This window comes from Microtus pennsylvanicus, chromosome 1, assembly GCF_037038515.1.
Source record: "Microtus pennsylvanicus isolate mMicPen1 chromosome 1, mMicPen1.hap1, whole genome shotgun sequence".
In the NCBI taxonomy this organism is placed as follows: domain Eukaryota; kingdom Metazoa; phylum Chordata; class Mammalia; order Rodentia; family Cricetidae; genus Microtus; species Microtus pennsylvanicus.
Genome location: NC_134579.1, coordinates 5179808 through 5468165, shown reverse-complemented (window position 1 = coordinate 5468165; position 288358 = coordinate 5179808). Strand labels below are relative to the sequence as shown.

The 288358-nt window shown below is 38.2% G+C and overlaps 1 protein-coding gene across 2 annotated transcripts; it reads left to right on the top strand.

Moving 5' to 3' along the window:
- The first annotated feature begins 119744 nt into the window (after positions 1 to 119744).
- Positions 119745 to 239532, top strand: Htr1f (5-hydroxytryptamine receptor 1F). Of its 2 annotated transcripts, XM_075952170.1 has the most exons (4): positions 119828 to 120067; positions 137510 to 137617; positions 208253 to 208361; positions 233569 to 235672. In XM_075952170.1, the coding sequence occupies exon 4, from the start codon at positions 233611 to 233613 to the stop codon at positions 234709 to 234711; it is 1101 nt and encodes a 366-aa protein (XP_075808285.1). In that variant the 5' UTR covers positions 119828 to 120067; positions 137510 to 137617; positions 208253 to 208361; positions 233569 to 233610; the 3' UTR covers positions 234712 to 235672. The 2 variants fall into 2 exon arrangements, with proteins under 2 accessions (XP_075808219.1, XP_075808285.1); XM_075952104.1 differs by lacking the exon at positions 208253 to 208361 and having other exon boundaries at positions 119745 to 120067; positions 233569 to 239532.
- Positions 239533 to 288358: the final 48826 nt, after the last annotated feature.

The following is a 288358-nucleotide window of genomic DNA, read 5'->3' as shown; positions in this document are numbered from 1 at the left end:
TCTTAATATGATTTATGTGGGAGGGCCCACATAGTTCTTGGTGCAATCAGAAAATAGACTGAGCAAACCACGGGAATCAAGTCAGAAAGCAGCATTCCTCCCAGGCTTCCACTTCCATTACTATCTCCAGATTCCTGTCCTGACTTCTCTCGGTGATAGACTGCTACCTAGAAGTGTACGATGAAATCATATTTGTCCTCACCTTGTTATTTTTGGTTATGGTGTTTTATCCCAGCATTATCTAAGACAGGCACAAACTGAAGTGTTCATTTACTCTTTACTGGGCACAAACTTAATCCGAGCTCTCCTCTATTCCAAGAAGGGAGAAGAATGTGCAGTGTTAAGCACTGTGCAGATACTTAAAAAAAAAAAAATATTTCACTGGGGTAAGTTCAGAGACTTGTTACTTACCATGTATTCTTGGGACCAGAAACATGATGACCATGTAGGATCTTGTTAGAAATCAGTTGCTTAACCTACTCACAAAAGAAATACTGAATCAGAATCCACATTTTAACAATTTCCAGGTGACTTCTGAGCATACTAAAGAAATCTTATTCTGAATTTACAGAAAGCTATTACTAGTCATTTATTGTGTGAATCATAGACTTTCTGGAAACTCATTGTCACTGCTAGAAGATAGCTGATAAATTAACTGGTGGATCCCATAAACTGTTTACTTTAATACTGTAAGATGTTAATTTCTATCTTAAAACCATAAATATTACTAGATCAAGATTGATAAAAAAGTCTTTAATACTTAAAATGAATAATGTATTTCCATAGGATGAATAAATAGCGACCATAATAACATATTATAATTTTAAGACTTAGCCAGAGAGGATCTCTGGGAAATGAACACTGCTCTCAAGCTCCCTGGGGAGGGACTTGGACTCAACTGGGAATGGGTGGGGTTTATTGTTGCCATAAAGAGGGGTACCTGGATGTCTACTTCTAGATTTTGCACTGGAAAGAATTCAGAAATCTCCCTGGCTCTCCTGAGTTTTCCTATGCCCCGACACATTGGTCCCTTTATAGGCTCAGGGGTGGATTCTCAGGGGAAAGAGAGCATGTTACTGTTGTGGGGAGCTCAGGCTGTTTACTTAGGGCAGAAGGGGCATGTGCCAGCAAACAATCTCGGTCTTCCACCTTTCCTCACCATATAGTGAGAACCTCAATTAAAATGGCTCCTGAAACATTTTTTTAAAATTTGAGTAGTTTATGGGATGGCCATGAAAACAGTATTTATCCTTAGTGCATGGACTGGCGTTTTAGAACCAGTTCCCTATGGAGAAATACCTTGCACAGCCTAGGTACAGAGAGGAGGGCCTTGGACATGCCTCAAAATGATATGCCAGACTTTGTTGACTTCCCATGGGAGGCCTTACTCTTTCTGCAATTGGACGGGCGGTGGTGTGGGGAGAAGGTGAGGGGATCAGGAGGAGGGAACTGAGATTAGTATGCGAAATAAAAAAGATTGTGTTTTAAAAAAAAATATGGGAAGTAGACAAAATTGCCAGGGAGAAAATTGGGATCTTGGGGGTGGGGTGGGATGGGGGTAAGGGGAGATGGGGAGAGAAAAGGGAGAAGGGGAGGATGGGGGGAACTTGGGGAAAAAGGATGATTGGGATAAAGGAAGGTTGGATAGGGGAGCACGGAAGCACAATTCTTAGTTAAGGGAGCCACCTTAGGGTTGGCAAGAGACTTGAACCTAGAGTGGCTCCGAGGAGCCCAAGGCGATGTCCCCAGTTAGTTCCTGGGGCAGCTGAGGATAGGGAACCTGAAATGATCCTATCCTATAGCCATACTGATAAATATTTTGCATATCACCATAGAACCTTCATCTGGTGATGGATGGAGATAGAGACAGAGACCCACACTGGAGCACTGGACTGAGCTCCCAAGGTCCCAATGAGGAGCAGAAGGAGGGAGAACATGAGCAAGGAAGTCAGGACCACGAGGGGTGCAGCCACCTACTGAGACAGTGGGGCTGATCTATTGGGAGCTCACCAAGGCCAGCTGGACTGTGACTGAAAAAGCATGTGATAAAACCGGACTCTCTGAACATGGCGAACAATGAGGGCTGATGAGAAGCCAAGGACAATGGCACCGGGTTTTGATCCTACTTAATGTGCTGGCTTTGTGGGAGCCTAGCCAGTTTGGATGTTCACCTTCCTAGATATAGACGGAGGGGGGAGGACCTTGGACTTTCCACAGGGCAGGGAACCCTGACTGCTCTTTGGACTGGAGAGAGAGGGGGAGAGGAGTAGGGGGAAGGGAAGAAGGGTGTGAGGAGGGGGAGAAGGGTGGGAGGAGGGGGAAACTTGTTTTTTTTTTTCCTTTTCTCAATAAGAAAAATAAAAAAAAAAATAAAAGTTAAAATTTTTTCAAAAAAATACTGTAAGAAACACATATTCCAATATAATTTTCAGGACTATATCTAATTGTATGATGAAAATGAGCTAGGCTACATACAGGTATTAAAACACAGTGAAGAAGCACAGATGGAGTTCACAAGAAAAGCCACTGACAATCATGTAAACAGAATAGCAACTGGGGAAGTGATGCTGTTCATCATAAATTTAACAGATGCTTTCTAATAGATGGATGAAAAACACAAGATTCAGTGGTTTATTGTAATAATAATAAGTTCTAAGATTACTACAAATTTATATATCTTAAGTGCTCTATAAATGTTTTACTTCTATTGTCCCAATTACCACATAGTTAACATAGAAAAATTATTGACAAGCTCATTTTCAAGACTGAGACAAAGAGTGGGCTACTAATGTTCCTGATGTCACTACAAAGTGAGCAACTTGTCAAATTCTTCTTTGTATTCTGATTCTAGCGCTGCCTGAAATTATTGAATGCTTCAAGATGGAGAGCAGAGGCATTATCCCTACAGGAAAAGGCAAGAGACTGGAAACAGCTGGAGGACAGGATGCAAAATGGCATGAGTAGAGTCAGTGGTTTGACACGTGTGTGATTTTGAAAACGGTGAGTTATAAATCAGAATCCCAAATTGAGCAAATCTGACAAAATCAGATGATAAACCATAAGTGGAGAAGCCAATTCCTGAGCACATTGCCAGAATGACCATTTGTGGGATCTTGAACACTGACTTCTCTGAACCTCTACCCCAACACCCACTGGGTAATAAGTGTTTGGAAGCACTCACTAGCTTAGAGCTATTTCATCAGCATTGTTTTAGTAGGAACCATCACTTAAATAGCAAAATAAAAAAATTATAATAAATTTGTATGAGGTGACAAAGTGACTCCACTTGAAAATCTAAGTTCTAACCAGATCAAATCTGACTATGTCAAAGTCTTAGCTGCTCTGTGCAGAAACCCCCCCCCCCCCAACACTCATCTAAGAGACATTTCAAGTGGGCTTCTGTCTTGTAGATTTCTGAATATTTGAAATAGGTTTGGTGAAAAGGCAATGCTTGTGCAGAAACCCTAATCACACCAAAAGGTTCCTTCTGTTCACGTGGCTCCCTGTGCAGAATTGCATATGTGGAAATACTATTAGCGTGGGATAATTATAAGTCATGCAACTAATGTCAGAAGACTATTATTGTGACATTCTAAAGACAATGTTTTCAAAGCATCTATCAAGTTGATGTAAGTTAAATATAGAACTCTGGCTTGGTTCCACATAAATTATGGAGCTGGTCAGTCATGGAGACAAAATTGCATTTAGAGTTCCCTCTGGCATTATAAGAGGTGAAACTGAAAAGGGCATTCTCACACTGCATAACAGGTGCCCCAGATTCTTAATGTTGTTGTTTTCCAAATTGAATCCGACTCAGGAGTTTCAAAATGAGCCCCCAGAAGCTTGAAAGAATTGAGGCAGTGGACTGATAAGTCTCCTATTTACAGAGCACTGTGGTTTGGCATTCTGGCTAATTAAAGAATGGTTGTATTTGAGATCCAATTTGAGGTCTAAACTTATAGCTGCATTTTGTTTAATATCTTCTTGTCATTCATTTTAGAAAACTTCCGTCCATCCTGGCTGTAAAACTCTCATCATAATTGGCATTTCCTTTCATTTTCTCCTAAGAAACAAGTTAGTCTTCATCAGTAAATCATGCATATACTGGAAATAATATGTATTTTAATGAAAATATTTTAAAACTTACTATATTTAAACTAATATTTCATTCATGATTTATTATTTAGGAAAACTAAAGGTTATTCAAATGTTATTGGAGACATTGATTCAGCCCCTGACTTACAGTGATCAGGTCAGCTTTTCTTGGAACTGAAATGAATTACAGTGCAGCCTTTATCCAAGCATTCTGAAGCCAACAAAGCAATTAGCTTTGGCTAAGGACCTGGATAGAATCACAATGATACAGCTTTCAACCTGTCTTTAAAAAAGAAAGAAAGAAAAGCATAATTTTGTCTCATTTCAGTTCTTGTTTTCTTTATTTGAAGTGTAAGTAAAGAAGACAAAAAAGAATTTAAAATGAATAGCTTACTCAAAAACGAGTTCATGAAACATTTACATTCTTTCTTGTTTTCTCTAGTAGAATGAACAACTAACTCCTCAGAAAATGATTGCTAAGACATAGAGCGAAGAAGGCAGAGTAAAGATGAGAAATGCAAAGCAGCCTATTGACTAACAAAATACATGAGTTACTCTTGTCCAAAAGAAGCACTGGGGATCAGAGTGTTTGCTTTCTGTTTTTAATCAAGTCTTATTGAACAGGTAACAATTAATCTTCTGGCAAAATGAATTTAATGTCATCTAATTTGTTGATTTTATTTACTCATTTCTTAATTTACATGCAGAATAGAAATTATACTTACATTTAAAGTGTTGAGTAATAAATTATCACCTAAAATCAGAGAGAACACCATCCTTCTCACAGAATAAGAACTTTGCCTGCTTGGGGATGGGAACAGAAGCGAAAGCTCAGTTCTCCGGGATCTGATCCTAGGGAAGCAAGTCTGTGAATTTCTTCAGTTTGCTTAAAAGGACAGTCAGTTTCAGGCTTTGTTTTTGTTTTTGTTAAATTAGGGTTGTGCCTTATGATATGCATGTGGTTATTGAAACAAGGTGAGGAATTTGTGGCTATTGACACAAGGTGAGGAATTATCTCAGTGTATTCACAAACCCCTCGAAATTACTGTAATACTGTATTCTTTGATCCTCTCAACTTTGTGTGTAAAACTACTGCAACTGGATAGCTGGAATTTTTACCCACCCTTTCCCTGTTTTGAATACTTTCAACTCATTAGAAATAACAAACAAATTAATAAATTCTATAGATATCTACCTTTCATGGACCAAGGTTTGGAAGGGAACCACGCTGACAAACTTTTTCTGCTTGTTCTGGGCAACATGATAGGAGAACAAATAAGTATGCAGAAGGCACTAACTATGCAATTAGCAGCCGATGCTGATGTATTAAGTGTTCCATGGGAGGTCTGAGTGTCCCACTTCTGTAGCCTGTCTAGAATTATACAAAACATTTCTTATGATACTAGAGATTTCCTATAATAAAGGATGTTACCATGACAGAGCAAGATTGTAAGGTTATATTTTAATCTGAACATATTTATACCATGTCTTGACCACAAATGCACTGATAAACATGTGAATAAAATGTAAGTATAGGATGCTACATCTTTCCCAACAGAAGTTTGAATATAACTCCGTGATATTTCAACTCAGCCTCTTTATCATCTCTGCCTTCTCTATGAGAGAAACTTAACCCAAATAGGGGTTGTTGCTTCAGGTAGGCAGCTGAATAAAAACAGAAGTGGAGCTGACTGCAGTCAACAAGATATAAATAATATGTGAAACAGAAAGAATACGTGTTTGTTCTTGTAAGCCATTGAGCTTTAGAAGTTGGTTTGCCCTCACAGCAAAATGGACAGCAAAAAGTGAAACCTAACACTGGAAATTTGCTGTTCAACAAAATAGTACTGGACCAAGAGCCTGAAAATGTCGATAACCCACACACTATGGAGACCTGGAATACAGAGAATGCATGTCATGAACTTAAGATTTTGAAGCTGAATATTACTGACATGGATTGATTTTTTGTCTTCAATGGATAAACTTAGAATCACTCTATTTGCAAGTAGATATAAAAAATCACAGACACTCTGAGAAGAGAGTAGTTTGAAAATAGAGGTGCCTGTCATCTACCACGAGTAAAAAATATATAAAAAGAGAAATGCCTTGTGCCATTATGGCTGATTGAGTCTTATGACAGATAAGACTAATGTTCAGGAAAATATCTCTTATAAAAGCCTTTGCTTCTTTTAAGATATATTTTCGATACATGTGCATATATTTTTAAGATGGAGATATGAGTATGGTTATAGATTCATGGACGCTGATGAAATCAGAGCATTCTTTTCCATTTTTGTTTTAAAGATTTGCTTTGTCCTCTGAGATCCATGGCTCCCCTAGGTTTCTAATACCAGGTGTGATTTCCCTCTTGTTGAGCAAACCTTAGGTTCAATTAGAGAAATGTTAGTTATCTCTAAGATATGAGCATTACTATTGTGCCCATAAATTCAATCTCATGCTGGTCATCACTGTTTATAACTGGGTAGTTCTCTTGGTGGCTTTCCTAATTTGGAAGCTTGCATAGCATTTTTCTGGCACCATGAAAGCTAGTCTTCAAGGATGAAGGTTACATGTCATATCCAATTTTTGTCCTCCTGGGTCTTGTGTTTGAAGTAAGCACATGGTTTCTTCAGCAATAGGGACTTACCTTCCACCTCCAGGAGATTTTGAAAGTCTACTGCCACTTTCATAGACTAGTATATTACTAACTGTCTTTAATATGTTTATTCTCATAACCATAAATTAGTGTTGCTCTCATTCCTCATCAAAGGAGCTTCTCTTTTCAACAGATGGAAACACTTGTAGAAATCACAACCAATCAAAATGCAGAGGATGAGCGAATGTGAGGTGGTCAGTCCAAGAATATGCCTATAGCTCAATTCCAGCACCTAGGGCTCAGGAAACATTACAGAAGATTTGGCAGGAGACTATAAAAGCCAGAGAACCAGGTAATCCAGTGTGAGATTTTATGCTCTAGATATGACAGGAAAGTTTCAGCCAAGAAATAGTAACAAGCCTTGAAGAAATACAGCATCAAAAGACATGCTAACATGGGCCTGCCAAAGGGTCTCTCCTGTAGACAAAAAGACCACAGGCAACTCAGGAATACTGAGTGCAAGAAATAGTCTTCCCTGGAAATGAGCCCTTAATTGGTTATCCAATATGAAGTAATCAGTCCTGAGGTTATCATAGGTTCAAGAAACAATAGATGAACTGAGCAAGTTGTTTTTATATATTTAGGAGTGCATGTGGGCACACGTATGTGTTTGTGTGTATTGGCGTATGTGTGTGTAAAGACCATAATTTCAAAAAAGAGCAGGGAGTTAGGGGTACATGGAAAGGATTAGAGGAAGGAAAGGATGGAAGTTATATTTTAATTAAAAATAAAATAATTTTTAAGAGATTTGCGTTGTCTAAGGTGCCATCATCCCATGAGTACTTATTGCTAGACTCTGAGATGATCTTTGGGTTCCCAGCTGTCTCAGGCAGAAATTGTGCTGGGAAATTGGATTATTCTTCCAAGAATGTTTTCTTCTCCAAATTTGTATCATCTGGAATCAGGAAAAGAAATACAAGTAATAAATAAATTAATTAATTAATTAATTAATAAAAATAGTCCTTAGAGTAGATCTAAGAGCTGTGGGAAGTAATGGACAGGAGAGTAGTTTTTCTCAGGGAGAAGAATGAGCTAATCAAAGAGGATCTACCACATCAGTTTGTCCTTGCACTATTTTTCCGAGGTGTGTGTGAGAGGAGAGGTGACTGTGTGCATGGTGCATCCACATGCAAAGGCCAGCAGAGGACAACCGGTGTCTTCCTCTATTCCTTGCCACCTCATTGCCTTGAAGCAGGGTTTGTCACAGAATCTGAGCTTTTGGTAGCCACCTATCTTCCTCACTCTCTTACAATGCAAAGGTAACAACAGCAACTGTGCGCAGCTTTTTGTGTGAGTTTTTGAGGGTAGAGTTCAATTTTCATGCATGGATAGACATCGCCCTTACTGACTGAGACACCTATCCATTCTTCCTTACATATCGAATCTGTGGAATTTCCATTTTCCTATTTGAATGGAAATGTTTATTTTGACTGTTTGCCTGATATTGTCATATACAATTATGGCAGTAAATGCTAATTGTGTTTATTGGTATAAACCTGAATTATTTGCTTTCTTCAAAAATTTTGGAAAGCAATTTATAGATCTGATGTAGTCTTCAGAATCTTAGAGTGTCGTATTTCATGTGTGTTTGTGTGTGTGCGTGTGTATGTCATATGAAAATTATTACATCATTTTAGAGCTATTATATTTCTAGTGTTGCTATTTATGTCATAGAATTAGGGAATAAAATAGCACATTAGATTTAAGCTTTTATGTAAGGTTGAAGACACCTCATGGATCACATACAGGTTGATCTTCTGCACTGTCTTCTGTGGTCTTGCGTCATTCCTAGGGATGCCTTTAAGCCCACTCTGTCACACCCAGTGTGTTGTGTGCGTAGAAAAGGAGGGAGATAACACTTGTGGGTTCCAAAGACTTCAATCAATTACTACATAAGTGAGTTGCTCTTCGATCAGGGCTGCAAGACAAGGACTTGGGAGCCTCACTTTTCCTGACAGTTCAGAGAAGGAGCAGAAATGGCGTTTATAAGCACAAAACCCATAAACACACCTGTACCAAATTGTAACATGAGGGCCGGCTTCTTGGGGTTTCTGTCCCGCCTGGTACTCCACAGCCAGCAAGCCCCAAAGAAAATCACACAGACATCTCTATAAGTTATAAAGCTGATTGGCCCATTTGCTCAGGTTTCTTATTAGCTCTTATGACTTATATTAACCCATTATTCTGATCTATTTTAGCCATATGGCTCTGTACCTTTTTCAGCAGGCAGGTAACATCCTGCTTCCTCTGCTTAGGACTGGAGGGAATCAACTTTTTCCTTCCCCAAATTCTCCTGTTCTCATTGCATCATTTCTATTTCTTGTCTGGTTTTCCCACCTACACTTCCTGTCTGGCCAATCAGTGTTTATTTAAAACATGATGACAGACAGAAGACAGACAATTCTCCCGCACCACCAAATTACAGTTACATTTTTCGCTAATCAAGTTTCAGGGATTATGGACTTTCCCTGTGTGTTCCAACATTGTCTACCAATGCAGAATTGTCAACCAATTGGATGCATTTGTTCTTTATTTGCATATAATTCTATCTGGATTGGAGGTCAGAAGAGGCTCTTTACAAAGGAAGTTGAATCAGCCATACTGTTTTAGGAAACTAAGGGGCATAGGAGACTATTTCTATTGTTCAAGAAGGTCAGCTATCAAAATATTTTCATTCTCCTCTTGCAAAGCTGAACTTTGTTTCCCCCTACAGGTAAAGGGAGTCTGAAGTCAAAATAATAGTACATAGGACAAGGTGCTTTTGCCTGCTCCCTTCAACTTCTTTTCCTTTTCTGTGAAAACTTCTTAATTGTAGACTCTTCTTTTTTTCTTGGCATAAATCACCCCATTATTCCCATAGAGTAAGACATTTTATGCCTTCAGTCTCAGAAACTTTCTCAGATGCCCCTTTGCTGGTGAAATGCCTCAAAAACAAGAAAAAACACATTAATACTCTCAAGATAAACATAAATACACATAAATTTTGAGAAGAGGTGGGTATAAAAATAGAATAAAATGCAAGCCTCATGGGAGAAAAAAAAAGCTATGTGCAAATGGGTTGGGGCAGAACTATGACCAAAACCAATTTATTTCAAATCTTTGCTTATTCTGGCCCCATCAATCAGTACTTAATTAGTTTATGTTTCCATATTCCAATCTGTTGGTCATAGTCAGCACATAATTATTTATCAGTATTTGTCGATTGCCTTTGGGTGGGCTACTCAGTCTAGGGGTTGTAACCCACCCTGCAATCAGTTATTCCAGGGTCCCGGAGAGGCACTACCTGGAAGATATGAGCTAGGAGACAGGAATGAGGCTAAGCGGGGTTTCTTGTCAAAGCCTCCGTTTATTAGAGATGGGGGACAACTTATATAGAGTAAAGAGTTGGAGGATGGGCACAGGGGCCTGGGCTCTTGACGCGTGGTTCACGTTGGTCACATGGTCCTCGTTGGTCACGTAAGCAGGAGGTTACCCTCGGTCAGGTCACTGTAGGCCAGGAAATCACGAGTTGACACACCTAGCTCCCTAGATAGTTTGGAATGTGGGGTGGGTTCTGCTAACAGATAGCTCTCATTAACAGCCAATTTGGGTGTGGGGTAGGCTCTGTCAATAGAACCATTCCTAACACAATTGAGGTTGTGGGGTTCTCTGCAGACTCCCCAGGGTGATGGTTCCTGCAATGATTTTAGGAGGAAATTGGCTCCTGACAAGTATTGGAGGGTCAGCAGAGGCTCTTTACAAAGGAAGTTGAAATGAATTCTTTGACCCAGGCTTCAATGCTTAGAAAATTGGGTTTGTTTACTAAGCAAACATTTTTACTTTCACATCTTAGAATATGTAAATAAAACATATTTTATCCTCTTGCTTAATATAAAATTATAGCAGTAATAGAGGCTATTTCTAGATGAAAATATAAATCTTAAAAAAGGAAATAACTACAAATCATACTGATCTTTCTATTTAAAACTAGCAATAAGTACTATAAAACCATTTTTATTTTACTCTGCATTAGTTTTTTATTATAAAGCATAAATTGTTCATTTATGTGTTTAATTTATTTAATAATCCTAATTACTCACTTAAACATTCTTAATATAATAAAGCAGTATATTTAAACTATGTCGTTCAAAGGAACAACTAGTCTAAGTAAGCTTTAACTATCACTAATAGTTTATAAAATATGTATTTGTGGGTAATGGCACACATATTTATATTCTCTGAGAAACACAAGGATAAAATTCTATGTTCATTGTTCAGGACAAAATGAATTGTTCCTAATTTATGAGAGTGAATTTTGACTGGGCTGGTTACCATGAATGGACATAAGTGATTTCTTGAGAGGCATTAGTATTTTAGTTTTTTTTTAGAAAGCTGTAGAAATAAACAATAGGCATGAGCAGTCTGCATGAATAGAATCTTCTATCAAACTCTACAGAACCTCAACTCTGTCCCCTGTGTGGCACAGACCCCTGGAGATTTTAGGTGAGTAAGCAGTGATTCTTACTCACAAGTCTCATAGTCCAATGCAAAAGACAACAATCTCAGTCCAAATTGATGGGTACAATGAATGGAATTCAAGATGCCAGGGCAGTAAGGAAGAAAGCTCTCCAGCCTGTTGCATATCCTCAGATTAGATAGGAATGAAGACAGAACTTACCAGGGTAAAATGCATACATTCCAAACTACAGAACACATGCACTTACATACAAAAAAAATGCTCACTGGTATTACCCTAATTTTTCATTTATGATTTAATTTTTGCCACAAACTTTGCAAATTACAGAATTTATATAGCTTCTCATGTATTGGGAAAATACAAATATTTATAGTAACCTAAGCAACCAATAACTTTGGAAGCATTACTTCACGAAGGACTAAATATTAAACTGTTAATTTCTTTAGTCCCATAAAAGAATGCATTAGTAAATTACAAATCCAGAAACAAGAACAGGTTCACTGGGGGTTTGTGAGTTAGTCAACTAGAATGCGTGGGAACTGTACGTAGAGCTTCCCTTTTGCTAAAAGAACTAGATGGAAGTTAGAAAAGGTTGCAAAAGAAAGAAAAGGTCAAAGACCAGGCTCTCCACTGCCATCCTTTATGTTCCTCAATGGCTGTTCCTGTCTGTTATTAATCTACAGTGAAGAGAGAATGTTGAAAGGAATAGGGTTTTCCCTACTAGATCCCATGAAAAATAATAATTGCCAGACACTGTCAGGAGCCATCTCCCCCTAAAAATCATTACAGGAACCATCACCCTGAGGAGTTTGCAAAGAGCTCCACACCCTAACAATTGTTCTATTGACAGAGCCTACCCCACACCCAATTATCTGTTAATAGAGAGCTATCTGTTAGCTGAACCTGTCCCACATTCCAATCTAGAGAACTAGGTGTGTCAACTCATGACTTCCTGACTGAGGAATCGTGACCTGACTGATCGTAACCTCCTGGCTGAAAACCTCGTGACCGGCTTGGATCATGCTACAAGATCCCTTCCTGCTCTGGTCATGCCCCTGCCCCCCCCCCCAAATTCCTCATCCTATATAAACTGTACCCATGACTCTAATAAACAGAGGCTTCGACAAATCTGCTTGGCCTCCTTCCTTTTTCCCCCGCCCATATCTTCCAGATAGCGCCTCTCCGGGACCCTGGATCAGCCAGGGGGGTTACAATCCCTAGACTCACTGACCCGTCAGGTGGTCTACAAGACACTCTCTTGTTCTCTAGTAAAATGAAGAAATTCCAGAGCCCCAGTGACAGTAACTTAAAGAAATATGAGGAATCATAAAAATCATGAGGAAGTCAAAAAAGACAAGAGGACTCGAAAACCTCATTGCATTTACTTACATGAGAAAATGCATATGTTAGGATTTTCATATGCATTCCAGTATTTTCTTTTTTAATCTAATTTATTTATTTCACATCCTAACGTAAGTTCCCCTACCTCCTCTTCTTCCACTCTCTATCCCCAACTCCCCTCTGCCTCCTCTGTTTCTGTTAAGATAGAGGCAGGCTTCTCATGAGTATCAACAAAGCATGGTATATCAAGTTGTGGTAAGACTAAGCTTCTCCCCTTTTATTTAGTCTGGGCAAGGCAATCTATTGTGAGGAATAGGTTCCCAAGAACCAGCAAAATATCCCAGTATTTTTCTTTTAAATATCATTTTCTCATTAAACATAAAATTTCATGTAAAGGGCATTGATTCCTCATGCTCAGGTATGTAGTGGTCCCTTAGAAGTTTTGAAACTGAAGATTCAATCATACAGTGTCTTATTAATTATGTTCAGCATGGTGCATCATAATAACTTCAGTTAGCATGGAAAGTCTCTCTTACTGGTGCGTGCATTGTCTTTCATTTTGAAGAAAAAACTCTCATATTCTCATTTGTTGCACTTGAGTAATACCTCATGATGGCATAGAAAAGGCTTGCCAGTGAAATTTGACTTGAAATTTTACTACATCAAAATTCAGCCTTGATTCTTATAAAAATACTATCAATTGACAAGTTTTCTTTTAAAAACACCACAACTGCTTTGACCTTACTTAACTTGTAATTTTGTCTTTATAAATCTTCAATGAGTCATTTAACTCCTTTCTGCTTAGATTCCACTTCCTGGTCTAATTAGTGAAGTCCTAGCTCTAGGTCTTTGCACTCAAGACAGCAGAAACAGCTTTCAGCCATCTGTAGTGAGCAAAGTCACTTCTTCAGTCCTTTCAGCAAAACACATTTTCTAAGCAGACAAGAAAGTTTTATTTCGAATTTATGTTCACCGATGAGCTTCCATTTGTACCAAAGCCATAAATACACATGGTGAAAAGTTCTCTTGATAGCTATAATTCTGGGAATACCAGGCCTCTACTGGTCTTGACCTCATTCATAAAGCACAGAAGAAGCCCTTAGCCAGATGGTTCAATTAGTCTTAGAGGAATGAGATGTTATTAAAAGCTGGATCCTAAAACAGGTTTTTGTTGGTGTTAGTTTGGTTTTGGTTTGGTTTGTTTTAGTTTGGCTATTGCTTGACTGCCCAACATTCTAACCAGGCAACTTTCAAGGACTAAGCTAGGAATCAGAACAAGAACTTGTCCAGTGTGTGTCCCTTCCTCACACATGAGTCTTTTCCTAAACTACTCTGTGGGTTTCCTGACTAACGTGTGCCATTCCCAACTACAACGACAGTTAAGCTCTAGTGTTTATTCTACTCTTGTCGTCTGGTATCACTTCATAACTCAGTGGCTAGGTCTCACATTTAATAAAGCATTTAACATATTAAAGGTGCTCACGAATAAAAATATTGTCATGCCAACAACTTTGTACTCTTTCTTTCCTTACAATTGGAAACTAGATTTATGACATTACAGCAAAAACCAGGCAATTCCTCAGTGTTCAAGATTAGAAACACATTCTACTTACAAGTAGAAACCAAAACTTGATTTGATTTTGTTGTATATAGAATATGCTTTTGTGAAACAATTCTTATTCTTTTAGGGTGAAAAAAATCCCACCCAAAGTCATATACTGAAAACTGTGTGCTATGATATGCACAGATACTCAATAGAGGAGCACTTTAGTCTCTGGCAACAATGGCATACAATTCTTATGCTGTAAGCAATGAATATAATAAAATGCTAGTCAATTAAATAATTTTAAAGCATCAATCACTTATGAGTGCCAATTTCTAGAAAGAATTAAGAAACTGATTCAGTTATCTTTTCAGTGTTAGAGATTGTAATCTACACTCCTCTTAGCTTCAACACATATGCTCATCAAATTCTTGTCATAGATATTATGATGGAAAAAAATAATTCGGAAAAAATTTAATCTTACTAGAAACTTCTTGGTCACAAGGTAAACTCACTCTATTTTAAAGCTGAAAATTATCTAGTTCTGAGCTAGCTCTTCTCTATTTTATGAATATTAAAACTATAATTAAAAATATTGTGTCCTGCCTATGGACAAAGAAAATTACATTTAAGATTAGATATCAGTTTTCTTATATCTAGTTTTAAAGAAAGAAAGAAATCTTCCTATTATCCAGTGATATTGATGTCACTGTTGGGTTTGTTTGATTACAAAATTAGAAAATAATCACTGTTTTAAACTTTATAACTGTTTCTATACTGGAGAAATCATCTGCTTTCTCTTCTATTTATTTTGCCAGGTTGACTAATAAAAAGACTACTCAAACGTTTACCCCTTCCTTGTCATTTCTATAACACACATGGTCATCTCAAAGATATGGCTTTTAGACTGTTCAACCAATGAGGTGTTAATGTGAAGTTCATTGCAGAAGAACTTGCCTATGTGCCACATTTGTGTAATGTTTTTAATTTGTATGAGTCAAATTCGGGACATCAAATACCAATACTTGTGAATTAAGTGTTCTTCAAAGGAAATTTTACTGAACATCATGTAATATACACATGTTAGAAAAGTGGAATGCATATATGAGCTCACCTACAAGCTCTTCACTTGAGTTCAAACTGTGCTAAGCAGAAAATTATTTCATGGAATATGCAGTAGACACTGCTTGAATTAGTAGTATCTTTGTTTCAGAAATGAATAAGTAAGAGTAATACATAGTCATAAATCCTGCATAATAGTAGATGTATTGCATTCACACCCAAGCACAGGCTTACTTGTGTTCTCTGCTTTAACAGGCAGTCGTGTTATCATTAAATGAGAAGAGAATATTTCTGTATGCACATAAATCTTCCTCTTTAAAAGTCCTTACTTGTTACTGAAAACAGAGCTGTACAATGAAAGGCAAATATCTCTCAGTGGAAAAGAATTGGCAGTGTCAACATGTTGATATATTTACCCACTGTGCTTGAGCAAATAAGCCAGTGGTCAACTGAGCTTGCAGCAACTGCACTGACTATTTGTCTCCATTCAGTTCTGTTTCTGCCAGAGTAGATGAGATTTATGACGGCATGCAGTCCATGCATTTAGAATATATTTCTTCCCAAGCTTACAATTTTACTACTTCATGCAAACTGAAATAATAAGCATAAAAATCTAAAAAGCATACATCCATTCCATAATCTCACATTTCCTTTCAGCTCTAACTCCATGATTTCATTGCATATTTTCCCATCCAATCTACCTGCTTCTCTGTACTTTTTGTCCTTGATTCTGTGCCATACTATAGGGAAAGGAGAAGTTCATGCAAGCTGATAATCTAAGGGCTTTGGTATGAAGCTTGATTCATGTGCCTGTTTAACAAGCAATAAGAATCAACAAAGTATACGGAAAACATGAAAGGCTATAGATTTTCAATTTTTCCATAATTCAAATTGTTTTTACACAACTCTTAGTTATAATGACTAATCATTCACTGATACATATGTTCATTGAAATTCTAGTAAGCAATGCAGATAAAGGCCACAGAATTCTGACACTGGAGCTGCTGTACTCACCTTTACATGCTACCTGATAACTTACTGAACAGCAGATTATACTGAATTATGTATTGCAGTAAGTAGCATGAAATTCAATTTCTGTTTCATTAAAGGTATGACTCTCCCTTGCTAATGAATATACTTATTAACTGTAGCCTGCCGTATTCTAAAAACACTATTATTCATGTCTGAGGAACAAACTAAAATAAATCTGACTACAAATATTAAATAATGTTAAATAAGTGGCAAATATAGGATGAAGGTTTTCAGTAATAAGAGACGAAAAATATACAGAGTTAGTTTGGGGGGGCATTCTATTTTTTCAGTAATGTTGTTTAAACATTGAGACAGACCTGGAAGAACAGATGGGAGACTATTCTGGGAGGAAGTATGCCGTCAGAGCTCTGCCTAGTGCGGAGGGTGAACATTCTGAGTTCACGGACCAGCCTTGAGACCAGCCCTCATCACGGTACTCCTACATCAAACCGCAGCAAAGCCTCCAAAGCGATACTATATTTGAGGGGAAAAAAAGAGCAAATTGAACAACTTATCATAAAGGTTTTAAAAATGTAAGACCTGGATATCAGATATCTTCAAGGCCCAGTGAAGAATTCAAGGCCAAGCCCAGCATGTTGCTAGATGTTAAAGATAAAATTCAACTTTATTTCACAAAGTCATCTTTATGTAAGTACCTGGGCTTTCAACTCCATAGTTCAGTTATATAAGGCTCAAAGTCTAAAGGACAGATATGGATTTCACAAGAATCACTTCGATAAAAGATGGACTCTGCTTCCAAAGGTGCAGTCATTTGTCCCTTATTTCCATTGGGATCTTGTCCTCAGAGTTTCTGGACATTTGTACCCCTTTAACACTCCTTTTTTTTATGGCTGTCTCCTCGCCAAACTTCCTTTCTAGAAATCTCAGGGCTTTTCTCACTCCTTTTCTACCTGCCATGCTGGATGCCGAAGTCTACTCTCTACTTTCTCTCCTAATGCCTTTGTCTGATGTGGGAGTGTCATATATCAATCTGTTGATTTCATTGGCTAAGCAATAAAGAAACTGCTAGGCCCATTGGATAGGCCCACCCTTAGGTGGGTGGAGTAAACAGAACAGAACGCTGGGAGGAAGAGGAAGTGAGGTAGACTCCACAGCTCTCCTCTCCGGAGCAGACGCAAGAGAGACGCCATGCTACCTGCTCCAGGGAAGACGCACGCTATGAAGCTCCCACCCAGGATGGACTTAGGCTAGAATCTTCCCGGTAAGCGCACCTAGGGGCGCTACACAGATGATTAGAAATGGGCTAAATTAATGTGTGAGAATTAGCCTAGAAGAGGCTAGATAGAAATGGGCCAGAGCAGTGTTTAAAAGAATACAGTGTCCGTGTAATTATTTCGGGGCATAAGCTAGCCGGGCAGGGCAGGCGGCTGGGGTGTTTGGGGACACAGCCCCGCTGCCGCCCCATATTACTACATTTGTCTATTAAAGTTCAAATGAATTCTAGAAGGTAATACTTCAAAATTAGAAGTTGAGCTCAGTACAACTCAATCTATTCTTGAATCAATATACAATTCCTGATTATTTTTCTTTCAAAAAGAAATGTATCAATCAGTTAGTTCCCCTATGTCTCTCTCTTAGAAGCAGAATATGGGACAGGATTTAGGGATACTTCTGACCTATGATGACAGAGTTGTCAGAAGGAAGAGGACAGAGAAATAAGGAAAGGAAGAGAGCTGAGCATGGGCTCTCCCTGGAGGCTGGAGCCAGTTTGATTCCATAGGATCTCTGCTTAAAGAAATAGTGGCAGAATTGGGCTAACTTTGAAGCTAGGAACTTGTGTTACATACCTTCACATCTGTTGCTGATTTCTGAGGAAGGGCACACAGTATCCTTAACAAGGAAGCTCCCACATCATCAAGAGCAATCTATTACAGAAGGTGGCAGCTGTGAGTTATTAGTGACCAACATAGAGTCAGCAGATGAGTGTTTGAGTCCTCCAAGTGGCATCTGTATGGAACACCAAGACAGTCCACCACCATATTCAAGTAAAATTGTTGATTACAGCACAGTGTACTTCACTCAGAACTTGGTTGTAATGAAGAAATACAATACCATCAAGAAACTAAATTCTTAGTTTTGCAATGGCTTTAGAATCTATTGCTCTCAAGAACATACTTCTATCATGCATCCACAACGTTCATTTTAACATATATTAACAAAATATATTTTCACTATACTGAAACATACACAAAAATATCAGCCACAGTCATAAATATGTTTATAGTTATATTTTAGATGTTATAATATAGGTCAAGTTTCTTTCTAAATTCTAATTTTCAGAGCATAAAAATATATACAGGGCTGGGAATGTAACTCAGCAACAGAATCTAATCATGTGACTATATCTCTGCAATGTGTGTGTGTGTGTATGCTCAAATGCCCTGCTTACCATTATCTTTGACATTACCATCAGTCAACATAATGAAGTGCTTCTTACATGTTACACACCATGCTAGATACTCTAGAACTGTATCATATTGCTCTTACTAACTGATTATTGGGTCCTTTTCCATACATCTACAATACAATGTTTCTTCACCACTGACCAAGTATCAATATCTAAATCCTTCCCCTTAAATATAAAAAGATTTGGATTGTTTTAACAGAGCTTGGTAGAAGGTAGACTATATGGTTTCCAAAACAGGTTTATATCAGCTTTTTCTCTCATGCTTCCAAGAACAGGCTATGATGAAGCCAGGCCATAGGAAAATGATAAGCAGACTAGTGAGTAGTATTAGACTTCCAGTCAGCCCATCCCTGGTGCCAACCCTGGGAGTGAGAAAGCTGTGAATTCATTTCCAGACTTTGAGTCTCCCAAGTCCCAATATTGTCAAATAAAAACTAAAACATCTTGTTGTATCCTATTCAAGTTCCTGACCAGTGAATTGGTGAACATCATAGAGATTACTTAAGGTGCTCAGTTTTAGAGTGATTTGCTATCACAATGATAATTAAAACACAAATGATAATTTTAAAGTACCTGTAATACTTAAACTGAGCTGGATTATGAATCTTAAGCCAGTTTGTAATTAGTATTTCTTAAAAGCATTTATTAGCAGCTAATCTGAAAACCACACAATGAGTGGCTTCTAGACATGTTGCGACAGTAAATGTCCTCATTCTGTTAGAATTTCAGTGGAGTGGATATCTGTGTATCAAAAAGCATTCCTATATATCTTTCACATAACTTTATATTCTATTCAGAAACCCACAATTTTGTCAGTCCCAAAGGTCAGATTTTTCTAAACTGATTAACCCTTCACCTTCTGAACTGTCTTAAGTATATCTAGGCTTTACCTGGAATTAAATGATTCTTGTTTAAATTACTACTTGGGAAAGTAAAACAATCCCTGAAAGTCTGTTTTATATAATAGAGTATGCATTTATAGCAAAGTTTTTTTATCCTATCTAAAGAATAGGTTTAAGTATGCTTTTAATCACAACTATATCTCCAATTATTTAGCAAATGTAATTTAATTATGATGCATTAATATATAAGTCGTCAGCTGCAATGTTAGGTACATTTTCACGCTTTCAGCCATGGAGGATTGTAGGGAGATGTGATTAAGTTTCTCGAGAGTTCATTGTAGGAATGATAGTTGTTTTTACGCTTCTAGATATGAGCAGTGCTTTCCTAGGACTTTGCCTAACTTTAACATGCTTCCTGGTTAATTCTGGCAGGAATACGCTATATATGCTTTCCTTTCGCCCAATAACCTATCATTTTAATGACTGGTTTTACATTTAAGAAATGCCTTATTCAGAACAGAAGTGGTATGTATGGGTGGACAACAGTGTGGTGAAATTCCTGAATTAACATGAAGACCAGATGGAGCTGTAATGATGACAGTGATGTAAGAGAGTAAATATTTTCTTCCCAGACTGAGAACTAAAACTGGATTGCAAATTGCAGTGAAGCAACTAGGACAAAAGACAGGCGGAAGGCAAATGAAACACTTCAAGATCAGCATTGCAGGGTACTCTGTGAAAGGCAGCACCAGAGCACCAAGGAATGGGGTCGAATCTGGAGCTGAAGAAACAAGGCAGCACAGTCTGTGCAATAAGAAGGCCCTTCCCTCTTTGCAAGTTTAGCAAAGGTAGGATTACAGACACAAAACTACATGTAAGATATATTTTCATTTGCTTTGAATTTTAAATCTATTTTTGTATACTGATTGTGCATGTGCTGTCTTATGCCAATCACTCAAGTATTTGAGCATGATGCTCTCTCTGTATTTAGGGAATTCCTGGTCCTAAGAATCCCTCACCACACATCAGCTTCATGTGGCAGTGTCAAAGGAATCATGTTTTGAAGGGTACACAAGGAAAGCCCCAATTAATAGAAGTGGACTTTCATTCTGAGCCTACGCAAGCAAAATGAAATAAATAACCATTTAAATTTTGTAATCTTAATTCTTTTAGTAACATTATTAGTAACTCATTAGTAAAATGAGTACTAGTTTATTCAAATACTGCTCTGGCTGTTCTACTCTTCAGGGGATAACACTTCTTACCTTGGCCCTATACTTACAGCAAAATTAATTGTCTATTACTTCCAAAATAGGTGCTATACTAACTGGCTGCAACTTTACTGCTTAAAAAAAACAAAAATTTATTTTCCCAAGCCTGTGGAGACTAGATACTGCTGACGGGGGAGATGTTTTAGTGGTTGGGTACACTGGCTGCTCTTCCAGAGGACCTGAGTTCAGCACCACATGGCAGGACACAACTGTCCAACTCTAGCTCCAGGGTTATACAACTCCTTCACACAGGCATATATGCAAGTAAAAAAAAAAACCTTATACACTTAGATAGATGATAGATAGATAGATAGATAGATAGATCATTAAAAATAATAAGCTATTATGAGGTCTGGACTTTTTTGGAGGCTGTGGTGGAAAATGACCTTTTTTCATCTTCCTATGACTGTCCATATTCCTTGACACGAGGCTACAATATTCTGATTCCTGCCTTCTCTTCTGAGTGTCTATGATAAATACCATTGTCACTGCATTTATTTTTCAAGTGGTCAAGCGAAAATTGTCTTATGTTGTTAATTCAAATAAAAGACTCTCCTTTATAGATGTGTTCCAGAGATAATAACAGCATAAGCATATGTAGTCAGAAATGTACATTATCAATACATGGTTGAAGCTTTGCATAAATCAAATCATTGCCAAATAAAATAAAAATAAATAACTAAAATTATTGTATTCACTGCATTGAAATTATAAACTGAATATTACTTTCCAAAGAAAGGTAATGAGCAAGCAAAATAGGGAAACTCTAGAATCCATGGAGGACCCCATAAGTGTAGTCTACTTACATAATAAATTTTCTACTTTGATCTACAGTAATAACTTTTCCTATAATCAAATCATGTCAAATTTCTTTATTTAAAACGTGATAAATGGTGCTGAGTTCAGATCTCATTTTCTCATATCCACCTGTTAACGACATTGTTATCTGTTATAAACTGGAGGTTTGTCGAGCTACTTATCTTCTTTCCCCTCTTCCATCTCAAGTCACCTACAGAATTCTGTGGCTCTTACCTTCTAAATCCCTTGGGATCTATCAGTTTCTCCCTTCCCTTCCCTTCCCTCCCCTCCCTTCCCCTCCCCTCCCCTCCCCTCCCTCCCTCCCTCCTTTCTTCCTTCCTTTCTTCCTTCCTTCCTTTCTTTCTTTCTCTGTAAATCCTGTACAATTTTACAGAAATATCGAACATTTAATGAACTTATAAACGCACGAAAATTATTTGGGGGTTACAAAGAACGTCAAACTTGACTATATGCTGAGTCTTGTTCTTTCTGCGGGGTTGGAGAGAAAACACGAGACGCATGGCGGTCCCATGTGGGTAAACTTTAATGGGGGAGGGGGTGACGACAGGTGAGGGACGGGGTGAAGAGACAAAAGGGGGTGAATTATGGCGTTCCCCATTTTTTTTTTTTTTTTTTTTTTTTGGTTTTTCGAGACAGGGTTTCTCTGTGGTTTTGGAGCCTGTCCTGGAACTAGTTTAAGGGGGATCCAGGTGCGTCTGGGAAAAAATGTCCTGCGCATGCGTGGCTTTCCGTAGTCCAGTGGGATGCTGTATCCTCTACTGCTTCTGGGAATTGTAGTCCAATGATCCTTCTGCGCCTGTGCGGCCTTTCCGTCTCCAAAAGGAACAACACTGAGTTCTAAAACTAATGTTGTTATAAAATTAATACACCCTAAAGAGACTCAACTTCTGAATTTATAAAACTATCTCCATTTCATCTACAATGCACAAATTCCTGGTACTTACAAAGTTGATAACTCTAGTTTGAGCATGAACACTCATGCCTATAGTCCCAACACTTGGGAGGCAAAGGCAGGAGAATACCCATGAGTTTGAAGCCAGTTTTGGATACTATTGCCCCATGATATGTCTGGGGTGTCTTTTTGGTTAACAGTAAAGAAAGAATAAAGAATGTGTCTAAAAATAAAGAGGTAAAATGCATTGAAGATAAAGAATCTGCCAAGTTTGCCACTGAAAGAAATATTTACCTTGAATACTTTCTCACAGTATGAGCAGGTACAGATCTACAGAATAGTTTTTGGACCTACATAACAATGTGTGTGTGTGTGTGTGTGTGTGTGTACACATGTGTGTATTCCTGGGGAGTCTCTAATAAATATAAATTATAACAGAAAAAAGGGAGTATTTTACTTTGGTGTAACTTTTATTGTTCCTCCAAAGTAAAGTATTTAAAATCATAAATCACTGCAATATGTTCTTCAATAAGAATGGAGCTTTATCTCCAAAACAGTTTTTTTTTTTAAACCAAAGAGCACGTCTGAGTCCTTTCAAGCCACTGAAGCTTTGCTCTCACTGTTATTCATAATTTCGAAATTGCAGAGGAAATGAAAATGGCCGAGGCAAATTTAGCAGTTCAGTAGTCGGAACCCAGATGCTTTGTCATCAAAATAAAGCGAACTATATTGGTGGCCTTACACTTGAACAACAAAATGCCTTCATCTTGGCGAGGTGTGCCCTTTGGAGTTGAACTGGAAATCCAACAAAGCTTGTAAAAATGCACTATTTCTCCAGCTAAAGTTTTAATCTGAATAACAATAACTTTAATCTGTCATCACCAAGGCCTCTAAAAGTATCTGAATCTCTAACTCATAGGCATGCCATCCCGTTTCTTAGAATCTTACGAAACACAAAATGGGGAAATCAGTATTCGCCTGTGTAGGTCATATTCATTTCCTAAGTAATATACAAATATTCTATATTCTTTGTAGCCAATATCTTGCCTTACTCTAAGAGCGACATTTTCCATTTCTTCCTGTGTCTAGGACTTGGCAGAATGCTCACAGTCAGAAGGCACATTACATCATGTCTACGGAATGAATCAATTAAATGAAAAACATTCTAACATTATACTTAAGTGCAACTTCTAGAGTTCGAACAAAGGGCCAACTCTAAACTTTATTAAGGTGTGGGCCCATATTTCATACAAAATATTTACAGGCAGGCTCTCTGGCCATGCTGAATTTCCAAGGCAGCTGCAACCCTGCCAAACAAGCTAGCCACCTAACAAAGACTCATGATGTATGGCACCTTCTCTTTTGTTATTATGTAGATTGCCTGGGGAGAGGTGTTGATTCCAAAGCTGGTGACTTAAGTTAGTAGTCCTGCATCCCCCAGAAAGAGAATATTAATGAGTATCCACCTTGGTTTTCCTGGGGGATAAAAGATGTTTAAATAATAAACGCGGGTAGATCTTCAAGAATGGATGAAGCCTGAGATGCCATTTCGATATGACTGTGTAAACTGTGTCTCATTATTTCTTGCGCCTCCATACCGGTCCAGTTAGGGAAAAATAGTCTCTATGTTGGTGCCATGGACCCTGACATTAAGGGATTATAAATACTGGAAAATTACAGAGAGGTTTTTATTAAATCTAAAACATGTGTGTGTATACATATAGTTGTGATTTAAGACTGAAGATAAGCAGTCTAACACCCTTATTAATAAGAGCCTTATATGCTTTTGAGGTCATTTTAGGACCATCATATCAATGCAGGACTAATCAGGTACATTCACGAGGATGAAATACATTGGCCTCATGAGATTTCTATATTGTATGATATATTTGTTTATGTATTTGTGTGATTGGGGGCTGAGTTTAATTACTGTAAACTATCATATTAACTTAAAATACATTTTTATAATTAAGAGAAAAATCCAGATCTTTGAACAAAACTTAAGTCTTTTATTATCAAAGAAAGGTAAACACTAAAGACTGAGAGTTGTATTGTTCAGTTATTACCCTGGAACATCAACCTAGCAAAGTCATAGACATTGTAAATTCTAAAACTGAACTACCTGCTATCATAAAACAGCATAAATGCAAGAATACCATGAAGTAGGGAGATGAGCACATGTTGCAGGACTCTTTGGTGTTCCAACAACATATGGAAAAGAAGTATGGCCATTGCCAAAGGTGCTTCTGTAAAGAATTGACTTTCAGAAGGGAATAGGTGTAGAGACAGAAGCACAGGGAAGAGGTCTTGGAGCACAATAATTCCAACTGAGTCAATAGTCTCTGGCAAGTGGACTGCAAAATGCTTCCAGTGGCTCCAACTTAAAGAAGAAAGGGCACTGGTATTTGCAGGCTACACACTAGTATGGCTAAACTATATAATAATAATTGCTTCTGGAGAGCCTGCTTTGAATACAGAGAAGAAAATTATTTATTAAGCAATATTTTATTATGCCTAAGAAGACTTAATAAGAATATACAGAAAAAAGTGAACTACAATCATGTCCAAACCACCAAGGAGTCCTTTTGCTTTTGTTTGAATAAGCTATACATTGTTTTCCCAAGTATATTTTATATGCTTACTTTAAATAATAAAAGGATTTATAATCTTTGAAAATCCCTCACCTTCCCAGTCTACTGTCTTGTAATGCATAGAGAAGCAGTTTAATGATTTTGTTTCTCTTTTAGAGCTGATCAATACATCTGTATCTCTAGGCCATATGCTTTACAGCTTATTGCCCAATTAATGAGCTTTGCATTAATACCTGCTTTCTCATTATTAAAGATAAGTATCTCACAGTGGATAGAATGGCATTTTATCTTAATAATATGCTCTCTATTACCCTTATATCATTTTCACATCAGCACGATGCCAGGCCATTTTATGTAACACAGCAAATCTCTTATCTTGGATTTCCTCCTTCAACTTTTATACTTAACTTACAAAAATGTGAAGTCACTTAATTCTATCAATTGATTTGTTTTAAAAGTTGATTATCAGCAAGCAATGTCCATATTATATGATTTAAAATTTTTAAAATATAATAAATATTTTATATATGCATATAATGTATTTTGATCATATTCATTACCATGAATATGGATCACGGTTGATCTGGAGCATGGTTGGCCTACAAAAGGCCATGCTCTTACAGAAAATTAACTGAATCTGCCCAAGAAGTCATCAACTGCCCATAGTGCCTCACCTACTGGTGCTTGACTGTTAATTGGCTAGGCCTTGTACAAGTCCTGAGCAGGCGACCATAGCTACTGTGGATTCTAGAGTGCAGTGGTCCTGCCATGGCTAGAAGAAGCTATTCTGCTGTAGACTGTCCTGACCTCTAGATCTTACAGTCTTTCCACCTCTCTCTTGGGTGATGTTCATAAGACTCAGGGACAATGAGTATAATATTAATGTCCTATTTGTGACTGAGCATTCCACAGACACTCTTAGTAATTGTAACAAGTGTGAGTTCCTAGTTAACTACAGTTCACTACACAAAGAAACGTCTCTGAAGTTTAAGAGATGTAGTAACCTACAGGATAGAGAAATTACTTTAGAAGAGTATTATAATGTCTGTTTGCCAAACTAATGTAGTGATGCAGTATTTTTTTGTTTTTCATCACTTTATTTGTTTTACCAAGTTTCCTTTACCTTGAATACTTCTCATTTACATTTGATTTCTTTTTTATTGCTTTTGTTAAGCTCTACATTTTTCTCCACTCACTCCTTGCCTCTCCCATCCCCTTCAACACTCTCCCATGGTCCCCATGCTCCCAATTTACTCAGGAGATTTTGTCTTTTTCTACCTCCCATGTAGATTATATACATGTATGTCTCTCAGGGTCCTCATTGTTGTCTAGGTTCTCTGGGATTGTGAACTGTGAGCTGGTTTTCTTTGCTTTATGTCTAAGAGCCACTTTTGAGTTAGTACATATAATATTTGTCTTTCTGGGTCTTGGTTATCTCACTCAGAATAATGTTTTCTAGATCCACCCATTTGCCTGCAAATCTCAAGATGTCATTTTTCTGCTGTGTAGTACTCCATTGTGTAAATATACTACATTTTCCTTACCCATTCATTGGTCAAGGGGTGTTTAGGTTGTTCCCAGGTACTGCCTGTGACAAACAAAGCTACCATGAACATAGTTGAGCAAATGTCCTTGTGCCACGATTGAGCATGCTTTGGGTATATGTCCAAAAGTGGTATTGCTGGGTCTTGAGGAAGGTGGTTTCCTAATTTTCTGAGAAATCGCCATACTGATATCCAAAGGGGCTGTGCCAGCTTACACTCCCACCAGCAATGGAGGAGTGTTCCCTTTTCCCCACATCCTCTTCAGTCAAGTTGTAATGCCATTCTTTTTTTTTTTTTTATGTTTGAGACAGGGTTTTTCCTTAGCTTTTTGTTTCCTGTCCTGGAACTAGCTCTTGTAGACCAGACTGGCCTCGAACTCACAGAGATCCACCTGCCTCTGCCTCCCAAGTGCTGGGATTAAAGGCGTGCGCCACCACTGCCCGGCTGTGCTGATTGTTCTCAGCATGCACTTGTGCTGCTCCCCTCCATCTGGTCCTGGATGTTTCTAAAAACTCGCATCTTTTTTCTTGGTTTATGGTAGTGTCTGCTGATAGAAGATATTTGAGGAATGTTCTCAGTGTGGGCATTTGGCACAGATCTTCCTCCCAAATGATGGTTTGCATATGGAATTCTAAAGCGGGGATGTGTCCTCTGATGATTTTGAGTTATATTTTGTCAAACCCAAGAGCTCAAACTTTTCAATGAGCTACCAATTTCTGGTTCATATGTAGACAGTATATTTTTGCTTGGAAGTTCTTCAGATTCAAAGCACTTGGCACGATCATTTGTTGGAGTTATTTCTTAGAAGAGAGAAGAAGAAGCCAGGTGCTGAGACATTTGCATTCAGTCCTGGCTACTTTGGCTACTTTGGGAGACTGCTGGGGAATTCTTTGATTCCAGAACTGAGAGACAGTCAGAGCAAGATCACCTCAAAAAGTAAAGAAAAGAGGGAGGGAAGAAGAAATGTAAAGGAAAAAGGTAAAAACGAAAAATCAAAATTGTAAACAGAATGTCCAAACTCAAATTGGCAAACATGAGAAAAATGAAACCAGGAAGTTTATAGATTTACACGTCTACAAACTTTTTCCATTCACCTCATTATAAGTGTTTATTGGGTCTATTTAATGAGAAAAGTTTTCATCTGGGCCTGGAGAGATGATGCAGAAGTTAAGAGCCCGTGCTGATCTTCCCAAGGAATCACATTCAGTTCCTAGCCCACATATCAGGCAGTTCTAAACTGTGTATAACTCCACTCCAGGAATCTGACCTTTCTTCTAGTAGGCACCCAAACACACATGCACATAGACACACACATACATTTAAATAAATATTGTTTAAAAGAAAATATTTCGTCCCTTATGGAAATCTCCCAAGTTACTTCTCTGATTATTTCTTACCCTCTTTTCTCCTTTTAAAACTCCTGCTACTCATGCTTAGACAGATGCTCTGAGATATGCTGCCTACCTCTTTTGATACATCTGTCTTATCGCCCTCCCTTTTCAAGGTTCCCTTGTTTCAGCTCACAAAGGTCTCACAGTGTGATGCCTCAAACAAACGTTCTAAAACTAGGTCTTTCACATTTTACCCTGTAAAGATTTGTTTCTCATACTCATTTAATAAAATGCTAATTGGCCAGTAGCCAGGCAGGAAGTAGAGGCATAGCAATGAGAACAGAAGAATTCTGGGAACAGAAAGGCGGCGCACCAAGCCCGTCTGAGCTCTAATGCACCACCATATAGTTCATGACCCAGGCAAGGGTCTGGAGATTGAAACACACACACACACACTCACAGACAAAGACACAAGAATGCCCCAAGAATGCCCCCTTTATTGTGTCCAGGGGCAGCTTATATAAGGGTGGTCGTGCCACAGCCAAATGCACCAGAAACCATTCCCCTGCCATAGGGAACTCCTGAGGGTCTTGTGCTCAGAGCAGCTGTAGGCACGCAGATCAGGGGAAAACAAGTTGTTTACAAGGAATTCAGGATCTTGGGGTTCACAGCTCCCAACAGAGAAAGAGTCAGTCTGCAGTCATTACCCAGACTCAAAGGAAGTCAGACACAGAACAAGCAAAATGTGACTGCCTCGCTGGAAAAGGTACCAAGCCATGTGGCTAACACAGACAAGTATTATAGGCTAATATAAGTTATAAGAGTTAATAAGAAGCCTTAGCTACTAACCCAACCAGCATTTTATTAAACAAGTATAAGAAAAAAATCTTTACAGGGTAAAAGCATTGGCCCACAGTATTCACTATCATTTTGAATTACACATGAAGGTTCTCTTTAGATACAACGTAAGTTGTACTAGTTAAATATTACATTTAGGATTAGCAGGGTGAAGATCAAAAACAAACAAACAAAAAATACAAAAACACTTCCAGTACTTCCTGAGTATAAAATCAGGACTTCCTATGGCCTTAGGAGTTAACCATGTCACAATATAGTTAAAGTCACTATTACATGAGCATGTATGTATGCAGACATTTGTTTAGATTTTCTAACCTCAGTGAGTGCATATGCTTGTATACTTTTTACCACAGACATTCTCATAAACCAACTGACAAGAAGAAACAAAAAATTATTGGTTTTATATAGAGACAGAGCTTCATCAGAACTCTCTTAAACACCTCCTTCGAAACCGTTACTTACCATGCTCCTTCAAGTCCATATGCGATGTTGAGCGTTTACATTCTGTGTACTCAGAGCACGATACTAATAGTAGTGCTTTTGTGATCTATCTTCAGCTCCATCATTGTACCACATGCTCACATCTAGTCCGAAAGTCTGTGGGCTTTAGTCTGGTTCTATCTAAACCTCACCTCACCACAGTCTTGTGCTCCCGTGTAATTGTATAACCTTAAATTCTATTGCTTAAAACATCCCTCTAGTAAAACTTCCCAGTGATTGTCATTCTCTTCCTAAAATCTGTCATGAGCCCACGTCTTATGATTATCTAAATAAACCCTCTTCACTTCTCACCCATTATTTTGTTGCCCTCCTCATTAATACTTTTTTAATTCTCTCTCTCTCTCTCTCTCTCTCTCTCTCTCTCTTTCTGTCTCTCTCTGTCTCTCTCTCTCTCTCTCACAAGCACAAACACACACACTCCACATACCAGTGAAGCTTTACAAGGAGGAATATTGTTATTTACTAAATTCCTAATGATGAAAACATGCAGCAATAACAACAACAAAAGTCCATGCAAGCGGGGACTGTTCTTTTGTTTCCTTTCATTTCCACTCAGACCCAAATAATCACACAAAAATTATATTAATTAAAGCGCTGTTTGGCCAATGACTCAGGCACATTTATAGCAAGTTTTTGCATTTTAAATTAACCCATTTCTATTATTTTATATTTTACCATGAGGCTTGTGGTTTAACGGTAAGGTTCAGGCATCTTTCTCTTTCAGCAGCTACCCGTGTCTACGTGACTCTGCCTTCTTTCTCCCTGCTTTCCTCCTACCTATATCCTGCTCCAAACAGCTTTAGCTTTTTCTTCTTCTTCTTCTTCTTCTTCTTCTTCTTCTTCTTCTTCTTCTTCTTCTTCTTCTTCTTCTTCTTCTTCTTCTTCTGCTTCTTCTTTGCCTTCTTCTTTTTCTTCTTCTTCTGCTTCTTCTGCTTCTTCTTTGCCTTCTTCTTCTTCTTCTTCTTCTTCTTCTTCTTCTTCTTCTTCTTCTTCTTCTTCTTCTTCTTCTTCTTCTTCGTCGTCGTCGTCTTCTTATTCTTATTCTTTTGGTTTTTCAAGACAGGGTTTTTCTGTTGCTTTTGGAGCCTGTCCTGGAACTAGCTCTTGTAGACCTCGAACTCACAGAGATCCGCATGTTTCTGCCTCCCAAATGCTGAGATTAAAAGAGTGCAGCACCACCACCTGGCCAAAACAGCTTCTCTATTAACCAATTGTACTAAAATATATTCATAGCATACAGAGGGGAATCCCACACCAAACACAAGGTCTTTTTCTAAAATATTTTAATATCAGAATGTGAGTAAGAAAAATTTATTTTACGATTACCCCTCCAGAGGAGCATGACTACTTTCTAGTAAAAGGATTGGATGCAGTAAATAAGAGGGTAAGAGGAGAAATGTTGGAAATTTCAGAGCAATTGGGCTGACAACAGCCGAATGCCTCAAGAAACACCTACAGCACACAGCCCTATAGCTATCCTTGTATCCAGAAGCACACCAAATATTCCATTGCCTTAACTAAGGATGAGGCTACTGAAATAATTGAATTACTTAGTAAGATCTCAATAAACCAGATATCCAACCTTGAGTGATAGATGTGAATCAAACCTACTCACAGTGAGTAGTTCTGCTGTGTTAATTAGACAGTATATGATTAACCAGAAAGCATTCTCTGGACCTAGAATAACACATCTTCAACTGTGTGTTTCATCTGCCAGTCATCCATTATCTTTTGGTGACAGCACAATATCTACCTATGATAATTGCCTGATGGTAATTTATTTTTTAATATCTTTCAGATGATTTGGTTGGAATTTTTTAAATAGATAATAACAGCATTGAGTCTTACAACAATGTAATTTTCTCCTCTTTTTTAGACATAAGATTATTGCCTTTTGATAGAGAAAAATAACAAAAAGAACATTCTGAAATACTTAATCACATTAGGGAATAAAGATAGCTAATAAATTATTTCACTTGGAGTGATCAATCTGTCCTCTAATTGCTTTACACATGTATCTTATGTTCCTATCTTATTCACCACCCAAGTAAAGCATAATTTCAACATATTTTTCAAGTCAATAAAATATTAAATCACGTTGATCTTATAGAAAATTCAAATTAAGCAATTTTAATTCTCATAGGCTTATTTTTATGATTTTAATATACAATGTACTCATCAGAAGCAAATGGGAGAGAAATAAAGACAAATGATTAGGTTAAACTACTAAATGTGCTATAAGAGAGGTCTATGTATCACTGTAATACAAAATTTATTTATGTCTACCACTAAAAAGAAGACATTGAAAGGATCTAGAGAGATGGCTTATTAGTTAAAAACACCTATGGCTCTTGCTGAGGACCCGTTTGGTGGCTCCAACTGTGTATCGCTTCAGTTCCAGAGGACCTTATGCACTTTTTTATCTCCATGGGTGTGTTACACATGCGGTGCACATACAAACATGCACACAAACATTCATACACACAGAAGTAAAGATCTAAATCCCAATTTTTTTTTGTTCTTTGAGGCAGCGTTTCTTTGTGTAGCAGTCCTGGCTATCCTGAAACTAGCTCTTGTAGATCAGGCTGACCTTGAACCCACAGAGATCCACCTGCCTCTGCCTCTGTTAGTGCATGCACCACCACTGCCTGGCCTAAAATCTTTGTGAACCTGTGTATGTTAACCACTCCTACACTGTGAGAATGGGGTGAACTGTGAAGGTATTCTGTCGCTTTGGCAACTGCACAGGGAAGCAGGACACTGAGATACCAGGATGTTCACCATTAACTGCATGTCATACTGCACAACTCTCTTATTCGAATCGTGCTCACTTGGCAAGGACACGTATATCTTTAGTCATGACTTCTCTCCTTAACAGCACATGTACTTACTGGCTAACGTCTCTACATAATATCACACAGGTCATTCAAATCACACAAACATGTGCTAGCCAATCCCTTCCTACCCCTCCAGGATACAGTTCTCAATGATGACCCACACACATTAACCTGAGTTAGCAAATCAGGTGCCACTTCAACAACTCAACTGAGCAATAAGATCATGTCTTATTAATTCTATTCCCTAGGTGATATCTCTACTCTTCTTCCTTTTCAACTCTATTTTCCCTGTCACCATCTTCAACCAAACTCCATTATTCATTCTCTCTACTTCAATACCAGTCTGATTGCATTCAGGGAGTTCTCTACCCTTATCTCTGAACTTAATCGTGGTCACTTTAGTTCCTCATAGACTCCAATGATTTCTTATTCTAAAATATTTCTAAAACCCTATCCTGCAAGATAGTCTCTCTAATGTCTACACATTACTCTACCCATTACACCCATTCCCTGTTCCTTGAAAAGCTGATCTCATGGCATTTCAATCACATCTACTGCCTTTTTTCACTTTGGTAATTTCCACTCATTTTCAGGTGCAACTTTCTACACTGCTTTTTGAGAGGAGCTTTCGCAAATATCTCTTAATAAATTAGGTTTTTTTTTATTTTATAATAACCCCTTTTAATGCTCAACACCTTCTGCAAGAAGTCAGTGTTTATCATGACAGAGAAAACCATGCCAGTCGGAACAAAACACAGCCTTCATGTTAGACTCTGGTGGTCAGTCAACATACACTTCTTTTACTCTGTATTAAAAAAACCTCTGGTCACTGAGTGTGGTAATGAGAATTTCAAACAGTTGACTGGCTTGAGAATTTATTTTACCCAGTAACCCTGGCAACATAGACAACTTCTAATTTTCTTGAGTTACTGACCCATATGCTCAGCCAGCTTTTTCCTAGGTATCTCTAATTGAATGTCAAGATATTTTAAGGAGGATAACTCTTAGGAGTGGATAGAAGACATAGTTCTTTGGGTCATATTTTAGAATATCGAATATCAAAACTCACCAAAATTATTAAAGAACATATGAATCCCTCTAAAACTTGATCTTTGGTCTCCACACTAGACCAGAATTCTTCATCATCTTGAACATATTTTTATTGACTTCTGCTCATCAGAAAAATGGTTCTCAGCATCTCTTGACTCCATCTCATTAAGGAAAATATAGCTGCAGTCAGTGCAGTTGTAGCTTTCGGGTTTGCTCCTGACAACCTCTGAGGGCACTACCTCAGAACCCAGGTTTAGTGTCAAACTACAGAAGACCCTTCCTTGATTAAAGAAAAGGTAATAAACTGATTTTTCAGATTTTCCCCTTAACAGGATTGCAATACGTCCTTTCTCTAAAAAACTACTTATCCATCATTCCAATTTGCCAATACCACTTTGTCTCCACCATTTCATTTATCACTTTTAATGTTTAGCAGAGTAATCACAATAGAAACAAATAGCAAATTATGATGTCAATGAACTTATACTCTTCTTTAAAAACATTTTAATATAGGTCTGGAGAGGTGGTTCAGTGTTTAAGAGCACTTGCTGCTCTGTCAGAAAACCAGAACTCAATTCCTAGCAACCACATCAGGCTGGTTTCAGCCACCTCTAACCCCAACTATAGAAAATCCCATATGTTTCTCTGTCCTCCCCAGGCACCGGAACACACATGCACATACACACATGGACACACACAAAAAATTAATAATAATAATAATAGTAATAGTAACAATAATTTTTTTAAACTTTAATAAAGATGTTTAGATTGTGAAGTATGTTCTGCATATATTTCCATATTGTGAAGTATGTTCTATATATTTCCATATTGAACTAGATATTATTTAAAAGACAAGTGAATTTATAAGTTATTCAATAAGATAAATTAAAGATTTACCATACTTCAGTGAGAATAATAATTTTATCATAAAGGATTCCTTCATAATGTTTGAACTTCCTTTATTTAGAATATGTTTTAATAAAATTTTGAAATTTTGTCCCTAATAATTCAAAAGGAATTTTGACATAATAAATATACATTAGGAAGTTATCGGGGAACAATTTAGAATTATGTTAACTGGTACTAAAGTCAAGGGAACATAATTGACATGTGTGAGAACTCTGATTATTGGAATATAAGTGGTATATCTTCAAAGAAAATCAATATAAATTATTTCAGCAGAAATGTATTTACATATGGATATTTTTGGATGCTTATGAAATAGTAGCTTTTCATACTGCATTTTCCAATCATCTTTACTGCTAGTTATCTTTCCTCCCAAGCCTTGCTCCATCATTCCTTCTTCACTGAATGACCCCATTGTTTCCCTTCCCACGTTCACATCATTGGTATTCTGCTCTGGCTCACCTCCCAGTGGCTTCTATTCTTGTTCATATAGGGACTTTGAGGCAAATACACAGATGTAACTACTAGAAGCTATGATCTACAGATGATAGCTATCTTGCAACCTACACTGATTTCTTCTAGTTCAGTTTACCTAAAATTTTCAAGATTTCAGCTTTCTTTACAACTGAATAAAATTCCCTTGTATAACCATTTTCATTACCTGTTTATTAGTTGATGGACATCTGGGCAGTTTCCATCTTCCAGATATGGTGAATACAGAAACAATGAACAGTATGTACACATATAACATTCTCAAATACATTATATTAAAACTGTGGCTTCACCTTGACATACAAAACCAAAGACAATGTCTCTTCTTGGCTCAGAATCCATCAAAAATCAGTGGTTCAGCCTAGAGGCTGTGGGGCCTTATAATCCCATCCCTGACCCATGACTGACTGTGCTTCAGACTGTCCAAAAATAGGGTCCCTTCTCGTGAGGACAGTATTACTTCCCATCATAAGTTTAACTAGCTAGAAATCAGTCTAATTAATAAATTCAGGTGGATTTTTCTCTAAGCCATTGTGACTAAGCATATGGTTTCCTTCACTCTGTGTAATTGTCTAGTTTTATTACAGCAATTTTTGTCTTACAGATGGGTTGCAGAGAATTTCCTTTTCTTCAAGTTCAGAATAACATAAGGATTTCAGTTAGCTCCTTTTTTTTATTGCAACAAAAGTCTAAAGCTACCCCACAGACTTTTAAATTTTTTTCAACTGAAAAAACTTCAAAGTAATGACCTATTATTTACACTAAATGCTATTGTAAAAGTATAGATCTACCGTCCTTGCTCAATACTTCTGCCTCCTCAATAGGAAAAACTGCACAAAGCAATGAGTCATGTTTCTCATCATCTTTTTTACACATCACTTTACTGTCATGGCCATTTGAAGATAATATTTTCAAAAATAAAGCCATGAGATGCATTTAAATTTATTTTATTGCTTTCACCTTGAAATGACTGCTGCTAGTTGATGTCACAAAATGTGCACAGTTCAGCTTCTTAATGTGACAGTTAATACCAGCTAGATTAAACTGTGATGATGCTTTAGAACATTTCTTTAAGGAGTATTTATAAATGTTTACTGTGTCAGGAACGTTTTAAAATTTTGAACCTCTGAATTTCATAATTTGACATTGGCAAACAAAAGGATATACAAAGCTGTGTGTGTTTTTTAAAATATTATATTAGAGATGTATGTTTGCCTTACTGCTGTGATTTGTATTATCTAAAAAGAGAGTATGAGAATTTGTGTTAGTATAAATAACATGTTTTCTAAAATAAGAATATGTATTTTGGAAAAATTCAACTTCCAAGTTTCTGCCATATTTTTAACAATAAATGATTTTTTTTTGCTCAGAATTTAGGAAATAAAACTTATTGTAAAATAAACACGTATACTAAGGAACATCATGTGTTGGAGGGGTAAATTATTGATTGTATGAGGTATTCTCACAAATAAAATTCTCACATAATGAAAGAATAAAAGAAGACACACAAATGATTGCTCAGATTAATGCTTGGCACTGGAATATCTCTATTACATCTGCAGCTACATTTTTTCTACAGTTGAGATTGATTCCAAGACTCCGTGGCCCTCTTTTAAAGACATTAAGATGTTTAGCTTGTCATTTTTTATTTTATTGCAAAACTTTAAACATGCCTACAATAAAAAATCATAAATTTCTGTATGTGCTTCCACTAATTGCTAAAATGATGTATGTCCAACTTTCTTTTATTTCACTGCCCATTCCTCAACATGACAATAATGATGACAATGGCCATGGTGATGGTAGCAGGCCTTTTTAAGTACACATAAACCCACATAACTCATGCGCATTATTTGATAAATGGACGTCTCTTCATGAGTACTTCTCTGTCACATTTCTTTCTTCCTAGAATCCTCCCTTGAGGTTCCACACAAAAGATCAAACCATAAGAAACTACTACTCTTAAAAGTCTTTCAAACTATCTGGAGATGGTGATGCCACGCTTTTAATCCCAGCACTCAGAAGGCAGAGGAAAGTGGGTTTCTGAGTTCTAGACAAGCCTGGTCTACAGATAGAGTGCCAAGACAGCCAGGTCTAAACAGAGAAACTCTGCTTTGGGAGGAAAAAAACTGCTTAAATATACATTATTATGGAGAGCAGGGGAACTGGAGGAGGAGGGGGAGTGGGAACTGGGATTGGTATGTAAAATGAGTAAAGATTGTTTGATAAAAAATTAAATTTAAATTTTAAAAGGTTGGATTTTACTTGTCATTTACAGAATCGCTTACTTCATTTGAGACTGATTTCCATGTGATTTCAAATTCAGGCTGAACTAGGCTTTGAAACAGTTTAATCTCGTGACTGCTATTCCAAGACAACATCCTTTCCTATACCTGTGCGTCACAGAGGGTCCCGGATACAGAAGAGCTCTGTTCTCATCCAAATGCTTTGCTCTCTGTTTCTTGACATTCTTACATAACTTTAGCACTGAAACTGCCCTCTATATTTCCCCATGACTGAATATGGTTTCTTTGTATGACTTGCCAAAAGTTTTAATGGTCATACACAGGGACAGACAGCATTGGCTAATATTAGGATATCCAAAACACAAACAAACACCAATGGGTTAAAGTAGAAAGACATGAAAAATAGATTTTTCTTATGAAATACCTGCTTACATGACTAAGTGTTTAAGAAGTTATTCAATCTTCTCTATGAAATGTAGAGGTCCAGATAAGGCAGAAGTATAGCTTACTAAGGCCTGGAAGTTTTCAAGTGCAAAGAGCCCACGGTGTGAGTTCTGGTTTATGTCTACAGACTTTCAGTCAGCAGAGTCTGGTGGCAGAAGAAGAATGTTCGTGCTGAGGAAGATAGAACAACCCCTATTTCACATGGGACCTTAGTGGGTGAGGTGATGTAAGGCCAGGCTGGTGAATGAGTTGTCTTTGCTTAGTCTGCTGAGCTAAAGAATAAGTCTCTTCAAGAACTCTACATTTAGAAAACTGCAAGGACATGCTTTGGCTCGATCAAGACAATATTCTTCATAAAGTTCAGCATTACCATCCCATAAGAAGTACTCTTAGGCCAGACCTGGTAGTCACACCTTTTATCCCAGTAGTTAGGAAGCAAAGGAAAGAGAATGGCTGTGAGATCAAGGTCAGCCTGGTCTACAACGTCAATTCCAGAACATCCAGGACTATGTACAGAAACCCTGTCTCAAAAAGAAAGAAAGAAAGAAAGAAAGAAAGAAAGAAAGAAAGAAAGAAAGAAAGAAACGCCTTGATTTCTTCACAAGAAAATCATTATTCAAACTTGAACATACTTAAGATAATTTCTGAATCATAAATATACATTTAGATTATAAAGTAAGAATCTGGCAATTGGCTCCATGGTTGAGTCGATGTTACTGAGGACCTAGGTTCAGACCCAGCACTTTCCTGGTGGTCCACAATTATCATAAATCCAGCTCAGAGTATCCAACAGCTTCTTCTGATCCCCTGGTACCTCTCCCAGGCAGGCATGTGTTCACCTGCATCCATGTAGGCAAAACCCTCCCACACATAAAGTTAATAATCCAAAATAATAAAACTTAGAAAATGGAAAGTGTCTACCCTTACTACTATTTAATTTTTTACCTAAAAATTTCAGTTTTCTTTCATCTTAAATTTTTAATGATAGTCTTTTCTTAGTGTGTTATGTGTAATAAATATTAAGATTTTTTTTTTTTTGGTTTTTCGAGACAGGGTTTCTCTGTGGTTTTGGAGCCTGTCCTGGAACTAGCTCTTGTAGACCAGGCTGGTCTCGAACTCACAGAGATCCGCCTGCCTCTGCCTCCCAAGTGCTGGGATTAAAGGCGTGCGCCACCACCGCCCGGCAAATATTAAGATTTTTATTTTTTTTTTCTCTTTTTTTTTTTTAGGCTGTCCCTTTGCCCAAATGATAGTGTCCTTTGCCTTATAGAAATTTTTCAGTTTTATGAAGTTCTATTTATTAATTGTTTTTTTTTAAATTTATTTATTTATTAAAGATTTCTGTCTCTTCCCCGCCACCGCCTCCCATTTCCCTCCCCCTCCCCCAATTAAGTCTTCCCCCCAGCCCGAAAAGCAATCAGGGTTCCCTGTCCTGTGGGAAGTCCAGGGAACCCCCACCTCCATCCAGGTCTAGTAAGTTGAGCATCCAACCTGCCTAGGCTCCCACAAAGCCAGTGCGTGCAGTAGGATCAGAAACCCATTGCCATTGTTCTTGAGTTCTCAGTAGTCCTCATTGTCCGCTATGTTCAGAGAGTCCGGTTTTATCCCATGCTTTTTCAGGCCCAGGCCAGCTGGCCTTGGTGAGTTCCCAATAGAACATCCCCGATGTCTCAGTATGTGGGTGCACCCCTCGCGGTCCTGAGTTCCATGCTCGTGCTCTCTCTCCTTCTGCTCCTGATTTGGACCTTGAGATTTCAGTCCTGTGCTCCAATTTGGGTCTCTGTCTCTGTCTCCTTTCATCGCTTGCTGAAGGTTAATATTCAGGAGGATGCCTATATGTTTTTCTTTGGGTTCTCCTTATTTAGCTTCTCTAGGATCACTAATTATAAGCTCAATGTCCTTGGTTTACGGCTAGAAACCAAATATGAGTGAGTACATCCCATGTTCCTCTTTTTGGGTCTGGCTTACCTCACTCAGGATAGTGTTTTCTATTTCCATCAATATTAAGATTTTTAAAAAGCATAATCAGTCTTTGATATTAGGTTTGTTCAAGGAAAATATTTGGTCATTATTATAAACAAATACAAGTAATCTTAAACTTCCAGTGAGATATACTAAACATAGTTTTGGTATTCTGAGATTCAAACTTTGTTCAGTAGCTCCTGTGAGGAGTAATAATAAAGGCAAATCGATTAATGACATGGTATTGGCCCACATTAAATCAGACACAGGGTTAATTATACTAACACTGAGAGAAAAACTAATTGCAGATTAATTTCATTTCTCTTTCCTTGTTTAGGAATTCTGTTCACGAGATAGAGTCCTCTTTACCCCCGTTGAAATGGACTCTGAAGAATTCAATTTTACTGTTTTTACCAATGGATTTAATTATTTTCTCATCATGGTATTCACTCATTTCAATCGTATATTATCCTAGAAAGTGTCTTAGTTCACTTAGGGGGGATGGGTGTGTGTGGGTGGGTGTGTGTGAGAGAGAGAGTTTTCAGTTATTTAATATGTTTTCTATGAAATATTGTCTTATTTATCCTTAAAATTGTTGATTTCCTCTTAGCTTCAAGGTGAGGCTAACCTCCAGTCTCAAAATTATTGATTTTCTGCTTGTTGTTATATGCCAGCCATCTAAGTCCTCGGGTTGCCCTTGCTGCTTCTGCTTTTACGTGCATGATGGTTGTTTATTTTATTTCAAGCTTTTTGGATGTTGTTATCCTCCTTATGTAAAATCCAGAAATTCAGGATTTTTCTAAAAATTTTTGTCATTATTCTCAAGGGTTTCCCAATTTATTCCTGAAAGAAATCATTCTTAAATTCACAAATTTAGCCAGCAAAGTTGCTTTTTCTTACTGTTTGTGATCTTAATGGTATTTCATTAGCTCTGCTTTCAAATTTTCTTTTTTATATTTTTTCAAACTTGTGCACACATGTGTGTCTGTGAAGGTATGCACACATGAGTGCAGTTGTCCCCAGAGTCCTGAAGTGGGTGTCAGATCCCCTGGAACTGGAGTCGCAAACAGTTGTGAAGAGCCTTTCACGGAAAGTTGGACTTGAACTTAGATCCTCTGGGAAAGCAGTATATCTTCTTCTTTTTTATTTTTATTTTTTAGAAGCTCAGTAAGGACAGCATACTGTCTTAACCACAGCACCATCTCTCAAGCACCACAGATCAATTTCTTTTGTCCATATTTATTTTATTTTTCTATTTTTGTAATCTTGAATAAAAATAATGTATGTAGGTTTTAATTTTAATTATAGAAGTCATTAAGACAGGTGGTCTTAAATTGTTTCTTATATTAAATGCTGCATCTTTCTAAATATAATGTATATTTAGTCTTGTGATCTTGTTTACAAAAGAGTTATGAAATTTCTTAGAATTCCTCAAAGCACTTACAGGTGTTTGAGCATCAGAAGAAAGCTTTAACATTTCTGACAGATGATTTCTTCCAAAGCCTTTAACAGACAGCTGGGAAGTCATCTAAGAAATGTCTTACAGCAAGCTCATGACAAACCTTTAAGTTCCTTAGTCTTTGTATTTTCAGTAGGTTTCAAAGTATTTCTTTTCTTTCTTACAGCAACTATTCTTAGCAGTTATTTAACTTTTGAAAGTAAATACCTATTTATACTTTCTCTCAAAATTCAGCATTAAATTTATCCTTGAGAGAAACAGGTGACAGCCCTACAATGATACTTTTCATACAACCATATACACATGCACACGTGTGTACACACACACACACACACACACACACACACACACACACACACACACACTGTGCACTGGTATCCTGGCTGCCCAAACCCAAATAATCATACAGAAACTATATTAATTACAACACTGTTTGACCAATGGCTTAGGCATATTCCTAGCTAGCTCTTACATCTTAAATTAACCCATTTCGATTAATCTGTATATCATCATGAGGCTGTGGCTCACCAGTGAGATTCTAGTGTCTTTCCCCTTCAGAAACTACATGGCATCTGCCTGACTCTTCCTTCTTTGTCTTACTGTGTTTCTGTAATCATTTTCTGACCAAGACAGTGATTTTTTTTTTAAATGCTAAGTATGTGTAGGTAGGATTAAAGCTGTGGCTTTGCCTGTCGGCTCTGCCCAGTCCAACGTGGCAGAGGTAAGTTCACTGTCTTTGTGAGCCATGCTTACCACCCCAGTTGCAGGGATGCAGTTGGTCTATATCACCATTAAGACAACTTACAGCACTCTGCCCACAAACCCCTTTTAAGTGCTCTGTAACAGGACCTCCCAAAAGATCCAGAGCCATTTGTGCCACAAGGAAAAACCAGGAAGCCATCTCTAAAAGGAATCACATCTCTGCTGTCTGCCAGCAAAGAGAGCCTATCTGAAAAATTGCAACTACCAACACGCTCCCATTTTTGTGAGTCTAGAAGCCTTTTTATTTTTCTTTCTTTCTTAGGCTTTACGTGGATGTACGTTGTTGAACATTGGGTGTCATTCTGTAAAAGGAGACTGTACTTTGTTTTCCCAGCTTCCCAGACCTGAATAATCACACAGACACTATATTAATTATGACATTGCTTTAACAATGGCTTAGGCATATTCCTAACTAGTTTTTACATCTTAAATCAACCCATTTTTATTAATTTGTGAATCACCATAAGGTTGTATCTTACTGGTAAGGTTCCTGCATCTTTCTCCTTCAACATCCACATGGCATCTGCTCGACTGTGCCTTCTTTCTCCCTGTATTCAGTTCAGTTTTCCTGCCTAGCTCTCTTCTGCCTTTACATAGGACAAAGCAGCTTCGTTATTAACAAATAGTAATAAAACATATTTACAGGATACAGAGGGGAATCCCACATCACACACACATGAACACAACTAAGACCTATCCTCTCAAGATCACTACAGCTTTGCTGAAAGAAAATTTATTTATGTGAAAGCAAGAAAGTAACCAATACTCCCTCAGTTCTGGTTCTGGTTCTTAGTATGAATCTACTGAATGTATACCAAGTTTTTCTTAATAGGTCACTAAATAGGGTCAGAGCAGTGCATAGATTATAAATCCATAAGGTCTCAGAATGTTAAACTTTTCATTTGGCAGAACATACTTTAAACAAACCATCACATTCCCTAAAAGTTACAAAGATTTTTCTGGAATTCTTTAACAAAGAGAAAAAAAAATACATGCAGAATCAGCTTGTTTCTGTTCAGTGTTTTTCCAAAACATGGTTGAATTGATTCATTGCTCCGTCTCTTGTGCTTATGTTTGTTCCTGATAAATGTAATCACAGAAACTTCCACCACAGTGGCAACAGAACCAACTTTCCACAGATATTAATAACAGTAGAAGCAACTGTGCCCTCTGGAGAGAATAATCAAATATATTTTCAGTACCTGGAGTCAGTTTTGGAAAAGACAGAAGCCAGTTTTGTTTCAGATTCATAATCACTCCTTCCTCCAAATCTATTCTTTTCCAGAAAAATGATTCTTTTATTTGAGATGGACAGAGAAATAGTCCATAAAACTAGTGATTATGTCAACTACTAATTGCCAGCTCACATCATATATATCTACAGTTTTAGTAGAGTCAAGTTCATCAGACTATTGGGTTGAAAATAGGTCCAATGCTGGGGTCTTAGGGACATTGAACTCCTAGGCTCCAGAAGGCTACCGTCAAAAGGAAATTGAAGAAGAAAACCTAGAGGGCAAATGTGTGACAGAAAAACCATGCCAGGCTTTCCCAACCCTTCTGCCTAGGGCTCACTACAAATCTCTACTCTAAATGTTTGTCCAGTTACATGAAGTTCTTTTCATATTGCTTTTCAGACCAACTAGAAAAGGAACCTGGGAAGTGAGTTCCTCTGAAAAATATAAATTGTAGATCAGCTTAACAATTCAACCTTGAACTGAATTCTAGAGGCAAAACCTTTAAAAAATTATCTTTGGGACTTATTTCAACAGATGGTAGTAGGTATTGCTAGAACATCTGAAATCTCCCATCTCTTTGTCTCTCTAGATGACGGCTGGACTGGGCATCAGAGAATCCAAGTGTAAACTTGGAGCTGTCTGCTCGGGGCTTTCCTTACGGGGCTAATGTGAATATGGATTTCAACTGTTACAGCTGACTGCACAGTACTTGCATCTCACCTTTTTAAAAATAAATCAATTTCTTTCTTAGCACACACTCAGTCATCCAGCTTACTGAGAACATTTTATGTTTTCTGAACCCAACACAACGAGAGAAGGTACTATCATACCTCTATGTGAATTAGTTATTCAAGTTAGGAACAACATCAAGAGATTTGGTGCATGATGGTGCCTCACATTTGTTCTATGCTGACAGCAAAAGCAGAAGCTACAGGCTTGAGAATGCCCAAACAATTCAGCCAAAGTCTAACACCAGTAATATTTCAAGTACATGTTTGGTGGCAAGAATATAAATTAGAATGAAGTATTACGGCAGAAAAGAACAGGGAATTCAGGAGGGCAATATCTCAAATTCCAAAGGAAGGTTGATTATGGCAATTGTTCTTACTCTGAGAAGATATAATATCTGGACTACAAAAGACAAATACTGACTCCTTGACTTAGTTCCTGGTTACTAAAATAAGGTAAAACAGGGCCTGAGAGACACTGGGTTTAGGAACCATTTGAATCATACTAGGGTATGGCTTCAGTGCAACATTAGGTAAAGTTTCAAGGACTTTAATAAAACATCGCCAAAATCACAGCCTTGCTCTTTTTCTAGGTTTATTCCTATGAGCAGGAGACAAGTGCACAACTTAACACCTCTGTGCTGGTATAATTACACTTGCATTCTTTCAGTTTTGGCATCTGAACTTTCATTTATTCCTTATCTCTAAGATGAGGACAATAACCGATTTCTTGCTGGATTTGATAAAGTTGTAAAAATACCTGAGAATTTATTTAGCATAATGACAGTATCCCATCTCCTCCACTCTGTCTCTGATTCATGACTGCTCTACCTGTAATAAAAAAGGACTCAACAACAGCAAAAGCACTTTTTAAAAAATCAAACCAGTCTTGAAAACCTCTCTAAGGTCTTACAGAAACTTTTGTTTTCTACAATTCTTTGATCTGTGCAGGCTTGTTGGGAGACCTTAGATTTTATTTTTTTTCCTTATGGGCGGCAATATAAACTTGGTCTTCTGTGCTTACTTTTCACAGTCTTATATATGGCTTAGAAAAAAGTATATATACAAGAAAATTCAAAATTAAAAATCCACTTTACTTTACATAAAAAAATTAAAAATAGATAGATGCAGGATGTGAATATAAGCATCCAGAAAATATTATATCTGCTCTGGACTATAAACCTATCTACTATTGATGAATGGGTGAAGTGAATGTGCTACATTTATACAATGGAATATTACTCAGCCTTTAATTAATGAAATCATAAAATTTGCAGCTAAATGAATGAATGGAACTAGAAAAAGTTATCCTGAGTGAAGCAACAAAGACTTAGAAAGACAAGTATTGTGTATGTTGGCTTATATGTAGGTATTAGTGGTAAAGTTAAAGCTAACCAAGCTATAATCTGTAGAACCACAGAAGTTATGCATAAATTAAGGTTTGGGGTAGAGCGCTATCCCTAAGAAAGGGAGATAGAATAGATAATTAAATATAGATGCATGGGGAGCTGTAAAGGGAGGATCAAGTGGGTAAGAAAAAAAAAGAGGGAGATGAAGAAATACATTGAAGGATGGCTAAAATTAAGATCTATTTGAAGTGTAGTATGAAAACCTAATACTACAGAAGCTTCATAAAATATATACATATATGAAGATCTAAATAAAATTGCTAAATAATGGGAGGCCGAGCCTCAACTTGCCATCCCTTGTCACCAAATGAAACTTCTAATACCAGAACTGGCTTACATCTAATTAAATTGTTGGAGTTCCCATAGGAAACACCCCCGCCCCCCCCCGCACAAACAACCTGACCTATAACCAAGACAACAGGTTGCTCTCCAGAAACTGATGGAAGTTCCCATTGCTTAACTACATCTACATAACCCATTGTCCATGGAGAAGTGAATATTGATCTGCTGCCTACATAGAGCCTTTACCTCCATGCGTTAGCTAGTGTCTTTGGTACAGGAGGACACTCAGTATGCTACCAAAGGGTAAACATAAACACCAACCTCATCACAAAATCTTTGGTCTACTTGCATATGCTTGCATATGCTAAGGCACAAATTTTGTAGGAGTAAACAGCCATTATTTGAAGGTGGTCTCAAGCTAGATAAAGGTTAATTCTCTATTTCAATATCACACTGATATCTCAAAACACACATTTGGAGTGAAAACAATAGGAAATAATTTACTTTTAACTTCTCTCACTTGTCTATTAAAATGCACAGTTTTCTAAGAGTGTATTTGCAACATTTTCTTTTGTTTTATTCTATAATCATCCTGTCCCCTTTCCAATGACAAACTTTGTATCTATGAGTGCTTTCAAGCAAGAAAGAAGGAGTATAAAGCAAACCGATAAACATGGGTTTTACTAGAGGACTTATTGGATCACGTGTTTGGAAACCTAGATGTTTCAAAACATGCCATCTGCAACTTTGAGAGCTAGAAAAATAATTCAGGCCAGGTCTGTAAGTGACGTAAGCCTTAAGCTCTAAGCTCATGGTTAGTTCTTCTTAGTCAAAAGCAAAAGACTTCAAAATCTAGAGAAGATCTGATAAAGGTTCAGGATCTTGGAGTTCTTGTGACCAAGATGGAAGAAAAAGGATGTCACAGCTGAAAAGAAAATAAAACCTCATATTTCCTCTCTTTTGTTCTATTTTGGTCCTCAGCTGATTAGCTGGTGGCTGCCTATATTGAGAGTTGATCTTCCCTACTCTTTCCACCACCTCCCAAGCTAATCTATAGGATCTCTTCCAGAGACATACCCAGAAATAATGCTGTGTCAGCTGCACACATGTCACTCAACTCAATCAAATTGGCATCTAAAATTAAATGTAACAGTACATTATAAATATTTTCTTTGGTGCTCCATTCATAGAATCATTGTATTACCATCAGGTAACTATTAATTGACATTTTATAGGGGAAAAATTCGTAAGTCATATTTTGTTTCATTTTTTTTCTCTCTGTCCTTGCCTACAACTCTTATTTCACAGATGTGCAACTGAGAATTTGTGATTAGAGGACTAGCTAACTAATGTTAGTAAGTTCTTGGAGTGGAATAGAATATAAATATTGTTTCTTATGGCTAAATGATTTTCACATTCTGGTGGATATGTGGAAGCTCACAGAATAAGAATTACATAGAGAAGTGTAGGAACCCATAACAGATTCAGCAAATCAGAGTTGACCATTGTCCAAAGGTGTGCTCTTATGTCAGCCTACCTGCTATATAGGAGCAAGAAATCAAAATCCCTCCTGCCATTTTTCTCCTTTTTCTTTCATTTTTTTTAGACTAAAGGATACTAAAATTTCTCTTCAACAGAACCCTATGTTCTTTTCCAGCTATAATGGTTATTCTAATTCAACCTCTGCAGGACATTGGGCTGGAGCCAACACTGAAAGCTGGGAAGGTTTTAGAAATCTACCAGGTCACTGAACTTGCAAGAGTTCTGAGTGATTCCTGAGAAATTACCTGCCATGCAAAATAACAGCTCAGCCTATTCTAAAAGCAAGAGAACAAAGCATAATGAGCAAGCACACTGCCAAAGGTAAGTTCTACTTATTGCAAGCATGCCATTCTTTTTATAAATACATGAAAAACTTATTAATGATGACTGTGTATATTTTAGAACTTGTCAAAGACATGTGAAGATACAAAAATCTTGAATTTTGCTTTGCTTTCAGCATTTATTCCTAAAATATTTTTAATTACAAAAGTAGTTACCACATGAATATTTTAGATGATTCAGATCATGTATAAAGATATTTGTTGATAATAGAATAAAAATTAACTCAAATAGAGAAAGATTACTTAGTAATTCATATTATAATTATCCAAAGCAATACAACATAATTTGAAGCTGGGAAATTTTTTAATCTTCATTACTTCATTCTTTGATAATTTTATGCATGTATATGATATATTCTGAGAAACTCATTCTTCCATCTTCTCTAATCCGCCTTCGACCCTCACCAGTCCCTTGCCCCCCCATCATGTTTCCACAATACTATCCTGTGCATTGGTTCCTTTGTGACCCACTGAGTTTAGCCATTCCCACATGGGTTGGTAAGGGGTTGTAAAGCTATGCATGAGAATCTCATTAATGGCTACATGAAAAAATGGCTACCCTTCCAACAGCCCTCACCTGCCATTAACTCATTTCCAATGCAATGTACTACAGTGTTGATGTAACACAGGTGAAGCCAGAATTAACTAGAGGTCTAGCTCTTGCCCTAAACTAAAGTAAGACCACTGAGTTTGAGTCCTATCTCTCCACTTAGCTCTTTATCGTCTTGCTTGATTGGGAGTTCCAAAGTTTCCATTTTATAGTGTAATAGTTTATAATCTGTCAGTTCCTTCCTAAGGAGATCATTGTGAACACATAATAATATAATCAATAGAAAAACGTTAAACCCAGGGACTCTTCAGCATGAATTCTTTAACACCTTTACTGAAACTTCCCAACAACCCTCTGGCAACTTTATCCTCCAAAGTTTCATCATTTAATAGTATACTTCACCAGCTCTTACAAAAGGATTTAAAAGATTCTGTCTAAATATGGGAGGCTGTAATCAAGTTTTCTCTTCTGTTACTATGATTTAAACAAAATTTTATGCTGCTTGGAAAAAAATGACTTTCCATTTCTTATATAGAGAGCTGGCAAATTAGAAGACAAATTTTTCCAAAGAAGAATCATTTATAATTTGTAAACATTGTGAGGTAGTAGTATTTTAGATAAGTTATAAAATATTGTTAGGATACAAGAAATATTTAAACTCACTCACCTCTGTTATATATTAAGACTAAGTAAGAAAAGGTGTTTCATCATAATTCAGTTGGAAGAGAGAGAAGAATATTATGTATAATTTAAATAAAGAAAGAGGAAAGAAAGTAACAAGAGAAAAATAACAAAAGGAATTGGAGCAAAATAGATAGACATTCTTTGTGAAAGAATTGTATTTTGGTACACAAAGAGGACACTTTGCTCAAAGGACCTTTGTGCCCCCTCTGTGCAGGCCAGACCATAGAGGACCCATTTGTAGCAGACATTTCTTTGAACTGCCAGCTCTTAAATAATGAAGTGGGGACTTAGTATTAGTTATGAAAGCTTGACCTAAGCATAGGCTTATTCCCAACTAGTTCTTATAACTTAAGTTAGCAAACTTATATTAATCTATAAGAAGGTACCTGGGCAAAGACATCATTTCATAGTGTACAAAAAGATTATCCCACAACATTTACCCCTTTTGGTCTAAATAAAAAGAAAATGTTTTAACTCTAACGCTGTGCAACTATAGACAATGAGAACAATTATCAGGTAAAAATTACATTCACAGTGTGCAATCCATTTGTATTTGGCAAATGCAAAGAAACTACTCTGCTGTGGGACAATGGTCTGTACCCTGCCAATTGTATTTCAATAAAATGCTGATTGTCCAGTAGCTGGGTTGGAAGTATAGGTGGGGCAGCCAGGCAGGGAGCAGAGGTGGGGCAATGAGAACAGGAGAATTCTGGAAAGTGGAAAGTTCAGTCTGCAGTCGTGATCTAGACACTGAGGAAGCAAGATGTGAATGCCTTGCTGAAAAAGTACAAGCCATGTCGCTAACACAGACAAAATTTTGGGTTAATATAAGCTATAAGAGTTAATAAGAAGCCTGAGCTATTAGGAAAACCAGTTATGATTAATGTAGAGCTCTGTGTGTTTATTTGGGACTAATCAGCTGTGGGACCCGGTGGGACAAAAACCTCTGTCAACACTACTCTGTTTTCTATCCTTGCTTGGTGAGTCCAAAGTTTTATACCTAAACCACTTTCTATCATAACTTGTTTTACAACATTTTAGACTTTAAAACACGTTCTTAGATTAAACAATTGTTTTATGTATCTCAAACTTTATAAAGTTTACATCTCTTTTATGAATTTTCTGAATTTGGCAGCAAAGTAGTCTTCAATCCCAATCCGAGACCCCAGAAGAATAAAATATTGCCTGAGTAAACAAGAAGAACAGAGCAAACAACTTCCAAAACTATAGAAATGACAGAGACAGCATTTTCCCACTCCAGCTCTGGGAAGTTGTTGAGCCCCCACTGTGGCATAAGTTTCAACCTAGTCTCATGCCCAAGTAGTATGCCAGCTTCTCTACACTTGAATATATGTGCCCAATGTTGGATGTCAAATGGATCAGGTCTTTCTTTGGACTGTCAGCTCCCAAATAATGACACAGAGTCTTCCTAATAATTACGAAATCTTGGCCTTAGTTTGGGTTTATTATCAACTAACTCTCATAACTTAACCCATTTATATTAATCTATGTTCTGCAATATTTCTTGTTACCTCTCTTCAGTACCATATACCCATCTTACTTCACATGTCACTAGCAAATCCCGCAAGCCACATTCTAACACAGAGTTCCTGTCTCTGCCTGGAAGTCCTGCCTATCCTCTCCTGCCTAGCAACTGGCCATGCAGCTCTTTATTAAATCAACCAGAAGGTTCGTGACAGAGACACATTGTCCCTGTTCAAAAGATTATCCTGCAATACCTACTGATAATAGCTTTGTTCCAGCCACAAAAGGAAGCCTTCTTTTCTACTCATGGCACCTAGAAATATCTTCTGGTCTTCCTCATATTCAATTTGCCAGAGTTATTAATATTGGCCACCTAATGGGTAATCATTTGTCCAACATCAGGAACAAGTAAATCCTCTCCATGTAACCCAAGAACCATGGCACTATAAAGCATAGCTCTACCACTTTCACCATTCAGCTGACAATTGATTAATCAGAATATTATTGGCTCTTTCTGATCTCAGTGGCTTATAGAGAACAGCACCTATTAAGACACTTCTATCACTATTAAAAATTCATACATTCTGTAAGGTGTTAGAAAAGTGTCACTCTTGGTAACTGAATCAAAACTTCCAATCTCCTTATGGCGTAAGTGATTACTTCTTGGGCTTTATACTTCACAGACTTGAAACTGTTGGCATTAGGAAGTCTGAAGATGAAGCATTGAATTTGTTAACTTTTCATTTTGCTAAGATATTCACTCTTTTGCTTTTATTTTTATTTATTTAAATTTTAAGCTCCTTTCCCCCCAACATGTTATTTGGGAATTTCAGGTCATGCACCCTTATCACATTAACTTCCCAAACCTCCCAGGTCTGGTGCCCAACTTTGTGAGCGCTCCTGAAAGAAACGAAGAAAGAAAAATATTCCAATTTGTGTTGCCCATTTCTTCTCACTGGAGCATGATGGAACTCTCATTGGCCAGTCCCTTAAAGAAAACTGAGTCCTTCCCCATCTGTACCCCTATCAGAAACCATCAGTTGTGGAGAGCTACACTTTGTTGACTGAAGTTTCTATCCATCCTGGTCCCACAGCCGTTCAGTCCCCCAAAAATACACAGAGGTCTACATTAATGATAAACTTGTTGACATAGTAGCTCAGGATTCTTATTAACTCTTATAACTTATATTAGCCCATAGTTCTTGTCTGGGTGGCTTAGCCACATGGCTTGGTACCTTTCAGTGATGCATTCTCATCTTGCTTCTTCTGTAGCTAGGTGATGATTGCAGACTGAGCATTTCTCTTCCCAGAATTCTCCTGTTCTCGTCACCCCACCTATACTTCCTGCCTGGTTGCCCCCCTATACTTCCTGCCTGGCTACTGGCCAATCAGCATTTTATTAAAATACAATTGACAGGGTACAGACCATTGTCTCACAACACTTTTCCCCTTTTTTGATTTTCTTCTACCCAGAATTCTCCTGTTCTTGTCACCCCACCTCTAATTCCTACCTGGCTACTGGCTAATCAGTATTTTATTAAAAATAATACAAATCACAGGATAAAAGCCTATTGGCCCACAGCAATCCCCAGCATCATTATCACAAGTTTTAAGAGTTCCCTTTGACGGCTTCCTGTCTAGGCTGTTACTTTTTTTGCTGTATGGAGTGGGGGAGTTGGATATGGTTAGAGTTTGTCACAGAGTCCTGCTATGTCCCTCTTTCTCAACTGTGAATCTGTTGTCAACATTAACACTGCATGTGTAGTTTCATTGCCCTTTATGGTCAGCAGGAGCAGGGGTCATAGACTTCCATGTGGTTTCTGCTAACAACACGTGCCATGAGCCTCAGCATGGTCTCTGGTTTACTTTTTAAATTGTTTTATATTGTTTTTTGTGTGTATGTGCATACTACTGCACATACATATGCCACAGTGTGCCCCTGAGGAAGACAGAAGACAACTTCTGATAGTCAGTCTCTCTTTCCATATTGTTGATGCAGGATATCACTTGTTTCTTCACGGAATAGTATTCCACGCCATCTGGCCCTGGTTTCTAGGTGATTCTTCCCAGCCCCTCAAGTCACCACAGGGATGCTGAGATTCAAATGTTTGACACAGCATCTGGCTTTTTTATGGGTGTTCAGGGTATTGAATTCAGGTCACTGAGCTTGCTCAGCACATGTCTTCCCCACTGAGCATCTTGACAGCCTGATATTTTCTTCTTGAGGATTCAAATGGGTCACTTGATTCTTCTGTTTAAAGCTCTATTTAACATGGCCCTGAATGTTCTGGTGGTTCAGCTGGCTCCCCAAAACATGTCCAAACAGAGCCCTTTTTACTTGTCTACAGTTTTGCTCTGTGTGCCTATTGAGACTTTTCCACAAAAGAGCCCCCCCCCAGCCTCTTTTATTTACTTATTTCTGACACATTTACCCTAATTCCTGTTTAAATATTTCATGGTCAGTGAAAGTGGTGCCTTTGTGTAGATATCACTTTATTACTGTCCTGACTGCACAGCTGTTATCACTAAGTGTTTTAACTGCACAATATCCTCTTCCTTCATGGCATTTAGCATAGTGTGGCCTGCTTGGGCATGCATGAGACATGATTTGATGACTGCTTCTAACTTTATTATTAAACTTTCAGAAGGAAGAAATCAAGGCTAGCATTTTCACCACTGCATTCATTTTGTCTCAGGAATATTTCCTGTTTAATCCATGCTAGACACAGATGATTGTTGGATGATCGGATCAGGGAATTTATTTTTACCAACTGAACATTACTATCACTTTAAATTCCTTTATAAAAATAATTTTGGCACCAAAGTGTAAAGAACAATTTAATTTTAGCACAGAGCGTGTTCTAACACTAAAATTCAAATCAATTGACGAAAACTTAATGTTTTTCACACATGAACTGAAAGTTCTCTGTTAAAACCTAAAATGAGTAGAATTTATCTTTGGTCTGTACAGATTGATTATCCCAGAAATAAGATGAAACAGTTTCACAAGAATGTGTACTTCAATTACTGCTTAGAAAGATGAGCTGGCGTGGTTCTGAGATTGGTTTCATATGTGGGACCCTGATGCCTAGAGCTGAGAACACTGTATTAAAGAAATACTTTGAGTTTTAACACAGGCTGACATAGTTTGGAACTTTTTCTTTAATTTTCTGTTCCTTCCTCAAATTCTGCCTTTAATTTTACTATATTTATTTTGTTAGTTGGCACCCAAAGTTAGTTTATTATGGGATGAGCAGCCGGAGACCTGTATTAGGACTTGAGTGTAGGTATCTGGAACAATGTTTGGGTTTAATGTTGAACATGATAACAGGAAGTAGAAAACTGTATTTCCATGAATAGGTTTGAGCAAGTGACAATAAGGGTACTAGGCACCTTGTTTTTCAACTGGTAAGATGAGACTAATCTTAAAGGGACATAAAATTATATCCTGTCGGTATTATGTACATCATGAACAAAGATTCAAATATCATGTAACAATAAATTGACTCAGAACATAATAATTTATAAATATATACATATATATATATTTAAAAACATAGTGGTGATCCTTTATGTTATGTTAACTATTATCATAAACATATAAAAAGGCATAATCAAATCATATTTCTTCTACAATAATTATTGCTTTCTGTTTAAACCTTTGAATATGACTCCACCTTTGGATTTGATGTTAATATTTTCAGAAATAATTTATAAATGTATGCATTGACTAAAAAGGGTATTAAAAACTTAGTATTTAAGGGTTTAGAAACAATCCCCACCAAAGTCCAATCACTGAGGCTAAAGGAGAGTCATGATGGTAGGAAATTCTAAAATATATCCTCTCATCATGCTAATGGAGATACCATCTGTTTGGATTGATAATCATTTTTAATACATGTATTTCCATAGACACTGAGCAATAGACAGTTTACAATTGTGACAGGCATATGCCAACAGCCTGCTCTCAAGTTTATTTTCTGAATTGTGGCCATAGACAGTATTTTCCTTTTTGGCATTTAGTATTTAGCTCTTATTTTTGAACCAACTTTCCTATACGTTTTGCCATTATATTTGATTCATAGTCTATGTAATCTAATTTTAGGCAGCATCATAAAAATAAGTGACAAAACTCTGATATTACTGAATTCCTTTAAAAATGCTGCCTTAAATAGATGTAGGGTGAAATAAAACTATGTTCACTTATTGTTGATGCCAGTTTTTAATATTTTTTACATTCTTGTGCTCCTATTATATGTCTTAGATTATAAATGCCTATATTAATATACCAATGAATTCCTTGGCCTTGTTCTTCTCTGTAAAACACAGAAAATGCAGATGTACACAATCTCTTGTGGTATCCTGCAGTTACTGGGAATTCCAACTATCATTGGATCAATTCCAATGAAAATACTAGCAGGTACAATAAAGATGTATGTCCATGGAATGGGCACTGTCCTGTCAACTGTGATGAGGACAAAGCTATCTGCATAGCTATTTAACCCTCTGAAGTCTTCTTTATTTTGAAATGACTTGTGATACAAAGTTCAGGATGCCTTCATTCTCAGAGTACATATTGAGAAAGGTCTATTCCTCTCTAGAATGGGAAACCTAAAGAGATTCGGAACAGATTGCACTGGTCCTGTTTAATCCTGTTTAGATTTTTGATGACATACATCTTTCCCCCTTCCATTTTTCATTGTTTCTCAGCCTTCCTAATGCTGTGACCCTTTAATACAGTTCCTCGTGCCATGGTTATCTCCCAACTATAATTATTTCATTGCTACTTCATACTAATTTTGCTGCTATTATGAATTGCAATATAAATATTTTTGGAGATAAAAGTTTGCCAAAGTGGTCATGACCCACAGGTTGCAAACAACTGGCACAGGGGTGGCAGCCCCTTCACACAGAGAATAGACCACGTTTCTCAGGTTCACAAGGAGAAAAACTCCAACTGCTCAGCATGCCATTATTATACAAAGCGAAGTTGGCTCACTCTATGGGGAAAAGACCACAGGAGCTCCTGCTTCACAGTCTGCCTATTGGAGAGTCCACACAGTGGCCTTGAAGTCAGGTTGAGCACTTCTCAGCTCCTTCCTGACTCACCCTTGTGAAAATAAAACCCAGGGAAGCAAACCTTTATAGCAGAAAACTCAGTGAGGTCTTTCACAGCTGCAGCTAGCAATAACTGACTGCACAGTACAGGGCATTCAGATAGTAAATGTATCTTCTATAAGAATTATATTCAAACAAATGACATTTAATGCTTACTAGATGCAAGGCTTTCTACATATAAAGAATAAAAGGAAGTAACTAACATATTCCTCTTTACAAAAAAAAATTAACACCTATCGGGAGAAATAAGTTTTATTAACCAAACACTTACCAATAGAAGGAAACACGTGGTGATGCTAAGGTAACAGCTAAAGAATAAGCACACTAAGTAAAACTTGAACACTAAGTTTAAGATACAAAATAATCACATCAAGAGCATAAACATAGAATTTTTTTTCACTTAATTTTAAATAACCAGTCACTTAGTCCCTTAATACTTATTACACCTATAAACTAGAATGTGAAAATGACATTTTAAAATTTAAATATCCTGCTACTTAAGAATCAGTAATGAGACAAATAATAACATAGCCGTAACTTAAAATGGAAAAGGCAAACATTCAGTTACTATTATACTCTATATTTCCAAAACAACAGACATTTGAATTTTACATTGAAATTTAAAAAATAAACTAAAAGTAATCCCAACAACGTGCTTTAAAAGAGGGAAAGAGACCATATAAATATATTCAACAGCATTGTGTCACATCACACGTGTCTGAGTCAAAAAAGTAGAAAGAGCCATGTATGGAGACACACTCGGAAAGCTGAGACAGGGAGATTGGGGGTTCAAGGCTGCTGTGGGCTACACGGAGAGTTTGAATGCAACCAGAACTAAAAGCTAAGACCTTGTCAAGAAGAAATAAATAAAAACAGTAAACATAACGTCAATAGTAGTCTTTCTGTTGAGAAATGCAAAATAATCTAATTAAATTTGATCAAAAGAAGAATATCTACAAATAAGAAAATCATAATTGTGGTATTGGGAAGCAGTTGGAGAATAAAGTATTAATTCAGTTTTGTGTAACAATGAGAAAAATTTTGAAAGTGCTTATTAAATAAAAGAAACTAAATTAAAATAATGTTGCTTATATATTTAAGGGTAACAACTCAAAGTATGGTTAAAAACACATTTAAAAATATAGTATCACTAACACATTCATTCATGAGAGAAAACATCTTTTAAAGAACATTAACAGAATTTTCGCATCCCTTCAAAGTGGCTCACAGCTGCAGTCCAGTGCTCATGAACCTGAGGCAGAAGAACTGCTATGAGATAGAGACCAGCCTGGGATACATAGTGAGTTTAAGCCAGGCTGGGCCTCAGAATAACAGCCTATCTCAAAAAATAAAAAAGAAAGAAAAAATGTATTTTAAAAAATCAAAACTAAGTAACATGAGTATCCTTATGTTTTACTTATTTTCAAATTTCAATTGTAGACAATAATACATGAATTCCAATTCTCCAAAAGTATAGAAACACTTATATTGAGCTACTCTCATATATCCATCCCTGGAGCATGGTAATAAATTAGCTATTAATAGAGCTATCTAGTATAGATATTGCCCATCGACTCCTTATACAAGCATTATTTAACATAGATGAAACAGTTATCAGAGCCAATCTTAATTAAGCCTGGCCTCTGGAGTTAATTTCTAATAATACTTAAGAGAAAAAAATTCACACATTTCTAATAAAAACCTATGGAACATTCCTGCATATACTCACATCGCTTAAAAATAATCAGATTGTCAACTATGGCTCTTAAACACAAAATCATTTAAAAATATTTTGTGTTTTCTCTTTTCCCAAACCCTGTCAGCACCTGATCCAGAAAACTGCATTTGCTTCTCTGTTCTTTCTCAATTTTATAAAAAAAAAATGTAATTTCATATTATCTACATTTCTCCCTATATGTTTAATCTATTGTCATTCAAAATAACCTCTAGGGATAAATCTGTGAATCTTTGGATTTGAAGCAGATACTTTTATTAGAATCATTATATTCTAGTTTGATTATTTAATTGTGATATTGAAATGTTACAAATTTCCAAAGAATTCCCCAGAACGTGGTCACTCAGAAATTCCTTTCTATGAGTGCTAACTTTCCCTTGGCAAACAATAAAAAGAGTTTATTGGATGGCTTCTGATTTAGGCACTGAAAAGTCTGTCCTGTTATGCTGCATAGCTTAAGTAACTAATATTCCATAGATGCTAAGGAGCATGTGAGAAGCAGATGGAACACTTCAGCTAATGCGTGGTACCCATACCATACTCCAGGACGATAAATAGATGAGTGATGTAAACATCCGAGGCTGAGATCCGAAATGCGGTTAGATGGATGGCTCTGTGGGACAAGAAGCCCTTAATATACAATAGCGGAAATGAAATGTGTTCAGCCAGCGAGTCCCAGCTTTCCTCCTTCCTGTCAGGGGTAACTGATAATCAGGGTGGTGCCTGAAGATTGGACCCAATTTTCAAAAAGTTGCACCTGTGATTTCAGCTGCTGCAGGTCAATGGCAGACACTAAAGCTAAAATTACAGAAGCTGTAAAACTGTTGACAGCAGAACTCAATTTTATTGCTTTCACAGTCCAAGTGAATGCAGGAGGGAAAGGATTAACCCCTTGCATCCCAGACCATAGAGAGAGCAGGAACATGGAACTGCAGTGCACAGCACTTCTTTTAATTTGTGTTGATAACTTTTATTTGACATGCAAGTCATCTTTTACTGTTAGGCATATTTGTGGGTGCTTTATGCCTCATTTATACTTCACAGGGGAAGAACTCCCAGACCTTCAAGTCCCTCCCACGTTTGCACAGTGGTGTGAGTGGACCTGTTAAACTCAAATCCACATTATGTTATTATCCTTTGCCTAGTAAAGTAACCCCATGCCAGTGACAGTGACATCCATCGAGCACTTGTTAGAATACAGAATACAGAACCCCCACAGGCATATCAATTAACTCTGTGTTCTAAAAGGATCCGTGAGTAACATGTATGTTCAATTCAGATTTCTTTTAACTGGAAAAAAAAAACAAACATTGTGAGGCTCTACTCTCTGTATTTATTTGTAAACATGTATGAAGAATTTCAGCATTTCCTCCTGTTTCTAAAAGACAGCAGTTTAGAAACATGGCTAGGAAGTAGAGGATATCATACTTGCTCTCATCCCATTTCGAGTGTTTCATAAGGTACAAATATCATCATGGCTTCAGCAGCAAAGAAAATTACATCATCATGTTTTTACTTAAAATCAAATGGATTCATCTTTTTATTGTGCCTTTGTTCATTCAGCAAATATTTTCTTTATACTTACAAGAGCTTTTTCCAAATTTAAGTCAGAAGTAACTGAAGGACTTATTGAGCTGCGGACTGCTGGACTCCATTTTTCAAACCTCCTGATGCTGAATGTTTTGACAGGTACTCAAGACTTGGTGGTGCTATTAGTTCACTGCTTGTATTTTTCAGAACCCCTGCTTGGAAGATGTTGTACATTACTGAATGTTCAGAATATTAAAACTGCAGATATATAATTTTTTCAAAGAAATTCAAACACTGAATAAGAAGCTACAATAATCATGCTAATATTGGTAATATAATGAATGATCAAGAAACAATTACAAAGTCAAAGGAGATGGCTCAGTCATAGAAGGTATTTGCTCATGTACACATAAGGATCTCAGTTCAACAACCAGAAAAACACACACTTCATACAAGTAAAAAGTCAGCCATGGGCCGGGCGGTGGTGGCACACACCTTTAATCCCAGCACTCGGGAGGCAGAGGCAGGTGGATCTCTGTGAGTTCGAGGCCAGCCTGGTCTACAAGAGCTAGTGCCAGGACAGGCTCCAAAGCTACAGAGAAACCCTGTCTCGAAAAAACTAAAAAAAAAAAAAAAGTCAGCCATGATGGCAAGCACTTCTAGTCCCAAGGAGATGGCTCACTTGCTAGCCAGGCTAGCTGAATCAGGGAGACCAGGCCACTCCAATGATACATCTCAAAAACCATAAAGGGCACCTTCTGAAGAACAGTGCCTAAATGTGATGACTGGCCCTCACATTTATGCATAAATGCACCTAAACACACACACATACACACACACACACACACACACACACACACAGAGAGAGAGAGAGAGAGAGAGAGAGAGAGAGAGAGAGAGAGAGAGAGAGAGAGATACACATCAAAAAGCAAAATGAACGGAATCAGTATCTAAATCTAACAGCAATCCACAGTGCAGGTACAATATATCTAGATAAAAATTAAAGTGGGTTTTGGGCAAAAGACAAAATTGTGGACAGAATATAAACTGTGGACAGAATACAGATCCCCAGTAATTTTTAGGGAAGGAATTCTTAGGGTAAGATTTGTTATCATAAGTTAAAGTATAAAAATATAAACTAGAGAACACCTGGTGGCTCCAGCAGTTTGCAAAAGGAGAAAATAAGTATGAAAAAATTGGTTGCAGACTAATAATAGACTGAATTTCATTGTGATGGATATTTACTTTTAAAACTGAGATGTTCAGTATCTTAATAAAGTGAAGATATGACCAGTTCTTTGTACTAAAAAGATTAATCCGTGTTATTGCACCAAAATTTCTACAGACATGTTCCAGAGATGACATTAGTAACACAGGCCTCTTGAACTGAAAATCTGTTCTTTTCACTCCTTCATTTTGTGAATTTTATGAGCAGAGAATCTCTCACAATTAGCCTATACTCAAGTGGGGACACCCTAGTTGGGTCTGCAAGTACAGCTTTGGCTCACCATGGATCAGCAGAGGCTGTTTGTGTACAGGGAAATGTGGAGGCATATCCTGAGACCTCCTCTCTACCTGCCTTTCTTTTCTACTGTGATGATCTCAGAACTCCAATGCTATGGCATGCATACTTACAGAGCTCATTGCAAAGGACAATGAAAAGAAAAAAAAAAAAAAACAAAAGCAGGTGGTGACTGTCAAGGAATATCTAAGGGAAACAAAACATCTATTTACCAAGTTAAGAAAGCTAATAGAGTCTAATTGCTGCTGTAGAATCTCACATTCCGGGGACCCATGGAATTAGATATCTCTGTAGCAAAGGAGGAAGGGAAGCAAAAATACCAACAGAAATATACAATAAAATATACAAATAAACAGTCATGAATGCTTGTAACAATAATTAAAGAAAATTCTCATGATTTTGAGAAGGCTATAGGAAGATGTGGGAGCAGTTAAAGAAAGATGAAGTGGGAACCATGATGTAAATTACATGATGCAGAACTCATGTATGAAGTTATCAAAAGAAAAATATTTAAACTATTTGAATTAAAACAGTAAAAACAATGAAAATTATTAGCATAAAAGCAATCACTAAAATTACACATGAAAGAAATGTTCATAAAAGTAGAAAAACTGTATAACTATGAATAAAAGCATCATTTCCAGAAAAACATTTCAAAGTCAGAAATACAAAAGTTATTTGCAATGATAACATATTTGATGTATAAATGGTATGAATATAGCATTGCTATATGCAGCAATAATCCTGAAGATGTGTATATGCTAAAGATACACTTAGAAATAAAAAGAAGTTCAGCAAAAGCACAGTGTGAGGTTCAAGAAACCCTATCTATCTTTTGAATGGTTTGAATTTCCTCTTGGAGACTATAGCATTCATAAATAGCTTTCAACAGGTATTATTTGAAAACTTATGCATATGTGAATATATATACATGCAATCAACATTAATGTTCAACTTCAAGTCAGTGAATATTGACAATAACTCAATTGGAAAACAAGAGCATTCTCTCTCCTCGGAGGGGCTGACACATGCATCAAACATCAGAAACATATGTAATATTTACCATTATGTTACATCTAAACCATGTATATTGATTAGATATCTCCAAACAAGATATTGCTCTAATAAGACTTCAATATGAACTAAAACTCAAGCTACAACTTGTAGTTAATTAATAGAGAACAGTATTAATACATAATAACCATTGTCTTAGTGATTTTCTATTTCTGTAAAGAGATACTATGACCAAAGCAACTTATAAAAAGAATAACGTAGCTGAAGTTTTACAGTTCCACAGGGTTGGAGTCCATGACCATCATGGCTGGGCACAGAGCAACAACCTGGCAGACATGAAACCAGAACAGTAGCTTAGAGTTTATGTCTGATGTCTTGTTCTCATGCTTGTGACATCAGAATGGTTTGGACTTTTGAAACCTCAAAGCTCACCTCAGTGGCACACCTCCTTCAAAAGACCACACCTACCTCCTAATCCTTCCCAAATAATTTCAACTACAGACCAAGCATTCAAATATATAAGTCAGTGGGGATCATAATCATTAAAATCAGCATAGAATGAGTCAGTTAGTGAGTTAGTTCCCAGAAAGAAAACAAAACCAAAAATACACGTGTACTGAGAATTCTACAAGGCTAATTAACTGATTGGAACTGATTGAAGAGCTTGGGAAGTTATTCTAGATAGAAAAAAATAGCGTTAAGCATGGCTTCTTGATAGCAGCACTTTCTTGGGTGGGCTCTGTCTGCTAGAGACAAGCACTCTTATTTAAGAGAGGCTTCCTGACTTAGCTTTAGATGCAAAACCTTGCAGATCTTTTAAAAGGTCTTGCCACGAAACACTTAAATGGTGCTGATGAAAAGCTGGCTGAATACTTTGTGGTGGTGGCAGGGACCTTAAAATGCCATAGAATCGTGGCAATAAAATGGCTCTCTGCCATGAGGCTCGACTCTCAGAAAAAAAAGATAAGGAATAGACTGGATGCAGCCATCAAAGCTACGACTTTAATCCTAACCATATTGCTTTGCAAAGTAAAGACTCAGAAAAAGAGAGATGTACAGTAAAGACAGATTCAAGGACAAAGAAAACTTCTGAACAGTTTACTGTGTGTTTAAAAATATATGTATGCTTGGGGGGAGATAAAAGCCTTAAAATAAAAAAGAGAGTAGTTGGGTGTGGTGGCACACACCTTTAATCCCAATACTTGGGAAGCAGAAGCAGATGAATTTCTGTGAGTTCAAGGTGTAGTGGCACACACCTTTAATCCCAGCACTTGGGAGGAAGAGGTAGGCAGATCTCTGTGAATTCAAGGACAGCCTGGTTTACAGAGTGAGTTCCAGGACAGCCAAAGATACACAGAGAAACCCTGTCTCAAAAAGCAAAAAATTAAAAATAAAAATAAAAGAAATAGAGGTTAAAATAGAGCCACATAAAGATAAAAAATACACAGAGAGTCTGGATACTGTATGTTATTGTCTTGTTTTTAAATTATTTGATGACTGAGGAAGGAGCAAAAGCTGCTAAAAGATATTTGATTATAAATACTACTGGATTAATCCTATATATATATGTGTGTGTGTGTGTGTGTGTGTGTGTGTGTGTGTGTGTGTGTGTGTACATTATATATATTGAAAATGCTTTGACTTTAAAATATAAATTTATATATATAAAGTTATATATATATATATATATATATATATATATATATATATATATATAACTTTGAAGAAGAGGTTTTGCTTTTGTTTCCACAAGAAATGAGAGGCTGTGGATTCATTTAGGTCTAAGAAAAATAAGGTTTGGTCAAGGAAGACCCCCTGAAGAATCTGCAATAGGAGCAGATGGTACAGATGATCCAACATTTCAGAGGACCTCTGTTGGAGTTTCCTCTGAGTTCTGTATCCAGAACAGTTTCAAGACTGAGACGGTCATGCCTCACAGGATATTACAGTCAGGACTTGATCATAATTCTAAATTTTCTTTAGGTCCCCATAATATTATCAGCACTCCCAATCAGCAGTAAGTAGCCTGGAAAACTATGCCCACACCCCCCCCCCCCAGAGTGAATTATGGATGTTTGCCTTTCTGTAGAATGTTGGTTATAAGTTGTTATGGATAATGGTCAGGAGAAAAACTAAACAAAGGAGATTTGATTCGAAGTTCTTGTTTAAAAATGGGGTAGGGGAAGTGCTGTGGGACAATGGCCTGTACTCTATCAATTATATTTTAAATAAATGCTGATTGGCCAGTAACCAGGCAGGAAGTATAGGCAGGGCAATGGGAATTCTGGGAAGAGGGAAGTTTCAGACTGAAGTCATCACCTAGACAGAGAGGAAGCCAGACACAGAGCAAGCAAGATGTGACTGCCTCACCAAAAAAGGTACCAAGCCATGTGGCTAACATAGACAAGAATAATGGGCTAATATAAGATGTAAGAAAGAGTTAATAAGAAGCCTGAGATACCAGGCTGATCAGTTTATAATTAATGTAGACCTCTGTGTGATGTCTTTGGGACTTAATGACTGTGGGAACCAAGCAGGACACAAACCTCGTTAATATGTTGAATAATCTTTTTACATTAAATATTTCCCTCAGATAAAAAAATAGACTAATGAGGTAGGACATATTTTATTAATATTGGTTAAACATAACATATTTGTGTCTGAATCTATTTCAATTAGTATTGATGCTTTGCTTCTTGGCCATGTTGTGCTAGTACCACTATAAAAGTCCTTATCGGTGACACTTGACTGGTACACATGTGTTCGGATTTTAAGGCCCAACTCAATAAGAAATAACATTTCATTTTCTATAATAAAAATGATATAAAACATAAGTTCGTTAACCCACAAAGTAATTCATCCAGTCCTTTCTCAAAGACATGGGACTTATTTTGCTTCAAAACATACATCAAGGAAAGAAAGTGTATGGTATAAATATATACAAAGTGCAATGCTTTATAGAAGGAAACCATACCAATAAATGTACATGTATATGTGGTATATAAACATATCTGTTGCCTTACACATTACCAGCTTTTAATTTTCTAATTGTCTTAAAATTTCAGTTCATTCAAGTTAGAGGCTCTTATGCCAAATGTACATAATTATAGTGTATTTTTCACAGTCTTTTCTGTTACTGGTTTAAACGTATTTCTCTAGTTTCTTTACCTTTTTGTGACAATTTTATGCAAATAATTTAATGCAGTAGTAATATTTCTTATTAGAATTAGATAGGCCTGGGAATTTATAGTTACATGTCCAAGTTAGTTTGGGTAAGGCCATAAAAATTCTTGGGTTTTTGTCCAAATGTATTTTATGTATATGAATATGATTCTCGCCACATGAGTTTAGATGCCTGCAGAGGGCAGAATAAGGTGCCAGATTCCTTAGAGTTAACATTACAAACAGTTGTGATTCACCTGACAAAAGTTCTGGGAACTGATCTCAGGTACTATGGAAGAGCCCCAAGTATTCGTAACTGCTGAGCCACTTCTCCAGCTTCCTTCCCATGACAGTTCTTTAAAGGATTTTATCAGTAGTAATTAACATCTCTCACAGTGGGTTTTCCATGAAGTCATACATAAATGATATTTTCAAGGAAGAATGTTTTCTTTGGAGATTCTGAAAAGTACAAATTATCCCCACAGTGAAGTCCTTTGTTTTCTAACAGAAAAATGGTGAAGAGAGTCAATGCGCAGGTGTAGACAGCAAGTGTACTCTAATTGTTTTCAATTGTATCTTAAAGCAGATACAGTAACATGTGGTTTAGAGTAAATGCTACTCATAGAGTTTCAACAGGACAATTCCAGCAACTTCCAAGCCTGAGACTTAAAACCTTATCACTGACAAAACTGCTCAATGAGGTTTTAAGCAGTAATGCAGATTGAAATATGTTCTTCTAAACTGAAGGAATTTGCATCTGGAATACGAGAGGTTCTCCAACAATTCAGTTAGCGTGTAAAAACAATGTGTTTTCTATTTAATTTGACTTCTTCCATTATTTACTGAAACAATGACTGTGAAGTGACTTGCTGTTTTGCAACAAAGAGATGATGAAGAAAGAACAGACCTAAGCACAGCCTAAAAACCTGTCTTTATCCAGTGGCATGACATTGCTTTAGCTATGGCTTTCCTATAGGATTTTATTGCTCATAGATAATTCATGTTACACCTAAAATCAAAGAATCTAGGTAGATTGCTGTATTAGGCACAGTAAGGAATCCCAAAATACAGCCATACTGTACAGTGAAGAACAATAAAAAAAATATGCATGGCTTCTTAGGACAGCGGAAGGTAATAACAGCTATGAAAGCTTGTTAGGTTTTATATGAGTACATAGTATAGGGAGGCTGATTGAATGCTAAAACAGCCAGGTTGTTAGAGAGGGGACTATTTCAAACAGTTGAGGTGCTGACAGTTGCATTAAGGGCTTCTGAGAAATGCTTGGCATTTCTGTTTCCTGGAAAAGTCAAACTCCACTTGAGGGGATCGAGCTGTTACCCTAAAATATTGCCATCATCACTGCCATTTGGGGGGTTGCCTTGTGACTTAATAGATCCTGTGATTTTAATGTTTGTTTTTCCTCAAATTTTAACTGCTAAAATTTAACATCAAAATTATCACATTAGGATAGGGGCTCCCGGGAAGGTATATACATTGTCAGAGTACAGCTTCATAACTGATATTACAGTCCTCATAAAATAGTTTAAAATAGTTGCCCTAGCTCTTTCATGATGTAAGAACACACTGAGCTGTACTATATGTTAGCAAGGAAAGGTGAATAATCAGATGTGATTGCCCAGCACTTTCATGCCATTAAGAACAGTAAAAAAATAAATTTCTGTGTGAGCCACCCAGATTATAGTGCTTTGGTGAATCAGCCTAAACTAGAAATTTACTGAGTTGAATGATGTCTCCCCCCTAATATATGGTGCACTTAGAACATGCAAATGTGACCTTACTTGGAAATGGGGTCATAGAGATGTAGTCAAGCTAAGATGATGCCACACTTTTTTAAGAAGAGCCCTGAGCCCATATCAGTCTTTTCCACTAAAGGAAAGGAGATGCTTAGATGTGGAGACATGGAAGAACTCCATATGAATATAGAGATATCCATTAAAATCATATAGAAGCCAAAGAAAATATATCCTAATAAAAAAAGTTTATCTGCACCTACCCAAGGCTAGGTGGGAGCTATGGATGAAATAACTTCTCAAAGCCTTCAGATAAACATCTTGGTTTCAAGCTTCCACCCTCCTGAAATTCAAAGAAGAAAATAGCTTTTTTTTTAGGAAGCCAGTTTATAAGCACCCCAGGAAACACACCCAGGTGAGGTGGGCAGCTTTGATGATATTGCAAAACCTTCTCCTTGAATGTGCAAGTCAGATTCTCTTTGTTTAGCCTCGGTTGAGAAGCCTGATCGACTGCTCTCTCTTTCCTGTACAGTTTTGTTATGTTTGTTTATTCAGAAAAAAAACAGATAATGGGATGGTGTTGACATATATGCAATTCAGCAACATATGTATTAAAGCATAACTTCCTTACCACTTCTTCAAAATATTTTTCAAATGAAGTTTTCCTACTTTGCTGATAAACTATAAATTAGCTACCATAAAGTTTAATTTCTACACACTTTATGAGAAGACTTAGAACCTGTAATTTCCTGTTTTAAACTTACAATTGTTCTGCACCAAAAGAAAACACCAAATACTCAAAGATAAAAAAATGGTCTGCTTTCACATTGTAGAAAAAAGAGGAAAAGACTTGCCACCAGATTGCACCGAGCCCACACTTCCCTAAGCTAACCAAGATGGTAAAGGCAGCTGAGAACAGAAGCTGCCAGTATACCTCTTTGATAAAGGAAATGGACATTCACAGTGCTTTTTAGCTGTGCTTTGAAGTCTACATTGGGTGTTATGATGTTCAGTAGAACACAAGTCAGAACTGGAGAAAAGTCTATGATACAAGGAAATGCATCTATCTGATTGATGTTAATATCCACTTCATAGGAAGGAACATGAAGCACTGTGGTAATCACTATTAGACATGCATAAAGATAATTTACAGACATGAGTATATGCCTTCAATTCATAAATCTGATGAAAACTAACTAGTAAAGGACTTTTAGACATCTGCCTTACTGTAAATCTTCCAGACCTAAACCAGCAATTTTCTTTCACAGGAAGAATAATTTCTTAAGAAATAGCTGGGTGTAATAGTGCAGAACTTTAATCCCAGCATTTGGGAGGCAGGGACAGTCAGGTCTCTGTGATTTTTAGGTCAAGCTGGAATGCACAGTGAGTTTCAGAACAGTCAAAACTATATAGTAACCCTGGGATGTAGCTCAGTCCTATAGCACTTGCTTACTAAATGCAAGGCCTTTGGTCTGATCCACGAGGCCGCCAAAATAATTATTTTCAATACATAGAAAATGGAAACTAATCCATTGCCATTATTTACTTGAAGCAAATAGCTTTATAAGAAGATTTATATTCTTATTAAATTCTACTCACAATATTTTCAAGCAATGAATATGATGTTTCATTGATTCTATTTTGGAAGAGAATAAGAATATTAAACTTTAGCATACAACTTTTAAATTTCACGTAGAAAATATGTTCTAAATCCACAAACTTAAGTTAATAAAGAAAACAAAGGGAATATCTTGTATGTAGCATCGGGTTAAATTTGAGAATTCAAAAGAAGTAGTTAGCTGTGTGGTTGGTCAGTTAGCTTGTTTTATGAAAAATAACCTTTTGAGTCTCTCGCTATCTATCTATCTATTTTCTAACTATCTATTCTCTCTCTTTCTCTCTCTTTCCCTCTCTCTCTCTCTCTCTCTCTCTCTCTCTCTCTCTCTCTCTCTCTCTCTCTCTCTCTCTGTCTGTCTTGCGCACGCTCAATTAGAAGGCATCTCACTTTTTAAAAGCTCACAATTTGAGGATAGTCTGTATAGGTCACTGGTGCCCTAGAACTTTATTAACTTCCATGATTTTCTAAGAAGATTCAGGAAACAGAAAAAACATTATAAAGATCACTCTCCTTGTAAAGCAGAAGGATAGAAGGATTCTGAGTGAAAACGTGTGAAGGGAAGATATACTTAGAGCTCAAGCCTGAGCATTGATGAATCCTCTGTTGGTGAGTTCCTACAGGCAGCATTTAGTTTGCTTGAGGTGCTAGCCCCGACCAGTCATACTCTACTGAGCATGGGTCTGCATGTGGGATTGTTTACTGGGAGTTGACTGAGTAAGCAATGCTGACAATCCACATGGTTGTCCTTAGTAGCCATCTTCTCTAAAGGTCAAGCTGGATGACATGATCCAGGATTTCTGTATAAATCGCATTCCAGCATAGACTGTAAAGATTTCCATAACCATTACATGTGTCTCACTCAGACAAGGAACATAATGGATGTAGGAACAAGACACATGAGAACTTTAGTATGTAAGAGGTGCAAAAACTCAGACTTGCTGAAGTGAAATTATTAAATTTAAAATCAATAATAAAATATTTCTATTAAGACTACCAATTTCTAATATAACAATAATTTCCCAAAAAGAATGACAAACTACTAAACTAAAAATTATTTTACCTTGGAAGAAAAAATTAGATATTTTGCAAGAGGGGAAATGTCAACTCAATTAAACAAAGGAAAAGACAGAGGATGGGTTTGGTTTCCTACATCAGTGTTAGGTGACTTGTATCTACTTGTAACTCTAGCTTCCGGGTATTTCACACTTTCTACTGGCCTCTTCAGTCACCCTCACACACATTACACACACCCACACCCACACCCCCCACACACACACACATTTTAAAAAGAGAAGAAAGATAAATTTTTAAAAAGGCATAAAGATAATTTCCTCTTTGTACATAAATTATAATCACATACTGGCTATCTGTTAGAACTAAAATCAAAACAACTTCATCATTTAAAGATTACTTTAAATGACCCATTAGATGTTAGAAGACTCACAGAGGCCATTGCTCTAGGACATTCCCCATTATTAACACCCTTAATTTACACTGCTTTGATTTAAGTTCCTCAGAAAGACTTTAGTTTTTATTTCCGAAGAAGAAAACAACAAGCCCTAGTCAGATGGAGTCTCAGGACTGATTAGGGTATGAATGTGAGCCTTCATCCAAAACCAAGAAGCTATCTCCAGTAGACAAGTGCTGGCAAAGGAAAAACTAATTAGTTTCTGCAGTGCAGTCTCACAGGGTATAAAAACCACAGATGTCATGTCTAGCAGTAAGTGGCAAACACAAAACAAGCTCGGTTGTCATTTTGGACATTGCTTTGCTTGGGCATTGTCCTTTTTCACTTTACTGGTCCTTCATGTGTTTTTATAAAACATGTGGGCATGTGTGTGCATGCTTATGTGTTCCTCATGCTTTCTCTTAGTTTTTCTGTTTATTCTGTTTTATTCTGGTTTGTTTTTATTTCCCAGTTTGTTTTCTAAAGAGAAAATGAACGAAGGTATGGGGTTGGATAGGTGGGTAGGTGGGGGAAGATCTGGAAATAAATGACAGAGAACTGTGATCAGAAAATATTGTATGACTAGAAACCAAATATGAGTGAGTACATCTCATGTTCCTCTTTTTGGGTCTGGCTTACCTCACTCAAGATAGTGTTTTCTATTTCCATCCATTTGTATGCAAAATTCAAGAAGTCCTTGTTTTTTACTGCTGAGTAGTACTCTAATATGTATATATTCCACACTTTCTTCATCAATTCTTCCATTGAAGGGCATCTAGGTTGTTTCCAGGTTCTGGCTATTACAAACAATGCTGCTATGAACATAGTAGACCATATACTTTTGTTGTATAATAGGGCCTCTCTTGGATATATTTCCAAGAGTGGCATTGCTGGGCCCAGGGGTAAATTGATCCCGAATTTCCTGAGTAATTCGCGATCCTAGAGAAGCTAAATAAGAAGGTGAATCCAACGACAAACATATAGGCATCCTCCTGAATATTAACCTTCATCAGGTGATGAAAGGAGACAGAGACAGAGACCCACATTGGAGCACCGGACTGAAATCTCAAGGTCCAAATCAGGAGCAGAAGGAGAGAGAGCACGAGCAAGGAACTCAGGACCGCGAGGGGTGCACCCACACACTGAGACAATGGGGATGTTCTATCGGGAACTCACCAAGGCCAGCTGGCCTGGGTCTGGAAAAGCCTGGGATAAAACCGGACTTTCTGAACATAGCGGACAATGAGGACTACTGAGAACTCAAGAACAATGGCAAGGGGGTTTTGATGCTACTGCACGTACTGGCTTTGTGGGAGCCTAGGCAGTTTGGATGCTCACCTTTCTAGACGTGGATGGAGGTGGGCGGTCCTTGGACTTCCCACAGGGCAGGGAACCCTGATTGCTCTTTGGGCTGAGGAGGGAGGGGCACTTGATTGGGGGAGGGGGAGGGAAATGGGAGGCGGTAGCGGGGAAGAGACAGAATCTTTAATAAATAAACAAATTAAAAAAAAGAAAATATTGTATGAGAAAACTCTTTTCAATTAGAACATAGGAAGAAAAGTGATCACAAAGATGTTCTTATTTTATTTTATTAATTAAAAAAAATACCAATCCAAATTCCCACTCCCTCCCCTCCTCCTTACTCCCCTCCTACTCCTTCCACACATTCTCTCACCCCATCCCCTTCAACCCGAAGAGAGGGCAATGCACCCCACCCTATGGAAAGTCCAAAGCCCTCCCTAGTACATCTAGGTTGAGCAAGGTTTACATCCAAAGAGACAAATCCCAGTGCCACTGTCAGTGGCCCTCAGTCTGCCCCAGCTGCCAACCACATTCAGAGGGACCAGTTTGTTCCCATGCTCGTTCACTCCCAGTCCAGTTGGAGTTGGTGAGCAACCATTAGCTCAGGCAAACTGTCTCAGTGGATGAACCCCTCATGGTCTTGACTTCCTTGCTCATACTCTCCCTCCTTTCACTATTCAACTGGATCTTGGAAGCTCAGTCCAGTACAAACCATGTTCTTTATGATAAAAAGTGACTTTGCATTTTAAAGAAACAGCAAGAAGGGGTCTGTTTGTCAGTCCCTTTTCTGTAGTGCTTTCTTATGGCTCATTCTTATGGCACTTTCTCAACCCTAGTCAGAAAACAATGACTTAGTTGTCTGTAAATACAGACAAAAAATATTTAAGACATATTTATGCAAATTTTTTATCCTGAAAAGATCAGTTAACCCACAAGCTTTCCCAATTACGATCAGTCAACCCACACGTTTTCCCAATTACTTTTCTGATAAAGTTATTTCTTAAAAACAATGTTGGTTATGGTAGTCATTTGCTATATCAGCAATTGTCTATATCAGACACACAAAATCCTCTGTTAGACTTACAAGGAACCACTGAAACAGATCCCAGACTCATTCAATCAGCCAGAGACTAAATCATAAAACAGACTCTGAAATCAGCATGCAACCATATTCTCTCAACCTGTTCCTACCTTGAAAGTTTATCAATCCCTCAGCACATAGTTTAACTTGGAATCTTCTGAGCCTAAGATTGGTTCCACCTATGCTGTTCTTGGGACTCTGGGTTAGGCTTTCATAGCCAACACTAAGACAGGAAGGTCAGCTTTGTGGTTTGTTTGAGTAACTGAGCTGGTCTCATCATTTACAACACTTGGCTCTAACTACAATAGCCTACAGAAATTATTCTTGACACTGGTCTTTCTTCAGTGTTTACCTATAACCTTGACCTTCACACTGTTAAAATTACTATCATTTGCCTGAATTTCCTCCCTTTCTTTCTTAAAGATTTGTAATGGTCATCATACAACTTGATAACTGGTTAAAAAATAATAACTCGTTACATTTGAGACACCATATTTTAATAGCAGCCTGTATCTCTAGCTCCATCATCTCAGACCAATGAGTTTGGATGATAGTATCCAGTCAATATTTTCATTTTGCAAGATTTTTTTACTATCATTCAAGCAGAAGTTGATTTGCTGTTGAAAATTTATTGCTAGGAAAATAATAATCTTACCTGGAATAATGCAATACTTTGACTAATTTTTTATATTAAATTAATTTTATTCAAAGAAATTGAAGACTATAAGAGCTTAATGACAGATACATATTTTTTAGAAAACAGTTGCAAGAACTTATGTTTGAAATGAAAGAAAAATCTTATTTGATGACTAAATTTTTATTAAACTTCACATTTCTTGAATTATAGCTTTAATTATTTCTTTGAAAAAATAAAATCTTGATAAGAATGAGTATGTTTCATTGATAGAGTTAATAGTAAATCTATAAAAAGAAAAATTGTGAAATGGAATAAACAGTGTATTCAATGTTTATTAGAAATAATAAGTAAACACTGTATACATTGTTGCCTTTAGATTTAAGCAAGATTTGTATGTACATGTGGAGGGGAATTCCATGCACAGTGCACACTCATGGGGATGCAGAGGACTCATGTGGGACTTCTTCTGTCCATGCTTAGCAGAGTAAAGCCAGGCAGGAAATCCAAACAGAGATATAGAGAGAAAGTGGTGGAATCAAAGAGGCACCATGGAGCTGCAAAAGGAGGACACACTGATAGGCCACAACCTCAGGGTGATACACAGATTAATAGGAATGGATTAATATTTTTTAGAACAGGAATAGTTTGTGTAATTAACAAACAGCAATGCAAATGTACAGCTAGCTCTATTCTCTAAAAAATAGCTTGAGGTTGTAGGACGTAGTTTGAGGAGATCCCATCCACAAGGCCTGGTTCAGACTTGGTGGGAAAAAGATGTGGCTACAGCCCAGGGTGTCTACTTGGGTCAGGGATGGGAACAGTCAGGAAAGAGGATAGCAAACAGAGAAAGGTTCACTTGTTTCCTAGCAAGCAGTAAGCTTGTCTGCTTTGGCAGGTCTGCATTATTTGTTTTTCCTCTTTTTAATTGATTTTATTGAGCTATACATTTTTCTCTGCTCCCTTCCCTTCCTCTCCTTTTCGCTTCAACCCTCTCCCATGGTACCCATGTTCCCAATTTACTCAGGAGATCTTGTCTTTTTCTACTTCCCATGTATGTCTCTTTTTTGGGTCCTCATTGTTGTCACAATTTGGGATTGTGAATCGTAGGCTGGTTTTCTTTGCTTTATGTCTAAAAGCCACTTATGAGTGAGTACATATGATATTGTCTTTCTGTGTCTTTGTTACGTCACTCAAAATGATGTTTTCTAGATCCATCCAAGAAATGGGTTAATTTAAGATGTAGGAGTTAGTTAATAAGAAGTCTGAGCTAATAGGCCAAACAGTGTTGTAATTAATATAGTTTCTGTGTAATTATTTGGGTCTGGGTAGCTGGGAAGCAAATGAACAGTTTTCAGTTACAGAGGATACTCTGGTATTGTTCTTGACGAGTCATCCCTCCACCTTGTATTTTTAGGTCTCTCATTGGTCTAGAATTTACTGAGTAGACTAAGCTGGCTGGCCAGTGAGACCCTGGTTTCTGCCTTTCACCAACTTTCCAACACTTGGATTATGAGTATGCTAACTTGGCACTTTTTTGCATAGGTTCTGGGGATTAAATTTAGGCCCTTATGATCAAAGAGCAAGTGTTTTTCTTATTGAGATGTCTCTTGAGATGTCTGGGTAATAAAATTTAGAAGAAAAAAAAAGAAAATCCTCCATAACATTCAGCTTGTTTCTTAAAGGACATATTCTGGGTCTCAGAACTAAACATTCAGGCTTGAGAGTAGAATCTGAAACTGTGGCTGTCATTCCCCATTCCTAACAATGGCTCAGACATGAAGAAAATGTCTTTAATTACCTATTGATACATGTTCCCCAAACAAAGTTGATTACAAACAAATGCCAAAAAAGCTTGTGAACAGCATGGCTGTCCTGTCGGATACAAATACTGCTCTGGAGTGGAAGAAGCCTATGAATGCTGGGGGAGGGGTGCACACCATACAATTAACTAAGAAGCTTGTTGACTGTCGGCATATGTGCCATAAATTCCCATTTAATGAAGAGCTTCTGATTGGTGCAAATACCCCAAAAGTGACATAGAAAAATATACTATAGGAAATTATTTCTGCTGCTATTAAGTTTGTGCCTATATAGTCTAGAATTAACATAAAACAAAAAGTTCACTTTCTCACCAAATGCACAAAATGTTTTATATACTGAAATGATGATTCAATTAAGTGTGTAAAAATATTAAATTGAATTTAAATATTTAAATTTTAATTAAATTTAAAATAATTCAGTTGGTGAAACATTTTATGCTTAAATGTGGAAGTTTTTAATAATTATTCAATACACATAAAAACATTACATATAAATAGGTTTTGGTGGAAATTTACATAATTTATCATACTTTCAAAACATATTATCTACACGATCTCATGTCAGGTGGTGGTGGCACACTCCTTTAACCCCAAAACTCAGGAGGCAGAGGCCAGTCTGATCTACAAAGTGAGACTCCCTTCCTGGTTGCGCAGAGAGCTGTTGTCTGGGATGGTGATCTGTAAGTTATTTCCCCTTTAAATAAATACCACCTTATTAATCATAATTCCAAACTGGTGTGGTATTGTTTGTGACTTACGCCTTCATAGAGGCAACAAGAAAACAATAACAGAGGAAAATCTGGAAACAGAAAAGCTGAGTAAACAAACAGATGCAAGCATTATACAACAGATTATAAAAGGTGGAAGACAGAATTGCAGGAGTTGAAGATATGATAGAGGAAACAGATTCATTGGTCAAAGAATATGTTAAATCCAACAGATTCTTAACACAAATCACCCAGGAAATCTGGGATACCATGGGATACCATCAAACATAAGGATAATAGGAATAGAATTAGGAAAGAACTCTAGCTCAAAGTCATAGAAAATATATTCAACAAAATCGTAGATAAAAAAATACTCCCAATCTAAAGAAGGACATGCCTATGAAGGTACAAGAAGCTTACAGACCACCAAATAGACTGGGCCAAAAAAAATCCCCTTGCAATATAATAATCAAAGCAAAGCATATTAAGAAAGAATATTAAGAGCAGCAAAGGAAAAAGATGAAGTCACATATAAAGGTAAACCTATCAGAATTATACCCTAATTCTCAATGGAAACTATGAAAACTAGAAGATCCTGGACAGATTGCTGCAGACACTAAGAAACCACAGATACAAGTCCAGACTACTATGCTAAGCAAAGCTTTAAATCACCATAGATGGAGAAAACAAAATATTCCATGACAAAACCAGATTTAAACAATACCTATCTGTAAATTTAGCCTTACAGAAAGTACTAGAAGGAAAACTCTAACCCAAGGAAGTTAGTTGCCCTCACAAATGCATATGCAACAGATAGCCTCACACCAGCAAACCCCAATAATGGAAATACACAAATTCTACTACTGAAAAATGACAGGAATTAACAATCATTGGTCATCAATATCTCTTAATATAAATAGACTCAATTCACCTATAGAAAGACACAGGCTAACAGAATGGATATGAAAACAGGATCCATCCTTCTGCTACATACAAGAAACTCACCTCAACCACAAAGACAGACATTACCTCAGTGTAAAGGGTTAGGACAAGATTTCTAATTAAATGAATCTAAGAAACAAGCAGATGTAGCTATCCTAATATTTATCAAAATAGACTTCAAACTAGAATCAATCAAAAGAGATGGAGAAGGACACTTATTACTCATCACAGGAAAAATTCATCAAGATGAAGTTTCAATTCTGAAATCCATGTCCCAAATACAAGAGCACCCACATTTGTAAAAGAAACATTATTAAAGCTTAAATCGCACATTAAACACCACGCATTAATAGTAGGACATTTCAACACCCCACTGTCACCAATAGACAGGTTTGCCAGAAAGAAATGTAACAGAGAAATAAGAAAAACAGATATCATGACTCAAATTAGCTTACAGACATCTACAGACTATTTCACCCAAAAAGAATATACCTTCTTTTCAGAACCTCATGGAACTTTCTCTAAAATTGACAGCATATTCGATAACAAAGCAAACTTCAACAGATACAAAATAATAATAGTAATAAAGGAATAACACCCTGTATCTTATCAAATTACCATGCCTTACAGTTAGAATTCAATAACAATGAAATGCAGAATGCCTATAAACTCATAGAAATTAAACCGTGTTCGATTATATCACCACTGGGTCAAGGAAGAACTAAAGAAAGAAATTAAAGACTTCATAGGATTCAATGAAAATGAATGTACAACATACTCAAACCTATGGGACACCATAAAAGCATTGCTAAGAAGTAAGTTTATAGCACTAAGTGCCTACATAAAGAAAGCAGAGAAATCTCATAATAGCAATTTAACAGCACACCTGAAAGCTCTAGAACAAAAAGAAGCAGACTCCCCACTAGGCATTGGTCTTATCTTGAAGTGAAGTGTCTCATTTTGTTGACTCCCCATAAGAAACCTTATCTTATCTGAGGAGTGGATAGGGGTTGGGGGAAGGGGAGGGAGGGAGGAGGGGAGGAAGTAGGAACCAGGATAATGTAAAATGAGAAAAGGTTTTACTGAAAAAAATTTTAATTAAAAAAAGAGGAAACAAAGCAGACTCACAAGGGAGAAGTGGATGCTAGGAAATAATCAAATTGAGGGATTAAATCAACAAAAATAAAAATAAAGGAAACAGTACAAAAATCAATGAAACAAAGAGCTGTTTCTTTGAGAAAATCAACAAGATAGACAAACTCTTATCCAAACTAGCAAAAGACAGAGTATCGAAATTAACAAAATTAGAAATAAAAAGAGGGTCTTAACAACAGATATTGAGGAAATCCAGAGAAATATTAGGTCTTACTTTGGAAACCTGTACTCCACAAAATTCAAAAATCTAAAAGAAATGGAAAAATTTCTGTATAGGTATCACATACCCAAATTAAATTAAGACCAGATGAACAAGTTAAAAAGACCTATGACCCTTAAGGAAATAGAAGCAGTCATCAAAAGCATCCCAACCAAAACAAAGCCTGGGGCCAGATGGTTTCAGTGCAAAATTCTGCCAGAATTTAAAGAAGAACTAATACGTATTGATGTGGGAGTGTCATATATCAATCTGTTGATTTCATTGGTTAAGCAATAAAAAAACTGCTAGGCCCATTTGATAGGCCCACCCTTAGGTGGGTGGAGTAAACAGAACAGAAGGCTGGGAGGAAGAAGCTGAGTCAGGGAGTCGCCATGATTCTCACACTCCAGACAGATGCAGGCTAAGATCATTCCTGGTAAGCCAGTTCGTGGGCTACAGCAGATTATTAGAAGTGGGCTAGTCCAGGTGCGAGAGTTAGCTGAGAAGAGGCTAGATAGAAATGGGCCAAGCGGTGTTTAAAAGAATACAGTTTCCGTGTAATTATTTCGGGTATAAAGCTAGCCGGGTGGCGGGAAGCAGCCCCGCCGCTCATTACTACTACAACATATATTTCTCAAATTGTTTCACACAATAGAAACTGAAAGAACATTGCCAAAGTCTTTTTACAGGGTTACAATTACCCTGATACCCAAACCACGTAAAAACCTTACTAAGAAAAAGAACTACAGACCTATCTCACTCATGAACATAGATGCAAAAATACTCAATAAGATACTGGCAAATCTAATCCAAGAACATATCAAAAAAAATTATCCACCTTTATCAAGTTGGCTTCATCCCAGAGATGCACAGATGTTTCAACATGCTAAAATATGTCAATGTACTTTACTATATAAATAAACTGAACGAAAAATAACATATGATCATTTCATTAGAAGCTGAACTCTCCTTTTTTATTTATTTATTTTTTTTCAGAACTCCCTTTAGACTAATATTGTTTGATGGACCAAGACCCCTGAAAGGTCACCATGAACACCCCCAAAAATACTTCACCCAACAAAAAACAGGAAGTAGTTTGGAGAAAAACTATGCCTAAATTCCCAAATATTGTTTGTAAATGTTTGTTTATATTTAAAGGGGGATATGTTATAGAGATAAATACTTTGCATTGGTATGGATCTTGGTTTATTCATACAAATTTAAGGTCAATTTTGTTATGTGTATATTTCTGCTCTTGATTAAGGTATTGTGTTTGTGCAGCTCATTTTAAAATGTAACAAATAATTAAGAAATACAGTTAATAAATAGTCATCTATAATAGCCAAGCTTCTAGTCAGGTTACTTGGGTTTTCTAGATGTACAGAGATATATTTCAAATAGATGGGGATACTTCAAATCTTTCAAAGACCTTCAAAATATGCATTTAAAATGTTTTAAGAACATAGGACTTTTCATGACAGAAGAAAGTTACTGACAAACTGCCAATATAGGTTGAACTGTCTTTGAAATTTCCTGCTTCATGGAAAAGTCTGCCAGATACTATGGGACTGTAAGCTAAAGATGGGTGTGCCAATGATACAGAAGAACTTTGGGTGACTGTCCAGGTAGCAAGATGTCTCTGTCAATTCTAGAATTCTTTTTTTTTAATTTTTTTTTTATTGAGAAAAGGAAAAAATAAGTTTCTGCCTCCTCCCAGCCTCCCATTTCCCTCCCCCTCCTCCCAACCTTCTCCCCCTCCCCCCACTCCTCTCCCTCTCCCTCTCCAGTCCAAAGAGCAGTCAGGGTTCCCTGCCCTGTGGAAAGTCCAAGGTCCTCCCCCCTCCGTCCATATCTAGGAAGGTGAACATCCAAACTGGCTAGGCTCCCTCAAAGCCAGAACGTGAAGTAGGATCAAAACCCCGTGCCATTGTCATCGATTTCTCATCAGCCCTCATTGTTCGCCATGTTCAGAGAGTCCGGTTTTATCCCATGCTTTTTCAGTCACAGTCCAGCTGGCCTTGGTGAGCTCCCAATAGATCAGCCCCACTGTTTCAGTGGGTGGGTGCACCCCTCTGGACCTGACTTCCTTGCTCATCTTCTCCCTCCTTCTGCTCCTCATTGGGACCTTGGGAGCTCAGTCCAGTGCTCCAGTGTGGGTCTCTGTCTCTATCTCCATCCATCACCAGATGAAGGTTCTATGGTGATATGCAAGATATTCGTCAGTATTGCTATAGGATAGGGTCATTTAAGGTTCCCTATCCTCAGCTGCCCAAGGAACTAACTGGGGACATTGCCTTGGGCTCCTGGGAGCCACTCTAGGTTCAAGTCTCTTGCCAACCCTAAGGTGGCTCCCTTAACTAAGAATTGTGCTTCCGTGCTCCCCTATCCAGCCTTCCTTTATCCCAATCATCCTGTTTCCCCAAGTTCCCCCCATCCTCCCCTGCTCACTTTTCTCTCCCCATCTCCCCTTAGCCCCATCCCACCCCACCCCCAAGATCCCACTTTTCTCCCCGGCAATTTTGTCTACTTCCCTTATCCAAGAGGATAACTATATGTTTTTCCTTGGGTTCACCTTCTTATTTAGCTTCTTTAGGTTCACCAATTGTAGACTCTGTGACGCTTATTTATGGCTAGAAACCAATTATGAGTGAGTACATCCCATGTTCATCTTTTTGGGTCTGGGTTACCTCACTCAGGATAGTGTTTTCTATTTCCATCCATTTGTATGCAAAATTCGAGAAATCATTGTTTTTTACCGCAGCATAGTACTCTACTGTGTATATATTCCACACTTTCTTCATCCATTCTTCCATTGAAGGGCATCTAGGTTGTTTCCAGGTTCTGGCTATTACAAATAATACTGCTATGATCATAGTTGAACAAATGCTTTTGTTATATGATCAGGCATCTCTTGGGTATATTCCCAAGAGTGGTATTGCTGGGTCCAGGGGTAGGTTGATCCCGAATTTCCTGAGAAACTGAAACACTGATATCCAAAGTGGTTGCACAAGATTGCATTCCCACCAGCAATGGATGAGGGTACCCCTTCCCCCACAGCCTCTCCAGCAAAGGCTATCATTGGTGTTTTTGACTTTAGCCATTCTGACAGGTGTAAGATGATATCTCAAAGTTGTTTCGATTTGCATTTCCCTGATCGCTAAGGAGGTTGAGCATGACCATAAGTGTCTTCTGGCCATTTGAACTTCTTCTGTTGAGGATTCTCTGTTCAATTCAGTGCCCCATTTTTTAATTGGGTTAATTAGCATTTTAAAGTCTAGTTTCTTGAGTTCTCTATATATTTTGGAGATCAGACCTTTGTCTGTTGCGGGGTTGGTGGAGATCTTCTCCCAGTCAGTAGGTTGCCTTTTTGTCTTAGTGACAGTGTCCTTTGCTTTACAGAAGTTTCTGTTTTGTAGATCCCATTCATTCAATGTTGTCCTTAATGTCTGTGCTGCTGGGGTTATACATAGGAAGCGATCTCCTGTGCCCATATGTTGTAGGAGACTTCCCACTTTCTCTTCTATCAGGTTCAGTGTGTTTGGACTGATATTGAGGTCTGTGATCCATTTGGACTTGAGTTTTGTGCATGGTGATAGATGAGGGTCTATTTTCATTCTTCTACAGGTTGACATCCAGTTGTGCCAGCACCATTTGTTGAAGATGCTTTCTTTCTTCCATTGTATACTTTAGCTACTTTATCGAAAATGAGGTGTTAGTTGTGAAGAATTAGAAGCTTTATCAAAAACCTCCCTACCAAAAAAAGCCCAGGACCAGATGGTTTCAATGCGGAATTCTGCCAGAACTTCCAAGAAGACCTAATACCTATACTCCTTAATGTATTTCACAATATAGAAACAGAAGAGGCACTGCCAAATTCGTTTTATGAAGCTACAGTTACTCTGAGACCAAAACCGCACAAAGACTCAACCAGGAAAGGGAATTACAGGCCAATTTCACTCATGAACATTGATGCAAAAATCCTCAACCAAATACTGGCAAACCGAATCCAAGAACATATTAGAAAAATTACCCATTATGATCAAGTAGGCTTCATCCCAGAGGTGCAGGGCTGGTTCAACATACGAAAATCTATCAATGTAATCCATCATATAAATAAACTGAAAGAAAAAAACCATATGATCATTTCATTAGATGCTGAAAAAGCATTTGACAAAATTCAACATCCCTTTGTGATAAAATTCTTGGAGAGATTAGGGATACAAGGGTCATACCTAAATATAATTAAACCTATATACAGCAAGCTGACAGCTAACATCAAATTAAATGGAGAGAAACTCAAAGCCATCCCACTAAACTCAGGAGCATGACAAGGCTGTCCACTCTCGCCATACCTCTTCAATATAGTGCTTGAAGTTCTAGCAATAGCAATAAGACAACATAATGGGATCAAGGGGATTCGAATTGGAAAGGAAGAAGTTAAACTTTCATTATTTGCAGATGATATGATAGTGTACATAAGCGACCCCCAAAACTCCACCAAAGAACTTTTACAGCTGATAAACATCTTTAGTAATGTGGCAGGATACAAGATCAACTCCAAAAAATCAGTTGCCCTCTTTTACACAAAGGATATGGAAGCAGAGAGGGAAATCAGAGAAGCATCACCTTTCACGATAGCCACAAACAGCATAAAATATCTTGGGGTAACTCTAACCAAGGAAGTGAAAGATCTATTTGACAAGAACTTTAAGGCATTGAAGAAAGAAATTGAAGAGGATACCAGAAAATGGAAGGACCTCCCTTGCTCTTTGATTGGGAGGATCAACATAGTAAAAATGGCAGTTCTACCAAAGGCAATTTATAGATTCAATGCAAACCCCATCAAGGTCCCATCAAAATTTTACACATATTTTGAGAGGACAATAATCAACTTTATATGGAAAAACAAAAAACCCAGGATAGCCAAAACAATCTTATACAATAAAGGATCTTCTGGAGGCATTACCATCCCTGACTTCAATCTCTATTACAGAGCTACAGTAATGAAAACAGGGTGGTACTGGCATAAAAACAGAGAAGTCGACCAATGGAATCGAATAGAAGATCCGAATTTTAACCCACAAACCTATGGTCACCTCATTTTTGACAAAGGAGGTAAAAGTATACAATGGAATTCTAGAATTCTTAAGTTGCTTATAATGTATTTTCTGTTTACTTAGATAATATTATATCCTTCTGGAGTCTTTGATGGCGTTAATGCATAGAAAATTATAATTATGGTCTTCCTTAGTTATGATAAAAGATAAAGTAGTAAATATTGTAACTGTAATTCTTGCTTGTTACCTGTTTTGTTATATTCTTGGATTCCATTTACACTGGAACAGTACATGCCCCACTTGAGATTCTGTTTCTGTTTCTTGCATGAACAAATGAACCCAGCCTGCTTGAATCAGGACCAAGCACATGCTACATGGGAAACTTCCCAGAAGACTGAATTTCAAAACCTGTATAACCCCTTTGGGATATAAGCTTCTGTGAATGTCATGCTTATTTAAGGAAATCACTATCAATGGCAAGTAAATCCTCTATAGAGATTCCACTTATCGGTTTGAAACCATCTTCTGACACAGAACATTTGCTGCATGTCAATCAGCTTAACTGGATTTCTTGATATTGTATATACTCCCGAGGAATGTGTTGTGTGTGTCTCTGATCTAACATCTCAGCTTAGAGATGTTAGAATCTACCATTAATAAGACAATGTATACTCAAACTTCTTTTGCCAAAGGAAAATGACACTTTCCAAATCACCACATCAGGGTTTTGTGGCTTTCCACGAGAAACTATGAAGAAACTTCATTCTGATTCTGATGCCTAAGCAAAAGCTGCCAGTTCAGGAAATCTTCACATTGGTAAGATTTCTCAAAATACCTGAGCCTGGATTCCTAATGCCCCTGCTGAATTAAAAGCTGACTGCGTACACAAGGCTGCTGTAAAGGCCAAACCATGTGTGCTAAGTTTAAGAAACTGGTTGCTTCCACACAGTGAGATCTCAAACTGTTCTTGTAACTGTGGCAAACGCTCCCCTTGTGGGACCTTGTCACATCTTCCCTGACACTCTCGCAGTTTCTTACTTGAAAATCCAAGGACTGTCACATTTCTTTGAAATCTGTCTGTGTGGCTATGAAATGTGAAAACAAATCCAGGCTGCATGCCGATTTGATCTAGTTGTGTAGACAGTCATGTCTGGAGAGACAGATTAGAACCACACTATTGATCAAAACTGTACTGCCCAAACTGACACATCACTACCCAGATTCATCCTTCATCCACCATCAGCAACAGGGCACAAAGGTTTTAAGCACCTGGAAATGAAAAGGTCTTCTCAGTTTTTTTTCTTCCCAAACAGAAAGCTCTGATGATCTCTTGATGGTCACTCCTCTACTGTAGGTCACAGTAAATCTCTGTTTTTCACATCCCCATCACATAACATTCCTCAGTAATTCTTCCCCCACCCCTATCCCTGTAGTTACTCCTCTAAAGCTCTGTGGGCAAATAAATATTCCCCCAGGTGGTGGCATTTATAAATCAGATAGGTCAATCAGACTGCAAATTTTTTCATTAATCTCATATTGACAATAAAGTTATTTTCTTACAGTATATTCTGATCATGGTTTCCCCTCCTTCATCTCCTCCTGAGTCCTCCCTACCTCCCTACCTTTCCAACATCATGCCTTCTTCGCTTTTTTAAGAAAACAAATAAGCAAATAGAAAATACAAACAAGAAGAAAGCAAAACAAACAAAAAGAAACTAAGACACACACACACACAGTTATAAAAACTCAAAACTGGAAACTAGAAGCAAAAGATGAGTAAGCCTGAAAAAATGCAAAACAAAGAAATTTGAGACAAAAAAAATCTCTAGAAATACCATTGAGTTTATTTTGTGTTGGCCATTTACTACTGTGTTTGGATACTGCACTCAAGTTTGGCTTAGTGTACCCACTGAGACTCTGTTGGAGAAACTATTTATTCCTTTGAGAGTAGTTACTAATTGGAGAGAGCTTCTTGGTTGGGGGTAGGAGCTCATGTCTCCTTCCCCATCCAGATTGTAGCTGTTCAGGCCCAATTCATGATGTGACAGTATCTATGAGGTTGTGTGTCTGTGTATCATATCGTGTCTAGAAGACAATTTTGTTGGTATCATCCATTCCTTCCATATCCCACAGTCTTTCCACATTCTCTTCCACAAAGATTTCTGAAGCCTGAAGAAGGGACTTGAGGATTTTTATCACTAGCTATTTGAGGTTGTAAATATTTATCTTTTAGAGAGAGGAAAAGTGAAAATATCTTCTCTGCTATGTGAATCTAAAACTCAAAAAAACAAACTGAACTATGGAATCTATTAACCTACACAAAAAGCAAAATTCCACTATTCTTTATCAGAGCATACTTAAACACAGTACTTAAATTTCTATACCAAAAGAAATGGGAGTTTGAACTAAGTGATCATAAAGCTGCTCTAAATTTCTACAGGAATTAATATATTTGTGAAGACTACATGGTGCTATAACAATGTTTAAAAGCATTAAGTTTATTACTATGAGGATTTAAAAACCTCATCTTCTTATCATATTTATTCATCTCTGTGAGCCTGTGTGTGCTCAAGTGCTTGTGAATGCCAGAAGTCAACACTGTTCTCTCCTACCACATCAGTCCCAGGGATTGAATTCCTCGGGTCATCAAGTCTTTTATCATCTGAGTCATATCAGTGGCCACTCCTTTAGAAATGCATCATCTGTAGTCTTGTTTCCTTAAGACATATTTTGAATACATTTTTTACTTATTCAGAAATCAAGATTAGCATTCAGTTAATTAAATATCCTAATGTTCTATAACATTGATTTAGTAATTTGATCATTAATTTTGTCAACATGGTTTAATTAAGAAATACTTAAAATATTAGTGAAATACACTCCTAATATATTCATGGGGACGTTTACAAACAGGATTAACTGAAGAGGAACACCTGCCCTCAATATTGGTGGCACTATCCAATGGGCTGTGTCCCAGGCAGAAGGAAAAATAGAGAAAGCCACTTGAGTACTGAAATGTATCCCTCTCTGCTTCCTGACCTGCCAAGATATAAGTGAGCAGCCTGTGTTCATGTGGTCACAGTCCACCACAGTTCTTTCTGCTCTTCTGACTACACCCTCAAAAAATGAGAAAAATAAACCCTTCCTTTCCTGTGGGCACCGTCCCTCCCATGACACCCCTGCTGCCATGCTGCATTGTTGCCTTAAGACATGAGCAGGATAAACCCTTCCTCCCGTGGGTTGCTTTTTGGCAGCTTTTTTTTGTCACAGCAGCTAAAGGGGTAAATACTGAAATAGCCTGTTTTTAGATTTAGAGCCTCAGAAGGGTATCGATACCCTTTCAAATCTAAAAAATACAAATTCTTGTTTTAACAAAACAAAGTTGGGTCAAGCATGGTGGTTCCTGCCTAGCAGAGTGGCACCTAAGAAGAAAGAAGCAGAAGTATGGTAAAGAATTTAAAGTCAGCCATTTGGTAGGATGTCAAACCCTGTTGCAAAAAATAAACAAACAAAAAGTTGGAAACATAGTTGCCCCAAATTTATCTTAATCGTTATTAAACACTATATGGTTAATAAATTTATCCAGCAAGTGACTGAAGTGATGGCTTAGAGCTTAAGAGCACTGGCTGCTCTTACAGAGGGCCCAGGTCCAGTTCTCAGGCCTCACACAGCAACTTACAATCCTCTCTAACTCCAATCCCAACAGAATCAACAACTTCTTCTGGCCTTTGCAGGCACCAGGCACACACCGTACACAGATGCACATGCAAGCAAAGCACTCACACACATAAAATTAATTAACTAATTAATTAAAGATATAAAGACAATTATGAGGTCCTTGTCGATGGAGCCCTAGGACATCACTACTGAAAGATCCAAAAATCTTTGACCAGGAGAGTTTAGTGACCATGATTGTGTACTCGCCCAGATCACTGTTGGCTCAGCCTACGACACAGACATGTGTTTGTGGATAAAGTGTTTTCCCCCAACTCTTTACATGTACAGTCAGGTTGCAAAATTAAGGTCTAGAATCCTCATCACACCTCTGAAAGAAAATTAAATGAAACAAGAGATACTGTACGTTACTTCATTTAAATCTGCTGGCTCATTGTTTAATTACTATTCAGAGTTATTCAAAGTGGGATAATTACATTTCCTAAGCCAAAAATTCTATTTATTAGTGCCATGGCATTTGAGAGACGGTGACAAAATATCTCCTTAGCATTGAACTGTCTTTCTCTTTTTTTCCCTTTTCATATTGTGTGGGACCCAGCCCACTGGATAATGTCACCAGCATTTCAGAATGGCCTAAACTCTACCTTCGTTTCTAATTCAATGGTTTGTGTGGCAGTTTGAATAGAATGGACCCCATCGACCCACAGGGAGTGATACTAGCAGGCCATACTAGCAGGAGCACGGAAGACAGTAGTGATGAGGATGATTCAGACCATTCAGGACCAGCTCAAGAGATTTCAGAGGAAAACGTTAATATGTGACCTAGATATCATTCTTGTGATGTTTTGGTGAAAAATGTGTCTGCTCTCTGTCCTTGTCTAAAAATAATGTGCCTGAGGCTAAATTGAAGCGTTATGGATTAGCAGATTTGACAGAGGAGATTTCTAAACACTGGTTATGATATGTGGTTAATAGTGCACATCTTAAGTAGGTGTATAAGAAAAAGAGCAAGCTGAGCAAGGAAAAATGTAAAATGTAGATTAAAAGTTTAAAGAAAAAACCGATGCTAAATGGAATAAAGGGAGTGATGACCCCATACAGCTATGCTCCTAACTTGAGAAAAGGATATAAAGAAAAGTGAAAAGAAATTAAAGGAAATCTTAGGGCCAGGTATAGTGATGCACACCTTTAATCCCAGTACTCCAGCGACAGAGGCTGGAGTATCTCTGAATTTGAGGCCAGCCTTATCTAGAGATGGAGTTTAAGAACAATCAAGCTTAGTCAGATAAGCGAACCATTAAAAATAGAAAGTTGGTGAAGATGTAATTGAATGAGGGGGTCATGTTCCAGCCCCAGCAAGCAGCTTTCCTTGGCAGCTTCAGCAATATATTTATGACTTTTGAGTCAAGAAGAAAAGGAGGTTTTGGAATCTTCCTCCTAAGGAAAGTCACTGAGGCCAGGCATGAGCCAAGGTTGTTCCTGTATGGAGGGTTAGAGAGGCCATTGCGTGAAGCTGTAAAGGTGGAGCCTGGATTGCATTGGAGTCTCTAGGGTTTTGGAGATGCCAGAGTAGTGGGATCCCTGCCGAGGAGATCTGCTAACAGATCCGCCTCAGAGAAACACATGTGTTGCAGTCAACAAAACTGAAAGGAGTTGGAGATCTGAAAAGCGTTTTGACATCAGATATGGAGATGAAGAGTTTGGAGTTTGCCCAGTTGGTTTTGGCCTTATTTGTTACAGCATTTCCTCACTATGCTCCCTTTCCTCCCTTTTGGAGAAGTACTGTATATTATGTGTCATTAGATGTTGGAAGTATGTGATCTGTTTTTTTCATTTTGATTTTACAAGAATTATAGTTAAAAGATTGCCATGAGTCTCGGAAGAGACATTCCACTTTTAAACAAGTTTGAGAGTATTATAGACTATGAGGACTTTTGAAATTGGACTAAATGTATTTTTGCATTATGATATGCCATAAGGCTATGGGTGCCAGGGAGTGGAATGTGGTGGTTTCCATTAAAATGTCCCCCATGGGCCCATAGGAAAAGCTACTATTAGGAGGTGTGGACTTGCTGGAGTGGGTGTGACCTTGTTAGAGGAAGTGTGCCACTGGGAATGGGGGAATGGGCTTTGAGGTTTTAGAAGTTCAAACCAGGTCTGGTGGTTCACTGTCCCTTCCTGCTGCCTGCCATTTTGGAGGCACCAATTCTCTCAGCTACTTCTCCAGCATAGTGTGTGCCTGCCTGCATGCTGCCAGGATTTTCACCACCATGATGATCATGGTCTACACCTCTGTAAGTCAGTCCCAAATTAAATGTGTCCTTATAAGAGTTACTGTGGTCAAGGCATCTATTCACAGCACTAGAATCCCTGTCATTGGATATTCTGGGAAATAATAAGAATGCTTTGATTAGTATGATCAGCACAAGGATTGCATTTTCAGATAGAAAATTACAGTGTTGAGAGTAGTAACAATGCATTTTCCTAATCATGTTGAACAAGAAAGGCACTTACTAATCTGTTACACAGCATCCTTCCCATGGGATACAAGGTATTTTCCATATCTGTCTCCATAGAGTTAGGTAGGTATAGTTAGTAAAAGAACCATCTATTTCTGTCATGGTTTTGGTCCAATTAATTGAAAATTAAAATCAATCTTTTTAAATCTTTGAGTTGTGACCACACACCAGTTGCACTGGAGTAATGGTTTGCTCATCTACATAGAATCAAAGAAGGCATTGATCCATTTTAAAGAAAATGCTTGGACTTTTCCAACATAATCCCCGAACACTTGGAAAATATTTTTAATATTTTCTCTGGGAAAAAGACAGTAACGGGTCAGCCTCTTTATGTAAATAGCAGGAAGTTTCAATAAACAAAAAACAAGACAACGAATAAGTCATCCATTGTTTCCTCCCCTTAAATCTGCCACGCTAACATCCTAAGTACTTACTCCACTTAAACTATTTCTGCCCTCTATAATCTGCTTACCTGGAGAAGGACTCCTTCTGCTCTCACTATCTCTTCACAGGTGTTGCTTGTCAGCACAAACATGCAAGGTATTTCTAAGAGTCAGTAGAACCCAACATCTTTGATATCTAAAAAGGGAGTATTTAGAAACCTAGAGTCAGAAGACGTTAGTTCCCTGGGGAAGTCTCAGTGGGGTTTTTATTCTTAGAAGTGTGAGTCATTTGCTGCACAGCTTCTTTACCGGCAGGTTTGCAGTCTAGGTTTAGGACCCTTATCCAGTCTGCCCCAACTTTCCCCAAACACAGGAGAAACAGCAAGAGATAAATCAGAATTTTCTAAACCATCCTTTCAAATTTTGTTTGTCTTAAAGATTTTTTTTGTACTTTCTTGGCCAAAATAGTTTAGATTTTCCTCTCTGTTCTACCTCATTCTAAAAGGTTTTTTATTCTAGATATTTTTTATGTACTTGAAACTAGAATTGAAACATTTTCACTGGAAAAATATATTATTTTCTGTTCCTTTGCTTAAAGTGACGCTGCCTGGTCTAACTTGCACCCTGTCAATCATAGACCTTGCAGGGTAGGCTGTGAATAGGACCCAACACAAAACCGGATCTCATTTGCAACCAAGTCTAGCCTATTTGATGAGTTCCAGGCCAGTGAGAGAACCTGCAGTTAGAGAGAAAGAGAGAGAGAGAGAGAGAGAGAGAGAGAGAGAGAGAGAGAGAGAGACAGTCAGGCAGGTGCTTAGACTTTCCTATAATAGGTGTGTATAATACTTTTTCTTGCCCTTGATTTTAATAATCTCTGATGTGGGATTCCCCTCTGTATGCTATGAATATGTTTTATTACCATTTGTTAATAAAGAAGTTGCTTTGGCCTATGGCAGGCATGAGGCCTACATGAGACCTATTTGATAGGTAGGCATGAGAACTAAACTGAATACAGGGAGAAAGAAAGTAGTGTCAGGCAGATACTATGTAACTGCTGAAGAGGTAAGAGGTAACAAACCATGAGCCTTGTGGTAAAATATAAAACTATAGAAATGGATTCATTTAAGATGTGAGAACTAGCTAGAAATACGCCTGAGCCATCGGTCAAACAGTGTTGTAACTAATACAGCTTCAGCTTTAATGTGATTATTTGAGTCTGGGCAGCTGGGAAACAAAGTGCAGTCTCCATTTACAAATCCCTGCTCTGGTATAATGGCGGTAAGTACTGTAGGTCAGATGTCTGACCTCCAAAGGATATGTGTGTAGTTGCAGCATATTAGAAGGTGCTGTAGATCTTTCAAGGGTTTCCTAGTGAGAGGCTAAAGGTTGAATTCCTGATGTATGCCCCTAAAAGACTCCAGGCCCTGTTCATATTCCCCCCCCTCCATCTCTATCTCTCCTCTGTCTTCACACTTGCTCCAGCATGTATTGTTGCCTGTCTCATCAGTACCCCCAAGCCATAGTGCTGCCTAATCTCAGATTTGAACTTCCAAAGCCCTGACTCAAAAGTTTTCTTTACTTCTTAAGTCAAGTCAGTACTTCATCACAGTTACATTTAGGCATTTCTCAACTAAAGCAATTGAGAAAAATTCCTGCCTTCAAAGAGGTTTAAATTTTAAATATGAACAGTATAAGCACATAAATGTTATTGAATTTGGCAGGTGCATGCCCAAAGTGGGGAGGACAATGACTCATGCTAAACTAACACATTCTAACTCTACGAGGCACTAACTCCATTTGGTGATGGCACTATCTACTTTTTAAAATCAAGTCATAGAAGCTTGCACGTGAGCATGTAAAAGATGCAAATAGATGATATGCTCAGTACATGTTAAGTAACTTGATGTCTATCAAACAACAGTATAGATAAATACTCTGCATATGATAAAAACAGGTTAATAAGCCAGGGCAGTGATGATGATGCATGCCTGTAGTTTCAGCACTCAGATATCAGAGGCAAAAGAAACAGAAGTTCAAGGTCATCCTCAGTTAACTGTAAGTGATATATGTGACCTTGTGTCAAGTTTAAAGGAGGGTGTGTGGCTAGCCAACAGTAATTTCTTCACAGAGGAGCCCACAACGTCATGTGACCTCCTCCATCCATCCATCTCCATCATAGGTCAAGCCTGTATTTTAACTTAACCTATTCAACATGCGGGCACAAGCCATGATTAGCCTGAACTATTAATGAATTCCAACTCTGCTTCCTCCTTCAGGGAACAATGGTAACTCTTTCTGGCCATCGGATCGGCATGCTGCAGTTCTCCACCCACGGAGGTTTGTCTGAAGAAATTTCAGTCGGTATGAAGCTATTTTTTCTTTTTTTATCTGATCATGCTCATTGATTCTAACTGCTTCTCCTGTATAAAAGAAGATATCACAGCTTGATCTAAGTTGATCTTTGTCATCTGAGTGTATGGAACAGAAGGGATGATGTAAAAAAATTCAGAGAGAACTATTAATGAATATTTTGGTAAGATTACCTGATCCATTGATAAACAATTGCCATTAAGTCCTGAGATATAGTGCCCTAGAAGAGCCATTTAAAAATTTCAGGGAGAAACTCGATACTATCAATTTTATGTTTTAGAGGGCTATCTAAGCTGGAATAGAGAGAATTTCAAAATCCCAAGACTGAACAAAGAGCAAGTAGTTCCGGAGAAGCCTTTCCCAAGATGCTTATATTTTGAAGATAAGAATGATGACCCAGCAAGATCGTTTGGTGGGTAAAGTTACTTATTACCAAGCCTGAAGACCTGAGTTCAACTCCCAGAAACCAGATGGGAGAAAGGGAGAAGAGATTCTTGTCCATTGTCCCCTAACCTTCACGTGTGTGCTATGGTCCACATGTGTCCCTCCACCACACACTTGTTTTTAAAGCAAGAAAGAGTAAAACAAGCCTGTGAACTCTAAACTGTTAGCAAAAGTACAGATCCTCCGCATACTTTTAAATAATAAGAGCAGTACCTTCAACATATTCTAAGTTTAACAATTCTAGACCAACTGCAGAGTAGAAGCAAGCATTCCTGACTTACAGGACTTGATTTTAAAGGATAAAGGGCTTCCAACTAATTCAGCTAGCTCTCAGTTTATTTCTAACAGTTCTGTACCATAAATAAAATACAGCATTTTGAGATATCATGAGGTTCCTTGTAGCTCTATCGGTTTTGCTTTCCATAAAGCTGTAAATAACACATACAGGCGTCTCTGTATGTTTTCCCCGTGCACTGACAATTACCATCTGCTCTCCTTGAATAAAGGTCTTCCAAGAAGAAACTTACAGCTAAATCTTTTAAATTTACAAAACATGTTACAAGACCTCACGTTTGACACAACCAGATAAATTCTGTACAATCTCAGTCTCCTCGAAGCGTTAAAAACTATTTGGAAATCACATGGGCTCCTATCTATTTATAAAATCAAAACAACCTTTCAGTCAAGCAAGGCTTCTTAAGTAACTCAATTCATCAATGTTTTATGAAGAAATGAAATTAAAATATAAATTGTCTTTGCTTTTATATAAGCAAATTGCTCCAATCATGATTTTCACCCTTTGTCTTTTTCTCCTAAAATGTCTCATAATCATATATGCCAAAAAAATAACAGCTCATGTTCCAATGGATAGTGATTAAAATGCCTCATTGTTTAAAATGGTATGCCAGAGGGACCTTGAATACCTTCAAGGTTCAAATTTCTAAATTTTCCTTATTCTTAATTAATTAATATGGTTTATTTTTAGGAGAATAATAGATAAAGCTGCCAGAAAGTAATTACACTATTGAAAATAAATTATTCTTGGTTAGATAATGGTGCCAGGTATGTGTGTCATCTTGGGGAGTGGAACTTCAATCCATTTATAAAGTGGTTGTTTTCTCCCATGGTGTTTGTTTCTTGCATGTCTTATCAAGCCAATCATTCTGTAGCTCCAAAGGTTCACAGTTGGTGATAAGGTGGATGTTTGATTTCTCTTCCAGTAACATGGATAGCAACTTCCAAAACTAAAAACTAGCCAGGGTTAGTACCAACTTAGTTTCTCAATGTTTCATGTTGCAAGTGTGTGGCATCCTCAGTAATTGGATCTTACCATCAAAATTCTGGAAAGTGGCCATGAGCATTGTCAATAGTCTCTAAGTTTAGAAATTAGGGGACCTAAGTCCTAAGGAGAAAACCCAAACCTGGAAATGGGCCTTTTACTTGTTAATCTGTATTATTTAGTATGGACATTCATTGTTGCCCCAGGATAGCTTAACTCTGTTTTAACTCTTTTTACATGTATGTCTGTTTGTATGTATATGTTTCTATGTACAGATACATGGATATTTCTACAGTAGCCGGTTCCCATATGACTTTTGAAAGTCTTTAGTGCTTTTGATCCCTCGATAAACTTGATATTTTGTAAGACATCTCAGATCTAATTACAAGAACATTTTAGGGAAAGTCTCCCATTTAGCCTAAGTGGATGTTAAAAACAAAATTAAAAATGTACTCTAGAAATCTTTTTAATTTATGCTGTCATGCTGTATCTTCCATTGATTTTCTAGTATACATGTATTTATTGGGAAAAGATTCCACAATGAGAATCAGAAACCCAATCTGTAATGACATACAGTAAGCAAGACCTATTTTCTCTCATGCTAAATGGACAACTGGAGATGACTGTGGTTCACTCTGCTGAAATAAAATATTGTCAGGGAGTTGCTTCCTGTCTCTTCCACTATGCCATCTTTAGCATATTAATTTTCTAGGTTAAGATAACAATTTGCCTACAGGTATCCTCTCTGCTTTAGATGAAAAGACAGTATGCTAGTTACTACTTGTTCCTAGTAAAGAAACAAAACTGTCATCATCAGCAACAAGAAAGACTAGGAGAGGCAAGAACAGGAATCTAGTACTGAATAAGCCACACATTATCATTGGTAGGATGGGTCTGTGTTCATTTTTGTTGCAAATGAAGTAAGAATAAAACAGTGAGAAAAGAATATAGATTATTATTATTATTATTATTATTATTATTATTATTATTATCTACATTTTTCCATGCTCCCCTCCCTACGTCTTCCCTCCCCTTCAAATGTCCCCCAAGGTTTCCGTGCTCCCAATTTACTCAGGAGATCTTGTAGTTTTCTATTTCCCACGTAGATTAAATCTATGTATGTCTCTTTTAGGATCCTCATTGTTGTCTAGGTTTTCTGGGATTGTGATTTGTGGGCTGGTTTTCTTTGCTTTATGTTTAAAAACCACCTATGAATGAGTACATGTGATAATTGTCTTTTGGGGTCTGGGTTACCTCACTCAAAATAATGTTTTCTAGCTCCACCCATTTGCTTGCAAATTCAAGATGTTGTTCTTTTATTTATTTATTTATTTATTTATTTATTTATTTGCTGTGTATACTCCATTGTGTAAATGTACCACATTTTCCTTATCCATTCTTCGATTGAGGGGCATTTAGATTGTTTCCAGGTTAGGGTTATGACAAACACTGCTTCTATGAACATAGTTGAGCACATGTCTTTGTGGCACGATTGAGCATCCTTTGGATATATACCCAAAAGTAGTATTACTGGGTCTTGAGGAAGGTTGCTTCCTAATTTTCTGAGAAATCACTACACTGACATCCAAAGGCATTGTACCAGCTTGCATTCTCACCAACAATGCAGGAGTGTTCCCTTTACCCCACAACCTCTCCAGTATAAGTTGTCATCAGTGTTTTTGATCTTGGCCATTTTTACAAGTGTAAGATGGAATCTCAGAGTTGTTTTGATTTGCATTTCTCTGATGACTAAGGATAGCCAAAACAATCCTGTACAATAAAAGAACTTCTGGAGGCATCACAATCCCTGACTTCAAACTCTACTACAGAGCTACAGTACTGAAAACATCCTGGTATTGGCATAAGAACAGACAGAAGGACCAATGGAACTGAATTGAGGACCTGGATATTAATCCACATTCCTTCCAACACCTGATTTTTGACAAAGAAGCAAAAAATATCAAATAGAAAAAAGAAATCATATTTAACAAATGGTGCTGGCATAACTGGATATATGTAGAAGAATGAAAATAAATTCATATCTATCACCATGCACAAAACACAATTCCAAATGAATCAAAGATGTAAACATAAAGCCAAACACACTGAACCTCATAGAAGAGAAAGTAGGAAGTACACTGTAAGGCATCGGCACAGGAGACCACTTCCTAAGTATCACCCCAGAAGCACAGTCACTGAGAGAAACAATTAATAAATGGGACCTCTTGAAGCTGAAAAGCTTCTCTAAAGCAAAGGACATGGTCAACAAGACAAAATGACAGCCTACAGAATAGAAAAAGATCTTCACTCACCCCACATCAGACAGAGGTCTGATCTCCAAAATGTACAAAGAACTCAAGAAATTGCTCATCAAAAGAACAAATAATCCAATTTTAAAAAAATGGAGTACAGACCTAAACAGAGACCTCTCAAGAGAGGAATATAAAATGGCTAAAAGACACTTAAGGAAAGGATATAAATTTTGAGTGGGCAGCAGTATCTGCACACTTCTTAACAAAGCATTCTCTATCATGTTTTGAGACTAAAAGTTTACTTTTCTGATTAAAAAAGTTAAGTAGCAGCTCGACTATAAACCCAAAATGAAGGACTATGGTTCCCTTATACTTTGTTAAAACAAATGAGCACTCATCAGCAAGTGCTCTCAGATAACAATGGTTGAGAGTTGCATAACTGAAAAGTTGAGGAATTCGTGTGTAAATTACTTACTTCCAAAATTGTGAAAGCCATAGCAATCTCCATATTAATCATATTGAATATCAGATGATAGTTTATAATACAATCTGTAGCAGTGACCCTCCTGTGCTTTCAGTCTTTGCAAAAATCTATGAAATCAAAAGTAGGCATTTCTCTCAAAAGGAGTATCATGGAGATATTTGCACATCCATGTTAATTTTTGGTAGTATTCCTAATAACTAAGGTATAGAACCAGCTTAGATGTCACAGATAAATAAATGGAAATGTGGCATAGATACACAATGGTATTTTATTTGGTAATGAAGTATTATTTATGTTTCTTGAAAGAAATGTATGCACCAGGAGATCATCATGTTACATAAAGTAAGCCAGTATAGAGAGTAACTCAGTGATGAAAAGCATGTATTATTGTTACTCGGGACCCAAGTTCAGTTCCCAGAAGCCCTAATAGGCAGCTCACAACTGCCTGTATCTCCAGCACAGGTGTCACCAGTAACAGTGACACCAACACTCTCTCCAGGACTCCCTTATAGATATAATATCTTACACACACACACACACACACACACACACACACCTGGAAAGTAGACAGCAGAGGGGAAATGGTTTAAACAAGCTAATAAGAGAAGGTAATGGTACCTAAGAAAACAAAACATGCTTCCTCTTCTATGAGAATCTAAACACAAATTGTGCATATGTGACCAACATGAAAACTACTTGAAGAAAAAGACCAGTGTGGGAGTTGGGTAGTAAGAGATCAAATATGAGCAAAGTATAATTACAATGAAGTATGTTATTTTAATATGCCAGCTAAAATTATTAATATTTTACAGTTCATAAAAAAAGAATTGTGAATTGAGCACAGTGATAAAAACCCATAACCCCAGCACTCGGGAGGAAGAAGAGGGAAGACCAAGAGTACAGATTCATTCCCGATACTATGCAGTATGTTTAAAGTCAGCCTGAGCTACACAAGACACTGTCTCAAAATAAAACAAAAAAAGAAGAAAAAACTAATAGTAACAATAAATTAAAGTCAAAGAAGAGGAAGGTAAAAGGAAACAAACAAGATTCAGCCTCTCAAAGGAATGTTAGTTTTGGGATGTCAGATGAAAACCCGAAAAAGAAACAAGCGTCATCAAAGTTCCTAGAAGGATAAAAAGAAAACAAAGCAAAAACCACATGCGTTTGTTGAGCTGTGTATTCTAAAGCCCACAATCGGAACCTACTGGCAAGAATTCAGATGACAAGGTCTAATGGAAAGGCTCTTAATTACACAGAAGCACATTGCTTAAATTAGAATACAGTTTAACTTGCATGAAACAAGCCAATATTCTCTTTTTTCCTATTAAACCTTTCCTTTCTTTTTTTTCTGTCCAGTTCTATCATTGTTTCATCTTCTGAAAAAAATAAAAATTAAAAATATAAAAAGGTATTATTAGTTAGACTGAGAAGAGGTTCTGAGAATACAAAGCACCAAAACAAAAGATTCTCAGCAGGATAGAGGAAGATTTCCCCATTTTTTGGACTCTGTGTGAGCCTCTGACATGCTAATGAGAATGCTTTCTTCAAGAGAACAATTTGCCTACACTACCTTGTAGATTTGCAAGAGCGTTTTTTTAAGAGATTTTAATTTTTGCATAAGAAACAATTTGAAGAGTTCCCCACAACCTAGCTTAATCCTTAAGCAAACATGAAAAGACTTGTCAAGCCGACATGACGAAAACCTCCTAGTTGATTACAAGATAAACATTAGAAGGCAGCAAATAGTCTTGGAAATATCATGATTTTTTTTTGCAAATACAGACCATTAAAGCAATGGAAAATTCAATAGAATTATAAAAATTTAAAGGAAGACTGAATTTGAGAGAACACTAAATCTTCTTCTCATTTGAATGAGCAATAAGTCAATATCTAAAACTATATCCCTAGATGACAAAGGTCAGAATACACCAAACTGCCCAGTGATATATGTTAGCACATTTTACTTTTGCTGTAAATTTTTACAAATCGCATATCTCTCTTAACTGAGTTTAATATAATGATTGTTATGTATGTGAGGAAACATTTATATAAAAATTTAAGTCTGACTGATTTGCAGTTACCTTCACTTGCCTAGTGGCTACAAGTATTATGAATTTTTAAAATGCCCACATGATGTTTGTGGGTTTTATTACATATAAATTATTACTTACATTAAATTAATTTATGATAGTTTATGTATGTACTTGCCTACAAAACTAAACCCATAGTAAAGTCTGTTGAGGTAAAGCTGCAGCTGCTGACTATCAAAGACACGCCACTTTGCCTTCCCATTAATTGCAAACAACTTTCATCTGAAACTGAAGACTGCTATAGTTTCACAACCATTTTAAACTGGTCCAAATGGCTTATGTGGTTGCCACAGACTATATTAAAAAGTTAATATTTCCATTGAAATGTTATATGCTAACCATCTGAAATGGTATATGATAATCACAAACCTTGCTCCACCATGCCAACTTCCATAATTGTACATCAAACCTTTTCTAAATTATATGGAACTATGTAAAAAGTGGCACAATAGAGATGGCATGTGCCAGCATAATTAGTGATTTACAATTTCCTACAAATTAGGCAGAAGTTGTTTTGCCGTTATTTTTTTGTTTCTAAATGTTGTGTTTACAAAATTAACTGACTGCTATCAATTTGGACACATAAAAAGCTAGTTTGAGATAGATAGTCGTTATGAAGTCAGAACTGCTACATTTGGGAAGTCGTTTTCAAAAGAATCAGCGCTAGATATTTTTGTATTATCGAGTGTCATTCTACGTTTTCTTATACAATATTAAAAACAGTAACTTACTTCTTTTAAAGCCTTTTCCTCCTTCAAAAACTGTAATTTAAACAACAGTTTGAACGAGGAGACAGAAGCTTATGGTCTCTATACAGTTGCCTCCACGGGACCACATCCCAGAGGAGCATTGGGTAAATCTAGACGTTGTCATCAGGAGGAAGAAACACTTCATTGTGAGAAAGGAGAGTGGGAGCCTAGAGAGAAACCAAAGCTACTTGTACTTGGAAAGAGGCTTGCCATCTAACCTCCACAGTGGAAGTGAGCTCCGTAACGACAGCGCCCAGATTGCAGCAGTGTGACGGGAAGAACACAAGTGTAGAGAAGTAGGTGTAAACAGTGTCCTCTATGGACACCGAAATTTTATGAAAAGATTCCTTTGAATTTTTGTGATCATTTAATTAATATCATTTTCTTTGGATTCCGCTCACCAGTGGAGTCATAGGTGTCCATACAACAGCTGGCCACGAGCTGCTCTTCATAAACATAATGTGTGTAAATGTTTAGGAAAAGAAGTGCATTTTTAGTAATCATAGGGGAAAGGCCAGAGCCATGTTGAACATGATGCAGTTCCAGTACCAGCAGCGCTGTGGCCGTCTTTATGCTTGCTAGCAATTTACTCTCAGGCTTCATTCACTCATGTTCTAGGAGCTTGGTTACCATGTCGGTAGCCAAGGGCTTCATGGAAGTGACGGGATCCTGAAGGCTGGAGCTGAAGCAGCGCATTAGTCCTCACACACACGCATACTATGGTGATGGTGAGATTACTGTGAGAGGTGCTGAGAGAGAGGACATAGAAGGTGACCTGAAAGGCAACCTTCTCAGCTCTCCTTCTGCCTCCATGGCCTCATCACTTCCATCATATGCTCTGACTCATGACAAGTCCAACAATAATGAAGTTGAGGACTGTGCACTGAAATTTCCAAACTGAAACCCAAAGTTTTTGCTTTTTTAACAAAACAAATTGAAAACCACCTTTTAAAAAGATTTTCAGACCCAGGCCAGTTGGCCTTGGTGAGTTCCCAGTAGAACATCTCCATTGTCTCAGTGTGTGGGTGCACCCCTCGCGGTCCTGAGTTCCTTGTTCGTGCTCTCCCTCCTTCTGCTCCTGATTTGGACCTTGAGATTTATGTCCGGTGCTCCAATGTGGGTCTCTGTCTCTGTCTCCTTTCATCGCCTGATGAAGGTTAATATTCAGGAGGATGCCTATATGTTTTTCTTTGGGTTCACCTTCTTATTTATCTTCTCTAGGATCACGAATTATAGGCTCAATGTCCTTTATTTATGGCTAGAAACCAAATATGAGTGAGTACATCCCATGTTCCTCTTTTTGGGTCTGGCTTACCTCACTCAGGATAGCGTTTTCTATTTCCATCCATTTGCATGCAAAATTCAAGAAGTCCTTGTTTTTTACTGCTGAGTAGTACTCTAATATGTATATATTCCATACGTTCTTCATCCATTCTTCCATTGAAGGACATCTAGGTTGTTTCCAGGTTCTGGCTATTACAAACAATGCTGCTATGAACATAGTAGAGCATATACTTTTGTTGTATGATAAGGCCTCTCTTGGGTATATTCCCAAGAGTGGTATTGTTAGGTCCAGGGAAAGCCTGGGATAAAACCGGACTTGCTGAACATTGCGGACAATGAGGACTACTGAGAACTCAAGAACAATGGCAAATGGGTTTTTGATCCTACTGGCTTTGTGGGAGCCCAGGCAGTTTGGATGCTCACCTTACTAGACCTGGATGGAGGTGGGTGGTCCTTGGGCTTCCCACAGGGCAGGGAACCCTGATCACTCTTTGGGCTGACAAGGGAGGGGGACTTGATAGGGGGAGGGGGAGGGAAATGGGAGGCGGTGGCGGGGAAGAGACAGGACTCTTTAATAAATAAATTAAAAAAATAAAACCAATTGCAACATTTCCCACTGAAAAAAAATAAATAAAAATAAAAAGATTTTCAAATGATTATATACCTTAAAGTTTAAGGAACTCTGGGATAGATTTTATGTTCTCCTGACTTTTGAAAGGACAAATTCATTAAAAAGTTACATAACAATTTGTTGACATGGACCTCTAGTAAGGGTTATAAGAAAAGCAAAAAGGTGAAGAAAATGAAATTTAATTTAATCCTTTTGATTAAAACAGTAGTGTGATTCTTCAATAACACAATGGACCATAAGTTTTGAGGGACCCAATGTATTTAAAATAAGAAGAATAATACTGAATATTTAATGAGAGTTTTCTACATACAAGAGACTGCCCTCAGTTCCTCATATGAATTAATTTACTTACTATTTATTAATTATTTAGCATCATTAATCCCATGCAATGAAAGGAGAGATATTTTAATTGAATAATCTCAAACATCAGGACACAAAGACGTTGAATAAATAGAGCAAATTAAATCACAAGACAAATTGTGAAGACTATTTTAATATCCAAATTCAGGTAATGGTCTTTCTTCCAAGTTATAACACAAAGCAGCTGAGGTCGTTGCAGTATTTTACAGCCCTTGGCTAGAATGACTCTTGTTCTAAAACTAATAAATAAACAAATGAATAGATAAATAAATAAATGAAGTTAGTCACTTCTGTGCAGACTAGTCACATCTATGGGTATTAAAGCAATCTAACATAGGAATCATGAATGGTTATTTACGAAGCATGAAAGGGAAAATTCCTGGAAACAGAATTCTTTTCCAGCAGAATTGTCTTCCACAATCTCGTTCCTACCGCAATATTTTATGTTAATTAGATCTTTAAAGATTGAGACAGCCTATATTGACCTCAATATTGTATTTGCTGCTTCTCCTATTCCAAATATATTCAGGAGAGACTGCAGACTAAAATATTAGCCACCCCAGAATATACAAGATGAGAAGTCTTGAGTGTGTAAGACAGCCTACCCTATCTACGGACTGCAAAGTTAAGGGTGGCCAAAAAGTATCCTGATACAATAAGAAGACAGCTTCTGGAAGGAAGAAAGCTCCAAGAATAACCAGCACTTCACTGGCCTTGCTTCAGCAACACCCTATATAGAAACACAAGACACCAGTTTCAACTTTTCTTCCCCACCTCCACCTGGAAGACTCCAATTTTAGAAAACCCAGAAACAAGCTGTTCCAACACTTCATCGTTCTCTCTCTCTCTCTCTCTCTCTCTCTCTCTCTCTCTCTCTCTCTCTCTCCTTGTGCTTTTTCTTTCATGAATGAGTCAACAAGAATAGTATGTACACTAGGAATATTCCAAAATAATATAGGAAAAGGTATCCTAAACAACAGATGCACATAGTATAACACAGAGAAACAAGAAAGGTAAAAAGAAAATACAACATGACATCCGCAAGAGAGCTTGCTCAATTACTAAGTCCAAAATCTTCTTCTAAAAATAATCAGTGATTTCAGAGATAGCAAAAAAGCAGTTGAATGGGAAAAAAACACCTTGGAACATAAAGAAGAAAGCATAAATCATAAACGCAGAGGAAAAACTCATGTTGGGGTTCAAAAGTTCAGCTAATCAAATAAAAACGCTTTAGAAATTATCTCCAGTAGAAAGATAGAAAGCAAAATGCTGGAGATGGAATTAAAGGTTGACAGAAGGCTACATTTAGAAATTAATAAAGAAAAAAATAACAAGAAACACTTCATTTCCAAGACCCATAAGTATAAACCTTGAGATCCTATGGTGTAAAAGAGGGAACTGAAATTTATGTTTTTAACATTTTATTGATTTTTATTGAACTATACATTCTTCTCTACGTCCCTCCCTTCCTTTCTCCCTCTCCTCTCCTACCCACTTCCATGGTCCTTATGCTCCCAATTTACTCAGGAGATCTTGGCTTTTTCTATTTCCAGTGTAGATTAGATCACTGTATGTCTCTCTTAGGGTCCTTATTATTGTCTAGGTTCTCTGGAATTGTGAATTGTGGGCTGGTTTTTTTTTTTTGCTTTATGTCTAAAACCATATATTAGTGAGTATATAAGATGTTTATCTTTCTGGGTCTGGGTTACCTCACACAATATGATGTTTTCTAGATCCATCCATATGCCTGTAAATTTCAAGATGTCATTTTTTTTTCTGCTGTGTACTACTCCACTGTGTAAACATGCCACATTTTCCTTATCCGTACTTCAGTCAAGGGGTATTGAGGTTGTTTCCAGGTTCTGGCTATGACAAATAATGCTACTATGAACATAGTTGAGCACATGTCATTGAGGTATGATTGAACATCCAAAAGTGGTCTTGAGGAAAATATATGGAGGCAATTCCTCTTCCTAGATAGCTGTAGCTTGTATCCAGTTGTCCAAAAACTGTTCAACACATCTTTGAAATACCTCAGCTTACTGAGCTATGTATACCTATTAAATATTTATATTTCTCATTATATGATATTTTAAAAATCATATTCACTCATATCACATATAACTCAAGAATTAAAATCTACTCAAGAGTAAAAATTAACTAACTTAATAAAAATAATATCTAAATTTACGTTGCATACAGGAGCTATGCTTTAAATCTCAAATAAAAATAATTTGAAAGTGAAATTATGAAACAGATAAAACACATCAACAACCTAAACTAAAGCCAAAGTGGATACAACAATATCTGATAAAATAGATTTTAAACCAACAAATATAATGTAGTTGCTTATTTTTTCTACTCTTTTGCCATTTGGTCTTTGATCTTTTGGGGAGCCCCTCACCCAGCTCTCAAACACATCACACACAGAGTCTTATAAATGCCGAGCCTTAGCTTGATTTACTTCTAGCCATATTTTCTTAACTTAAATTATTCCATCTATCTTTTGCCTCTGGGCTTTTTTTTTCTTTTGCCATTCTTTTTTTTTAATTTATTTTTTTCTATTGAAAAAAAAAGTTTCCCCCTCCTCCCAACCTCCCATTTCCCTCCCCCTCCTCCCACTCCTCTCTCCCTCCCCCTACTCTTCTCCCCCTCCCTCTCCAGTCCAAAGAGCAGTCAGGGTTCCCTGCCCTGTGGAAAGTCCAAAGTCCTCCCCCCTCCATCCTGGTCTAGGAAGGTGAACATCCAAACTGGCTAGGCTCCCACAAAGCCAGAACATGAAGTAGGATCAAAGCCCAGTGCCATTGTCCTTGGTCTCTCAGCAGCCCTCATTGTCCGCCATATACAGAGAGTCCGGTTTTATCCCATGCTTTTTCAGTCACAGTCCAGCTGGGCTTGGTGAGCTCCCAATAGATCAGCCCCACTGTCTCCGTGGGTGGGTGCACCCCTTGTGGTCCTGACTTCTTTGCTCATGTTCTCCCTCCTTCTGCTCCTCACTGGGACATTAGGAGCTCAGTCCGGTGCTCCAATGTGGGTCTCTGTCTCTATCTCCATCCATCGCCAGATGAAGGTTCTATGGTGATATGCAAGATATTCATCAGTATGGCTATAGGATAGGGTCATTTCAGGTTCCCTACCCTCCGCTGACATCAAGGGACATCTCCTTGGGCACCTGGGAGCCCCTCTAGGTCCATGTCTCTTGCCAACCCTAAGGTGGCTCCCTTAAGCCTCTGGGCTTTTATCTTTCTCTATTTCTGTAGCCTTTCTTTACTTCTTTTTCCATGGCTTTCTGTGTAGCTGGGTGGCTGGCCACTGATGTCCTCCTCTCCTTGTTCTATCTTGCTCCTTCTTTTTTCCCCCATATTTCTTCTTCCTATTATCCTCTCTGACTACCATACCCACCTAACCTTTTTCCTGACATTCAGCTCTTTATTAGACCATCAGGTGTTTTAGACAGGCAAAGAATCACATCTTCACAGAGTTAAACAAATGTGACATAAAAGGATGCAACACATCTTTGCATCATCAAAGCAAATGTTCCACAACATAAACAAACATAACACATTTTAAAATAATATTCTACAACATATAATAGTATTTTTCAAATTGTGTTTGTAGTGACAATGTCTTTTGGGTAAAGAAGATAGCTCCGGGGGTAAACTGAGTTATATGTAGACACACACACACACACACACACACACACACACACACACACACATAGGCATGCATGATGTCCTGAGTTTAAAACCCCAATACCCATGTACGCTTTGGGATAATGCTTTTGTACACTATAAAATTTGTCACTTGTACCGGTTAAATGAAATGCTGATTGGCCAGTAGCCAGGCAGGAAGTATAGGTGGGGTAACCAAAGTGGGAGAATTCTGGGAAGTGGAAAGGCAAGGATGCAGTCATAAGCCACATGTAGGGAAAGAAAGATAAGAATGCCTTACTGAGAAAAGGTACCAAGCCTTGTAATTAAATGTAGACAAGAATTATGGGTTAATTTAAGTAGTAAAGGCTATTAAACAATAAGTCTGAGCTAATGGGCCAAAGAGTTTATAATTAACATAAGCCTATGTGTGTTTCTTTGGGATTAAACAGCTACAGGACCAGGTAGAACAGAAACTTCTGCCTATACATGCAAAAAGTCAGACATGTAGCAGAGCATCTGTATTCCCCGTGTCTGTAGAGATGGGAACTGGAGACAAGAGAATTCTCAACAGCTCATGGCCTGGAGTACATAGGAACCGACAACAAAGAAACATTGTCTCAAATAAGGTAGAAAAGGGGGACAACCTTTAGATCGTCTTCTGATCTTCATATCATCCACATTTACACCTAAATAAACAAACAAACAAATAAATAAACACCTGCCATGTAGAACATGAAATAAATTGGTAAGCATAATTCTAAATGAAATAATCTTGTACAAACACAAGCATCATTGTTCTCACCTGCATGTCATATCAAGCACAATTGAACTTTTCTTTCATCAGAGAGAGGAAAGAAGTTCGCAGTTAGAGAGACTCGAATTCGGGGATGGAGGAGTTGAATTCTAAATAGTGTAAAGCATCAACTTGACCGAAGATATAAGATTCAAGGGTTCTTAAAAGTCTATTGCAAAGTTCAAAGAGTGATGAATATAGTTAGCAATGTTGCATGATATATTTCCAAATTGCCAAAAGTAAATTTTTAAAACTGACATCACAAAAAGAAAAGCATTTGAGGTGATGAATATGCTAATTAGTATGATTTACTACTACATAAAATTCATGTACTATAATACCACTTTTTATCATAAACATACTCAATTATAATTCTTTGATTGAAAATAAACATGTTTTATAAAGGACAGACCACAGCATTGGAGAAAAATCTTTGCAAATTTCATAGCCAATAAAAGGATTACATATAGAGACTATATAAAAGCTCTTGAAATTCAATAACAAGAGAAGAAATGATGCAATTGAAAATGAGCTAAGGATCTGAGCAGACATTTCTCCAATGGTATGAATGTCCAAAAAGCACATATGCGCTTGTCCAAGATGTGGATGTCTAAGAAACAGAATATACTCTAGGTCATGTGTCATCAGAGAAACACAAACCAAAACACCAATGAAGCACACGCTAAGGTAGATAATCAAAATACACACAGAACAGGTGTGGTGGCACATACCTTCAATCCCAGCATTTGGGTGGTAGAGAAGACTGATCTCTATGAGTTTGAGGACATTATCATCTACAGAGTGAGTTCAAGGATAGCAAAGGCTGTGTAGAGTGTGTTTCAGAGAAAAAAGAAAAGAAAAAGTAAACAGACAAGATGATTTACAGAAATGACAACCTTTATAACAAGCACAAAATAGTGAAGATGATTTAGCAAACCTATGTTTGTTCATGAACAGACTAATTGCAGTGTTATCACGTGAACAGTAATTTCAAGGTACATATATAAACAAAAATAATTGATTTTGCAAAAATTGTAAGTTTTTTATTGCATAATTATTAATAGAAGTAAAAGGCTAGAGACATTTCTATGCCCTTTACTTGATAAATGGCTGAACAATGTTAGGTATAACCATAGAGTAGAATAAAGAAAATTATGCAATAAAAAGAAACAAAGTACAGATATATACCTCAACGTGGATAAACCTTAAAATGTGCTAATGGAAAAGGAAACATTAACAAAATGCTGAAGATAATTTGGTTCTAATTGCATAAACTGCCTATCATTGGCAAATCTATAGAGATAGGCAATAAATTCCTGATTGTCTGGTCAAAAAAATAAAGAAGGCAGGTTAGGGCCAGGGATTTCTTTTAGGAATGATAAATATGTTATAAGATTTATTGTGATGATGGCTGTATAACTCTGAATATACTAAAAGCCACTGAACTGTAAATTTTAAATGGGTAAGTTTTATAGTATATGAATTATGGCCCAATATATTGGTTAAACAAAGAAGACAATATCTGAGATATGAGTGCATTATATTATTCACCAAACAAAGCAGCAGGAAAGAAAGGCATGCATGAAGAAAAACAGTACAATTGTGGATGAGGCTGAGCAACACGGAATTTTTGGTGGTTGTTTTGGAAATTGCATAAACATTAACACAGAAACTATAATGAAGGATGAGAATGTAGCTCAACAGTAGAGTGCTTGCCTATCATTTATGAGGATCTGGGTTCAATTCCTGATAATGAAAAAGATGCAATAAAGTGGCCATAAAATAAAATACTTGTAAAACAATACCGTATAACTGCTCACCAAGACTTTAAGTAACAGCAGAGGCATGGAAGATGATGCGGACAGGAAACTGCTTGCCACAAAAGCAGGACCTGAACTGGATCCCCAGCATCTCCAGCATCCCAAGCATCTTCAATGTCCTTAGAATCCCCAGCATCCCCAGCATCTCCAACATCCCCAGTATCTCCAGCATCCCAAGCATCTTCAATGTCCTTAGAATCCCCAGCATCCCCAGCATCTCCAACATCCCCAGAATCTCCCCAGGATTCTCAGCATCCCCAGCTTCCTCAACATCCTCAGCATCCCCAGCTTCCTCAACATTCACAGCATCCTTAGCATCCATATAAAAGTCAGGGGTGGCAGCTGGGAATTTAGCACTGGAGAAGCAGAGACAGGAGCATCACTGTTATTCACTCTGACCATGGTTAGTTTTCTACTAAAAATTCTACAGTAACATAATCCAAATCTGATTACTTAAGAGAGTATTGTTTCTAATTCTGTGGGATGCAAACAGTATAAAGGCTTGTCCTTTCTTAATTTAGTTAATTAAGTATTTAACAAACAGCAACAGCTTCTCATTGTATATGAAAATATGGAAAAAATGGACATAAATATCTTAAGTACACACATCAAGTTTCACAGTGATGACAGCTATAGCAGTAATTTCTGATTAGAAAAAAAATTCCAGAGCGAGAAAAACAAAAACAAAAACCAGATGTACAGAAAATTCAAGGCTAATAAAGAAAAAGTGAGTGAAAAAACAAGAAAGTATAAATTTGAAAGAAACTAATTCTTTCTGACAATTTTTTAAAATGGACACTAAAAATGCAAACTTGTCATTTAATATGTATATGTGGTGATAACATATAGCACATTATAGAACATAAAACGTAATAATTATGACAAAACATTCATTTATTTTACAGAGAGTTCCTCCTTTAACTTAGACAGGTTAATTAAATCTTATATTTCTGTGCATTTTTCCAGAACATTCCTGCTAAATTGGCAGTAAAGATATAAAGGAATAAACTAATAGAAGAGCAGATATAACATACCCATATTTTGTGGGGCATGGAAAGCATATGTAACAAAAGAAAGGAGATAAGTGAATGGTAGCCTGCTCCTTGGTGCCCATGACATGCACAGCCCACGAGGTACAAGGTATTTTAACAGGCAGACGTAGCATATAACCAAAAATGTGTTAACAGTAATACTTCTGAGTAATGGAAGAAGGTGGCTAGGTTTTTCACCTTTCTTGTAGGCAGGAATAACTTCCCTACCCTTACTCCAGTAGAACTTTCAGGACCAAACACAAAGTAACAGGAATATATTATATATATATATATATATATATATATATATATATATATATATATATACACACACACACACACATAATAATGAAGACTAGCATCTGCCGTTTCATGATCCCTGACTAACCTCAGATGGCTTCCAGTAAAGGAAATCTCTGTAATTAGTTCATAACTGAAAGTCCCAAAGTGGACATTCTTTCTATCCATAGAATATCCAAATCATGGTGCAGCATTTTAGCAAAGCCTGTTTTTAAAAAAACAGGGCATCTTTGCTCCTTTCTGGAGACTGTTGGGCATCCAGGAATACCAGGTTCTAGAAGACATTTTTAACGAGTAAAGCAAAACGTCTTGGTGAGGGTAAGAAGAAGATACTATTTTACACAGTATTATTAAATGACACAATGGATATGGAATAACTTCTACCATGTGATAAATATCAACTTTGAGAAAATTGTATATAGTGGATTTCATTAAATTTTCAGTTTAAGTATATGTATATTTAGCCATGCATGCATCTCAACAATTATTTCAGGTCTTTTAATTAGGCAAATTATGAATGGTAATTAAAATGGCTTCTTAAAGCAGCTCAGAGTCTCTAGGAAAAATTAATATACAGTCCTCTCCCCCACACACTCTCATTGTCATAATATAATAAATCACAAAGTAATGAAATGGATATAATCCAAGCATTATTTAAGAAAAGGCTAAATGTCTAGTTCCCAAAGTAGCATCAAAAGCTTTAAAACAAAGCCACTAATACAATTCCACATGCACATGTATACTTTTTAAAGTAAGAGAGGAGAAAATTTGCAATTAAAAACTATTGAGAATTTTTCTTTTAAAAAAAAACTTACCTATGAATCCTGTTTCAAAGACTCCTCATCAAGAATTTGCAATAGGACTCACTTATACCAGTGAAACGGACTCGGTGATCTGTAGGCACAGCAAATTCTGTTCCCAATCTCCAGAAAGAAGTAGGAAGCCACTTTGAGTGGTTAGAGAATTAGCATAGAAACCAGGTGGTAGTGGCATATGCCTTTAATACTCAGAAGGCAGAGCAGGTGGTGCTCTGTGAGTTTGAGGCCAGCCTGGTCTACAGAGAAGATTCTAGAACAGCCAAGACACTTTTTCCAGGAGAAAAAGAAAGAATTAGCATAGACCTTTGAACAAATTTCATTAAAAGCAGTCAAGAATTATACTTAATTAAGCAACAGCAATACATCAACAGCTTTATGAAGCTGTTAGTTTGTCTCATTTCACATTCAGAAGACTCAGCATCTGTACTAGGATATAATGAATTTTTTTTAATAATCACAGGTTATTTTCCATCAAGGACATATATTAGTCTCTTAAATACTAAATAGTCTAAACAAATGTGCATGATATTAAATATTCAGAATCTCATTTTAAACTTTTTCATCCTAGTAAAATTCCATGACAAAACACTCATTGCACTCAAGCCTATTTTATATAAGTTATTATGAGCTGGCAATGAGCCAGCACCTAGTGTCTCATTTACCTTGACTTTCAAAATCATTTTTTATTGGCCTCATCTGACCACATTTGTGTAGTAAGTAAAGTAAATGCTTATTAGGAAGACAAGGAGAAAAAAATCTATTCATGTTTTGCATACACTGTTTTTCATTATTATTATTTATTATTTTGAGTTTTTCATCATATTCTAATTGGTCAAGTACAAGCTGGTGCAGCAAGAGGCATTGGGTTATCCCAGACAAAACACTTTCAGCTTCAAATTTGATTTTTTATTCATAATTTTTAGTAAAAAAAAATATTTCATCCGGGCGGTGGTGGCGCACGCCTTTAATCCCAGCACTTGGGAGGCAGAGGCAGACGGATCTCTGTGAGTTCGAGACCAGCCTGGTCTACAAGAGCTCGTTCCAGGACAGGCTCCAAAACCACAGAGAAACCCTGTCTCGAAAAACCAAAAAAAAAAAAAATTCATTTTACATACCTGTAAGAGGAGACTGCTTGTTCATTTCCTGGCCAGAATAATCACACAGAAACTATGTTAATTACAATACTGATTGGACAATAGCTTAGGTGCATTCCTAGCTAGCTCTTATATCTTAAATTAACCCATTTTATTAATCTGTATCACCACAAGGATGTGGTTTACTGGTAAAGTTCCAATGTCCTTGTACGTTGGCAGCTAAATGGAGACTATTTGACTACTCTTTCCCTAGATCTCTGTTCAGATTTCCCACCTGGCTTTATTCTGCCCTTCCATAGGCCGAAGCAGCTTCTGTATTAACAAATGATAATAAAGGATATTCACAGCATACAGAGGAAATCCCACATCATCCCCCCTTTTCTGTCTAAATAAAAAGTAAAGTTTTAACTCTAAAATAGAAAAATTACATATAACAAAATAGGTATCAAGCAAGAATTACTGTTACAATATTTCTTTGTGAGTCTAAAGTTTAATATCTCATTTATCTTTTATCATAACTAAGGAAAACTATAACTATCTATCTTCAGCTCTTCAAAGACCCCAGAAGGATATAATATTACCTAAGTAGACAGAAAGTGCAATGTAAGCAACTTCCAAAACTCTAGAATTGACAGGGACATCTTGCTACCTGGATACTCACCCTTCATCCTATAGGTCCATAGTATCTGGAAGATTTTTCCATGAAGCAGGAAATTTAAAAAAACTGTTTTGCCTGTATTGGCAGTTTTTCAGCAACTATCTTCTGTGCACTGCACAATGTCTGGCAGACTCTTTCATGAAGAAGGAACCATGAAGGACTGTCTCACTTCTTTAGGCAACTTTAACAGTCATTTTTCTGTGGGTCCTGCATGTCCAGTTTAGGCAGCATACCATTAAGCAGTCCAGGCAAGAGCAGTTTCTTGCCCAAATAGCTAGAAACTACATAAGGAACCTCTTCAATGCCCATCATCCTTTTGATATAATTGGTACTACCAGAAACAGACATGTCTCATTGCCAAGAAAAGTCTAAGTTCTTAAAGTCTTTTAAATGCTGTGTTCTGTAGGTCTTTCAAGTGTTAAAAGTTATCTATATAACTGAAATATATCTCTATATCTAGAAAATAGAACTAACATGAATAAACATTTGATTATAGATTACTCTCTATTAAACTGTATTTCTTAGTTATGCATTACATTTTTAATGAGCTATACAAACAATATTTTAAACACGAGCAGAAATACATATATACAGTCTAACAAAATTGACTTTAAATTTGTATTAATAGACCAAGATACATACCAATGAAAAAGTATTCATCTTTATATCATACCCCCCTTTAAATGAAAACAAGCATTTATAAACAATAATTTTGGGAATTTGGGCATAGTTTTCTCCAAACTGCTTCCTGCTGTTTTTTGGGCAAAGTATTTTTAATGTTCACAGAGATCTTTTGGGGTTCTTGTTCCATTAAACCACATTAGTCTGGAAAGAATTCACAAGCATCTCATCTTTTATGGAAACAAAAGCAAAACCTTTTTTCCAAAGTAACATATCCTTTGACTCAAATTTTGAAGTCAAGATATCTTTATGTTAGTTTAACTTAGCAGTTCCTAGAATCAAATATCTTTCTTCAGTCGAAAAACTTCAAAGAAAACACAATAATATACATTATCCAGACCCTCTCTGTATTTTCCATCTTTACATGTCTTATTTTTAACTCTTATTTCTTAATAATTAATTATCTTTACTCCTTTAATCTATGACTATACGGTTTTTTCTCTCTCTCCCAAGTCTACGTACATTTTGTAACATGCTGTGACCTGTGCAAAAGTTTCTTGGTGCCGGGCGATGGTGGCGCACGCCTTTAATCCCAGCACTCGGGAGGCAGAGGCAGGCAAATCTCTGGGAGTTCGAGACCAGCCTGGTCTACAGAGCTAGTTCCAGGACATGCTCCAAAGTCACAGAGAAACCCTGTCTAGAAAAACCAAAAAAAAAGTTTCTTGGTCTGAATCTGTCTTTATTGCATATCTATAATCATTCACAAGCCCCATTTAAGAACTCCATAGCTAAAACTGTGAAGCCATTTCTTTTTCTTTTCTTCTTCTTCTTCTTCTTCTTCTTCTTCTTCTTCTTCTTCTTCTTCTTCTTCTTCTTCTTCTTCTTCTTCTTCTTCTTCTTCTTCGTTTTTGGTTCTTCGAGACAGGGTTTCACTGTAGTTTTTAGAGCCTTTCCTGGAACTAGCTCTTTTAGATCAGACTGGCCTTGAACTCACAGAGATCCACCTGCCTCTGCCTCCCAAGTGCTGGGATTAAAGGCATACAGCACCACTGCCCGGCTGAAGGGAGTCATATTTCTGCTTGTAAACAGAGCCCATTTGAAAAAAAAAAAAGATACAGCTACCAAAAAGCTCCAATTGACTCTCATTTTTGTGGGTCTAAAAGTCCTTTATTAAAGCTTTCTGAGGCTTTATATGGAAATTCTTGCCCCATGTTGGAGTCATTTGTAAATGGAAACTACTCATTCATTTCCTGGCAACCTATAACCTAATAATCACACAGAAATTATACTAATTACAGCCCTGTTTGGACAATAGCTGAGATATATTACTAGTTAGCTCTTACATCTTGAACTAACCCATTTCTATTAAGCTATGTATCACCACAAGGCTGTGGCCTACTGACGTAAATTTCTGGTGTCCTTCTCTTTCAGCAGCTACGTGGAGTCTCCTTCACCCTGCCTACTCTCTCTCTGGATCTCTGTTCAGATTTCCCACCTGGCTTTATTCTGCCCTGCCATATGAGAAAGCAACTTCTTTATTAACCAATGGTAATAAAAGATATTCTTAGCATACAGACAGGAATCCCACATCACATACCAATCCCAATTTCTCCCCTTCATCTCCCATCCCTCCCAATTGCCCCATTCTAATCCCCCATCCACTCTTCAGAGGGGATAAGGCCTTCCTTGGAGAGCCAACAAGGTCTGGCATACCAACTTGAGGCAGGACCAAGCCCCTCTCTCTCCAAAAAGGCTGAACAAGATATCCCACCATAGAGAACGGGTTCCATAGAGCCAGTTAATGCACCTAAAATAGGTTCTGGTGCCATGGCCAGCACCCCTCCCAACAAATCACATCACAGGTGACACTAATAAAAAAAAAGATTAGTGGCCTCAAAAACACTTCATTAAATTGATTTTATAAAGCACACTACCTTACTCTTTGTATAATTCCAAGAACTATATTACCCATACTCAAAGTCCTTTCTGGAGATAGACAAAACTGACTTGCTATGATGGTAAGTTTTGGTTATTGAAATTAGAAGATGTTAATTTTCTTCTTTAAATTATGAAACAGGTTATTAAATTGATGAAATTAAGAGCCAAATTTAAGTCTTTGGTCTGTCATTTCTTTTTCTTTCTTTCTTTCTTTCTTTTTTTTTTTTTTTGCTTCTCTTTGTGAAATAACCAACACTGGGTTGGCATTTAATATACAGTGAGGACTAATCTAAAACATTGATCCTCCTGCCTCAGTCTCAAGCAAAATTAGATTACAGGCATGCATCACGACATATGGAGAGTTATGAATATTAAATTCCATTTTAATGGAATTAAATTAAATTAAAATGGATTAAAATGGAATTTCAATCCAGGTTCTTTCAAGTCTTTTACACTTAACTTTCTTTTTTAACTTTATTTATTTTTAATTTATGGAAGTTGGTGTTTTGTCATGGGTGTCCAGTTTCCTGGAACTGGAGTTGCAGACAGTTGTGAGTTGCCATGTGGGTGCTGGGAATTGAACCCCGGTCCTCTGAAAGAGCAGCCAGTGCTCTTCATTGCTGAGCCATTTCTCCAGCCCCTACACTAAACTTTCTTAAGAATATCAAGATATGCCAAGAAGTGGAGGTGCATGTCTTTAATCCCAGCACTTGGGAGGCAGAGGCAGTTGGATCTCTGTGAGTTTGAGACCAGCCTGGTCTGCAGAATGAGTTCCAGGATGGCCAGAACTACACAGAGAAACATTGTCCCATTCAAAAAAATAGATACATAAATGTGTGTGTGTGTGTGTGTATTTATCAAGATACAGCTTATAAAAGCAATAGAAAGGAATTCTACCCACCACATCAAACTAAATTGAAAAAAAAAACACAAAGCCTTTCTAATAAAATTCGAATAAGACAGGGGTGTTTACTCTTCAACTCCTGTTCAGCATGGTACTTAAAGATTTAGCTAAATCAATAAGACAAATAATGGATATAAAGCAAATACGAATCAGAAAAATATCAACATATTTTTATTAGCAAATGATGTGATTCTTTACATAAAGAAATCTAATGATTCCCCTCTATAGATTATAAATACTTTTACAAAGGAGTAGGATATAAAATTAATATGCAATAGTCAATAGTCTTCCTGTAGGCAAATGACAAACATCAATAAAGAAATCAAGGAAGCAATCTAATTAGCAATATCCTCCAAAGAATTAAATATATTGGAACAAATCTAACAAATGAAATGCAAGATGTATACAATGAAAATACTAAAACACTATGCTATATGCTTTGGGCATATAGCAGGGAAGAAATGAGCTAGGCAGGAAAAACTAAACTGAATGCTGGGAAAAGAAGGCAGAGTTAGGAGAAGCCATGTAATGATGCCAGAGACAGACACCGGATGAAACCTTGCTGGTAAGCCACAGCCACGTGACCACAGATTAATAGAATATGGGTTAAATAAGTGTGTAAGGGCTAGCCAATAAGAAGCTAGTGCTAATAAGCCAAGCAGTAATTGAGTTTATACAGTTTCTGTGTGGTTATTTTGAGTCAGGGCACTCGTGAACAAGCAAGCGGCCTTCCTACAACAAAGTTCTAATTACAATTTCACAAAGATAAAAGATTTGTACAGTATAGAGGACATCATCATTCAAGTAAAGGCACAGCCTACAGGATGGAAAAACATCCTGACCAGTTATGCATTTCACAGAAGGTTAAGATCCAGAATAAGTACAGAACTCAAAAAATTAAACACTAAGAAAACAAACAACTTAGTTTAAAAATGGACCATATAACTAAACAAAAAATATCTCAAAAGATAAGATAAAAATGGCTACTAAACATTTTTTTAACGCCTTAGCCATTAAAGAATGTATTCTGGACAAACCAATGCGGCTGCACATATGAACTCACAGTGGCTTTGAAAAGATGCATAAAATCTTTGCAAGCTCAAGCCAGATGAAATCTCAACATGAAGATGGAATTTGACCATGAAATCCCTCCCCTAGTCACGGTGCTATTGGCAGTTGTTAACTGTTAGGAGAGAGGTCAGCAGTTCTGATCTCTGGTAAATCAACCATGCTCCAGAGGAATATCACACATCTAAGAATATTTAGGTCTTAACAAGAGAAAGAAAGAAAGAAAGAAAGAAAGAAAGAAAGGAGGGAGGGAGGGAGGGAGGGAGGGAGGGAGGGAGGGAGGGAGGGAGGGAGGGAGGGAAGGAAAATGGCACAAAGGTTAGATGGGTAGGGAAAATGGGTGGATTGAAGAAATGAGGAGTGAGCATGACCAAAGCAAATTGTATGATATTCTCAAAAAAAAAATAGTAACATTTAAAAAATGGGAAAAAATTACAAGACCTGAAGGATGCTCAATCGTGACACAAGGACGCTTGATCAAGTATGTTCATAGCAGCTTTATTTGTGATAGCCAGAACCTGAAAACAACATAGATGTCCCTCTATAGAGGAATGGATAAAGAAAATGTGGCACATTTACACAATAGAGTATTATTCAGCTGTTGAAATACAAGAACACGAGGAAATATGAAGGCAAAAAAAAATCACCCTGATGAGTTAACTCAGGTCCAGAAAGAAAAATATGGTATGTACTCAGTCATAAGTGGATATTGGCTGTAAAATAAGGATAACCATGCTACAATCCACAGACCCAGAGAGGCTAGGTAACAATAACAGTTTATGGGGGAGGGGGAAGCCCAGATCTCCCTGGGAAGGGGAAATAGAAAAGATTTCATGAGTGGACTGAGCAGATGGAGATGAAAACATGAGTGATCGAGGGAGGATACGGATGAGGATAGTCCCAAGGGGGACTGCAGTCGGCGGCGGATGCATTTCAGGATTGGGTGGAAAGCTGCCATAGGGAAATCTCCCAGGAGTCTTTGGGATGGACCCCAGCTTAAACTCCTAGCGATAGTCGACAAGTAGTCTGAACTGACTGTCTCCTATGAACAGATTGGTGCCTAGCCCAATTGTCATCAGAGACGTGTCATCTAGCAACTGATGGCGTAGATGTAGAGACCCATGACCAAACATTAAGAGGAGTTTGGGAAGAAAGTAGTATAGGAGCCAGAGGGTCAAGGACACGTTGGAAAGGCTCACGTAATAAACTATCTAAGAGGCTCATGGAGATTTAACAGACAACCAAGAAACCTGCATGGGACTGCCCTAGGCCCTCTGCACATCTGTTACAGTTGTGTAGCTTGGTCCTCTTGTGGGACTCCTAACAGAGGGAACAGGGACTCTGTCGGACTCTTTTACTGGATTTCGGGACATGCTTCTCATAATTACCCAGTCTTAATACATGGGGAGGTGCTTAGTCTTACTGAAGCTTGATAAGCTATGTCTTATTGATACTCATAGGAGACTTGCCCCTTTGTGGATGGAGATGGAAGAGGAGGGGATTGGGTGGTAGAAGATGGGGAATAGGGGAGAGAGCCTGGGAAAGGAAGAGTCGGTGGGCTGTGGCCTGGTTATAAAATAAGTAGATGAAATTTTAAAAGAGAAAAGAAAGAAAATGTTTTTAGAAGAATGTTGTGCTGGAGCTGTGCAACAGATAAGAAACTGTGCTGATGTCTATGATCGTATTGTTCACTACTGGTCACTGTCAGAGTTGTGCTACCTGTGGCTTACTTGACCACAGGGACAGATATGAAAGCATCCTCTTTACCCATTTCTCCTTTACAACACATTGTTCACCGTACAATGACCTAAATGTATCTGTCATGGAAAATGTAATGATTTACACCAAAAACCAGTCCAGCTCACCTCCCTGAAGTTTAAGTCAATTCTGTACATTAATACCCTGGAAAGTAGACTCAAAACATTTTTTTCAATCTCGGAGAAAATAAACATCTTACTATAAAGATTATTTTCGATCTAGTCTTCTCTTCTTTACTATAGAATTGTTGATTTATGTCAACAATTGTTGACTGTTCAGTGGTCTCATACTTTTGACTTTTATTTACTTCCACAAAAATGAAGGAATTAAACATCCAAAGATTTAATGGCATGAAACCATCATACAAACTGGTTTTCTCATAAACTTGGGGAAGGGATGCATATTGATTGCTTTTATTTTCATGATGAGTTTTTTTTATTTCATTCTGCTTTTTTTCCCAAAACAGAAAATGGTATTTAAAGTAATTCTCCATAAATCGACCTCATGATATCATGAAATTAGTCTGTTTGCCTTACTTAGGAGGCACAGAAGTTAGGTAAATCTTCTACTCTTAGGCAAATAACTCAGGAAAATATTTCCCATTTCTGAATATGTTCTGTCACTTGTGCCTGCACTGTCTGTTCTAATTGTGCCTGGATTATACAATTATCTCACGGCTGCAGTCAGCTTAATTGAAAGGAATGACGGCGCTTCAACTTAGCTTTAAATTGAGATCAATATTACTGAAATAGTGCAATTTGACCTTGGTGAAAATTTCCCTGTGGCAAAAGATCAAGAAATAGTGTATTGCTCAATAAGATATATGTGTCTCACTATGCATGTTAAAGATTAAAAATAAATGAGTAATGATGCTTTCTGTATGAGAATGATTTGGTTTGATTTTTTTTTTTTGACACACAGTCTTACTATGTCAGTTGGGCTAGGCTCAAACACATCTACCACTTACCTTCAACTCCAGAATGCTTGGTTTGTAGGCAGGCATACTCTGGCAAGTTGTACTTGTGGGAATTGAGTCCTTGTTTTCTTCTAGTGGAGGATGCAGAATCTAGGTCCTTGGGTACGCTAGGCAAGCATTCTGCCACTGGGATCCCTTGTTAGCCTTTGATATCTTACATAAACTTTCAAATAGAACACGCTTCCAGAAGTAGTGACAGAGAGGTCATCATGTTAGGTGAAACACAGGAGACCCAGAAAGACAGACATCACAAGTTTGCTCTGTGAATTAAAAAGATGAAAGTCTGGAAAGCAGAAAGGACACAACTTGGGAAAGAAAGAAGATTCAAGCGAGGGGAAAATCATCAAGGTTTTAGGTAATAGTGGATATGGGTACAATCAAAGCATCTTATAGACATGTATGAAATATATACCAAAGCCAAGTACTTTGTACAATTACTATACACTAATAAAAGAATCTATTTTAAAAAGAACCCATAAGAAGGAAATACCTTGTTTGAAATCCTTTCATCACTCTTGAACTGAAAAACTAATTCTGATGAGATTCACCAAGACCTGGGCCTCACTGGTGTAGTCCAATGTCTATGGAAGAGATCTAATGTACTCCTTCTGCATTATCTTCCGGCCACCCAGAGGAAACTTACTAAGGGCTAGGATGATGTCCTGACTGCTGGCTTAAGCATCTGTGCCCTGAATAACAATGGAATCCCTCTAGGGCACAAGGTTCTACTGCAGCTTTCAAGGTGTGTTTCATCACCAAACCTAAGCAAATTCATTTCCTGTAGGAGCAGCAGCAGAATGGCTGAAAACTTAGATCCCTTGCTTTTACAAGTATGATCTTTTCTACACCTTCACCTAACATAGGCTGTTCCCCTGGATTTGCTATCAAATTGTTGCTTTCAATTGCACAAGTCCAAGTGCACCATCCGAAAACATTCTAAAACCTGAGGCCTTTAGCTTCACAATTCAAGCTTGTTCCTATTTCATTCTTAAACTGAAGGACAGAACCTTTTTGAGTTTTGCATTTTCAGAATATCATCCTATCTCTTGAGGGCAATGTCACTACAGAAATTGCTGAAGTTGGCGACACTCTCAATCTGCCTGTTGAGGTGGCATGTAGCCTTGGACTTCATTGCTGTCACTGACAGGGTTTACTATCCAGTATGCTGGAGGTAAAACCAAGATGGTCAATACAATAGTGAAGAAAAGGATGCTTTCTACTCTGAGGGTTGTAAATCTTGACTTCCTCTGGAGACCTTTCCATTGTGTTTCCTAAATAAGTCTCCCCGTAGTAACATTGACACATATTTGTAAGACACAGGGACTATTCACAGCACAGGGAATCGAGTTAAGAAATACATGAGGGGATAACAATATGAAATAGATGCTAAGGTTGATCTGAGGTGACCACAGCTCAGCTAACATTCACTGAGTAATAGAGACCCGGCAGTATGTCGGTAGATGGCATCTCAGTTAAATATAAGATGCAAGAGAACAAGGATGGTGTCGCCAACAGAAGGAAGATGGGCTGGAAGACACAGGCTTGGTCTAAAAATTCACTTTGGATCATAGGGAGTGCTGGCACGTGAGAGAGCAGAAAGGAAATCGATGTGACAGGATTTTCCCAGAAAGATAAATCTACAGTCACTCCGAGGCTGCAGGTCTGTCCTGGTTGGGTCCACCAAATGGACAATGGGTGTATATCTGCCTAAAAAAGTCTGTCTCTCATCTGCTATCCATAGGGACCTGGTTAAATCTTATAAAATGCCTGCCTTCCAGGAACCAGTCACATTCCAAGGTCACTCAAAACAGATTTTGGTAAATCCTTGTAGGCTGATGAAACTCTGTTTACAGGGATCTGAAAGGAACGTCTGAAAGGAAAAACAAAACAGAACAGCAACAGCAAAGGTCAAATATTCTCTCAAGGTCACATCTGAGCAAAGCTCTATTCCAAGATATCTCTAGCATAAATCACGTGAGTGGAAAGAACCTGAATAAACCTTGAATTCAGTACCTACTTCCCTTCCTCCTTCCTTTGTCCCCAACTCTGATTCTTTTTCAGGAAATGCCTACTTTGTGAAATTGTGGGTAAATAGACCTCCTCTGGGGCCAGTCAGTAACTGTTAGGACCACAAAGGCACTCTCCAAAACCTAATACGCCCATATCTACCCCTCATCTGACCCTCAGTTTATTTCTAGCCTTCCACAGTGGTTTTAAGGAGTCTGTCCAACGATAAAAAGTTAAAGGGAAACAAGATCGTCTTCTTTTAAACTGTTCACAGAAGGGTGGTTCGCGTCATTTCCAGATTCCAGGAACAGATAATCTTCAAGGTATCAGTGGAGTTAAAGGGACGGGACTTTTCCCCTCCCCTCTCTTCCCCAGGCGTCAGTCCAAGGGGAGGGAGGGGACGAAAGAAACTGGCAGGTGGAAAAGTGGAAGAAGCTGGAAGAGCAGGGTGTTGAGGGGAGCCCCCCGGGCGTCGGCCCTCGGGCTAGCTGGCGTCTGGAACCCGCCCTGGAGCTGCGCCCCAAGCTGCAGCGCGCATTCAGCTCGCCCGCCCAGGAGCAGCTGGGACGCGCCGCTGTCGCCCGCGCACGATCGCGGTGGGCTGTGGACCTGAGCCCCTGAGCTTCGCTAGGGTGAGTACGGAGAGTAGCCCCGAGTACCAGTGAGCGCTCTGCGAGATGCGGGAGGCGCGCGGGTGGGGAAGGTGGCGCGGCCCCAGCCTGACAAGCCTTTGGGCAGGGGCTGGGGGACCGGGTGATGGTGATGGTGACAATTCTTTCCCCCTGCTACTTTGATGGAACAGCGCAGAACTGAAGCTAGCCCTTTGCCATTTGCCCTCAGCCTCTGCTTCCCTACGGCTAACTTTGAGGAGCAGGCAGCGTCACGGTCATGGGTGAAGCAGGTGGTCTCCAGTGCGTGGAGGGATCTGGTCCCAGACCTTGGGGAGAAGAGTGGGTTCCAGATAGTGATGCCAACACCCCTTAGGGTGCAGGCACCGAGTGAGCATGCCAAGGATAGAGGCTAAGGTGTACAGAAATCCTTCTGGAGGTCAGGAGTGTCATTAAATCCATCACTTGGTCTTATCTGGAGACGATCAAACAGAAAACGGAAGATCTGTGTAGGAGTTTGGAAGGGTGTAGACGAGAAACCATGGGTAGTTTTCCAACTTGACTTTCCGTGGGTCGGGATCGATGAAGGAAAGCGCCAAGCACACCCTCACCTCGCCTCCACAGAGTCTCCAGCTGCTGTGGGGGTTTGCCCAAGAAAGGTTTGTTGGCCTCATCTTGTTTACAGGGACCAATAAGCAAAGAAAAGGAGGGAGAAGGGAGTGAGGGGCCATGCTTATTCTTCAAGTGCCTGCACCCTAAAGGGGATGAAAGTGCCGCATCTGCATGCTAGAAGTTAAGGAACGAAATGGAGGGATGCATAGCATGCAAAAGCACAGAGGCTGGCATTTGGGATGCCTTCAGTACCCAGTTTGGTTTGCTCACTGGGTAAGAACACGACCAACATGCACTGCCACGCACTTGAAGAAAACAGACAGAGACTTTGTTTTTTTTTTTCTGTAGCTAAGTAGTTCCTAAGCACCTCAGTGATTGTAATACAAGATGATATATGATCATTTTAGATGACCTAAGCAGGTAGTCTTCCCAGCCCTCTCTCGAGTTTTTTCTGGAGTATCAAAGTAGCTGTCCCTTAAGTGCATTATAAATAGTACTAATTTCTAGACAAAAATATTATTTTATTATTATTATTACTGTTATTTCAAATGAATTTTGTTTCTATTTTATTTACATATACATCTGCAAATTTAGATATGATGACAACAATGCCGTAATATTTACATGTTATTTGCCCTATTTGTCTGTTTATAGGGAGACAGACTGAATTTGGCTGTCTTCCACTATAGAAATGACAATCCCACACAGCCGAAGGAGGTGGAGGAAAGAACCCTTTTCCAAGGCTTTCAATTCCTCCTCCCCCTCTCTCTCTACTCTGTAAACTTAAGAGCAAATCCTAATACCATCACTTCCAGTCTTCTCATAAAGCAAAGTAGTTCTTGCCTCTGTCCATCCCATTCAAATCTGCTCAAGGTCAGTTCTGTAAGGAAAATGCTCTTCACTGAGCTCACTCAAAGGTGGTCCTTATCCTGTGTTAGGTGTTCTTCAAAGAACTGAGATGCTTCAGGATAAATGTTGTACCTGCCTGGTATTAGGCAGGAGTTTCCAGATGTACCAAATAACTTCCTCATTTTTAACAAAAAAAAATTAGGAAAATTTCCCATGCACTCCTTAGTTATTTGTTCAAGCTTCACCCACCGGAGCTTATTGCTGTGATAATGGTTGTGTTCTAAACAAACAAACAAAAAAAATGCTTCACTCAGACAGTAAAGCAAGGGCTTTGCTCATTAGGGTGAAGATGCAAAGAAGAACACAGTGTTTGCCCCTTGCCTCCTTGGGTAGCCTCCATGCAGCACATTGGAAAGGTTCTTTAGATTCTTTAGTGTGCTTTTCTAAAGGTCCTTAAATGCATTGCTCTTATAAATACTATCACAGGACTGCTGGCTATAGCGTGCATCTCTGCAAGGAAATGTTTGTTTTCACTTGAAGTTTGGAACATATAGTTTTTCATAGGCTTCCAAAATCATGATGTCTTCATTAGAAGTAAAAAGATGTCCACAGCTATCTTCTAGTAAAGGTGGTCCTCTTCAAAACGATTAGCTGTTACTGAAAAAGTTTCAAGGACACCTGAAGGACACTTTCTAGTGTATTACTGCCAAATGGGCAATGTAAAACGAGGTGGATATGGTTTTTCTCTGTTTATTTTATGTGCACGAGTGTCTGTTCATAATGTACATTCAGTACCCACAGAAGCAGAAGAGAGCATCGGATGCTCAGGTACTGGACTGATAGATGGTTGTGAGCTGCCATATAGGTGTTGGAAACTGAACCTTAAGTCTTCTGGAAGAGCAGCCAGTGCTCTTAGCTCTTGAGCCATCTCTCCAGTCCATGAACATACTGGTTTTAAATGGATGGCAGAATTCTCTTATTCGACATTAATTTTGTAAGTGAGAGGGATGCTTTTTAAGCAAAGAAAATGTGATGCAATGGCTGCTACCAGATCTCGTGTTCCCTAAGGAGGTATCTATAGTCATCCAGCGCAGACCCACATAGAACCTTAGTTCCTGGGCTGCAACAGAAATGATCCATCCACTTGAAATCATAACAAGAAATGTCTCAGAGCTGGAAAAGGCACATGAGTAGGTCAAAATGACATCAATGAGTATACCTGAGTATTTGAGAGCTGAGACTCTATAAATTGCCATCCTCCCCAGTTCCTTCATGATTTTTTCTTCTCTCAGCTGTTATTTGTGGCCATTTAACACACATTGTGAAATTTCTATTTGTTTCTGGGTATGTGGGAAGAAATTACCTTTCTTACAGCAGGAAACGTTGTACCAAGATATCCTAGCCATGCATGGCACAAAGCTCGTCTTTGGAAAATAGAACCTGCCAAGAGGTTGTCAGAAAGCAGTGGAGTTGTTTATCATAGTTGTTTATCATACCAGGTGACGACAACAGAAAGTGGTGAGATGTGGTGGGATTTTAGGGTATTTGGAGGTAAAAAGGCAAGACTTGACAGACAGTTGTGGTTGGTGACAGAAGGAAAGGAATCAGTTCATTCCTGGATTTGTGGGTGGAGCATCTGGAAGACGGCAGTTGCCACTGAGCATCATGGGAAACTGACTGGCAAGAATAAGTAGGTTCCGTGCAGCTTATCTGACATCTGTGCAGAGGCTTCATGGGGGTCGTTGGGACAGAGCTCAGGGGAGGAGAGTTAGGGATAAAAATGTAAGTCATCCATTTATAAATGGCATTCAAAACCATGAGGAAAAAAATCAGAAGTCAAAATGGTTATAGAATCAAACAATGTGAAAGAGTCCAAACCATGAATATTGAAAATGGTAGGAGCAAGAAAAGAGAGTTAAGCAGTAGTAATCAAAGCAGTCAGGAACTTGTAGAAATGTGTGTGACCAGAGACATCAGATAAAGAAAAAAATGCTGTAAGAAGGAAGAAGGCCTAGTTATGTCCAGGCTGCTGAAGTTGTCAGTGATGTGAGGACAAAGAATTACTTTAGAATTTAAATGACCTTTGGGTTAGTCAGCTTTCTATGACTGGATCAAAATATCTGAGAAAATGAAATTGCACAGGGTTCAGTCTATGATAGCTGGGCCCTGTTGAGTTGGGCCTGTGATGTCACAGTGCATCACTGAGGGTGGGAGCAAAGAGGGAACGCCATCTCCCCTTCACACAGCTGATGACCTAATTACCACTCTTCCCACCTCCTCAAGGCTGGGCCACCTCCCAATAGTCCTCCACACACAGACAAGGCCTTGGGGGTGGGCATTCAAGATCTAAACTATATCTCAGCTGAGGCTGGATCAAGCCTAACCCATAGAGAGCTAGAGATTCTCTAGGATACACACGGAGACTAGCTTTGAAAGAATTTCTCATGCTCTGGCACTCTTTATTATATTTAAATCTTTAGAACTTCATATATGAGTATTCTTTTTACATTATTTCCATCCTTCTTCCTCCCCTTCCACTTATAGAACTTCTAGCCATGTTCATATGAGTCATTTCAGTCAAAATGATAATGATGATTAAATATTGATTCATAACATTGAACAAAAATTGTAAACCTAGTCGTTCTAATTCCTGGAATTTTTCTTTGGCATACAGCTATATTTAGGTAAATGAATATATATTCAAAGTTAAGCGAACAATTGAAAAATTATTAGCATGTATAAATTTAAGAAGCAAAATAAACTGTGAATATCCATTCAGTGAAAAGCTTTCCAACTGTTAAAATTATTAAGGCAGCATTCCATGTATTAAAATAAAATGATCTTTCATGTACATTTAACATGAACAAAAAGATAAGACTTTCTGGATAAACAAGGTTATAAGCCAAAGCTTGTCTAAAAATCCAGAGACCACAGTGGTTACTTATGGGGAGGGCAAGTTTGTGGTAGAGTGTACTAAGAGATGAGGTGCTGCGAAAGTGGGCTTTTGTTCTGTTCTGTTTCATTTCCAGTTCTGGGGAGGGAACCTGTGCAGGGTCTTGTACTTGCTAGGTAACCATTCTGTCCCTGAGCAACACTTAATGCCTTTGAATTATAGGCACACGGGTACCTATTCAAAACCCTAAATAAAATTTTATGCATATTTTGAAGCATGTCATTTAAAATAATAAGAGGAAAGAAAAGATGTGGTGGTGAAAATGAATGCTATATATAGCACAAATCTTTGAGGAGTTTTCAAAAGGAAGATTAAAGGTAGCTGGAGGGAGCCTTGGAGGTTTGGTTGTAAAATGGGAGCCATTAATGCCAAAATTAAACTACAACAGAAAGAAGAAAAACTGACTTAAAAAAAATAATGAAAAGGACAACAGGAGAGCAGATTCTTTCAGCAAGCAGTATGAGTAGCATTTCGGGCATTTGTAAGAAAAAGAGGTACCATGGCCAGGAACATTGAGAGAGGCATTTTCTAGAAGCCTTCAGGCATGGACCTGTGCTTTGGCCAGCATGCTGCATGCCCAAGCTCATGGCTGCATGGGTCATTTGTATAAATTACTGTGATCAAGGCTCCATAGCTAATGTAATTCCTCCCTCAGCCTTCTCATCAAGGTTCTTCTTACCCTTGAACGGCACTACCCTTAGCAGCTGGCCAGCGGCTTGTGAACTCATTAAAAATTGAGTTGGTTTAGAAAGCAGCTTTTTTTTCTCGGATCTCCTTCACCCTCAGCAGTATTCTACCGTACTCTGTATTTAGGAACCTGAGAGGCCCACAGGCATCCATCTTCCTCACTACTTCCAACCCCTGTCAGTTAACTTGCTAAACTACTTTCCTTGCCCTGGAGCCCAAGGTCTAGCTTGCTCCCTCTGCGTTCTGAATCCTCCAATAATCTTGCTTCAACCCCCTCCAAACATCAACCTCTTCCTTACTAAGAGATACCATTGTGTAAGTGAATTATTAACATGCGATCACCCCCCTGCCATGTTTAAACCACTCAGACAAGCAGAGAAGCTTCAGGTGATCCTGAGCCCTTCAGCTCCAGTCCCAGCTAGTCTTCTCTTTGTCAGACAGCTTTGAATGAGGAAAATTAATTCACACCTGTGTCACCATCTCCCTGTTGTTAATTTTTTTCCCCTGCCACTGTCTGGCTCACATTCCCACCACCCGGGAAACCTTGTCTCCTTGGACTGCTTAATTATCTTTAAGAAAGGGAACCATTGGAGGCTTCTCCCATAGGCTCCGAAATTCATCTCTTCAGTTTCAAGTCAAAATGGCGCCATGCTGACCCACCTCCTGCACTTGAAGAGATGCTTCTGGATGCCTCAGTGTCTACGGTCTGTAGCCATCTTCTCCATTCAATTCTATCTTTCTTTTTCTCTTTTACTCAACAATACTTAAGAATCAAACAGTAAAATAAAATAAAATAAAGACATAAACAACTGTCTTTTTTCTTTTCTCTTTCCAGAGAATAAAATAGTAGATTCAGATCGTTGGAGGTAATTTCAGATAATGAGGACTCTCTAAAACCTATCAATAAAATGACAGAAAGCTCTCTTGAGATCTACCGTGATTTCACTCACCACCCTCTCCTCAATGGTAAATATGAAGTATTCTACGTGAGCTGGGGGAGACTCACAGTGGTCCCACTGTCTGCCTTCCAAATGCTGGGGTTACAGGCACAAATCACTGTGCCAATCTTTAACTTCCGATGACGCTGTCCCAAGGGCTGATACAAACTGCATCATAGTTTTCGTGACTGAGTCGTTCATTGGTTCTTCTTAATTTCTCCTTACATTTCTGATATGGAAATAAAAGATAAAATTTGTGGCACTGTTATTGATGGAAAACTGATACTACTGAGAAAAAGCCATAGTAGGAAAGTGCCTATCAAATAAACATGGTACTTCTGTTTATTTCATTCATATCTTAAGTTTCAGCTAAACGTCTTGATATTAAACTTGACTCCCTGCTTTAGCTTGAAAGGAAGGACAAGCAAGAGATAAAAAATGTTTAACCAACCTCAAAGTGTCCCAGGGTTTAGTGTAAAAGGCAAGAATATTCAAAAGAAACTGAGTCCCCCACATTCCAACAGTGTCACCTAGTGCTGTGACAGTACAGTAGTTTCACAGGTAGCTCCAATGGGATACAACCTACATTTGAGGAAAGTATTCCGTCTTCCATGTATCTCTCACAACCTACATTTGAGGAAAGTGCTCCATCTTCCATGTATCTATCACAAACTTCACTACTGAAACCGCTGGAGATCAAAATATTCACATACTGAAGATCCCACACAGTCTATAAGTTCATAATTATACTCTGCTGACTCCTTTCAGCGTTTAAAGGACTTGCATCTCATCAGAGAGACTCCCAGATTCCTTCCTTCCCACATTCCTAGATTCAAGTCAACCAGTCAACCTCTGTGCCCTCTTGAACCTACTCTGCTCTCCGGAGCGCTCATTACTGAATTTAAAACTTTTTTTCAAGACAGGGTTTCTCTGTGTGACAACCTTGCATGTTTCTCATTGTAGACTAGTCTGGCCTCAAACTCACAGATATTCACCTGCCTTTGCCTCCCAAGTGCTGGGGTCAAAGGTGAACATCGCCATACCCTGCAACCTGGAACTCTTTCAATACTTTTCATGTTCACCTCCCTGACTATGCCTTGCACCCCATGGATCACCTTCCCATATTACCACTAACTTAATTTTAGAATAAATTCTGACTTATGCTTACATTATTTCTCTGTAGTACCTTACCTGCCTGTCCAATATATCTCAAGACAATGTCCCTCTGGCCTGTAGGGGACCCTCCATTTCTCACTCAGAGCTATTGCCCATCGGGTCAAATTCTTAGTCACTTGCCGGAACTTTTTCTCCCTTTCCCTGAGTACTTTCTTCACCAGCCCCAGTCTTTTTACCTTTCGTGAGCTTCCATGTTGTACTACGTTTGTATTTTATTTACATGTGTGTCTCTTCTTCCAGTTAGGCCAGTGAATTCCTGTAGCGGGGAGCCGAGTCTTCTGGTCTTAGTGTCAGGAGACAGACAAACCACTGAGCTCTGCACAAAAGAGAAAGTTCCGAGTACCGATCAACAAATCACATCAACAACTATGCCACCGCTGTAACATAATTAATAAAAACCAAGAGAGAAATTTGGGGGTTCAACCTGAAGATTAGAAAAGCAAAGCAGTCAGCCACTGGCTCTTAACCTCTACCTCAGGTTAAGAAAATGAATGGATTCTGCTTTCAGGAATCCTCAGAATGAGACTGACTGCAACTTGTCTCCTTCAGTCTTATATTCCTCCCTAGTGCTGAGATAAAAGGTGTGCACCACTACCACCCAGTTTCTATGGCAAACTAGTGTGGCTACTGGGATTAAAGGTGTGTGTCACCACTGCCTGGTCTGAAAGGCTGTCCAGTGCGGTTGTTTTACTCTCTGATCTTCAGGCATGCTTTATTTATTCAAATACAAATGAAACATTTCTACACACAGCCACTCTGCAGTGGGAGTGATTTCCTAGAAACCTTCTCAAATTTTTCTCTTTCTCTGTGCAGTGATGACTGTCTCTGACATTTTGGTTCTCTCAAATTCGTTCATAAAATTAGGAGAAAAGAAAAACCCAGAAGCTTCGTCACACAATCTTCTGTGCCTACCATCTTCAAGCCAGATAGCCAGTTCTTTTATATAACAAATAGTCAAAAGAAGAAAATTTCAGAAACTCTCTCAATAACCCATTTTAGTATTCTAAAGCTTTTTTTCATATATATAATATATATACATATATGTACACAGAGTAACATTACTATAGTTATTATAATATTTTCAAAATAATAATATGAGGCTACCTACATTTTTATCAATATTTCATATGTTTGGAAATAATTTTAAGCAATAGTAATGAAAACATTTCAATTGATTAAGAAGTTTATAATATACTTCTTTTACAAATGCCTAACTTTCTAGTTTACCCAGAAGTCTCTGCCTGCAATTAAGCATGTTCATTTGTTGCTTTTCTTTTGTAAATAATGTATTAGTGTATTAGCACACAAATTGTGAATTAATAGAATAAAAGCATTGGGGATTATTTTGTTCAAGTGAATACTAGAATATGTACATTAAAACAGTTCAAGTTTGTGTGGCAGCATTTTATATTTAAATTGATATTTCATATCTTACTACATTATATAACTATGGTTTTATCTTCTAATACTTTGATTTTTGAAGTATTATTAAAACTTTATAAAATATATAATCCATGATTTTGTTTTCTAGTTAGCCTTGTAAGCAAGGTTTCTGAGTACTGCCTTAACAGACAAATGACTTCAGAAGAGACTAACCTTACCTTCATAAGCAAGTCTAGAAAATAACGGTCAGTAAGTTGGCTGCATCTTCTTAAAACTTTTCTTAAATGATTGCAATAATAAACTACAGGTTTGGAAAGTGGCCCTGTCAATGCTCTGCCTGAAGAGCCTCCTGTTCAGCCACTGCTCACAGTACTGATAATTTAAGCTCCATTTTGTTCTTCCTTGGAGTCCAGGCAGCTGTGTTTGACAAGCCAAGGACCCGTCAATCTTTATTATTCTGGTTGAAATAAAAGCAGTGGCGCCCTCACCTCCATCTTTTATAACTAAGTCTAGGTTGTATGCTGTGGAGGTTTTGATTTTGACAAGAGGAGCCCAGAATTTATGTGATCAAAGAACCATTTTCTCTGAAATTCATCTGTAGCTCGCTCTTCCTTAGTTCCTGATTTGGTTCAAACTGTCATCACCAATTTTATGAAACACTAGAAGAAAATAATTTTTGTTTTATAGTTGTAATCCTAAGAAGGGCATTGAATGACGGGTTAAAAGGCTGGACAAAAATTTGTCTAAAAGAAATTTACTAAGACTAAGCTCTTCCTCCTAGTCTATTCTTACATTAAAAGTAAATACAAAGTCTCACTGAACATCCCTGCTACCACTGAGCTCTGGGGATATAGAGAAAAATTTGCTAAAATTACTTTATTCTTTTAAAAGCATACCACACTGTTTTTAAATTGCAAATAAGCAATATTGCAGATACTAAGGAAGTTCCTATTAAAAAGAATGTCACATATGGGAATGAGATGTATCTCTGGGAGCAACTAATCTGCTGTAATACAGAAACATGTAAAACTCCTATTGCAAGGTAAGAAAGCATGTGTTTCCTGAGAGCATACGTTTTTGTTGGTGGCACACAAAAGTAGTATCAGATCTCCACCACATAAAAGGAAAGGCTGTCCGTGCCCTGGATACAAAGTTACTAAATAACTGCAGGGAGAATTTAGAATGATATTGCCTGTGAAGCCATGAGTACAGCCATAGTATCCTGAGAAAGTTTGGTGGGTTTCAAAGCTGCATTCAAATACACTCCTACATTTCATCATCCCAGGAGGATAGGCTTAATTATACTCACTATACAGAAGAGGGGACTTGATTCCAAAGAGACCGAGATTATGCTTGGTTCCAAACGTGATTTGAAGACATTATTTTTTAGATTTGCTTTTTTGATTTCATATGCTTGAGTGTTTGCCTGCATATATGTGTATCTGCATCACATGTGTGTGTGTGTGCTGCCTTCAAAGACCAGAAGAAGGCAACAGATTCCCTGGAACTGAAGTTACAGAAGGCTGTGAGCCTCCATGTGGCTGCTGGGAACCCAGCCCAGGTCCTCTGCAAGAGCAACCAGAGTTCTTCCTCGCAGAGCCATCTCTCCAGCTTCAGAAACTGTTCTAATTCTCAAAATTGTGAAATTTTCTGTTTATATGTTTTTAGTTGATACTTGGCCTTATTATATTTCAATCAGCAGAATTCTGAGATGCTTAACCAAGATTTCTTTTGAGTTCACACATAATTAGTTTTGATAAGGTTCCATGACACAGCTTTAAGACAGTGACACAAATCGTGAGAGACAACACTGAAGTCCAGCATTACACTCAATAGCTGTTGTCTTAATTTACTTGGCTGAGCTATTGTAGATGCACTATGTACATCAAAATCTCTTTCTTTTGTAGGGGGAGTTTTTTTTTTTTAATCAGGACTACCAGCTCCCAAATAACCACACAGAGACTTAATATTAATTATAAGTGCTCAGTCGATAGCTCAGACTTGTTATTAATTAGCTCTTACAACTTAAATTAACCCATATTTCTTATCTATGCATGACGTATCATCTTGCTTCTCTCTGACATCTGACTGGCGCCTCCATGACTCCATGCTTCTTCTTCCTCACAATCTCTTTTTGTTCTCACATTCCACCTAAACTTTTCCTGTGTACCTATTGGCCAGTAAGCTCTTTATTAACCAATGAGAATAATACATAGTCACAGTACACAAAATGATTGTTCCACAGTATTGTACAATGGTGTTTACCTATTTTCCATAGGACGTATCTAATGTACAGCCAGTTGTTTATTGTGGTGTTAATAATGGAGCATATTTAAAATAAGTGTTGCAATGTCTTATGCAAAATTTACTTCTTATCCAGGATTCATTTGTATATAATTAGCTTAAATTGGTTTTTTTAACCTTCTCTTCTTTAGGTTTGCTTAAAATTCATTGGCCTGGTTTTTATTTTACTTTTGGATTATTCTGTATCAAATAGTACTAAATTTTTATTAGTTCTCAATCTGGAAAACAAACTTTGACCATTTTTAACTCTGCTGAACTAACTCAACTTTGATATGAATCAGCTACTATAAGTATCAGATTCAATTTCACCTAGACCATGAAACTTCCATTGTTTCATTTATGTTACATACCAATTACAGTTTTTCCTCCCTCCTCTCCTTCAAGTCTCCATCTACCCCCCTCCCCATCCCCTCCTCCTTCATCTCCAGTCAGAAAGGATCTTTCCACGGATTGGCACAAATCATAGTGTATCAAGTTGTGGCAGGATCAAGCTTCTCCCCTCGTATCAAGCTAGTCAAATTAACCCAGCATGGGGAACAAGTTACTGATCTCCCTGCTAGTTGTGTAGCAACCGCTCCTGTCTCAGCAACAAAAGCTCCTTCCTCTATTCTCTTTTTCTGGTACCATCTTTCCCACATGTCACTTACAGGTGCTTATTCTGCGAGAGGTCAGACCACATATTTCTTTGACGTTAGGAGCCTCCCTATGATCCAAGCAGACAGCGGACCTGAGAATAATTCTTCATTTTCCTCCCAGTTGATCTGGAGCTATTGTTTTAGCAGTTCCCTAGTAATTGAGTTGCCAGCATGGTCATCGCTTACTTCCCTCATTTCAACCTTTCTGGAGGAGATGAATTTAAACTGTCATGTCTGTACCTCTACACCTTCCATTAAACTGGCTAATGATATTTTCAAACAAAGCTTCCTGAAAGTTTGGTCAAGAAGATATCAAATGTAATGTCTTCCATAACTCAGTTATTACCTCCTTTACCCATTTATGAGTTGCTTTAGTATAAAGTTACATGGCTGAAGTATAATATACAATCTTGGAAGTTCCTAGACTGCAGCTTTTAACAGTTTGTATATCATACGAAGAAGGGATAGTGGAAACTTCACAGGGGAGTTGTTATTTAAGAATTTGAGCCTCTATGTGTGTCTACTGAACTCATCCCCTGAAGTAAACATTCTATCAGGTCTTAGTATTAGAAAGTTGAAATATTCTCACACTCTCTTCCCAAATAATGCTTTTCTTTTTAAGGAATCAGTGATCCATAGAATAAATACTTGCAAATAATTCTGATCTGATGAAATTCATTGACAGTTTTTATCATTGTTCACAACAGCACCTTATTTCATCTCCATTAGATTCTCCTTTAAGAAATGCTTAAAATTAAACACGAACCGTGCTCACAAAACTGCAATCTCTCCAGTACTCGGGCTTACTGGAATTTCTAAACGATGTGTTGTAGATCTGTCTCATAGTTGCTTATTTTAGAGAAGTTCAGTGGAGCTCTGTTGTGAGAAAGAAAGAACCCTAAAACAAGCATTCAAACAGCTTGACGTGTAGTCATTCTTAGCACAGTTAATTCAAATTTTAGTCTTACAAAGAAGCAAAGAGAACCCATTGACTATCATAGGGAAAAAAAGAAAGTTGGTGGTTCTCATAATTTAGAAGTGAGGAGTCTTTGAAACATGAGGACGTGGCCCAGGATCTTTCAAATACCAAGTGGTGAAAACTCAGTTCTGAAAGATGTGTGAATGCAAAGGTTTAAGGTTTATACTCTGAAGAGGAGTTTTAAAGTCCTCTGGCTGGGGGTGTTCTGGTGAAGTGTAGGGAGTTGAGAGAAAGAAAAAGCTCAGTTCAGTTTGCAACTTTAAGATTAAATATTCTCAATGTAGCCAGTACCAAACTGCCCAAGTAAGGCTGCTGAATAGGCTCAGGATGAGACTTGTCCAGTGACTCTCCTGAGCCCGTGAGAACCAATCCCAGAAAGCAATTGTCATAACCTTTGTGGCACATTTTCTATGGGTACCCAGCTCTGTGAGAGCAAGCTGAGGCAGATAAAGGATGTCTTGTGTCTAGAGGTATGTAGTTCCATGCCTAAAATAACGCATGTGCCAGCATAGGATAAGTTTCACATTTTCACACGGGATGTGGGTGAGGTTGGAGGACAGCTTGTGGGAGTTGGTTCTCTCTATCCACCATATTGGTGGGAAGTATTGAACTCAGGCTGTTAGGCTAGGCAGCACGTAACTTTACCCACTGAGCCCTCCCGTCAACCCAACTTTCTCTTTTAAAATGACTGGGAGACCACAGGATCAAAAACTGATCTCTTTGAAACCGAGTACTACCACCTACTATATGCCTTTGGCAAAAGTACTTTTCATAATTCTTTATTTTTCTTGGTTATAAATTTATAAATATTTGGGAGCCATGCAGAGGTGGTGAATACCTTTAGTCCAGCCCTTGGGAGGCAGAGGCAGTCAGATCTCTGAGTTCAAAGTCTGCCTATTCTACAGATCGAGTTCCTGGATAGCCAGAGAAATACAGAAAAAAAAACTCTTCCTTGAAAAAATTTACAAATATTTGGAATGTAGAATATGTATATTTGAGATATACATTTAGGTTACTAAGTAAACCTAATATAATACACTATTATCTACTGCAATGCCCCTGCTGTATAAGAATTGGGTCTATGGAACTTACTGCCTTTGTCTCTTGAGAATGCTGTATCGTTGGACAGACCACTTTAGTAGCCCACCCTGCCCTCTTTTAATCATTATTATACTGTTTCTATGAGATTCACATCTTCAGGCCTAATTCATTTATTGATAAGATTCTAAAATATCAGAACCATGAAGCAAACCATGTGGCGATTTAAAATGTAATAAAATATGAGCATATAAAATATCCTGCATATAAATAGACTATAGATCATTTTATTTTGGTTTCTGTATTACTGCTTTCTTCCTGTCCTTTTCACCTCAGAAATTTGTAATGAGGTCGGAAGATGGCCCATAGTTAGGAAGAGATTACTATGAGTTCCGTGTTTTTACACGCATGCAGCCACCTTAATGATTCCCTTATGTAGGAGGGGCCGTTCCAGAGACATGCAGACACTTGGAAGGAATGCCATACCAAAATTGGCTTTCCTTTCTGTCGAGAAAAGACAAAACATAACCCCTGTTCATAGAAGACGAGATTGACTAGTGATTTGTTATATAAATTATCATTCATGGTGTTGAAACCTTTGGAAAGGAAGAATAAAATGATAATAAATGTGCTTTTTTACAGTTGTGACTGTTGCCAATTAAAATTCTTAGTTTATGACACATCAAAAGTTGGAACCACTGATTCCTATGGACACCAAAGAACTATCCATCGCGTGGCATATTTAGTGCCCTAACAGCTTTCCTTATTAAAGCAAGAATGATGTCTTCAGGATTTTATTCCCCTAGTTACACTGTTCCAGAGAAACACTGTCCTTTCTTATATACAAAATACAAGTTGGTCTTGGTAATTATTTCAAGTTTTCATTAAGAATAAACTAACCTAAGTGCCATGGAATACATTATTTTGCATTATTTTTCAGCTTGCCTTGCAGATAATCTCCTGGAATTTTAAACATTACAGAAAAGCATTATAAAGAAAAAGATAAATTTGTCAACAAGAAATCATAATGAAAAAGGGGTCTTCACTGGAGTGACTAGGATGAATAGCACCCCCTCTATTTGTTATTATTAAAATCACCAATGCCCTCCAAACAATCTTTGGCCTCTACCCTACTTTATCCCTGGGCAACTTTTGAGTATAACTTCCTGAACCGATTTCTTCAATTCTTTCTAATTAGTTTCTATGCCAAAGCCCTCTCAATCTTTCTAACATTTAAACTCTTTTTCCCAGACTTTTTAGGATTTGATTTTATTCTCGTTGTACTTGGAGACAATGGGGTGTAGTAAAGCAAGAGAGTGAAGGAGTGATGGAGTCCAATGTCCTTAACCTAAAGCTAGTACTTTTCCCCATCTGTCTTCTCCATTTCCAACTCCGTGTCTAGACTAGATTCACTTGTGATTCTGATGTTCTCAATGTAGAACTTCTTAGCAATCACATACTAAACAAAATCTTCCCAGAATCTCTGTAGATCTTACCTTTTTGCTGTGTTTCTATGGCTCTTATTTGTACATTTATGGTTGAATTTACAAGTATATATTGTTTGTGTGTAAAAATATCTTCTGTTTTCATTATGCCATGAGCTTTTGAATCTCAATGAATATGCCTAGGACTGTGTGTGTTTGGTGAATAAAACAGACTCTTTAAAGAAAAATCAACAAATGAAGATTTAATCATTTAAATAAAATTTCAACAAATTCTGATTAATCCTTAGTAATATCTTGGTCAAGTCTCTAAGCTTCTTTGCGTTTTGTTTTATTAAAGGACAATAATCTTAATGATAATTAACTTTATTTTTAGTTATTTAATAATTTAGTATATAAAGTAGAAGTGTTTTTGATGATCCAGCAGCAGTTTGTTTGGGTTTTTGGATGAATGAAAGCTAAAAATAACTTTAAAAAAAAAGAAAATGAAAAAGAAAGAATGTATTGGTCCTGAATTATCTGTTTATAAATCAGGGATAGGGATCCAGAACACTGGAAATGTTACAGATTGGGTAAAGTCAGGTTATGCCAAGTTACTTCTTTTGTGTGAGGATTAAAATAGAGAGAAGTTCATTATCATACTGTGAAGCTGCCCTGTTGGGGAAATTTGGCCGTCATCTTTGTAATTCTGATTTCTCGGGAGCTCATAGAAACAGCTTAGTATCCGCTTGGTGATGTGGAATTGAGCATGCATGGCTGTACCTTTATTTTTAGCCCAGCCCATTGGAGCACAGCAGAGAAGCTTAGTCTAAAACAGTGGCTCCCTTAAGTTTTGTTTAATAATTTCTCTTCAAATGGGAGATAATTGTTGCATCACCTTTCCCCTTAAAATTTTATCATTTTGTTATGCAACAAACGGAATTTGATTGCAAAATTATTTTGCAAATGTAAATCCATTAATAGACAAATTGTACATTCTCAGTCTGTTGTTTTATTGAACGTTCAAATACTCAAATGTGTGCATGCATGCATGCATACATGTGCACACACACACACACACACACAGAGAGAGAGAGAAAGAATAGAATAAAGTGTGATAAGTTAAATCAAGAACTTTTGGATTTTGACTTTTACCAATTCCTATATTTCCCAACACATAAGAAAAACACCACCCTTGTTAATTGTATGGTCTCATGTTTGAGTGCTCTCAAGGACGTGGTTACTCTATTAAATACGATAGCTTTTTGAGTCACCATTTATCATTATTCAGTTAGGTCTTATATTCGTAAAAGCTGAGAAATATAATTCTGTATAGGGCATAATGACACAGTCACTAAACAATACCTTTGATATTGACGGGAACTACTGACTAATTATAAACAAGACAGGAAGCAATAGAAAATCTATGTGCTATAAAAATCAATTCTTCATTCTAACTGCATTCCAAAATTTCTACACACAAGGATTTGCATGTTAACTAGCAGAGCTTTATGAATCCCCAGTGATGTACCAGTTGAGAAGGCTTCACTTGCCGCCCGTGCTGAGGACTCTGGTTATGAATGTGAACTAAGCAATGCTTTATGCAGCATTCTGAACACTGAGAAGTGTTTTGTCTATAACAATGTGGCGAGAGTGTGTGGCGAGAGCCTGACTTGTCCTCTATGGCTAGCAATTTTTCTGGTGATGTTAGTCCCCATGACATGCAGAAAGTTTAAACATAAAAAGTTAAATAAAACAAAAGATAAGGTTCCCACTGTGTTTTAAGCAAGTGTCAAAATTCTTATCACTCCTGACTTTGCAAATGCTGCCTTGGTACTGTGGCTCGTGTTGCGGATGCATGCTAAATAAAGCTCAGCTCTGTCAAATCCAGGAGAGTTGAGGGAAAGATATTCATCGCCTGAGATGGAACTGTCAAGTGCGAACTCATTGGGACCTCACAACTGGCACTCTACTTTTCTACAATTCCAGAAATTTGTCATTAAAGGGGATCAGAAGAGTTCTTGTTGTTCACTCTCTGGAACCACTGACTGCGTATACTAGTTGCTGCCGATTTGAAGACAGACACTGGCAAAGAAGTCAAGTACCTCAATGAATGAGTCACAAGGCTGTGAAAAACTATACTTAATATATCTAGTAAAAACTTCAAGTACGGTTTTTTATTGATATTATCAATTATAAGTAGACAGAGAGTTTGTGATAGGAACAGTCAAAGTAGTTTTTCCTTCATAGCTATTGGTTTATCTTCCATGGCTTTTACCAACACATCAACAATACTCAGGAGAAATGTGGTTGTGCTGCATGCTCACAGCCTCTGTCTTGTCATTATGCCATGAACGTAACTGTTCAGAGTAACAGTTCTTTCCATAGCATCACATGTAGATGATAGAAGAAAGGGCAACAACTTTTTGTGAGTGGGAAATTTTCAGAAGAATAAAAAGTAAATTGCATTTTGCCATTTGTTTCCTTTTAGGGGAGGCCGAATTGAAATGGAATTGTACTGTGGACAGCTCACTAACTTCTCCCAAGATCAGGAAGTGAAGTGAGAATGAAAACCAACAGTTGAACCCATCACACCAAGGTAAGCATCCTTAGAATAACCTAAGAATTGGTGAAGATGAAAAAAAAAATACAATTGAGTAGATCAGTAAACCAGAGCAAAGTGATGGGGGAGGGGTTAGAAGAGATGTGAATCCCACTCAAAGTGACAAACAGTGCTGTTCACTAATAGGTTCTAATAGAATATAATGGCATAAGTCCCTTAGTTTATTCTAAGCCAAATATGAGTGACCAAAGAATCAACTTACATTGAATGATACATCCTACCGTGGAAGATGTTCTTTGAACTTATAAAAAAGTCATAATCAGCCACATCCGTGGGAGTCGCCAGTGGGCAGGCTGTTGCAAGATGGAGTCTTCTCCCCTGGTCTTTGGAAGCTGGCTTTGGCTGAGAGCACTCTTGATTACAGTTATCAGAGCTTAGAGATTGTCTGGACTTAGTGGTATGTTTCAGGACGTTTACACAATATTCACAAGAATGTTAAACCAGACACAAAAGTTAAGATACAAGACTGTTAAAGACTAACGATGACCAAGTTCATTTTGAATCTCCACTGGAACATTCATGGCTATGATGTTCACTTATCCCAAGTCTGTAGGTCCTTTGATAGAAATGCAAGTAGCGGGAGATGAGGCTCAGTGATAGAGGACTTTCCGAGGATGCGAAAACACAGTCAACGTAAATAAAAATAAACAAGTCCTTACATTTAAGCAATTACAATGTGACCTAAGAGGTGGCTCAGCAGTTAAGAGTGCTTGATGCTCCAACTGAGGGCAAGAATGTGGCTCACAACTGCCTGTAACTTCAGATCCAGTGTATCAGGCCTTCACCTCTGATACACTGCACACACACTTAAAAAAAATAAACTTTAGAAATGGTTTTTAATAATACATTAAAATGTGCTTTACATAAGAATGGTGGCTCATATCTGCAATCCCAGGACTTGGGAGGTTGAGGCAAGAAGATTTCTTTAAAATGAGTCCAGGTAAGCCTGAGCTGCAGAGGGAGGCCCTGCCTCCAAATAAACAAAAGACGAAGATGTAGATGAGGCTCCTTCCAAGAACAGGTTACTGCTCATCAATGTCAGTAAACCTTAAAAGTGAGCAGAAACATTCCGCTGAAACCTTCTAGAAGAAAACAAGTGAGAAACTTGGAAAGGGGACTGTGTAAGTGTTTAGGTGAGTGTACATAAAGATTGTGAGCATCTCATGGTGTGCTTATAGAAGATTAAACTTGGAAGGGGGACTGTGTAAGTGTTTAGGTGAGTGTACATAAAGATTGTGAGCATCTCATGGTGTGCTTATAGAAGATTAAACGTGGAAGGGGACTGTGTAAGTGTTTAGGTGAGTGTACATAAAGAGTGTGAGCATCTCATGGTGTGCTTATAGAAGATTAAACGTGGAAAGGGGACTGTGTAAGTGTTTAGGTGAGTGTACATAAAGAGTGTGAGCATCTCATGGTGTGCTTATAGAAGATTAAACGTGGCATGGCATACTATGCGAGGAAGCTAGCCTACAGAATTTTAAAGTTAAGAGTCTCATCAATAATAAATCGTCATTTAGAAAATCTAGTTTGTCATTATTTCAAAACACAGTCGTTGGCCTTGATGGAACGGACATTCAATTATAATGCATATCTTTACAAGACTTCTCAAAGTACTGTGTTAGGCACAACCATTGCATGTGTGGTTCATAGTGCGTATTGCCCATGGTAAGAAGCTAATTCATAGCACATCTGTGTGATCCGCAGCCAGTCCCAGTTGCTTACATTGCCTGTGATTCTAAATGTTCATAGGAAGTCTAGTACTGTGGTACTTCCTTACCCTGGGAAGACAAGTTAGGAGTCCTACTGTTCCTTCTAAGGTATCAAAACAATTCTATTAGAGCCCTACTGGATGATGTTATTCAAATCAAATGAGCTTTTCAGTGTCTGTTGCATGTATTAGAAAATGATGAAGATAATATTCACCTACCAAACCCTACACAATTGTTTGGATTCATTGAGTATTTGCTTTGGGAAAAAAACTTTTATATATGTGTACATTGCTATTATTTACTTCATTATTGCTATTTGAGACAAGATTTCACAATAGAGCTCAGTATGTCACTTAGGCTGACCTGGGGGTTAGGAGTAGTGGTTTGTGCCACCACATCCAGATTTATGCACATTGTTATTTTTTTTAAAAAAAATAGTGCTTTCTAATCTCAGAATCACAGATCATTACTTGGTTTAAGTAAATGTGTCACAAAACAAAACCAAAGTCATGAAACTCAGAAAACAGCTGGTAGCAAAGTCGGCATTGGGGGTGGCAGGTGGGTGAAATGATGGGAGGTAAGTCTGAGTAAAGGAAAGAGTAATTAGAATATATTATATATGCACTTAAAATCACGAAATAACAAAATTTAATCAATAATAGCAGTGCAACCTTAGAATGATCATGCCGTCTATACATATTTTAACATATACCATATAATGTAAACTCTCATTATAGTTAAATGTGGCCAGGCTGGATGGCCACATTGTGCTGTCTGTGACAAATATCTGCAACAGTTCCCACTATCACAGTTCTCTGTTATCAGATTTGGAGAAGCCCAGTGGTCCTCATTCCACCTGGAATTGTTTATAGACAGTTTTCTTTTCATAGTGTGTTGCTCCTCGTTGAAGCAGAAGATGCTGTTCCTGACTCTAGACTGATCTTTCTAGTCAATTCTCAGCTCATGTGGGATTTCCCTCTGTATGCTGTGAATATCATCGGTTAAATAAAGGAACTGCTTGGGGCCTATAACAGAGCTATAGGGGAACAGAGCTAGGTGGGGAAAACTAACTGGAATGCTGGGAGAAAAGAGGCAGAGTCAGAGAGAGAAGCCATGTAGCCTTGCCAGACCCAGAAGAAACTTTACCCTGTCAGCACAGCCACGTGGCAATACACAGATTAATAGAAATGGGCTAAATTAATATGTAAGCATTAGCCAATAAGAACCTAGAGCTAATCGGCCAAGCAGTGATGTAAATAATACAGTTTCTGTGTGATTATTTTGGATGTCTGGGCAGCCAAAAAACAAACAAGCAGCCTGCTTCTACACATCTCGTTTCTGAAGACCTCTGCATGTTAGACACTTCAGTTCATCTTCCACTCATTCCCTTATTTTCCACACTGAGCTTTTCCTAATGGGGCTTATGGTTATAAATTAAATATGGAGAAGTCCAGGAGACATATACTTCCAGCTCTTAATCTCCCGAACTTTCTGGATTTGAATATCAAGTTACGCAGTCCCTTTTGTATGTCTGACCAACATAGCAAAACAGATATTACTAAACCAACTTCTCTGTCTACAACCTCAGCTCTTTACCTCTCAAATGTAAGCACAACTTTTTTTTACCGCCTGTTTCTCTGTTTCTTGGACTTCAGCCCATGAGTAAGTCCTAGTGGTGCTGTGCCAATGTGCATTCCTCATCCTCTTTATACAATATCTAATTGGATCTCCAGCCCCTATTTCAGTTACATCTCATAAGACATACACACTTCCTTGTAGAACATAACTCTCTAATAAATCAGATTTGTCTTTTAATCTAGCATCACTCTCTTGCTAGTAAGGAATTGTTTTTTGTTTGATTTTCCAGAACCACATCTAGATCAGTGTAAATATACATGGAAAATACTGAATAACATTGGGAGATGACTGAGCATATAGCTTTCATAAGAGTCCTTGAGCAGAAACAGGGCTGGAATTTGTTGGGAGTCAGGACTGGCAACTGTGTGTGACCATCGGTGTCCTTGCTGAGGAAATGTATACAGGTGTATTTTAGAAAACAGGTTCTTGTTTGTAAAGCATTCTTTGTCATTGTTTTTCACTACAAATAGTCTATTATGTTGATTTAAATAAGCCATTTTGCCTGTTGTCGACTAAAGTTAGCTGTATAGGAATAGACACTTTAGTCAGCAATATAAGGCAGTGCCTCTGATTTCTTTTTGAACTGTCTATTTCTAACTATCCTTCTGAAATCTTATGCTTGGAAATAATTTCTTGCTTCCTCCCATAATGGAACAATGATGTTCAGACAGGGATAAGAATAAGGATCATTGCGTGAATTTATTTCAAATTGTGTTCTAGTAAGAGCTGATGAAAATTCGTCACAATAGTAGAAGGGTTGCCCTTCTGCTTTGCGTCTTATTCTTCCTCACAACTCTTCTACAATAGCCATAATAAATGGACTCTCCAGGGTGATTTACATGTCTCTCCAGGAAAGTAGAATATCTTTCAGAACTTAAAATACTGTTTGATATATTTAAATGAGCTTAAATTGTAATTCTCAGAGAAGATCTGACTTCACAGATCACGAATTTATAGCCCACCCTATTCTAGGTCCTACAGTAAATTAATGACAAAAAATAAGTGTGCAATAGTAATATTTGTGGCACCTCCCTACTGCATCTGATAGTTATTAAAATGCATCTCATTATATCCAGATGAGATTTAATCTCGTGAAAGTTGCTCCTCCTCTCATATTTTCTATGATGTTGACAGCTCCTCCTTGTATCCATCCTTTCATGCCAGAGGAGTCACTCCTTAATGTCTACCTTGCTTCATGTTATATATCAAATGAGTCACTGCAGGCTCCCAGCTCTGCATACGCAATGCCTCTGGATCTCCTTGCTTTAGCATCATAGCCTCATTTGCAGATTGAAGAGTTTTAACCTTAAAGAGGTACCTTATCTTGGTTCTAACTGCATGCTCCTTTGGCATAAAACCAGTGAGAGGTTAGCCCAGAGTCAGGTCCCAATGCCTTGTCTCTGAAAGGTGGTGGGAACTGGAAATGTTCACCTTGCTGCCGTATACTGGGCCACAGAGATGCCCCTTGTGGTAAGATATGCAACCAAAACAGAATCAGTTTTGATGACAGACAGGCACAGCTTCAGGCTCCCCGCTGCTTTGTTCCAGTGACATGATCCTGGGGAGTCACCTCTCTAGAACTATGTGTCCATCATATTTGACTTGAAGTGGTAATTGAAATGGCATAGAGGGGTATGAAGACTAGATAAGGTCATATGCCCTAAAAGGTGCCAGCTTATCTGTGTGGATGCTCACCAGAACATAGTGGCCTTCTCATATTCTCTAACCACTTCTAGGCACCATCAAATGCAACTCAGAACCAGATATGTTCTCCTAGCCCTCTAGGATTACCATTGTGTGGGGCCCAGGAATTCCCTTATTTAGCAAACAGTACAGGGAAATCTGGATGAGGCTTTCTGCTTTGTCTTAGAGTATCTGTTTGTCTCTATGGTACTCCAGATCTTAATTCTCCAATACTGCAAACTGCTTTGCTTCATTTTATTTTTATTCAACAACCTCCTTAAAACTAAAGACTTATTTCTTACTTACCTTTCCCCTCTCTGCCCTCTCCTTCTGAAGTGAAATCAGCTATCACTATACATTTAGGTGCTGGGTAGATAAAGACAGGTAGATGACAGATGGATGGACAGATGGACAGTCAGAGAGACATAGAGACAGAGACACTTATCCTTTCTCTTATACACTTAATTAGCCATCTCATAATGTTCCCAATGCTCTGCATGGCCCACTGCTTTTATTGGAATGCGTTTTCTTGCCTGCAATTCCAGTAAATTATTCATATTTCCTCTGTAGAAACTGCAAAACTTGCCTTCCTCTCCGGAAGTCTGTGTTTCCTGACTTAGTGATCCCAGTGAATACTGATATGTCTCTATATGCATGTACTTGTCTTTGTACATCTGTCTTAGTATCTGCCACATAAATTCTCTGAATGGGTAACAGTGAGCTTTTGAAGGTCCATAAGTAAGTAATAAATCATGGATGGTGTCATCGTTATCCTTTTTGCCCTTAACTATTTTTCTTTTTCTAGACAGTCACATTCTTATCTGAACTGTCTTTGTCACACTGTGTTATTGCTTCATATTCTGTATCATAAACAAATTTAATTTTTATGCAAGCACTATCTTCACATAATGCTGAACACCAAGACTAGAAAACCTGGATGAATACGAAAGTATATACACTCATTTACATGAAAATCTCATTCTGTAATTGATATTTCAAGCTGAGAAATTTCAAATTCCTTGTAGAAAGGAAGACCTTAGCTAAATTAATCATATTTTGCCAGCTTATTGAATAACTAAACCGGAAAACAATCAATTATAATGTGAACAGCTTTCAAAATAAACATTTGCAATTCCTTCCCAATATGTTTTTATCTCAAGTTGGTGACCAAATTAAATAAATAAATCAATAAATCAATAATGAAAATGAATAGGTGTTACTACGGCATCCTGAGAGACTTCTTACGTGGAAAAGTATGAGAAATCTAAGCATATTTGACATCTATGATATGTGGTATTTACCTTTGGTAGAACCAGGCCACAGGTAGCCTTCTACTCCTAACACAACGACTGAGCTACTGCAAACTACACAGGATCTACTTCTCTGAGCTAAGGCCAGAGACAGCTCAGTAGTTGGAGGCTAGCTAGCTGATTTCTGGGGTGGGTCTAGAGAAGAGTGACCTTTGCTATGGTTCCATCTGGGAAGAGGGCATTAAGTGACTGTTTTCCTCCCTGGCTCATAATGTGCTTTTATTATTCACAGCCTTAGCGCAGCCTCATAGATTACGTCCGTCTCTTAATAATCTGGTGGTATGGAATATGTCTTTTCACTCTCTGCCTTATGTATAACGTTTCAGACCCCAAGCTTGTTTAGAAAAGAAAAAAAAATACTGACAAAGTAGGGAATTTGTACTTCCTGACAGGTGGAACTGGAAGAGTTATTCAGGTTCTACTAACTAAGCATAAAAATATATTACTATCATGTCCTGGGAAGATAAGAGTATTTTTAGCTTCTTTCCATTACTTTCAAAGAAGAATTTTCTAACAGATTCAGATTAAAGATAAACACAACTCTTAATTATCTCTAACAATGGAGAATAGAAAATTAGGATCTACAGATAACCCAAAATTCTATTTTAGGAACATCTTAAACATTTGTTCTGAATGTCCGTTTTAACTTTGCTTAGAGTGGTGAACAAATTCAAGTTCTTTCTGTGATTAGTATTTACAGTAACTCTTCCCTTAATGATCGCCAGTGAAGTAAACACTAAGCAGCAGCAAGTAGCCAGAAGTGTGTAACCAAAAACCAGAGACTTCAATCATCTGCAAGCAATCTTCATTTGGGTTTACCATAGTCAGAGCCCCTTTAAAACAGGCTGAATACAAAGGGTTTTCTGCATTCTCTGACTGGACCCATAATAAAGGCAAGAAAGCATTGCCTTTTTGGAAGAACCAAAGGATATCTTTGTCAGCCCTATTTCACATTTGATAGCATCAAGAAACCATATTAGTAAAATAGTGAATTTTTGGGGTTTTTTTCTTATTTTTTTTAAATAGTGATATTTGAAAGACAAATTTGAGGGTTTGGGGATATGACTCAGTGGATAAAATGCTGGCACTATAAATATGAAACCTAAGCTGAGAGGCCCAGATCCTGTGTAAAAACCAAATGTGACAGAACATGCCAATAATCCCAGGACAAGGAGGCAACAAAAGGAGAATCCAGGGAAGAAGTGAACTCATTACCTAGCCAGGCTCGCCAGTCAGTGAACTGCAGCTTCAATGAGAAACCCTGTCTCAAAAAACAGCAATAGCAAAAATAATGGTAATAATGATGATGGTGGTGATGATGAAGACGGTGATGTTGATGATAAATGTAAGAGAAATAGAGGAAACCACGTGACATCGACCTGAGAGTGAAAAGGGACCAGAAAGGAATAATGCAGTAACTATGATAAGAATACTTTACTTGTACAAAAATATCATAATGAAGCCCATTCTTTACAATCCATATATGCTAGTAAAACTTAAGAAACTAAAGACCATTCTGAATATTAGGTCAGAGCACACATTTCTACTGCTTTCTGTTATCTCCCAACTGCTGTGACTGGGATCCATGACAAGCAATCCTTTCCGTGTTGTGTCTTTGCAGTGAGGTCTCAGCAGCCGCAGCCTTTCCAGCTGTCCAGGAGCAATCAGATGTGTGGATTTGAGCCTCTTGTTTAGAATTCTTAAGCTGAAAGGAGGGGAACCATTCATCTTTGTCTGCAATCTTCTTTCCCGGCCCCATGTCGGCCAGTAATTTCACTACTGTTTCTCCTACCAGAGCATGCTTCCTTAGTGGGTTGTTTTCAGTCAAGGCGCATAGGCCAGGGACTCCAGCCTCCCTTAAGTGCTTAGAGTGTTCCCAAACTGAAACTAGAAAAACAAAATCTTTAACTGTTGTCCTCGGGAAGCAATTTTACAAGTGCAGTCCCTGAGCCTGCTATATCAAAATAACCTAATCTAGTTGTTCCAAACACAGAATTCTTAGCCTTGCTCCAGGCCTTCTGAATTCCAGACTCCAAACTGGAAAACAGTATTTCAGCAAGCAACTCAGTGCCTCCTCCTTGTTATAAAGCATTTTTAACATAGAATTGTTCTTGCATTTTTAAGTAATTGATACTCAGATACTGATTCTTAACTTTGTACTCCGAAGAAAGCATGCATTTCCATTTCAATGAATAAGTTTAGAATGCATATTTTTGTGTTTAATTTTTTTATTGATAAAGATATTTCATCCTATCTTCTAACTTCACAAATTGGCTGCTTTACTTGGGAGCATTGGCTTGTTTTGTATATGCTAAGAAATTGCTCTGAAAAACAAAATGAATTCACTAATTTTTGCAGAGTTCCTCGTAGCCACATTCCTCATTTATTTAAGGAGGTGCAATTCTAAAACATGGAAATCTATGCTCTAGCTTCCACATCCATAGGCTCTGTATGACTATTCTCTGTAGACTTAAAATTGCATCTGCTGTAACTAGGCATGTTGACTTTAATCCCAGCACTTGGGAGGCAGAGGCAGAAGGATCTCTGTAACTGTGAGGCCATCTGCTCTACAGAGTGAGTTCCAGAACAGTCGGGGCTGTTTCACTGAGAAACCGTGTCTTGAAAAAAAAATTGCATCTATAGCCGGGTGTGGTGACACACACCTTTATTCCTAGTACTCGGGAGGCAAAAGCAGTTGGATGCCTGAGTTCTAGGACAGCCTGATCTACATAGTGAGGTCTAGGACAGCCAGTGGAAATAGTGAGAGCTTGTCTCAAAAATGAGTGGGTTATAGACAAATATAATTACATTTACAAAAAAGACTGGCATATCCAAAAATTTTGCTATCTAGAGGAGTATTGGAATTGACCCTCTGCATTTTCAATGGGACAGCTGTATTTGAGTTTAAAACCCAACTTGGGATTCCTCTAAAATATGACTATCTATTCAGAATTGTGAAATGTCCTTAGTGTCTATTTTACATAAACGTACACTTACATGCCAGGTTATGCTCAATCGATATGGAAGTGGCCATCTCCAGCAGAGGGCAGCAGCAACTGAGAAGCACTGGAAGAAACTAAAGCCTCGGGCCTCTGGCTCAAGCTTCCCAGGGAACTTCATTAACAATATAAATTCAGAGATAAAATAACCCAGACTCTCAAGACAGCAATTACAGAGAAAATAAATCCAAACTGTAGGGCTTCTCTGAGTTTGTTAGCACTGGCTGTTATTCCTAAGAAGCCAGTCCTGGCCACAACACAATGGAGTATGATGCCTTCATGAATAAAAGGGTTCATCTGGGCCCCAGCTTACACAGGTATACATGGGAGCTAGTAATATCTGCCTAACACAGCTTCCAATATTATGGAGATACATCAGAGTAAGAGAGTCAGGCTCATAGAGACAATCTTTTTTCTGTTTGCAGATTTGATAACGATATATAAAACCATGTATGTATGTGTGATGTGAAAGCAAAAGTAAGATGGGAACAGAGAGAACTCAAGAGAGGGAAGAGAAGATAGGAGATAGCAAGAAACATGGTCAACGTGTATTATGTACTCGTGTGTAAACATTGATATGAAAGCCAGTCCTGTGTACAATGCCAATTAAAAATAAGTAAATATTCAAAGGGAATAAATATCAAAGTTATCAAATCCCAATAGAAAATCTCACAAATGTAGAACAGTGTTCACCCTTCAAGGACTGAGCCAGGCAGTGCTATTCCTGTCATAAAAGATTAAATACTGTGTTTAAAATCAACAGAAATTGAACCATTAGATGTATTCAGTTTGGTTCTTGAGAGTAAGACTTTGCCAGAGCACCACTAGCCAGCCCGTGCACTCCGGTTCCGCATCTTACAGAAATAGAAACTATACTCCAGGCATTGTCAAAGCCTCGTATCTCTTGTGTTGCCTAGGCAAAGGATTCTGGCTTAATAATTTTATCACCCAAACACTAAACCCACACCAAATATACACAGAAATTTCTTAGAATCTATAATATTCCTAAAGGTCATTACAGAGGTCATCCCAGGAATACTAATGGTACTCCAATAGTACTTTTCTACCAATAGTAAAGGCAGTAGCCACAATTCCAGTCACTCCAAGCAAGGCTTCCCGATGCATTCCCTGCTATATATATACACACACTGACCACTTTGTCAGGTTTTTAAGCCCTATGATCAGCTTCCATGGAGGGGAGTTGTGACTCTGGGCAGCCAGTTCACTGTTTGAGGAGAGACGTCACTAACCATACTCTGCTAACTTGGAACTAAGATTGGAAATAAATCTCAAGTAATCAGAATTCCAGATGGAAGCTTAGATGCTCCTCAATGAAACTGTGCTTATTTTTAATTTGAGGATGTGCTTTCTGTATTTGAATTTTGCCTTTTGAGTTACATAATAGTGGATCCTAGTAAATAATGATCTGCCAGAAGATTTGATTCTCCTGCACCTTGAATTAACCTCAATTATTTAGAGAAGAATTTATTTTCTCCAAGAGGTTTGCTTTTTATATTTACAAAACTCTGCCATTTGTTGTATATAATAGAAGTAAAAAAAAAAATAGGAGCAATTTTTTAAAGTGAACGAACAGAATTCTTTAATATTTTAAGTTGAACTTGTTTGAAACTTATTAAGGACTGTAATTTAGAAGGATGCCGACCTCTTCTACCAAGTTGTAACTCCAAGTTCTCTTGGCAATGCACCTATCACAAAGAAAACGACAACCAGTACAGAAGGAATCCTCTGACCTTCTAGATACATCCCTGAGAAAACAATTTGATTACATGGATCAATTCTACCCTATACTTTCTACAACTAAAGGCCAAATGGCCACAACTAGGTTTCAGAAAAAAATGGCACAAATAATGCCTTCCAGCTCATTTAGTCTTTTATTTATTTTGGTTTTTTTTATGTTTGTTTGCTTGTTTTACATCCTAACTGCAGTTGCCCCTCTCCCCTCACTCCTCTTCTCCCATTCCCTATCCCTGCTCCCCTCTGCCCTCCCCCTTCAATCCACTCCTCCTCTGTGTCTGCTCAGAAAGGGGCAGGCCTCCCATGGGTGTCAACAGAACATGGCATATCAAGTTGTAGTAAGACTAAGCACCTCTCCTTGCATTAAAGATGGGCAAGGCAATCTAGTATGAGGAATAGGGCTCCAAGAGTTAGCCAAAACATTAGGGACAGCCCATGCTCCCATTGCTAAGAGTCCCACAAATAGACTAAGCTGCACAACTGTCACATATATGTAGAGGGCCTAGGTCAGTCCCATGCAGGCTCTGTGGTACTGCAGTATGTACTCTTTCCTATCCCAAATTCTGTACTTATTATTTAATCATGCCAGCTTTTAAGATTTTGTTGGCTGGTTGGTTGGTTATTGGTTGCTTGTGTTTTTTGAGACAATGTCTCTCTACATAGCTCTGATTGCTCTAGAACTCACTATGTAAACCAGGCTGACCCAAACTCATAGAGATCCACCTGCCTCTGCTACTGAGATTAAAGGGATTCACCACCTTGCCCAATTTAACTCTCAAGTTGTTAATGCAGCATCACTACAATGTAACAATACATGAAAGTCATCCCAAATCAGAGGTATGGGTGACTACGTTTCTTTTATAATAAAAAAAAACATTTTCCAAGTGTATTATATTTATGAAGAATTCAGCATCACATGGGTTTCTTAGCATAAATCACAATTATATAGCAATTCCATAACTGAATATTCACTTTCTGTAGTATTAAATAGCAACAGCATTTTAGTTAAATTTCAAACAGTCAGACAAACTGTCTTGTTTTAAGAAAGAAGGAAAAAGATTTGACATCGATAACTGAACAAGTCAAGAGTTTCAGAGTCTGTTGCTGGGAAAAAAGGAAGGTTCAGAAGGTGAGGGAGAGGGTAGAAGAGAGGAGTAGGTATGAATATAATCACAGCACATTAAATATCTTAGGAAATGGTCAAAAATAAATCAATTTTAAAAGGGGTTTCAGAATCTCACACAATGTCAGTCTTTTATCTCTGCTTCTTCAGCTGTATGATCAAACCTTCATTATCTTTGTAGAAATAATGCAATTCCCAGAAAGTCAGGCTTTCATAACATCCCCCACCAAATCGCAGCAGGGAGTCAGCCTTTCTTGATATCCCCCATCATATTATACCCCTGGTTCCCTTTGAACTATAGTTTACCAATGCCAAGAGAAAAAAACTTCTTCTCCAGCAGAGAACACAAAAAGCCAGCAGCTGAGCATCGTAGGATCTACAAGGTTCATCAACACAGCGAGTGTTACCCAACAAGAAGCCCAGAGCGAAAGGTCAGTCTCTGGGAAGGAGGAAACTGAACGGTTCACAGTGAAAAGACAGTGAATTGGCCTCTGAAATTTAACAATAGGAAGGATGATGCTAAAAGGGCCAAAACCCATCTAGAAACTTATTTTTAGATTATGTTTATTTTTTATTTTTTTAATTAATTAATTTATTTATTTATTAAAGATCTCTGCCTCCTCCCCGCCACCGCCTCCCATTTCCCTCCCCTTCCCCTAGTCAACTCCCCCTCCCTCATCAGCCCATAGAGCTATCAGGGTTCCCTGCCCAGTGGGAAGTCCAGGGACCACCCTCCTCCATCCAGGTCTAGTTAGGTGAGCATCCAAACTGCCTAGGCTCCCACAAAGCCAGTATGTGCAGTAGGATCAAAACCCATTGCCATTGTTCTTGACTTCTCAGCAGTCCTCATTGTCCTCTATGTTCAGAGAGTCCGGTTTTATCCCATGCTTTTTCAGACCCAGGCCAGCTGGCCTTGGTGAGTTCCCGATAGAACATCCCCATTGTCTCAGTGTGTGGGTGCACCCCTAGCGGCCCTGAGTTCCTTGCTCGTGCTCTCTCTGCTTCTGCTCTTGATTTGGACCTTGGCATTTCAGTCCGGTGCTAAAATGTGGGTGTCTGTCTCTGTCTCCTTTCATCACCTGATGAAGGCCAGGAGGATTACTATAATTTTTTCTTTGGGTTCACCTTCTTATTTAGCTTCTCTAGGATCACGAATTATAGGCTCAATGTCCTTTATTTATGGCAAGAAACCAATTATGAGTGAGTATATAAATATATATATATATGTGTGTGTGTGTGTGTGTGTGTGTGTGTATTCCATACTTTCTTCATCCATTCTTACATTGAAAGGCATCTAGGTTGTTTCCATGTTCTGGCTATTACAAACAATGCTGCTATGAACATAGTTGAGCATATACTTTTGTTGTATGATAGGGCATCTCTTGGGTATATTCCCAAGAGTGGTATTGCTGGGTCCATGGGTAAGTTGATCCCGAATTTCCTGAGAAATCGCCACACTGCTTTCCAAAGTGATTGCACAAGTTTGCATTCCCACCAGCAATGGATGAGTGTACCCCTTACTCCACAACCTCTCCAGCAAAGGCTATCATTGGTGTTTCTGATTTTAGCCATTCTGACAGGTGTAAGATGGTATCTTAAAGTTGTCTTGATTTGCATTTCCCTGACCGCTAAGGAAGTTGAGCGTGACCTTAAATGTCTTTTGGCCATTTGAACTTCTTCTGTTGAGAATTCTCTGTTCAGCTCAGTGCCCCATTTTTTTAATTGGGTTGATTAGCATTTTACAGTAGAGTTTCTTGAGTTCTTTATATATTTTGGAGATCAGACCTTTGTCAGTTGCGGGGTTGGTAAATATCTTCTCCCAGTCAGTGGGTTGCCTTTTTGTCTTGGTGACAGTGTCCTTTGCTTTACAGAAGCTTCTCAGTCTCAGGAGGTCCCATTTATTCAATGAGGCCCTTAATGTCTGTGCTGCTGGGGTTATACGTAGGAAGTGGTCTCCTGTGCCCATGTGTTGTAGACTACGTCCCACTTTCTCTTCTATCGGGTTCAGTGTGTTCAGACTGATATTGAGGTCTTTAATTCACTTGGATTTGAGTTTTGTGCATGGTGATAGATATGGATCTATTTTCATTCTTCTACAGATTGACATCCAGTTGTGCCAGCACCATTTGTTGAAGATGCCTTCTTTCTTCCATTGTATACTTGTAGCTCCTTTATTGAAAATTAGGTGTTCATAGGTTTGTGGGCTAAAGTCCAGATCTTCTATTCAATTCCATTGGTTGACTTCTCTGTTTTTATGCCAATACCAAGCTATTTTCAATATTGTAGCTCTGTAATAGAGTTTGAAGTCAGGGATGGTAATGCCTCCAGATGATCCTTTATTGTATAAGATTGTTTTGGCTATCCTGGGTTTTTTGTTTTTCCATATAAAGTTGATTATTATCTTCTCCAGGTCTGTGAAGAATTTTGATGGGATTTTGATGGGGATTGCATTGAATCTACAGATTGCTTTTGGTAGAATTGCCAGTTTTACTACATTGATCCTCCCAATCCAAGAGCAAGGGAGATCCTTTCCTTTTCTGGTATCCTCTTCAATTTCTTTCTTTAAAGACTTAAAGTTCTTGTCAAATAGATCTTTCACTTCCTTGGTCAGAGTTATCCCAAGATATTTTATGCTATTTGTGGCTATCGTAAAAGGTGATGCTTCTCTGATTTCCCTCTCTGCTTCCTTATCCTTAGTGTATAGGAAGGCAACTGATTTTTTGGAGTTGATCTTGTATCCTGCCACATTACTAAAGGTGTTTATCAGCTGTAGGAGTTCTTTGGTAGAGTTTTTGGGGTCACTTATGTATACTATCATATCATCTGCAAATAACGAAAGTTTAACTTCTTCCTTTCCAATACGAATCCCCTTAATCCCCTTATGTTGTCTTACTGCTATTGCTAGAACTTCAAGTACTATATTGAAGAGGTATGGAGAGAGTGGACAGCCTTGTCGTGTTCCTGAGTTTAGCGGGATGGCTTTGAGTTTTTCTCTGTTTAATTTAATGTTAGCTGTCGGCTTGCTGTAAATAGATTTTATTATATTTAGGTATGACCCTTGTATCCCTAATCTCTCCAAGACCTTTATCATAAAGGGGTGTTGAATTTTGTCGAATGCTTTTTCAGCATCTAATGAAATGATCATATGGTTTTTTTCTTTCAGTTTATTTATATGCTGGATTACATTGATAGATTTGCGAATGTTGAACCAGCCCTGCATCTCTGGGATGAAGCCTACTTGATCATAATGGATAATTTTTCTAATGTGTTCTTGGATTCGGTTTGCCAGTATTTTATTGAGAATTTTTGCATCGATATTCATGAGTGAGATAGGCCTGTAATTCTCTTTCTTGGTTGGGTCTTTGTGCAGTTTTGGTATCAGGGTAACTGTAGCTTCATAAAAGAAATTTGGCAATGATTCTTCTGTTTCTATATTGTGAAATACATTAAGGAGTATAGGTATTAGCTCTTCTTGGAAGTTCTGGTAGAATTTTGCATTGAAACCATCTGGTCCTGGGCTTTTTTCAGATGGGAGATTTTGATAACAGTTTCTAATTCGTTACAATTAACAGGTCTATTAGGATCGTTCACCTGGTTTTGGTTTAACTTTGGTATATGGTACGTATCTAAAAAATGTCCATTTCTTTTGCATTTTCCAGTTCTGTGGCATACAGGCTTTTGTAGTAAGATCTAATGATTCTATGAATTTCCTCTGTGTCTGTGGTTATGTGCCCCTTTTCATTTCTGATCTTATTTATTTGCATGTTCTCTCTCTGTCGTTTAATTAGTTTGGATAGGGGTTTATCTATCTTGTTGATTTTCTCCAAGAACCAACCTTTTGTTTCATTGATTCTTTGGATTGTTTTCTGTGTTTCTATTTTGTTGATTTCAGGCCTCAGTTGATTATTTCCAGTCTTCTACTCCTCCTGGGCACGTCTGCTTCTTTTTTTTCTAGAGTTTTCAGGTGGGCTGTTAAGTCTCCGATGTGTGCTTTCTCCATTTTCTTTAAGTGGGCACTTAGTGCTATGAACTTTCCTCTTGGCACTGCTTTCATCATGTCCCATAGGTTTGAATATGTTGTCTCTTTATTTTCATTAAATTCAAGGAAGACTTTAATTTCTTTCTTAATTTCTTCCTTGACCCAGGTGTGGTTCAGTAGTTGACTGTTCAGTTTCCAAGTGTTTGTTGGCTTTCTGGGTGTAGCATTGTTGTTGTCTTCTAACTCTAATCCATGGTGATGTGATAAGACACAGGTGGACATTGATATTATTTTTGTATCTGTGGAGGTTTCCTTTGTTACCGAGTATGTGGTCAATTTTCGAGAAGGTTCCATGAGCTGCAGAGAAGAAGGTATATTCTTTCCTATTTTGGTGGAATTTTCTATAGATGTCTGTCAAGTCCAATTGATTCATTACCTTCAATAATTCTCTTAATTCTCAATTAGGTTTTTGTCTGGTTGACCTGTCCATTGGTGAGAGAGGTGTGTTGAAGTCTCCTACTACTAATGTGTGTGGTTTGATGTCTGCCTTGAGTTCTAGTAATATTTCTTTCACATAAGTGGGTGCTTTTATATTAGGGGCATAGATATTCAGGACTAAGACTTCCTCCTGTTATGAGCATAAAGTGTCCATCTCGATCTCTTCTGATTGATTTTAGTTTGAAGTCAGTTTTGTTAGAAATTAGTATGGCCACACCTGCTTGTTTCTTAGGACCATTTGCTTGAAACACCTTTTCCCAACAACCCTTTACTCTGAGTAAATGCCTGTCTTTGTGGTTGAGATGTGTTTCTTGTAAACAGCAGAATCTTGGATCCTGTTTGCATATCCAATCTCTTAGCCTATGCCTTTTTATAGGTGAATTGATTCCATTAATATTAAGTGATATTAATGACCAGTGGTTGTTTACTCCGGTTATTCTCATTATTTTTGGTAGTAGAGTTTGTGTGTCTCCCTTCTTTGAGTTGTGCTGGTGAAGGGTCGCTAGATGCCTGAGGTACTGTAGGCAGTGTTGGCAATGTTGGATTCCTTGGGTTGTGATTTTCCTCCTATTACTTTCTGTAGGGCTGGATTTGTGGCTACATATTGTTTAAATTTGTTCTTATCCTGGAATGTTTTGTTTTCTCTATTGATAGTGAATAATAGCTTGGCTGGGTATAGTAGTTTGGGCTTGCATCCATGGTCTCTTAGTTTCTGCAGTACATCTATCCAGGACCTTCTGGCTTTCATGGTTTCCATAAAGATGTCAGGTGTAAGTCTGATAGGTTTATCTTTGTAAGTTACTTGACCTTTTTCCTTTGCAGCTCTTAATATACTGTCTTTAATATGTATGTTTTGTGTTTTGATTATTATATGGCAAGGGGATGGTTTTTTTTTTATCCAGTCTGTTTGGTGTTCTGTATGCTTCTTGAATATTCAAAGGAATATCTTTCTTTATGTTGGGAAAGTTTTCTTCCATAATTTTGTTAAAAATATTTTCTGGGCCTTTGAGCTGTGACTCTTCTCCTTCTTCTATCCCTATTATTCTTAGGTTTGGTCTCTTTATTGTGTCCCATATTTCTTGAATGTTTTGTGATGAGAATTTATTGGCTTTGCTGTTTTCTTTGATTAATGCGTTTATTTTCTCTATGGTGGCCTCAAAATCTGAGATTCTTTCTTCTATCTCTTGTATTCTATTGATTATGCTTGGTTGTGTAGTCTCTGCTCGTTGACCTAGATTTTCCATATCCAGCCGGTCCTCAGTTTGTGTTTTCTTCCTTGCTTCCATTTTAGTTTTCAATTCCTGAACTTTTTCCATTACCTGTTTGATTGTTTTTTCTTGGTTTCCCAGGGTATCATTTACATATTTACTCATTTCTTCAAACTTTTTGTTATAGTTCTCATCGATTTCTGTAAGGACATTTTTTACATATTGTTTAAGGGACTCTGTTGCTTTTATAAAGTCAATTTTTTCCACTTCTTCTGTTTTAGGGTATTCAAGTCCTTCTGTTGTAAGATCATTGGGTTCTGGTGTTTTCATGTTGTTTTTCAGATTGGTGGGTGAATTCTTGCCTTAGCACCTGCCCATCTCCTCCTACCGATGCTGTCTAATTGGTCTTCTAAATTGGGATCAGGTTCCCCTGCTGGCCAGGGGCCCTGCTTACAAAATGCCCCCGCTCCACCAATATCCCTCTCACCACTCAGAAGGGTCTTCAGGAACAGGAACAGGCTCCCCGTTCGCCAGGGACCTCGCCAACAAAGGCCTACCACTCTGCAGGCCAGTCACCAAAAAACCTACTTGATTTAATTGTAGTGGGACGATCCACTCTCAGTGTGGGCTTCACTGTTTCATGCTTGGACCATCAAAAAATACAAGTCCACGTCTGTGCCGCATGCACCGCATCTTAGTTTTTACTTTTAAAAGTCACATTTGACATTCATTCTTCATTTCTAAAAATTTCTTTCCACTCCTTCTAACTTTTATCTTAACTGATTATTTGTCTTAGTGCTTTCCTGACATCCAATCCTTCTTTAGCTTTCCTTTTCAAACATTGAAAACATGGCTTTATCGCTCTTCTCGGTACAATTATCAATTTTATTTTTTGTTTGTTTTCAACTTTGTTTTTCTCTTAATTTGATGTCAAGGTTTGCCTATCTCATTAATTTTACTTTTATATTAGTAATCTTCAAAAGCAACTCTTAAATTCTAAGTAGTAAAGATTTGAAAAATAATCTTCAAATATGTTTTTATTTATATTCAGAAAAATAAAATTTATTTGAAAAAAAAACAGATACATCATGTGTTCTGGGACAATCTTTCTCCTGGAATTCTATCCATTAAATTAAATTAGCCAATGATTTTACTACTTGACTTACAATTCAACCATCAACTGATTTTCTCAAAGTGTGTGTGCGTGTGTGTGTGTGTGTGTATGTCTTTGTTCAGTCAGACTCTCTAAACTCATCTCTCCCTCTCTCCTCCATTCCCCACCCCTTTTCTATAATATGTTGTTACATTTTTTCAGGCATTCAGCGGGCTTCTGTTCAACCTGCTAGAGTCTCTTGGTACTGATATTCCACATGAATGAATGACATGTTGGTCAGTTGTTGTCCAGCCCTACATCAGCAGTCCAGAAGTCAGCTTGAGTTGTTCACCCATATATAGACATGGCTGTCTTTTCTTCAGTGAGCTCGCCCAGTCTTAGGAACAGAAGTCAGAGCTGAGCATTGGAGTAAAGGAGGCCACTTGTTGGTTTTCAGCTGCTTAGCCCCGAAATAATCACACAGAAAGTAAATTATTTAAATCACTACTTGGCCTATTAGCTCTAGCTTCTTATTGGCTAACTCTTACATCTTAATTTACCCCATTTTCATTATTCTGTGTATCGCCATAGGACCTTGGCTTACCAGGTAAAATTCTCAGCGTCTATCTCTGGCAGGGGCTACATAGCTTCTCTCTGACTCCACCGTTCTTTCTCCCAGCATTCAGTTTAGTTTTCCCTGCCTAGCTCTGTTCCCCTATAGCTCTGTTATAGGCCCAAAACAATTCCTTTATTAACCAATAATATTCACAGCATTCATAGGAGAGTCCCACATTATGACTTGGAAGTCATATTATTTCTTTCCTTAAACATCATTCTTTTTTTTGAGGGGGGGCATTGATGAATCAAGTACTTCCTAGAATCCCTCTGATAAGATCTTTGCTCCATAAACACCCAAGACTTCCTCCAGAAGAAGCAAGGGACCCACTATACACCGTCAGAGTCTGAGATCCCGAAAAGAGAGTGAATCTGTTTTGATAGTCAGAGTGGAAGCAGACTGAGTATATTAGGCTCCCATATTTCCAAAGCCATCTTTTTCATCCAGTTGTGCAATCAGAATCAAAACACAGTATCATTTTTAAAATTAGGAATGGGGATATCACATATACAAAGGATGTTTCTGTACTTAGTATTCAATTTTATTAGAAACCTACAACTGCTATTAAAGCAAATTTCGTCTACTTTAAAAAGGAGAAATTGAGAAGTATATTTGAGCATGATTTAAAACTGGGGACAGCCAATGATTAATTGGGATCTGTATAACTCAGCTTTATATTTGGGATGTGCAAAACTGCTTTCAGAAAAGGATTTCTTCAGGTGCCTGAAAAGACAAATCTCAAATCAATTGCTAATATTGAACCAAAAGATACATTTTTGAAAATAAATATTAACAATATGCAACTTGCCACTTTTTCCCTAAATTTGTGCAAAGTAAATATTTGTATTTAGACAAGTGTTATATGGTAGAAATAGATTCAGCCTCCATCCCCCCAAGTATAGAATGGAAACGCCATAAACTGCTCTTGTGGAATTAAGTCTGTATGTCTTCACATCAGCATATACCCTGCAAAGGTCTCAGAACAAAGTCCTGGTGCTACTGTGCCAGTTTCCATGAATTCTGGTGGAGATACAGTCTGGGTTATCCTGTGTCTCTCCACACTCATTAACATTCTATGGCTTACCCTATTTTTCATGATATTGCCCTATTGGGAACTATTTTGTGAAATGAAGCTATTATTTCCCCCATGCTAACTTTTATTTCTTGAATAGAACAATTATTATTAGTCACACTGGAGACAAGAGGAGAAAATTGTAAATTATCAGTTTAAAAATAAACTTGACATAGTGCCAAATTAAAATGTTTTCCAGTAAAGGGAGAAAAGCCCAGGAAAAGTTTTGTGGTTATAGAAAAGAATGGATACAAATGACTAAGTAACTCTAATTCTTATAAATGCTGACTATGGTGGATAGGATAAGTACGGTTTTAAAAGTTAACAAAACTATGAAAAATAAATTATTACATATAATAGCTGTTCTCTAAAAGAAAGTATAACCCCAATGCTGGTTTTTGTTGTTGTTGTTGTTGTTGTTGTTTTGTTTTTCGTTATAATAGTAAGCCTTCCAGAATGCTAAACAGAGTATGAATTTGATGCGGAATTCTGGAGTTGAGTGTCCTACAGAATTTGCTGTAAATCCTGACTCTGTGTATCCCAAGCTTTGTCAGATGCTCATCCTCCACTCCATTGTTCCTGGAATTTGTCACTCAGGGTTTCCTCGCAGGCCAAGCATTGCCTTACTTGCCAGTGACTTCCAGATGGTACCCTCAAAGCCTAGTATAGAATTCATAATCTACCTATAAAGTGGTGATTCAGCATCTTTAGTGGATCACTCAAGAAAAACTATTCTTCTGGGGCTGGAGAGATGGTTCAACAGTTAAAAGCACTTGCTGCCCTTCCAAGGGACATGAGTCCAGTTCCCAGAACCCATGTTTGATGGCTCACAGCCACTTGTAACTGCTGTTTCAGTGGTTCTGATGCTCTTCCGAACTCCACCATTGCCCGCATGTACAGTTATACAGAGAGAGAGAGAGAGAGAGAGAGAGAGAGAGAGAGAGAGAGAGAGAGAGAGAGAGGAAGAAGGAGGAGGAGGAGGAGAGAGAGAAACTGACAGACAAAAGACAAACACATAAATTAAGATAATTTTTAAAAATTTGCTTACTTATATATTTTATGTATATGGCTGGTTTTTTTTTCTGCATGTATGTATACCAGAAGAGGATATTGGATCCCATGGGACCACAGACAGATGTCAGGGAATCAGCATTAGGTGCTAGGAATTGAACTCAGGATCATTATAAAAAAGGTCAGGGTAAAGGATATAGTCAGAAAATAAAATTTTTGGAACTGGAAAGATGGCTCAGAGGTTAAGAGCACTTGCTGCTCTCACCCAGAACCTAAATTCTGTTCCCAACAACCACATGGCAGCTAACAACCATCTGTTATACCAGTCCTAGGTGACCTAGCATTATCTTCTGATCTCTAGAGGCACCAAGCATGCATGTTATACACATATTACATGCAGACAAACACACATAAAATAAAGATAAATATTTTTAAAGAACATTTAACTCTGGAAACAATATGTTTTGTCTTTTTGGACTATATATGGGAGAGACTTTGTGTTAGAGTCTTCAGCTGTTACTGCAAAAATCTCAGCAGTTTAGGGTTCAGTAAGCTGAATTAGTGGTGTTTGGACCTGTTTTCCATCTGAAGCCTTTAAAAGTGGCCATGTTTCCATCTCCCGGCCTTCTCCACATTCCAAAAGCCATCCACATTTTTGCTTTCTGTACTTCTTCCTGCAACAACAAGGCAACAGCAGGTAGCATCCTTCCCACACTTGACTTTCTCCTCCTCCCATTCCTGTGTCATCTTTACAACTAAACCATGACAACAAAACTCTCCATTTGATAAATCTGGACCTATGTAAGTAACCTATGATAATCATCCTGTCTCAAAGGTTTGTACCTTATACAAATACCTTATTTCTTATGCAAATCTCATATGTTATAAGATGTAAGACACAAATATGTTATTGGAGAAGAGGTGTTACTCTGCTGAAATAAGGCAGGGATCATTGAGCTGCAACTTAATTTAATCAGGGTCGCTCATACCTTGACGAAATCTAACATATGGTAGATTTGTTAAGATGAACTTGATTGCTATTCCAATTCTAGTGATAATATCACTACTATTCTTATTATCCAAATAAACTTATTTAGTAGACTAATGTTGTAAAATAAAATAACAGGAAAAATAATTACATGCCTAAGGGGGTCAATAAAAACATCAGTCTCAATCAGAAAGCTAGTGGTATGACCAGTGATTTTCTGCCTCATCAGCTTATCTTTCTATCACATCAATTCACTATGTGGCTTATTTCATGCAGAAAGAAAATTAATATTAATAATAATAATAATAACAAATTATGGTGTGTAATGGTTTCTCAAACATTCATTCGTGAGCCATGTTCCCCCATGAGATCTTTATTGGCTATTTCTACATACACCTTCAAAAACCAAATCATATTACCATATTAGTAGATGTGGTTTAGTTCTTGCAAGTATCTGTAATTATTTCCATAGTTAATTTTTCTCTGAAAAATACAGACATCTTATGTTTTTCTCCATGGTGATTTTTTTTGCAGCCTTAATTCATAGCCTTCTTTTTTGCTGAAAACTAAACTTGATAGCTAACTGTATCTAGTTCCTTTGCCTGGACTGCAGAAATCACAGTTCGGAAACAAGCAGTTACAAAATGGGTTTTTGTGAGCTTCCCTCTTCAACAATGAATTTCTTTCATTGAGATCAAGAAATTTTGGCCCAAGAGTTTATTCCTGCTGCTCATCACGGTAGCACATTAGTCTTGACTAAATGGTCAATCAGTCTAAAAGGATGCTGCTCACTACTAAATTAGCTTGAATCAGACTTCTGGAGACTGGCCAATCAGGCCAGATGGTTTCTTAGTCTGCAGAATGTCACTTCCCAGACACCAATATGAACGAGATACTGACAGCAGAAAGCTACTTCTGCAGTACAACCACAGAACTTCTTCTTTACAGCCATGTGACACTGATTGGTTGTTTGCAACAAAAATCTTAAGGAGTCACTAATGTTACAAATTAAAGGAAGAAAACGCTCCCTTGGTTTTGGCAATATTTCTCCTACAGGTTTACTTTATTTATCTAAAGTAAAGTTATTTTCATACAATATATTCTGATCATAGCTTCCTCTCCTACATCTTCTCCCAGGTCCTCCCCCACCTCCCCACCCTTCCAACTCCATGCCTTTTTCCCTCTCTTAAAAAAAATGAAAAGGCAAATAATAAAGAAAATCAGAAAAGAATAAAACAAAACTAACAAATTAAAAAACGCATAAAGAGCATGAGAAATATATACCATGTGTGTGCACACACACATGCACTACTCATAAAAACACAAAATCAAAAATGAAAAACCATAATATATAAGCCAATGACCAGTAAGGTTTAAAAAAAGCAATATGAGACAAAAATAAAAATAAAATCTCCAAAAATACTTTTAAGTACACAATTAATTTTATAAGTCTCTTTCATGCTATACTGCTATTTCTATTTATTTCATATGCACCTGTTAATTATATGTACCCCAAATAATATCTCAAGAATACTGTATAAATTTTGTTAGGAATGCATTCCCTTGAGATATCTATCTACTTCACATGAAGCTAAGTTTATACCGACTTTAAAGTCTGCTATAGCTTGTATCTTTTTCCTTTTTAGAAACTGGTTATCAGTATGTGTGTGCATGTGCAGTCATGAACATGCATATGGGAATACACATGAGCAAGCCTGTGCACACACATGTATGCATGCACATGTTACATCACATCTGTGGCTAGCAGAGAACAGCCTTGAAGAATTGTCTTCTTCCGTCACCTCTGTGTGCATCCTGGAGACTGAGCTCCCATCCCAAGGCTTGCACGGGAAGGGCTTTTACACGCTTTTCCATCTTGCTGGCCCTGTAACTAAGTATCTTAAGTTCACCCTGTATAACAGTTCTCATTGGTTTGGCAGCAAGTTGGGAGAGACTTCTTTCATCTTTAAATACTACTTCATGCTTTGTCCATACTAAGGCACTTAATATGTACCAAGTTAAATTTTTTATTATCATACAATCAAAGCCTATTTAGGAAAAAAATACTGTAAGCATCCTAGAAAAGGAATTTGTCATCTTTGTGCACAGAGAACAGCCTAGAACAGCCCGGCATATGGCTTGTGATTCAGCATGCTGAAGAGGTGACATCTAAAGTGTAGTAAAAGCTGAGTTTCCCAGGAACAGGTTGGTGTCCCTGCCTGGAGTTCTGCCTCCCCCTCACATCTTTACACAGGCAAGCACCGCTGAGCTTTAATTCCACCCACCTCGACCATGTCCTGATAAATACACACAGATGCTGGTTTTGTGCCTGAGATAAACCCAATCCAAATTCAAATCCCATATCTGGTCCTCAACAAAGCTCAGGGTGGGGGTGGGAAATAAATACTTCACTCTGTGTGTTCTCATCCAAGAATTGAAATTATGAATATTTAAGCAATGTCCTATGTTGATGTCTCATCAGAAAGCCAACAGATTCCAAACCAAAACTCCAAAAGGACAATAATAGGAAGAATATGAATATTTAATTTTCAATAGAAATGTGGTCCTTAAAGAAGTAATTTTTCAAAACTGCTTAGGAAAAATATACAGTAGATATTTACAATAACTTCAAAATGTTCAAATTTATTACATATAATCTTGTGAAGAACTGCACATTATAATAATTAATCTGAATGGTACGATTTCGTATTAATAATATTTTTGGAAATGTGTCTTTATTATCATTTAAAGTGGAAATTTTAATTTTCTTGTCTACATTAAAAGCAAAGCCATAATTTTTAATTTACTTTATCAGTTGACAAGTGTAAGGCTATGTCTAAAGTATGCAAGTGCACAGGCGACATTGGACGTCAGGGTTACCCTTTTGCTATATAAGTGAGGTGTAACAAACATAGACTGTGTCAAACTCTGGAGAAAGAAGTGAGTTAGCTGGACAGTGGTGGCACATGCCTTTAAGTGGAGTACTCAGGAGGCAGAGGCAGGCAGACCTCTGTGAGTTCGAGGCCAACCTGGTCTACAGACCTAGTTCCGGAACAGCTAGGACTGTTACACAGAGAAACCCTGTCTCAGGGGGGAGGGGGTGGAATAGAAGTGGGTTTAAGAATTCTTCCAGTTTATTTGTGACCTTTTTAAAAATTCTGACATCAAGCCACATTGAATCTTTCTGTATTTTAAGGTAAAATCAAGAGATTTCTTTCCATTTCTGCTTTCCTATTCTAGCTTTCTTAATCCCAAAGTTTTCTCTCATCTTAGTCAGTAATCAGGTGTTCTAAAGAAGTTTCAAAAACCTTTTCATAAACTAGGAATACTTAGTGTAAAAGCTCCTTAAGCAAGAGCAAACAACAGGTCTTGTATTATTGTTTTAGTTGGGCAGTTTGTATTTTTGTTTATACTCTGTTTTTTAGGTAAATTTTTCCTCAGCTAAACTATCTCAAAATGGTTGACTTTTCTGAATATAATCCATATATAAATTGTAGATTTATCACAATGTAAAATGAAACTCCAAAGTCATCTTACCAAATAAGGAAAGAAAAATACTGTTGTCTACTATGCCTGTGTCTAAAATTAAAAACAAAGATCTTATCATTGGTACTTTCTTTTTTGATTAAATATATGTTTGTCTTTTATTTCTTATTATTTTTTTTAAAAGAAAACAAGCTATCATTTTTTATTTTACATGCCAATCCCAGTTTCCACTCCCTCCTCCCTCTTATACCCTCCACTTACACCCCCACACTACCCCCATCACTCATCAGAGAAGGTAAGGCACATTGCTTTGGGGAAAGTTCAAGGCCCTCTCTATTATATCTAGGCTGAGCAAGATATCCATCCAAAGAAAATGGGTTCCAAAAAAGCCAGTACAAGCAGTAGGAATAAGTCTCGGTGCCACTGTCAGTGGCCCCGCAGTCTGCCCCAGCCATGCAGCTGTCACCCACACTCAGAGGGACTAGTTTGGAGCTATGCTGTTTCCTTCCCAGTCCAGCTGCAGTGGGTGAGCTCCCATTAGCTCAGGTAAGCTTTTTCAGTGGGTGTACCCATCATGGTCTTGACCTCTTTGCTCATGTTCTCCTTTCTCCCACTTTTCAACTGGACTTTGGGAGCTCAGTCCGGTGCTCCAATGTGGGTCTCTGCCTCTGCTTCCATCAGTTGCTGGATTACAGTTCTATGGTAAAATTTAAGATATTCATCAGTCTGACTACAGGGCAAGGCCAGTTTGGGCACCCTCACCTCTATTGCCCAGGGTCTTAACTAGGGTGATCCTTGAGGATTCCTAGGAACTTCTCTAGCGCCAGGTTTCTTGCTAGCCCCATAATGGTTCCCTCAACCAAAATATCTCTTTCCTTGCACTCATCTCTATTCTTGCTCCATCTCTACTATCCGGTTCCTTCAAGTTCTCCTCCTCACTTCCCTTTTCCCCTTGTCCTCCCATTTTACCCTCCCTACTTTCCCTACCCCCATGCTCCCAATTTTATCAGGTGATCTTGTCTATTTCCCCTTTCCAGGTGGACCTCTGTATATTTTTCTTAGGGTTCAACATGTTGCTTAGCTTCTCTAGGATCATTAACTATAGGCTCAATATTCATTGCTTTACAGCTAGTATCCACTTATGAGTGAGTACATACCATGATTATCTTTCTGGGTCTGGGTTACCTCACTCAGGATGGTTTTTCTAGTTCCATCCATTTGCATGCAGATCTCAAGATGTCATTGTTTTTACCAGTGAAGAATACTCCAATGTGTGAATGTGGAGTAGTTTACACAATGGGCAAGCTAAAATGTGAATTCTCCATTTCTTTTCCTGTATCTTCCATGTGACTATAGTTTGAGGTGTGTGGCCTGTCTGTCATCTTTTGTTTAGGTCTTATCTGTGTCTATCCCTGTACTATCCTTTCATGGCCTGTGCCGAACAAAGGGTTTTGTTCTTGTTGAGCAGCAGAGAAAGTGTGGTACAAGAAAGAAACCAGGAATTTTTTAATAGAAATGTTTAACAAAGATTTTTCAAGGGAAGAAGTCACTTTCTGATCCCCAGAACAGCACTCAAAACCACACACTGATGTTATCAACCTTGTTCAACATTTATGAGATACTTATTTTTTTTAAGGTTGCTTACAACCTATTGAATGCTTTAAGCAACACACACACACACATACACACACACATTCTTTTAGGTCAAGGGTACATAGCTTAATATTACAATCTGAATCCTAAGGACAACAACAAATAATACACTGAGGTGGACATGAGAAGGACCATGGGCCCCAAAGAATGCTGAAAGTGGGAGGAATAGTTGTACCCAAGTAGCACATAGGTTGGATGTCTAGTACCAAAGGTTAGCCTATGAAACATGCATGTAAGTAACATCATACAGACTGAGTGGTTCTGATATGGGAGAATCTTTTGTTTTGTGTTGATTTCATTGGTTAAATAAAGAAACTTCCCTGGCCCTTTAATAGGACAGAAACTTAGGTAGGTGGAGTAGACAGAACAAAATGCTGGGAGAGAGAAGCCTAGTCAGGCAGTCTCCATGATTCTCCTCTCTGAGACAGATGCAGGTTAAGACCTTTCCTGGTAAGCCACCCCGTGGTGCTACACAGATTATTAGAGATGGGTTAATCAAGATGTGAGAGTTAGCCAATAAGAGGCTAGAACTAATGGGCCAGGCAATGTTTAAAAGAATACAATTTGTGTGTTGTTATTTCGGGCATAAGCTAGCTAGGTGGCTGGGCGGCAGGAACGCAGCCCGCAGCTCCCTACTACATAGTTCTATTTATGTCTTTAGGAATCTATATATATGATCTATGTTACATGCATTTATGTGCATATAACAACAATTCAATTAATGAAGCTAAGGAGGGATATATGGAATCTCAAAAAATAAATGATAATTTTTTTAAACTTTTAAATTAAAAAATTTAAAACTATATATTTAGCTCACCTTTCAGAAGCTGATTAGATAAGAAGTCCAATAGTAAAATGGCTACTTTGTTTAACAATGTCTTTTTCTTTCTTTTTTTCTTTTGCTTTTCCCTTCTTCTTCTTCTTCTTCTTCTTCTTCTTCTTCTTCTTCTTCTTCTTCTTCTTCTTCTTCTTCTCATTCCTCTTCTTCTTCTTTTTCCTCTCTCTCTCTCTCTCTCTCTCTCTCTCTCTCTCTCTCTCTCTTTATTTGTTTGCTTTTGTTTTTGAGTCAGGACTCTTTTATGTGGTGCTTGCTGTCCTGAGACTCACTATATAGACCAGTCTGGCTTGAACTCACAGAGATCCCCCTGTCTCTAACTCCCAAGTGCAAGGATTAAAGGTGTGTGCCACTATGCCTGCCACGTTGTTTTCCTTAAAGGCAAGTAAAATTTAAAAAGGCTGAGTACACAGTAAAATAGCAGATCCAGTATGTAACCTCAATTGATCGCAAAGCATATTATTAACTTGGATGCAAAGTCTGGCAGAATTTGAGTCTTTTCAAAGGCAAATATTTTGTTGTTGGTGGTGGTGGTTTTGTTTTGTTTGGTTTAGTTTGGCTTGGGTATTTTTGAGAGAGGGTCTCACTAGGTAGTTCTTGCTATCCTGAAGCTCTCTATATAGACCAGGAGGACCTCCACCTCACAAAGGTCCTTTTGCCTCCACTTTTCAAGCTGAAGTATTAAAGGAATACTCCATTACCCCTGGCTTATTATCAGAACTGAAACCCCTCTAGATCGCTTTGCTGGACAGTTCTCTTGAGTTGTCAACATAAAACACATTAGTGGGACTAGAGAGAAAGCTCAGTCCCAGACTAGAGAGAAAGGTCCTTGCAGGTACAAGGACCTGGGCTCTTTCCCCACAAACCATATTTTAAAAATTCAGATGTGATAACATACACTTACAATCCCAATTCTTGGAGGTAGAGGCAGGTAGACCTCTCAGACGCTCTGTCAGCCAGCCTAACCTACTTGGCAAGTCCTAACCCATTGAGAGACCCTACCACCAAAAGGAAAATGGTCATCATCTAAGAAATCACGTCTGAGGTTGTCTTCTAGCCTTCACACACATTCACGTACATTCATGCACATGATCATGTATATACATTAGCACATATAAGCAAAGAATAAGCACTATTTATTCTCCAACTTAAGTTGGAGGGAAAGAAATATTAAAAAGCCATTTTATGATGCAATCATTATCCTGATAGTTACCAAGATGCTGTAAGAAATTTTATGGTAGACCAATATCTCTAATGAATATTGAATTCAGATACTCCAAAGAATTATTGGCATGATTATGGACGTCAGAGACAAGGAATTCCATAATCTACAAACTGGAGAGCTAAAGAATCCCATAGTAAAATTCAGTTCAAATCTACAGGGTTGAGAAACGTGAAGGGAGATAGTGATGAAAGATATGTTTTCTGTAAAAGGTCTGAGAACCAGAAACACTGAAACCTAATGAAAATATGAATGACTCAAATCAAACAGGAAGCAATTTCTGCTTCCTCTATCATTTTGATTCATTCAGTCATGAATGGATTTTGTCCACCTGCATTGAATAAAGCAATTTACTATAGTCAGTCTCTCAATTCAAATGTTCATCTATTCCATATTCATCCTCACAGAAATACTGAGACATAGTATTTTACCAGATATGTGAGCATCTTTTATCCCATCAAGTTGACAACATAAAAATTAATCATTACAAATATTGATGCAAAAAAATCTAAACAAAATACTAGCGAGCTGTATTTACCAGCATATTAAAATTATTATATACCATCACAAGTTGGCTTTCTTCCTAGAATACAAAGATGATTCAACACAAATCTTTTTTTTAGCCCATTGCTGTTTCTTGAGGTTTTTTTATTTATTGAGCTCTACATTTTTCTCTGCTCCCCTCCCTGTCTCTTCTCTGCCCCTTTCAATCCTCCCCCAAGGTCCCCATGCTCCCAATTTACTCAGGAGATCTTGTCTTTTTCTACTTTCTAATTCCCATGTAGATTAGATCTATGTAAGTCTCTCTTAATGTCCACATTGTTGTCTAAGTTCTTTGGGATTGTGGTTTGTAGGCTTTCTTTTTTTGCTTTATGTTTAAAAACTACCTATGAATGAGTACATGTGATAATTGTCTTTCTGTGTCTGGGTTACCTCACTCGAAATGATGTTTTCTACCTCCATCCATTTTCCCGCAAAGTACAAGATGTCATTTTTTTTTTTTTTTTTGCTGTGTATACTCCATTGTGTAAATGTACCACATTTTCCTTATCCACTCTGTGGTTGAGGGACATTTAGGTTGTTTCCGAGTTCTGGCTATGACAAACAAAGCTGCTATGAACATAGTTGAGCACATGCCCTTGAGGCACGATTGAGCATCCTTTGGATATATACCCAAAAGTGGTATTGCTAGGTCTTGAAGAAGTTGTTCCTAGTTTTCTGAGAAATCGCCACACTCACATCCAAAGGGGTTGTACCAGCTTGCATTCCCACCAGCAGTGCAAAAGTATTCCCTTTTCCCCACAACCTCTCCAGCATAAGTTGCCATCAGTGTTTTTGATCTTGGCCATTCTTACAGGTGTAAGAATCTCAGAGTTGTTTTGATTTGCATTTCTCTGATGACTAAGGATGTTGACCATTTAAGTGTCTTTCAGCCATTTTAGATTCCTCTGTGCTGCTGGGGTTATATTTAAGAAGTGGTTCCCTATGCCAATGTGTTCAGGTGTACTTCCCGCTTTCTCTTCTATAAGGTACAGTGTGCCTGGCTTTATATTGAGGTCTTTGATCCATTTGGACTTGAGTTTTGTGCATGGTGATAGATATGGGTCTATTTCATTCTTACACATGTTGATATCAGTTATGCCAGCCCCACTTGTTAAATATGCTTTCTTTTTTTCCATTTGATTTTTTTTTTTGCTTCTTTATCAAAAATCAGGTGATCAAAAATGTGTGGATTGATATCCGGGTCTTCTACTTGGTTCCATTGGTCCGCCTGTCTGTTCTTATGCCAATACCAGGCTATTTTCAGTACTGTAGCTCTGTAGTAGAGCTTGAAATCAAGGGTTGTCAACACAAATCTTAATCAATGTGATAAGTAATGCTAAGGAAGAGTATCATATATCAGAATATGACAAAATTCAACAACTTTTCATGCTAAAAAATGAGCAAGGTAGAAATTTATTTCTCAGAGATAGTGTTTAATGCATGAAATATTAATTCTTACTAATTTTACTCAGTGTGATACTATAATGATAAGCCAGAGCAATTAGACAGGAGAAAGGGGCAACCAAAACAGAAAGGAAGACATGACATAGCATCTTTTCACAAGTAAAATGATCATATATGCATAAGACCTAAAATAGTCTATTAAAAACCTTATTCTTGAATTTATCAAAATAGTGTGATATAAATTTTGCATACAAAAATTTTAACAACAATAACAATTTGAAACTTAAATTTAAAAAAATCTCACAACAGCATCATAAAAAGTAAAATACACTGGAATAAGCATATCTAAAAAGGCAACAGACTTCTACACAGAAAACCATGAAACACTTCTAAAGATATTTTTAAACTGTAAATATGGAAAGACATCTTATGCCTAAAAATCAGAGGTTATTTCAATGCTGCTGAAATATCTATAATGCCCAAGAAATTTACAGTCTCAATATAACCTCTGACCAAAATACCAAGGGATTTTTTATTAATAGAATAAATACAATTTTTGTATAAACTTTGCATAGAATATCAAAGTACATAATATAAAAATAATTTTGTAGACAAAAAACTTCTGGAGGCTTCTCTCTACTTCACAGAGTCACATTATGGAGCAACATCAGTTAAAACAGAATGGGACCAATATAAAGACAGACACGTTGCCCAAATGAAACCTGATGATAAAGAATGTGAAATATATGGCCAAACACATCTTCAGTGTGAATGTCAAGGCTAGATGTTATGGGAAAGGTTATCTATTCAACAAAGTGTATCTATGTGGAAAAAAAAAGAAATCCAAGAGTATATAAACAGTGAACCCAAGGTACACTAGAGGTCCTAATTTATGATGGAAATTATAAAACTTTTAGAAGAATCATAGAAGACAATTTTCTCATCACTGGTTTAGGCAATTATTTTTTGGATATGATACCAAAAGCAAAGATTAAAAAAAAGCTAAACTAAATCATCAAACTGTAAATTTTCTGTATAAGAAATGAAACAACAGATGTAAAGGAAATCTAAAAAATATGAAGTAATATTTTCAAACCATTTATCTAATAAGGAGTTAACATATAGACAATATAAGAGGCTCACAACTCAATCACAAAAACAACTTGGGTAGATATTTTCTATCAATTATTATATGCAAATAATAATCGAGGCATTAAATATTATTGAGTCATTAATCATTCAAGAAATAAAAATCAAAAAATAATGAAACATTATCTCACACTCATTAGGATTGCCATCATTTTGAATAGTGCACAAAACAATAAACATTGCCAAAGATATGGAGGATTGGAGACTCGAGCAATGGTAGTAGAAATATAAGGAATGCAGTAGCCATTGAGAAATGATGAATATTCCTCAGAGTTGAAATATAATAACCCAGTAATATAATTTTCAAATATAGCCAAAATAATTTTTAAAAAAAATCTTGAACAGATATTGGCATACAGATAGTTACAATATTACTTATCATAGCCAACAGGTGGAAGCAACCTAAATAGCCATAGATGAATAAAGGAATGAAGAAAATGCAGTACATATACATACATGCAATAAAATATTTTTAATCTTTAAAAGGGAAATAAAATCGTGTCATGATAGAAAGAAGAAGCTTTAAAATACTATATTCAGCAAAATATGTCATCACAAAAGACCAGAACTGCGTGATTCTGTCTATATGAGGTAGTCAGGTTCTAGAAAGTAGAATTTTGGTTGCTAGAAACCAGAGAGAGGAGTTAAGGAAGGAATTTCAATGGGTACAAAACATAGTACTCCAGATGAAAAAAAGATATGAATGAGTTCTTGTGCACCCTGACATACAGAAACATCTACACACACACAGAGACACACAGACACAAACACAACTCTGCCATCTTGAAGATTTAAGATGGTAAATTTTATGTTATATAGGTATCTGAACCACAATAATAAAAAGTAAGAAATCAAAATTTTACAGAGTACTTTTAGGATAAAAATATTAAATCTGCAGTCTACAATTCTATTTAAAAGTCACCATTACATTCTTGAGGTGTCATTCCATTTACTTCAACAAAACAGAGCAACTTGACATAGAACACAAAATTTGAAGTGAGTTAAAATCTCTGAAAATAAACCAAAGTTCTGTCACATGCAAGTTCTATAACATTAACCAAATATCATAAAATAGCTGAGGTAGACTTTCAGTGGGTGAACCCATCATGGTCTTGACCTCTTTTCTCATATTCTCATTCCTCCCATTCTTCAACTCCAGCACTCCACTGCAGGTCTCTGCCTCTGCTTCCATTATTCACTGGATGAAGGTTTTATGGTGATATTTAAGATATTCATCAGTCTGACTACATACTCGGTAACAAAGCAAACATCCACAGTTACAAAAAAATATTAGTAACCACCTGTGTCTTATCAGATCACCATGGATTAAAGTTAGAATTCAACAAAAATGCTACCCCCGGAAAGCCTACAAAGTCATGGAAACTGAACAGCCAACTACTGAACCATACCTGGATTAAGGAAGAAATAAAGAAAGAAATTAAAGTCTTCCTGGAATTCAATGAAAATAAAGAAACAACATACTCAAACTTATGGGACACTATGAAATCAGTCCTAAGAGGAAAGTTCATAGCACTAAGTGCCCACTTAAAGAAAACAGAGAAAGCTCACATTGGAGACTTAACAGCCCACTTGAAAGCTCTAGAAAAAAAAGAAGCAGACTCACCTAGGAAGAGTAGGAGACTGGAAATAATCAAACTGAGGGCTGAAATCAACAAAATAGAAACACAGAGAACAACCCAAAGAATCAATGAAACAAAAAGCTGGTTCCTGGAGAAAATCAACAAGATTGACAAACCCCTATCCAAACTAATCAAACGGCAGAGAGGGAATTTGCAAATTAATAAGATCAGAAATGAAAAGGGGGACATAACCACAGGCACAGAGGAAATTCAGAGAATCATTAGATCTTACTACAAAAGCCTATATGCCACAAAACTGGAAAATGTAAAGGAAATGGATACTTTTTTAGATAAATATCATTTACCAAAGTTAAATCAGGACCCTCTAAAACTCTTAACAGAAGACTTTTTTATTACATGGCAAATGGTTAAAAAAAATACTAATTTTTAATATAAAAGGTAACAGTGATTAAGTTATTAAAAAGTACTATGCATGCTAAATGTATCAGAGTCTTATATGATAATGCCTTGATATCAGTCATGGGAATACATCATTGCTCTTCCCACTACCAATAAGCTACCTGAAACTGAGATCCTAAGTAACATCCAAGGCCCCAGTTAATAAAAACAGAGAGAGAACTACCTCCATAGCACCAATTCTTAACTACTTCTGTGTTTTACTGTGCACCGAGGAAGAACTCAGGTATGTGAAGCAGGCTTGCACAGAGCAAACTGAGAATTGTCTTTCTCTTGAGGGCAAGAGAGGGAACGAAAAAGCAGGTGAGCAGAAAAGTTGCTTCTTTTCCTTTATACTGATAAACTTCACCTTGTTTCAAAGTATTAATAATATTTATCATTTTCTCCAGGTTTTAATAGTTAACACTTAAGACTGCAAAAGATGCTCTCAATAGGAAGCAAGCCTGAACTCGAGTACTGATATCAGGTTTATTGAAGACAGGAAATGAACTGGGCCTTGAGAAATGGCTTGGGTTTGAATTGACTGAGAATGTAGGGGAGAGGCTCAGAGGTAGACAGAAGGAGAATTGTTTTGTAAATGATAATAAAATTGGACTTTCTAGAGAAGAGGCTTTGCTTTGAAATATTAAATTGAACCACAGAAGGAGTCCAGTATGCAAATTTATACCAGTCATGACCCAGATCATTAATTGTCAAATCACCTTGAAGAAGAGGAGATATTGCTTAAGAATCTTGTCCCAGCTTCAAACTTCTTAAGCAATAGTCCCGGAAGAACTCTGAAAGATCTGGGACATAGATGATAAATCATGTGATCTATGTGTGAGTTATATAGATTACAGGAAATATTCCCAATGGTGATTTCCACCAGAAAAGTGATAGCAAAAAAAAAGAAAGAAAAGAATTGTGTTTCCTTCAGCTAAATCACTCTTCCTTCTCCTAATAGTGCTATTTCACACTGAAGTATAGCATGTGACTGAAGTATTTTTTTAATCATGTCCTTACGTCTCTGTGTTTTCACACTTACTGGCCAGCCGCTCACTTTGTTTTGTGTTTTTATCTGAAGGCATCCCTGCTCAGGCATGCACACACACACACACACACACACACACACACACACACACCTACAGGAGAGACAGAGAAGAAACAGCCTTTGGTCCTTTTAATAGGCAAGATTGAATTTTTTTTTAATGACAAGGAAACAATGTGTCCATAATTGCTCAGCATTAAGAGTCAGTAGCAAATTGCTACTGGATTTGTGTCTTTTCCTATACCTCTACTTGAATTGGAGTTTTATTAAAGCCTACTGCTTAGATGTTAGGCTGGATTTAGGAAAGGCTGTATTGATTTTTGATGCCCAGAAAACACAGTGAAAAAGAATGGGACTCTCCACAGCTTTGAAATATATAATCTAATAAATACTCCAAAATAAGTGCTACTTATATACAAATGTGGATGCATAACTACAACTATCTTAAGTAGAAAGAAAGAAATTTTTGTTGTGCTCTTTAAAGGTTCATGTCATAAATCAAATAGAACCTTTTTCTCCTTTTTATTTTTCTCAAAAAAAGAAATAAACCATCCCCTTGTTGCACATACTAATCCACGTTCTCACTCCCTCCCCACCTCCTACTACTTCCACCCCCCCACACAAGCCCACTCCCTCATCCACACCCCAGAAACAGCAAGGCACAGTGCTTTGGGAAAGGTCCATGGCCCTCACCATTATATTTAGGCTGAACAAGGTATTTTTTCAAAGAGAATAAGTTCCCAAAAAGTCAGTACAAGAAGTAGGGACAAACCCTGGTGCCACTGCCGGGACCCCCCAGTCTGCCCCAGCCATGCAACTGCCAACCACCTTCAGAGGGACTAGTTTGGTCCCATGCTTTTTCCCTCCCAGTCCATCCGGTGTTGACGAGCTCCCATTAGCTGAGGTAGACTTTCAGTGGGTGAACCCATCATGGTCTTGACCTCTTTTCTCATATTCTCATTCCTCCCACTCTTCAACTCCAGCACTCCACTGCAGGTCTCTGCCTCTGCTTCCATTATTCACTGGATGAAGGTTTTATGGTGATATTTAAGATATTCATCAGTCTGACTACAGGGCAAGGCCAGTTCGGGCATCCTCCCCTCTGTTGCTCAGGGTCTTAGCTGGGGTCATCCTTGTGAATTCCTGGGAACCTTTCCAAAGCCAGGCCTCTCACTAGTCCCATACTGGCTCCCTCAATCAAGATATCTCCCGTCTCCATCCCTTTTTTATCCCGACCATTCCTTTCCCTCAAGATCTTCTCACCCCTCCCTTTCTCCCTTCCTCCCCTTCCACCCTCTCTTATCTCCATACATCCAAGTTCCCAACCCTGTCAGGTAATCCTGCTCACTTTGGCCTTCCAGGTAGATTTTCATATGCCTTTCTTAGGGTTGCCAATGATAGCTTATGCTGGAGAGGATGTGGAGTAAGGGGAACACTCATCCATTGCTGGTAGGAATACAAACTTGCACAACCACTTTGGAAATCAGTATAGTGGTTACTTAGAAAATTGGGAATCAATCTACCTTAGGATCCAGCAATACCACTCTTGGGCATATACCCAAAAGATGCTTAATCATACTACAAAGACATATGTTCAACTATGTTCATAGCAGCATTTGTAATAGCCAGAACCTGGAAACAACCTAGATGCACCTCAACTAAAAAATGGATAAAGAAAATGTGGCACATTTGCACATTAGAGTACTACTCAGCAGAAAAAAATCCAAAAAACAATGACACATTGAAATTTGCATGCAAATGGATAGAAATAGAAAATGCCATCCTGAGTGAGTTAACCCAGACTCAAAGGGATGAATATGGCATGTACTCACTCATAAATGGATACTAGTGAATACTAGTTGTAAAGCAAAGGATAGTGAGCCTATAGTTCATGATCCTAGAGAAGATATGTAACAAGGTGAACCCTAGGAAGGGTATATGTAAATCCACAAAACCTTTTAAAATATTTTATATTTTGAATCTATTTCTGATAACTTACAGATTTCGCAATGTAAATTTTATTAGCTAAATTATTGCCTTAAATCACAAGTGGTGACATCTGCAGTGTAAGTGAAATTATGGAAACAGAATTGAAATTTGATTTATCACAACAAAAATTTTACAAATTCTCAATTAAAATATTGACCTTAGGAATGTAATGCCTTCATTACCCTTTCAGTTGTACAATATAATTCATTATCTGATTTTTGACAATGCTGAAGGGCAGTCCAGTATGGGGGTTTTGTTTTGGTTTAGCTTGAGTTAGGTTGGGTTGGTTCAGTTTGTTTTTTTAAGATAAAAAACTCTATACAGCACTGGAAGTCCTGGAACTCATTCTTTAGACCAGGTTCACCTCAAACTCACAGAGATCCATCTGTGTCAGCCTCCCAAGTTCTGGGAGTAAAGGCATGTGCCACCACTGGTCAGGGACAATTCAGTCTTAACTCTTATAGATATATAAAGATAATGAATGTCATTCTCTTTCCCACTCACACAAACACACACATTTACTTTGAGGTAGCATCTTTAGTTACATTTTCTACAATAGATATTGAAAATACTCTAAACAAATATGCCAATTTCTTAATATTTTGAACCTTTTTGTACAAGACATAGATCCTACCAGGCATTATTACAACATATTATAACTTATTACCAATGTTTCCAGAATAGTAATTACTCATGTCTTATAGTTCCCAGCTAACACATTAATTTATAAGTACCATTTATTAGATGAACAACCTTTATTTAACCTCTACTCATGATAGTTCATTCTGTCTTATTTTTCTAGTAGCTAATAATATAATGAATACTTATTGCAAGATATGTCTTAGTAAGGGATTCTATTGCTGTAATAAAACACCATGACCAAAATCAAGTTGGGGAGGAAGGGGTTGGTTTCAGCTTCTCACTCTCAGGTCCATACTTCATCACCGTGGGAAGTCAGAGCAGGAACTCCAGGCTGGAACCTGAAGACAAAACTGAAGTAAAAGCCAAGGGGGAATGCTGCTTACTAGCTTGCTCAGTCAGCTTTCCTACATCACCTACCCAGGGGTAGCACCTCTTACATGGGGATAGGCCCTCCCACATCAGTCATGAGTCAAGAAGTTACACATATACCCCAGAGAATGCCTATCAGCCTATCTGTGGAGACAATTCCTCAGTTGTACTTTCTCTCTCAGATAATTCTAGCTCGTGCTAAGTTGGCCAAAAATAAAACCAACCTGGACAGGATTCTTTTGTTACCTGTACATAATTTTACAATATACATCCTGAACTTTAACAATTCACTTCCTAGTGATTCTACTGAATTATTTCCTGTCTGAAAGAGAAGGCAACTGAGCATAAAATGAGAATCCGAAATGAGAGTTCAGGACAGTTGAGATTAACTTTTCTTCCTAGTGCAAGGAATTAGAATCAGCATTTGATTCAAATACAAAATTATTTATAATTTCTAAGAGTTGCAAATTGTGGTGATGATAAGAAATAAATTGCATTCTGAGCAAGGGTAACAGGGTTGGTGGAATGCAAAATAATAGGAAAGGACATGGGAAATTAATAGGAAAGATATTCATCTTGATCAAGTCATGGTTTTTAGTCAAATGACTATTAAAATGTATATGTATGAAAAATCTATGGAAATCTATTAGTCTGTAAACCAATTTTAAAAAGCAAAATTACTAAACTGCATACTTTCAATTAATTCCATAACATATAGACCATATCTGAATAAAGTTGATTAAAAGAAAAAATATGAGTCTAAAAAGAAACCTCAACAGTTGAGGCAAGTGCTATTCATCCAGAGGAACTGAGTTCAAGTTCAAACAACCATAGTGCAGCTCACACCTGCCTGCAGGTCCACTACAAAGGAAATGACCATCTTCTGACTTCTGTTGTCAGAGAGAGAGAGAGAGAGAGAGAGAGAGAGAGAGAGAGAGAGAGAGAGAGAGATTTTGTAAAAGTAAAATGACTTTTAAAGAAAAGATAAAGTTCTTATCAAAATGAACCAAATTTTTTAAAAATTTCACCAACAGAAATGCAAAATATAAAAAAAGAAAAGAAAAACGTGTTGAATAGATAAAGGGGATTTGAGGGGTGAGGGGCATTGGAAACCTGACCAAAAATATCTGAAATAACTGAATTACTTTACTATTAGAAATAAATTCAACACAAAAAATGTAATCTATTCATCAGTACATAAAATTTCAGCCTTGGTACAAATATACCCAAGTGCATTCATACAGATTGCAGAGGCCCCAGAGGAGACACAAAAGGAAAGAAGAGGGGAAGAAGGTATGGATGAAGGGAGCAGAGACAAAGAGAAAAATAAGTAAGTCCGCATTTGACTAGCCTTCCAGTTCTCCTTTAGTTTGAAATTTTCAAAGCAAACAAGATGAGGTCAAATTTAACCAGAGATATCAAATTTGAAGATAAAATCCACTGAACTTAAATTGCCTAGGGAGCAGTAACAATGACGTGGGTATAGACCTGACAAGTCATTAAAACAGAGTTGTGAAATGTCCTTCCAATAAGGGAAAACACTGCAAGGCCAAGCATGTGAATTCAGTGGATTGTCAAAAATTATATCTAATCTTAAAATTTTCATAGGAGGAAGTCCATTGCTAAATTATTTTAGAAGCATACCACATAAAATATATCTAGGAGAATGGGTTTTGTCTATCCCTCCATATCCTCTACTAATTTACATTACTCTTAAGTGTCCTTTATGTAAAATTAGAAGAATAAAAGTACTTATACTTCAAGATGTTTTAAAGATTAAACAAGATAAAGAGCTTTAAATCCCTAGTATAATAATATGGCAAAATACAAGATTAACTCAAAAAACAAATCAGTAGCCCTCCTATATACAGATGATAAATTGGCTGAGAAAGAAATCAGAGAGCCATCACCCTTTGCAATAGTCATAAACAACATAAAATATCTTAAGGTAACCCTAACCAAACAACTGAAAGACGTGTATGACAAGAACTTCAAGTCTTTAAAGAAAGAAATTGAAGAACATATCAAAAAATGGAAATATCTCCCATGCTCTTGGATAGGTAGGATCAACATAGTAAAATTGACAATCTTACAAAACATAGTTCATAGATTCAATGCAATCCCCCCTCAAAATCCCAGCACAATTCTTCACAGACCTTGAAGAACAATACTCAACTTCATATGGAAAAACACAAAACCCAAGATAGCCAAAATGGTCCTGTACAATAAAGGAACTTCTGGAGGCATCGCCATCCCTGACTTCAATCTCTACCATAGAGCTATAGTAATGAAAACAAATTGGCACAAAAACAGACAGATGAACCAATGGAACTGAATCAAAGACATTAATCCACACATCTATGAATACCCACTTTTTCACAAGGAAGCTAAAAATTATACAATGGAAAAAAGAAAGCATAACTGGATATGGACACACAAAAGAATGCAAATAGATCCATATCTATCCCCATGAACAAAACTCAAGTCCAAATGGGTTGAGCCACTCTGAACCTTATAGATGAGAAAGTGGGAAGTAGCCTTGAACAAATTAGCACAGAAGACCATTTCCTGAATATAACAGCAGTAGCATAGACACTGAGATTGATAACTAATAAATGGAACCTCCTAAAACTGAGAAGCTTCTATAAGGCAAAGGACACAATCAACAAGACAAGACAGCAACCTACAGAGTGGGAAAAAATCTTCACCAAACCTATTTTGGACAGAGGGCTGACTTCAAAATATACAAAGAACTCAAGAAACTAGATATCAAAATACCAAATAATCCGATTAAAATATGGGGGAGAGATCTAAACAGAGAATTCTCAACAGAGGAATCTCTAATGGGCAAAAGGCACTTGAAGAACTGCCCAGCGTCATTAATCATCAAGGAAACGCAAATCAAAATGACTCTGAGATACTAGCTCACACCAGTTGGAATGACTAAGATCCTGAGCATATTCCCAAAGGATGCAGACTCTTATCACAAAGATATTTGCTCAGATATGTTCATAGCAGCATTACTCATAATATCCAAAACCTGGAAACAACCGAGATGCTCTTCAACTGAAGAATGGATAAAGAAAATGTGGTGCATTTACACAATGGAGTACTAGTCAGTGGTTAAAAAAAATGACATTTTGAAATTTGCAGGCAAATGAATGGAACTAGAAAAAGATATCCTGAGTGAGGTAATCGAGACATAGAAAGACAAAACACGGTATGTACTCACTCATAAGTGGATATTAGACATAAAGTAAAGGATAACCAGGCTGAAGTCCACAACTCCAGAGAAGACAGGAAACAAGGAAACCCTAAGAGGGACATGAATGGATCCCTCTGGGAAGGGAAAGTAGACAACATCTCTCTAGTAAATTGGCAACATTGGGAAAAGAAGGAGGGTAGTAGGGAGGACAACATGAGGGATCTGGAAGATGGAGTTGGGAAAAGGACAGAGAGGGAGAGCAAGGAAAGAGGTTCCTTGAAATGTGAAGCCATGGTGGGGTTACAGAGAAACCAGGCACTAGGAAAACTCCCAGGAAACCACAAGAATGACCCCAGCTAAGAATTTAAACAATACTGGAGAGGTTACCTAAACTGCCCTTCCCCTATAATCAGACTGATGGCTACCTTAATTGTCATCATAGAAACTTCATCCAGTAACTGATGGAAGCAGATGCAGAGATCCACAGCTAAGCATTAGGCCAAACTCCTGAAGTCCAGTCATCGAGAGGGAGGAGCGACATAATGGGAATACCCATAGACAGCTTCCTCAAGTTAGTGGGAGCTCACTGACTCCAGACCGACAGCAGGGGAACCAGCATAAGACCAAACTAGGCCCTCTGAATGTGGCTGACAGGTGTGCGGCATGGCAGTTTGTGGGGACACTAGCAATGGAACCAGTATTTATCTCTAGAGCATGAACTGGCTCCCTGAGGAGTGGGTGAGGAGTGGGTGGGTGGAAGAGAGAACTGGAATTACTCTATAAAATAAGATTGTTTGAAAAATTAAAAAAGTACAAAAAAAATTCCCTAGCATAGTACTTCTTCAAAATAGGCACCTAAGAAATGTAAGCACTTATAATTACTAATATTTTAGGGCAAATACAAGAAGGTATATCCATAAAAGTATAAATAAATGATGTTGCAATACAAAAAAAAATCACATTTTATTTCTTACCACCTGCCATTTCTCAATTATAATAAAAGATTCATTTGTGGAGTTTAGGATGCTCAGAGAAAAGTCTCAGGTTTCTAAAACACAAAAGATCTACTTTTACCAATATAAATTTAGAACACTTCTTTTTCTCCCAAGTTAGAGAGATTTGAAGCTTTTTTAAAAATTCTTAGCTCTAAGAATAAGAGTGGAGAAGCTATATTAAAATAAATACTGAGGATTTAAAAGGTTCTTTCAGATGAGGTCTCACAATCCAAACTACCAAAAAATTTTTGTCTTCTTGTCTTCCTAAGTAAACCATGTTGAACTTGACATTTTCCATCTGATAATTTAATGACCGGAAATGTATTTCTCTCCATAATTGCTAACTTGCTGTCTGACAAGAAAAAATTAACTCAGCAGCTTAACAGTGATTCAGACATGGTAATTTTTGCATTTCGATTACAAAAAGTACAGTTCTACTTCAAATACCATGTGGGTTTTGATGAATTCATGAACGCAGTTTTATCTGAGCTGGAGAATTGGCTCAGTGGTTAATATCACTAGTTGTGACAGATTGGGGTTCAATTCCCAGTACCCACATGGAAGCTCACCACCTCCTTAGGCACCAGGCACACATATCATACACAGGAAAACACTTTTACACATAAAATAATAAAAAAATAAATTCAATATCAAAAAAGGAAAAGAAAGGTACTTCTCACCAGTTGGTTTTAAAAGATACATACAGGCACGTTAGAGATGACTCAGTGGTTAAGAGCACTGCTGTTTCTGTAGTAGATTCTGGGTTGGTTTCCAGAACCCATGTGGCACAACCTCCTGTATTTCCAGTTCCAGGGGAATCAGTCTCCCTCTTCTAGACTCGCTGAGGGCCGCAGACACACATATAGTACACATACAGGCACTCACGCATACACACGAAAGTTTTAAAATTAAAAAGAAATCTTAAAATACAGTGGGACTGTGGAGATGGTTCAGTGGGCAAAAGGTCTTTCCCTCAAGCTTGCAGACCTGAGTTTAAATGCCACACTGCTAAGCAAAGCAGTGTCTGTGGTACCAGTGCTGAGGCTACAATGACAGGCTGGCCCCTGGGGGTTTGCTGGCCAATGCATCTAAACTAAATGGCCGTCTCTGGGTTCAGTAAGAACACTATCTCAGAGGTGAACAACAATAGAAGACTGCCAGTATCATTCTCTGGTCTCTACATATGCATGCATGGACTAAATAATGAATGTACAAGCAGACATGTACACACGCATCTACAATACCACACACACACACACACACACACACACACACACTTAAAAAAATATACATTTACACCGATGCAAGTATAAGGTTATACTCTAAGCCAAAGGTTCCCCAAATGTGCCGCCAATCAATTCTTTTTTCAATGTCCAAGAACAAATTTTATGTATGCATACACATGTATTTGCACACACAAACATAAAAGAATGTGTAGTTATTAGCATCTGTCAAAATCAAATCTTCAAAGAAATTCTATGTAATCAATGTCTATCTAGTCTAATATTTTGCTGAAAGATAAAAATGTACTTCCTTTGTCTTTGATTAGATCCTCAATTGACTTATAATGCTGACAGATTAATTTCCCTCCAAACATTTACCACCACCTATAAACCCAACTAATTCAATTCCCTCAGACACTTTAAATCACAGTTGCAAATTTTAACACAACCTAATTCCTCAAGCATTTCAAACATGGACCAAGAATAATTTACAAACCTAATAAACAACAAGCTCTTAAACGGTCAACCAAGTAGTTCTGAGCCTGAGAAGGCTGATTCTAGGGTGATAAAGCGTTATTTCACATCCTCATAAGAGGCATGGAGAGGGCCTCTCCCTTCTCACAGTCATCCACAAGGACGAAACGCATCACTGTTAAATCACAATATCAGCATCAAATAACCTAGAACCTCCAAATAAAAACTTTCCCACTTAGCATCAGACTGACACTTTTAAATAATAAATTCAGTACAGTAAATTCCCTTCTCAATTTACCTCCAGCATCTACAAACTGAGTACACAAAACACACCTGAATGGTCCTGAGGGTGTTGCAGCCTGTTTCTAAATATAGCGCATCTTATTCCTGATTTTCATACTTCCTCTTACTGATGTACTAAAAGTTCTTTGCTGCAAAATGACTCAGGAGCAGAAAGGCATCTCAGAGAAGACCAAGAGTGACGAAGGGTACCAGAATGAGGGAATCTGAGTTTGTCGTTCAAGATCACTTGGCAAAAACATGTTTATGAGTCATTTATTATAATAAAAGAACTTGCCAAACACTATCCTTTTCTTACAAAAATCGCACATGTCCTTTTACCAGCTGAATAGAATTGAGATTTGTATCCTTAGGCTTACCGACAACAATCAGCTTCTTACCTAGTTGGTGTCTGAACTCCTTCAGACTACTCTCTCACTGTCAGAGTCATCATCATTAGGTCATTTGAATGTTCTCTTGATGTTTCTCAATATGTCTCACTCTTTAGCCCTTTCTTGTGAAAGAATGACCATAAAATTAGCTGTTTCATTCTCCAATTAGTCATTTTCGCCATGAATGTTAAATTCTTTGTTCCATTCATTCAGATATTTCGGGGATGCTTTTTAATTCAGTTGTCAATGTTACAAATCTGATTGCAAGCAATCTCTCTGACTGCTTAAAATACCTGGGTGGGAAGGATTCAAGGGTGGGGAAAGATAATTTAAGCCAAGCCTACATTGCTGTCAGACTGCCAGCTCAACATATATTTTCAGTATCACACACAGTATCTTCTCTTCATAAATCTTGTAGAAATCAGAAGGGAAGAATCACATTGAATTCACATAGTTGTTTCAACCCCTTCATTCTTGATGATCAGAATTAATCAATACATCTGTGACTTCAGCTTTTATAACTGATGAATAGCAAGGAATTATCTTACTGATAAAATTTTATTTAATTACTAGTATGTGAAAGATCTATGATCAGGGAAAATGTTGTTACAAAAGATAAAAAGTGTTGATGAAAAATGGTTGTATGTGTTACTGGGTGGTGAGAGCACACACCTTTAATCCCAGCACTCAGAAGGCAGATGTCTGAGTTCAAGGCCAGCCTGGTCTACAAAGCAAGTCCCAGGACAGGCTCCAAAGGTATACAGAAAAGCCTTGTCTCGAAAAATCAAAAATATAGCCAAGCGGTGATGGCACATGCCTTTAATCCCAGCACTCGGGAGGCAGAGGCAGGCGGATCTCTGTGAGTTCGAGGCCAGCCTGGTCTACAAGAGCTAGTTCCAGGACAGGAACCAAAAGCTACGGAGAAACCCTGTCTCAAAAAATCAAAAAAAAGAAAAACCAAAAATAAAAATTTGTGTGTGTGTGTGTATACATATGGATGGATGGATGGATGGATGGATGGATGGATGGATGGATGGATGGATGGATGGAAGGATGGATGGAAGGATGGATGGATGAATGCACTAGAATATGCTGAAATTAGTCAAGGTTTGTCTAATTTTGTTAACAGTACTTTCCCAAGAAAATTTAAGCACACAAATCCTTTCAGAAAGCATTTCTATTCCTAATGACCAGGAGTTCTCATCTCAATAACAAGAATTACTGAAATAATTGGTTTCTTTAATTATTACTTCAAAGGAAGTGTGTCATGGTGGAAAGAACAGGAGCAACAGTCAAGTTCAAATTTTAGATATTTCTACTTAACTTTCCCATCCTTAAGTTTTCTCTTTAATAAAGATAAGATCTACCTTGAAATTATCTGTAAAGCTACCCCGTAGAAGCACTAGTACACTTTAGCTATTGTTATCTATTGCACTGATCATTCAAAGAAAGAGTCACCCCAGAATATAATATTGGGCTCTTTGGCAGCTAGAAGAAACAGTGTCTGAAAACTGAACCCCGAACTTCTGTTCAGAAGCATACTTATTGCCTGTACACAAAGGTTGTGTTTGGGATGCAATAAGTTCCTCATGTCAAAAGTGCCTTTTGTTGTTCCTTTGGTCCCTGCCCTAGCCACACCCACTCCTTTTAACTCCTGACCCCGCCCTGACATCGCTTTTTTTCTGCTTTTCCTCTCACACGGGGCTTTTGCCTCTCTCTCTCTCCTCTCTCTCTCTCTCCCCCCCCTTCTCTCTCTCTCTCTCTCTCCCTCTCTCTCTCTCTCTCTCTCTCTCTCTCTCCCCCTCTCTCTATCCCTCCCTCTCTCTCTCTTTCCCTTTATTTCTTTCTCTCCTTGTTAATAAATTCTTATATGGCTATTTCCTGTGTTTATATGTCTGACCCGCCGCCACCGCCACAGCCGGGACCCGCCGGAATTTGCTGCCGGGCGGGGCCGCGTGTGTGCCCTCCCGCTGGTGAGAAGCTGTAGCCGCTTGCTCGGGTGCCGGACCCTAGAGCTAGCGCCCCGCACTGCTGTGACCCGCCGGAGTTTGCTACGGGCGGGGGGACCCCAAAGATTTTAATAATTAACAACACCTTTGATTTAGTCTATGTTATGTAAACTAAATCATCACCCCCTCACACTTTTAGTCCTTGTTCTGTACTGTTTGAAACAAACAATTCTGTAAATCATAGAAAACAATCACTGTTCTTTACATAACTTTTCAAAGTCCAGTTATCTTAAACAAACAGTAATACATGAAACTGCTACCCCAGATACAGTGAGAAACAAGTGTTGCATTTAATGTTTACCCTCGATTCAGTGACTCTATTGGATGTCGACTAAATCTATTTCAGAGTCATTAGTAATTTTCATATTATTACTTTTTGGTTCATATTTATTTTAGTTTAAATTATATACAAAATGTTGTGTATGCTAATGGAACATTTTTTTAATGAACAAAATTCAATTATAGAACCATACTCAGCTTTACTGGGTCTTTGCATATACTGAAATGAAGAGCAGTTAATTTGAATTTGAATCTCTGTGAAGCAATATTTTATAAAATTTTGTATTTAAAAATATATTTATAAAAAATATCTGTATTGTAGCTAATATCAAAAGTCTTTAATAAAAAACAACTTGCAACTGTGAGAACCATCGTTGTCGAGCTTTACAAATCATGGATTAAATCCCTAAAATAAAACTAATCAGTAACATCACACACACACACACACACCATTGTTTAATATCCACAGACAATCGGTTGCAGAACCTCTCCACAGACACCAAAATTCTCAAGTTTTCCAGTCCCTTCTGTAAAACACTGTAAAAATCTGCACATATATCTCCTCTCTCATACTTCCAGTCATTTCTAAAATACACATTAATGCAGTGCAATCATTGTATAAACATTGGTCATACTGTACTGTTTAAAGACTAACGATAGGAGAAAAGTCTGGGCATATGCAGCACAGATTCTTCATTCACTGTTAGTCATATCCACAAGTGAGGATGCCCTAGCCATGTAAAGTGAGATAGATAGAGAGAGAGAGAATAGATAGATAGACGACAGATAGATAGATAGATAGATAGATAGATAGATAGATGATAGATAGATAGACAGATAGGTAAACAATAGATAGATACATAGACTATAGATAGACTGATTGATTGATAGACAATAGATAGACAGACAGACAGATAAGTAGATAGATAATAGACGGCAGACATATATGTCTTTAAAAGTCTCTTCTCCCTCACCGCAAGAGAGCTAACACCAAATCAGAGATGGATTAGTCGTTTCAACTCCTCAACTTCTATAGCAAATCTTCTAGTGAATCCAGCCTGGATGCAACTGGACTGTGTACACATTAAGCCTCACAACCTTGATAAAATACTTTCCTTAGACCAAATTCTGCTGATCAATGTTTAACTAGCAAATTTTTTAACTCTAGCTCTTATTAAGACTGAATTTTCTCTTTTCAGTATTCATGTATTCAAGGACACAGATCAAGACTTACACGTAATTTCAGATTTATCTGCCATTTGGTTTGATTTAAAACATTCTTCTCTGACTCGTTCAGACAGCATGCAACAAAGGAACAAATGTAAAGTGCTAATTGAGTTCAAAGCGTCACCTCACGTTCTCATTCTTATTTAACAATAGTAAGCCTCTGGAGGCATTCCCCTGCTGTGAACAGAGAAGGCCACTTCACACATTCAGCATTCCTGCACCAACTAAGCCCTATAGTGAGCAGATGAGTCATTCCGCTGCCCTTCCCCATCTCCTTAGACTGTTCCAATTACCCATAACAGGGCAAAGAGACCAGGAAAAGGCACCGGATCCCTTGGAACTGGAGTTACAGATTGCTGTGAGCTGCTGGGTAGTTGCTGGAAATCAAACCTGGAAGAACAGCCAGTGCTCTTAGTTGCTGCCCCCGCCCTCATTTTCCTTAACTGTCAATTAAATGACTTCCAATCAAATAGAATTCTAATAAGAGTTGCTCGACTCTCTGGTTTCCCTACCAAGCAAAGTACAATTTGGGATTTTACGGAAATAGCAGCAAAACTGGGCATGGCGGTGCACATCATTAATCCCAGCATGCAGGAGGCTGAGGCAGACAGATGTCTTGAGTTCAAGGCCAGTCTGGTCTATGAAGAGAGTTCCGGGACAGCCAGGACTACACAGAGAAACCCTGTCTCAAAAAAATCCAAAATAATAATAATAATAAACTGTTGAAGGAGCTGCGGGCTGCATTCCTGCCGCCCAGCTCAGCCGCTTGGCTAGCTTATACCCCAAAATAACACACAAATTGTATTCTTTTAAACACTGCTTGGCCCATTAGTTCTAGCCTCTTAATGGCCAATTCTCACAATCTTACCTAACCCATATTTAGTAATCTGTGTAGCACCAGTCTTACTGGGAAAGATTCAGCGTGTCTGACCTGGTGGCTAGCTGCATCGTGTCTGCCCTGGAGAGGAGTGTGCGTCTGTCTGAGGCACCTTACCTCACTTCCTCACAGCATTCTGTTCTGTTTACTACACCCACCTATGTTCTAACCTATCAGGCCAAGCAGTTTCTTTATTGATTAACCAATGAAATCAACAGATTGATATATGACACTCCCACATCAATAAACAAAGAAAGATAAACAATAATAGCAGCAAGCTCATTTTATAGGAACTGAGTTGAACTGTCATTCTTTCTCGATGCTTTTAATCAGTAAGTTATATTTAAATTGATCATTATTTAACAGATTACATGTGTGACACATCATGCTTGTAATTTTTAAAACTTTTTGTTTAGTGAATATTCACAGACTTTTTAAAAGGTATTGACAGTGAGATTTTGACATCTTTCAAACAATACACAATGTGTAAGGCAAGTAAGACAGGAGAGAATTGTGCTGGCAGAAAGAAAGGACCGGGAGAGAGAAACACTGACAGGTGGTGCAACCAGTAAGTGAATTATGGTAGTAATGAATTGAAGCCCTTCCAAACATGAGTTTACGCAGAGTGCTTTAAAACGTCGCATATATTGCTAAATTACAAATACATTTTAAAATAAAATAAGACAGAAAAACTACCGAATCCTCGGTTTCCTCCAGCAATGAGGTTGCTAGGAGCAATCGATGCCCTTTTGTCTAAGAACAGCACTTTCCCAGTTCTGCTCTGACTATTCACCAGCCAACCTATTAGATGTCAGAGATGTAAATGGGCAAGAACCTTTGCCTGTTAAATGTGTCTGTCAGTGAGCATCAGCAGCAACCTTGACATACTTCTGAAGAGTGAATGGGACTGACAGAGTCCATCTGCTCTATTACCTGAGTGTCTCCTGTGTGCCAGGCACTACGGCAGGCATTTATCTTTATATCATTCTATTATGCTGCCTGAAATAGAATTCTCCCTGTGTCTTTATTCAAATTGGTTGACTGAGTGAATACAAGTCATTTACATTTACAATCAGACCTCTCTATTTGGCCTTCAAAAGGATTCCCTGGATGTGGCAAGAGCTCAGGCTGAAACAGCAAAAATAAATAAAAGGACTCATCAAAGTGAAGTCTGTGTGCCAAGTGAATCAAGCAACAGAATGAAATGTTGAACTGACTGAGAAAAATGTCCCCTAGCCACGTTATCTGATGAAGGATTAGTACCCAAAGTGTATAAGAAATTCATAAACACAAAATCTAGATAATAAAAGCATGGGCAAAGGACATGGGTAGACATTTGTGGAAAGATGTGTTGGGGGAGGCCGCTTATTGGTTCCCGGCTGCTCAGACCTGAAATAATCACACAGAAACTTTCCTGTTTGCAATACTATTTGGCCAATAGCTTAATCATATTTCTGGCTAACTCTTATATCTTAATTTAACCCATCTCCATTAATCTGTACATCACTACAAGGTTGTGACCTACCAGCAAAGTTTCAGCACATCTGCTCTGGGAGCGATTCTATGGCTTTTCTCTGACTCTGCCTCCTTTCTCCCAGCATTCAGTTTAGTTTTCCCTGTCTACCTCTATTCCCTGAGCAGGCCCAAGACAGTTTTTTTTTATTAACCAATGATATTCACAGCATACAGAGGGGAATCCCAGATCATGTTATAAAAATGGCCAAGGAGTACATGAAAGGATCATTTATCATCTGAGAAATGTAAATCAAAAGCACCATATTGCCTAACACATTTTAGGGTGGCTGTTACCACACAGAAAATGAGAGATAAGTGTTGATGAGGGTACAGAGAATGAGGGTCCTTGTGCACTGCTGGTGGGAATAACACTGAGATGGATATTATGGAAAAAAGTGCAAAGGTTCCTGAAGAAATTAGCAGTCCTTCCTCTGAGGATTCTCCCTAAGGAAATAAAATCAGTAATTTTGAAGTGCTATCTATACTCCCCAGGTCATTTCAGTATGACTCCCAACAGCCAAGATAAAGCCATGTAGGTGTCCATAAACAGATGAATAAGCAAACTGTAGGGGGAGAGACAGGCAGAGAGAAAGAAAATATAATGGAATATTATTCAGGACATTAAAAATAAAGAAGCAAGAAAATGAATGGTAAATGTGCCAATCAAGAAGAACATTACGTCAAGCACAATGGGAAACCAAAACAAAAGCAGGCATGCTCATATTTAAATGTGAAGTCTGAAAAACTAAAATAAAACAAAAACAGGACAAATATAAAGACGATAATGGATAGATGAAGATGGGAATATATGGGCCAATGGATGCAAAATAGCAGGATAATAAAGGATAAAGAAGTCTAAGAGGCCTTGAGACAAATTGAGGACTAGAATTCAGGGCAGTATAGTGTGCTCACAATTTCTGTGACATGAGTAGAGATGTCTGGTCTAGGCAGTGATAAATAGAATAAATAGAATAAAGCAGGTGATTGTGAAATAATAAGTATGTTCATTCATTCCTTTTAAGAGCCCCCCTACTTTCTATTTATCTCAGCATCCTGTTGTATCCCTTAAATATATTCAATGAAGTTTATTTTCTATGAGACAAGCACTGTTGTAAAATTGGGGGACATATCTACTTAACTTCATTTTGGGGTACTATAAAACTATGGCCTAAATGTTTAAGAATAAAATACAATGTGTCCCCTGTTTTGTTTCATGTCTACTTTAGAACAGCCTGCTGCAGAAACAATTGTCCGTCTGAAAAGGATTTCAATGGCAGCCTATTTTCCCTGAAACAAACAAGAGCTTTGCTTAAGTTGCATTTGTCTGTGCTGTCTTGTAATATCGGTGGCTGTTTACAACCATGGTTTAATTAAGTTAAGGATTTATGTTATACCTTTAGGTTCCCATGTTCTTATCTCTACCCCAAATACAATAACTTGAATGCTCTCCGCAGTAAATGCTAATGAATTTGCTTGTCTAGCTCTATGGGAGAATGGGATCCTCCTGGACACAATGCAGCCCAAACCAAGGAAAGCTGGGGGATTTCAGAAGACAGGAAAGCCACTTTCTTTAAATTTAGTTACATTAGCATTCCATTGTGGTACTATGATTTTTCTTCAATATGTGGAAATATTTTTAATTTCTCTGACTATATATCAGAATAATAGCATAGAAGCTTAAATATGCATGCTGTATAAGTGTATACATAAGAATATGACAATACACAGAGAAACCTTGTTTTGAAAAACACAGAAAAAGAAAAAAATATATGACAATCTCTTAATACCACTCCCAGAGAAATAATTATTGTGAATTAATCTTTTTAAATAAATATTCATTGGATTTCTTTGTATTAGTTAAATCTCTCAATTCACATAGTGAATTATAGTTTAAATAATTTTTCAATTGTTATGCCATGTATCAATCTCATCTTGTCAGACACGATTTCTTTGTTTATTTGTTTTTCAAAAGTAAAAACATGAGGTTGGAGAGATGGCTTCACAATTAAAAGCACACTTTGTTCTTCCAATGAACCCAAATTCAGTTCCCACCGCCCATATTGGACAGCTCATAACCGCCTGTACCTCCAGATACAGGAAGCCTAACACCTCTTGCCTCCTTGGTACCTGCACTCGTACATTCACTTTTAAAAATTCATTTTTTTTTATTGAAAGCAACTTTAATGTCTTACTAGGTACAATGATCCCATTAAAATATTATCTTAACTCTTAACCTTAATCAGAGAAGCCTCTTTCCCAGGAGCAGTGAATGCCGACACTCCTAGCTGCATTGCCCAAAGTGCTGGGAGGCAGTGAGAGATGACTGCGCTTCCCTGACAAGACATTTCCACCACCCCCTCTAAGACTCAGAAAAGGTTGCAGAAGAGGAGGCAGAAAGAACATTAAGAGCTGGGACATCGAATTAAATGTCACCCTCTGCATATGACACAGCCATCGATACCACAAGCTCCCAGCAGCTGCAGGGTTTGCACTGATTCTGCACAGTGATGGCTGGGCAATAGTCCAGTGTGGGGGAGGACTGGATCTAGGCGTCATACCCATCACAGCTGAACTCTTTGCTCAGGACTGACTTGTGTGTCCTTCTGTGCACTCACAGGTGACCTCACCAGGCTCCAATGGACAGCTCAGATCCCATGATCATGCATACAGATGCCCTGGTTAAGCTAAATGGGTCACAAAACAAACCCAAACTTCACGAGTCTTGGAATGTTAATGGTAGGTGTGACAGAGCATTGATACTAAAGGGAGGAAGATTACACAGGGTGGGGAGAAAAGGGCAATCTGTATATACTAGATACAGGTATGAAACTTTCAAACAGTGATTTTTTTTTTTTTTTCGAGACAGGGTTTCTCTGTAGCTTTGGTGTCCATCCCGGAACTAGCTCTTGTAGACCAGGCTGGCCTCGAACTCCCAGAGATCCGCCTGCCTCTACCTCCCGAGTGCTGGGATTAAAGACATGCGCCACCATCGCCCGGCTTTTGTGTGTGTGTGTGTGTGTTTTTTTTTTTTTGAGTGAAATATTTTTTAAACCTTCACCTATTACCTTTGAACATTCACTTAAGGTCTATAACAATTTTACCTAAACTTAACCATACTTCATATGATAATAGAACCATTTATGAACCACAATTTTCTGAGCCTCATTTCCCGTGACCTCTCTTTCTAAACTCTCTTTCAAGGTACACACCAGAACAAGCATCACCAACAACACATCAGAAGCAAGCATGTTTCTTTGCCTGCTCCTGGTGTTCTTTTACTCTGAACTTGTGTCATTTTGTATCTTATATTCCATCTGTCCATGCCATTTTTCCCTGACACACTTCCCTTACTTCAGAGTTGAAATTTTCCCTGTCTATTCCAGAAACCAACTTGAAACATACATAATTGTATGAAACTTTTGATGACTTACTTTAGAGAGTTATAATGAATTGTATCTATGACTCTTCATCACTGCAAGCTTGGCACAGACTATGTGCTTAGTAATGAGTTGAAGAATGAATGAGTAGGTGGAATAGATCAGTATATGATGATAGGTAGAATGGAAATAGGTGCATCGGTGACTAGGTAGAAAACCAGTGGGTGTACAGGTTAGGTAAAGTAATTGTCAAAAATTTACCATGGAAACAGATAAAGCGTTAAATGTCATAAGCACAAATTACAGTTCAGTATGACAAGGGCTTTGACAGGAAATACTACAGATGTATACCAGTTAATTTTAAGTACGGTTTAAGGGTTGTGGAATGGTAAAGTGAGGTATCTTGCTTAGAGAACTGCAGCAGCTGATTTGGGGGTATAGTCTCAGGGTATGGAATGGTAAGTCAGGGTCTCTTGTTTACAGACCTGTAGCAGTTTGTTTTGGGGTACAATCTCAGGGTTGTGGAATGGAGAAGTAGGGTCTTTTGTTTACATGTCTATACCAATTGGCTTGGGGATACAGTCTCGAGGTAGAGTGGTAAAGCAGGGTCTCCTGTTTAGAGATCTGCACCAGCTGATTTTGGGGTGCAGTCTCGGGGTGGTATAATGCCGTGATTTATGTTGGTTCTTCTAGTTCTAGCCTCACACTTTATAGGCACAGAAAATGAAGCAGAAAAAAATGAGTCACATGACCTACACAGCCTTCAACACAACCTGATGTTTTTCTTACAGACCAGAAAGAATGGACATAAGTGATTGGTATATGTCTTCAAACTCAATCATAATTCAAGTCACATGTACCTGGTGTAAAGATGAAAATAGAATGTTGTTACTCACTTCTTAACTTTGTAGTTAATAGAAAAGTGGTCTTTTATATCAAAATTGGTTTCACTTAAAAAGTTAATACTTAATACATGCAAGACTTGTTGAAAAATTAATTAGATATGATAGTTGGCCAACCTTTAAGAGAATCCTTTCATTTTTGCTTATTTTATGTGCCCACCTGTTTGGTCTGTATGTGTGTCTGTGCACCATGAGAGCACCTGCTGCCCACAAATAGCAGAAGAGAGCAAGAACGTACAGGATACCTTGAAATTGTAGTGATAGAAAGTTGCAAGCCCCTATGTGGGTGCTAGCAATCAAATCCTGATTCTCTAGAAGACCAACCAGTGAGCTAACCCTCTGTTTACCTAATTTTTAATACTTACGATTTGCTTACTATTTTATTCATTATAATGACAGTTATTTGCCTTCTGAAATGATTCCATAGGAAAGTTTGCTTAGTTCAAGTCTGGCAGCACATGGATGAAATCCCAACACTTACAATAGAAGCCAGAAGATCAGGACATCAAGCTACATAGTGAGCTCAAGGTTGCCATGGGAACAGGAGACCCAGACCCCAACCAAAAAAAAAAATTTGGAAGGAGAAAGAAAAGGGAGGGAGATGGAATGAAAGAGAATAAAAGGGGAGGGAAGGAAGGGGAAAAGAAAAGCTATAAACTAATACCTCCAGAAAGATTTTATTCTATTTTTAAAACACATGGTTGACTATTAGAAGTCTAATTTAGAAGTTATTTCTGAGGCATAACATTTACTTTTGTGTATATATTTTTCTGCCCTAAGAAATATAGTCACCCTGTTCACAGGGGAGCTGTTTCCCATTTTGCTTTGAAACTGTAGCAATATTCTGCTGTGGGAAACAAACCATTGGATATATTTACCATGTTCCAGGAAATGAGCTCTGACATTAAGTTTTCTGTAACAGAACTAATTTGTATCTTCAGTGGCCTGATTTCAGCTTTCTGAATCTTTCATTTCTCTAAATTAATATAAATAGCTGCCAAATGATGCCCTTTGGCAGTACCAAGCAAGCCAAATACGTTATGCAAGCAAAGCAACTTATTTTGTGAGTCTCAGACACAAAGGAGAAATGCCTTCAGTGCTTCTGTATCATCAAAGCTGTCAGTGCGCCATAGAGAGTTCCTTCACCAGAAGCCTCCCAATGACTTGTCCTTCTACAAATGTCCACACTTACCAAATTGTGATCCTCAGCACGTATTTCACTTGTCCTTAGGAAAGGCAGAAAACCTCTAATGCATATAAATTTTATCTTTGCTGGTTTATATAACTTATAGATAAATATAAGTTTTATATTTTATATTATTTTACTAAATAAGGAGTGTTAAAGTTCTTAATTCATCCAGGAAAATGGGAATAACAATGTGACATTTTTGTACTTGTCAGTGTACAAGATTCTGAGGATGAACATTGAGCTCAGAGTGGTAGTTCAGTTGTCACGTATAACGTTTTAAGGATAAGTGTCCCCCATAAGCTCATGTATTTGAACACGAGTGGATGGTGCTAGTTGGGAAGGTTATGGAGCCTTTAGGGGCTGGACCATTGGCAGGGAAGTATGTCCTAATGAAGTGCTTTGAGAATTTATATCTTTGCTTCACTTCCTGTACTCTCAGCCATCTTTCTGGCCCTCCCTCCACATGATGGCTGCCATGATAGACTGTCCCTTTGCTGCCACTGGGAAAATAAAACCTTTGACTTCCTTATGATGCTTTTTTTAAAGATTTATTTATTATGTATACAACATTTCTTCTATGTATGCTCACATGCCAGAAGAGGGCACCAGATCTCATTATAGATGGTTTGAGCCACCATGTGGTTGCTGGGAATTGAACTCAGAACCTTTGGAAGTATAGTCAGTGCTCTTAACTTCTGAGCCATCTCTCCAGCCCCTTAAGATGCTTTTTGCCATGATATTTTATCACAGAGAAAGCCTCATAAAAGGTCAGACTGCCCAAGTGTTGGTCACTGGGGAGTTTTGGCGCTAGGGCAGGTCTGGTAAGGGATTAAACCTGTACAAGGAAACACAGAGAGATCAGAACCATTCTCATGGTGAACCTGGCTTGCCATCTTTGCTTTAGTGTGTCTTTCGTGAGCTCCATTATTGGAAACCCAACAAGGTGCAAAATGAATTTCAACACTGAGATATGTGCTTAGGGCCAGACCTAAAGCCTATCTTCTTGGTTCTACCTAAATGATGTTATGGTTAACTGGATCCTCTCAAATCCCACTTGATCAGCAGTGGTGATGGGGCATTTTTCTCTGCTAGATTCACTGCCCTATTGACCAAATCTCCCAAGTTCAGAATTTGTAGTTTTTAAATATGATGCCCTTTTCCAATGATACCTTGCTTTTCTCATGTCATTCTGGAGCAAAGATAAAAGAAAGGGTTAACCACAGCTAGGGGTCAAAAGCAAAGCTTGTAACATCCCAGAAGGCTTTGCACTAATGGTCCTCACCCTGATGCATCAGCTTTCCAAAACTGAAAGTATTTCCCACCACTTAATGCCATTTTCATCTTCCCGACAGGTATCCAGACAGCATCATCTCTGTCTGAAGACCACAGTCATAAATCTATAGAATTTCTAAGCATTTCCCAACTGGGATACATGTCACAAAGAAATATCTTAATCATAATTATGTCATTAGTTTCCAAAAAAATATCTCAATTTCAATGTTTGTGGGGTTATAACATGGTTGCTGTAGTCAGAATAAAATCAAAGAATTAGAAAGACTTTTAGAAGTCTTTAGCATAACATCTGCTTCTCTGTAATTCCTGCTCCCTGTGCGTTGACTCTAGTGGTTCTCATCTAAATGGCATTTATCAGATGGTCAGCCAGTGTGTTCAGGAAAGTGGCTGAGTAAACATGTGTGAGTGTCCATGAGTCTTTAAATTTGAGTGCATGTCTCTTCAACCAGAGACTTATTTCCAACTAAATTACCTTTAACCTGCTAAGCAGAGATTGGTCTGTAAAAACTGTCATCAGGAAATATTTTATTTTGTCCTTTCAGGGGAAAACCTTGCTAAAGAAACAAAATTAATTAAAGTAGAACTTCATATCCAATATGGAATAACATTATTGTGCCTTGAAATTTTTCACATAGATTCTGCTGAAATTTAGTAGCATAGTGGATGTCATTGTTCTCTAATATCTTGTTCCCTCCTGCTTCTGTGAATGAGGAACAGAATAGCTCCCCATTCCATGAACAGTGTGTAGCTCAAATCTTCCCTACTATGCAAAGAAATTGAAGGTGGTATGAAATGGTTACATAGAAAAAAGTCCTAGTTAATTCATGCTGAATATGTTCTTTGAAGACGTAATAAATTCTACCTCTTCATGGTATTTAAATTTTGACGCTGTGTGTTGCCATAGTATAACATTATCTGTATGCTTCCACCTAAATCTGACTAGGGTCTATTTACAAAATCTTTAAGACAGCACCAACTTTCGCTAACAATGAAAAACAACAGTGATGTGTGTGTTAGCAGTAGGATTCCTTTACTGGTATGGGAAGTCCTTCTGTATATGTTGCTTTTTATTGGTTAATGAATAAAGCTGCTTTCAGTCAATGGCTTAACATAGTAAAGACAGGTGGGAAACCCAAACAGAGATGTGGAAAGAGAAAAGGCATATTCAGAGAGAAGCCATGCAGCCATCAGAGAGAAAGATATGAGCTGTCAGCTGGAATCTTGCCAGTATGCCATGCCCCTCATGGTAAAATGAAAAATAATAGAAATAAGTTAAGATGTAAGAGCTTACTAAGAATAGGCTAAAATCATTGGCCAAGCTGTGTTGTAATTAATACAGTTTCTATATGGTTATTTTGAGTCTGGGTGACAGGGAACCAACAAGCAGCCTTGAACTACAGATTGGTGCATCAATGTGTCCTAACTAAATCCACATAAAACATGTGAGAGCTTGGAAAGGAATTCTAAACACACACACACACATACAAAACAAAGTTTAGCTGCATTTTTTTCAGCTATGCTTTGTTTGCTGGCAGCATGAAGGAACACCACAGCTCCTTTAAGAGAGGTCTTCCTGATTCACAAGTAGCACCAAAAATGAAAAGAAAAAGAAAAACACACCTTGTGGTTTCAAAATGGCGGCTTCTTGATTCATGCTAGCTGCATGATCAGCTCTGGCCCTTTCAGGAGGCCGAGCACTTAAATGGGATCTGTGAGCAGCATGTTACAAATTGCTTAATGGTGACACAGACCTGCTGTGACCCTGGATCTAGGATGGAGAAAATGGCTCTCAGGGGCAGCAAACATGCCTCAGACATGTTGGGCTGGGTGGAGCAAGCAGGCAGGACCTTGGAGTTGGTCTTAGCCTTGCCCATTTAGCAGTTCTGGTCAAAAAATATTTACAGATACACATGCAATAAAGACAAATGCAGATGGAAAAGACCTCTAAATGGGTCACCGTGTTGGATAAATATATATAGGCTTGAGAGAGAAAAGAAAAAGAGTATAAACAGTTAAAAGATTACAGACAGTCATAGATTAAAGGAATAAAAATAATAAAATATTAAAGTTGTAGAAAAAGTAATAGAAAAAGAAAAATAAGCCATGTAAAAATGGATATACACAGAGAATCTGTATTATGTATATTATTGTGTTTTCTTTGAAATTTTTGACTGTGAATGAGCTAAGTACAGAGAGATATTTCATTGTGCTGGCTGCTAAGCTAAACCAACATATATATTTTAAAGGTATCTTGACTTCTTCAAAATTTGGGTCTAAGGATATTTTGCTTTGGAAAAGAGGTCTACATTTGTTTCCACTAAGGTTTGAGAACCTATAGATTCTTTCCAGACTAATGTGGTTTGGTCAAACAAGACCTCCTGAAACAATGGCCCAGATGGTCCAACATTTATGACTGCTTCAAGACTGTGGCTGCAAAAGACCTACCACACAGGATATCCCATGACAGACCTGAATAACAGTGCCCTCAATCAGCAGGAAGTAGTCTAGACAACAACACCCAAATTCCCTAGATGATTGCTTATAAATGTTGGCTTACATTTAAAGGGGGATATGCTGTAGATATGAATACTTTGAATTGGTATGGATCTTGGTCTATTAATACAAAGTTTAGAGCAATTTTGTTATATCTATAATAGTCAAGCTTATAGTTATGTTAGATTTTCTAGATGTACAGAGATATATTTCAGATGGATAGTTAGTCTTCAAACCTTTCAAAGACTAACAAAATATGGCGTTTAAAATGTTTTAAGAACTTAGACTTTTCATGACAATGAGACACATTTGCTCCAGGAAGAACCAATTACTTCAAGAAGAAGATAAGCATTGAAGAGACTCCTTATGGAGTTTACTAGCCATTTGAGCAAGAAACTGCTCTTGCCTGGACTGCTATATGAACTGGACATGCAGGACCCACAGAAAAATGACTACTAAACTTGCCTAAAGGTGAGACAGTTCTTTAGGATTCCTAAAAGGATTCATAAAAGAGTCTACCTGAAATTCTGCAGGACACCAAAGAAAGTGACTGACAAACTGCCAATATAGGTGGAACTGTCTTGAAATTTTCTGCTTCATGGAAAAGTCTGCCAGATACTATGGGCCCATAGGCTGAAGATGGACATTCCAACAATACAAAAGAACTTTGGGTAACAGGCAGCAAGATGTCTTTGTCATTTCAAGAGTTTTGGAAGTTGCTTACATTGTACTTTCTACTTACTTAGGTAATATATCCTTCTGGAGTCCTGGATGGAATTGAAGAATAAATATAATTCTCTTAGTTATAAATATTATAACTATAATTCTTGCTTGATAATTGTTTTGTTATATGTAATTTTACTATTTTAAAGTTAAACCCTTCCTTTTTATTTAAACAGAAAAAGGAAAATGGTACGGCCTTCTATATATGTGTTGTTTTTATTGGTTAATAAATAAAGCTGCTTTCAGCCAAGGGCTTAGGAGAATAAAGCCAGGTGGAAAGTCCAAACAAAAAGAGAGAACAGGTAGATTCAGAGAGAAGCCATGTAGCAGCCAGAGGAGAAAGATGCGAGCCAGCAACTAGAACCATGCCGGTAGGCCAAGAACCTCGTAGTAAATTATAAAATAGGAATGGGTTAATTTAAAATGTAAGAGCTTGCTAGAAATATGCCAACTCATTGGCCAAACAGTGTTGTAATTAATACAGTTTCTGTGTGATTATTTCAAGTCTGGGCAGCTAGAAATGAACGAGCAGCCTCTGACTACAATTTACCTAACATTAAAGTAGACCAGTTCACTGGTGTACACTTGAGAGACTCTACAAATCATATTTTCTTTTCTCTTTGCTTTTTGAAGCTTACTAGATGCATTTGGTGAAACTGCAGGGGCTCCTGAGATACTAAATTGTCATCGATTAGAAGGAGCAAGTACATCTGTATAAAACTGAATAAAATTTTTTTAAACCTAATAGAAGCTTATTTTTCTTTCCTCTACAGAATCTGAGCTTAGACCCAAAGGCTAATGTGATCACTCCACAGTCTCTTCAGAAGTCTATGTCTTTTTTCTGTTCTTGCTTCCTTAGTTCCTTGCTTTATCTTTAGGATCACCGTGTTGGTATAAATAGCTTCTGTCACTTCAGCCATCCCTTATTACCAACCAGGCCCACAGTAGGAGAAAGAAAAGCCCCAGGAGAAAAGTGAACAAACACTGTGATTTCTTCTGAAAACTGCCCTTGAGATTCCTGTCAACATTTCATTAGATAGAACTTGACCTCACAGATATGTAAGTGCACCTTAGAAAAAGGGAGATGGAAAGAGGAAGCAAAGGCATTGTTTTTCATACTCTGTGCCAAGGCTACTCTCCCATGTTGTTTGCATAAGCATTGTTGTATTTGCCTAAGTTTATAAGTATTCCTTAAATTCCTTTGGAAGTCAACTTCTATGTCTTCTCATTTTCTAGCACATATTGTCATTATTCTCTTAAAACTTACATATTTCTCTTTGCTTGATCATTTTTGTGATTCTTTTCTGATCTCAATCATTTTAGTAACTATGACTTTAAATTTATCCATACAGAAATGGCATTATGCCTACCCACTTCTCTTTTTTTCTGATTATAATTTGTATTTTAATTTAATATCTTATTGTCTTCCTTGTGGTCTTCCAAAGCTCAATACTTGGTCTTTAGTGTGATCATATATATAACATACTCAACTGAGTTTTAGTTATCACTGAAAAACAGAGTTTATCTTTCATGTTTAAAAAAGGACTTATAAATAGATGTCTATTCATGAAGAAAGAGGAAATAATTGAAATTCACAGTATAACATATATTAGCATTTGGTTTATTTGCAATGTTCTAGTTGCTTTTCTTTTGCTGAGATAAAAGACATGATGAAGACAACTTATAGAAAAAAGTTTTCATTTGGCCCTACATAGAAAAGAGCCTGTCATGGTTAGGAAGCATTGTAGCAAGCAGCAGGGACAGAAAACTGAGCACTCACATTCTCAACTACAGCATGAAAAGCAAACTCAAGTTGGTACAAGGCTTTTAATCCCAAAACCTGCGTCTAGTGACATCCTTCCTCCAGCAAGGATGTACCTTCTAAACCTACCCAGACAGCACCATCAACTGGAGACCACGTGTTCAAATATGTGAGTCTGTGGAGGAGATTCTCATTCAAACTACGACATAATAACAATTTATGTGTAAAGAAAAGGGAGTCTGTGCCCACACTTAGTGGGAAGAAACAGCATAGGGTCCCTGAAAACATTAAATATAAAGCTGTACTATTATTTAGTCGTATCACTCGATATGTGTCAGAAGTGAATGCTATCAGTGTCAGAGAGACAACTGCTCTCCCGTGTCCAATGCAACATATTATCTAGTACGCAAAAGACTGAACAAAAGTGAAAAATAATACTTTTTGTGAATCATTGAAAAATGCGTGTCCATCTTGGTTTTAAATGTAAACACAGCTTTCTGAAAGTTTTAATTTGTTTAAAGAGGCCATTTTATACATCTTCATGCTTCAAAGCCTGAACAAAATTTCCCAATGGATAAGGTAAAAGGAAACTCACATAATACATAGTGAGAATCATTAAAAATGAAAATAAAAAGGTACTGGTGGATTGTGATCGCAATGTCGAAATGCTGGAATTTTTGTCAAGCAGCAGTAATCATCATACAATCTGCTGTGGGACAGTGGTCTGTATCCTGTCTATTGTATTTTAAATAAATGCTGATCGGCCAGTAACCAGGCAGGAAGTATAGGCAGGGCAATGAGAACACGAGAATTTTGGGAAGAGGACGTCATACAATTAAAAAATGTTGCTGATTAGGTAGTTATATTTCTTCTACTGACCTGTAGTCTGTAGCTAATAGCTAGAAAAAATGCTTCAAAAATACAAAATATGACCCAGAGAGTATTTATAAAAAGTCTTATAGATTCTTAATTTATTAATATTTGGGGTAATACTGGTATATAAATTAGTTCATATAAATTATGCAAATATTGACATTTTAATAACAGTCAACTGTATATGAGAAATGAAACTTATAATTAGCCTCAGTGGAGTCAGGGAATTATCATTTGTCCTAAATAATAGATATTCTGCACTAATGTCCTGCTTAGGATTTTGAAATGCCACTGGCTATCATTATAAACATGTCATTTACTGAAACGACAATATTTCATCATTCCTGCCTATTGCTTTTCTTTGTTCTAATTTAAGTTCCAGGAATTAAAAAAAAATAACAAAGAAGGACAATTAAATAAAGAGCTTGTAGCCATGTTGCTCAGTGAATATAACACAGAAATAATCAAAGGGGGATGATTATTGTCTGATAATGATAAATGTAAATCTGTCTCATTTTTCTAAGACTCGGTGTTAATATACACTATGAAGTTGAATGTACCTTGTGTTAGCCACTGTTATATTGTTATGAAGAGACACCATGATGGAGAAATCATAATTATAAAAGAAACTGTTTAACTAGTAGCTTGTCTACAGATTCAGAGGCTTAGTTCATTATCACCATGGAGGGAAACATGGCACTGAACCATAGCTGAGGGCTGAATCTTCAGGCAGAGAGAGACACTGGGTCTGACATGGGCTTTTGCAAGTTCAAAGGTCATCTCAAGTGACACATTTGCTCCTACAAAGCCACAACCCCTAATCCTTTACAAACAGTGCACTCCCTGATCTTAGCATTCAGATACGGCCTACGGGGACCATTCTTATTCAAATTACCACAGATCTGCTATATATGAATAACAAGATGAGATACAATTCACAGGTGTGCACAGGCATGCAAGTACATGTACAATGCATGCACACACATATTCACACGGAAGGAAGCTTAAAAATAATTCTAGTCTTAGAAAATACTATATATTGAACGTTCTATTGGATAAAATGGCTATAATGAAAATTGTTGTGAATATTTGTGCCTAGGAGCACATTTTGTCTTTGTTTTCAAACATTTCTCTAAGTACATTTTAAGAGTTTTAAAAAAACAGATCAGTGTTTGTAATTTGGCAGTTATGATGTTACATAACACAGATGGTCCCAACACACTTATGATAATTGTTTTGGAATTGTTTTTGTTTTATTTTACTATGGCAACAACACGATACACATTCAGTAGGAAACCAATTCAAATTTTAGGATTGTGATCTTTGTTTATCTACATATAATGCCCTCTCATGGCTCCAAGGACAGAAGTGAGCAGCAACCCCCAATAAGCATCTTTCTGAATCAATACTTGACCACAGCAATATACAGTAGACATGCAAAGTTCTTTGTATTGTTCTCCTTGTTTCTATTTTACTGACCTCAGCCACCAGTTGATTATTTCCTGCCTTCAACTCTTCTTGGATGTGTTTGCTTCAATTTATTCTCACGCTTTCAGATGTGCTGTCAAGTTGCAAGCATGAAATTTGTCCAAATTCTTCAAGAAGTGACTTAGTGCTATGAACTTTCCTCTTAGCACTACTTTCATTGTGCTGCATAAGTTTGAATGTGTTGCGCATTCATTTTCATTGAATTCTGGGAAGTCTTTAATTTCTTTCATTATTTCTTCCTTGATCCAGTGATAATTCAGTTGAGTTGTTCAGTTTCCATGACTTTGAAAGCTATCTCTAGTTTGTGTTGTTAAACTCCAACTTTAATCCATGGAGATCTGATAAGATACAGGGTTTATTCTACTTTATTTGTTTCTGTTGAAACTAGTTTTGTGACCAAATATGTGCGCAATTTTGGAGAAGATTCCTTGGGGTGCTGAGAAGAAGGTATGCTCTTTGGTGTTGGGTGAAATGGTCTATAAATATCTGGTGGGTTTATTTGAGTCATAACATCTGTTAGTTCTGCTTTTTCTGTTTAGTTTCTGTTTCGATGACCTGTCCTTTGGTGAGAGTGGGTGTTGAAGTCTCCCACAAGTAATGTGTGGGGTTCAATATGTGATTTAAGCTTTAGTAATGCTTCTTTTACAAATGGGGTGCCCATGTGGACATAAATGTTCAAAATTGAGACATCATCTTGGTGGATTTTTCCTTTGTTCAATATGAAATGTCTTTCTCTGTTTCCTTTGATTAATTTTGGTTTGAAGTCTATTTTGTTAGCTATTGGAATAGCTACACCAGCTTGCTTCTTTGGTCCATTTGATTAGAAAACTTTTTTCCAACCCTTCACTCTGAGGTAATGTCTGTCTTTGATGTTGAGGTGTGTTTATTGTATGCAGCAGAAGGATGGATCCTGTTTTCATATCCATTCTGTTAGCTTATATCTTTTTATTGATGAACTGAGTCTATTGATATTGAGAAATACTAATGGCCAGTGATTGCTAATTTTTCTTATTTTTTGGTAGTGATGGGAGTGGTAATGGTGTGTGTGTCTATGTGTGTGTTTGTATGTGTGTGTCTGGGTGTGTCTGTGTGTGTGTGTGTGTGTGTCCATGTCTGTGATGGTGTTTCCTTCTGGGGTGTGATTATCTGTGTTTTTGTGGGTATAGCTAACTTCATTGGGTTGAAGTTTTCCTTCTAGTACCTTCTGTAGAGCTGAGTTTGTGGATATATATTGATTAAATTTGACTTCGTCGTGGATTATCTTGTTTTCTCCATTTAAAGTGTTTAGGATGGCATCCATGGTCTTCTAAAGTCTGAAATACATTTGTCCAGGTTTTTCTAGCTTTTAGGGTCTCCACTGAGAAGTCAGGTGTAATTCTGATAGAGTTGCCTTTATATGTTACTTGGCCCTTTTCCTTTTCAGCTTTTAATTTACTTCCTTTATTCTTTAGTGTTGTGATTACTATGTGGTAAGGGGACTTCTTTTTTGATCTAGTCTATTTGGTCTTCTGTACCTTCATAGGTATGTCATTCTTTAGGTTGAGAAAAATTTCTTCTGTGATTTTGTTAAATATACTTTCTGGGTTTTTGAGCAGGGTTTCTTCTCCTTCTTCTATTCCTATTTTTCTTATATTTGGTCCTTTCATGATGTCACAGACTTCCTGGATGTTTTGTGCTAAGAATTTACATTTTCTTACTGATGAATCTGTTTCCTCTATTGTATCTTCACCATCTGAGATTCTTTCTTCTATCTTGTATTCTGTTGGTGACGTTTTATCTGCAGCTCCTATTTACTTACCCAGACTTTCCATTTCCAGAATTCCATCAGTTTGCATTTTTCATTGCTTCTATTTCTATTATCAAGTCTGGAACAGTATCATTTGTTTTCATCAATTTTTGGGGGTGAGGGGATTCTTGACATTCTTTACAAGATTTATTGATTTCCTCTGATTTTTTTGGTTGTCTTTTCCTCTATTTCCTTAAGGATTTTTTTTCATTTCCTCTTTAAGAATTTCTACCTTCTCCATAAAGTTATTTCTAAGGTTATTTTCATGTGCTTCAGCTGCACTGAAATGTTCAGATCTTGCTGTTGTAAGATAGCTGGGTTCTGATGGTGACATATTGACCTTTCTATTGTTGTATTCATACACTGGCATTTAGACATTTGGAATTGGGATGGCTATAGCTCTAGGTGTTGATTCCTGTGTTTGTCTTTGTTGGGTGTCTTTGTTTTGTTCCTTGATTTCTGATTTCTCTCTTGTCTTCTGGCCTATGTGGCCAAGGTTTCTGGTAACTGATGAGTCTTTAGGTCTGGTAGGTTGCTTTTGCTGGGGTTCTGAGGAAGGGTTGCTTGTCCACTAGTGAACTGGTGAGGGCAGTTGTAGCTGCCCACAATAGGGGCAGGGAGAAATTGGAATGGCAATTGCCCATTCTGGCTTGTGTGACCTATGTCTTCTGGGTGCAATAAGTGTTCTTAACCACTAGCATCTTCTATCCAGCTATGACCTCCCATTTTAAAGGTTCTAAGTTTTAAGGTGATTATTCACTTTAGCAATCTTGCCTCTGATTCTTAGAATAGTATGGTTGGTGATTATAATGCTTGCTGTAATCCAAATGAGACTGAAAGTCCAAAAGAACAGTTTGAGCCTTTCTTAGTAAGGGACTGGTCACTAGAATAAAAATGGTCCATGATGTTGTGTTGTAACCTAGGATTTGTGTCAAAATTGCATCTATTTATGCATGAATAGAAATACTCAGGTAAGGTGTGAATTTAAAGAAGTTGTATTTCCATTCTCCTTTCAGCCAGTATCTTTTTTTATATATTATTCATTTCATATTACTATTTAGGTACTATTCCAAGAAGATTTTAAGTTTTAATGTTATGGGGGCTTTTCACTAGCTGTACCAATAGTCATATTTTAGAACTTTGCTTGAATAATCACTGAATAAACTATAATACCAACCCTTTCAGTGCTGTTAAACTCTAAAATTTAACACTGAGCAAATTTACTGAGATCTGTTAAAGAGAATGTATATTTATTTTCAGATTAGTTATATAAACTATTCTTCTGCAAACCAAGTTGTTCATCTCTTTAAATTCCATGGGTGTTTATCTCCACACAGCTTAGGTTTGAAAAATTACAATTTTATAAAGAGAATTTTCAAACACGATTCCCCACTTGACAGAATGTGTGAGTATATTTGTCCTTCAGAAAAAAAAAATTTGATGACACAGACAGAGAGAGAGAGAGAGAGAGAGAGAGAGAGAGAGAGAGAGAGAGAGAGAGAGAGAAGAGTTGATCATACCCCAAGGAGACTAAATATCCTTTATAGGGCCATTATTAACACTGCCCTACAAATAATTCAATCCTAATTACTTAGGGAATGATTCACCATTTAAGTGCCTCTACGTCTGACAGCTCAATCAGTTACTAATAGCACCTTCAAACAATGAGTCAACATCTTGAGAAAAGAAGGTCATTTGGGGCATAACTCCATGCTTCTCTTATCCAGGCTTCAGGAAAGGACTCCTTCAGAAAGGTCTGCTCTGGAAAGGACTGCCAGGCTCCTTCAAGGCCAGGATAGAGTCTCAGGAAAAGAACTGACATTGGGGAGAGGAATTCGTCTCAAGACAGGTTATAAAGCCATCTCTCTCCTGTGACTCATATAACCAGAAACACCAGACAGCTTTCTTCTTATGTCTTGTGGCTCCATATGGACGGTGTTAACACTGTGACTTCAAAATTTTTGCCTCAAATCCCACGCCTGAAGACCACACAGTACTGCTTTCTGCAATACTATGTTTGTAGGTCATAGATTCTTTTAAAGGTTTTCTTTATTTTTGAAAATTTCAAACATATATACAATTAAATATAATAATTTTGACCCCTTTCATCACTCCAAATTTCCCTATATCCCCCAACATGCCTTTCTACCAATTTTATTTTTTCTTTTTTAATATGTCACTAAGTCCAGTTATCATTGTTCATACATGAATAGGCATAGAGCCATCCACTGGTGTGTTAAAAAACCTTCACAAAAATTCATGAAAAAGGAATGACTCTTCCTCTCCCAACCACTATCCACTTATAATAGTTTCCCATCAGGAATTTTGACTGGCTTGATCTTGTGCAGTTCGTATGTAGGCAGCTACAGCTACTATAACTTCTCGTACATGATAGCCATGCCATGTCCAGAAGACAGTTTTTATAGCACTCCTCACCATCCTCCAGCTTTTACATTGCTTCCACTTCCTTTCCCACCATATCCCATGAGCCCTGGGTGGAGATGGACAGTGTCAATATAGATGTTGTTTAGAGCAGAGCACTAGTCTCTTGTTCTCCGTACTTTGACCAGTTATACATCTTTTCATTGACTACCATATACTGTAAAAAGAAACTTCTATGCCCAAGATTGAGAGCAGCTTAAGTATATGGATATAAAGATAAACACATAGAAGGCAGTTGGATAATATGACCAGCCAGCAAAATAACAGCAGCAGCAGATTATAAGTTAGATCTTTTTCTGTTCTTCCCTGTCAAGGTTCTTTAGATATCTAAATACAAGGCACCACACCTCCGTGTTGCCTGGTTGAAACAACTTTTATATGATTTCTCAAGAGAGGATCAACCCTGAAAACTCCTGCCCCATATTTCACTTCCCACATCTGTCCAATACAATCTATTGGAAATCCTCACTTGAAAATCTGATCCTCTAGCCACATTTCCTTTCCTTTTTTGAATCTCTTAATTCATAAATAACCTACTCTTGACTCCTGGTTTTCATCAAGATGTCTCTGATTTCACTTTCTCCCATGGTGAGTCAAGAATCAGTCATGTGAGTTGTGATTTCAGAAGCCCCCATGGTATCCAAGTCCCCCTGAGCAGGTATCTTAGTTAAAGTTTCTATTGCTGTGACAATAGACACCCTGACCATACCATCCCTTACCAACATTTAAATGGGTAACTTTCATTTTCAGAGGTTCAGTCCAGTATCATCATGGTCCAAAATGGTGGCATGCAGGGAGCCATGGTGCTGGAGCAGGAGCTGAGAGTCCTCACATCTTGACTCACTGGCAAAAGGAAGTGGTAAGTGACAAGAGGGGTAGTCTGAGCACAGGAGGCCTCAAAGCCCACCCCCACAGTGACACACTACCTCCGAAAAGTGCTACTCCCTTTGGGAGCCATTTTTTTTCAAAGCACCACACCAAGGAAACCCTCATCTGGGAAACTCTACCAATTATCTATAATTGTACTCTACTACTACTAAGGGCAAGCGGAATCAATTCACACAGAAATCTCCTGATTTCAGATTATAAACATCACTGATAACATTTATCCAAGACATATAGTACAGTGCCTAGGTCATATTATTTATAGCACAATCAAGAACAACATATTGAAGTGTGCTGTGCTAGGCACTCTACTGTTAAGATGTTTGGTTCCAGCTAATCCTCCACAACTCTCTATGCAGAGTAAGAGATGTCCTTTGTAAAGGACTGCACAGAAGAAGTATGGATTTGTATTTGCAAATGATTATTTTTTGAGACTCAGACTCATACTTTGTAGTTGCTATTACTAGTAGTACTTTGTTTTGTATTTATCTCTGTGTGTGACAGAGAGTGTGTGTGTGATTGTGCTGAAGATTTGGCCCTCCATATCCATATATTCCATACCATGGATTCAATCAGTGACAGAGAAAAAAAAAACAAATCTGTACCAAATATATACAGACTTTTCTGATTTTTTTTTACCTAAACAATGCAATGTCATAACCATTCCAAAGCACTATGTTGCACTAGGTGCATAAGTAATATAGCAATGCTTTCAAGTTGATGAGAGGATGTCCTTGGGTTTTTGGAAACCACTAAAGTGAAGTACAGGGCCTGAGCACCTCCAGCTTGTGCTAACTAATCCCCTGCAAATACCAGCAGGAGACATTTCTAATTACACACAAAAATTGCCTCAGTGTAATTTCTTCTTATTCACCGACAAAATAAGCTGTAGCTTATAGGAAAATACTGGTTCTAGTTCTCAGAAATCACACAATTAAGCTTTGAAGTGGTTACTGAAAGGCCCTTAATAACAATTTATAGCAAAATTAAAGAACAAATATGCCCAACTGGAGGTAGTGAATGTATAATCCTTAGATGTCTATCATTGCAGAAACAAAATGGCTAAGATTCAAAAGCCTGGTGAGATGGATAATTCCCCAAAACATAAGGTTAATCGTATAATAAACATTGCAAGCAAAACATAGAAAAACTGGTTCCAGGAGAAGCAAAAACTGAAATGAAACAGGAAAAAGAAAACCAGGAAGGAGAAAAACATGCGCTGTCAGCTGGTGATGGAAAAGGTATTTTCACAGCCTCCATTGTCTGTTGGATTCAGAGCTTTTCAAATCAACCTACTCTTGGCCAGCGTGGTGCACGCGCCTTTGATCCCAGCACTCTGGAGACAGGCGGGCAGATCTCTGAGTTTGACGCCAGTCTAAACAACAAAGCTAGTTCCAAGACAGCCAGGGCTATGCAGAGAGACCCTGCCTCAAGGTAGAAAGATAGTAAAATTAATAATTTTTAAGCTGAGTTAAAATGTTATCAAGCTCGACAATGGAAAAGCAAAAATTCAGAAACACACAAAATCCTCTCCTTTCACATAGTAGAGCGTCAACAACAAATGTTTACTGCTAATGATAATAATATTCCATCACAAAAATCTGCAAAAACAACCAATGGAGACATTTAAATAACATCTGAAACACTGATACAAATTCGTAGGGAAATTTGGACTTAGATGCTAAAAAAAAAAGGAATGTAACCTTAAGTCGTCTATTATTCCAATTCTTTAAAGAGGGATTTTAGAGCATGGCCTATGGGCTATAAGGCACTCAGCAATTAGAATGTCCAGACAATTCATCTTTTGAATATGTTCAGTCTACCCCACACCACACTCTTTATAATGCTGTGCTAATATAAAAGTTAGACATCTCACCAAGGAGGGAATCATTGTCTGAGCAGAAATGTTGCTGCAAATTTCTGTTGCTGGAGAATCTCTGTTGAGCATGTTTGATGAGAATGTCTCAGAAACTTGCAGGCTTGATCCATGTCCACTGTGAAGCCCTTCAGTTGTGATAGGCTGGAAGGATGACAGTGTTGGAGGCCCAGGATGTTGTTGAGGCCACCACAGGGCTGTGTGAGCCCAGTGGCAATGCTGAAAGTCCAACAGTCACCGAAGTCAGGGCTGTGCACAGTCTGGAGACCTCTTGCTGAGGACTATGTTGTATCAACATAGAAGTGATGTCTTGGGAGCATGACAGTGGGATTCTGGAGACCATTCCCAAAGTTTCAATGTTTGAATAGTTCTGTTGAGAGAAGCTTTGCACTTGTAGGTCTCACAGCTTGGGGCCGGTTCACTAGCACCCCAACACCATCTTAGGGTTTGTTAATCAGCATATCAAGGTCTGTCTTGGGCTAGGCTCCTATCTGGGCTGCCTGGTGTCCTACCCGGGCCTGACTTCTGAGGACTCACTTTTATCAGAACTGCCTGGTGGCAACTCTTATTGCAAAATGGATTTTCAGATTTACGAAATGGTAAAAGTTATTTCCCCAAGAGCAATGACAAAAGCTTTTTGAACTTTGACTTCAGTGGGTTGTTTAGACTTCATCCCATACTACATCTAGATCTTTGCTCTTTCTGGACTTTCTAAGACTAGCTCTTGTCTATGCTATATTCTTCTGGAAGATTCTCCTAGGTTTGGGCTCCTTTGCTTTGTTTCAGTTATTAATACATGTCTTTGTATGTTTTCTGTATGTTAGGGGAGGATTTGTTTTATCTATTTTATTAAGAAATAATTTGCTTTTGGACATACTGATTTGAAATGAAGATTTCTTTGATTTTGATGGTTGTCTTCCCTTTGAAATCACAACGAGCATCACAATGTGTAATCAATATTCCAAGATTTATTTTTTTTAACTTTAATTCTTTTTTTCTTTTTTATTTTTTTTATTGAAAAAAATTTCCGCCTCCTCCCAGCCTCCCATTTCCCTCCCCCTCCTCCCACTCCTCTCCCCCTCCCCCCACTCTTCTCCCCCTCCCTTTCCAGTCTGAAGAGCAGTCAGGGTTCCCTGCCCTGTGGAAAGTCCAAAGTCCTCCCCCCTCCATCCTGGTCTAGGAAGGTGAACATCCAAACTGGCTAGGCTCCCACAAAGCCAGAGCATGAAGTAGGATCAAAACCCCGTGCCATTATCCTTGGCTTCTCATCAGCCCTCATTGTTTGCCATGTTCAGAGAGTCTGGTTTTATCCCATGCTTTTTCAGTCACAGTCCAGCTGGCCTTGGTGAGCTACCAATAGATCAGCCCCACTGTCTCCGTGGGTGGGTGCACCCCTTGTGGTCCTGACTTCTTTGCTCATGTTCTCCCTCCTTCTGCTCCTCATTGGGACATTGGGAGCTCAGTCCAGTGCTCCAGGGTGGGTCTCTGTCTCTATCTCCATCCATCACCAGATGAAGGTTCTATGGTGAAATGCAAGATATTCATCAGTGTGGCTATAGGATAGGGTCATTTCAGGTTCCCTATCCTCAGCTGCTCCAGGAACTAACTGGGGATATCGCCCTAGGCACCTGGGAGCCCCTCTAGGTCCAAGTCTCTTGCCAACCCTAAGATGGCTCCCTTAATTAAGATATGTGCTTCCCTGCTCCACTATCCAACCTTCCTTTATTCCAATCATCCGGTTTCCCCAAGCTCCCCCCCATCCTCCCCTTCTCACTTTTCTCTCCCCATCTCCCCTTACCCCCTCCCACCCCACCCCCAAGATCCCAATTTTTTGCCCGGCAATCTTGTCTACTTCCCATAACCAGGAGGATAGCTATGTGTTTTTCTTAGGGTTCACCTTCTTATTTAGCTTCTTTAGGATATCAAATTATAGACTCCGTGACCTTTATTTATGGCTAGAAACCAATTACGAGTGAGTACATCCCATGTTCATCTTTTTGGGTCTGGGTTATCTCACTCAGGATAGTGTTTTCTATTTCCATCCGTTTGCATGCAAAATTCAAGAAGTCATTGTTTTTTACCGCTGAGTAATACTCTAATGTGTATATATTCCACACTTTCTTCATCCATTCTTTCATTGAAGGACATCTAGGTTGTTTCCAGGTTCTGGCTATTACAAACAATGCTGCTATGAACATAGTTGAACAAATGCCCTTGTCATATGATCAGGCATCTCTTGGGTATATTTCCAAGACTGGCATTGCTGGGTCCAGGGGTAGGTTGATCCCGAATTTCCTGAGAAATCGCCACACTGATTTCCAAAGTGGTTGCACAAGATTGCATTTCCACCAGCAATGGATGAGGGTACCCCTTCCTCCACAGCCTCTCCAGCAAAGGCTATCATTGGTGTTTTTGATTTTAGCCATTCTGACAGGTATAAGATGATATCTCAAAGTTGTTTTGATTTGCATTTCCCTGATCGCTAAGGAAGTTGAGCATGACCTTAAGTGTCTTTTGGCCATTTGAACTTCTTCTGTTGAGAATTCTCTGTTCAGCTCAGTGCCCCATTTTTTAATTGGGTTAATTAGCATTTTAAAGTCTAGTTTCTTGAGTTCTTTATATATTTTGGAGACCAGACCTTTGTCTGTTGCGGGTTTGGTGAAGATCTTCTCCCAGTCAGTGGGTTGCCTTTTTGTCTTAGTGACAGTGTCCTTTGCTCTACAGAAGCTTCTCAGTTTCAGTAGGTCCCATTTATTCAATGTTGCCCTTAATGTCTGTGCTGCTGGGGTTATACCTAGGAAGCGATCGCCTGTGCCCATATGTTGTAGGGTACTTCCTACTTTCTCTTCTATCAGGTTCAGTGTGTTCAGATTGATATTGAGGTCTTTGATCCATTTGCACTTGAGTTTTGTGCATGGAGATAGATATGGGTCTATTTTCATTCTTCTACAGGTTGACATCCAGTTGTGCCAGCACCATTTGTTGAAAATGCTTTCTTTCTTCCATTGTATACTTTTAGTTCCTTCCAAAGATTTCTTGTGCCTCTTTGCCGTCCTTCCCTCCCTTTGTCCCTGAGCCCAGGGATACCTATGTTTTGTGATGCCTAAATGAGCTGGAACTATGTGCTAAAATTATAAGACAAGATAACCACATTTCACATGATCTCTTTAATTAGATAATGCTTTTTGAGATTCATCCATCTTGTATGTATCTGCTTGCTGTTTTTATATTGATGAGTGGTGTTCAATTGAATGAGTGATAGACCAGGTTTATCCATTTGCTTATAGGCACATCTCTTAGTTATTTGTAACCTGAGATTATCATGAGTAAAGATTGGGCATACAAGTGAATGACTTTCTGTGGACATGAGTCTCTATTTCTCATTGTAAAAAGCCTAGAAATTTTGAAGTGTTTGACCAAACTAAGGAAAGGCTTGACTATGCTACACAAGTATTCTACCATCTCGCTACACCGCCAAACTTAATCTTGTATTTCACACTACTGAATCATTTCCCAATATAATTGATATTTCATTCTTCCATAACTAATGCAGAAGAATTACATTTGTTCCATATTAATACTAAAAATTGGTATTTCCCATGATCTTAATATTAACCATTTTAATGAATAGTCTAACATTTTTTCATTTTATGTTAGAATTCCATGACAACCTGATATTAACCATACTCTCTGAGATTCTGGCTAGTCAAGCATCTGCCTTTGTGAAATGTCAGTTTTAATTTTACATTTAAAAATGTTGTTTATGTCCTTACTTCTAACTTGGAGAAGACCTGTGCCTACTTTAGCTACAAATCCTCTATTATTAATATGCCACAACAATTACCTGTATTCTGTAGTTTGGCCTTTTCTATCTTAATAATGATTTTTTTCTGAAATCAAAAGGTTAAATCTTTGATGAAATCCAATTTCCTGATTTTCTTACAATGTAGTTTGTAATCTTTAGTCTAGGAATGCTTTGCTTTGCCCCAAGTAACTAGGATTTCTTCTATGTTTTACATAAGATGTTTTATACTTCTGACTTTGTTTTCACACCTATCATTCATATGACAAATTTGTCTGTGTATGTGAAGAGTCAACTGTCCGTGCCTTCACACTGATAATCAGGCATTTCAAAGACTCTCTAGTCCCTTGTGGATTACCTTAACATCTTCCAAAATAAACTAGAAATTAACATGGCTCTGTTTCTAGACTCTCATAAATAACCATTTATATGTCTATTGTACAATTATAAAACATAATTCTCAACCAGGTGGTGGTGACACTTGACTTTAATCCTAGCATTTGGGAGGCAGAGGCAGGCTAATCTCTGTGAGTTTGATGGCAGCCTGGTCTACAAGAGCTAGTTTCCAGGACAGGCTTCAAAGCTACAGAAAAACCTTGTCTTGAAAACCCCAAAAAAGAAAAGAAAACAGAAAAAAAACCAAACTGTAGTTCCCATATTTATTCTCCTACCAATGTCATGTTGTTTTCATTATAATAACTCTAAGGTAAGTCTAGGAGTCAACCTGTATATTCTCTTAAAAATATATACTATATGTTCTTTTAAAAAATAGTTTCATATATATTATAGGTTATACATGTTCTTTTAAAAATAGTTTCATCTCTTGATATAAGTTTTAGAGTCAACTTGCCAATTTCTAAAAATGTTTTTTTATAATTTTGCCTGGAACTATATTGACACTAGCATTAAATTTTTGAACTATTGACATCTTAATTTTTCAACTCAGTCTTCCAAAGCATGACTCTCCAATTTTTAGGCCTTCTTTAAATTCCTCTCTAGCATGTTCTATAATTTTCAGAGCAGATGGTTTACATATGTTTTGTCAAATTAATTTCCAAGTACTTTATGATGCTAGTGTCCTTAAGCAAGACATTTTAAATTGTGTTTTATGTCATTTGATGTTAATGCAGGACACTAAACTTGATCTTTTTACCTTCCATTCTAAAGCATGGTAAAACTCACCAATTCTAAGTCAATTTTCTAATTCTTAGAGAGTTCCTATGTAAATTCATGTGTCATAGCAAGCAAAGATAATCTCTGCCTGTTAGCTGTGTGATTCCCCAACATCTATGACACACAGTAGGAACAAGGGTCTCTTCTTGTTCCCAACCTTAGAAAATAGCACTGAGACTTTCCCAGGGAACTTTGATGTTTGGAATATATTTCTTTATACTTACCTCTTGTTGTTGTTTTGGTTTGATTTGGTTTTGGTTTTGGTTTTTCAACACAGAGTTTCTCTGTGCAGTCTTGGCTGTACTGAAATTTTCTCTATAACCTGACCTCAAACTCAGAGATCCACTTACCTCTGCTTCCTGAGTGTAACATGAGGGCCGGTTTGTTGGGGTTTCTGTATTGCCCGGTTCCCACAGCTGTTTAGCCCCAAAGAAAATCACACAAAGGTCTCCATAAGATTATAAACTGATTGGCCCATTAGCTCAGGCTTCTTATTAGCTCTTGTAGCTTATATTAACTCATTATTCTAGTTTATGTTAGCTACATGGCTCAGTACCTTTTTCAGTGGGGCAGGTTACATCCTGCTTCTTTGGTGATCTGGGCAGGACTGGGGAATAGTGGGCTTCCTCCTTCCCAGAATTCTCCTATTCTCATTGCCTCACCTTTACATCCTGTCTGGTTGTCCCACCTATATTTCCTGCCTGGCTAATCAGCATTTATTTAAAATATGGTTGACAGAATATAGACAATTCTCCCGTACCACTTGAGTGCTGGAATTACTGACATGTGCTTCTATGCCTGGATTACAGATGCTTCTTATCAAATAGAAGACATCTTCTAGTCCAGTTCTTCTGAGAGGAGTCTCATTTTCACAAAGGAATCTTAAACTCTGGCAAATATCTTTTTCATACTCTATTAAAATAGTAACACGGTTTTTCTCCTTTACTCTGTTAATGTTAGATTGCCTAGATTGATTTTGTGATGTCACTGTCACCCTGGGGAATGGAAACACAGCTCAGAAGTTAAGAGTACTGACTGTAGAAGCATATGTAGCAGAGGTTGAATTTGAGCACGTATGTAACAAGCTAGCATGGTCCCCCATATACCAATAACTGCAGCACTTGGGACTGTTGTCAGCCTAGGTTTAAAAACATACAAGCTTTAGGTTCAGGGAGAGATCCTGTTTGAAAGGACCGAGGCAAAGAGTGATACCTTCTTCTTGTTTCTATGAACATATATCACGCTTACAAGCACACACACATACTATCTTTGTGATATACTATCTATGTTTTTTTTCTTTCTTTTTCAGCTTGTGTACTATCTGCATCACAAACAGAGGCGGGTGTACACACAGTATATAGTATTAAAACTTCTTGCTTTTTATTTTTTCTTTTTACTAGTTATCATGACTTATTTTACCACCATCTCCATGGATTTGATACCCAAATCTTTCTAGCTCTAAATTTTCTCCAGAATCTCAGTTTGATATTCTCACTGATGAGTTTCCTCAAGCTAATTCTAATTCCCCAAATGAACTAAGTAAAAACTTATTAACTTAACACCTTACCTTGAGTACAGACTTGAGATATGTGTAGGGAAGTGTGTGTGTGTGTTCTTGCATAACCAATCTCTTAGTAACTCAAACTTAAAAAATTATCATCACAAAGAAAGGAACAGCATCTCATGGTTACTACTGGAAGCTCTACATTCTGACTAGGTTTAATGCTTAATGCCTACAGTCTGCTAATCCTTTTGTCTATGTGGGTAAGGTAGGACAACAATAGTGCCTAAACCCTGGTATTGGGAGGGTTCAACAAGACTGTCACTTTAGTAAAAATAAAAATATAAATAAAAATAAAAGAATAAAATTTATGCCCTGGCAGTGCTGAAGCCTGCATGGGCAGCCCATATATGGCGGTTCTGTTGAACTTGTCCATATCGGGTTTCATGGTCTAAGTTGATGAGGACGACTGACCAGGTCTCTTCCTCAAGAGGGCACCAGATCTCATCACAGACGGTTGTGAGCCACAATGTAGTTGCTGGGAATTGAACTCAGAACCTCTGGAAGAGCAGACAATACTCTTAACTGCTGAGTCATCTCTCCTATGTGGTATATCATTATATTTTGGCAGCTTTGCCAAATCTAAAGACATCTTGGATTCCTGCATCTCTTCATTGTTGAAGCCTGACAACTTGAGCACCATTCACAGCCTATACCCCATGGTTATTTTCTCTCCTATCATTTTAATACATTCTTTTAAAATAGGATCATAACATATTATTTCTAGACCAAATCTAGTAAACTCTTTCCCTCTACTTTGTATATTTCAGATAATTTCAAAAATTAAAGATTTCTGTAGTGGCACCAGGAAGTTACCAAGGCTCACTTTATGAGACTTCAGTAGTGTTACCAACAAGAGAAACAAATATAAAAGGTAAAAAAAAAAAAAAAGCAAAAGGATTTAAGATAGTGATTTGAGGACATTTCATGCTGTTTTGATAATACAGTTTTCTAGTGGAATAATTAAATCTATACAGGAATGTGATGTGAGACCACCACAGCTTCTAAAAGGATTATGAGTTTTACATATTAAAGAGGAAAGATTCAGTAACCTAACTAATGAAATAAGTACATATTTTACAGTCCAGTACCCTGGCTGATTACAAACATCCTTTTAACAGAAGTGAGCAAGTCCTAACTTGCTCAGGTTCCATCTGAAAAGTTATTTGGCTCATCAGCTTTTTTTCTCAGAGCAAATTTACCACATAAACAGCCAGAATCGACTCCTCTGCGTTACTTCTTTATGGAAATATTATGTGTCCGTTTGATGCATTCCCAGCGTGGCTACACAAGAAAATCACTTAAGATAAAGCAAAGAAAAAATCTCAGTGTCCTTGCCGTGCTGCAGATGAATTACATCAGGATTTCTGGGGGTGGGGAGCAGGCATCAACATTTTAAAGGTCCCCAGGGAGTCGCAGTATCAGGCACAAATTGAGAGCAGCTGCCAAGCGCCTTTTTGGTCCTCCCCTATGCGAGTGGGTGGTTACCAACTGGCAATGCAGAAAACATCCTAGATGCATGACAGAACGCAACCATTCAAGTGTCAAGAAACAGGAGGCATCCCGGTGGGAAATAAGGGAAAGAATCGTTTCTGGTTTAGAGAGGTAAAGAAGCTGATTTTAAATGGCTTCTTCTGAATAGAGACTATGGCTTGGGTCAGGAGCAGGCAGAAGCGGTATTGAATCCCATTTGTGCTCGGATACAGTTAACTGGGTATGAAACAATAAATGAATCGCAAGACCTAGCTAGCTGAACCTCTCTTTCCTCTGCAATAAAAGGGTATAATAATATTTGGTATGAAAAAGTCATATGAGTAATTTCTATAAAATCTCTGTGTGGTTTAGTTTGCCCCCCCCCCCCCCCCCCGCAAGTGAACCACACGACAGGCTCTTTCCAATAATCCCTTCTTTGCTTCTTACTTGGACCTGAGCATTATTACATTAAAAATTAATAGGTGGAACAGAGTGGACCATTTGCAACCTGTGTTTCTGGTGTGGCATGACAGATACCAGGGTAGGCAGTTCCCAATTATTAGCAGGTTAATCTAAATACTAGCAAGAAACCTGGCTCTAAAAAACTTCCCAGGAATCCACAAGGATGACCGCAGCTAAGAGTCTAAGCAATAGAGGAGAAGATGCCAGAACTGGCCTTGCCCTGTAGTCAGACTGATGATTATCTTAAATATCACCAGAGAGCCTTCATCCAACATCAGATGGAAAGAGAGGCAGAGACACATCAGAGCACTGGACTAAGCTCCTAAGGTCCAGTTGAAGAGTGGAATAAATAAGAATATGAGCAAAGAGGTCAAGACTGTGAAGGGTTCATCCACTGAAACAGTTTACCTGAGCTAATGGAAGCTCACCAATTCCAGCTAGACTGTGTAGCTGGGGCAGACTGAGGGGTCACTGGCAGGGGCACTTGGATTTATCTCTACTACATGTACTGGCTTTTTGGAATCCTATTCTCATTGGATGTATACCTTGCTCAGTCTAGTTGTACTAGGGAGTGCCTTGGACCTTCCATAAAGCAGTGTGTCTTACCCTCTCTTAGGATTAGATAGGGGTGGGTTGGGAGGGTATGTGGAGGAAATGGAGAGGGGGAGGGAGTGGAAATTTGGATTGGTATTTTTAAAAAAATAAATCTAATTAATTTAAAAAAGAATTTTAAAGAAAAGAAAAAGAAGAAGCAGCAGAAATATGCTTGAATTCTCAGAACTTTGGTCAGGGTGGAGAGAATACACCTCAATCTCAATGTCCAAAACCCCAAGCAACCCACACCCTAGGTCAGGGTGTGTAGCACAGTTTTGTCAACCTCTTTGAACAACCTCAAACTCTCTGACCTTCAGACAAGGTGGAATAGCCTCACATTTTTGGGCCTCCATGGTTCTGATATAAATGAAGGGTTAAAGTTTAAATAATTAAAAAAAATTAAAGGCAATTCAATGATTTTTATTTGATTTTAAAAGAAAACCCACAAACCAGACAAGCCGTAGATATCATCAGCTGTTGAGAAGAGGGAGGTGGAAAAAGAGAGAAACCCTGCTCTTTGAACTAATTGATGTAGAGATTAGCCACCTAGTGAACAAGCCGCCACATGGCAAGAAGGAAAGCTTTGGAAAAGGCTAAGGAAGATCAAAACATTAGGAAAGCATGCTTAGAGGGGAACTTTTAAAATAAATAGATATATAAGGAAAACAAAAGCTACACTGTTTTTACCTGATTCAGAAAAGGAGGCAGGATGGTGGTGCTGCTGGGTCTAAGCTAACTGTGCTAGGGGCAGAAATTCTGGGAAGGGAAAAGCACATTGTCTCAATAAAGGGAACATCATTCCTTCTTTCTCTTTCACACTGTGGTCTTGCCTTCCTGAAGCAAGCTTTTCCTTACTGACTCTCCCACACCTCTGTAACAGGAGTTCTACAATTAAGGTACAGCATCAGCTCAATTTTTCTTGTTACATGTAAACACCACTAACCTACAAGGGCTCCTACTGATAGTTTAAATAGCCCAAATCTAAGGAAAGCAGAAATTCTGATAAATTATTGTGTTACTGACTCTTGCATTAGAGAGACAGCTTAAGGAAAGATTTCGGGGTCACACAGTTTCAGAAGATTTCACTCCAGAGAAGCCACGGAGGACAATGTCATCACCATGCCAAGTACGTGTCCAAATGAGCAGAGATAACCAGACTAGAAGCAGCTGGGGACCTGCCCCATTGACCAATTCCCTCTATCTAGGTCCCACATGCTAGCTTGGTGGCACATGCTTCTTAGTCCTTGGGAGGCAAAGGCAGGTGGACTCTGTAAGTTAAGACAAGCCTGCTGTACCTAGGGAGGTACAGGATAGCCAGAGCCATATAGTGAGACCCTATTTCAAAAACAAACAAACAAACCCACATCCTCCCAAGGAAGATCCACCAACTGGAGATGAAGCATTAAAAATATAAGTTTAATGGGGATTTTTTTTGATTCAAACCCTAACAGTGATGTTCTCAATAACTAATCCAAATTAATTTGACTTTCTCTTCCTATCTTCTTCAGCTCAAGGTTAGTTTCTGCTACATTGTGAGTTTCAGGACAGCATGGAATACAGAGTTAAACCTTGTCTCAATGAAATAAAATACAATAAATAACAAAAGAATACTTGTCCGTTTTTGTCACTGAAAGAAATCCTATCTCCAGACAAACTCTAACCAGTAGAGGAAGCCTAAAAGTTGTCTCAAAGAGTTTAAAGAACTGACATTAATGTTAAAATAGAAAGTTATTATTGAGAATGCCAATATGACTGTGACTGCTTGTGCTTAGGAAAATTTTTATAATTTAATATATTTCATGTAAACACATTATCTACTATGTTATCAGACTCCCCAAAAAATTCTCTGTGCTTTACAAAATCACTTAATTAAATATACTATTGTTGTGCTTTAATTTAAAAATGCAAAAGCCAGCAACCTCCACCAGAACAGGCCTAAGGCAGCGACCTCCACAAGATCAGGTACAAGGGAGCAACCACTGAGGAAGCAGGCCCAAGCCAGGGACGTCTGTGAAAACAGGCCTGAGATAGCAACCTCCTTTGGAGCAGACCTGAGCCAGCAACCTCTGCCAGACCGGGTCCAGAGCAGTGACCTCCACAGGAGTAGGTAAAAGGGAGTGACAGCTAAGGGAGCAGTCCTGAGCCAGAGACCTCTGAGGGACTGGGCTCAAGCCAAGAACTTCTGCAGGAGCAGACCCAAACCAGAAACCCTATGGGACCAGATATGGGACAACAACCTCTGCAAGAGGAGGCCTGAGCCAGCAACCTCTGCCAGAGCAGGCCCAAAGCAGGGACCTCAGTGGGAGAAGCCCCAAGCAAGCAACCTCCATAAGAGCCATCCCAAACAACTTCTGGTATTACAGAGTAACACCCAGGAACACCGAGCAACCTCTGGGAACACTAAGTGACTTCCGGGTGACTGGAACCATGGCCCTGACTGTACCATGAGAAGCAACCTTCTTAGCCTTGGGTCCACTGGTACCTGAAAGATTGATAAGTAGAGACACAGCCCCAACTACACATCAGAGAAAAAAATGGATAAACAAGATAAGAAAACACTCAACAAAGAGCATCATGACACCAACAAAAACTAGTGGGTCTACAACAGCAAGACTTGAACAAAGAAATATAGATGTAGCAGAAGAAAATGATCTGAAAAATAACTTTAGGAGAATGTTTGAGGCCCTAAAAGAGGAAATAAAAAACTTCCTCAAAGAAATGGAGGAAAAGATAAACAAAAAATTGGAAGAAATCAACAAATCCCTTAAAGAAAACCAAGAAAAAAAATCAAGCAAATGAAAGAAATGATTCAAGACTTGAAAATCGAAATAGAGACATTAAAGAAAACATAGATCGAGGGAATTATAGAAATAGAAAATATGAGAAATGATCAAGAATGACAAATGCAAGTGTAAGAAGCAGAATATAAGAGATAGAAGAGAGAATTTCAAGCACTGAAGATACAATAGAGAAAATAGATTCATCTGTCAAAGAAAACATTAAATCTAACAAAAGCTTAACACAAAATATCCAGGAAATATGGGACACTACAAAAAGACCAAATATAAAAATAGTATGGATAGAAGAAGTCAAACTCAAAATGTATTCAATAAAATCATAGAAGCAAACTTTCCTAACCTAAAGAAAAATGTGCATATGAAGATACAAAGCTTACAGAACACTGAACAGAATGGATCAAAAAAAAAGTCCCCTCAAAACATAATAATCAAAACACTAAACATACAGAATAAAGAAACAATATTAAGAGCTGCAAACAAAAAAAAGGCCTATAAAGGCAGACCTATCAAAATTACATCTGACTTCTCAGTGGGAACAATGAAAGTCAGAAGGCCCTGGTCAAGCATTATGCAAACACTAAGAGACCACAGATGCCAGCCCAGACTACTATATCCAGCAAAACTTTCAATCATCATAGATGGACAAAATAAAATATTCCATGACAGAACCATATTTAACCAATACATAGCCACAAACCAGTTCTACACAAAGTACTAAAATGAAAATTACAACCCAAGAAAGTTACCTCTGCAATAGTGACATTAACTTCTTCATGATGGCAGAGTAGTGACAACCAGCACACTTCTTTGTAGGCCACACTTCCCAGCACAGATACATTAGAGTTTACATTTCCGACACAGAAACTGTGTGAGATTCTTTCAAACCACTGCAATATGAAGTACAACACTGAGATGAACCCACGGGTGAACAGAACTTTTTTAACCCCTCACTTCCTCAGTTAATACCTCACTTCCTCATTCACTCATGTGTGTTCAGGAAAATCATGTCAACTTTCAAAGATTCAGTTTCATTATTTTAATGCAGAGATAATAAAAGTTACACTGTGTGAAGTGTAGTAATATGGAGCGGCGGCTGGGCTGCGTCCCCAAATCCCCAGCCGCCTGGCTCGGCTAGCTTATGCCCCGAAATAATTACACGGACACTGTATTCTTTTAAACACTGCTCTGGCCCATTTCTAATCATCTGTGTAGCGCCCCTAGGTGCGCTTACCGGGAAGATTCTAGCCTAAGTCCATCCTGGGTGGGAGCTTCATAGCGTGCGTGCGTCTTCCCTGGAGCAGGTAGCATGGCATCTCTCCTGAAGGCATCTGCTCCGGAGAGCAGAGCTGTGGAGTCTGACCAGGAGCCGGGAGCATGGCGGACGTCTGCTCCCGAGAGGAGAGCTGTGGAGTCTGACCTCACTTCCTCTTCCTCCCAGCGTTTTGTTCTGTTTACTCCTCCCACCTATCTCTTAACCAATGAGATGGGCCGAGGCAGTTCCTTTATTGCTTAGCCAATGAAATCAACAGATTGATATATGACACTCCCACATCACTTCCCCTTTTCTGTTTAAACAAAAAAAGAAAGGCTTTAACTTTAACATAGTAAAATTACATATAACAAAACAGTTATCAAGTAAAAGTTACATCAGAAACATTTATACATATAACAAAATTGACCTTAAATCTCTATAAATAAAGCAAAATCTATACTAATGCAAATTATTCATGTCTATATCATATCCCCCTTTAAATGTAAAAGAACATTTATAAACCATATTTGGGAACTTGGGCGCAGTTTTTTCTCTCCAAACTGCTTCCTGCTGAATGGGGGCGTCGTTAATTAGGTCTTTCTTGGTATAACCTGTGTGCTAGTTTCATCTCAGTTGGCAGTTGAGCAAAGCAATTTTCTGAAGATGTTCACAGCAACCCTTCAGGAAGACGTGGTCCATCATACCAAATCGGGATTGAAGAAATGAACAGGGTCTCATCCTCTGTGAAAACAAAAAAAGAATCTCTTTTCCAAAGTATCATATCCTTAGATCCAAATTCTGAAATCATACCCTCATGATATCCATTCTGGTTCCACTGGGCAGCCCATATAATGAAATGTCTCTCTGTACTTAGCTCCTTCACAGTCAAAAATTTTAAAGAAAACACAATAATACAAAGAATCCAGACTCTCTGTGAATTTTTCATCTTTACGCGGCTTATTTTTACTCTATCACTTTACTTTATTCTGTCTCTTTAAAGACTTTACCTTTTTTTTAACATTAACTTTATTCTCTATATTCTTTTTCTTCTCTCTCCCAAGCCTACGTACATTCAACCAACAGTGTAACTCATTTAGTGGTCTGAATCTGTCCTATTGTGAATCTGCAATTTTTTACTATCCAGGAGCACTTTTGATTTATGCCTTTAAATCACTAGGCGCTTAAGAATCTAAGCTGTGACATTCCTAGGTTACTTTTTGCTTTTTGAGCATATATCTTTGACCTGGAATGACCCTGTAGACCAGGCTGTCTTTGAATTCTCAGAGATCCGCCTGTCTCTGCCTCCCAGGCATTGGGATTAAAGGTGTTTGCTACTACACCTTGAACTCACAGAGATCTGTTCGTCTCTGCCTTCTAGGCACTGGGATTAAAGGCGTGTGCTACCACACCTTCAAGTCACAGAGGTCTATCTCCCTCTGCCTCCCAAGTGTTGGGATTAAAGGTGTGTACACACAACAACTGTCTTCCTTTTCTTTTTTACTTTAAGAACTTTAACTTTTAGCTTGCATATATTTTTAACACACTTTAAACCATTCAGAAATTTTCTCTGTCTTTGAATCTCTCTTTACTATATATCTCTCTTTTTCTGACCACATGAGTCTTTAATTTACCAAGCAATATCAGTAGGACTAAAGCCGTGGCTTTGACGGCTGGATCCTTAGCTTCCCAGCCTCATGGCTGAAGTACTGGCCGTAGCCATGTTTATAGCCACAACTGGCATTTCAAGGTCCCTGCCAGCCAGCGAGCTACAACAGACAACACTCAAGTCCTCTCTCGGTAGCCGGCCCTCCTGCCTCAAACAGTCAGAGTTTGCCCTGGCAGGATGGCCCAGAAAGCCGGCATTTTTAAACGGGCAGCTTTTTTCCTGCTACGGCTGAAAACCGAAAAGCATGCGTTCAGCTTTTCGTCAACACCGTTTAAGTGTTTCGTGGCAGGACCTCTTAATGAGCTGCAGGGTTTTGCAGCTGAAGCTGAGTCAGGAAGCCTCTTGGGGCTACCAGGTAGGAGCGGCACTCAGCACTTTAATTCTGAGACTGAGCGTGCAGCACAGAAATTCTTTTCATCCAAGTAACATCCAAATCTGACAGGCAGAGCACTGCGCAGTCTGAAAACACGTCCCTGTATGGCGGCAGGAATCCGCCATGCTCTTCTGCCTGCCTAAGCCTGATTTTGCCTTCTGCCCAGGAGCAGGCGGGGAGCTCTGAGTCATCATCACGGTCTCAGAGCACTCTCCTTCTGATCCCAAGCGGGAACACAAACATAAAGCCAGAGTTTGCACTGGCGGCACAGCCCCAGGAAGCCACGCTTTGAAATGACACAGCGTTTTTTCTGCTGCTGTTGCCGAATCAGGAAATCTCTCTACAGCACGCCACCAACAAACAGCAAAAATCTGTGTTAAACTCTCTCTCCCTTATTTTTAAGACTTCTCAGGTTTTTTAAGTGGGTTTAGTTAGCCACACGTCTGGGCGTCATTTGTAGTAATATGGAGCGGCGGCTGGGCTGCGTCCCCAAATCCCCAGCCGCCTGGCTCGGCTAGCTTATGCCCCGAAATAATTACACGGACACTGTATTCTTTTAAACACTGCTCTGGCCCATTTCTAATCATCTGTGTAGCGCCCCTAGGTGCGCTTACCGGGAAGATTCTAGCCTAAGTCCATCCTGGGTGGGAGCTTCATAGCATGCGTGCGTCTTCCCTGGAGCAGGTAGCATGGCATCTCTCCTGAAGGCATCTGCTCCGGAGAGCAGAGCTGTGGAGTCTGACCAGGAGCCGGGAGCATGGCGGACGTCTGCTCCCGAGAGGAGAGCTGTGGAGTCTGACCTCACTTCCTCTTCCTCCCAGCGTTTTGTTCTGTTTACTCCTCCCACCTATCTCCTAACCAATGAGATGGGCCGAGGCAGTTCCTTTATTGCTTAGCCAATGAAATCAACAGATTGATATATGACACTCCCACATCAGTGAAGTGCTGCTAAAAAACTTCATGTATTCACTAAAGTATAAGTCTAGCAGCCCCTATCATCAGAGTTATGGTATGCAGTGTAGAAGTCATGTTGTGAGTCTTAGTAGGGTAATAAGTGTTGTGTATTTTTTACTTCAATCCTCATTTTAATATGATCATTGTTTAATATTATGATGTGGTGATATTTTATTTGTGCTCTAACAAATAAAGCTTGCCTGAATATCAGAGAGACAAAGGAGGTAGCAACAACCAACTCTTACTTTGCTAACTGCTCTGCTGAAAAGGACTTAGCTCCTGTCTCCTCCCACCTTAAATTCCTCCCTCTGTGTAGCCATATCACTTCCTGTCTGTCTGTAAAGACCTCCAGACCTCTATGGTTAACTAGTGGTTAGCTCTGACTTCTGATCTTAAAGTAAGCTTTATTTGTTAGAGCACAAACCAAATAGCACCACATTATGTTTTGACTTTATTTTATTGTGTTCTTTTTTAAATTGTTTTTATTGAGCTCTATATTTATCTCTTTTTGCCTCTCTTCCTCTTGCCTCCCCATCTACCAGTTCCCATGATCCCCATGCTTTCAAATTACTCAGGAGATCTTGTCTTTTTCTACTTCCCATGTAGATTAGATCCATGTATATCTCTCTCAGGGTCCCTTTCTTATCTAGGTTCTCTGGGATTGTGAATTGTAGGCTGGTTTCTTTGCTTTATTCTAAAAAGTCACTTTTGAGAAAGTACATATGATATTTGTCTTTCTGGGTCTGGGTTACTCAGACTCAATATGATGTTTCCTAGCTCCATCCATTTGCCTGCAAAATTTAAGATGTCGTTATTTTTTTCTGCTGTGTAGTACTCCATGTGTAAATGTACCACATTTTCCTTATCCATTCTTTGGTCAAGGGGCATTTAGGTTGTTTCCAGGTTCTGGTTATGACAAATAATGCTGCTATGAACATAGTTGAATATACGTCCTTGTGGTATGATTGAATATCCTTTGGGTATATACCAAAAATGGTATTACGCAGGGCGATGGTGGCGCACGCCTTTAATCCCAGCCCTCGGGAGGCAAAGGAAGGCGGATCTCTGTGAGTTCGAGACCAGCCTGGTCTACAGAGCTAGTTCCAGGACAGGCTCCAACGCCACAGAGAAACCTTGTCTCGAAAAAAAAAAATTCAAAAGTGGTATTGCTGGGTCTTGAGCAATTTTCTGAGAAATCATCATACTGATATTCAAAGGGGCTGTACCAGTTTGCACTCCCATCAGCAATGGAGAAATGTTCCCTTTACCCCACATCCTTTCCAGCATAAGTTGTCATCAGTGTTTTTGATCTTGGCCATTCTTACAGGTGTAAGATGGAATCTCAGAGTTGCTTTGATTTGCATTTCTCTAATGGCTAAGGATGCTGAGCATTTCCTCAAAGTAATTTTCAGTCATTTTATATTCCTCTGTTGAGAGTTCTCTTTTTAGGTCTATAGTCCATTTTTTATTGGATTATTTGTTCTTTTGATGACCAATTTCTTGACTTCTTTGTATAGTTTGGAGATCAGACCTCTGTCTGATGTGGGATTGGTGAAGATTTCTTCTCTTTCTGAAGGCTGCCATTTTGTCTTGTTGACTGTGTCCTTTGTTTTAAAGAAACCTTTTCATTTTCAGGAGTCCAGGAAAATGGTGTGATTCTCAAACACACTGATAAGCTGTGGTCCATCTATGACCAACCTTCTTCCAGGTCCACTTGCTCTTCAGCCTTCCAGACATTTACATTGCATGGTATTGGACCTCAGACTAGTACTGAATTACCAAAGTCTACCCATCAAAATCCATCCTGTCAACTCAGGAGGCACCAACAGTTGACATTGACTTGGGGGAACAGGTAACATGAAAAGGTTGGAAAAAGAGCAAGCAGATGTGTGTGTGTGTGTGTGTGTGTGTGTGTGTGTGTGTGTGTGTGTGTGTGAGAGAGAGAGAGAGAGGGGGGGGGAGGGAGATTATAGTGTGGCACCTATGTATAATAGAATTTTGTGCAGCTCAAAGAAAACTGAAATCATGAACTTTGCAGGTAAATGATGGAACTGGAAACCATCCAGAGAAACAAACACTGCATGGTCTCACATTTGCATCTTAACATCAAATCTGCAGATATGAATAGTTAATTTGGATTATCTATAGAATCCAAGAAACTAGAAAAAGACCATTGGTTGGAAGGGGGAAGAAATATCTTAAAGGTGTGTGTGTGGGGGGGAGGAATAGTAGAATATAGGTAATATGAAGGGAGAGGAGGAATGATGAAGAGGGAGGTTTTTAAAGAGAAAAATGGGACTTTAGGGCAGAGGAGGAGGCTGGGGGAGACATAACATTGAGGGTTTTAGAAAAAGCCATATGGAAACCTGCTATTTTATAATTTCCTAAATATGTGAATATTTTCATATAAAAGTGTTTAACTGGGAATTTCTACAACTGTTAGGCTAGTAACCATTTAAAAAATGCTACCAAATGATCCTTAAAGGAATAAGTAGGAACAGAGAAATAAGAGAGAAGACCAAGGGTTATAATGACAATAAAAGAAATTAGAAAGCACTATGAATAATTGCCACTATTTCATTTTTTTTAAATATTTTTTATGGTTTATTTAACTTTATTTTATGTGCATTGGTGTGAAGGTGTCAGATCCCCTGCAACTGGATCTTCAGACAGTTGTGAGCTGCCATGTGGGTGCTGGGAATTGAACCCGGGTCCTTTGGAAGAGCAGTCAGTGCTCTTAACCACTGAGCCATTTCTCCAGCCCCGATTGCCACTATTTCAATTCACTCATGTAGACCTGGTCCACATCCACATCTTAAATATTTTTCTGATGGGATTTTTGTTTCTATTTGAACTCACAGTTGATGTATAATAAAGTATTTATTTCAGAGAAAAAGTATTTTATCAAGCCCATGACTGGCATGAAGCTATGAAGGGATTAATATCTCTCAGAGTGAATGGTTCTTAAGAACATGTGTTTGCTCCATCTCTTATTTGGTGTGTTTTCATTTTAGAGATGTTTGTAATGTTTCTGTGAAGAAGCATAGTGACTGCTCTTATCTCATGGATCAGCTTTAATGAATAAATGGTTTGATATACATAAAATAATAAAGCACCCACAGAAATAAAGACTCAGAAAGGATACGGTATTATTAATCTTGAAAAGTTTCTGCACTGCAATAAAACTCTCTGCCGATGCAATAATCTGAGTCAGGTTAAATCAAACTGAATTAGAAAAAAGCCCAGGTTTAATGGATACAAATGCTCCCAGATGACTTTCCAGCCCCCCAGAGAGGAGACAGAAAGAGAAGACAGGAAAACCACGTGTTTGTTCTCTGAGGGGGCAGTTTTTAAACACCCTGTGGGAGTGTTCTTGAGCATCTCTGGGGAGTGGTCATCATCTGGCAGGCTTTCTGGGGGTAGAGTCTGAACTGAGGCCATTCCTATGGGAGGGGGCTTAGAGTGGAGCCTCCAACTGAACATTCTATATGTGGATGCCAGAAGCTGGAGTGAAGCCTTTGCCCAAACAAATTTAATTTAAATACCCAACGTGTAGGTTTTCAAAAGGTCTTGATAGAATTGAATTTATAATGTTGTTATGGAAACTATTCATATATGACCTGACTCTTCCCTCATTAATTATTCACATTAGAAAATAATCTAGACCACTTCCCTAAGATCTGATAGTTTAGCCTGATGACAATAAACTTAGAAAACATAACCAAGCAAACTCTGGAATGTAAATGACTATTGGATTAAAAATATTGTGTGTAATCAGAAGAGCTTTTAAATTCCAGTGACTAAATAACAAGCTGTTAAATGTTCATGCTGACTGAAGATGAGAAGCTTTCTTTCTAGGTTGATGTGATGGCAGGTTCTCACAGAGGAATCTTCTCCAGGAAAGGCATGTGACATACAGAAAGAAGCCTGTGTTGTGAGGTCAAAGTGATGTCTGGCACAGTCTGTGTAGGTTAGGTGACCATTATGGGTCCCTAGCTCTGTAAGGACATCAGTGGGAAGCTGAATAAGAGTGAGCGTGGAGAATCTAGTGAAAGGCTGGGTCTAAACTGGACAAAGTAAATGGTTTACTGAACTTCTGTTTGTAAGTAGCAAGGACAATACGAATAAAGAAAATTCAAACGCAACTGTGATTGGCTCTGCTTGTTTTTCTGTTTTCTTTGTTGTCTGTTAATATAACTGGAAGATTAATTTGTTTTATAAATTTAATATTGGACAGGGTTCTGGTAAACTGCAATATAATTTATTTAACATACTTATAATTCATACTTATATGTCATATAATTATAAAATATTGCAAAAACATGAGGGAATTTTTCTGGCATTAACTACCATTTTGCCTAAATGCTTAGGGCAGAGTGACATGAAGAGAAATCGATTGAATTATTCAATAACACTCCTAATTTTAACTTGGTTCTCTTTCCTATGGCATTTGCTTTTATTATGAAAGTCCATGGAGCTATTTCCAGACAGTTTGTCTCATTTTATAATCTATTCAAAATAGAGTTTCAGAATAATTTTATGCCAAAACTCTGTAGCAAGCAAACTAAAGTAGAAAGTTATTTTTACTTATAATATAATAACCGTTAGTACTTTAAAACCTATTCACATAACATTAAGTAAACAGTACTGCAAAGAAATTACCTGATTAAGAAACTATTCAGAGAGCTGGAGAGACAGGTCAGTGGGCAAGAGCCCTTGCTGCATAAACATGAAGTTGGTGGCCCGAGTTCAAATCTCAGCACTTGTGTAAAAAGCCAAGTGTGGCTCCACATACCTATACCTCCAACTCTGCCAGAAGCAGAAATAGGATAGTTGGGATTTTCAGACCGACCACTAACCAAGCTAAAAAAAAAAAAATCAAGTTCTGGTCGGGATCAGAGAGTTAGCCTGTCTCAAAGGACAGGTGCAAAGAGAGAAGAGACTCCTCAAAGTTGCCCTCCATGTGTGTGCCTTGACATGGATGTACACACATATGCACACGTGTGTGCACACACATGCACATATACACACGTATGCACACACACACAGCAAAAGAATAAATGTAAAAACTAAAATTTTTGAAGGGTTTAAAAAAACTAAATAAAATAACCCTAAGAAACGAAGGGATGAAGGGAAGGGGGAGTTAGGGGAGTGGAGGGACAGAGGGAGAGAGGAAGGAAGGAAGATGAGTAAAAGGTCCTCTGTTACTAAGAATGCAAACAAGGATTTTGTGATGACTCTGATAGTGAGTTCTCTACATCTCAGACCATCTGACCTAATATTCTCTCAGAAAAGCATGGAAAACATGGGAATGATGAGAGGGAAGAGGACTGAGATAAGAATGAAAATAGAGGCACAGGCAATGAAAAATTAATGTGAGGTAATTTATTTGAGAATCTCCAATAAATAAGAATATCAGAAAGAATCATGTTGAAGAAAATTTTTAAATACCATAGATGCTATCATTTGCACCTTGTAGATGCATAGCACTGAAAAAAAGAGAAAATAGTGAGAAACAGCCAGGATGATTGCACCCAGAGTGCGGATTCTCTGGTCCTCTTGCATCAACGTCATCTGAAAGCATGTTATAAATGTTGACTTGAGAGCCCCATACCAGCCTTACTGAGTCACAAACTCAGTTTGGACCCTACAATCTGACTTAACAAGTCTTCAGTGTGATTCTGAGAGCCACTGAATTTAATAACCTCTGGTTTAGAATGTTTAAGGATTTATATTTCGCTGTTGCTCTGAACTTGTCTTAGTTGCCCTATACAGGTAAGTGTTATGTACATATGGGACATCTTATTTCTCTTTGCAGATAGGCATTGTGCAGATATGAGACAATTTTTTAACTCTATTTGACAACCAATAATCTAGGTAGCTGATATTCATGTATTTTCTTGCTTTTAATTTGATTAGTAGCAGTTGGCTTCATGAGTACCTGAAAATCAAAATTAAATTTTGTACCAGCAACCAGACACAGTAAACAGCACAACAAATACATGACTATTCATACCCTTATGAAACACAGAACATACAAATATTAAGACCTTAAATATTATGTTATCAGTCCAGATATAACAACAGAAACATTACCACCTTAAAGTTACTGTTAATATATGCTCTTAAAGTAGCAATTATGGCTAAGAATAAAATCTCAGATTTTTCTTCCATTCATCCTTCCTTGAGATCCAAGTTGTCATTAAAAATTACGAAAGGCAAAGGATAGAGATGGGAAATAAAGAAACATCTTGTAAAAGTTATTACTAGTGCTTGAGTTACGTTCACTCCAGTTAATTGTTCTTTGATTCTTTTGGTACTGGGATTTAAACCCAGGGTCTTATACATGCTAGGCAAGTGTTCTACCACTGAACTACATTTCAAGCCCTTATTTGACTTCCAATTAAATTAAATCACAGACTGAAGCAACAATTATAAACCATAGATATATGGTCTTTCTTAAGGAGCAATGTAATATAATCAATACAAGGGTGATTTACAAAGAAAACAACATTACTGTCAGTGTGATTGCCATGAAAGGGTTGTTTGGTCATGTATACCATTGTTGTAATAGAAAACGTAGGGTTATTTGACTCCTCCTAATCGTATTTTGTCTTCTCAAACCAAATTAACTACCAAGTCCCCAAAGACAATGAGCATTTTTCTTATTTTATAAAATGCTGCATATAGTAGTTTTTACTTGTTTCTCTCTATGTAACCTCTAGATCATAACACAAAATACATTACAAATACCGAAATAATGTTCTTAATGTTACTTCAAGTTTAATATAAATGTATTTGTAATTTTTGAATACTGCCTTTAATGTTTTCATACTACATTACAAAATACACAATTACAAAATATTGACATGCACTTTTAAACATATCTCCTGCTGTAGACAAAGAGAAAAGCATAGGGTTAGTTTGATATGAAAAACAATTTTATAATCATGGGGGTTTATTCGATAATTGCCTAGTTTACTCATAAAATTGCTTTATGTGAGACAATTTTAATAAATGTTCGGAAGTTTCTATTTGTTACTGTTCTTACTAGATTGCTTCAATTAAAAAACTGCAAAGAAACTGAACTCAAACTTTTAATGCATAAAATGTTCTAGAAAACCATGCATGTCTATTTAAAAAAAAAGACAAGTACTTGAAACTTTCTCTGAACTTTTCCCCTCTTTTTTGTTACAGGTTTTTATTTTTCAACTCTATTAACATTTTAAACAAAAAGAAATGGATTTTTTAAATTCATCAGATCAAAACTTGACCTCAGGGGAACGCTTAAACCGAATGCCATCCAAAATTTTAGTATCCCTCACTCTGTCTGGGCTGGCACTGATGACCACGACTATCAACTCCCTCGTGATTGCTGCAATCATTGTGACTCGGAAGCTGCACCACCCAGCCAACTATTTAATTTGTTCCCTGGCAGTTACAGATTTTCTTGTAGCTGTCCTCGTGATGCCCTTCAGTATTGTGTACATTGTGAAAGAAAGATGGATTATGGGACCAATACTCTGTGACATTTGGCTGAGCATCGACATCATCTGTTGTACTTGTTCCATCTTGCATCTATCGGTTATAGCCCTGGATAGGTACCGAGCAATCACAGATGCTGTTGAATATGCCAGGAAGAGGACTCCCAAGAATGCTGGCATCATGATCACCATTGTGTGGGTTATATCTGTGTTCATCTCTATGCCTCCTCTCTTCTGGAGGCAGCAAGGAACTAGCCGGGTTAATGAATGCGTCATCAAGCACGACCACATTGCTTCCACAATTTACTCCACGTTTGGAGCTTTCTACATTCCACTCGTATTGATATTGATCCTCTACTACAAAATATACAGGGCAGCAAGGACACTGTACCACAAGCGACAAGCAAGCCGCATGATGAAGGAGGAGATGAATGGCCAAGTCCTTTTGGGGAGTGGTGAGAAGAGCATGAAACTGGTCTCCGCATCCTATATGCTAGAGAAATCCTTATCTGATCCATCAACAGACTTCGATAGAATCCAAAGCATAGTGAAAAGTCCCAGGTCTGAGTTGAAGCATGAGAAATCTTGGAGGAGACAGAAAATCTCAGGCACTAGGGAACGCAAGGCAGCCACTACTCTGGGCTTGATCTTGGGTGCATTTGTAATATGTTGGCTGCCGTTTTTTGTAAAAGAACTGGTTGTTAATGTCTGTGACAAATGTAAACTCTCTGACGAAGTGTCAAATTTTTTGACATGGCTTGGTTACCTGAATTCCCTTATAAATCCACTGATTTATACAATTTTCAACGAAGACTTCAAGAAAGCCTTCCAAAAACTTGTACGATGTCGATGTTAGGCTAAAGGTGGTCTATTTTTAAAGGTAGAGGCTTTATTTATTACGGGATAACTAAATGAATGTAATGTAATCAAATATTTAAATTTTTAGAGAAACTATATTAAAGCTGCTACAATTATAAAAGCATAAATTTATTTCAATTGTACCAAGAAAATAGATTATTAATTTGACCATCATTCTAGTGTTATCAAAATTAAAAAATAATTTATGCAACTTATAAATAATCTTTTGTCTATGCAATATACCCAAAAAGATAGCTGTAAAACTATATATTCAAACTAGCAGTTACTATGCTTTCCAGGTTTATTCCTTACAACAGCTAGAGGAATTTTCAATTAACATAGTTTCATTAATAATTTCTGTATCACCCCATTGCTTAACTCAATTCACAGAAGAAATATTATTCAATATAGCACCTCTCTTGCCCCTCCTCCATTTTATTCTTTGCAAAAGGTGAAGAGAAGGCACCAACAGCTCTTATTTAACCTGAGTATAGAGTAGATACGAAGCTCAGTGGACTAGATATTGTCTTCATACTTGAACAGCAAAAATAATCAGAGAGTCGGCTAAGTACAGTCAAATATTTCAATATCCTGAGCTTCTGTATATTTGCTATCCTCACTTTGTTTAAAATCAGCCTCAAGAATAATATTATCTTAATCATGTAAAATCAGTATTTTAAATCAAAGCCCCAAGTGGAAGGGGGAAGCTTTATTATATAATTATTGTAAAATCGTTACATTCATTGTCCCTTGGTTAGAAATAAAACTTTAAACACTAAGTACCCTAAGTTTCTCACCATATCTATAATACTTCTAATATAAAGTTTATTTTCTCTCTACTAATGTTAGTAGCCCAGTTTTTTACAATTCGTATCCATACCTTAAGATTCGAACACTATTTTCTTTTTATTGTAGAGAATATAATGAGAAATATTAAATATTTTAAACTTTGCTTTGACAACAAAAAGTCTGTTTTTCCTTTGTAATTGGGATAAATTTTATAAATCAAGACCATCTGAAAAACAACTTATATTACATTGCCAATTGTGTACATTATAAAATATTCTTTTGTTGTGGAGTGTTTAAAAGTACATTACATCACTTTTTATATATCAGTGAGGCATCACCCATGGTTTAACAGATATCTAGGGGTGAGATTTTATAGAAGGCAATGAGAGATACACTAGGTAGAAGATACAGGAACTAATAAAATAAAAATTCTTCTTTCAATGTATCTATCATTTGAAAGTAGAGACAATGCAGAATTAAAACTATGCTGAAAGATAATAGCCAAGGATCTAGCAAGTGAGTTATTTACATAGTTGTGATGATGTCAAGATAAAACTGACCACATCTGGTTGAAGAACACTGAGAAATTTTCATAAGTGATGTATCTGAAATATGCACGAAATAAGGGAGAATTTGGGCATGAGCCAATAAAAGTGAATAGTCCAGGTGACAACAAAGAGTTCAGGCTTTGCCCTGCAAGGATTGCGGCCCAAGCCATGAATTTGCAAGCCATTTAAGACAACAAAGGAAATCAAGAGATTAAAGGAAAAATTTAAGATTGTGAAGGATTTTTAATGTCAAGAGAAGTAATGCACTGCCAATTTTCTTGCTGTCCTTAAGTTTTCAATGATGATTTTCAAAATATTACAAGCTTGGGGCAAATCTAAAATAAAGGGGTAGGTAGAAAAAGCTTGTCCTCTAGAGACGAGAAGTAAAGAGAATACTGGAGATTCTGTCTTCTAGCTAGAAACCCATCCAGTCGTCCAGACAAAGGGTGATGAAGCGCTAGCCTTGAATCTAGCATGGAAACAAATAAAAGGAAGGAAAAGATACCTGATGATAGGAAAGTGGAGTCCATAGATTACAGCAAGAGCTGCAATAAGACAGTAAAACAGGCTGAGCTCCTAAGATCTACTTTACCTAAAATAAGGAGATTAACTGACAGGATCTCTTAGTAAACAGGGACTTGTGCAGAAGTATAAAAATTCCAGATGTGCCCAAGCTCATGGGCTCTTCTGGCCACTTCCAGCCTCAGCAGAACTGACAGGCTACTGAGATTGTATGCTCTCTGACAGCAGAACTGACCGGCTACTGAGGCTCCCCACCATGTGTTTGTCCTCTCACCTCTTGGCCTCCACTCTTATGCCCGGTGTCTCTGTCTTTCCTGTCATACTCTGCTGTCTTCTTTCACCCTCTCACTTGCCAAACTTTGATTCTGTGATTTATTCAAAGAACTTCCCAAAATTACTTCTACACATTTTAGAAACTAGCATTGGGAAAACATTTTTGTTTGTTTTGTTTTGTTGAGACAGGGTTTCTCTGAGTAGCTCTGGTTGTTGTGGAACTCACTCTGTAGTCCAGGCTGTCCTTGAACTCAAAGCTCTGCCTGCCTCTGCCTCCTAAGTGCTGGGATTAAGAGTGTGTGCCACCATCACTTGGTGCAAAAACCCTTAACAGACACAAACCACCAACTATTTCAAGCAAAGTAAATGGAAGGACAGATACTGGTCTTGGATCTGAGTTGAATTAGAACTCAGATGTAGAAAGACAATGTCATAAGTGACAAGGAAGTTGCACATATGTCCCCTCAGATCTCAGGGGGCAATGGAATTCCCTTCCTCTGTGTTGCCGATTCACCAGTTAATCCAAAGGGGCTGCAACACAAGGCAGCCTCAGTTCATCTATGTTTGTCCCACATGCTGAGGTCACAGGCTTTGCCATCACTAATAAACAAGTACCAGTGACAGCTCTTCAGTATCTTTATTTTTTTTGATTCTGTTCAGTTTATTGACTGGGTATAAACTTATATATGGAATCTTATCGATTGGTTGTAAGATCACATACAAAATTTATATATCCTTTTCTTTTGAAACATTGTATTCAACCATGATTATTTTAATGTGGTTTAAATATTGTTACAAAATATTTCTTTTTTTTTAATTAATTAACCTGGATAGAGGTGGGCGGTCCTTGGGCTTCCCACAGGTCAGGGAACCCTGATTGCTCTTCGAGCAGATGAGGGAGGGTGACTTGATCGGGGGACGGGGAGGGAAATGGGAGGCGGTTGAGGGGAGGAGGCAGAAATCCTTAATAAATAAATAAATTAATTCTTCAGTATCTTTAAACGATGCCAATGTAGCTGCTGTCCACCTCATATTTGCATTTCCTTTGAATTGTATGCAGAACATTGTAGTAATAGGGGGCGGTGGCGGCGGGGCTATGTCCCCAAAACCCCAGCCGCCGGCCCGGCTAGCTTTTGCCCCGAAATAATTACACAGACACTGTATTCATTTAAACACTGCTTTGGCCCATTTCTATCTAGCCTCTTCTAGGCTAATTCTCACATATTAATTTAGCCCATTTCTAATCATCTGTGTAGCGCCAGTCTTACCGGGAAGATTCTAGCCTAAGTCCATCCTGGGTCGGAGCTTCATAGCGTGCGTCTTCCCTGGAGCAGGTAGCATGGCGTCTCTCCTGCGTCTGCTCCGGAGAGCAGAGCTGTGGAGTCTGACTTCACTTCCTCTTCCTCCCAGCGTTCTGTTCTGTTTACTCCACCCACCTAAGGGTGGGCCTATCAAATGGGCCTAGCAGTTTCTTTATTGCTTAGCCAAAGAAATCAACAGATTGATATATGACACTCCCACATCAGAACATATTACAGTTAACAAGACCGACTTCTCAGAATGTATACATTTTCTCCTTAGAATAAAAACATTGCTAAGTAGCTAAAAAACTTTCACAAAGAAAAAAATAATGCAACATAGTGGTTCCTTTTTATCTAATCAGACAGAAGATGAAAACATAAATATCGTGAAAGGTGTTCTAGCTATGAAAAGTTTACTTCCTACTAGAATCTTACTATACTGGCACTACAAAATCAATCAAAAATTTTATTCTATTATATGATCTACTAAATCTCTTCAAATGAAAAATGTATTAAAAGCAAAGACCAGACACAAAAGTAATAAGAAAGTTATATGAGTGGATATTAAAATCAGTCCAATATGTCAGTACACATAGCTACAAATGGACCATGTTTAAAATATCACATGCTTATGAAACACGAACTTTATTTTAAGCTTAGTTTAAGAATATGAACTACATTAGTCAATGCATTTTGCTTCATTTTGTTTTGTTCTTTTGCTTTGTTTTTACAAGATCTATCACAAATATCCAGTCAGTGAAAAGTAATGAGTCCATCTTCTTTAAGAACAACTTCCCTTACAAATTCACAAAACCATTCTTACTTTGGCTTTGCTAATGAGTTTGATTCCCCAGCTATCTGACCCTGACCAGCCCAGGGTATTCATCTTCTTTGCTTACATCACTATATCAGTAAGAAATTCATATCCTCCCCCTAGCCTAAACTCCATAGTCATACCATCCATTTAATCTTGTGCCTTTTGCCAAACAATTTTAATAGAAATAAGTGGGAAAGATTTGTTCCCCCAGATACTGTGAAGGCAGACAGGATCACAAATTCATTGCTGATAATATGTGTCTTTGCTCCAGGTATGGAACCATTTCTAATGAATTCATAGACTATTATTTTTATTTCTAGGTCACAGAACTAGATTTCCTAAATTTTCAGTAGAAACATGAAATATATGTATTTTCTTAATATATCCCAAAGTCCTTCAAAAATAATTCTGCTTACTTTAAAATGCATCCCTATTAAAGAAGCTTATTTCAGATATGTGCTTCTATTATCTTCCTCATGACCAAAGTGATCATGCTTAGACCTTTACCCTATCATAAAATATTTCTAGAATCAAGTTAATATTTTTGTTGTGAATAAAGTAAATATTTTTAAATCACTTGTCTTGGTCTTTTGAATCAGTTGACTTCCTTCCATTATTTAAAATGAGGAACTGTTGTGGGAGCTGCAGGCTGTGTTCCTGCCGCCCCAGCTCCTGGTCACCTGGCTAGCTTATGCCCCGAAATAACAACACACAAACTGTATTCTTTTTTTTTTTAACAAACTGTATTCTGTTAAACACTGCTTGGCCCATTAACTCTAGCCCTTGCAGGCTAATTCTCATATCCCGATCAACCCATCTCTAATAATCTGTGTAGCATCAGTCTTACCGGGAAAGATTCAGCATGTCTGACCTGGCAGCTTGCTTCATGGTGTGTGCCCGGGAGAGGGGAGCATGACCTCTGAGCTCACTTCCTCTTCCTCCCAGCATTCTGTTCTGTTTACTCCTCCCACCTATGTTTTAACCTATGAGGCCAAGCAGTTTCTTTATTTTTTTAACCAATGAACTTCCTCCATCAAGGAACTTAGCCCTGAGAGAAATATCACCTCCCAAGGTAATAATGCCTGGCTATTGATATGGAACACCTTCTCCAAAGCGTAGAGATGTTTAAAACCTACCCAGGAAAGTGGTGTTTAAAAAAACAGTAATAATTATAATAGATCCTCTGACCAGGATAAAAATTGTGAAAATTCCCCCTTAGGGAAAAAGATACATTATTATTTTTATCAGGAGGAACAGCACATCATGTCTAAGCAGTTTTTCATTAAAACTTATGCTTAATGTGAGTCCTAGTTTGTGCTGTGGACAGTTTCCACTTGGCAGGAATGCTAAAGTGATTCTTCTGGGATGTGTAGACACAGTGTAGCTAGATTTGTCCCCAATAGTTTCACATTATACTAATCTTGCTAAAACACATACACTCACTATGAATGCCAAAAATCAAACTCACAATTGATGGGTTGTATCATGATTGTGTAATTATACTCTGTGCTTGAAGTTTTCCCACTTCAACAAAATTAATGAAGGAAAACTATATTCATTCCCCTCCCTCTTCATACACTCTTCATAGATATTTTCCTAGTACAGTTGGGCTTGGCTATGAGTCATCTCTAATCCTGGTTGAGAGGGCAGGAATGTGCAAATATATGTCAGTTTATCAGCAAGGTGGGGTTAAGAAAAACTGAGCTAAGGGTAAAAATCATGTACATATTCTGTTGAGGTAGAAGACGAAGTTAGAAAGAATATCTTTCAAAAGAACATCTGGTTTCAAATTGTTTGTTTGTTTGGGTTTTGTTTTTTGTTTGTTGTTTTTCAAGACAGGGTTTCTCTGAGACTTTGGAGCCTGTTCTGAAACTCTGTAGACCAGGCTGAACTGGAACTCACAGAGATCCACCTGTCTTTGCCTTCCAAGGGCTGGGATTAAAGATGTGTGCCACTCATTACCGCCCGGCTGGTTTCAGATTTTTACTACCTGTGTGAATAAAAATCACCTTTGGTGCTTGTTACAAATGTGGAGACATTAGTATGGGAATTCAGACCTGATCCCAGGCACTTAGAACTATTTTAGATTATTCCAATGAAGATGGAGCCTGGGGCTTCAGTTCTGGACACCAGGGATTTAGAAGACCCTAGCTCACTATGGCACTATAGCTATAGAAACTGAAAATGAAATTAGTCCACCATTTTAGTAACAGACTGAATCTGAATCCAGAAAATGACTTTGCCACTACTATAGAATACTGCAGAATTTGAAGTCAAAACCAAAAACATTGTAGATAATAACACATTTAGTTAAGAATAAAATATTGTCTATCCTCAGTGAGAATGTTATTTAAATTTTCTAGGGCACAGAGTAAATTCTCCATAACATAGGAAACAGCTTTTGAACATATGATGCCCTACATTCAAAATCTGAAAAAGCTAAATCGGAGTACCAATTCCTCTAATAACCATTAATGTGGGCAGACCTCCTTTCCTCAGAGGAGAGTTGAAAGAATGAGGAGATGGTGAGAAAAAGCAAACACACAGAGAGGCTAAAGGACTACAGAATGGAGTGGCCAGTTTTACTCCTCGCCACGGTAAGTCTGGAATGACTGAGAGCACACTTTGAACTTGCAGACCCTGGAGAGGCACAAGTTAACAGCCCTGGGATATTTCTCACTCTCCTGGAAGTGCCATGCCTAGAACAGCAGAAAGTCCCAGCAGCCTTACCAGGCAACACAAAGGCCACTCCTGTGTGTTGTCTCCAGTCTTTCTCCTCGCTCTGTTCTGCTGTCCCCATCACTACAATCCTGACATCGTCTAGCTTGTTTACTGTTATAGAAAGTGCTAACACAGTCTGTCTGCCCAATTAAACCATAATCACAAGCACCCTAGCATTTATTCTCACTGTCACTGCATTCAGAGATGACTTCCCATACACTCCAGGATGATGGCTTTATTTTTATACATTAAATAGTTTTTTAAAAGTTTCATCTGAAATGAGAATTCTGGCAATTAAAACAAAATTGGAAGCCTAGATTTTAGCTCTACAGAGTTTTAAATACTATTTAATTATATGAATGTGTTAATTATTAATAAATAAAATATTAATATTTGGAGAAAGTAGTATTGCCTCCCTATAGCTCCTTTCAGTACATACAAACTCTACTGTGACTTTTCGTTTTGGTATTAATAAAAAAAGAACACTCTAGAAAATCTTATCTCCCACTATCCTCCTTCACTTTAACAAATACTTTCTGCGCAGCTCTGGTCCCTCTCTCCCATGCCCTTACATTGTGAACATTGCTTTTTCAGCTATTGTCTTCGTCCTCAATCACGTTCTACATCCTTGCTGTTGAGCAATGCAGCCTTCAAATTCCAGTTTGAAAGTGAATTCCTTTTTTTTTTTTTTTTTTTTTTTTTTTTTGGTTTTTCGAGACAGGGTTTCTCTGTGGCTTTGGAGCCTGTCCTGGAACTAGCTCTGTAGACCAGGCTGGCCTCGAACTCACAGAGATCCGCCTGCCTCTGCCTCCCGAGTGCTGAGATTAAAGGCGTGCACCACCAACTGTGCTTAAAGTCAGTGACACACAGCAGTCTTTCCAATCATCCCTTATTTGCTTTAAATCTTCCAACTTTACTCATGAATATTAGGTTTTCAAATGAACTAAAACTGTCATTTTAAGTTGCTTAAGAGGCCTGTGCTCATTTCTCTGTAGGTTTAGAGGCTTGTGGGTTTGGTTCATTGTCTGTTTACTTTTTGACCCAAATCTCTCTATGTCACACTGGATGTTCTGGAACTAGCTCTGTAGACCAGGCTGGTCTCAAACACACAGATCTGTCTGCATCTGCCTTCCCAGTTCTAGAATCAAAGGTGGGTACCAGCCCTGGTCATCACACATAGATTTTGTTTTTCTTTTAGGAACACGCTCTCACTATAAAAACCCAGTGGACCTCAAACTGGAGGTCTTCCTGCCTGGGATTTTTGTGTGTTGGCATTGCATTGCTTTCCCACCATGTTCACACGATCCCAAGAACCCTTCAGCGCCAACCTCCTTTCTAAGCAAGCGTGGTCCACAGTTCTGTGTGTTCTAAGCTACAGGTTTCTCTTTATGTCTGTGTTTAATAAAGAATGGAAGTGTGTTATTGCAAAGGGAGTCTTTATTTTTCAGTTATTAGGAGATCAATGAAACACATGAAATTCAAAGGACAGTGATTTTCTGGAAATATCTGTACATGGTAATAAATGTCACTGTTATTTATTATTCATCACCATAATTCATTATCAATTATATATGCAATGTATAAGTACAAATTGCCTATTCCTAAAGGGATTAATTTTATTGCTATTTTGAAATGGAGGTAAAAATACACTTAGTTATCTCAAAGTTAAGTTATTGACATCCAGCTAAGATGAAATGACTCCTCGTCACACTCCTTTAGTGTGTCCAGACCCCTTCTCTTCAGAGATTGATGTGTAGATGAAAAGGCAAGGGTTTCTTACTCTATGGGGTTTCTTAGCAGTGGAGTAAAAAAGTACCCTGAGGTCTTCAGTTCCAAAAGAACAATTCTCTCCTGGAGAATTCTACAGTTGACTTCACTGGTTTTGAAGCTTGAAGAGGAGGAGCTTCATCAGTTTTATTTAGCTAAATCTTCTTTTTTCTTTTTTTTTTCTTTTTTTGGTTTTCTGATACAGGGTTTTTCTGTGTATCCCTGGCTGTTCTGGAACTCTCTCTGTAGACCAGTCTGGCCTTGAACTCAGAGATCTGCCTGCCTCTGCCTGCCAAATCCCACCAACCAGCATAGCTCAACCTTCTTAAAAGAGATAATACGTGAGGCCTACAGTCACTTTCCCATCTACATAACTGTGACCCAAGAGATGAACAGCTGCCCAGACATAAAAATAGCAACTTTTTAAAACTGTCCTTTCTTCTGCAAGTACCTGAAAATCTGTGCAATCTAGGGGGAAAATACAACGGTTTAATTCTGGCTGCCAAACTGCAATCTTCTTCTACATCTAATGGCTTAGCTGTCTACTGACATTCAAGCTCAAGGTTTAATTATGTATCCCTTAAAAGGGAAAAAAAAGATAAATTACAAGTTAATAATCTACTCTATTTTTGATTTTACTTATGTTTAGAAATATGAAACTGAACTCAACAGTGCCTTTTGTACTAAGCTTGATTTTCTTTTCTTTTTTCAATCTCTTTTATAAATCCTATCTAGTCTATTTATTATATTTATATTTTTAAAAAACCTGTGGTCATAAATGCATGAAAACATAGGAATATAATTTCCTTATCTTCATTAGTATGTCATATGCAAAACATCTAAGGCTCAGATTGGATAACTGACATCTCTTGTCTGTTCTTCGTTTCCATTGAGTCATTTTTGAAGTGAAGGTCTAAGTGTGCCATTAAGCTTAAGCTAAAATTTAAGTTTATTTTTTTCTCAAAATCATCCCATTGATGAAAGTAAACTGCAATGGCTATTTTAATTTTTAAAGCCATAAAAAGCAGTTACACTCATTTTAATAATTTTAATGCCAATCGATCATACTATAGAAAATGTTCAAGCATGAATTATAAACAACCTATCAAATAAAAGAATCTGCCTGAGTTGTTGCTGTCATTAAAAACAATGGTGAACGAATATATACAAGTTGATGCTGCTTAAGCTGAAAGAAAGAAAAATGTGAAATAAACCATGTTCTTTAAATACTGTGTGCTGGGTTTCACTTAATGATTTCAAAATATCCTATACCATTCTGCTAAGAAATCTAAAGGGGGGGGGGGATGCTTAGTCAGTGAAGTGCTTGCTGCAAAAACATGAGGACCTGAGTTCAATTCTCAGCACACACATAAACAGACAGGCATGGGCACTCATTTGTAACCCCAGTGCTGGGGAGGAGGAAACAAGGGATCTCTGGGGGGCTCTCTGAACACATAGCCTAGACAAGCCTCTGAACCCCAGGTCCTGATGACAGACCCTGTATCAAGAATTAAGTTGGATAGATCTTAAGGAACTAAACTCTGGCAACGATACGCATACACACATTCATGTATACATGTGCTTGTGCTCTTCACATACACACGTGTGTGTGTATATATATGTACATGTATATAGATATGCAAATATATACACATTGGTTGGTTTTGTTTGTTGAAACAGGGTTTGTCACAGGTAATGCAGTGCAGGTGTGTGGGTTCACACGGGTCTGTGAAATGAAGACTCAGAAACACTTTGAGAATGAACTTAGCCTTAGCAGCCACAGGGGTTCCCAGCCTCAGTGGACTGAAGCATTTTCCCCTAGCCCATGGCATTTTTATTTTTCCCTATATTTACACTTTAGCCAGTAGATTTCCCTATCTCAAAACAAACTGAGTTAAGCTTTCAGAAATACAATGCCAAATACAAATCCGGAGGTACCACAGTTTTCCGAATTGCCCCCTAACCAAGTTTTGCATAGACTGTATCCATGAAAACTCTCAGACAAGATTCATATAGGATGACAAAAGATATCTGTAATTGGGGTGGGGCGTTCACAACACCCTGCCACAGGGGTTTCTCTGTGTAAGAGTCTGGGCTGTCCTGGAACTCACGCTATAGCCCAGACTGGCCTTGAATTCAGACACCCATCTGCTTCTGTCTCCCTAGTCCTGGGATTAAAGGTGTGTGCCACCACTGCCTGCCTAAGTAGATATATTGTTTTTAAAAATGTACATTAGCAAGATGGCTCAGCAGGCAAGGTGTATAAAGCCTGGCAGTACAAGCCTGGAAACATGAGTGTCATCCCTGAACCCACAAACAAATGCCACAAAGTAGTCCTGTGATCTCCACATGTGTCCTGTGACACAGGCACCACCTCCCCCCCACACACACAATAAAAATTCATACATAAAATGTGATCTCCACATGTGTCCTGTGACACAGGAACCACCTCTCCCCCCACACACACACACAATAAAAATTCATACAGAAAATTAAAAAGCTGCAAAAATCAATATAGAAACCTACAAAGAAAAAACTAAAGTGTAGCATATATAGGTTTTAAGCATCTCAATGGTTTCCATGGTTATCTGGGGCAAACTGAGTGTAAGGGAACCTTCCTTTCTACACTGTAAAACCAACAATCACTCCATTTCCCAGATTCTTCACCTTACCTCAACAAAATTAAAGACCTGGCATTTGAGTTTTGAAATCTCTCAATTTAGGACAAACACGATCAGTTTTCCTGAACAACAAAATACACTTCAGTAAAAGTGGTTTTTAAAGTAGTTACTAGACACTGTTAGAATACAGGTATGTTCCTCAGTATATGAGGACCAGGCGTACAAAAACACCTTTGACTATAAATGATGCTAATTTTGTATGAAATTTTGAGAAGACAACTTCTTTGAAATCCCTTCCCCAAAATACATCTTGATAAACAACAAAGAGGATAGTGCTGGCATTTAAAAGGATGCAGAGAAAGGCTTATAATATTGATCAGAGATGTTTTCACACATCCCATAAAGGAGCATTAGTGTTAATTGTTAAGAAGTGAATGTACGTGTTCTGGAGGGAAATAAGGTCAAACATTTCCACCTATTTCCAGAAGTTTGTGAGTGAGTGATGGACTTTCAGGAGAAAAGTAACATTGCCTTTGTTTATTTGGTTCTCTCTCTCTCTCTCTCTATCTCTATATCTCTCTCTCTCTCTCTCTCTCTCATCTCTATCTCTATATCTCTCTCTCTCCCTCTTTTCATTCTAGCTTCCATCTGTATTATACAGCTATGCTTTAGAAAGAGACTCCTTGGAAATTTCAGCCACTTCATTGCTACCATGCTAAATGAAATCAGGACTTAATGTCTGTCAGCTAACCTACCACACCCAACTGCACTTGCCTCCTTGAGCTGCTTTGGGTAAAGTTCAGCAGAAGCCATGGGCTTGGAACTCGGAGCTCATGCAGTCACAGGAGTGCCTCTCCTGCCTCAGCTTCCTCACTATGCTGAAGGCAACAGGGTTGACCTTAGCAGTTGGGTTCATGCAAAACTACAACAAAAAGGCCCCACAGTTTGTTTTTTTCTGCTCAACTTTTTGGTCACCTCTTATGCCACACAGAGGAGCTTCCTGGCAAGTCTTTGGAGTAAATACTGTTTTCTACTTGGCCAGACTAACAACTCAGTTTAACTTTGTGAAACTGAGTAAAAGCAAAATTGGAATAATGCGTTTACCTGTACAAGTATCCTTACTTGATACTCCAAAAAAAGAAAAAAAACCGTAAGTTGTAGTAATTTGAATGAAAATGACCTAATAAATTCATAGGGAGTAACACTATTGGGAGGTGTGACCTTGTCAGAGTAAGTGTGGCATTGTTAGAGAAAGGGTGTCACTGGAAGCAGGCTTTGAGGTCGCAGATGCTCATGCCATGCCCAGTATGACATTCTCTTCCTGTTGCCTGCACATCCAGATGTAGAACTCTCAGTTCCTTCTCCAGCACCATGACTGCCTCCCTCATCCTTCACTAATCATAAAAATTCCCTACAGACTTCCTACAGCCAGATTTTATGCGGGCATATTTTAAATTTTAAATTTTTAAATGAAGTTTCCTCCTCTCAGATGACTTCAACTTGTGTCAACTTGACATAGAACTATCCAGCACAGGTGTCAATCAAGCTAAAACCTGTCCAGTTGAACCCACCCCCAAGAAAGCTGTCATTTCCTTTCATTCAGGAATAGAATATACAAGATAGATGTTTCTTGTGCTTCTCCAACTACTTGGGGGGTGGGGAGCAAAGGATTTCTCACCAGCAAATTAAGAAATAGGATCTGGATTAATTTTTCCTTTAAAAAAATACCATCAAATCTTCAAGAACATTTTTGTTTTTTCCTTCTGTTTTTAATTATTTGCAATTTAAGTATAGTGGATCTTAAATTTGGATTTTTTTCCTTTTTTTATTGCTGCATTTGTCCTTGGCTTGGGATGTAGCTCAGTTGATAGAATGCTTGCATAGTATACAGCAATACCTGGATTTAGTCCCTAGCATTTAGGGTACAGTATCTGCATCTGTTCTTGGTGTGATTTACATGTTCTAAGAAGTTTTGATGCTGTGAGATAATGCTTCTGTACGCTGTAAAGATTTGCCACTCATGCTGGGCATTGGTGGCGCATGCCTTTAATCCCAGCACTTGGGAGGCAGAGGCAGGTGGATCTCTGTGAGTTCCAGGCCAGCTAAAAGATTTGTCAATCATATTAGTTTAATAAAATGCTGATTGACTAATAGCCAGGCAGGAAGTATAGGCAAGGCAACTAGACTAGGAGAATTCTGGGAAGAGGAAAAACAGAGAGTCAGTCTACAGTCAGATGCAGAGGAAGCAAGATAAGAAGGCCTCCCTAAGAAAAGATACCAAGTCATGTGACTAAATATAGAGAAGAATTATGGGTTAAATTACGTTGTAAAAGCTAGTTAATATTTCAGTCCTGTGCAGAAGGAGAGAGAGCACAAGCATGGAACTCAGGACCGCGAGGGGTGCACCCACACACTGAGACAATGGGGATGTTCTATCGGGAACTCACCAAGGCCAGCTGGCCTGGGTCTGGAAAAGCCTGGGATAAAACCGGACTCTCTGAACATAGCGGACAATGAGGAATACTGAGAACTCAAGAACAATGGCAATGGGTTTCTGATCCTACTGCACGCACTGGCTTTGTGGGAGCCTAGGCAGTTTGGATGCTCAACTTACTAGACCTGGATGGAGGTGGGGGTTCCTTGGACTTCCCACAGGACAGGGAACCCTGATTGCTTTTCGGGCTGGGGGGAGACTTAATTGGGGGAGGGGGAGGGAAATGGAGGCGGTGGCGGGGAAGAGACAGAAATCTTTAATAAATAAATAAATTAAAAAAAAAAGTCCCAGAAAGAAGGAAAAAAAAAGCTAGTTAATAATTAGCCTGAGCTATAGGCCAAACAGTTTGTAATTACTATAAGCCTCTTTGGGACTAAATGGCTGCAGGACCAGGTGGGACAGAAACTTCCATCTATGTTATGGAGAAACATTTTTAAAAATACTTTGCTCAGGCCAGGCATGGTGGTACATGCCTTTAATTCCAGCACTTGGGAGGCAGAAACAGGAAGATCTCTGTGAGTTGGAGGCCAGCCTGGTTTGCAAGATAAGTTTCAAGACATCAAAAAATAAATTTAAAACATATTTACTCAGAAATGTAGCTTTATTCAGCATTAGAACCCAGCTAGTATTTCCTTTACCACATACTAGCAGCAGAAATAAAATAGAGTTTTCTCTGTTCATAACAAAAAATTATTTCTAGCCCTGCACATTTCATTGTAATGTATTTTATCCCATGTTGTTTTGGACATCACATTTCATCACATCTACAATGTGTGTCCTCAAAGTGTTTTCTGATTTCTGAAATCTTTTAACATGTTAACTCTAACTAGTTTTAATCATTATGATTTGGGGGGTTTTTATTGTGTTTGTTATATTATTTCATAACATAATTCACAAGGACTCTGTTTCTGAACATTGAATAATACTTACTTTGCAAATAAACGGCTTTCTCCAGGTTGTGTCTTTCCATTCATCCCTCTTTTCTTCTTCTTTTTCCAATTCTTTCCTTTATTCCATCATACATTCTTTTCTTCCTTCCATTTTCCTCTGTTGCTTCTTCCCATTTGACTGAAGCTCTCTAAATAGAATAATTTATTTTTCATTTGCAGTATTTATCATCGAGCATTATTTCCCAATATGACAGAGATATATTTTCATTGACTCCCTTCCTACCTTATCTATAGTTGGCTGATGGTTCCATCTGGTGCTGAAGTTCTTCGGCAGAGGGGTGTTAGCTTAGCAGGAGACCTAGCCCCTGAGTTCTTTTCTGAGATCCACTCAGAAGATTACATTGGTTGTGAATGCAACATTCCAAAGCTCCATCAAAGCTTGTAACTCTGCTTGATTCTTTGATGAATTCCCAAGGATGTAGTTGGAGTTGTGTTTCTATAGGTCTTATTGTTTTTCACTCAGGGGTCCTTACTCCACAATTTACAAGCTTCTACATCAGATAACAAGAATAAAAAATTTCAGATTCTGTAATACCTTCTACCAAGAAAATTAAAATAAAATAAAAAGTAGAAGGTGAGGTGGGAAGTGTAATCCAGTGTGAATACATCTTCTGTTTCTTGTTTGATACTACTTTTCACTGATGGTGCTAGTTTAGGAGTTTTGTTTTGATGTCAGTAGAAGTTTTATCCTTTTTTCTTCTTTCAAAAGTTTTTATAATTATTAATCATTTGTCTCAGTATTGAAGAATGCTGTATTATTGTGCTGTTTATGTCAGGTTTTCTAGAGGAACAGAGCTGATAACATCATTCTAAGTATATGAAAATAGACTTACTGAAGTAGCTTACAGGCTGTGATCCATGTAGTCCAAAAATGGTTGTCTCCTAATAAAGAGTCCAAGATTCCTCTAGTTGTTCAGTTCATGAGGCAGAATGTCCCAGCTGGTCTTGTATGTTGGGATTCCACAGAAGTAGGCTCTAATGCAAGATGTTTCATTTTGTTTCTTTGGTTTAGGTTTTGAGAGGCATGTTCTGGCTACAAAGCTCAGGCTGGTCTTGAACTCAGCAGCAGCAGAAGGGTATATGAACTTGCCAGTGAGAGTGAGGGGAGTAAAACCACCCTTACTGCACTGGATCTGCACAAAAATGGGCCATCAATAGGCAAGACTAGGCACAACACAGACTTACAGATCCCTATGCCTTGCGGTTCAACTATTTTCTGTAGATAGATTCAGAAAAAGGAGGAGTCATTGTTTTAGTTATGTATGCATTAGTGACTCCACCAGGTTCTGACAGATAAGCCCCAATCCAGAGGTTACACAATAGCTTTGATTAAATTAAATGGGTCACACAACAAAATCAGATGTCATGAGTCAGGGGAAAAGAAAGGTGAGAAGAAGAGGCTGATATGAGTGGAAGGAAGATGAAAAACAGTGAGGAGGAAAAGTAATCAAAATGCATTCATGGATATCTGAAACTAAGAATCAGATCAATAAAAATGAAATGATAAATGCCCTGACATGAATAAAAGTTAAAATATTATCAAAAATGGAGAAAGTAAATCTCAAATGTTCATGTTTTGTATGACTGAATTTTTAAAAGAAATTCCTGTAGAGAAAAAAATCTGTGTAAGCAAAAAGTAGATTATGGATTGACTCATGTCTGAAAGATGAGTAAAAGTGGAGATCTAACAGGTGATGGGTTCTGAAATGAAGGAAATGATTTAAGGTTGCACAAATGTGAATAGTTTAAGATCATTCAATTTTTACACTTTAACAAGGTGATTAAAAATATCAACCTGCCTTCAAGTGTGGCGAGACATGCCTATAATCCTAGCACTGGGAGCCAGAGGCAAGAAAGTGACTAGGTCAAGACCAATTTGGACTGCACAGTGAGTTCAAGACCAGCCTGGACTACACAATCAGAACCTGTTTCTCAAAACCAACACCAAAGAAACAAAGCAAAACATTCTGCTACAAAGATTATCTTTTCCACGGGTAGCATCATTTTAGATAATTATGACTCAGTACTTCTATTTTTGGAGGATAAAGTACCCATGACAAATGCAGCTATTGTTTAAATTATTGCCATTTGTGGAATAGAACAGAGGTGGGAATTCGGAAAGCTGAGCAATTGTTTTCCTCCGTGGGAGAACAGAATTCTGAGTGTTGGACTAATGTGACAGTCCACGAGGAGAACCAGATTGCCTTGTCCTCTCAGGCAGCAAGTTCTGTCTGTCTAGAAGAAAGCACTAGAAGTTTCAGGGAACAAAAGCTACAAAAATAAAATTAGCCAGCCACTTTATTTTCTCTGTCAGTCTCACACTTATTTTTATCTATTAAAAAAAAAACAGCCACACCAAAAAGAAAAAAAAATCTTCCTTATGTTGAGCAAATCTTCCTTTTGATTTCAGATAATGTGAACATTAATAATTTGAGGTTTAGGCGTGAAGTAAGGAATTGAGCTGCCATTTGCCGCCCTCTACAGACGAATCTAAACCTTACAGTGAGTTTCAGAGAAGAAAGAAACCCCCATATGAAGCATTGTTGGGCAGTGTGGAAATGTCCTAAGCCTCAGCTATGGACATCTTCACCATACAGCTGTGGGATGCACTTACACACACCTGTGTGCTAGCCTACTGCACACCAAGGCAGTGGGGTACAACCTATTGCTGTCAAACTACAAAGCTGGCACGGGGTGAGAACTGTAGGCAACTGTAACACAATGATAAATTCCCATCTAAATATCCCTAAACATGGAAAAGGAACAGCAAGAAAAGAGTCCATTTACTCGGGGTTAAGCATGTTTCAACGCCATTGTGATACCTTTGAATGGATAGTCACAATCCTAGGAGAAGCCTCACCATGTAACATGTATTAATATTAAAATGCTGGTGTGTATTTGTGAACCTGAAACATAAATATTCATGAAACTGCAAAGCATTTTTATGTCTGTGGCATTAATGTCATGTGACACAAAATTATTGCCTGTTAGATGATTAAGAAATGAAGACCTCCCCCTGTAAGGAGTTTATAAATAAAAGGAAATTAATACTCTAATTGAGGTAGAAGCTAAGCATTGATTTGGTTTTAATTTTTAGAGAAAAATTTGATGCATTACCCAATCTAGTTCCCTCGCCCTTTGTCACCATCTCACTCTGTTTATATTAGCTGGCTGTCTCTCAGTCAAGATAATATCCCTAGAATAAATGTAAATATTGATCTTTTAAGCTAAAAAAAATAGCCTTCCTGCCAGAATAACACAGAAGAAATGCAAAAGGATGTCAGCCTCATTCAAATTCTCCAAAAACTAAGTAGTCAATGTCAAGGATGAAAAATGGAAAATTCCAGAATGGATTGCAGAACATGAAAATAGAGTTTCTCGTACTCTTTCTGAGACCCTGAGCACCTACGAATCTTGTATTACACAGAATTTTCCACTTAAGAAGAACAAGAAAGCAGTTCTGAAATACAGCTGTGTAATGTATTGAAAACAGACAAAGTCTGGTGCAGCCCCACTGGGTACTCTGGCCTATGACAGAGTGGAAGGATGCAAAGGTCAGAAGAGGATCAAGGCTGAGATAAAAGACTGGGCACACACACCAGCTGCCCAGGAAGAGCTATTTAAGATGCAAGGGAAAGTCACTGCATTAGGTCGCATCCTGCCTGCAGCCACATCTTGACACTGATGTCCAGATGAAAGAGAATCCCTGGGCACCATGTAGAATGAACTCCCTTTCAAAGATCACACCATACTGAGTCAGATCAAATAATCAAACTGAGCCTTTCCCCAAATCTAGGATGGAAAAGTTTTAGGGAAAGCCGATTTTCAATTTGAGAACTTCAGGAATCTTAGAAAAATAAAGTTTACCTGGGAGAGGAACGAGCTTTTGCCTTCAGACAGAAATGAAGATTTCTTCCAGATACAAGAAAAAAAAATGCTATGTTAGGTTAGAAAAAATACAGTGAAAGACTCTGAGGTCTCTGGTGGCATCTTGCCACGGCTAGACCTTGTCATATACCCATCTCTTCTCTGAGCTTACTCTCTACTGTGGCTAGTGTTGTAATGTCTCCTCTTCGCTTCCACCCAGCACCGCTCTTTTTTTTTTCTGGTTTTTTCTAGACAGGGTTTCTCTGTGGCTTTGGAGCCTGTCCTGGAACTAGCTCTTGTAAACCAGGCTGGCCTCGAACTCACAGAGATCCGCCTGCCTCTGCCTCCCGAGTGCTGGGATTAAAGGCGTGCGCCACCATCGTCCGGCCCGGCCCAGCACCGCTCTTTATCTGGACAATTTTCCCACTGTAAACTAGCACCAGGAGAAGAGTGCTTTCTTGTTTTCGGTTCTCACTGGTCCAGCATGGTAGTAGTTCCTGACTACTAGTGGATTATACACATGCGTGTTAACATGAAACAAAATGGATTAAACTAAATGGCTATAGTTCAAATGGCAAACCAGTGTTTTAAGAAAAATGAAGGCTTGAGGCTAGATAGTAAGTGTCAAGTGTTCCTTCTCATTGCTGGACTCAAGCTAATTTTAATGAATAGTTACTATGTAGCAGGATATTTCTAAGACCCAGCTTAGAAACTCTGAGTCATCATTTGTTAACTCTTTTTAGTAGGTCTTGCCCTGTTTACTGTTGTATTTTTCAAATGTTTTCATATATTCTTTTCCCTTTTGAATATTGTTGCTACTCCCAGTAGTTCTGGCCTTTAACATCACTAGGAAAAATAAGAAAGACAAATGAAAAACAGTGGGAAAATCAGAGGTACCTGACTAAATGCAGAAGAAAGAGACGAAGGAGAGGGAGAGGGAAGAGGGGAGAAGGAAGGGGAAGAGTAAAAGGAGGAAGATGTAGAGGAGAAGTTTCAAATTAAAGTAATACTTTTGTGCTTCCAGCAAACACTGTTATTTGCTGCCCCTTACTGGTAAAATAATAAAATTGCTAAATCACGTATTCAAACTGTAGTTCTTAGTTCTTTAGAGTGGAAATATTCTTTAGAATGGGAAATTTTTAAAGAAATAGATCATTTACCTCTATGAGAATTAGAAAAGATCATGTCAAGTAATCAAATGTCATCTAGGAAGAGTCATTCAGGAAGGCAGTTGTCTAGCCCCTGACCCGACAATATTAGGAAAAGCTACTTTTAAAAAGTACTGAAAGGAGGCTGCTACTGAGAACCATGTCTGCATTTGTGGTCTTACTACAGTCTACTAAACTACTGTGTTGAAGTCCACATCCCGTGTGGCTAGCAGGGGCCAGCCCCACAGAGGCCCAGGGTCTGTGTCCTGGTTAGAGCCTGCGATGCAACAGGGGCCATGCAGTTCTGAGTGGCCTGCTCTGCTACCCCATGCCGTGGTGACATGGTCCTGGCCAGAGCTGCAGTTGAGGGTCAAGTCTAGGTCCATGGCCTACTGCAGCCAGGGTCTGTGTTGAGGTTCAAGGTTCCTGCTACAATCGAAGACCACATGGATGCCTGAGATCTGGGGCTATGCTAGTGTCTGAGGGTCACACTACTGCTGGGCTGTGCTGATCTGAGTGGTTTGCACTGCCACCTGGTGTCATGGTGACATCCAGACCCAGCTGCTGCAGAGGACCATGTCTGTGTCTGTGGTTCCACCGCAGCCAGGGTCTGTGTTGCCATCAAAGATTATACGGAAGCCTAGGTCAGGGCACAGCCTGTCTGTTACTTTGTTGGTGTCTGGGGCCATGCTACCACAGAAGTCATTCTGAACTAGGTGGCCTGTGTTTCCACCTAGAGCCAGGATATCATCTAGGACCATGCTGCTGTCGAGGGCCATGTCTGGGTCCATGGTCCTGCTGCAGCTGAGGTCTGTGTTGGTGCCTGTGGCCTGTGCCACTTCAAGGGTACAGGAGAACCACACATGATGAAATGTGAGGGCAATGCTGAAAAGTCCATGCCTTTTGCTGGACCTGAACTAGCTGGACCTGACCCTCTTAGGTCTTAGCAAGAGAGCTGGCCCCTACTTTCATGGGAGACCTCCCCATCACACTCAGAAGAGATCAACCCACTCCTACACTCTGGCAGGGGAGAGTTAACCTTGATGGCAAGGGAGTCGGAGAGGGGCCCACTGGCCTGGACTGACCAGCTCAACTACAACTCAGGTCCACAGCAGGACCTGGGGTGTGACACCCTACTATTTACCCCCATCTGGGACCTGCTAGAGTTTGTGGAACAATAACCACAGGGCCTCCATGAGTCAGGAAAGCCTTGGGATATCTGAAAGGAGTTTGAGTGCGGATCCACTAATGATGGTGTGCCAGAAACCAGAGAGGCCTTGAAACAGATCAATGACACATTGCAACGAATATTAGCAAATATAACTGATAGGAGAAAAGGTATACTGTGTGACACACTGCTCCCAATGCCACCAGGAAGAATAAAGAAATATTGGGAAGGTGGGAAAAATGAGGAATGAAGAGGTTTTTTGTTGTTGTTTAGTTCTTTTGTTTTTTTCTTTTTATTTGTTTGCTTGCTTGCTTTGGTTTTAATTTTTCTTAATTTTCATTTAATGGGGGAGAAGGAGCGGATGTGAAGGGACTCAGAGGTAATTGGAATTGGGGTGTATGATGTAAAATTCCCAAAGACTCAATAAAGAAATTATGTTAAATATTTTTTTTAAAAAAAGATAGGTATTGCTGATTTTTCCCCAAACTATATATAGACTGTACAGCCCAAGATCTAGAAAGCTCAGCAAAGTCAAACATAAGAAATAGAACAAAAACCAGGCCAAGGCACATCACAAAATGATCCTGGCCAGGGCAATCTTAAGTGAGCAGACAAAAAAGACACAATCATCTGGATTTGGTAACACATGCCTGTGACAATATGAACACCAGCTTGGTCTATGGATAACTTTGGACCAACCCAGGCTATACAAGGAGATTTGTTCCCCAAATAAATATATAAATGTATTTACAGAGGTAGAAAATTTCACAACGGCTGTCAACAGAGTCTGAACTTCCATTTCCAGGCTGCCCACGTCCAAATAATTACACAAAAACTATATTAATGTCTGAAAGACATTTAAGAAAATGCTCAGCATCCTTAGCCATCAGAGAAATGCAAATCAAATCAACTCTGAGATTCCATCTTACACCTGTAAGAATGGCCAGGATCAAAAACACTGATGACAACTTATGTGGGGGAGGTTATGGGGAAAAAGGAACACTCTTCCATTGCTGGTGGGAGTGAAAGCTGGTTCAGCCCTTTTGAATATCAGTATGGTGATTTCTCAGAAAATTAGGAAACTACCTTCCTCAATACTACTTTTGGGTATATACCCAAAGGATGCTCAATCATACCACAAGAACATGTATTCAACTATGTTCATAGCAGCAGCATTGTTTGTCATAGCCAGAACCGGGAAACAACCTAAATGCCCCTCAACCAAAGAATGGATAATGAAAATGTGGTACATTTACATAATAGAGTATACACAGCAGAAAAAAATAATGACATCTTGAAACTTGCAGGCAAATGGATGGAGTCAGAAAACATCAATTTGAGTGAGGTCACCCAGACCCAGAAAGACAATTATGATATGCACTCACTCATAAGTGGTTTTTAAACATAAAACAAAGAAAACCAGCCTAAAAATCACAATCCCAGAGAACCTAGACAGCAATGAGGACCTTAAAAGAGACATACATGGATCTAATCTACATGGGAAATAGAAAAAGACAAGGTCTCCTGAGTAAATTGGGAGCATGGGGACCATGGGAGAGGGCTGAAGGGGAGCAGAGAAAATTGTGTAGCTCAATAAAATCAATAAAAAACTGTATTAATTACAACACTGTTTGGCCAGTGGCTCACACATATTTCTAACTATCTCTTACATCTTAAATTAACCCATTTCTAATTATCTATGTATCATCACGAAGCTGTGGTCTACCGATAAGTTTCCAGTATCTTTCTCCTTTGGCTGCTATGTGGCGTCTGCTTGACTCCACCTTCTTTCATATTCTATCTCTACTTGGATTTCCTGCCTTGTTATATATGTCCTGCCTTAGGCAAAAGCAGCATCTTTATTAACCAATGGTAATAAAACATACTCACAGCATACAGAGAGGAAACCCACATCAAACGGCAGGAACAAGACAAGCTAGAAGATAAAAGAGGAAGAATCTTAAAGCTTTAAAGGAATAAAAAATCAAAATTCTATGCTGAACGAAATTATTATTAAAACAAGGTTAAAGACATATTTAAACATATAAGACATGCCAGGGGATAGTGGTGTATACCTTTAATCCCAGCACTAGGATCCAGAGTCAGGGCCCTCTGAGTTCAAGGACAGAGAGAGATCCAGGACAGCCATCCTGAACAGCCTACAAAGAGAAACCATTTTTAAAAATAAAATAAAATAAAAAATCAAGACTCAAATCTATGTTGCCAATGTGAAAAGAACTTTAGATATAAAAATACAAATAAACTACAAAGTAAAGGATAGCTAGGCAAGGTAGCTCACACCTTTAATCCCTGTAGTTGGGAAGCAGGGGAAGGTGGATTTCTATGATGTGAGGACAGCCTGGTCTACACTGCAAGCTCCAGGCTAGCCAAAGCTACACAGTGATACCTTGTGTTGTAGTTGATTTCCCTTTTACTCTTTGAGGGGCCCACCACCCAGCTCCTAAATAAATACACAGAAACTTATTCTTACTTACGAATGACCAGCCTTAGCTTGGCTTGTTTCTAACCAGCTTTTCCAACCTAAATCATCCCATTCCTCTTTAATTATTTTTTGTCTCTGGGTTTTTTACCTTTCTTTATTCTTTATATTTTTCTTTCCTTCTTACTCTGTGGCTAGCTGTGTGGCTGGATGGCTGGCCCCTGCCATACTCCCCACCTTCTCCTTTTCTTGTTTCTTGTTCCTCTCTTTTTTTTCTGAGCCTAGCTTTCTCCTTCCATTCATTCTTTCTGCCCTGTGGCCCCACCTGGCCTTCTCTGCTCTCTAGCTATTGTCTAGCTCCATTCAGCTCTTTATTAGACCAATCAGGTGTTTTAGACAGGCAAAGTAACACAGCCTTACAAAGTTAAACAAATGCAGCATAAAAGAATGCAAAAACATTTTGGCACCATTAAACAAATATTCCACAGTGTAAACAAATGTAACGCATCTTAAGCTAATATTCTACAACATTGTCTCAAAGAGAAAAAAAAAAATAAAGGCAAGAACAGACAGAAAAATGCTGTGGTTTGAGTGTGAAGTATCTCCCACAGGCACAAAGTGGCCCCAGTTTGGGAAGTGGAGTCTTGCTGAAGGAAACGAGTCACTGACAACACAAGTTGAGGTTTGATAACTTGACCTTAATGCCTGTCCTTCCTCTGCTTAAAAACTCACTGTGCCCAGCCACCTGCCATTCATACCCTCATTGTCCTACCTTCCCTGCCATGGTCAAATGTGCCCTAAACTGTAGCACAAAGTAAGTTCATCCTTGAAGTTGCCTCTTGTCAGGTATTTGCTCATAGCACCAAGGGAAGTGACTAATACACGCGACTATCATGCTGTCTGTCACTTGCCACAAAAGGAAGTTGAGGTGGTCACACTAACAAACCAATCAGGCTTCCAAACAAAGAAATCTTTTACACAAAAAATGATGTTTCATAAACATATTTTTCTATGCGACTAATAAGAAAGCTTCCAAATATATGAAACAAAAATTTGTAGAATGACAAAGAGATTCCTGAGCACACGCAAATATGTCAGGGTCGTTGCTAACACTGCTCTCACAGTCACTGATGAACAGGTAGATGGAAAATCATAAGGAAGTTGAGCAGGGCCAGCCATCTACAGACAGAAAGCTAAATCTATCCCTCTCCATTCCCCACCTGTCTTTGTAAATATTTTATTAAAGCAGAGAGAAGCAGGTTCACTTAGGTACTATCTATGAGTGCCTTCCTGCTGCCACAGAAGAGCTCGGGGGGGAAACTGGCAGTACATGAACCAGCTTTTGCTGAAAGAAGACAAGATCAAACACATCAAATGTGAACCACCCCTACAGCAGAGTTTAACTGATGTTTAAGAGAATAAAATCTCAATAAATGCTTCTAGGAGTATCAGAATTATGACAGAGGTGCTGGGACCCATGAAGCATGCAGTTTTTCTGTTTCAAGCTGCTGACACATGATACAGGTCAGAACTGCATGACCAGTTTGATCTACAGATACAGGACTTGACCTTCAACACTAGAATAATTCACAGCTACGCAGGAATACCTTGCCATACACTAAAGAGTAATTGAGTCTCCGTTGATCCAAATGTAATGCTAAAACTAGTGAATTTACTGATTATGGTAAAAAAATAAATTAAAATTTATTATTAAAAATTATTATTTACTAAAATTTTTAAAAATTAAAAATATTTCAAAGATGCCCAGACATTTAAAAACTAAGTGGTAGGCTTCTAAATAATTCAAGAGTCAAACAAACTCAAAGAAGCCAAAAATTATTTTGTTCTGAATGTGTATCTTATTTTTTACATTTAGCCTATCCCAGGTATATAGCAGGCTTATTAAACATTGAAATGTAAATCAATAACCATATTGATCAAACTAAAGAGAAAAGCTGTATTATCTCAATAGATATGGGTAAAAAACCATTTAACAAAATCTAAGACCCATTCTAGATCCAAAATAAAAACCAGTGGAAATGGGACAGCTTCAGCTAAATATAGAGATTTATGAAAAACCTACAGTTATCACCGTGCTTAAAGATGAATGCCAACCATGTAGGATCAGGAAATAAAATACAATACTAAAGATAAAGGATTAGAACTTCTACTGACCACAGGAAACTTTCTAGTCAATGTCAATAGGCAGTAAAGGAATAAATAAAAGGAACATGGTTTAAATTTTTATTTCTTAGTTAGACATTGAGTAAATAATTCACAAGAAATCCCACAAAACCTACAGGACAAAATGATAAAACAAACCAATCTGTGGTGTTTGTATAATCATAGACACTAAAACAGATGGTAAAAGAAGAAATGAAGTTTTCATCCCTGTCCACAGATCTGTCTACCATTATAGACTGACAGACGTATGACTCCCACGTGGAGAACAGGTTATATTCTGTGTAAACAAGGACAGCAGTCACCGCTGTTATGACAGTGGCACTAATTGCAGTGGGGTCCTACTAAAGTGTTATTTTTTAGTTATTACTGAAAGCCATTCAGACACACAAGCTAGCTTTTCCTTGCTAATAGCCCCTTATCCACTCCCTTCTCTTCCTTCCCTATTATCTCTCAAGTTTAAAGAAGATCTCAACTTTTCTGGTTTGCTCTTTCTGCATTTGGCTTCAACTAAATGCAGTCTTTCCTCCATAACAGTTATTGAAGTTACCTTTTAAACTGGAAAGTGAGCCCAGTCTTTCTCTTGCCTATGACCTTTATTGGCTTCCATTGCCTGTGAGGCATCCACAGTTTCAGTAAGGTATATAGGATAGTCTTGCCTTCCTCTCCAACTTCATTTCATATGGTGAAATAAATTCCTAAACTTAATAATCCAGTCAATTAAGTTTCCAAAATCCTGATCAACTTTTGTTTTCATCTCGAACTCAGCTGAAGTGATAAGAACTTTATAAACGTCTTTCAGCCTCCTCTAAATGCTGACTTTGCTGCCCTTCTATATCGTATTTTCCTTCAATGCAACACCTTTTCTCTCTTTTATCTGTTTTCATTTTCATCTTCTGTAAAATTCTTTACTCCTTAATATTAATATTTTATTTTACTTAATATTTACTCAATATTACTGTTTTTATAAACTTGACACAAGCTAAAGCACTTGGGAAGAGAGAATCCTAAATGAAGAATTGTCTCCATCAGACTGCCTGTGAACATGTCTTTGGGGGCATTTGCTTGATTTTCAGTTGACATAGGAGGGCCCAACCCACTGTGAGTGGTACCATCATCCTTAGGGAGAGAGTCCTGGGATGTTTAAGAAAGATAGCCTAGCATTTCTCCATGGTCTCTGGCCTTGCTTTCTGCCTCTGGAATCCTTCCTTGGCTTCCTTCAGTGTGTGACATGGAAATGTAACTCAAACAAACCCTTTCCTCCTGGAGTCTCTTTTGGTCATGGTATTTGGCACAGCAACAGAAACCTAATTAGTACAGTATGCCATTTTTCCTGTATCTCTCCCTCACTCTAGTTTTCAGCCTACCATATTTCTAAAACATTGTGGAGGATAACTAGGAACCAATGCTATCTCATTAGAGGACTATACTGAGACAATAGTACAGACACTTCTACAAACTGAAAACACTACCCCTTAAAAAAAAAAGATAGAGATGACCCATTAGTCCTTTACTTGGTGTCACAGTGAACCTGAAAGGATTTAGGTAAGTCTGAAGAGTTAGTTCAGAGGTTAAGAGCACTCAGTTGTCTTGGAGAGGACATGGATTCAGTTCCCAGGGTCCACATCGTAGGTAACAACCATCTTTAACTCCAGTTCCCAGGGAATCCACAGGCACCAGCAGTGCACATCACATATGTATCTGCATGTAAGCAAAACTGTCTCAAAATAAAAGACTGAGCTCGTATGTCAGCATATTTGCTATCACCCTTCCCAAACTACTCCTAGAACACTGATATAATTTTGGTCTTTCTCACTTTGGGAGAAGAGTGAGCAAGGCACTGAAGAGAGTTACAAATATAGTGAACAGAGATTTCATCACATTTGAGTTAGTTCACCAGCCCAGAGAAATGACACTAGGGCTACAAATGATCAGTTTTGGAAAACTTAGAAGATCTAGACTCATCTAACATATTTGTCATTGAAGATGGAAAGACCATTTCCTTCATTAAGAGTTGTATTCAGCATTTCAGTGTTCAACATTAAGGGTTGTTCCAAAAAAGGAGAAAAATGAAAGAGAGAAGTGGGGGCAGCAGGAAGAAGAGAAAAAGGATAAAGAGGAGAAGAAAAGAAAGGAAAAGGAGAAGAAGAAAGAAGAGGAAGACATTTAGTCTGAAATTATAAGGGCAATAATCTATAGATCCCAAGAGATTCATTTATTAGTAAAAACTAATATTGAATTTTAACTGTTTGAAATGTACTCACGTTTGCTCATATTTGCAACTTTTAACAGGCTGTCTTGAGAACCATGCTCTAATTTCTAACAATTATTGAGTGCTAAATTGTACATTAACATCGATGATACTGAATTGTAGTCAAGAAACTTTTAATCCATTTCCAGAAATTGCTCTCCCACCATACTTACTCACACATGCATGCACACACAAATACATGCATATACATACACACGTACACACACTCACAAACACACGCATACTCACACAAGCGTACGCACACCAGAAACAGACAATGAAGGATATTTTTCTTACAAGAAAAGCCTCAAAATGATTGCTGTGTGCATGCTCAGAGCCCGGTGTGAGTGCAGGTGGAGCTTCAGTTACAGTTGCAGAATGCAGCTGTTATGCAAGCCTCCTAATTCTGTGGGTTTTGTTAGGAAAAAAAAACGCAGTAAGAGTTCAGAAAAATATCCTCACAGTAGTTTATTTTAAGTAAGAACAGAGGGTCAAGTATTTAGTGCTTACCACTGAGTGTAAACATCACTGTTCATATCAGCATACCATGGATATTATGATGGAGGGCTGGAGAAAGGGCTGATTGGTTAAGAGAACTTGCTGCTCTACCATAGGAGCCAACTCTGCTCTCAGCACCATGGGTTTTGGGGAGGCATACAATCTCCTATAACTCCAGCTTCAGGGGATACAATACCCTCTCCTGGCTTCAGCAGAAAACATACACACACACACACACACACACAGAGTACACATTCACCCACAAGCACACACAAAAATAAAAATAAGAGTAAAAAAAATGAACCTTAAAAAAATAAATATTCCTCAACCATCTTTATGAACTTGATATTAGAATCTGAAAACATATTCTGAATTACTTGGGTGTTAAGCTTCAGGCGTTTTGAAAGCATAAAATGCAGAGGATGGGAAATAATCATTTTTTAGGAATCAGAACCACTTGCAGATTTCTTGAAGCTAAAGCAGTAAATGGGAATGCCTGTATCTTACTAGTTATCTACTGTGATAAATACATATTCATATGTGTATAATATGTATATAATATTTGTGTTCATAATGTGTTTGTTTACACACACACACACACATGAACCCAAAATTTATTTCACTGCAAACTCTGATGAGTTTTCAAGTAAAATGAAGGATGCTAGATGACATAAGCCCAACACCTGCAGCATGGAACAGTCAGTCTTCTGGGCTGGGTTTGTCACTTAAATAATTAACAGAGTACACTCGCTTATTCTCTGAGCCTCAGTCCTCCCAGAAGCAAGCATCATGACGGAATCAGAAATCCGAGCATGTCACGGTACATTAGAGGTGGGGGAGCAGGGACAGTAGGCAAAGATAGCAAATAGGCCGACACCTTCGTTGCTGAGAAGGGGAGGATGGAGGAACAGTTGTGGAAGGGAAGGTCTAAACAGGGTAGAGCACTGGGAATGCTGCCATCACAATGAAGAAGTCAAGTTTCTCAAAGGAGTTTCTATTCAAAGAGGTGCATGTGCTCTGTCTAGTACTCCTGAGCTTCATCATCTAATATTGTGTTGCAGTTGTTTTTTGGGGGGGAACTGACCAAAAAGACTTCGCGGTGGTCTGCTCACTAAGTTGCTGATGGGAAGCTCTCTCTTGAGAAAACACCTAAGTAGTGTCCTACTTTTGCCATTCAAATGATAGTAGCCCTTGAAGCATTCTTTCTCTGTAATAAACCATCTCACTAAGCCTGGGGAGGAGTGAGAGTTGCCGTAGATTAACCCCAGGGATTTTCACATTCTACACAAACACCCTACCAAGGCACTACAGCCCCACCATAACAAAGTTTTTGATTGTCAAATATAAAGAATACTATTTTATCAATATGTCATACGAACAACGTGATATTGCGGTTAATGTGAAACCTATGTATAAGGAGGGAATACTGTAGGGAGAAACGTCATGACCATTCACAGAGGAGCAAGAATTATTGTTCTTTTTGCGATTTTCCAGACAGGGTTCTTCTGTGTAGTCCTGGTTGCCCTTTGTAGACCTTCGTCACATAGTAGACCTGGCTGACCTTGGTGTATGTGTGTGTGTGTGTGTGTGTAAGAAAGAAGCAGAAAAAGGAGACTTATTCATATGGCCACACTGGGAAGAATGATAGATATCCAACAATTCCCCAAGATCAAGGTCATCACCAGGGGTCCCATATGGGTAAAATTTAAATAGAAAGCAAGAGATATAAAAGATATACAAAACTACAGACAGTGCTGCAACCTGGTAGCCCACAACTGGAAGGATTCTAACTCTCTTTCAAGGTCAGTCCTCAGTTGCAAGATCACCTGACACTTCTAAAAAATTTTTGTAAAGTAGGTTTTATTGATGGATACCCGCCCCCCCCCCCCAGGGCTTTAGCCATTTCTGCTCCTAGCAGGAGCTTCCTGAAGAAATTCTAATTCCTTGGAGTCCATTCTTTCAACAAACAGTCTGATAGCTAAGGCAGAAGCTTAAAAGTCTATTTAGAACATAGTCATTTCTTGGCCTGGCAATGATTGCACACACCTTTAATCCCAGCACTCAGGAGGCAGAGGCATCTCTGTGAATTCAAGGCCAGCCTGCTCTACAGAATGAGTTCCTAGACAGCCAGGACAACACAGAGAAACACTGTCTCGAAAAACCAAATATTATATTTATTTAGTCATTCCTGCCAGGCAGGCAGGTTTTTTTTCCCCGGGGCCGCTCTAACACTTAAATCTTAAGGTATGCCTTTGCTTGCTGAGAACAGAAGCAGAATCCCTCTCAGTTCTTCATCATTCCCAGAAGGGCTGGCCCAAGTGATTCCTTCTTGTTGTGCTGAGACAGGGTGTCAACATGAAGCCTAGAGGAGCCTTAGAGCTAGCATTTCATTGCTTCAGCTTACCCAGTACTAGAATTATAGACAAAGTGCAAACATGCCTGCGTGACTTCACTTAAGTTCTGATCACTTTCTCTTTGTCTATGAAAGTTATACTCTGAGGACCTCATGATTAACCATCTGGTGTCTTGTTCTCTACTTTCCTGCATTTGCAGCACACCACCAGTCCTGGCTGGTCTGATTCGATCCCACGTCATGCAGGTAAAAAAGAAGTAACAAGAAGTTCGTGCCAATAAACCCTTTAGGTCCAATTTTAAGCAAAGGAGAGGTACAGAAGGAGTGGCTCCTGGGTCTGTTGGGCCTAAACAAAGAATGGTCTGTGTGCATTCTGCTGGTCCTGTGAGTGATGTCTTGGCATCTCAAAAATATGTGCAAGTTCCTTCCCCTGGAGTGGCACTTCTGAAGGACATTAATAGACAATTATAAAAGTTCAAAAACACATTTATTAACTAACAGTCAATATGTGGTTATAAAGTTTTACAAAAACACAACCAACAAGAATAAAATTAATTTGAAAATTTAATAACTGTGTACAGATTTACAAATATTCAATACCTATCCATCCGTAGAGGGCTTGCACAGTATCCCAGCATAATTGACATCTGTGCATATAGCAGAGCTAGCAACAATTAGTCTCATTACACAGAAATTCCACTGAAGCCTCTTCTGTTCTGATTTATTTTAGAAATTTACAATCTTTGGCTTAGTAGGGTAAGTCTAGAGTACTGACAATCAAGATTCTAAATTCCTTACAGATTCAGAAACAGTGTTGGTTATCAGAGACATAATATATACAAGTGCATCTAATAGCACGTGTGGTACAAAACAGACCTCTCACAGGCTTCAAAAAATGTCTCAGCGTCTGGGCTACCTCACTCAAAATGATGTTTTCTAGCTCCATCCATTTTCCTGCAAAATTCAAGATGTCGTTATGCTTTTCTGCTGTGTAGTACTGACATGTACTCACTCATAAGTGGTTTTTAAACATAAAACAAAGAAAACCAGCCTACAAACCACAATCCCAGAGAACTTAAACAACAATGAGGACACTAAGAGAGACATACGTAGATCTAATGTAGAAAAAGACAAGATCTCCTGAGAAAATAGGGAGTATGGGGACCTTGGGGGAGGGTTGAAGGGGAGGGGAGAGACAGGGAGGAAAGCAGAGAAAAAATGTAGAGCTCAATAAAAATCAATGAAAATAAAACAAAACAAACAAATTAATGAATTAAATAAGTTAAATGTAAAAAAATGTCTCGGAAAAACCTGCCACCTGGACAGTCTTGCTTATTTGAAGTTCTTGTGTGCCTGTTTGCTTGACAAAAGAGTTACATTCTTCTAAAGCACTGAAGAAAGCTTGGGATAGAATTTTACAACCAGGTAACTATTTAAATGTTCCCACCCATATTGCTGATCCCGCCAACTGAGAACAAGACCACTACCACAGTGTAAAGACAAATGTGAAGCAGGATGGGCTCTGACCAGGTCCATATTCAGGTTTCTGGGAAATATTTCAGAATCAAGTATGGTAAGAGCTTAAGAGAGAAAACCCATTAGGGGCAAAAGTATACCCTGATGTCTTTCCTGCTTATGAACCTCCTGCCTACCTGTAATCAAGCACATCTGGTGCAGATGTGTCAAGCAAACCAGTTTAGGGGAGTGAAAAAGATGTGACTTATCTCCTATAAACAATAGTCTTCAGCATTTCAGGTGCCACCTGTCCTTGGACAAGGGGCCTGCGGATCAGGAACATTTTTGTTTCATGGATGTCTTAGGCATAGTAATTAAAACTGAAAATGTAACTTTTGCTTTCACCACATGAAGTCGGAGAAGTTTAATCATGTATCACTCTTCTTTGAACACTGTTAGGACAAATGACCGAAGTGTCTATTAACACATGAAAGTAAACATCAGTCAGCTCTTCCAGCTTCACTCAGTACCTTTGGCTCTTCCCAGCACTTTTCATTCTGTCCCCTACTCTAAACCTCTCCATCTGGGTCTGGAACTTCCACTTCCCTTCCTCCAGGAAGATCCCTATATAACTCAGCCATTTTTGCCACGACAGTCTCTGGCCTTGGCCATTTCTCTTGATCGGCAGCTCCTCTCTTGTTTCTCTATCATTTTCTCCTCTCATATTCCAGAATAATCTACTGGCAATGTTTAACCTGCCCTCTTCCCTCTGCCTTCTCCCTTATGTTTACAAAAAAAAAAAACAAAAACAAAAAAAAACCTTCTCCATACTTCAGGAGTAGTCATGACCTCCTCCTTTTATTTCATTTTGTTGTTGTTGTTCAGATGCACTCCACGCAGAAGAGAATGGAATAAGTAACAGCATTTACCATTTCATAGAAACAATATCAAAAGTGGAAGGGTACTGAAAAGTGGAAATAGGGACAATAAGGATTCTGAAGTAGTTGAATTATAATGCCAGCCCAGCTAGAAATGAGTGGAACGAGGTCTAGGAAAAGGATCTTCTTTAAAGGGAACATACTCACTTAGTGTTAGGCTGGGTTTTCCTAGAATTTGAATGCAGATGTTTTAATGTGTTGATGATTCCAAGAACATCTGCAGAGGAATGCAGAAGTGAGACCTGTGGAAAGGAAGAAAGCAGACTCGGGGCACATTAATAGGTTAGTTAGTAACTGTAGAAAATACCTTCCATCACCAACGTAGAGAGGGACTGATGTGGCATGCCCTCTGTATGTTGTGAATGCTATTGGTTAATAAACTGGTTTAGCCTATAGCAAGGTAGAACTTAGTTAGCTGGGGAGAGCTAGGCTGAATGCTGGGCAAAAGAGGGTGGAGTCAGAGAGAATCCATGTAGCCCCACCAGAGACAGATGGCAGAACTTTACCCGGTAAGCTCCAGCCACGTGGGGATACACAGATTACTAGAAATGTGTTAAATTAAGATATAATATAAAAGCTAGCCAATAAGTATCTAGAGCTAATGGGACAAGAAGTGATTTAAATAATATGGTTTCTGTGTGATTATTTCAGGTCTGAGCTGCCAGGCTGCAGGGAAACAAACTAACGGCTCCCTACAACAGGGGACAATCTATTTGTGCTCATTATTTAAAGGGTTTCCGTCTCCAGTTGCTTTGCACTTACAGAGGCAGAGCGTCACCCTGCAACAGACCTGCTCATTTAATGGCAGCTGGGAAACAAACACAGAGAGGAGTCTAGGCAGAAGATAAAGCTGCTCTAAGGGCATGCTTTTTGTGACCTACTTCCTCCATCTTGGCCCCACCTCCTCCTAAGTATGCCATCATGTCATAAATCTCTCATTAAGGTAATCCACTGATTAGGTCAGTTACCACTCAGTGCTTGGATCTACCAACTGGCATCAAGCTTTCAACACATGAGGCTTTAGGGGGCAATTCCTATCAAACTGTAACAGTGAGCAAGTTATCACTTAGGAATATGGGATTAATTCTCCTGGGGCCCTTTGGGAGCTCCAGAGAATGGCTAAGATTTGTAGTAGGCAAGGGCAATGATGGTCATTTATCCCTCATTGATTAAGGGCTTCTTCCATGGATAGTTCCTCTGTGGAGGTCTCAGTAAGCCCCACCTATGCTACACAGCCTCCTGAGAAATAAAACTCCTCCGGCTAAAGGCTTTCAATGTTTCACATTAGCAATTACCACTATGTGTTTTCCCTTGCCCTCTTTTCTCTGGCCGTGTCATCCACTGAATCCCCTAAGCTCCAGACTTCCTATTCCTTATCATTATGGCTCATAGTGTGAGGACTAAAAGTACAAAATTGAATATTATCTAGTATTAATACCAGAGTAAGTCTCTCTATAGACAGATGGCATTACACTGATTTGAATACATATGAAAGTGATTATGTGGTAAGACAGGAAACTAGGAGATTCGAGGCCAACTAAAGCATCCACAAGAACTCGTTCTCGAGCCAGGCATAGTGGCGCAAACCTTTAATCCCAGTACTCTAGGAGGCAGAGGCAGGTCAGGGCTGTCTCAGGGAAAAAACAAAACAAACAAACAATAAAAGAACTCATTCCCAGGCACTGGGGCATATGCCTTTCTTTAGTCCTAGCACTTGGGAAGCAAAGACAGACAGATCTCTGGGGTCGCAAGTTCAATCTGATCTACAAAGCAAGTTCTAGGTCAATTGAGCTACAAAATGAGACCCTGTCTCCCAAAAATTCTCACAAGAATCAACTACAGGCCTTCCTCACTCCTTTCTATAAATGCCTCTGTGATGTCATCACCTCCACTAGACTCTACCTCTTAAATACTATCATACTGGAACAAAGCTTGTAGGACATGCACATTGGAGGTAAAACTCAAACCATATCCAAACTACAGCATGAGTAAAATGTGATTGCACGGTAGATTGGCCAAAATTGCTATAACACACCCACCCTTGAAAACACAGACCTATTCATGTCATATTATAATCCTTGGTCTAGTCGCTAATCTTCATCACAGTGAACTGTCACAAGAGAATAAGAAAGAGTGCTCACAATAGGAAAACAAACCAAGAAACTGCAGTTGACTCTTGGTGGTGAATTCCAGATCTATCAGCAGCAGAGACTGGCACATCAGAAACTTTGTGGTGGAACTGGAGATAGTTCAGTGGCTTCTCAAATCTTACCTTCAGCCCCATTTCAGATCAGGTCTATCTACAGAGGGAGTAAGGTCTCATTCTGCTTGAAGCCTCCCCTCTGGGAGATTCTTTTCCACATGTTCCTTCACAAACACATATGAGTAAGTTCAGGGCAGCAACAGCTTGTTTTTAGCTTCTTCCAGTTTATTGAACAGTTGATCTTTACAATCAGGCATATGGAAATACCTTAGAACTCCAAGGCATCTGAAAAATTTTAACAGGTGTGCAATCACCAACCTGTTGGCTAAACATAAAAAAGAAGAAGAAGAAGGTTCAGGGGAAGTTGAAACTCTTAATACTATACATCAAGTCTTTGGAATACTACTGAATCAATGTTTAATGGGAACATTATAGTTTGTATATATTTACCAAAAAGCTTAACCGATTAAAAATAATGAGTTGAACTTAATCCAAGGACCTAGAAAAGAAAGACTAGAGTAAATGTAACAGTACTGAGGGAAAAAGTGGGGGAGGGTGTTAACAGAAAAAGAAGCACTATAAATCAAATAGAAAATGGTAATGAAAAGTAAATAAGAACCAAGGGGTGAAGGGAGAAACCAGCAGAGCAGAGCTGATTCTTTGGGAAGATAACAGAGACAGGCAAATAAATAAGCTATTTCCTTGTTCAGAGTCCAAGGCAATCTTGCACCGGCCACTAAAGGAACAATGCAAGCTTATCACAGCATTATTTGTGAAAGTGTGGAGCTGTGGGAACAGCTCACTTATTCATCATCCAGACACGGGACAGGTAAAGTGTGATGACATGTATTAGAGAACATTTTCAAGTAGGAAAAAAGATGAGCTAGAAACAATCAAGGCCTCAAGACACCTCTTACAAACACGCTACTAAAACAAAATTAAATTAAATTACTAAAACAAAATTAGTGAAATATCACTTGAATAAATTAAAAATGCTTGAAAGCAACGAAACCTTGAGTTTTTTATACTTCTAGGACATACTGTAGGTAGGGAAATAGAAAAAAGGAAAAGAGGACCTGAAGAGCAAAGACATAAAATTGAATGAAGAGAAAAGCTAACAAGAAAAGAAGAAAGGGGTTCTGAATAAAAATGAAGATGGTTGGGAAGAGGTTTCTACTGTAGATATGTGTGAAGAGAACAGGAAGAGGCATCCGGAGGAGTCCAAACAGAACGTGGCAGAGTATTCCAGCCAGGATTTCTATTAATCTATGCGCTATCACGTGCTTTTACCTCTCCTCCTTCATGTCCTGCTTCCACTCTGTCCAGCTGGTGACTCACTCTTCCTTCTTTCCAGAAGTCTGTCTACAAGTCCTGCCTGTACCTCCTGCCTAGCTATTGGCTTCTTTATCTGTTTATTAAAACAATCATAGAGACATATCTTTATATGGTATAATCAAATATCTCAAAACATTTTCCCCCCTTTGGTCTAAATAAAAAGGAAAAGGTTTTAACTCTAATAGAGTAAAACTGTATAAATAAAAAAAAACTCCAGGTAAAAATTACATTTACAATGTCCAGTCCATTTGCATTTGGCAATTAAGAAAAAAAATCTATTATTTTATTTTGATAAGTTTAAAGTTTTATATCTAAGCCATTTTTATCATAACTCATATTACCAACCTAAAACTATCTTTTTAAATCTAAAAACATTTTAATAAACAACTTAACCTTTTATATTTTTTAACCTTATAAACTTTACATGTTTTATTTAATTTTTTTTAATTTGGCAACAAGAAAAACTGCAAAACTATAACTATCTAGTCTTCAACCCCATCAAAGACCCGAGAAAGGTATAATATTACCTGAGAAAACAGGAAGTGTAGAGCAAGCAACCTCCAAAACTATAGAAATGACAGAGGCTCCTGGTTGTTTGAACAGTCAGACAAGATTTCTCTACACCAATAGTTCGTTTATCTTTAGCCTACAGGCCTAGAATCAGGACTTTTGAAGGACTTTCCTACCCTGTCCTGGCAAAGCTCAGCAGTCACATTCTTTTGTGTCCCACGTGTTTAATTTGAACAACATACTGATAGCAGTCAAGCCATAGGTAGTTTCTTTCCCAGTGGCTAACTTGGCTACAATAAAAGGCAACTCTACATGGAAGTTCTTTGATGATTATTACCCTTTTATGAAGTAGATTGGTGCTGCCAGGAACAGATATGTCTGTCAAGAAAATCCCTATATTATTAAAACATTAAAATGCTATATTGTATGGGTCTGTGAAGTGCTTAAAGACCATTCATCTATTTAAAATGTATCTCTGATTGGCCTTGAAAATATATTTAACATGACTATAAGTTTGTTGTAGATGACTATTAACTTGTAATTCTTTATTATCTTAAATTGCTTTTAAAGATTAGAACATTGCATTACATTTCTAAATAAAATTCATAGGTACAATACCTAAAACAAGAGTAGAAACATATATATATATATATTATATATATAATTTTGTATATTTTTATCAATATACAAAAAGCCATACTAATGCCAAATATTTGAGACTAGTGGTTGTTGAAAAGTAGATTTAACAATCCACCCTTTCTCTCATCATTTATATAACATATCCTCCCTTTTTGCCTTCAGAAAGAGATCCCTGAATCTAATCTCCTCTGTTCAGTGCTTTTCCTGACCGTGACCAATAATGATTTGTAACCAACCCCCCTAAACAATGACACATATCCACGGGATGTCCCTTATACTCTTAAACTCACAGTACCTGTATCTGCTCAAGATTGTTCATCACCATTCTGCCATAGCAAGAAAAGGAGCTCATGGGACCCTTCTCCTTTCTGAGGATTTTCATACAGCTGATGGTTGCAGGAGAAAGGAGAGACATTTTCCACAGGGTGTAAGGTACCCATGTTCCTGCAAACATGGTGAGTATGGGACCACTGAAGAGGGTCCATTCCATATTGAACAAAGGCCTACTGTTCCTTTAAGGAGATAACAGGAGATTTGATCCGGGAAGTGGCTGCGTACAGGGTACTTGGCTTAAGGTGTGGTTGCTGCATGTCCTGCCTAAACAAACAGAATACTTAACTCCCAGTATAACTGCTTGATGCTTCAGGTATTAAGGAGATAATTGCCTTGTTTGTTCTTTGTATTGTGTTAAAGCTGTCTTTTGCCTTCTCCCCACCCCCACCACCCCCTCCCCCGCCCCGCTTTTGGATTGGAGTATAGAAGCATAAGGATAATAAATGCAGGCGAACTCAGTATTCACTGGATTGCCCTCTCAGTTCTGTTCTGTGTCTATTTCTTTTGTCCCTCTGTTCTGTCTGTCTGGCATTTCTAATTCACGCGCCCCTACCTCCGAATGTGTGAACCACATAGAGCCTGTACCCTAGGAGGTGAGAACCCATTATGCCATAAACGTGGGATTTTCTGCAACCACCACAGTCGGCAGAGTAATAGTCCTTGGGAAGACAAAAGGTAGTTAGGTTCAGCAAGACTAAGTAACCAGTGTGGTTCAAACTGCCAGTAGTTTAACCCCGAGTTGATTATTTATTTTTTATCTATTTATTTATTAATTAAAGATTTTTGCCTCCTCCCCGCCACCGCCTCCCATTACCCTTCCCCTCCCCCGTCAGCCCGAAGAGCAATCAGGGTTCCCTGCCCTGCAACATATTTAAGCACAGCTTAATTTGGAGTAAAAATCTCATATGCACAGTAAAGTTTAAGACATGACTACATTGAAACTCTTTGTAAAGTACAAGCGGTATCTTCTACAAAGATGGATTCTATAGATTGACTACGTGTGATACCTCCCATAAATGTGTGCTCTGTAGACTGACAAGCTCACAGACCATGGCCTAGGGCAGGATCTTGAACACACAGATAACACAAAAAGGTCACCAGACCATTAACTTCTTGGGCTCCTAGCCTTCTGGGCAGATAACAGGTTACGTATCCCTTTCTCTGAAGAAACAACCTTGTGTGTTTAATATTTCTGGTTCCCTAGTGCTTATCTGTGAGCATAAGGACTTCCATGCCTCTCACATGTAAACACTAATGACATTCACTGCTCCACACATATAAGAGATAAATATAAGGGGGGTTGATTGAGAGAACAAAGAGGATGAGGGTAAAGGGAGACGGGAAGAGTGAATATGATAATAATATCTTACATATTCCCTACATGTAATATAATTTAATTTAATATAATTTTATGTATATATTGGTTTTTCAAGACAGGTCTTCTCTCTCTAACCATCCTGGTGTCCTGGAACTTGTTCTGTGGGCCAGGGTGGCTTTGAAATAAAAGAGATCTACCTGCTTTTGCCTCCTAAGTGCTGGGATTAAGGGCATGTACCACCACCACCTGGCCTATAATTATGATATGATTAATTTAATTAATATAATTTGATATTATGTAATTATGTAATATATTCACAATGCCACAATGGTCACAATGAAACCTATTATGATGTACAATATGTTAACTGTGCTGATAAATAATATTGAAAAATTATATGTTTTTTTAAAAAGAATAATTGCTAAACACATCATTTGTTTTACAAATGTAGCTCGTGTAATTTCATGCACTGGGAATGTAGCTGTCACTTAGTTCACACATTTGCATGAACGAAGGGCCAGCATGCTTGCGTGTAGCGTATCAGTTTTTGAAATGCTTCATCGACCTTTTTTGTGTGGAACAGTACCAGCCTGGCTCTGAAAGAGAGAGGCGAGCCTGAAAGACAGAGCACATGGGGCGAAGAGCTTGGTTTCCTGTGTTCTTTATTTTCCTCCGAAGGTTTCACGTCTGTCGGTTAGAAGCTTCAGATCAGGGGTTTGTCCGGAGGTGGTGAAGTAGGTCCTTGAGGGTGGAAATGCAGAGGGGAGGGTGAGGCACACACCGCAGGCAGTAGCAGAGGGCGCTCAGACTGGTTTCACTTTCAGTCTCTCTGTGTAACAGTCTGGTTTGGCAACATCTCCAGTGACTGGCACCGCGCGCACCATCTTACATTTCGTTGAACCTTAACAAAGAACTAGCATTTTACAACAAGCCCCTTGTAACAGTAGCCTGGCGCTAACTCGTGTTTTCTTCGCTTGGGCTTGTGACCAAGCTGCAATTAACAACGCTGTAATTAACAATGCTGTTCTTATTATCTGCACGTGGGTGGACACTCCTGCTGAAATTTCCTAGGCTTAAGCTCTGTGGTGTGTGTGTGTGTGTGTGTGTGTGTGTGTGTGTGTGTGTGTGTGTGTGTGATGCCTCAGTGACTCAGATGTGGAACCCTAGGGTTTTATCTATCTGATTTGAGGACTCTGAGCCCCATAGGACAGAAGCTGCTACACAGCCAAAGTTTCCATTCTCAGTGCCTATCTGAAATAGGACAGGCATTCGGTAATGTAGGATCAGGAAGAAAAGCAGACTGAGGCTTGAAACAGGAAGAAACTTACTCTAACAGACAAATCTTCCCATCCAAGTAGCACAGTGATGGCCAACTCACCTTATGGCTATATATATTAACCTCACAAGCATAACGATTATTAATTTTTAAAGTTCGTTCAGTATCCAGTAATAGGTTTTCTGTCCCCTCCCATAATAAATTTCTCCTCTGACAAAGTAGGCCAGATCAAGCAGAATTGAAAAAGTGTAACAACAGGTTTATTTGAGCAAAGTCCCAGAGACAGAGGCAGGAGAAGCTGTACCCCTGAACTAAAGCAGGGAGACTTTATAGGATGTAGGTAAGGGGTGATGATATGCCAGCCACAAGCTGGATTTATGCCCAAGTATGGTCAAAAGCTGAGTGGTTAGGCGGGGATTTGGGTTGGTAGCAGCAATAGGCAAGGAAGTTGCAATAATGGCCAAGAATGCTGAGCTGGGCTTTTTGGTGCCTTTTCTTTTTTTGGAGGCTCTCTGAGCAGGTAGGGTTTGGAGAGAGAGAGAGAGAGAGAGAGAGAGAGAGAGAGAGAGAGAGAGAGAGAGAGAGAGAAAGGGAGAGAGAGAGAGAGAGAGAGAGAGTAATGGGGCTTTCCGGATCATGCAGGGGTGAACTGCAGGCTCCAACCAAACACCCAGTTTAAGTAGCTTCCGTCAGGTGAAACAAGCTCAGTCTAAATGTAAATCTCTCTCTCTCTCTCTCTCTCTCTCTCTCTCTCTCTCTCTCTCTCTCTCTTCCTCTCTTAATTTTTCGAGACAGGATTTCTCTATGTAGCTTTGGAGCCTGTCCTGGAACTTGCTCTGTAGACCAGGCTGGTCTCGAACTCACAGAGATCCACCTGCCTCTGCCTCCCGAGTGCTGGGATTAAGGACGAGCACCACCACCTCCTGGCATAAATATAAATCTTAACTCTTTTAGAGTCCCCTACTTCTTTTGTTTAAATTCAGCTAACATAAAATATACATAGAATTCCTCTAGTCCCAACATAGTATCAAGCATCGAAGAAGGAATCATGGGGATGGAATTGTCTGTCTAGAATAAAAAGTTGTTGGATCTCATTGGAACCTAATGAGGTTCAGGCTCCAATTCAACTGACCTCAGGACTTCACACTTTCTGACTAGTGTTCAAACACACACACATACACAGACAAAGACACACACACACACAAAAATAAAAACAAGAAAGAATAAGAAGATGTAACAATTTCATCACTTTTATAGACAGAATTGTTAAAAAAAAAAGTCCTGAAAACAAAACCAAACAAAAATATCTCCCTAGAATATTACAGACCACATAAAGCTTCCGCAGTAGGAGTGATGTCCTAGGAGTCTCTTGCCGTCAAGCCCTTATTAGCCTTCACAACCCATTCCTCCTAGACTCAACCCAGTTAAGCAACACATTTTGTTTTGTATTTTGAGGCAGGCCTTGCTGACCTTGGCCTTGTGGCTAGGCCCACCTCAATCTCTATAACCGGCCCAGTGTGTCAGTTATTCAAAGGTCCCAAAGAGGCGCTATCTGAAAAAGACAAAGGCAGGAGGGAGAAACAGAGACCAAGCAAAGCCAGACAAGATTCTGTTCTCAATTTTTGAAGGTCTCACTTTATTAGCGAAATGGTTGTGGCTTCCATAGCCCTTGAATGAGGAATTTGGCTTGGGATGGGGGCAGGGGCACGGCAAGGGCAAGAAGGGACCTTGCCGGGGCAGCAAAGGTCACAAGTCCACACCTAGTGTTCTCTGTGAGAGCGGAATTGTTCCTTTTGTGATTCCAACCACAAACAATTCTCTAGATAGTTGGAATGTGGGGCGGGTTCTGCTAACAAATAGTTCTCAAGATAGTTGGGTGTGGGGCTCCCACGATAGTCCCTGCTATAATCTTTGGGAAAATGGCTCCTGCCCTGCTATAATCTTTGGGAAAATGGCTCCTGACAAATCTCCTGATAAAGCAGCAGTTCTCCACATTCCTAATGCTGTGAGCCTTTAATACAGTTCCTCATGGTGTAGTGGCCCCCAACCATAAAATTATTTTCCTTGCTACTTCATAACTCTAATTTTGCTACTGTTATGAAACGTAATGTGAACATTTTTGGAGACAGGGGTTTGTTGAAGGTGTTGCGACCCACAGGTTGAGAACCACTTATGTTTATGGCAAAAAATAAGCAAACATGCTTGATCAGCAAGCACACTGCATTTTATCTCTCAATTACAAAAGTGAGCAAGTCTGAGGCAAGATAGTCTTCGGTTTCCTAGAGACTGGTTAAGGTCAACTGAGTGTACACGTGGTGGGATCATCTGGGAGTTGTCCAAATTTTCCATTTCCATGGCTTGGATTTTCCTGGGGAGACTGGGAAGGCTGAGTCAACTTGAAGCTATGACAAGAACAGCAGCTTGCAGCCTTTCCAGCATGACCATCAAATGTCCTAGACTGCAAGGCAGAGTTCTGCAAGATGAGGTTTTTAAAAATGGGAACTGAATGTTGTTACCTTCTCCTGGAGACAGGACAGCCCGGTGAAGCACTCTTCCTGCCAGGATCGCGGGGCTCTGCTCTTCCAAGAGAATGTTGTTTGAATTGTCATTAGAAACTGTGTGTGTGTGTGTGTGTGTGTGTGTGTGTGTGTGTGTGTGTGTTACAGAGAGGGGGGTGGGACACACAGAGAGAGCTAGTGAGTTTCATTAGAATTGCTCCTGGGAACATGGGTATGGAATGGGTTACTTATGGCTCTCTACCAGAGACTACGCTCACAACTGATGAAAATGTACCTAACACCCTCAAGAAATGCTGGTAGCACATAAATCCTCAGAGAGGAGGCGTGCAGTCCCATGAGCTCCTCCTCTTGCCATGACAGGGTATAGACAAGCCCGATCCTATACAGATCTTGTGAGTTAAAAGAGTGCAGTGGTCAGCCCGGGCGGTGGAGGTGCATGCCTTTTATCACAGTATCCAGGAGGCAGAGGCAAGCACAGCCTTATCTACAGAATGAGTTCCGGGACAGCCAGGGCTATACAGTGAAACCCTGCCTCCAAACAAACAATAAGAACGAAAGGGAAATAATTTAATGCAATAGTGATTTTAAAAGTAAAGTATCTGGACTGGGAGGGATCAGAAAAGTGACTGTCGGCAAGTATGAGGACCTGAGTTCAAATTCCCAGAAGCCATGTAAAATGTCTAAGCATGCACACTGTACCCCATGCAACCCCCATGCATGTAATGAATGCCAGGTGGATCCCGGAGCTCATTGGTTGGCAACTTATCTGAATGGATGCACTCCAAGTCCAGTGAGAGACCTGGTCTCAAAAAGCAGGGTGAATATTAATTGAGAAACACACCTTACTTTTACCTCTGGCAGCCACATGCTTATGTACACATGTGCATTTACACCTCTCACATGTGTACATATCCATTCAAATACAAACACATGTAGCCCTCCTTCACAATACACACACAAATTCGAATCTTTTAAAATATGATAATACACACCATATTTGCAACATATGACCAACCAAGAAACCTAGAAAGGAAAAAGAATATTTGAGTATAGGTAGCTACAGGGTATACAAAGAGATTTAAAATCTTGACACAATGATAATTTTCTCTTAAGATAAAAATTGGCTGAATATGTTCAGAAAATTATGGAGAATGTGAGAAACTCAAGAACTATGAGACAAATGTAACTACTAATCAAATATGAAAATATGTAATTTTATCAATTTTTAAGAAAAAACCAAAAAGGAAAAAAGTGTAGTGGACATGTCATTCCTGGAAATGAGTATTCCTTATATGCTTGGAAATGTTGTGCCCTACAACCTTTACCACTCCTCCAGCTTTCACATTCTCTCTGCCCCTTCTCCCAGGATGTCTGAGCCTTTGAGGGAGTGATTAGAAAATCCCATTGTGGCTGAACATTAAGCAGTTACTTATTCATCATTTTGACCAATATAAATCTGTTCAGTTACCTCTGCCCATTTGTGGGGGTTGTGGGGAGCTTCTCCAACCAAATCTAGTAGAAGTACTAACCTATGTTACGTAGCCCAGGCTTGCTTTAGTCTTAACAAACCCTCTGTCTAAGTGATAAATATAGGTCGGTCTCTCTCTCTCTCTCTCTCTCTCTCTCTCTCTCTCTCTCACACACACACACACACACACACACAAACACACACCTTTTATTGTCATTATGCTTTCTAGAGGAATAAATAGACATTTATAACAAATCTCTCTACTTTTTTCTTTAGCTCACCAAGGTTGTCCATAGGCTCACCTCAGTGCCTGATGACAGACCTTCCTTAGGAACTGAAGAAATTAGAAATGTAGTTACTCAAATATTTTTACTCTTCAAGCTTACAGGCACTGTCTTAGTTACTCTTTTGCTGTCAAGGGACACGCTGACCAAGGCAACTTATAAAAGGAAGAGTTTAACTGAGGGCTTGTTTACAGTTTCAGAGGGTAAGCTCATGACTGTCTTGGCCAGGGGACTGGCACCAAGTAGTCAGGCATAGTATCAGAGAAATGGCTGAGAATTTATATCTCCAAGCAGCAGACAGAGGGAGCAAGATTAGGCCTATTATGGCTTTTGAAACCTCAAAATTCACTCCCAGTGAAATACCTCCTCCAAGAAGGCCACATTTCCTAATCTTTCTTAAATAGTTCATCAACTGGGTTTGGTCATCAAACATCCAAACATATAAACCCCTAAGACCATTCTCACTGAAAACACACGGAGACCTTGAGTTGTTCAGTTTCCTCTGTGTTCTTTCTGTGGCATGCCGATACAACAGCTTCTTCAGACAAACCTCTTCTTTGAAAGGCAGTCCAAGGACTCATGTTCTCCTTCTGTTTCATCTTGTATTACATCTTCTTGTTGTGGAACAATCATTTTGTACACTGTGAAGATGTGTTGCTCTCAGTTTAATAAAAAGCTAAATGGCCAGTAGCTAATCAGGAGGTGGTATAGGTGAGAGAACCAGACAGAGAGAACTCTGGGAAGAAGAAAGAAGTTGTGAGTCAGATGGAGAGGGAACAAGACATACAAGAGAACAAGCAAATGCCATGAGTCATGAGGCAACATGTAGATTGATTTAAAAAAAATGGGTTAATTTAAGTTGTAAGAGCTAGTTAGTAACAAGTCTACGCTATTGGCTTATCTTTTATAAATAATAAGAGTCTGTGTGGTTATTTGGGAACCAGCTGGCAGGACAAAGAAAGTCTCACTACACCATCTGAATTTGATTAATCTTCAGCATGTTCTTCAAGATGCCCCTAGAGCCTGTTGATAAGATCTGATTTTATTCCATTGGTCTCCAAAACAACAGCAAGACATTCTTGCTTAAACTCAAAAAGTTTCAGCTTGTGGGGCTCCACCATCTCTTTTGCCATCTTGTTTCATCTATAGCAAATGTTTTTGTTTTTCTATTAATTGATGAGTTAAGCTGTTATGATGGATTGACTTGTGCTCCCCAAGAAGATATACTGGAAGCTGTTAATAAAACTGTGTTTTGAAATACAGATGATCCCAAACTTTCAATAGTTTGACTTATGATATGACAGCTTTCGACTTTCACTTTATAGTGGTGAAAAAGAATACATATTTAACAATTAAAAAACCCTTCTAATTTTGATCCTTTTCTGGGCTTTGCAATATGTTTTCTCATCATGCTGTGTAGCCGTGAGCAAGAATACATAGTTATTAATACAGTTGGCTATGAGAGCATGAAGATAAACAACTAATTTTACGAACACACTGTGCTAAACGGTGGGGTTCAATAGTCAAGTATATTAGATGTACTTTTAAATTTTACAACAGATGTTTTCCATTTACAATGGAGTTAATCAGGAGATAATTCATCACCACTGAAGAGGCATCCCTAGAAAAAATTACAGACTAATTAAGTTGAGAATGCTTTAAAAATGTTCCTAGTTCAGCGTGAATGGTGTTCTTACTAGTCCAGGGAAATGTAGATGCAGACACAAAGAAAGAATTCCATAGAGCATCAGAGACAGAGATTGGAGTCTGCAGCTGTAAGTCAAGGGGTATCAAAGATTGCTGGTGAACTACAGAAGCTCGCAGGAAGGATTTCAAGAGTAGAGTCCTGATAAGTCCCCAGACTTTTCCCCGCCTAAGGGCTCATTTATGACAAGCAAGTGCCTTCCTTATCAGCAATCAGCTACCTGCCAATGCCTTGACTTAAAGTTTGTGATTTCCAGAATTGTGGGAGAATACATTGGGGTTGTTTTTGGCTACCCATTCTATGATTGCCTGTAGCAACCTTGCTGGGAAATGGATAGAGCTGGATTTCCTCTTTTTTATTGTAACTGTGTGAATCCTTTTCCTAACAATCTCACCTGCAAGGAGACCATATCCAAGTGAAGTGATACTTGAGTGAGAAGGAGATGAAGGACAAAGGTCTAAGTTATGCTTCCCAGCCCTTCCCCTTCTTCCAGAAGAAGGAAGGCCCACTTGAATGAATGGCCTTTTGTCATGGCCCATTCACATTAGGGAGTATAATCTTCACCCAGTCCACAATTCAAGTATGCATTTCCTTCAGAACACCCTGACAGTCACCATCAGAATAATAACAAACTTTTCCATACCTCTTGGCAATGTAAGCCTACTCATAAAACCATCACAAGCCCACCTGTAACTAACTGGGCACCCACATGCATCTACTTCATCTATACTTAATATCCAACCAAAGACAGTAACAAGGATGCAGTCACACATGACACATATGCAGAGCAAACAGGAAACATAGTCACCTGTTTCCTAAGTGCTGGGGTTAAAGGCACTTGCCACCACCACCCAACTTATTTTGTTTTTATGATTTTTTTTTTTTGGCCCTTTTCAAGACAGTGTTTCTCTGTAGTGTTGGTGTCTGTACTGAAACTAGCTCTGTAGACCAGACTGGTCTCGAACTCAAAAGATTTGCCTGCCTCTGCCTCCTGAGTACTGGGATTAAAGGTGTGTACCACAACCCTGCATGGTTTATAATGTTTTTTTGAGATAGGGCCTCGCGTATCCATAGGTGACACCAAGTCCACCTTATGTAGCTAAGGATGACCTAAACTTCCATAGGTTTTGGAAAAACTTAACAGGAATATAAAATACTGTAATGATACACTTAAAATATGATGTTACTAAAAGAAAATGTTCAGAAACCAGTAAAGATGTCTGTGGTAGTTTGGATGTAATTAGCCCCCATAAGATCATACTGGGAGGTGTGGCCTTGTTGAAGGAAGCATGTCACTTGGGGGCAGGCTTTGAGGTCTCTTTTGCTTAAACTTGTGTCACAGTCCACTTCCTGTTGCTCACAGGATGTAGGACTCTCAGTTACAATTACAGTACCATGTCTGCCTGTACTCCATCATGTCCCACCATGATGATAACGAACTGAACCTTTGAACTGTAAGTAAGCCACCCCAATTAAATGTTTTCCTTTATTGTCATGATCATGGTGTCCCTTCAGAGCAACAGAAACATCAACTAAGAAAATGTGTTAGAAATCAAAAGGAGAATAAAACTACACACAGTGACAAGATTATCAATACCACAATATAAGTATAGGATAATATACATATATTCATTTCTATGGAGATCTCCTTTCCCTGTCTTCTTCATTTTTGCTATAATTGAAACTTATCTAAGTCATTTTGGGTTGTCGTTGACTTCCTGTTTTGTAGCAGTAAATATTTATAATATAATGTATATAAAGATGATATAAATCCATATTCAGTAAGACAGAGAAAAGCACCAAACTTTCTATTCTAATAACAAAGGAGGTGGAAGGACAAATCAGTGCTGTTATTTCCTTTCTTTCTTTCTTTCTTTCTTTCTTTCTTTCTTTCTTTCTTTCTTTCTTTCTTTTCTTCCTTCCTTCCTTCCTTCCTTCCTTCCTTTTTTCTTTTTTCTTTTTTGTTTTTTTGAGACAGGGTTTCTCTGTAGCTTTGGAGCCTGTCCTGGAACTAGCTCTTGTAGACCAGGCTGGCCTTGAGCTCACAGAGATCCACCTGCCTCTGCCTCCTGAGTGCTGGGATTAAAGGCATGTGTCACCACCACCCGACCGAAGTGCTGTTATTTCTGATTATAAAAGTAATGCCTTTAAAAATAACTACAGGAAATTAGTCAAATTTCCAATTAATTGTGAGGGTTAATGGAGTTATTTTTAGTCCTGCAAGGGATGAAGAACTATACCTTCACTGCCTTCTTTCCCAGGAACTAAATGTGTTAGTGCACATATATGTTCATGTACCTGAAGGTGCTCTTGCAAGTGTGTGTGCATGCATCATGTGTGGAGGCAGAAAGACAAGTCTCAGTGTCATGTGTTAGGCGCCATTCATCTTGTTTTTCCTTCTTATGCCTGGCATCCTGTGTTTGCAAGTCAGTCACTTTACCAACTGTACTCTTCTCCCGGCCCTTCTAGGAAAGTTTTGACACATGAAAGCCAAGGAATGGATTAAGCAAAACGTAGGATGTGGGAGCCAGGGAAGGAAGGCTCTAGCCAGAAAGTCTCCACATGGAGACAGGAGATATTCTAAAATCATCACTGCACTGGACCTGGAGGGAAAACATCAGACTCGAACTGGAGGAAAAAGGAAGCTGGAAAGGGCCATGGTCAGGAAGAGGTGGAACTGGTAGTTGATTTGGCATATACAAGCGTTTGGAGGGATCTTAAAGATGTTGGCTATGTCTTTTGAAATAAATAAAACAGTAAATTTAAAGAAGCTACTTTTACAAAGGACTTTAAGAAATGTTGAAACATATGAAGAGATAAATACCCATAGTTCAATAGTGGACAGTCATTTACATGGTCATAATAATGGAAATATTGGCTATCGATTTTAACCACATAAAAATCCTGTAATGAAGGAAAGCATAGGATCCTAATGAAAAAAGCTTTGTGTAGCACAAAGGTTTTATTCAGAAACAGGAGAGTGATAATCAGAATAAACATCTGAAGGGGACCCAAAGGGGAGGTTTTAGTGGTGCCTGAAAGAATAAGGCCGAGACGGCTGACACAGCCGCTTTCATCATCCAATGCCATCAGTCATGTGCACATAATATTCTGACAAAAACAAACTTTAAAAGAATTAGAAACAAAAAATTAAACCCAATTATTCTGGATATAATTTGAAAACACATCTAGAAGTGTTATTTCTGAAATGTAGCATGATGATTTATACTCCACATGAGCTTATGGAGACAGCAATAAAGTTGATCAGATATTTATAGTATTGTCTTTATTAATATTGGTTAGCACACAAAAAGCCAACATGACAGGACATTAATACTCATCTAATGAGTTTAATGCTGAGGGCCTTAGAGCGATGTAGAGGGCTTTGTTGCCATTCTCACTTGTACGGAAATGTAGAATTTGAAGTCATGTTTATAGGGAAGTTAGTCGAGACATGAGCTGTCACATTCTGTTGGGATATGATGACTGAATTGAAATCTTTGCTTTATGTACTGGGTGTATTTAAAAATGCGGACTGATAACTACAGGCTCTGGACATGAACAGTTTGCAGGGCCTCACAGTGAATCGATAACGTTTTGTTATTCAAGCAGACTTATGGAGAAGGGATCAGCTAGGAAGAATTCACAACAGAGGGCCAGGAGTAGAGGGAAGGATTGCACTTTGAGTCTTTAGCTTTCTACTAAAGAGTGTGATGTCAGTAAGCAAGGATACACTAAGCAATTTCTAAAAAGGAAAAGAACTCCAAAAATTCCGTTCTGATCTAGCAACCTTTGTGGAGATAAATAGGTTCACATAACAAATAAATACCAAATACTAACTTCTAATACTAATCAGGTAGCATTTTTCTAAGGGATTATTCAGTGATGTTGTGTAACATTCATCTTATTTCTGTTAATTGGCAGATTTTTCAATGTCTCTCCAGGGCTTTGGCAGTGGTTTGGTATTTGTGGGTAAGACACATCACTGAATTATACTGAACTAATGTATACAAGTACTATAAAAAAATTTCACATTTTAGGTTATAGATAGAATGACAATGCAAAGATATAGATATCACAGATTTGAAATTAATTCCCCTTTATCTACTTAATAAGTTCAGCAAAAAATGACTTAACTTTACAAATGTATGACTAAATTTTATAGATCTACAAATATTTTTATCAATTAACATTCTTGTAATGGAAGTTAAAGAATTAAATATTTATAGTGTTTAATATTTTCATAATAAAGAGGATGAATTACTCAACTTGTTATTCTTCACATTTAGATGTAACTGTCATGTAAACTGGTTTTAATAAATTACTTCATATTTTGTGTGTGATAATGATAACATATGCTGCTCTAAATGAGTCAATCATAAAGGAGTGTATTGAAAAAAAGGTAAATATTCTCCCCTTACCTCATTCAATGTCTACATTTTCCAGTTATATTTGATGAGTACTGGCCCATCTCATACAAACATACTTAGGTAGCATTGTTCTTTTCAATGGGGAGAAAACACACTGCCCTTCTCTATGCTGTGAACATGCTTTATTACCATTGGTTAATAAAAAAGCCAATTTGGCCAATAGCCAGGCAGACTAGAGCCAGGTGGGAAATACAAGCAGAGAGCCAAGGAGGATGGAGTCAAGGAGATGCAGCAGCCACCAGGGAAGCAAGATGTGAGGTAGCAAGCCACAAGCCTTGTGGTAAAATATAGAGTAATAGAAATGGATTAATTTAAGTTGTAAGAGCTGGTTAATAAGAAGCCTGAGCTAATTGGCCAAACAGTTCATAATTAATATTAAGCTTCAGAGTGGTTATTCACGAACTGGCAGGCAGGAGAGAAACCTCCAGTTACAATATGTTCTGCATATTTTAAACTTAGCAATTAGCAAAGACAAATCTGGTCCAAATGTTTAAATAACTTTAGTAGTTTATAATACATCTATGCCATACATTTTACCTATCACTATACTACTGAACTTTCAGAGTACTTACTGTTGATTTTCATTCTATTAAATGAATCAATTAGAACTGGTGGCAGTATGGCCTTAATCATAGCACTTGGGATGCAGAGGCAAATGGATGGCTGAGTTTGATGCTAGTGAGTTCCAAGACAGCTAGGGCTATGTGGAAATACTCTGTTTCAGTGAGGACTTCTATTGTTGTGACAAAACACCACAACCAAAAGCAAGTTGGGGAGGAAAGGGCTTATTTGGCTTGCACTTCCACAGTATTTATCATTGAAGGATAAGAACACAAACAGGGCAGGATCCTGATGAAGAGGCCATGGAGGAGTGCTATTAGCTTGCTTCCCTGGCTTGCTCAGCCTTCTTAAAGAACACAGGACCAAACAGCCCAGGGATGGTACAACACACAATGAGCTGGGCCTTCTTCCCCCATTGAGTACCAACTGAGAAAATGCCTTAAAGCTAGATCTTATGGAGGCAGTTTCTCAATTGAGTTTCCTCCCTTTCAGATAACTCTAGTTTGTGTGTCAAGTTGACATAAGAATAGGCAGCTCACTCTAATACCCCACCTCAACACATCTCCTTTTACATATATTTTACACTTGCTCTTTGCATCCATAGGATGCTCATAAAGGGGAATTTACTAGATTAAAAGGAATATATAAAATTATCAAACTTTGCTTTTATATTTTATTTTTATTTATTTTTTTAAAGATTTATTTATTTATTATGTATACAACATTCCTTCCATGTATGTTTGTATGCCAGAAGAGGGAACCGGATCTCATTTATAGATGGTTGTGAGCCACCATGTGGTTGCTGGGAATTGAACTCAGGACCTCTGGAAGAGCAATCAGTGCTCTTAACCTCTGAGCCATCTCTCCAGCCCCCTATATTTTATTTTTATGCACGTGTGTGAGTTTTCTGTTTTGCACCCTGGGCATGCAGAGCCTGTGATGAATAGATTCTAGGAACTGGATTTACAGAATGACCTGAAACACTTAAACTTGGGTGCTGGGAATTAAAACCCGGTCTTCTGCAAGAGCAGCGTTTTTAACCACTCTGCCGTCTCTCAGTCCCCATCATGATTTTTACTGAATAGGTATTAAAAGCATGGGTAAAGGGGGGAAAGCAGGAGAGAATGTACTGATTTCATGCTTAAACAGGAAACTTTTTTATTATGATATCCATACGAACCCAGAGGATTGGGTTATGATAATCGTTAATGAGTGTGTGTTTATGTACAATTGTGACTATCTTGATACTGAACAGTCAATTAAGTGTTTAGTCTTTTGTGCACATTCCTTATCATTCTTGTGGTAGATTCTTTGCAAGAATTTCATTTGGCAAACAGCATTACTTGATAGTTTTTTTCTTCTAATATAAAATTGTATTCTATAGGTTATATAGAATACCAGATTTTTCTTTTTTGGTTTTAATATGGCATCTCCCTATGTTGCCCTGGCTATCCTGTAACTCGCGCGCTCTGTAGATCATTCTCACAGCAATCTGCCTGCCTCTGCCTCCTGAGTGTGGGGATTAGAGGTGTGCAGCACCACTACCCAGTGAAATACCAGATTTCTAAAACATCTAGCTGTGCATGTTCAATTTTTGTGGCTTTAAAAAAAACACAGGTCTTGAGGATCCAGAGAAAACGTTTTATCAGAAACGCTTCTAGTTGCTGGAAACAAAGGTGTGCCCCTTTGCAGCTTGCCACTGCCCTTGAGCCCTGAGGGGAGTCATTTCCCTGCGGTCACCATACGTGGTGTCAGGAACATTGGAGAGGCTCACTGCATACTAGCTGGTTTACTCTTGCTAAGAGGAGGTTCTTCAGAAAACCTGAAGATAGTTTGCTAACATAATACTGAATATTAGGGTTCATTTCTAACTTCTTTTCTACTATTTTGATTTCAGAAAAAACAAAACACTGCAATTAACTCAGTGCTTTTTTTTTTTTTGTCACAGATATGAGTGTAGAC

Bases quoted from the DNA above. Each gene is read 5' to 3' on its own strand.
- Htr1f (XM_075952104.1), top strand. From the start codon at position 233,611: ATGGATTTTTTAAATTCATCAGATCAAAACTTGACCTCAGGGGAACGC.